Source organism: Amblyomma americanum, chromosome 9 (genome assembly GCF_052857255.1).
Source record: "Amblyomma americanum isolate KBUSLIRL-KWMA chromosome 9, ASM5285725v1, whole genome shotgun sequence".
In the NCBI taxonomy this organism is placed as follows: Eukaryota; Metazoa; Arthropoda; class Arachnida; order Ixodida; family Ixodidae; genus Amblyomma; species Amblyomma americanum.
This window is the reverse complement of record NC_135505.1, coordinates 134,521,144-134,759,957: the sequence shown is the minus strand read 5'-3', so window position 1 is coordinate 134,759,957 and position 238,814 is coordinate 134,521,144. Positions and strand designations below refer to the sequence as shown.

Genomic DNA, 238,814 nt, shown 5'->3' with positions numbered 1-238,814 from the left:
CCAAGCAGCATTCCTAAGACCACGCTGGAGCTTAGAAGTGCAAAAAATTTTCTCTTTAAATTAGCTTCAATAGATTTCAAGGCCTTTTGAAGCAATGGCTCAGCATTTTTCTCTGTATTTTTGCTGTGAGAGTCGTCGGCAGCGCTTTGGAGGCCTCGATTTGCACCCCTAATTTCAAACGCGTCCGAAACGAGAAACTTACGTACTTCTCCGCAAGAGGGCCCCAGGGTGGCGCTTTTCTTCCCTGTGCATTCATTCAAAGCCGCTAACAAACAACTGCTTTACTCCGAAAACCCACGAGCTGGGTATCGACCTGGCATGCGGATGGTCTGAAAAGAAAAAAAAAATCGTTTTTGTGTTCGGTCGCGTTCGATCATAAAGGCACCTGGAACAGCAGAAAGGACGGCACCGCCTGTACACCTTCCGCCTTTTTTTTTCTCACCCGTAAATCAATAGGAAAGGCCAGTCTGTTGCGCTCGCCTTAACAAAGAGAATAAAATAAATGCCCCAAAGCGTGCGGGCTCGCTCTTAAAGACCGCGGCCGATGGTGGAATTGTGTATTGGAAGCAGAGGCGCTATTCTCTCACATGCCTCTCTTTGCTTACTTGTAAATTGGTAGATCTATACGCGAAGCGCCCCCGTCTTGTCTAAATGGCAGTGACGTACCGTGTCATAAACCGAAAAAACTTCCAGTCATGCCTCCGATAACGCCGGACTGAACCGCTGCAGAAAATACTTTTTAATGTCCTGAAATTGCGATTGCAACTGAACCATCCCTGCTTACTGTTCTTGGCAGGAGCTCCCATTGAAACCCGGCCCTGCATTCATCGAGACCTATCTTCTGCATCGCCTGCCTTCAGCAGCTGATTATGTCTCCGAACCGAACCTGCTCATGAAACTAAGAGTGCATTCACTGTCTTTTTTATAGCCCCGACTTTACCAGGGGCGTCTTTTCTTAGTTACCGGCTATTTGTCGTCTCTTGTGGTTCTATAGTATGTGGCAATAAAAAAAGAAATAGCAGCCACCTAGGCAATGCCTTGCATGGTTTTGGCGATAGCAGAAGGGATCTTGACGGGCTCGCTAAGTACGGTCTAGCAGCACCACACATTCTTCACACATGAATCGAAAATTGATTAGCTATAAAGCTTCACGTCTCGCCGTTGAATTTGGCGCACGCCGCTAGTTCGCGGAGCGGTCCACACGGTCCTCCGAGGGCGCCACCGCGCCCGTTAAATTTAGCGGCAGAACAATGTCGCGCCTGTACATGTTGCCAGACCAGCTGCACCATCCCAAGCGTTACGGAGCACATCAACTTGGCGAGCAGACGAGTTTCCTTCACCTGCCTGCGCTTGTGCTTAGACACGAGCTTCCGTACTCAGCCGAAGTAATGTGGTGCATACGTCAGCCGACTGCGCCAGGGCCGCATTTCTCATCGTTTGGAAGGTAGTCTCGCGTTCGTCGCGACACCAGTGACTGACGGCGGCAGTTTTCATTAGCGCCGCGCAAACAATACTGTCTATAGGCAAAGCAGCGCATAGCAGAGATGGCGCTGAGGTCAATGTCGCTTCAATGTAAGCCACTCTCCACCCAGCGCCCTCTCTGTTTTTCCGGTTACCTACAGAGGTGTGTGCTTATAGGACGGTCTACAGAGTGTAGATTGTTTGCAACACGGGTGGCGAAGTCTCTCGCCAGGCGGAGGGCCTGCAGTGACGCTTTTCGAGAGGAGGAGGGTGAATTGTCGAGGCATAGTCCGTAGCGGTAGATGCGCTGAAGACAGCCTGGGACAAATGAATTCGCTGTCGTAGTGCGTTGTAACCTGAAATTCCGCCGTTTTATTCTCTGGCTGTTTACGCTGTAATCTCCGCTGTGTCACATGCGATCCAGGCTGTAAGGATACGAAATGGCTTTCCGTTTCATGCTGGCAGAAGTAACATGAATTCTTAACTGTAGCACTGCACAAAAGACATTTAATTCCCAGGATATTTGTAGAAAAAAAGGTGAAAGTGTCAGCTGGCAGAATAGCAGGTTTTCTTGGAAACATCACTTATTGCAAACGCTAACCCCTACCGACAAAATAACCTAAAACTTCAGCGGTAAAGAAGGGCAGGTAGATGATTTCTTGACACTCACAAAGTGAACAATGGAGGGGAAGGTCTCAGGGTGTTTGCCAACGTTTCGACACAAGGACTTGACTTCGTCTGGGGCAAAGCATTGTTCATTGTCGGGGTTTAAGTAGAGCCTTCACCTCAAGAGGATTATCTCTTTAGCAGTCATCAAGCCTGGTCAGGATATACTCACCCCATCCTAACATCCTCCTCACTTCACGTCCTCCTTCCTCGCACCGGGCCTTCCTCCCCGGAGTGAAGGCCCTATATAAACCCCCGCCCAAATGATGAAGGCTTTGCCCGGACGAAGACAAATCCTCTTGCCGAAACGTTGGCAAGCACCTTGAGGCTTTTTCTCAACCTTGTTCACTGTGTGAGTGCCTAAAACTTCAATGGCCATCCACAGTGCTAGCTTTTGATTGAATAATTTAGAATTTTTCTACACATTCAAGTCATTCACCTGAGTATGTAGGAGCAGTTTCAGCGCTCTTAGGCGTTCAGAGATTACCGTATAATATGCGAGTAAGGACCGCACTCGAGTATGCATGTATAAAAAATATTGTCTCCCTGAAGTCGACGCTGACAAAATCTTCCGGAGAGGACGCTTCATGTGGGGCCTGGCTTCCATACGGGGGATACGTGTCGCACGGCTATTGTCTTTAGGTGCTCGATGGAGCGTGTTATGCACGGCAATTTCAATTTGCCGCATCGAATGGGCCACGGAACCTATTTTCGCGCTTTTACAAATCGACATAGTGGCATATCGCTTGAACCGCTGCAACCACGTAACTTTCATGCGCTAGGAGTGGCTTGAGGACTCCCGTCGGATGTATATGAAAATTAAAGTCGAGAATTACCAATTCTCCATACATGGGCTTTAGCTTACTATCGCTATCCGAATAACTGCCATCCGTAAACACTGGGTCTGAACACTGGAAGCGAAGTAAAAACCAAATCGCCAGCGCACCGAGCTCGCATTTGGCCTAACCACGCAGATCGACAATTTTTTTTTGTTATTTGCACTGTGCTCTTTCAAAAGGCCTATGGTGCGTGTCTCGGTTCTGTCGTCCTGTGTGTTTCTTGAGCTACAGTCAAGTCACATGTTACCGACTTGTCCAAGTATACACACTTGTGATGCTACCTTGCAAAGTTGAGAAAATCACGTGTGTAGAAAAAAATACAAAACAGCCATCACATGCGTCACGAATGCAGTATAAATCAAGTTTTTTATAATTGTACACGAAATAAACCCAATACACCCATTAACCTGCTGAATCCCCTTATAAAAAGGTCTTTAGACAGTCTATAAACTTCTTACAGGCTCTATTGCCTTTCTATAGATAATTCTTTGTCTATTTCTAGTCTATAGACTGTCTATAGAAAAAGTCTACTACTAGTGTTTGCCCACAAAATCTGTAGATTGTCTATAGACTGTCTGTAGTATTTGTATTGCATATAGACTCTTCTCTAGGGTTTGTCTATAGAGAGTCTTTAGACTTTATAGACAGAAGTCTATGGACTGTCTAAAAAATTTTTGTGAGGGTCAAGAGTAATTTGGCCGTAAATCTATAACGTACAATGGATGTTTTGGAGGCACTAGCAAGCTGACTAACGGTGTAGCCACCTCTTGTATTCCACCGTGAATGCACTTCATGGAGCACGGGTCTGTACCATAGTAGACTTGCCATCCGTGAACAGTACGTGTGAGCAGAATACTGACTTTCACAAATGAAAAAAGTGCCTACAATGCGTGCATGATCACTGCCGTTGTATTTTAGTGTATTTATTCTGTGTGCCGTCATTGTGTAATGCCGATGACAGTATATGTGGTTGATGGCGTATAGTTTCATTTTCTCGATTCTTACGCGCATGTCATCTTTAGGGAATTTTTCCGGAAAAATGCGCACGTTAGAACCGAGTAAAAACTGTACGTGTCCGCGAGGAAAAGGGCGTGTATACCGTTTGCTCAACAGCTGGGTAGATATTTTTAAAAAATGGGACAACAAAAATAGCCTGCGTCGATGATCTGCGCATGAGCCCACTTTGTGCGCCGTCGAAAAAAAGAATTGCCGAAATGTCCTCTATCCGCACGTTGATACTTTTTTTCTCTCTGAGTAGACCCGTTCCTAGGAAGGTGTTATGCTGGTCTGATGTCGAGCTGAAACAAACGTGTTAGAAATAAGCGCTCTGTCCGAGTCACTTTTTTATTATCCAGCGAATTACCACTGCTCGTTTCAAGAAAAAAAACGATACATTGTCTGCAGCATATGCATTTCCCCCAAAACAAATCGTGTATGGTATCTGTGCCCCCGATGTGCCTATTTATGCTCCGGATATATGTCACATACATCTCAACTGCGCTTTCTGAAAAGTCCCATCAAAGTCCCGTCAAATCCACATCGCATATAAGCACAGCACTTCAGTTTTAATCCGTGCGCTCAACAGTGTGTCTGCATGCAAGACTAGACAGCACTTCACGGCGATATATATACATTAATACGGCAAAAAAGTACCAACGGCATAGTAGAAACAAAAACGAACGTCCGGCATTCATAGTTTTTCAAAGCTAATTACTGAATGGGCTGCGTGCGAGAATCCGTGTGCCTTAGACATGTGACACTTAAAGTAGGAGCCCAAAAGGCATTAACACAATCAGACAGCTTGCTTTAGGGTCCATTCCGCGCACTTCTCTTGAAGATTTACTGCGTGTGTAATAAAAAAAGGACAAATATGCTACAAAAAAAACAAATCTTAGTCGATGTCATTAACGCAGCTAGCGCGAAGAAATACTGACACGAAATGGGCTGAAGGATTTTAAGAGTGGCAACCTGCGCGCTTTTCCGACAACCCATAAATTAATTTGAGAAAATATTGCACACAATTTACAACTCACACATGCCAAAAGGCTCCTTGATTACAGCACTTAACAAAGATTCAACGAGAGACGAAAATTCTAAATTCCTGCACGAACCAAAATTGAGGTCCTCATAATAAATATTAAGTGTATTTACCAGTGGCATAAAAAAAGGTAATAGGTTGGTCGTGTATGGTATTCGTTCCCCTAGCTCGTTGTTTTTGCATTTGGACGCGAAGCCACATTACAACCTCAATTCCGCATGTACACTGAGTCTAAAAAAAAGCCCTGACTGAAATAAAATGAGGTAAAGCGCTGCTTCGAATATATAATCGTTGCCCGCAGACACGAAATGGCAGTCACGAAACAACAAGAGGTAAGTAAACGAAGATAATACCAGCGGACCATCTCCACATTTTTGCCCGATGAGCACTAGAACTCCCTTGGACGTCCCGTGGAGATCCTAAATGTCCGCGCGACGTCCACTGGATATCCATTGGACGATAAATCACAGGTCACACCCCTCGCTGTAAGTCATATTTTTGCGAGCGGCGCAGCCGAAAGCATCGGCGAACTTGGTGGAGAGCCGAAGCGGCATATTGCACCAGTCAGCTTGGCTTGGCTCTCCTTGACTCGCCGTCTCTTCCAGCCGGGCGCCGCAGCTGGCAAAGCATATGGCCAGGAAGAACAGCTGGTCTGCTGTGTACCCCTTAAAGCCGCTGCTCCAGTCAGGATAGCCGGGACTCGAGGCAAGGGCTTCATACAGGGGCTTCAGTGACGCCGCCGCGACGAACATTGCGTACAGGTACCCGCTATCAACGTCGCGCCCAGACGTGACCACCTGAGCTATCGTTACGTTGGACCGGTCCTGTACAAAAGCCTCTCTGATGCAGCGCAAGATGCCGTCCTTTTTGTCATCGCTGCTTTCTTTAGGATGTCCGCTCAAGGAAAGGTCCACGGCAGGTCCCGTTGGGTCCATCGCGGCCAGCAGCTGACGGGCAAGTAGCGACCCGACGACGCCATAGTTCACGCTCTCGTACGCGCCCGCCGGAAACACGGGGTCCAGCATGTACAGGCTGGGAAGGACGACCATTTGAGGCACTAACGACGTGTCGTGTTGCCGCCAGAGGTCTGCCCAGTGCAAGTCACCCGAGATGTGCAGTGCCCACGCTGTCTTGTCCGGTGTGGAGGCGGACGACGACGGTGGTTCCAGGAATCGAAGGACCTTGTCCCAGCTGTTGTGAGGGATTCGGCTGAGGTTGTCCAGGAATTGGCCACCGAAGTCGGGCAGGCTTTCAGCCAACCCAGAAGGTCCGTCGATTCCTCCTAGTTCCCCGGTCAGCGCTGCTTCATGCGTCATGGCCGTCTCGTTGAGCAACCTCAGCACCAAGGGGCGAGAGGAGTTGGGAATCCAAGACGCGGTCCTCAGCGACTTGCCTAAGAACTGCTTCACCGAGGTGAAGATTTCAGACACCTTCCTGATACGCTCGGCGTCAAGCAGGAGCTTAACACTTGGCGTGGTCAGGAGCCTCGGCGCCAGGCGGTTCACGAGTCGGTAGCATACGTCGGGGTGTCTCTCTGCGAGGTTGGAATGACCGCCATAGATGAGAGTGGCGAGCTTGGCACTCTCGAATCGGCCCAGGTACTGCACCACAGAAAGACCCATGAAGTCCAGCAGGTTCTTGTTCTCCACGTTAATGAGGATTCGGCCCATGGCGACCATTTGGCGCCGGTTGCGGACTTCCACTGGAATCGAGGATATGAACTTCGCTTCTGGCTCGTTTAAGTGCTTCCTAACCAACCGGGCCCACTGCTCGCCAGAAACGGACAGATTGAGATGTTTGGCGAAGCTTTTTAGGCTGTCGTAGTGCATCCAGTATTGCTGACGTACATCTGCCTTACCCCCTGCTAGTTTCTCAAGGATATCTTGCTGGAGTCGATCGAGGGCTTGACAGTGGACCATGTCAGAATTTCTGACGCCGCGGTCTGTCATGGCTTCTCGTAAGGCACAGATGTGCACCGCGTTGCTTTCACGAAGCCTGCGTTCTTCGAGAAGAGTTTCGGGGCCGAAACCAAGGGAGTTGTCGGTGAAGACCAGCCGCGAAGATGAAGAAATCGCGAATTTCTGGGGCCCTCGAGACGTCGGTTCCGGTGCAATGAAGACAAAGTAGACGTAAAAAAAGACCGGAAGGTGCCAGTTGAGGGACAGATCGAGGGCGACATCGAGGGCGTTGGCGTCGTTGTCGATCTCGGGCCAGGGAAGACGACGCTCCTTGAGGAACAGCCGGAAGTCTCCAAGCGTGTCAGGAGTCGGCTCGGTGACGCAGCTCTGGTACAGCATGGCTGCCTTTTCGTAGCCGTCTTGGTTCTTCGGCGGAGGGCTCGCATTGGCGGCGTTTCTCATGACCACCTTCCTGAAAGTCAGCATCGAGTCTTCGAGGAACGTCCGGCCTCCAGAAGCGGGGCGCCACTTGTCGCACACGTAGCGATGGAAGTCATCGCACGGGTCTCGCGAGGTGTTGATGGAAGCCTCCAGGGCCCGCACGTAGGCTCCGCACTGCTCCGCCCAGCAGGGGATGGTGTGTCGCGGAGGGCCCGCACGCGGGAACAGCACCACGGCGACCAGCAGCAGCAGAGCAACCAGGAAGCCGCACGAGCAGAGGGCACTGCTCAGGCCGCGACACCAGGCGTACTCGCTACGGAGCCTTGTCAAAGGCGTGATGGGAGGCCGCGACTGCAGGACATGAAAGTTTCAACACGCACTGATTGCTAGCATATTCAAACTCGCTTAATTCTAACTTCTGGTTTAACCAGCTGCTTACTTTGAATAAGTGGGGGTTAATTGACGAAGACAAAGAAAGAAAAAAACGACGGGCCAGTACACTTATTAGGCGGATGCCTGCTTAAAAATTACACGAACTAACCCACGCGTGAAAAAGTCTTACTCCAAATGGTACATTTGTCCAGTCACCATCAAGTCTATTACGTTAATGAAACTCAAGACAGCTGCAACAAATTTTTTTCCTATTATCCTTCATGTTTGGATTAAAGATTATGGAATGCACTTTCAGTTATTTTGGCATAGCATTCTCATCATGGCCACGATAAAATTCCGAAACTTCAAGTTTGGTGCTCTACTCTGCTGAAGAGATGACAGCAATCGTACTGTTCTTCTCAATAAAGGTAGGAAATCTCTTGAATTGCATGTAAACACAAAGACGCGCCACGGACTGCGACTCCCCTTTGCTTACAAGATAGCCTAGTGGTGAATTCGAGAGGTGGCATCCCTTCGTGGCCAAAGGAGCAACCGATGCAAAGCACAATACCAAAGAGCAGCCCACTGGAACGATGGTTGGGTAAGTTGGACGGCTGATTCCCAGGTGGCCCGGCCCGTCAAGTCTGGTTCTTTCTTTTGCAGCCACACCCTTTGAGATCATGTCATGACAATGAAGCAACGCCCACTGGTCAGAACTGAATGATGTCACGCATAATGTCATGATGATGCGCCACGTTGATTGGGTTGAAGGCTAGTCATTGATTTGTCCGGACAGAATGGCGTCATTTGTGACCATGAAGTCCTAGACTAGAGCTTACCCTCGGCACTAATGAAATCGTAGATGCATACACGCAACAGACATCCTACACCCATACAAATGAGTACTTTAATCGTCATTGTAGCAATGGTAGGCATATATATTCAATCTAAATTTTTAGTTGTGTTTTACACACTAATGGATATTACAGTACAATGGGGACCGAACGATGCGAAGGGCACAGCACACGATCACCTCTGCCACCAAGTCCTCGGCTTAAGGCTGCACAAAAGGGAGGCGCAATGAAAATCTCTTCTTAAAGCGAAAGTATCAGATGGTTCATCAACACGAAACCCCAACGTCGCCTAAAAAAAATGACGGACGATTAAGCGTAGTTAGGTCAAATGCTACTCTGGTGCAGTATAGCTCTTTAGTTTTCACACTTCGGTTTCGATTAGAGAATCGGTTTTCAAGGTCAGGCAGGCTTCGGACAAAAATTGGCAAAATCCTACTTAAGCTCCGCCTTAAGGGTATGCCACGACAGCGCGTTAACGGGCTAATGCCCCATATGTACGGAATTGGTCATTCTCTCCTTCACATTTATAGATCGCTGGGAGTCCTCATACCCCTCCTGGCACAGTGCTGCAGTGGTTAAGCGGTTAAGCGATGCGCCACTGCCCTACGTGCTCCAAATTCCTCGATTTAAGTAAATAAGTTCTTATTACCATTACTACTGTCTCAAAGCCCCACAGTAGCTTGCGAAAGAGGCCGATGCTTACAAGCGCCTGTATTTCGTTCAGTCACCTCTTCTACAGGCTCCGTCTTCGGTGAAAGCGCGGTTAGAAGGCGGTAATCTATCTATACCTCAACGTGTCACTCACGCTGGAGGAAATCTCGGCAGAGCAGCTGGGAGGCCGGTGGGACTTCCACTGCGGCGAGCCAACGAGGATCGAGCGCAGGGTGCCGCCCTGGGACTGGGACAGTGCCGGGCTGCTAGTCATGGCGGCGGCGGACCGCTCCAGTCGTCTGCCCCGCGTCGGAGCAGCTGTCCGCGTGAGTGGTGACGGCGTTAGTCCTAGCGTCTCTGCTCGATGGCTGCGTCTTCTCTGCGTGCGAATTGAGCGGACGTTCTCCAGAGGGGGCAGAGGATGAGACAGGCAGGAGCAACCAGGACGGCGGCAGTCTTTCTTCTTCCTTATCTTGTTCCCTCTCACGCAGATGGCTCGCGGCGAACCGAGGCCTCGGATGATGATGATGGTTTTTGTCAGATGATGAAAGCATTCAAATTTGTAGCGCCCACCCACGCCGCACCGCAGAGGCGCTGAGACCAGCGCGCACAATAGTAGTAGTAGTCCTCAGACGTTGCTGGCACATACCCACTGCGGGGGAGTGGCCAAGACAGAGGCGGTTAATTACTGGATACAGGAAACTTTTGGACGGAAAAGGAGTGGAAATAGTGTGTAGGCTGATAAATTGGAAGACGCAAGGACAGGGGTCCTGTTAACTTGGAGATCGAAGACGAGACAATGGCTTAATGTGCACAATAGTACACAATACCTCTAATGTTGCAATGTCGTACTGACTTAGAGCGGGAAAAAGAAATTAGAATAGGAGTCGCTGCGTTTCTTGAAGGAAATTCTACGCAGCAGAGCGCACACTCCTGTCGCTTCGTCCAAGCAAAGAAGCGCCAATGGAAAGAACAACCGCGGAAGATACAGGCAAGCCCAGTTGATGAAATGGAATTTGCAAAAGCCGCTTCCTCAAATGAGAGAAGCGGCGGCAGAACAGCAGAGAAGGACGCATCTAGGAATTCCCGTTACAAAGTTGGGACTCATTTTGTCGGTCCCTCTTCTTCGGTGCGAGCGCCAGAGGTTTCGCATATCGCATAAGGTTCGCGAATGCCTCCACAATTACAAAACAGCTACCGGCAGATTCCCTTGCTAATTGTATGCAAAATTTCCGCATTTAAAGGATCTTTTAGGAATTTTCATGTATTCAGTTCTCTGATATTCTCTCTCTTTAGTTTGTTATTTTCTTGCTTTCCCCTTCAGTTATTTTGATATATCACTCAAGGCACAACCATTAGCTTGGCACCAGTCTACCCTCTTCTTTGGCTCTCCTCACTGAATCCTGGCCAATTCCCCGTCGTGGGTATGTGCCATGTCACGAAGGCAACAACAAAGAGGGCACGTCGGTGAGCCGTTTCGGCGTTAGTTTTAAGGCTTTCCTAGTTACAGTACCATAACAGTGACCATCGAAGCTGCTGCACATAACATAATGTATCTGTTAGGCTAACGCGATCTCCGTAGCGTTACTTAGGTAAAAGCACACAAAAAATTATCTTGAACAAAGCCATATAGAAGCCTGCTTCGTTAAGCTTTTCCTCTTTACAGATCTTCCACTGGAGGGCGATTGTTATAGCAGTGCGCTTTTCAAGTATGCATTTTCACATCAGCGCCATCTAGGAAGTTTTGTGTTTCCTACATTTAGCGGTTCAAATCGGCAAATATAGGCGCTGACTCCAGCGCTTGTCGTCTTCATTCCAGTATTTTTTATTTCTTTTTCGCCTTCAGTTTTTTTTTTTTCACCTCTATTTTTGCGTTTCATCGAAAACCTCTCCATGATGTTCCAGTGTTGAACTTTTGGGGTGGTCGATCCTATCCCACTCATGGGTATGTGCCATGTTATCGAGTGCACAACAACAACAACAGCAACAACAACGACAACAACAGCCCTTTTATACTCGTGGCTACAGGCTGCTCTGCGACAGTCCCGGCGTGTTCAGTGAGCAGCAGCTAGCAGCTGTCGACGCACGTTCCGTTTGGAAGCGTGTAGAAGCCTTGTTTGCACTGGCATCCAGGCTGCCCGCAGGGGGGGCCGCACCGACTATGGCCTCCGTGATCGCACGTCTTGGGAAAACAGGTGACGCTGGAGACGTAGACCTGGTTTGGGTCCCGGCACAGCGGAGGACAGACGTCTATCGGTACGCAGGTGCCGTTGTGGGAGGATCTGCGGTACGAAGTGATTGCATTGTCCATGCTTTCGTGTGAGGTGTGTTCCTTGGGTGCAACTTCTTCACAACGGCGTAGAATTGAGTTATGTTACATTCAAAGTAGAGCTCAGATTGCCCTACTTTTGCAGCATTAGTTCTTACAAGCGGACTCGCGGTCTTCTTCCGTTTAAAATGACGTCATCGCATAGCAAGGTCACATGGCCCACTGTCATCAATTTGAATATGCTAATGTTTATATGAGCATTCGTTGTCATCATCACACTTACAAAAATTTCTTTAGGCAGTCTGTAGACTGTCCATGGACTTCCATCTATAAAGTCTATAGACTCTCTATAGAAAAACGCTAGAGAACAGTCTATAGACAATACAAATCGTATAGACAGTCTATAGACAAGCTATAGATTCATGGCCATACACATTTAGTACACTTTCGTCTATAGATATTCTATAGACTATGAATAGACAAAAAGAAATATCTATAGGAAGGCAATAGAGTCCATAAGAAATATATAGACTGTCTATAGACCATTTTTGTAAGGGCAGCTTATGTACATCCATTGCAGGACAAATTCTTCCACCACTGACCTCCAGTTAACCTTGTTTTCCTCCATCTGCGACCTGCCTACTCCCGCAAGCTTCTTAGTTCGAATTTCATTAACAGATGTTAGTGCAAACAACAACGTGCAGATCTGTGAAAAGAATAATGGGAATAATTAATTGATGGTGATGCTGATGAACAAACCTTGGGTTTTTGTGTTAATTAACGTGCATAATTTTTATTACCCTTTCGTTGTCAGTGGGTAGAGTGACCCACTAAACAACTTCCATATTGACGATGCACATGCGTGACCTTCATGACCCCTTTTACAGCGAACGCTGGGACTCGGGTCGCATTATGGAAACTCTGCTGCAAGCTCTTGCTGGTATGCAGGCAATGCGGCCTATCCGTCCCATGGATTGTAATGGCCTGACGCGAAAAGCAGCAAAAGTGGCGCCACGCTCTGCAAAAGCACAACCTACACAAATTTCATGACGAACCCTGCATCCGCTGTCCTATATAATCCTGTTCCTGCCGCAAGGCGTGCATTCGTTGCACACTTCGTTTGATATCGAAGTAGATTTTTTTCGGAGCTAGTTGGTCCACTGGCATAAGTAAAGCAGCGCGAAAGAAGGTGCCTGAAGGCGGAACGAAGACTGGACAGGAAAGAGCGTTGAACTGACAACTGATTTTTCCATCTCCTATATTTTATGTTGTAAATCAGTTTCACTCAGCGCTATTTTTTTCCCATCCAAATTTTAAAATTGTAATGAAACAGTACTCAAATAGAATCAGAATCGAAATAGAATCGCAATAAGAATGAAATCAAAATTGGAATAGAACAGTGCAGGAATACGATCAGATTTGAAATAGAATCGGAATTGAAATAGAATCATAATATTAATAGATTGTTTTTGGTTTATGATATATTAGAGCTTAACGTCTCAAAGCGACTCAGGCTATGAGAAACACCGTAGTGAAGGCCTCCGGAAATTTCGACCACCTAGGGTTCTTTAACGTGCACTGACATCGCACAGTATACACGGGCCTCTAGCATTTCGCCTCCATCGAAATTCGACCGCCGCGGCCGGGATCGAACCCGCGTCTTTCGTGCCAGCAGCCGAGCGCCGTAACCAATGAGCCACCGCGGCGGAACAATAGACTGGTGAATGAAAGACAATGAAATAAGAACTCGAATAGATTGGCAAGTGAAAGACGTGAGCTATCGCATTTCCTTTGCGTCGATCTAATTCATAGCCCCTAATTTTTTTCCCTTCCATATATACGCAACGTAGTGAATCGGATCCAAGACCGGTTAATTTTTCCTGCATTTCCCTCGTTTGTTCCTTCTCTTTTTCTTTCACTGCGCAAACTGTAACGGAGCGCCCTTGCTCACCTGACATAGCCGGGTAAGCAGAAGCAGCCCCCCACGCAGATGTCTGGGCACACTTCGGACAGCGTTCCGTTGCAGATTGGGGCGCATCGGCTGCCGCAGCTCTTGTAGTCGGCGTAAAGGTCACCCCGGCACGTCAGGCAGCTGTCGACGGGCTCGCATGCACCGAACAGGGACCGCCAGTAGCCGTCCTTGCATACGCAACCCGAGCAGGTCTCGACGGGCCTCGGCGTCTGCCGGGTCACGTTGCAGATGCACACGTTGTCCGGGTAGCGGCACGGATCTCCGGGCACTTCGTTGGCCTGGCACACTGCGGAGGAAACGGTGGCGACGAGGTTCTAGAAAAAAGCCTAAAGCCAGATACAACTCAAGAACGAAGGGGATTTTCTCCCTAAAATTACCCCCTTCGAGCCAATGGCTTCGGCCGATTCTCAGGAACAGGCTGGCGTTACAATGCAGGGATGGGACACTCCCCATTCATCAAGCACTCCCTGCAATGTCACGCTAACAGCCCTATGGGAATCGGCGGATGATGCCATTGGCTGGAAGAGAGAGAGAGAGAGAGGGGGGGCTTTAACGAGAAAAGGTGCTTCGCTCTTGAGTTGTATCCAACTATAGTCTCTTTCTCCAATTCCTCGTCCTGCATCAGTTTTCGCTGTTTCCACCGTCTGTGCATCATGAACCTGGGCATTCGGAAAGGCCTTAATTCTGTATAGTGGACGCGGGGGCTGATGATGATGATGATGTCCCTGTCCATCCTGTCAGCTAAGCGCACAACCAAGTCGAAGCTATTTCTTTTGAACTTCTGACAGGTAAAATGGTCAGTTTCGGCTGCAGTTTTCTACACGCGGCTCTGTTGGTGCTGGAAATGAATAGCCAATCTGTCCTTCACTATGGCGATCCGCGAGTGGTTCTTGTATATGCCTCCAGGCTTCTAGTATCGGACGATGAAGGCCGGCATTTGCAGAGTTCTCGGTAGTTCCCTTCCTAATTTTCACGATATTGCAGTCGGGTGAACAAACATCGCATTTTTGAGGAGAATAGAGATCTGCTTATCTTCAGCTACGTAATCTCCACTGAGGGACAAAGGGGTCCGCTGCTATCAGTAGCCAACCTGACAAGGGCAATTGACTAACCTCCCCAATCTTCCCATACATGACCCTTGCTTCGTACTCTTTTTCTTGGTTCCCACCCTGCATCTCCTGAAGACCAGAGCCTGCGTATGTGCTCTCTGTATTGAATTTCCTGGCCAAAATCATTTGCTTTCCTTGGTTTGAGTCGACTGCTTTAAATTTATAATGCTGCAGGCTGTCGCCACTTTTAGAATTACGCGCGGTCAGCGACACAGGGACATCCCACGAGATCTGTTGCGTACTCACAGAAATTAAATTATTTAGTACGGTACGGCACCTCATCTGGACGTGCCCCGGCACGGTGAGCCTCCGCGCTTCCTACTACACCTCCGCCCTCCACATTAAAATATACGAAGACTGAAGAGCCTTCAGTAGCGACGCCAAGCGGAAGCTCAGTGCCCTGCTGGACTTCATTTTGGAGTCCGACGGCCTAACCCTAACATAAACCTCCCACGTTCCTCTTAGGCCATCATTGTCAATAATATGTATGGATGAATTAATTAAATTTGTGGACAAGATTACCGCTCCTCATCCTAACACCCTTCCCACTTCACACCCTTCTCTCCTTCACTGGGCCTTCCTCTTCGGAGTGAAGGCCCTATTTAAACCCGGCCAATGATGAACGCTTTGCCCAGACAAAGACAAGTCCTCTTGTCGAACCATTGGCAAGCACCCTGAGGCTTTTCCCTTTCCTTTGTTCAATTTGTGAGTGTCCAGAAACCATCTGCCTGCCCTCTCTCTACCATGAACAAGGCTAAGTAATTTGAAAAAAGAAATTAAAAAGAACTCGTAAATTTTCTTGAAATGTGTGTCACAAAGGTGTCCCCGGAAACTCACCGCTTGCCTCTGAGAGTTGGACGACCACGGGGAGGGCAATGACGAGAATCAAAGTCGCCATCATCTTGCTCGAAAGGTGACTAAACTGAGGTCAGCGAAAAGCGACGCTACATCAAAGCCGGGTAGCAAATGCTCATGCTCGGCGGGTCCCTCCGTAAAAAAGTGTTCCTGCATCGCACGCTTCGACCGCAAAAAAAACCAAGAAAAACAAGTTGACGTTTGAAACTTTCCAAGCAGCAGGAAGACAGGTAGTGCGCGTGGCGCAGCTGCTGGTGTTTTTGCTCATTTCGCAGGAAAAAAAACGACCATAATAAAATTTTTTTCACTTTCTCGTGTCCTGGACTCGCTGCTCCTACATTTACTGCGCCAAGGACATTCGAACAAGTACGCCAAAGAGCCGTGGAAAGGCTTATTTTCCGGAGCGCTATACAGGCCTATCGTTTTTGATTCCGGGGCACAAACACTGAAATTTACTGGCTGCCGGCAGGCTTATATCCAACAGTTATAACCCAGAAAACATGCTCCTGAAACATGTTTAAATACTCCGCCACTGCTGGCTGTTCTGTAGAAGAAAAAGAGTGGCAGGATTTTAACGTAGCTAAACCGAGAAGAACGTGCGAAAGCACGTGTTTAGCCTAGTTGGCTCTTGGCTTTGCTTTGCTGTGTCGTCGGCACTCCTGGTGACGACATTAGACTAAGGTTAAGCTCTGATCGTGGTTAAGCTGATCTCATTTGTTCACGCCGCAGATGGAAGTTGATGAAGACAACGATGTGCAATGCACAGCGCCATACTGTGTTGCAGTTTAACATTAGGAGTGATCAGCTGATGAGATAGCATAGTGTCCTCGTTCAGTGGCCAGCGAAGCTGCTCTGTTTGGATATAACGGACTTTGCAACGTCGAATAAAACGAACTTCAGCGTGCTAACCCAGGATATATAACGAACTTTCGTCCGTTGACTTCGGAATATGTAACGAACTAGAATTATAACGTATTCAAACGATCCGCTGAGGATCGCCGAGGAATTTTTTTCTAACCTGAATGTTCACATACTTCTTGTTGTGACCGATCTATGCCTCCAACAAAGCTGCTGCGACAAAGGTCGCAAAGGCCGCAGTAGCAACATCTATTCGAAGGGCTGGGAACTGCGTAGGCGATGTCGACGGGGTTTTTTGCGGGCGTGGACCCTGAGCCGGCCGCAGCTGTTGATCGCCTGGCGCGCGTTAGCAACTGGAATTCTTGTTTTTTTTTTAATTCGAATTTTTCCGTGTGTGCCGCTCTCACCTATTCCATTCGTTGGTGCTTGTTTTGAACCAGGCTGCCTTACTGTCTGCGCACTGCACTATATGCTGCGTGGGCATTCACGAAGGGCACACACGTGGCAATCTCTGAAAACCGCCTATAAGGAAGAATAACGACCATCCAGCGGGTTCATATAGTCTTCGCAAGCAGGTCTCGGAGATCCAGGATGCTGACTGCGGTGCTTCTTTACATTGTCATCGCGTCTGCTTGGCGTACGTAACACGTGATTTAAGCCTACTCACAGCCTTAATTTTTAAACGAAATGCGTGCAGGCAACATTGTCATTAGCTCAAGCAGATTTCGGAATTCGCCGCAAGGTTCCCGTGGCGCTGTTCCCGCTTTGAGGTTGCAGATGGTTTATAAAATGTCCTGCATCTGAGAAGTGGCCGTGCAGTTCCTGGACACACTTAAGGGAATACCTTAAAGGTATCCTACCTCTGATCACAGCTAGCCCAAGAAGACTTCCTTAGGGGGAAGCCTTACGACTTAGCAGAAAGCCTTAAGACTTTCTTGAATGGTAAACCACATTTATGTTCTAAGTAAACTTATTGGATTGCTTCATTTCGACAGCATATGAATTGCAAGCGGTGAAATTCCGGAAGTTCTAAGAACGACGGATTCCTTAAGCCTCAGCATGTCCAGCATTCTCGGATAAAAATGTTGAAAATTGCAAAATTTTAAGATGCTGCTATGTAAATATTGAAGATAATGGTCCATTCTTCTGATATGTAGCAAAACATTTCTTTTAAACTGTTTCCATAGAGTGCATCTAACAGTTCAGACTGCCATAGAAAACCAATGGGGAATGCTTTTTACGATAGCAAAATCCTTAATAGAAAAAAAATCCACCACTGCCGTCGGCTGATCTGTGGATATATTGATTCTTATATATAGTGAAATCTCACATTGTGTGAAGAAATTGCGTTCATCAACGGTTTCTCGCTCAAAAATGCTTTTGTCCAGAATTGTTGGGCATGAGAAAGCACTTCGTACCAACCGTCGGTCACAAGCCCCAGAGGAAGTTTCTCGGACGCAAAAAGTCCGGAGCGACCCACACTGTTCCCGTCGAGGAGCCTTTCCGAATGAAGTTTATACTTCTCCTGAGAACACCGTCGTGTCTAAACCACTGCAGGAACTGCCAGTTCCTCTGCGACTACGGAGTGCGGTTTCAGCGAGGAACCTGGAGACCCGTGCGCTCGGCCGGACAGCCCGTGCTTCTGCAACGTCGACAGGAAGGACAAGGGGAGCAGGGACTCTTGTCCAGGCTGCGTATGCAAGGAAGGGTTCCGGCGGACGCCGTTCGGGGAGTGCGTCAACCAGACGCTGTGCCAGCTGTGCGACGAGGAACCGTTCGCTGGCTACAAAACGTGCGGCACTGCCTGTCCCCTTGTCTGCAACGAGACCGTAGCCCGGATGTGCGCGAGGATTTGCGTGCAAGGGTGTTTCTGCTACGACGGATACATCAGGTGAACGAGGGCCACGACGTATTTTAGTCACTGTCCACGCCGGTATTAAACCACAAGTCTGTTGGGGCGATCTGGAGTCGCATTTGCGAAGACCATTTGCGCGTGGCTATAGTTCTTGCTGGTCGATCCCTCGGCAGTGACCAATCTAAAACTTTAAGGACAACGCTTTCTTATACAACGTCAGAACAGTTTTCCAATTGCTCAGTTGAACCATAGATAACTGCATTTCATTGAGAATTTGGCTCTCGCGGTGGCCTAGTGCTCTGAGCATCTGCCTCGCATGCGGGAGGTGCGGGGTTCGATCCCCAGTGCCGCTGGGTACCCACCGGTGGTACAATGGGTACAAGCTTTCCCCTGGTCCGGTGCTCGGCTTATTTAGGGCTAAATGCTAGGAAAATGGGTCTTTGACCCCACCTTGAGTAGAAGAAAAATACCTTGTGCCATGGCGCTCTTTGGCCACAGATGTCCTTGCGCCATAAAAATCCATCATCGTCATCATCATCATCATCATCATCATCATCATCATCATCATCATCAGAATATGGCTCTCACAATGCTGCTACGAGTCTCATATAACGGTCTTCAGAGAGAATGAGCCATAAGATGCACCGCACCAATCCGACCTTCTTCATCTTAGTGCTAATATCTGATGAAGTGCTGACGGACTCCCGTGATTCGAACGTTCATTCTGGCTTCTGAGAAACTGTGCGCAGTGTTTTTCAGAAGTTTCTGCGACCCTTACGCGAGTTATAGAACAACGTGTTGTGCACGGTGAGCCTCCTGTTGTGCTTTGACATTGTGCAGGTATAGTACACTGACTGCCCTTGCTGTCTGAGTTCCCTTGATGCCCTTAAACTGCCAAACCTGAACCCTACAGGCGACTAACTATGCAGGACATGGAGATTGCTTTGTTCTCTTTAAAAAAATTTCTGGGAGATTTTTGAAAAGCTTTGCATATTCTTATTTACTTACTGCTCCCTGACACGGTGTGGGCGTAAGAAACAATAAGGGTGTGAAATGACATTATAGGCATGATTAATGGACTTCTGTATGCCAGAACAACACTGTGTGCAGTGAGGAACGTGGTAGTGAAGAGCTTTAGATTGGTTTCTGCCTTGCAAGGTTCTTTGACGTGCGCGTACACCGGTGTTTGAATGTAACCTTCGCCGCACATCAAACGGTTGAAACCGATATACACGCGTTTACTCTTTTTCGCAGTGTGGTCTACTGGCTACGCAATTAGCTAAGCGTACAAAACCTTGCTCAAACAACTGCCACTTCCAGGTCTTCCAGGACAAACGGCACCTGTGTCCTGATCAAAGACTGCCCTCCGCTCTGCCCCGATCCAAGCATGGTCTTCTCGCAAACGACGTCGTGCAACCCCCCGTCATGTGACCAGGTGTGCCCCTCTGTCTGCGGCGGGCCGAATTGCCAGTGTCCGCCGGACATGTTCTTGCAGAACGGAACCTGCGTGCAGCAGTGCGCCCAGGACTGAAGAAGGACCGAGTGCTTCGACGCCGTGCAGTGATTGTTCTTACCTCTTTTCTTATTTCTCTTATGCTCGAGGATTACAGAGCAATAATACTTGCCTCGCGCATTATTTAGGGAAAACTCTAGCGGTTTTCTTCACGTTTTCACACTCTAAATATTTTCGTAATTCACATGTCTTTGGTTGCTATGAAGACGCGCACGAATTCCAGAGGAGATCATTCTCTGCTCCTCCCGCTGGAAGCATCACACCTCACACGTAAAAGGTCAGTGCAGTAAATGTAAATGCGACAAGTTATATTATTCTTACCGTAATATATTGACCAGATCTTTCAGGAACACTATGCAGCGTCTGCGGCGTTGTCCTCATTGTAGTAACTACCCTATTGAAAAATGTGTATAGGCTTTAACGGGTCAGAAAGCAGGATTATGACACATTTTGTTCAGCTCTATAGGAGTAACATTCCAAAACCGACACAGGCCATGTAGGACGCCGTAGAGAAGGCCTTTGGGTAAGTTCGACCACCTGGGGTTCTTTTTCACCACAAACGAGCCTCAGGTTGAGGCGGGAGAATTTTTCGAAGCTGCGACCATATAGTTGCAGAGCACTGTATATGGCGTGTTTCATTGCATTTAATACATATTTGTCCTGAAGGAAACAAAAGGTAGTTTATTAAGAGCATCTGAAGCAATAAACCGGCTAATTGCTTATTATAATTATACTTTAGCAAACGTTTTTGTCGGGCTTAGACTGATTTCGTCTTGTCCATGAGCATTCTTTTATGAGTGTTTTTAGCGCATTTGGCTCGCAAACATGCTTGACATATAGTCCAAGTTTAGAAACTGGCCTTTTTGGCTATATACCACGAAATTTTATCGAAAACTCCAATCGATTAAAATGAAACGCCCTGTATACTTTTTTCATTGACCGTTCCGGCAAAAGCGCTTGAGTATCCATGTGAAACCGTTGCCCATCCCTGCTCTGGCTTAAACTCTGACCTAAACCGAGAACGTGCCTTCGAGTGCACCTCCATTTCAGCTCTCATTTTGCAGTCTTGTTTTCAAAACCACAGTAAACATAGACGGTGTCCAAAACCAGGAACAAAAGAGGAGAGGAAACAAAGCAAAACTCACCGTGACAATTTTTCAAGAAGCAAACCGTTGGCGGCGTAGCTGTGACACTTATAACCTATGCGGGTTGCGGCGCAATTTGTCTTACGACCCCTGGCGTGGTCGAAAACGCCGCAGCTGCTTCTACGACTCGGATTTCGCTATGACGTCCCCAATATTTTCTTCCGTCCTCGCTTCGTATACGTGCCGTGTTTGGCCGTGGTCCAATGCGGGTAGCAGCAGGGACTAGATCGCGCGTGGTTTCCAACAACCGGGGCCCGCGTCGGCGGAACAAGGCATTTTTTTTTTGTGCGTTCCTTTAGCTTGTGCAGAGTCCACCCGCGTGAGTTCTTTGATCTCTCTAACCATCTACGTTGTAGGCCGGCCATTTTTTTTTTATTTTCGGACGGGACTGCTAGGCCATCATTTTTTTTTCTGGCTTGCTCTCAGCAGGCCGTCACGTTTTGTGGACTGAGCACGTTGTGGTCTCCGTCAGCCTCATTGGTCTCAGTTATTCTTTACTTACGGCGGCCAGTTCGTTTGTACCGTATCATATGGAAAATCGAGCCTGCGGACCTTGACCACTTCTCTAGAGTTCGGGCTTACAACGAAGAGGTGTCAACGTCAATATTTCTTCGCCTTTGTGTTTGCATACATCACGGGAGGCCGACGTAGAAGCGGTGGACCTCAATTGGACGACGGTATCCTGGAGGTGAAATCTCAGAAGTAGGGACTGTTTGCTCCCTTAGCCGGCGCTTCGTTGGATTTTTCCTTACTTCTTTTTTCTGCGAAATAACGGACATCTTCGTCAATACCGCCGACTGGAAATCCACGATGCTGTCTGTTCTCCACATACTGCTTTGTTCAGTGCTGCTGGCAACCAGCGCTTCTCATGCCGAAGGTAAGTTTGAAGAAGGTGCATATTTGTTCAAAATCACATAAAATTGCACGTTGAATTTACAAGCATTCGGAGAAGACACGGCGCTGACGCAGAGAAAATCTGCGTTTTCAGTCTGCTTAATCTGTCCGCGTCAGCTCCACATCCTGCTCACTTGCTTCCCTTACAAACATTTCTTTAGACAGTCTACAGACTTTCCATAGTCTTCTGTCTATAATGTTTATAGACTCTCTGTAGACAAACCCTAGAGAACAGCCTATAGGCAATGCAAATCCTATAGACAGTCTATTGACAAACTATAGATTTATGGCCATACACTTTTAGTAGCCTTTCGTCTATAGACAGTCTATAGACAATGAATAGACAAAAATAAATATCTATAGGAAGGAAACAGAGACTATAAGAAGTCTATAGGCTGTCTATAGATTATTTTTGACAGGGTTGTCGCGTCTTTGTGTTGCAACAACGCTGGTTAATGACATCCTAGTCGAAATCAAGCGTTATAAATGGGCTTGAGCAGGGAATGTAATGCGAAGAAAATATAACCGCTGGTCCTTCTGGTTAACGGAGTGGATCCCAAGAGAAGGCAAGCATAGCAGGGGGCGGCAGAAGGTTAGGTGGGTGGACGAGATTAAGAAGTTTGCGGGTAATAGGGTGGGTGCAGCTGGCAAAGGACAGGGTTAATTGGAGAGACATGGGAGAGGCCTCTGCCCTGCAGTGGGTGTAGTCAGGCTGATGATGATGATGTTGATCTGAAGGCAAGCTTCCCGTTACAATGACTTTCGGATTCACTTGAGGGGTGTGTGAGTTTGTCGGCAGCATACAGCATTAAGTGTCGCTAATTCGTAAGATATCGTTTGCTCGTCTTGTATACTCATTGCTGCATAGAGCTCGGATACAAAGTTTGATGCGAACATGCTCTCCCTTTTTAGCGGTTTCCGCTCAGCGTGAAGAAAAACAAGGGGATGCAGGACTTGCAGCCAGCGTCCAACAATTCCTCGCCTCTTATTTCCTGAGAATTGCGGAAACATAGGAAAGTATTTGGTGGATCAAAAGAAAAAGAAACGATGGTCGGTTTGCGCAGTAGGCCAAATGCAAGTCAGGTGCGCTAGCAGTTCGGCTTTCCCTTCGGTTCCGATGTTCAGATCTAGTTTTTCACGGATGGCAGTTTTTTCGGACAGACAAACAGACAAGCACGCAACTGGTGAACGCGGGGAATGGCCACTATATAATTGCTAGCGCACTGAAATTGTTTTCTGCCACCGGGTGCTTCGAGGTGGTTTGAAGTCTTCCGTTTGATTTCTGCCACAGCCCGGACTAGCTGCACAAAATGGACAAAATGATAATTGTCGCTAGCTGCAACGTAACTATTTCTGAAATCTTGCTGGTACTAACAAAATTTTGGCATTGGCTTTTGAATGTGGGTGCATTAAGCAGCTTAATGTAGATGTAATGATTTTTTCTTTGATTATTTGCTAATTAGGGCACTGAACGGCTAATAACGTGTCAAGAAAAAACTAGTTGATGCAGTGTGCATGTGAACGCATACAATTTCATTTCATTGCCTAAAGGACTTGGTGAGGGTAATAACATGAGGTGTGGAAAAAAAAACATTATAACGATCAAGTGTTATTGACAGAACGATAGGTGACATAATAAATAGAAAAGTATAAGTTATAATAAGCGAATATATTTACTGATATAACAAGCACTTAATAGATGCGCATATTTTCTTTCCTTGATAACAATTAGCCAACCAACAAGGCTATTAAAGTGCGCAACAGACAAAATTATTGACGGCTGTAACACGCAGCAGTGGCTCTGGCGTTCTAACACAGCATCGTGTCTCGCGTGAAAGAGGACCGTGGTTCGAATCCCGCTGCCGCCGCAATTCTCCATCGAATAAAAAAAAATCTGAGTGTCGATGGAACCGAATAACCAGGCCTGGAGTGTTGCCTAATCGCACTGTCCCAAGCCGACAACACGCAGTCTCACCAGAACAGGATTTGGATACTCATGTGTAGTACTGGGCCACCACCACGCATATGAATACAACAATTCGATAAAGAAAGTGATAAAACCCATATCAGGAAGGCTGTCAGACAGGAAGACATGATCTCTGCAGTACCACTCACCGCACGTTTACAGGAGGCAGTGCTAAGTAACTCGGGGCGAATTGCAAAACACGATCCAGGATCTAAAGCGGTAAAGTAGATTGGTGGGACTAAAAATCAATATGAAGAAATATATTTTAATGTCCGATAGTATGGGAAAGGCATAACAGTGTACGATAGGCAAAGGGAATACCTCTACTCAGGGCAGGTGGCAGCCGCTGGTCCGCACCACGGAACTGAAATAACTAGGAAAATAAACATGCGCTGGTGCGTATATAGCGCACTTTAAGGTTATGGATACCAGTTTAACAGTATTCCTCAACAGAACAGAACAGCTGTATTTGGTACTGGATTAACTTTAAAAGAAGATGTGAAGTATCCTTTCTACACGACTGTTTTCCGCGTGGGTAGGCAATGTCCTGAAGGGAACTGTGAGGGGCTCCTGTCTTCTTGAGGGAAGCGAACAGCACATATCATTCCGCGTACACTGTACAGCACATAAGACAATGTTCTATATCACCACACACATCACATGTGGTACACAGTGGAGATGATGCCAAGCCTGTCTCATACATCCACGCAGGGGTTAGAGCAGAGCCTTTGCGAATACGATGTAGTAAAGTTCCTTGGGATCGTTGTAGTCCCTTGGTCAAACTCGGCTTGTTGGGTTTATTCTATAGGGTACTGAAATGGCTGAGCGCTGTTTCTCTGAAGAGTCTCTTGGTATCCTGTGGAACTTTTCTTGATGGATTACCTGACAGCTGTCCACCACCTTGTTGCCTACGACACCTAAATGTGAGGGCACCCATTGGGACCTTATAGAGAAGCCTCTGCTGTGAAGATTATGCACCATGCGTAGCTTAGAGCATTCCCATAGCATATGTTGCAAGTATGCTCTGTTACTGCAATGTATGCATATCCCTGTGTGAAGAGCGTGTCCGTCAATAGTGGGGTGAGGATGTGTGTTTGTCTGAAGGCGCCAACAGTCGCCGCTGTCCGACTTGTTGAGATATTTATCCTGCGAGGGGTATAGCAGTCTAGCCAATCGGAAGGCTTGCGTGGCTTCTGCATATGAAATTATTGACTCCTTGTTCTGAATCCGCGTATGCATGTCGTCTTCGTCAGCCTGGTAGGGGAGTTCGCGGGCGATGCTGTAGGCAGCAGAGTTGTCGAGGAGAGACGTACGAGTTGGGGTCCAAATTATATAGACCATATGTGTGCCGCTGGGAAGTCTGTAGAATTCGAGCAGCTCGGAAGGATATGCAGCTCGGGCGTAGTTATGATAGCCCTCTTCGAGTCCAAGATGGTCCTTTCTGTGTGTGGTAGCGACCTCTGACGTCTTCTTTGTCCCTGGCCAAAAGATAATGGAGAATTTCCAGAGTCCGACGGGTGCCCGCTAAATGAGGAACTTGGCGACCCGTGCACCAAGCCCGATCGTCCTTGCCGCGGGGAACCCGGAGAAGGTCGTCAGCTCCCTTCCGGTTTCGACGCCATCTCCGGGGAGAATCCGGGGCCCTGTTCGGGCTGCGTCTGCAAGCCTGGCTTTCGGCGCTCGGTGTTCGGGGAATGCGTGGCCGACGTCGACTGCCGCAGCTGCTGGCGGGACCCTTTCTCAGACTTCGTCAGCTGCGGCGGATGCTCTCCCGTCTGCGGGCAGCTCTACCCGGCTCCGTGCCCCAGGACCTGCTCGTCCGGTTGCTACTGCCTGGAGGGGTTCGTCAGGTGGGAGTCCTCGACGATATGCAATCTGTCGTCATTTGGCACTGGACAATGGGCACTGGATGTGCCTTAAACGTCCTTCGGACATCCTGAACGTCCGTAGGGCGTCCATGGAAGTTTTGATGTCTCTTGGGATGGGACTGCTGTTTTCGTTAGAAGCAGTGCGAATCCTAAGCCGGGCATAGCAGGGTATTCTCAAGTGGTTTGCTTCCAAGCCGTGTAGCAGGGCTCTTAAGCACATTTGACAGTCCAAAGCTTGGGAGGGTTGAGTACTTGAGTTCCTCCCGCCTTCCTCAGATTGGCGTCCCTGAGTATGCAAGAGGAGCTGCGCTTGAGGGCTCAGAAGCAGACCGCTTGGGATGTGTAGTTCTGACAAAGACTGTACCTGCCGTTAGCCGAAGACTTAAGAGTCATGTTTCCATTGTCTGATTCGGCCAACCAGCTCTGAGTACAGTGAACATTTCCGGGCCATTAGGCAGGTTTAGAGAACAACGGTGATTCATCCGATGGTTAATTATCCCACTGGCTTCAAGCACAGGTGAAAAAGGGACTTGATAAACACTCCAGCTCTTAGAAACAAGAAGGAAGATAGAAAGGGACAATTAACGCATGCGTTACTCATCTTTGTCTACGTTTCTCAGCGCTCGAGTATTCATATTGAGGCGCTTCCTATTCAAAACAGCTGCCCTTACAATCCCAATGGGCACTGGATGTCCCTTGGACGTTCTGAACCTCCGCAGGGCGTCCCTGGAAGATTTAATTTCTATTGGGATGGGACTGCTGTTTTCGTTCGAAGCAGTGCGAGTCCTAAATCGGGCATAACAGAGTATTCCATTATTGGGCCAGTCTTGAGAACACTGGAATTGCGAACAGGGCAAGGACGGGCCAGGCGCACAAAATAAAGGACAGGCGCCCTATTGTGACTGTCATCCGTCCGTGTCAGTTTTGCGCTCCAGTCAGAAACCAACTATAGCTCACGGGGCAGTCTTCACCAAGCCCACTCCACTATCGCGTGGGATAACAGAATTAATGACAAAGCTTGTAGGTTATCGTCTCATAGAGGTCACTTTGCTATCGGGCTTGATAGAATTCAATAGACACTTGAAATGTTCTCTCCTTCTCACAGAACCTATATTAATATCAAGCCTAGTGACAAAATTCATTACAAACTCAGCAGATTAGTTTCTCGCAGAACCATTTTCGTTATCGAGTCTGATTACATAATTTCCAAGCCAGTTTAGGTATTAAGTTTCACAGCACAAGTCCTTATACGTAACAACAGGTTTTCTACTTTGGCACCGAATGTGCCAGCAGAACTAATTAAACATATTCAACAGACTCTTTCACACTTGTCAACGCACTTCCGCATATCGACCACGCAGGTCATCGAAGGAGGGCGGACATTGTGTGCCCGCTACCTCATGCCCTCCTGTCTGCGTCCAGGCCAATATGGTGTTTGTGGCGCGCAAGTCCTGCTTCCCGGTGCGCTGTGGGGGCGGCGACCATGAGGAGTGTTTTCCTTATGACTGCGGACGACCAGGGTGCGAGTGCAAGCCTGGATACCACCTAATCAACTCCACGGCGTGCGTCACTGCCTGCCCGCCTTACTAGGCAGCTTCCAAAGAAACACGTTTTCAATATCTTTACAATAACGTTGCCTGCGCTTCTAATTCACAATGTATCTCGCCGATTCGCTTGCGACGCTACTATGGTACTTTGAAGCAATATTTGAGAGAGTGCAATGGGGATGTGATTACCTGAAGTCGGATACAACCAAAGAACGAACTGGCAGATACCCTTCAATGGAGGCCGTCCGACCAATCGCTTCGATAGTATCATAATTTCGCGGCTTACCGCCTTGCAGCGGTACTGGTCCCTAGCACGTACACCAATCGCAAGGCGGTTGACCATGACGTCACAAGAGTAGGTCGACGCTTCGTGTTCGGCTTGTAAGTGAGCCAGCGCAGTGTTTTTTTTTCCCAGTACCTTGAGAAGCAGTGATATTCGAAGTAAGGATTGACTATACTAAAAGTCCACCAGACGGAGACTGAAGGTACCGATAAAAACTATACGGGCTTTCTCAAATCTCCGCAGCTGAAAGAGATCTGCTGTAATTGACAATCTATCGGTGGCCAAAGAAAATGCACGTATGCATTTAATGGCTGGTGGCTACCGCGTCCCTTCGCAATGTCTGCTCTGATTCTGTTCTTTGTTCCGCGTTGGGCTGTCTTTCCTACAGCCTGTCCCTAGGTGGTGGTGGTGCTGGTGGCAAACTTTTTTTTTCTGAAATGCTTGGCACCCGCCGAACTGGGAGGGGCCTTTTGTTCAGGGTTCCTACGGCCTTAGCGGCACGTCTTTACTCCGCTGCCTCCCCACGAAAACGCGACGATGGCGTGAGTGAGTGAATCTTGGAGTCCGTGTAGGATGGCCCGTGACATAAACAGGGAATGGGAAAAGGGAAGGGAAAAGGAAGGGACAGGAAAGGCGCTTCACCTCTATATGTTGGGGTCACTAGTGGTGAACTTGCAGGTTCACAGCAGAATTCCGCAAGGAAAGTAAAGTGTTGCCCCTTGCAAAAATTTCTTTAGACATTCTATAGACTTTCCATAGACTGCTGTCTATAAAGCCTATAGACCATCTATAAAAACCGTCGAGAACAGTCTATAGGCACTACAAAGCTTATAGACAGTCTATAGACAATGTATAAATTTATGGCCATACACTTTTAGTAGACCTTTGTCTATAGACAGTCTGCAGACTATGAATAGACAAAAAGAACAGTTTATAAGAAGTCTATAGACTGTCTATAGATCATCTTTGTAAGGTACAGGCGTTGCCATCGGGGTATACGTAAACCCAGTCTTGCAGGATGTATGATTCCTTTTGCCGGTCCCTCGCGAAGACGGGGAGTCTCAAAACGAGCTTTGGAGGTCCGGGCAGCTGTCAGTGGAAGAGGCTGTTTAGTCTTCCGGTGCTGGAAACTGATGATGATGTGATTACGATGCACATTGCCAATGAATTATTTCGTAAGCGAAGACGTTGAAATTGCGCATCATGCCAGATTTCTGCACTACCGAGCTGTCGAGCGTGGTGACTAATAAGTTATAAGTCACCTGTCATTACGCTTCCCGCCAGTTTGCGAACAGCTGAGCATTCGTCAGCAACATCGGGAGGTACAGGTTTTCTTGAAAGCAGGAACACATACAAGACCGCTCACACAAACACACACACACCGTATGTTTTAATGCATAAGGAGTTTCGACAGCACAGCAGAGACAGTTTTTTTTTTCTGTTCACAAGTTTAACGAAGCGCCAGTGACGATACCATTAAGAGTACCCCAAGGGTTTATGTACACACACCACGACGCACTCATGTGCAACAGAGCAGTCTAGCTTTTTTTTCTGTGCTAAACGTCTCCAAGTTTTACAGCCATGTTCGACATTACGGTCACCACAAAAACATAGCTTATAGGTAATAACGCGCGAAACAGACAACTCTTCTGGAACGACACATCGCATAAGAGGACATCTCGCACAAAATCGGCACGCACAAGCAGGGTCAGAGATGGGTCAATGAAGTAAGTTACAAACTTTTAAGGTTTATCGCAACGTGCAAGATAACCGCTCCACTTCGCACTTGAAGTCTAACCACCCACCTCTAAATGTCTTGGGAACTTTTTGATGGCTATAGAAGAAATAAAGACAACCATGAAAGTTTCCGAGGCAAAGGTCAACATGAAAAATGCGCTTAAATACAAAGCAGCAACCCGAAATTATAACACCATAATGATAGTGGAGACGGCAGTGCACATAACTATAACAGCTCTTGCAACCGATTGACGGTGCTTTCCTGGAGTGCGTGGGCAATATTCCTCGCGGTCACTTGCGCTGCTCGGTAAAGAAGTGGACATGACGAACGGACGTTAGACTATTGGCGCCGGTACGTAGTTCTTCTGTAACCATGCTCATCTTGTCTGCGCGGTGTTCGATAGCTATCGAACTGATCTGCCCCGTGATACACATACGACAGACTCTAATCACACAGAGAACACAGACAATGGCGAACGCTTGAAGACAAATACCTGACTGTACAAAAGGTGCCACCTGGGATCAGACGGCATGCCCGTATTTGCTGTTAATACTATAAGATTACGGCACCACATCACATACAGGCGTCGACACTTCTCCAGGACGTTTCGACTGCGTGGTCAGCAATCTTCCGTCCAAAATCCGAAAGCCAAAGCGTTTGAAGTGGAGAAGAACTGATGCGCATGTGATTCGGCGGATACGGTGAGTTTAATGAGTCTGCATTGTAGTGCTTAACGGCGACGAAAAAAATCTTTCGAAGTATTTCACGTTGACTACCAATGATAGCTGCCAGTCGTAGTGTCAAGGAACTGGTGTTATTTTGATTGGGGCTTTGCGGCTGAATTCCACACACTTCCATAGCCACCCTAACTGTGAAGAAAGTGTTATAGTAATACCTACGCTGCCATTTGCAATTAAATTTATTTTTCTCTTGTTTCTGGGTTAACAACAAACACACATAGAAAAAAAGGCGACTCTTCCGTCGATCCAAGGTAGCACATCTAAGCACCGGAAGTGTTGTTGTGTACAACACGATATAGACACAAGCCACGATGACGACCTAAAGTTGCTAGTTTTCAGACACTCCCATTCAGTCATAATATATCGCCACACGAAAAAGACGGCTGAACACTCACAACGAATAAATTTTCTTACATTTTAACGCATAAGGCACAACTTAGGAGGTCGAACGGAGTCAATAGGCAACACGTCTGTTGTGGTCTATCTTTGCAGAAAGACAACACTCTCTCTGCAAAGCTTTCTGCTCACTCACAACAGCGCAAACGTGTTCTGTATGCAAATACGCACTAGGCAAAGTAAAACAAGACGCCAAGTGTATTTAATAGAGCTCAAAATACATAAATGAAAATTTTTGACCACGGAGGATCAGTTATTGGCTAGAAATATAGCGATGACAGCATGCCTTTCTATTATGAATTCTTTATTACCATCACAGTCCCTTTTCAACTATACAGCTATATGAAACTATTGCGCGCGGCATACTACAGTTCTGTTTTTGGATTCTGTGAGTGGAGCCTGCGTAAACAAGTTTCCGAGCTTTTGTGTCGCTGCACGCAAGCAACGTCTACCAGCATAAACTTTAAAGCTAGGAAACGGCAGCACTTCCGGAGATAAGTCCTATAAAGTTCGGTGCTGTGCGCGCATCAGCTAGATGCCGGTGCCAAGCCGTGAGCTGTAAGGCAAAAGGAGGCATTCCTGGCTGGGACAAAAATTTCGCCAAAAATATAGCGTGGGGCCAAGCTGCCATCTGTTGGAAGAACGAGTTTCATGAAAGACTTGTCGACGACGTTGTTGCATTCGCGGAGGCATATAGGCGATGCTCGTTGCACTGAATAAGCGTAGTGAGCTAAAAAAAAAGGGTATTAAGAGGGAAATGTGACCACCTATTGGATTCTTGGAACAAGCGCTTCCGGAGTTCAGCGTTTGTTCAATGCTTTTAGCACGGCTCATTTCGTAATGGCAGCGCTCAGCAGTATAGAGCGGCTACACAAAATCACGCTTAAATCATGGCTCACAAAAGGTGGGTACACTATAGCGATGAACTGCGTTTTCCTAGGGCTAAGTTTCTGCTGAAGACAACTGTTACCGTGTTGTCACGTGTGCATCATCTTGAGCGGTTTCTTCTTCACACTGTCGGACAAGTACCAGTGTATTGTACTAAAGTATGAAGTCATAAATGTCGCTGAAGTCTAGGGCCAGAAAGTGGTGCCAAAGCGACCCAGAATTTTGAACGACGCTTTCAAAGGCTGTCACTGTGCTAGGACCAATCCGCTCCGCCTGAATATATTTTCAGCCGTCTGCTGGATAAGCTGGAGAGGAATAGGAAGAACCTCCAGAGCACCTGAAGAAGGAACAGAGTGTCTTCCGTAATCATCTGTTTTAAAATAGAGCCGACATTCGAGAATACATAAACATTCTAAAGGAAGCGTTCAGTTCGCCTTGAACGTTATCAAATGCTGCGCGCTTGATGAAAACTTTTCTTCACTATAGGCCCCCAAAATAGTGAAAGCCTCAAAACTACCAGATGACATATAGAAAAGTAATGTAGAACTGTCGTCTGTCGTATTCTACTTTTCCTGTGTACGTCTTGTCGTTTGCGCAACGCCATCCCAAGAAAGACATACAGAAAACATGACTAAAAAGGTGGCGTGTCGCTGATCGTATGACATGAAAAAACTGAAATAAATCGGTCGCAGCGTCGTTATACGGCTACATGACATGATATTTTTTTTCTCTGTTCTGCACTAAATCTGAAAACAGAATTTCGCTCCGAACAACGTCCACGCCATCATTTGCGCAACTGTGCCAGTTCGTGCGTGTAATGTGCATATCTTTAACATGAAGCGCTCCCGTTGGCCAAATTGTGCTGTCGGCGTTTGACGCGTCTATGACAGTCCAGATTTCAAGGTATACATTTGAGCCAAGCGACTTTATGACAGTGCGATAGCAGCTATTTTCTAACCTTCACCAGGTGACCAACCTGAAACCCTGCATACCGCGTAACAGCCACAGCTCGATGCGTTCGGTTAAACAGAACGTATATGAAAGCTTGTACCAGGGTATTGTACGATAATCCAGAGCTGTTTGAGAACAAAGTAAAGAGAACAGCATTATCCGACATAAACAATAACTAATCATGTCGAGCGAACAGTGCCATCCACGACAACCGCGGTGGAGCCTGCTTTAGACATATTTCCGTTCCTTCAACAAGGCTCACACAGCTCAAACAGGCTTCGACACTTTTACTAACCATGAGCACCTGCCAGATATGCACATCAGCCAATGTCCCTCCCTGAGAACGATATGTGTACGGTAGGACAGAGCTCGGTGACCATCAACACGAAAACAATAGCAACGAAAAAAGATTCTCTTGCTCCTCAACCAAGCAAAATTTTATTACAAAAAAAGCAAATAAAAAACCAAAGCGCAACAAAAGGCTGCTCTGGCCGAAAACAAAACAGAACAAAAGGAATCGTGGTGTAAGAGGATTTATTGTAATGCCTTCTTTTATTACGAAAAACAATGGTTTCATTAATTCACATTGTTTTCAGTCTTTCCTCCCGTCACTGCAGCTTGCATCTGTAAAGTTGTAATGCACTTCACTGTTTCTCTCGCGTTGCACAGCAACAAAGGAGGCTTTCAATAACGGAAAAAAACAATAAAAAGAATATATTCACTTGATGTCCTAGATTGGTGGCCCACATTAGCCATTTGATGGCCAATAGCGTTTGTCGTTTGAATATAAGCATTTATATGTCTTGTTTTCTTTTGCGCTGGTCAAGTATGAAGCCTGTTGCGCCAACAGTATAGCTATGATTAGAGTTTTTCATGCATTCAAAGGGACACTTCGTAATACACTCTAGTGTGCCCGCCCTTGAACATACGCTAGTAACCAACTGTCCAATAGCGCCAGAAATCAACTCATCGCGCCCTCTCTTGACGAAACTTGGAACGCAGTGCGGCAAGGCGCATCCTGCATGGATAACCTTTTCATTCTACAGAGTGCGTCCACTTCTTTCACATTACTCTACATAGCTGCCAGACTCCGCCGAAATAGTTGCAGGCATTCTGTCTAAAATACAAAACAAAATGCACACCATAGACTCGACACCTGCAAGACCACCAATGCACCATCCATGACAAAAAGAATCTGCGTCCCCATTCAAAAAGTTCTTTGCAAACGTAACCCTAGTGAGGTCAATGAAGAGTCTACAGAATGTAAATGAATGCTTTTACAAACTTTTCTTTCAATATATTTGTGTGGCTGCTAAAATGCTCTTAGCAAAAGTCTAGCTGAGTCAGTGGAAAGTCTACAGAACGCGGATGAACACTTTTACAAAATTTAGTTTGCATGTACTTGTGTTACTGCTGAAACATTCGTAACAAAGGTCTTGTCAATCCAGCAGAAAGTGTATAGAATTAAGATCACCGCTTTTACAAAACTCTCTTTGGGTTTGTCTGTATTGCTGCAGAAGTGGAAAATATTCTTAGAAAAGGAAAAAAAAAGAAGAAAATCGCAGAGGCGTTTGTAACAAGAAAAATAAAATAAGAAGCAATGCATGGGGAGCTTCTAAGAAGCCTAACGCAAATAAGCCATTGCGATCATGACTTGCCTTCAAAAAATGAAAAGTACTAACGAAGCTCCTCGCAAATCAGACACAAGATCAGTACCTAGCACTATAGTCTTGAACAAAAGGATTCAGAGCAAGTGAAACTAGGTACAGTCGAATAATCGAACTTTTTCAAGTAAGATTAAAAAGAATAATGCACTTTAGCTTTGGGAACATATGTAAATATAGTAGATAATGAAAACACTTTTAAAAAGCACTCAAAAAATGAAAAATGACCGAGAAAAGTACTTCCTTGTCATAGAGAGCAAGTCCAAAAAAAGCTCTAAAAAGAATCAGTCAAAGAATCAGTCAAATGGACCAAAACTTTTCCGAAAGTGTTGACAGTGTAATGTGGGTATGCTAAAACAAAGTTCCGACTTCTTAAAGTCTGTTTCCTTTTTGTTGTTGTTGATATAAATGCAGTTACTATGCATACAGTGCCTTCCTATTTTTGGAAACAGAAGCACTTGCCTCAAGTTCTTTGATCACACCTGTTGCACTATACAGCACAAGTTAATAATGACAAACTATCCAACAAAGCGTAAACTTTGACGACGCATAATGATTGCACAATGTAAGCCAACATTGTCCACAAAAAACTCGGCACCCTATCAGAGAGGTGCGCTGAAGCTTTAATAGCCTTGGAACAGCTCAATAAAAGTTAAGGTCGTATGACAAAAAAAAAGAATACAATATATATGCTATGTGTCAGCTTAGCTGTTCCAGACAGGCACGGTCGCTACTGTCATTGCGTCATGATGTACAGCCAAGAATATAGAAGGTCGCACGCTGAGCCCTTATTTTTCTGCAGGTCCAAAAAAAAAACACTTTCTAAAGGGACGTTCTGAGGAAGGCGTAATGGTCCGCGGAGCTTTGCTAAGATCTTAATTTGACGGCACAAACCTATTTGACATCGTTGCCTACCTAGGTATTTTCGCAGCGACCCAAAACTTCTGCATGCTGTCTTTGAGGGCATTTTTGATGCCACATTCAATCACAAGTAATAATTATTTACGACTATTATTCTTAGTTCGCGCGCTTGCGAGCGTCAGCGTTAGATGTCCCGAGATAGATGCTGATGACACTGGAAGATGCGATAGCTGATAATCGAACCAAGTAGACGAGACGTTGTAATCGGGACAACATAATGAGGCTGTCGATTCTGCAAATCTGCGGACCGTTCACGCATTCCCAGAGCCGGCCATCGTATACAAAAAAAAAAAGAAATGCATTGCTACAAATAAATTACAAATTCTTCAAAAAGTAGCGTCATCGCTGCAGTACATGATGCTGGCATCATTCCTGGTACACAGTAAATGCAGTAAAGGAAAAGCAAAAATAAAAATAACCAGTTCGTCTCCACAAATGTTCGATATGTGGCAGAGCTACCTCCGACATGCTTGATGTCTATACAGCTGAAGCTCGTTATTACGAAGTTGAAGGAGCTCGGCGATTACTTCGTTATAGCCGTGGCTTCGCTATAGCCGGTGTTGACCGAGCGTCCAATGGGAATCGTCGTCATTCCTTCGTTATATGCATTATTTCGTTATAACGAGGTTAAGCTGTATACCATTCCTTCTATTTTGTTCCTACGCGAGCATTGTTGGAAGCATTGGTACTGAAAGACATTCGGAACGTCTCCGCGATACTTTTTTTTTCTTCGGCCAACTTAATGTTTTAATTATAAAAATATATACGTGCATATATGCTCACGAGCATGCCGCTTTATGTACACACATGTTTCTACCTACACACGCACACACACATATATGTATATATTTATATGGTCTACCTCGTTGTCACAGGTCACCCGTTTCGGAGTGTGGCACGGAGCTCATAGTAAAAGCAGGAATCGGAGATTTCATTTCCTTGTTTTTTTTTTTTACAAGTAAGCTAAACTGTTGGGGCCATTGAGTCGTGGCAAAATACCACTCGGTAAAATTTAATTCCGCAGGACTGAGTGCTTTTAAGGCTGACCTGCCCTGAAAGGTGTATACGGTGCAGATATAACAAATTAAATTTTAAGGAAACTTTGATATTTATGATCAACAGCATTCCTGATACACTGACCAAAGAATTGCGCAAAATTTCGCAGCCTTGTCTCTAAGAAAGACGAAAGAAACTTGGGCGATGCTTAAGCTACCCTTGAGAGTACGATGAGGTAGCATTAGAGATCCTTCCCGCTCAAGTACTCGTTCTCTTTCATAGACTCATAGATGGTGGGAGTCCTGGCGCAGTGGTTATGCGATGTGCCACCATCACCCCGCAGGTGTCTGTTCCAAACGCAGCGGCCGATGCGGATTGTGAGACCCAGGTTGCCTGTCCCGAGTTCCGGTACATTTTTTTCACAGGCTGTCTACTTCTCGACCATTGAGGTGGTGGGCAATGCCGCGGTGGGCAGGTGGTAATTTCATTGAATTTATTTGAATTAATTTCATTGCCCCCTGCCATGGTCGGCAGGTTGCGCGCGACCTTCGGGCTGCCAATGGCTTTTTTAATGCGTTCGCATCTAAAAATAAGAAGTCGATCGTTAATTTACTCAATCTGCATTTAAGTAATTCCATCGTAACACGCTTTCTTGTTAGGTCTTTATGTCGTAGGCTTGCCAAGGCCTAACACCAATCCTTCCAGACATAAATTTCTAAAAACTTGCGTGTCTGTGACCCCGACGATTTGGTGGTGCCTAAGAAGCCCACCGTCGACTATAGTTCGAAACTAGGGAGAAAAAAAAAGCAGATGCATTGTAGGTATCACTGTGATAAAGGGGATGGTGAAAATTTATGAAACAAAGCAAGGCACCTATTCAGAGAAATGTTTAGGTGATTTTACTGGCCTCCTCGTCAAAACATATGTCTGAAAACCGACAATGGCTGCCGGTACGGGAGATCGTTCCTTCCAGAAATGGTTTGTAAGATTTAAGTTTTCCGTAAACTGGGACTAATTGATGTATAATGAATATGCGGGACTATTCCTAAGATATTCTATCGGCACTAGGTTTCCACGACTAAATGGGGTGAAATCGTATGAGCTCCGTGCCACTTACGCCAAAAGCACCGAAAACTGTCGTGGTCGAAACCAGGGAACGGTAACAACGAGCCATTGCTTTTGCATTTTAAATTTTTTTGGTAAAAGCTAACAGCGTCCATAATAGTTGCTTGTTATTTTTTGCCATCCATTGTATCTTTTCGTCTACTTTCGACATGTTTGGACATTGTTTCAATTCTTTCTTTTTTTGCTTGTTTGCGATCGGGGTTGAAATAGCGTACGATGACGTCCTGCTAGCGGTTGCTCCAGTGTGATAGTGTCAACGACGATGACGTCATTCGACAGCCGCTGCCCCCGCCAGGTTGGTAGGAATGGGCGGTTGATGAAAACAAAGGGCCCGAGCTGCGCCTAGACGTCCTTCGGCTTCTCGGAGGCCACCACTACCAGCAGCTTTTGTAAAAACATGGTCGCATGGTCTGCAAAAAAAGAAAAGCAAAAAAAAACGAAGACAATCATAAGACGAGAGAGGCAATGATATCTGTTGGCTTGGCGTTTACACGTTTGAACGAGCAACTTTGTATGCTGGAATTGCATACAAATGCAATTGCATATATGCTGGAATTGCCGAAGAATTGCCTGCTTGGGCCAAGCAGTGGCCTGCAATATTCTGAAAGAAAGAACCCTCCAGAAATAGCTCTAGTTGGCTGAAGGCCTGTTACTTTTCAGACATAACTCGTAATGTAAATGCTAGCTTATAATTAGGTTACTGTTTCCAAACATACAAGCTTTGAGTGAAATAAATCTTCCTCGACTGAAACTTGCAGGTATCAAGCTTGTGTATGAAAACTTATAGACCTTCAGCGAACTGTTCGGCAAATGCAGCATCGTGTTCGAAAGCACGTTAATATGACTAGGAAAGCAGACGAGGAGACATTTCCAAATTCGTACGTTCCGTTTCCAGTAGAGTGTGTTGGAGATGCAGAAAAACAAACGACCCGGATAATTTAATAACGTTCGAGATCAGCTATTTGGAGGAAGAGGCTTAACACGTAGACTTTTTATGTGTCGGGTCTTCACTGAATGCCTTTGGCTAATTACTGTATTTGCATCAGCAAAATAGTGAAAAACAAGCACAGGTCGGTCTTATGCATTTTGTGGGTAATCAGAGAAATCACACGCAAGATGTCTTTGAACGTCCCTCCCATGAGCGGTCCATGGAAGCGCTCGGTGAAGTTAACGGATATTAGACTTTTTCCTTACCGAAAGCGCCTTGGATCCATCGTGGCTTGTTCTTCCAGTAGACGAAGACGAAGTACACAGGCGCTCCTGTGGCAATGATCAGGGCTCCGAATCCTATGGAACGGGAAGACAAGCATGACATCATAAAGACGGTTGAGAAGCACCGTCGATTTTTGAATTCGGCAGTGACTAAACATGGCGAGACCTGTCATTTCCGTCACTTCCGCTATTACATGCACGGCCGTTTGCTAAACGCACGCACAATTTGCACTCCATGAAAGATACAGTCTGCACACTGTTGTTCCGATATCACGTCGCTGGGACATTGAGGCTTTTGTATCGAAAGATGGCGCGCATATCTATTAGTTAAACGTGCTAACGGGCACTATGGGCGCGGCGTTAATCGCGAGGACCGAGTGAAAATAATACGCCTCAAAATGGCCGCACTGACCATGTCTTATCTAAATTTTCATTAAAAACGCTTACCTGCGGAATATATGCTGCTGAACATCGTTATAATGAAGTTAAAGGGCCCGGCTATTACTTGGTTATAGCCGTAACTCTGTTACAGTCCGTGTTCACCGAGTTTCAGAGGGGAATCGGCCTTATTTCGTTATATCCAATATTTCGTTATAAACCGTTTCGTTATAACGAGGTTCGACTGTATCTCTGCAGGGTGCAGAAACAGCGGGTGGAATAGGGTGGCAAGGGTTTGCAGGTAAAAATGATGGGGCAAGTTCCGAAGCTTCGTATTACCAGAGAGTTGTTACATTTTTAACCTACGCGCATAAAACCTTAACCACACACTGTCGCACAAAGTTCATCGCCGCATCGGTTAACGCCGTTATTAAGCGTTTTTCTTAAACGCGCATTGGCCAGCAGGCTGACAGAAAGAGGCGTCCGCGAATGGGCACACTCACCAGTCTGCACGGGCTCCGCAATCATGGGAACAATGGTGATGAAGACAGTGGCGATCAGGTAGATGATTGGCCAGATAAGGTTCACCTGCAAAATAGGGAAGAAAGCAAGTGGTGTAGTACTGAAGAATATTAATAATATTTAATTGGTTTTGTGGGAAAGGAAATGGCGCAGTATCTGTCTCATATATCGTCGGACACCTGAACCGCGCCGTAAGGGAAGGGTGAAGGAGGGAGTGAAAGGAGAAAGGAAGCGAGAGGTGCCGTAGTGGAGGGCTCCGGAATAATTTCGACCACCTGGGGATCTTGAACGTGCACTGACATCGCACAGCACACGGGCGCCTTAGCGTTTTTCCTCCATCGAAACGCTGCCGCCGCGGCCGGGTTGGAACCCGGGAACTCCGGATCAGTAGTCGAGCGCCCTAACCACTGAGCCACCGCGGCAGGGCGTACTGAAGAAGCATGTATACAAGCATGTATACAGTTTCTGTATGTGCCCATCTCTTAGAAACACCGTCAGAAGAGTCTCATCTCGAAGAGCATGGTACTCTGCCCGATTAGCGTCTGTCATTTATGCCTTTGCAGTTTGCATTCACGTGAAAAAGTGCCGCGACGTAATAAGCACAAAGGCAGTATTTTTTCGTTCGTGCCCATACACCTGCTGTTTCGGATCCCGTTGACACGCTGATGTCGCCTATACCGGTTTTCTAAACACGAACACACGCAAGAAAGACGCTACGCTATGCAACTTCTTAATTATTATTCGAAAAGTGTGCCACATACTGTTCGATGGGAGATGCGGCGCGTATGGACAAAGCTGCAAAGTCTCGGTTTTGTTTTCGCGAAAACAATAATGTTTTAAAGTGCTAATGGAGAAGGTAAGCCTATACACCAATTGGCCTCTGTATTGAAAACCCGATCAAGCTACGCATGGCAAGAGTGCAAGTTGTAAAGATACGACCGTGAAATCGGTTTCTGTTTCACGTTTTACCCATTTTACCTCGAGACGGCGGGAAATCATTCGGGCTGCAAACAACTGTGTGCGCGGATGTGTCGGTGTCGTCGGCGAGTTCCCTCGTGGATTACGTTGCCATCGAAATCCAACTTAATCGCCCACTTACGGTAAGTCTAGACGATTATTTTTTTATTCATTTGGCTTCCTAAACCGTTTAGAACAAAGCTGTGTGTGCAGAACAGATTATGTGCGCAGCGACAAACTTCTTATCCTCGTTTGTAAGCGGCGCTATAAGCAGCGGAAGCCATCGGGTTCTCGACTAATGCCGCTTGTGACTGTGCCGCCGTGTCTTTCCTAGCACGCGGAAAGGCAGTCGGTGCGAAACCCGTGATGATAAGGCGCTCCTCGCGAGCTGTCTACTGGCTATTTCGAGTTGTAAGGTAGATGCGTGGCGGCCAGAAATATCGCTTATCTCTTGAATGACGGCCGATATGGAACTATGCGTTAGTTAGCGCCGTGTGAGCTCGATATACTTGGCACTTCCGGAAACGCACACTCACGTCCTGAGGTGGATTACATTTACCTTTTTAATCTTTGCGTTATCGCCTGTCCGGACCATGGAATGCTGTTCATTGAGAGGTGTGCATTACTTGTTATGCGTAGACGCTCGTTCGGTGCGCGTCGTGGACAGCGACGTTTAACCATAGTTGCTTTGTAACGCTATAGACTGGAGCACGGGACGTTTGTCTCAAAGCTACAGTCAAGCGGCGCTGGAGGAAGGCTTACAGCGTCATGGTTGAATAAAAGTGCCGGCTCGAATGGCCGGCGTGTGCAAACACCGCGAAGAACCTACGAGCTGCATCCCGTCTCCCCTTTCGTTGCACACGCATGGATTCGCCCATCCCTGTTATCCGAGCCGTTGGCCGCCGCCGCTGGCCTGCGGGCACTTCGTTTTCAAAGCCAGTAAAGGTGGCCTCGACAAGAGATGGCTCACATTTCGTTCCGAGCGGCTCGTTCATGAATCCCGCTTACGCGTGCACAAACTTCTCCAGTTCCAATTGTGCGAGAGGCAGAGTATGCGTTTCTGATCTCAGACTGCTACATTACGAATACGCCAGTGCAACTGTGTAACCAGCGCAAGACAGTCTATAGAGAATGGTCATCGGAAGCTTTAGTAGACAGAGGTCTATGGGGAACTTGCGCTGAAGTTTGCGGTGCCGATTGCAGCGCCTTAACACACTGCCTAGCGAGAAGAGCAAGCAGTTCTGGGTAGTACTCTGAGTACTTTTCCGCGCCACCTTCAGGCGCTTATTGGCGTCAGCCTCTGCGCTCTGTCGAAGGCGCACGTGCCGTGCGTCAGCTATCTGGGCTACGCCGAGAGGAGCTAGGCAATGAATGCTGTCAGCCAAACGTGGCTATCTAATCACACAGAACGTGTTCTCGCGTTTGCAGCGGCCCAAGCGACTGACAAAAGCAGTTTTGAGTCACCGAATGGAACAATTGCAGTGCCACCTTGGCAGCGCAGGTTCCCCATAGACAAATGTCGGTAGCATTGCCAGACCATATACATATGGAATGTCTATAGACGGTCTGTAGACCAATGTCTACTGGACCAGTAGACTTTTATCTATGGACTGTCTATAGACAGAAATCTGCAGGAAGTGTATGGCCATAAGTCTATACATCGTCTATAGACTGTCTATAGACAAGTCTACTAAAAGCGTATGGCCATAAATGTATAGACTGTCTATAGACTAGTCTATGAAATTTCCCTATAAGAACTCTAGACTTCATAGACTAACGTGCATAGACGGTCTATGGACTGTCCAAAGAAATTTTTTAAGTCGTTCTTAAATTCTTTGCCGTTGGAAAATGCTCTTGTCCAGAATAGCTGGGCAATGGAGAGCATAAGGGACACCGACCTTGATGGGTCTCTTGAGGTTTGGCGCCTTCCAGCGGAAGTAGGGCAACGTGGCCACGGCGAGGCCGATGGCCAGCCACGTGGCGAAGCCGACGTAGGTGATCAGGGCGAAGATGTCGCTGCTGCAGAGGTACACCAACGACAGCAGGCACTGCGGAGGAATAATAGGCGTGGTTTAGAAAAGTTAACCCAGCAAACCGCGTGAATTAAGATGCCGGCTCTTCCGCATCGAGAGAAGACGACCGCAGCAGTATGAACCAGAGCAAAAATCACGAGAAAGCATCGCACGCTCTCTCTCGTGGTGACCACGCGACACAATCAACGGAAATTGTTTCGTTGATTAAATGACAGGTTTCGCTAGGAACTTCCGTCCAGTCCGAAAAAAAAATTACGCGATTGCACTGAAGTCTGATTAATAGCGGAAATGCGAAAGCTTTTCCATGTTTTCTCTCTCTCTCTCTCCACTTCTCACAATTTTTTATTTTTATTGTTTAAAATTTTGTTATATTTATCTTTATTTATTTTTCGTTTTTTTTCTTGGTTTTTATCCCATTCTTATGTTATGCAAGCCTTCTCGTTTTTCTTCGAATAAGTCACAGAAAATCTGCTTCAGACACAGCATTTATTTTCATTAATGAAATTTAATTACTGGGCTAATTGCAGTTCACCCAAACGTTTGCCATTTCAAGATCTGCTCACGCACTACCTATACCTAACGCAATCAAACTTTTTCACGTTTATCTGCACATAGCGACATAATCGTGCGGAGAAAATTTGCGGACACTTTTTGCTGACGCTACATAACCATGTAATGCTTTCGCATTAATAAAAAGTTCAGAAGACACTTAAGCTCCGCCTTAACGGTATGCCGAGCAAGTGTTAAGAGTTTAATGCCCATATATGCGGAAATAGTCATTATAGACATTAAAAGATCCCCGGGGGTCCTCGTACCACTCTTGGCGCCATGGTGCACTGCCCTGCGATGGCAGGTACTGCCATCGGTGGGGCTTTTGAGACTACAGTTGCTGTTCTCGAGTGACCTCTCGCGGTCAATCATTAATTTAACGGCCACCTGTCACGGTGGTCACTTTGCTCACAACCCGTTGGGAAGGTTGCGATGACACCACCAAGTCACGTGACCTAGGTGGCCAGCATAGGTTGCTTCTCGCTCACAAGGTTGGCGACGCCGTCTTTTGGGCAGAACGGAAGTTTTAACGTTGGCGACTTGTGAAGAATTGAGCGCGCAATGCAGGCCTGTAGTAACCTGCAGGCTTCTTCTTCGCAGTGGAGTTTCAAATGCGAAGACACAGTGTGGATTAATTTCTACCACCTTTGAGGCTCTTTCGACAAGCCCCAGAACGTCAGTGCTCGGGAATTTCGCCTATGTTGAAATGCATGCCTTCGCAAACAAATTAAACTCGCCCCATCGCGAATAGCAGCAGCATGTCGCAGCCGCTGACTGACCGCAGCGGATAACAGTGGGTTAGAACTTCGTGTGATCTTGTTCTTAAATACAGGGGCAGCTTTATGGACAAGTTTTGGAGGCGTCAGATTTGGAATTGGGAGGGACTGATTATCAGAATATATTTATTGATCCTGTTTTCGTCGAAAAAAATGGTGTCCCTCCTTCCATGAGGCTTTCCTATAGAGGGTTTCTTGTTAGCAGTAGGGAATGCTCCTCTTCCCCGCTTAAATCCGCCTTTGATTAAGTATGTGCCTACTGCACACAGTTAGCCGCTCCGAGGAAGCTCCCAACTTCGAGGAATGCTTCTTTTGCTGCGCGAAGTAAAGGCACCCGTGGAATACTGTCCAACGTCGTTACAACGAAACGGTTTATAACTAATGTATACAACCAATGAATGCGGATTTTCCTTGGAAGATCGGTCAACACGGACTATAACGAAGCTGCGGATATAACGAAGAAATCGACGGGCCCTTTCAACTTCGTTATAGCGAGGTTCAACTGTGTTTTTATAAATGTAAATATTTCCACAGCAGTGCGCCAAGACGCTGTAAACTCACCATAGCAAGGACAGCAGGAGATGGCGTCAGTCGGTTTATGGAGATCATGCACAGAAGTCGGGGCATTTGGCCCTGCTCAGCACCAGCATAGAAGAGGCTGGGAAAAAAAAAACATGGATATTTTACTCCAGTGTTGTGGTTGATTAAGGGCCAGAATCAGGCTAAAATCGCGGCCCATCAAAAAGCAATCAGCCAGGCCCCTAGCAGCACATGACATTGGCCCAATATTGGGAATATATCGGTAAGGTTTGTTCTTTACCGGACCCGTTTTGTCAATATGTTTCCAACATTGGACCAATGTCTCGTGCTGTTTGGGTGCCACCGAAGCAATGCAGAGGGCGCATTACGGAGGGATTGGTGAGCATAGAAAAACAAACAGCCCGCCGAACTTGGGCGATATGCCTGTAATAGGATGCTGAGCGCCATGAAAGATCACCGTGAAAGATATATGGATGATGTCTCTGCGATGGAGATGATAAGAAGCACAGGAATTTACACGATACGCCCGTGAACCGGCATAGAAGGAAGGAGCTCTGCTGCAACAGGCACTGTATCTTCTCGCAACGCGGGCACAAAAAGCTTCTAGTCCCTTTTTTGTACTGATTTCAGTACTTCGAAACTTCGCGCGTTACTTGCCTAAAAAGTACAATCCCGAGAAGGAACCTCATTGGCGCCACGAAAACCCGCTTCTCACTCTCTCTCACTGCATCTTTGTACGTTGCAATTGGCTTCCGCTTTTTATCGCCAGATGGCGACACCATGCAGCCCGCCGACGGCGGTGGACTAACGATGCCTCCGCCATCTGGCGACTGCCATCGAAAACTACTTTCGCGGAGGAGGCGCACAGGCGTTTTCGAGCTCGTTTTACTGCGTAAATCGTGTAGCAGCGTCATCATCGACTCGTATCGATTTGGGAGCGCCATCTCACCACCTGTCACGGTTGCGCCAGACGCGTTTGTACCGAAACACCGCTCAGGATGAGAATGCGTTGGCGGCGTACACACGGCACATCTTGCGCGCCGGCAGCGGTGCCAGGTGCGCGACGCGCAGAGCCTGGGACGGTAATCGATCAGTATTTTGAAAGCGGGGAACTGCGCATCTGCGTTGCTTTTCTTTTTATTCCTCTCTCTTTACTTCCTTCCTGCTCCCTTCACGGCGCTAGCTGGGCGAGGAATTTCTACGATGGAAGCGACTCCCCTAGCTAAGAGAAAAATTTAAAAAGTTTTGTATATTATCCCCATACATCCCTGTATACGCTGTACATGCCCCTGTTAGTTTGTTATGAGTTTGACTTAGTTTTACAGGGAGCAACACGTACAACTGGAAACAAGAACAGCACTAATTACTCTGGCGTCAGCAGTTATTGCTTCTTTTATGAACTTTACCTCACAAGGAATTCCCGCTCAATTTTACAGGTTGCAAGACAAAAGCAGTCGTTTTAATTATCAAGGTACAGTCATCAGCAAGTCACCACCAGTAGATAGATAGGGCTGCACTGTACAGAGGGGCATAGAGCAACTCCGATCTGTGACGTAAAGACCAGGTCGCTCTATTGTCTCCAGCCGGAGGTAGCAGTTGGGGAGTAGGGCACATACGAATCAGTGATAGGAATGCATGTAATATAAAAATTTCAGAGTAGTTTTCCGAGTTACACCTAGATGGGGGCACCAGGCTTGAGCGTGGACCATAGAAACTGACGTCAACAAAACTTTCCAAATTTATTTTCTCTTTTCACAGCGCACCTAGGAAGGTGGCCGTTATGTAACGGCTGGCTAATGCTTATAAGAACAAACATAAAAAGTATGGAACGTCACTTTGAAGCTGTCATCTCTTTAAAGCATCGCGCACATGTCTGTTATCATGCCGCACATACCTCCCACAACGTCAAGGTCAGTTAGCTGGTTGTTTCTCTCGGAATCGCGCAAGCTTGACGTGCAGTCCGACATGCAGCTGCATGTGCGCTACATTTGCTTGCACATTAGGTGGCCTAACTAGGCAGTCTGGACGGCGCCAGATGGGAGGCTGTTTTCGAACAGCATGACAAGTGAACCACGCACCGTAGCATATGACGGCGTGGACGATATACCCCGACGCCGGAGCCCCCCCCCCCCCCCCCTATATCAGTAAACAGGGTCCCAGTAAATGCTGCCTGTTTAAGCACTGTAAGTTTGCAGGTTTTATGCACTGTGTGTCCTTGTGATGTAACTGTGTTCCCAAAGGACATTAGTCTAAAAATAACCTAAACGGAAGTCTGTTAAGGCGCTGATCCGGCTAATCATAATTCCCAGATAAGGGAATCAACAGCCTATCAGACTTTATATTTGAAACATTTCTTGTTAAACTAATTTCCTGTTAGTTATAGACAAGCAAATAGGCTATTATTTTGACGATTAGAAATCACGTGACGGCTCGCCGTGGGCGTAATACACATTATGCAGAAAACTCCCCACGACTGCTTCAAGAACAAACAAATTGGCCAGGTTGGCCGTAATAAAGGGACACCGGGGAAAGGTTTAAGTTGATCCATATTGTTCGGTTACTGGGCTGTTCTGAGGACACTGTTGTCCCATTGGAGGGCGAATGGTTTGAGAGTTTTCTGGGGCCTGGAAAGGCAAGTGAACTATATGCATACATGGTTGACACCGCCGTCACATGCGCCTGTGAGGCGACCTCACATTTAATGAAGTAATAAGAGTTTGTATTGTACGTGGTGAGACGTGAGGGACCTAAAAATGCGTCACGCTAAGCTTATCGGTACACAGGATAAGGCAATGCAATAATATTGCATATGAAGGTTCGTTAATTCATAACTTTAATCCTGAAACATAGCTTTTCGAATATTAGCAGCCATATTTCCCTAAACTGGTCTTCAAATGAGCACCTTTCTTTGGGTACCGTCGTTTTGTGTGCTGAATAAGACCGAACTGATGATGTTCTAGGAATTATTTTCTTACAAAAGCTGGAAGATAAGGGTTTGGACTATAAAGACATTTAAATTTCTTCCGAGAATGTTCGCCGATATTAGGAGACATCAGTGATTATTGTCGACCGGAAGCTTTTCGTGTCATTTCAAGCAGTGCTCAAGTTATCCTTCCAAAGACTGAAACAGAAACGTCTCCAGACATTCTGGAAGCTCTCGGATAGGGCACTTGGAGAAGATAGGGTTTGCTTTACATAAGGAAATTTTATGTATAAGAGTGAACTTCGCATTTAGTCGAGTTTGACACCACTGTAGGGCTTTTTACTTAGTTGCATGTTAAAGTTATGTTGGAAACCTACTCCGCTGCCAGCTACTCTTCTTTTTATGCAATCAAGTCGCAGCGATGTGAAAACGTGGCACCGGAACTGCGGGAACACGACTTAGAAAACAGTACAAATCCCGCACAGGGCCCGATATGAGAAACAAGCCCCATAAAAGCTCCATAACGGAAGAAATAGGTTCAAGAATGATATGACTCACCGGGATGACGTGAAAAGGATTCCGTTGACGCCACCGAACGTGGAGAGGGCGACAAAGACGGGCACGATCCATGCCATGTATCCGTACAGCTTTTCGGCGAAGGTCTGCGAAGCAACGAAGCGAAATTGGAGTGATCGCTCGACCTCTGAAGAGATTCTTGCGAGGGTGCTCAACTTAGCTTCAACAGCAATGGTGACATTTCGACACGTTGGCACGGAATTAAAAGAAAACTCGCCAGCGATGTGACAGCACCTGAAGGCCACGTTGCAAGCTAACTTCTTAATCGTTTGTTAACCTGAGGGCGAACTACTCAAGAATGTGTTATACCGCCCTTCAACTAATCCGCTCCTCGCTGAAGATTTCATTAACTTGTACTGCGCAACTTAGCTGAGGCGACACATGCTGCATTGGGCCTTTGTGCTGCGCCTGTTTTGGTGTTGGAACGGCTACACAGGATCTTGCGCTCTATTTAAGCCACCTTTTACGAGGTGGATCAGTAGTTCGGTATTAATAGTTAGGCGAGAAGATTCTGCTGCAAAATACGTAAATACATATAAAGGATAGAATAAGAGTGAATTCTTTGGGTTCCTTTTGCGCCAGTACCTTTTTGCCACATATGCACCAGGTGCACTAAAAACAAAACTTCTTTCTATAGTTATTGCCTTTATAGTATTCCTATTTTCCTTTGCGTGTTCACTTTGCCTTCAGCCACATGAATAGACGTCAGTCCTTCTAAATGGCTTCCATGTGACGAAGCGCACTGTGCATATACCGCTTAATAACCTCTCAGTTCGAGCACAGCCACGCACTCAAAGTTGTAACAGGTCCAAGATACGGCTCGAAACCTTTCCTATTTGTTCGCAGAAGCCTATTATAAATTCAATGAGTCCATTCAGCCTTGCACAAACCGTTTGGTTCGAAGATGCTGCGGAACATTCGAGCGTGCAGCGCAACAGGGCGCGCGAAAGCTCTCACGGGGAAGGTCGGAGTAATTAGATAAGATCAATTAACGAGCGCGGGCACCCGCCGCCATTTTGGTTCGGTGACGCACACTGGCGCCATTACGAAAGGTAGAGCATTTTTCGCGGGCGAAGCTGCAGCGCAAAAAATGTTTCCAGGCATCGAATACTTCTGAGAGGAGTAAATTTACTATTTAAAGAGCTTCTGTTCGTACCTAATTACTCCATGTATAGTGAATCAAAACGAAAAGCCCTAGAAGCAAAACGGCACCTTCGGTGTGAACAATGGCGCTAGTATCGATTGGGTCCACAGGAGTGTTTTGCGGACTACAGGGATGGATAATAAGATATCATCAGAAAATCAACAGGAAATCAACAGCCGTAATCAACAGGAAATCAACAGCCGTAATCAACAGGATATCAACAAGACAACATCAGCTGAAGAAAAACAAGCTTCGGCTCTACTCATGATGTGGCTGCTGTTGATGACAATGGGATGACACTGATGATAATGACAGATAAAACAATGATGCTCCGGACATTCCCACAGAGAATGCAATCAGGGTGTGCGAGCAACACCTACCACGGCGACGGCCTCTGCGCCCAGTACCTCCTGCACGGACAGCGTGGTGTGGAAGGCGACGATGCTGAACGTGTACACCACCATGACCAGGACGCACGAGATGAAGATGGCCAGCGGGAGGTTCCTGTACAAACATGGTGTCATTGCAGATGGTGCCGTAATGTAGGCATACCAAACAAGTGTTAGTAAACGCGATAATGCATCGGGATCGATACGCCTGGAGTAGCAGTTAGTAAGATTCAGTTAGGGATTGTAAAGTAAGAGCGTGATGACTGCAGAACGATAACAAAGTTCACATTAGAGTGACTCGTTGGAGACAACAGTTCTTATCAGGGGACAGCGCTGTTCACTCGAGAGTTGTCAATATGTATTGTAAGCTCTGTAAGCACACTGAAAAATAAGACAAACGCTGAGTACTGCAGTTGACCGGTCACCACGTCGTGTGCGAAGTGCCCACACTGTCGACAACTGGGTTCATCAATAACACTTCTGTTGGGCCTAGTTGGTGCATGGTGATACAGATGAACGATGTGCGTAAACTATTCGACGAACCGCATAAACGGGAGAAATACAAGGACTGGCGCAACTGTTAGAAGGACTTATAAGGAGTTATATGGACTTGTTCAAGAGTTATAAGGATAGTAATCGGGTCTGTCGGTTCCCAAGACATCTTAACGCATAAACAAATAATAGTGATAGCGTTTAATTCATCTTTAGTCAAATGATATAATGGTACTACCTCGACGGAAAAAAATGGGAACAACCCGGCGCCAACACGCCCCGCTGTTGGAATTTATTTTCAGCGCGCTTTTACCTGGGTGGTACGAAAAATACGTTAGAGTCGTCCTAGAATGCATCATGGACGAGTCTAGGGTCTTTTTGCTATCACCGAAGCAAAAGCGTGGCGAAAAGAAATTGAAGCAGCGGAGCGTGTTGGCGCCGGGCTGTTCGCGTTTCTTTCCATCGAGGTAGTACGGTTGCTACAGTTTATTTACAGCGCAAAAGTATCATTAGTAGCTGTGTGCTAGAAGCCGTTAGTAGCTGTGTGCTTGACTTTATCAGACCATAAATCAAGCAGCAGGCTGAAGAATTCTAAAGGCACTGACTAGCTGGCGGTGAAATTGATTAGCGTATTTATATTTTTGTTTGCGCTGGTGGTGTTAATCTTTGCTCTGTTACTTCGACCCACGTTCCTGCCTTCGTCTACTACAAACTATGAAACTTAAAGCCTGTCGCATCTCTATGCACGAGTTCATAGGCCGTAAAGGAGGGTCTGCGACTCTTAGAGCATTTGGCATCATGATCGTGCTGCACATCAAAAACCAGCCTATTCGCTGCAATAAGAAAAAAGAAAGCTCGTGTTAAGACACATTGATAACAGGAAGCATAGGGCTGCGCTTGGACTTTTCCAAGCGTAGCGATCATGTGACTAATATTATGCTAAATATCGTGCGCACCTTGAGTGGATAGACAGATTTATACAGGCCATAACTGATTCGTAGTCTCTTTATTTACTGTACCCATGCTCCCAATTTGTGTAGTGTTCCCTATGTTTTGAAATTTGATGTTCTAAATTTTACTAACATGTGTTTAGTTTTTAATGTATATGTCCACTCTTGCGATAGCCCCTGTATGGTCTGCAGTATGTACAAATAAATAAAAACAAATAAATAAAATAGTGACATAGGGATGACCGCATTCATAAAATGTTTCTGAAGATTAAGAACAAGCCTGAATATTCTTTTGTTTAACAATGCACAGCGGCACGTGTATATATATATATATATATATACACGTTAAGACAGAACACGACTACGCATTCAATGAAAAGCTGCGGGGAACCAATCAGGGTGGTTATATTTTATTTTATATACCAGCAGCATCAATAAGATCAATATCTTGTGGCAGCCAATCACGAATTAACATAGAGTACGGGTGCTCTTCACATAACACAAAAGGACGGTCCTATAGCAGGCACTTGCTGTGTAAGTTCAACAAGAGAAATAGCTTTCCTGACTGCGATTGGCGAGTACACAAAAGGAGACATTTAAAATTCTATTTAAGTTGAACTTTCTATTAGCACGGGCGAAACAACAGCAAATGCGTTTATTCCTTGCCGAAGTGCTCATTCCTACCTGTGAGGATCCTTGAGCTCTTCGATGACGAAGTTCAAGTAGTTCCTGGAAGTAAATAAAAATGTAAATTATTATGTCTCCAGAGAGCTACCAAAAAAAAATAGAGGGTATATGGGACGGGGGATATAATTACTTTCAGTAGCGGTGTTGGTCATTTAAATTTGCGACCTAGCAAGGTTTTATTTTCAAAGTCAGTAAAGATAATAGGATTTCATTTTTGATAGATGAGAACTGAAAAGATGTCTATAATAGAATCACTTTAGATGTCCCGTTTCTAAATACGGGCAAAAGAAGCGAATTAAATAAGAAAATCGCAAACCAGAAGAGTGCAAAGGTACATTTCAGCGAAATGCCGAGGCAGTGACACCGGTAGCTCGAGCGCTGTGCCGACTGATTTAAAGATAGGTTCTGGAGGAACACAACATGAAAAGTTCAGTTCAGGGAAAAGGCTGCACGCGAATGTAAGAGAGCTGAAAAGAGGGAGCGGGAAAGGGCACTCACCAGCCGTTATAAGCGAATAACCCTGAGTAGAAGGACAACGCTATCTTCGTGACGTCAGTCTCGGTGTTCTCAAAGTTGAAGTGCTCGGTCTTTCCTGCGGAGTGAAAGAAAAAAAAGAAAGGAAAAGAGAAAACACACGTGAGAACCACTTTGCAAAGCCACATCGGCTGGCTGTATGCGGTGTTGACAGGGTGTTAACTGACCTCCGATAGGTTGATACACTTAGCGCCACCCCGTGGCGGCCACCGGCGTTATCTACGAGGCTAGGCGCATGCGCAACATGAGCAGGAGAAAGGTGACGAACCGTGAGCACATCTACTTCTTTTCTGCTAATAGAACGCTTTAAAGTGCAAGGATAAAAAAAATATCTTCTCGGAGTGACGTTTCATATCGGGCGTATACATATGCCTTGTGGATCTGCCGCAGGTCACAATTTGAGTTTTCTTTGAGATAAACGCCGGAAAATGCAGTTTTATTGCGTAAAACTAAAAATGTGGTATTCTTTCGTGTGTGCACACGAAAGCCTTAGAAATTAGTACACTCTGTATTGTACGTCATACGCAGGTCACACGAAGGTCGGTCGAAGGTTATGCACGACGGTACAACTATGTTACAAGCACCAGCCCTTCACGTGTAGACTTTGCCGCAAGGGGCGCAGCCGTTGTCCTTGCTACAAATGAAACTTATTGTGTGGCTTCCAGTCGTTGCACTTGCCAACGTCCTGAAGCGCCTCAAGAATGTTCGCGGAAAAGACGACAGAAAAGCAGACACGTACACAATTCTGGCTCAAATACTTAGTCCCAAAAAAATGCCGATATTTATTGCGAAACGGGATGTGAAAACGCTGGTTCGCGCATACTGTAGTGTACCTGCTGCCAGATCAGAACACTGACCCAGCATTCCACGTTTACCGAAAGCTGAGTTCCGTAAAGGTTGGTTTATATAAAGCGAAGCTATACAGTGCATCCATATGAAGCTCGAAAGAAGACCCCTATGGGAGCCAATTCGTCCTGTCACTATGCGAGTCGGAGTGCATTATAAAGACAGAAGCGAAGACAATGTAGCCACCAAAACAAATGCTACTTAACTGTGCGAAGTGCCGCGAGAACGCTATAGATGAAGAAATATATGAATAGTAGCATAAAATGGTTTAGAGGGGGGCGGGTGTACGTCAACACTGGGAATATGAATAATGTGGGGCCGGGGAAATTAGCAGCTTATGCTTCGCTTTCATTTCTGCTTTCTTTTGCAAATTTAGGCATTTCTTTATGAGTATTGCAATCCATGCAAGGTACATAAGCAGGGCGAAAATAAAAAGGTTAAAGATTGTAACAAACAGAATTAACAAAGGTACACTGCATGTAACAGCCTCAACACAAACAGCGTATACATTGCGCAAATAATCAGCTTTAAACACCATGCAAGAGTGGAATTAGCCGGGCCAGTTGGTTCATGGCGCATAAATAACAGCGCAACAGACGGGACAATGTTTTGGTGAATTCCAATCGCAGGCCTGGAGCGGTCTGCACGCTCTGTGACAGAGCGCCTGAATCCGGCGCAGAGCGCGCGACCTGAAATTGCGATTGGAGTACACTTGCTCTGGCCAGAGCATGTAGGGCGCCGCTGAAAATGAACGTCACGCAAACTTCCGGTCGGATCCGCCGATTTCGGCGGAGCAGTCCCGACTGCTCCACGGAGCAATCTCGGCTCGGCAACCGCTCCCTGTCTACGATTGGAAGACTCGACCCGTGCCTCAGATCTGCGTTTGGAATACAGTTGCTCCGAAAAGAGCAGGAAACGTTGCTCCAGAAGTGCTCCAACTCTGCGATTGGAAGTCACCATTTGTGTTTCTTCCTTATTGCCCTGTCTGTCGCTCTGTTATTTATGCGTGAATTTTAAACACGGTAAACAAGCGGACGAAAGGCTGATTTGCACATGATGAAGAGAAGTTTGAGGATAGATGCAAACTTCTTAAAACTACGGCAGCTGTTATGAACGCTGCGAAAATTATATGCAAGCCAGCGACTAACAAGAAGTAATTTAAGAAGTCTCCACCGCCACACACCTTCCTATTTTAATCTCTCGCTGTCCGATGCATTCATCCCACGAGGAAAGTGAAATCGCTGCCTACATTTCGGAGTAACCTCGGGGTACGTCTGTCTGGCAAAAGCACGTACACCTACCCACGGGCAAATTGCTCACGTGTGGGCCCTTAATTTCGCTCAGCTTCCTACATCAAAACAGAAGAAGGGGTTAAGGAAGGCAGCTACTTTCAAAACAACCTGTTCCGAGCCGAAAGGATAAAGAAGGCAAAAGACGTCGCGTCGCATGACTAGTTGTGACACGCTCCACAAGACGGCACGCGTCATCATCGGACCACGAAGACAGGCCTCTGCCAAAGCCTTTGCAAGAAGGCGTCGCGGAATGACCATGAGAGCAGAATACAGACATTTGTCTGCTAGTTCATGTGACTAGGTTAGACAGCATGGAATAATTTGTAGATTAATTAAAACAGTTGTGCGACTTTACTTGCCAACCCTTACAAAAATGGTCTATAGACAGTCTATAGACTTCATGTAGACTGTATTGCCCTCCTATAGATATTTCTTTTTGTCTACTCATAGTCTATAGACTGTCTATAGACAAAAGTCTACTAAAAGTGTATGGCTATAAATCTATAGATTGTCTATAAACTTTCTATAGAATTTGTATTGCCTATAGACTGTTCTCTAGGGTCTGTCTATAGCGAGTCTATAGACTTCATAGACAGAAATCAATAGACAGTCTACAGACTGTCTAAAGAAATTTTTATAAGGGAAATCATATGAAAAGGTTACACACCACAGTGGTGGAAACCGAGTTAATATGGCTCTCGAATCTTTAATGTATTAAGAGCCGAATAAACCGAATGTTTCAGCGAACACTTTCAAAATTTTTCAAAAGTGGGCTTTTTGGAGTAAAAATTTCGATTTTGCGGCGTAGTATTGCCAGTGTGTTGGCGACCAGAAAACCAGTGAATCGTCTTGAGTAGTGAGCTGGTTAACTAACTTTTAACAACTGACTTTTTAACTAGTAGAGCAAGATGCCTAGTTTCAATTAGAGATCTGTAGCCGGTCGTTAGTAATAGCCATATCAGGTTTTAGAATTTCGAAAACGCGATTATCTTTGGCGTTGTGGCTCGACAAAGTTTGGCTTTTTCGACTAGTTACGTGCTCTGGAGGTGTTGCTTTGGCTGCATGCTTTCGAAAGCGCATGCATTTTCGCACAATGCAACCAAACTTTGTCGAGCCACAGCGGCGGGGGTAACCGCATTTTCGAAATTCTAAACACTTATATGGCTATTACTAACGACCGGCTACAAATCTCTAATTGCAAGTATAGGCGCCTAACTCTATTAATTAAAACGTTAATTGTTAAATATTAGTTAACCATCTTACTACTTAAGACGATTCACTGATTTTCTGGTGTCCGTCAGCACTAGTAATACTATGCCGCAAAAGCCATATTTTTACCCCCAAAAGCCTATTTTTGAAAATTTTTGAAAGTGTTCGCTGAAACACTGGGTATGTCTGCACGAAACCGTTAGTGCATTTGGCCCTGCCGAGATGCGGTCGCTGCGGCCGGGAATCGAACCGCGGACCTCGTGATCAGAACCGGGGACGTCAAGGTCACTGTGCGACCATCGTGTGAGGCGATAAAGCGGCTTCTGTTCCGACTACAGCGCAGGCGACGCTGCAGACATGTCTCAGCCACAGTGTCCATCTACTCCAACGGAGAAATGTTGTTTGTCGTTAGCGGCGTATGAGCCTTTCGCTTTGAGCTATCCTGTTGCGACTTCAGCGCAGATGCCTACGACTAATAGCGTGTATGTGTGAGCAGCGCGTTGGAAATATTAACACGGAGACTGTCGCATACAACGGACGAGAAACTGACTTTACAGAGTTTATCCCCAGGTGGTCTAAATTATTCCGGAGCCCTCCACTACGGTACCTCTTTCTTCCTATCTTCTTTCACTCCCTCCTTTATCCCTTCCCTCACGGCGCGGTTCAGGTGTCCGCCGATATATGAGACAGATACTGTGCCATTTCCTTTCCCCCAAAACCAAATATTATTATTATTATTATTATTATTATTATTATTATTATTATTATTATTATTATTATTATTATTATTATCCTCAACCTTGAACAGCGCGCTCAACGAAGTGTCCACCTCCGTTGGCTACGCAAATAACCACGCCTGCAGAGTAATAATAATAATAATAATAATAATAATAATAATAATAATAATAATAATAATAATAATAATAATAATACTAATAATAATTGGTTTTTGGAAGAAAGGAAATGGCGCAGTATCTGTCTCATATATCGTTGGACACCTGAACCGCGCCGTAAGGGAAGGGTAAAGGAGGGAGTGAAAGAAGAATGGAAGAGAGAGGTGCCGTAGTGGAGGGCTCCGGAATAATTTCCACCACCTGGGGATCTTTAACGTGCACTGACATCGCACAGCACACGGGCGCCTTAGCGTTTTGCCTCCATAAAAACGCAGCCGCCGCGGTCGGGTTCGAACCCGGGAACTCCGGATCAGTAGTCGAGCGCCCTAACCACTGAGCCACCGCGGTGGGGCGCCTGCAGAGTGCAGGGAATCGATTAAAGACGACTTTACCACAGTGTAAACCAAAATAAACCCATATGGTAGTAAATGGTTAGTCCTCTAGAACAGTCCTCGTGAAAAAACTCTCCTGAAGATAGGTGTTTTCTGCGAGTTAGGCGGAGTAGTGGGTTTTCTCGCCACAGAAGCGCAGTTTCGTTAATTGGCATGCGGGAGGATCTTTTCTTCACGGCCATTTTACAACAGTACGCATGAGCCTGCGAACTCATCGGGAGCTTACACAATCGCGTGTTGCCTAATACTCAATGCGGCATTTATTCGAACGACTACTGGCTCTCAACGAGGCTGTGACTGAGCGCATTTTGTGCCGAACTGGCACAAAAGAAAATACGCACAGACACCAGGACTCATGTTTATTGCATCTCGCCTTCTTTGCTGCATATCGGACGCATCAAACAAGCGTTCAATACAAGTCCGACTCTTGAAATCGCTCCCTTGAGCTGTTACGAAGTGAAAGCAAGGGGCAGATTGTTTTATGGCGGCTGCCCTGAGCGTACATAGCTTCAGAAATCACATAAGCTAGGCAGTGAGATCAGGTAAGGCGTCTCACGAATCATTGATCCGGCTCCTTTCACAAAATAAAGTGCGCTTAGTAACAGGGCGATGCACTTCAAAATAAGGTCTTTTTTTCCCCCTGCAGCGACCAAACCAAATCTCCAAGGACGTCTTTAATGACATTTATGCCTCTCTATGGGAGCTCTGCTTTCACTAAAACGCTGCTGTAAACGCCGAGCGCTTAAATACTGCTAAGCATTGGGAGCCAATTTTTTTTCAAAGGCGTTTTAATTAATGCATACAGATATCCTATACGGCGCCATTTTTGTTGTTTTATTTGGTAGCATTACTTATAATTTCCAAATGTTCGTGTTCCTTTTATTTCGTGCCTTTGCAACGTCCATTCTTCTTATTCAATGTTTACGTGAAGTTCAACCCTGAAATGTATTTTCAGCTCGTGGGCAGTGTAAATACACAAGTGTTAAATAAGCGCTTGATGCAAACAGCGAGAGTGGATAATAATAATAATAATAATAATAATAATAATAATAATAATAATAATAATAATAATAATAATAATAATAATAATAATATCTTTATACCCATCAGTGATGGGGAGACTGCGAGTATAAGTCGCTTTAGAGTCAAGCGACTTGACTATAGAGCCCGCAGCCTCCTTTACAAGTGGAAGTGTTCCGGCATTTCGTTTCAACATGTGCGCAAATTTATGTTTGGTTATGCAAGGAATACCTTCCCTTTGAAGTATGCGTTATTCCTACCGGGCAAGCTGCAGCCCAAAACTCTATATGACAACAAGATGCTGTATCAACGAACCTCGCATGTTGAACCTCCGATAAGGCGCTGGACGCAACGCTTACGCAGGGCTCTCAATACTAATCAATTTCTCAAAGTTTAGCGATACCCTTGTGCGACATCTTGATCTTTAATAATAATTGGTTTTTTGGGGGAAAGGAAATGGCGCAGTACCTGTCTCATATATCGTTGGACACCTGAACCGCGCCGTAAGGGAAGGGATAAAGGAGGGAGTGAAAGAAGAAAGGAAGAGAGGGGTGCCGTAGTAGAGGGCTCCAGAATAATGTCGACCACCTGGGGATCTTTAACGTGCACTGACATCGCACAGCACACTGGCGCCTTAGCGTTTTTCCTCCATAAAAACGCAGCCGCCGCGGTCGGGTTCGAACCCGGGAACTCAGGATCAGTAGTCGAGCGCCCTAACCACTGAGCCACCGCGGCGGGGCATCTTGATCTTTCTAAAATTCATTTTTGTGCAGCCAACCATCACTGCCAGCCGATTAACCCTAAAGAGAACACACGACACATGACGTGTCTTCGTTAATTCACGCTGGGTTACCTGTTGATAGCGAAGAATGAACTATTACACTAGACCAAAATTTTTTATGCAACCAACATTTTTTCCTTATTATAGTTATGAACGTGGCAAAGGCCCAGCTGTTAACGGCATTGTTCCTCAACTTCTTGATTGTAACTGTTCCTTTTAAAGAGATAGCTTTAAGGAACCCGTTCTGGAGAAAATCCGACTACTTATGTGCAGTTGTGAGCGAAAAATCCGGATTGGTCGAAAAGGTGGCTACGTCACACCAAGCGGCGGATTTGAAAAGTGATCAGAACATGAGAAAACTGGTGACTAGAAGGTCGCAACATGACTCAATCGTTATTAAGACAGGTAAGTAGATAAAATAAATGGATTGCGTTGAAAAAAGTGACTGGGGTAATTTGTCGGGAATCGATCCCCTAACGCTACTCGATCGATCCCCTGATTTGCTATCTCTAGGCCACGCAGGCTTGGTTAAAGCGGGGCTTTATTGCATGTCATGTGGTTTTACACATAATGGTCGTGATTGTGAAAGAGTGTCTTTGTGTGCGTGAGCAAGGGGAACCGATTGCGATACCCATTAAAGATATCGCGTCGTGCCCTTAAATGCGGAGCTTAAGTGTATCCCAAATTTTTCTCCTTATGCGCTGTTTTGTTGGAAGCACGTGCTGTCTGAAAATGCTCCCTACATAGCATAAAATGCCAAGACTTAAAGGAACTCTAAAAATGAAGCCTTTTGTCAGAACCGCAAGTAATCAGAATATGCACCAGATTCACAATTGTTCTTTCACTCTCTCCTTTATCCCTTCCCTTACGGCGCGGTTCAGGTGTCCAACGATATATGAGAGAGATACTGCGCCATTTCCTTTCCCCCAAAGCCAACCAATCTTCACCATCACGTCTCATACGCTAACATAAGCGACACAAAAATGAAAATTAATGAAAATTGGTTTTTGAGGAAAGGAAGCGACGCAGTAACTGTCTCACATTACTCGGCGGACACCTCAACCGCGCCGTAAGGGAATATTTGAAGGAGTGAAAAAAGAATAGAAAGAGGTGCCGTAGTGGAGGGCTGCGGAATAATTTCGACCACCTGGGGAACTTTAACGTGCACTGACATCGCACATAAGCGAGACGCACTCAGCCGAATGTGCGCACAGCTCGCCTGGTGGAAGCACAGTCGAAAAAGTGCACCTTCATCGACAAGCTAGCAGCGGCACAGATCGGCGCGCAGGTGCCGAAGAAACAAAAAAAGGCCACATGTAAACAGTGAAAACTCTGCAGTCGTACACCCGGAAATGCACCCAACGCAACAAGGCTGAGGAAATTTTTCACGCTCCATAGAGAGCGCTGGCGTGCGGGCGGTGACCTTTTTTTTTTCCAGCCGACAAATGTGCCGCTTTAACGCGCGTGCATGTTTGTGCAGATGTGTATCATTAGCCGGAACAGAGATCCGCTGGCTACGCACGCATTGAAACACATGTGAAACAATGGAGCGAGCAACACGCCCACCAAAAGTTCGTTCCCGAAAGGAACGCCCTCCCCCGGCAGGGATGCAACTACAATGGGGGACAACTGCGAGTCAAACAAGAATGGGCCAGACAGAGGAGAGGGCAGTGTAGGTCCTACACGTATGACGCAAGCGAGACTTCGGAACAGCGTGTATACGCACAATCCACAAGCAGCGATGGTCTATCCCATCCATCAAGCGCTACATTATGCAAAGTGGATCACAAAAGTGGATAACGCGTCTGCGAATAAAAAAAAAGTGACAGGCATGAACCTCACGCAAGACCTTCGTGTTAGAACACCCTTCCGCAAACACGATACGCACTAACAATCCTAATGCCATGATCATCATCATAGTCAGCCCATATGCCATACAGGAGTGCCATATAGGAGTACCATATAGGAGTGCCATATAGAAGTATTCATATAGGAGTGCCATCTAGGAGTACCACATAGGAGTGCCATATATGAGTATTCATATAGTAGTGCTTCCTGTATGAATAAACCCCATCATGTATACGGCCCTTACAGAAATGGTCTATAGACAGTCTATAGACTTCTTATAGTCTATTGCCTTCCTATAGATAGTTCTTTTTGCCTATTCATAGTCTATAGAAAAAGTATACTAAAACTGTATGGCCATAAATCTATATATTGTCTATAGATTGTCTATCGGATTTGTATTGCCTATAGACTGTTCTCTAGGGTTCATATATAGAGAGTCTATAGACTTTAGAGACAGACGTCTACGGACAGTCTATAGACTGTCTAAAGAAATTTTTGTAAGGGCTAGGTCAGCTAAGCGAACGCCTCCAACAACCCGCATAATCTGCCCATCGACCCCACACAAGCGATGAATGGGTGCACGAAGTGGCCGTCTCGCAAGACTGACTGTCACTCGGTCACCCTCCGACGGTCACGAGGTACAATTGACGTGAGCCCTCCTTTCACGCCCACACAGCACCGTTGTTTCGGCTGCTGCCTCTACCGCTTGACGCCGCACTTCTTTCACCAGGAGCTGTACGCCCGGACTGCCTCCTACCGCCTTCGTTCTATCCTCTTTCGTTCTGGTCCTCATCCCCCCCCCCCCACCTCATTAACGGCAGGCAGAGTCTGGCGTCGTCACCTGTGGCGACCATCCTCTTGGCACGAACTGCCTTTCGAGCAGAGGCACCGAACGCCTGATTTACGGCCCCCTGATGGATGTTGGGAGTCCCGTGTAGTATACGGCGTGGCTTTCCCAACTGATGAGGCCCCCTGTTTCGTGACTTGGCTCGACGGCTGCGCTGTCTGCCTATCGCTTGCGCCTATAATGGACTAGCGGAGCGGCTGGTATGTGGAGCAGCTGCGTTTGCCTCGTGTAGTTAAGCCTATCGGCAAATGCTGATTGATTTACGTAGTACTCGGTACGCAGTTGCGTCGGTGTCCTTTCTGTCTCGAGTTTAGAACCTCTTTTGTATACGTTTGTTTGCACAGACGCTTAAGGCCGGAGGTTCACTCCGAATCCTCGTATACAGAGACACGCTGGTGTCAGCCTCCGAAGCAGTGGAAACGATACACTAAGTGAAAAATCAGTTCTTGTCAGTACGCTGAAAAGAGTTGGTCAAGAGAATGAATGTTGTCACTGTACACCGATAACACTGATTTCTTTGATTAGTTCATCGATTACCGATCAACGATTGATGAGAAAGACGGATGCGAGCCAGAAGAGCCGATTGCCTAGAAAAGGCGGACAAAATGGCAGACATGCTTGACAGTGTTCCCGCTACCTTCCTAACTATAGGGGGCTCACACTGTTATAGTGGTCAGTATCAGTGTATCACATACACGATCTCTAGTGCTGACGTCAACAGTTCGACCAGTATTTGCGGAATAGAAGGAATAGCAACTGAGTGAAGGAAACAAACTGAGTGATTGTTGTCTCGAGGAGCATAAGCCGACTACTTCCTTAAAATTAACAGATGGAAAAGACACGCTTCAAAGAAAAACGATGGTTAACGATATTCAGAGAAAAATAAATATGGACACAAGTTTATATGCGCCCAGTAAAAACTTTCTCGTGACGAGAAGGCTCACGTGTCCGTCCCTCAAATGCCTTTCGGGAAATAGTGTAATGGTAGTACCTTCCTGCCGAGGCATGAGCTAAGGGACCCGTGGTTACACCATTCCAGAGTGAAAATAACGATTTCTGCCGTGTTTCTTACTAATCTCTCGATACGGTAACCCAAGAACAGGTGTCGCTGCAAACACAAATCTGCATCTACGGCGAGTCACTATGACGTCATTCAAATGCTGCTTAAGCCCCGTGTGCTGCACTCTCACGTGTTGCTTTCAGATTTGTCAGAAAGGCATGAGACATATGTGTTACACATTTACAGTGTCTTTGTACACTTCAATGGCAGCGCGTGTGCTAGTGCAGCAGTATACCCTTGTGTAGATCTGTCAATGCTAATATTTTTTTATACCGAAAGTGCTTCCCAGCAAACAAGGCGCGTAAGTAGGGGTTCTTTCTCACCGTAACAGAGCTGCACGATTCCGGTGATGATGATGGTGGCCAGGGCGATCAGCTTGCCGTAGGTGAAGAAATCCTGGACACGTGTGGACCATTTGACGTCCCAGCAGTTGACGAAGGTCAGCAGAGCTGCATGGAAGATAATGAAATTGTTTTATTGATTTATTGATTGATTGATTGATGGACTGACTGATCAGTCGATAAGTGAGTGACTGGTTCATTCTAAATCCCAGAAAGTTGATGTTTCTTACCACGCTTTCGGTTCATATGGACAACATGACGCATCCCTAAACACCCCTGTCGGTATACAGTCGCTGTCAGAAACTACTCGACAGAGTTCACTTAACCAGATTAGCCAGTTGACAACGCGGCGACATCTGTTCTAACACCGAAGGCTGTGCTTTAGACCGTTCCTTCACGTTTTTTATGGCACTATACTATATTAAGAATCTTTCAGTGAACCTTTATTTTTCAGATGATACAGTTGAACCTCGTTATAACGAATTTGAAGGGGCCCGGCGATTACTTCGTTATATCCGCAGCTTCGCTATAGCCCGTATTGACCGAGCTTCCAAAGGGAATCGTCATTCCTTCGTTATATTCATTATTTCGTTAAAAACCGTTTCGTTATAACGAGGTTCGACTGTATATGCATACGTATTTGCACTGTTGTAGCATCAGAACTCGTGTCTGAGTCGTGGAGGGGTAGTATATTCATTGAAGCAAAAAAAAAACACACATCGCACAACGATATAAAACATAAGTAATCAAATCGCATTCACGGCAATAAGCCACCACATGTATTAAAGTGAATTCTTCCCCAACCTGTCCGGTTTAAATTATCTGCACTGAGTTTCAATCGAACGAAAGCTATTCGCCTGGAAGAAATTTCTCCGTCTTGAGCACGGTTGCACACCCACGTGTCTTTTCGAGTGGCCGTATAAAGAACTGACTAGCGACTTAAGAAGGGTACCCAGCAGCGATCGAACGGCCCGCAAAGAGTAAAGGCCTAAATAAAACGCTAGCAGGAAGGGAACTCCGATAGCATCGTTAAAATCGAAATAGCGAACGTACGACCAAAACAGAGGGAAAAGGTCTATAAGCAGAGCACTGACCCACGTGGGAGATGGCTGAGGGCCACGTCCGCCCCCCCCCCCCCCTCCTGCCCCCAGTTCCCGGAACGACAGAAGAGCGCAGCTGTTACATGTGGCACACACCACCGCGTCCCGTCCCATGCAGATGGGTGCGCTCCATTTTTGGCTCTCGACGAAAACTGAGAGACAAGTGCATCGCGAAGTGGAGTCTAGACAGTGGGAACAGGACATTGACAAGCCTTCTTTGGGCGAGAGACGTTGGAAAGGCTGCAGACGGCTTCTTAATTCGCGCGATGCGCGACAGGTGTCGCTCGCATCGCTTCCTCCCCCGGTGGCAGCGCCACTTCGCGGAGTTTTCCTTCACTTCGCGCTCACTGTTACGAGCATACCTGTAATGATCATTGAGAAGGGCAGACAGGCTGACGTTTCTTGACCTTTTAGTCCCGCTGGAACCGTGGTTCCTGATACCCAATAATTCTGGACAAAAGTCCGGAACCAGAAAGAACTTATGAACGCAGTTTATAATAATAATAATAATAATAATAATAATAATAATAATAATAATAATAATAATAATAATAATAATAATAATAATAATAATAATAATAATAATTGGTTCTTTTTAGGGAAAGGAAATGGCGCAGTATCTGTCTCATATATCGTTGGACACCTGAACCGCGCCGTAAGGGAAGGGATAAAGGAGGGAGTGAAAGAAGAAAGGAAGAGAGAGGTGCCGTAGTGGAGGGCTCCGGAATAATTTCGACCACCTGGGGATCTTTAACGTGCACTGACATCGCACTTTATCATATATTGCAAGATTTCACTATAACAATTAATATATCGGTAGATATCCTTTTTTGCTATTAACGTGTTTGCTATTCTCAACAGCGTTGAAAGTTGAAAATTGGTTTTTAGGAAAGGAAATGGCGCAGTAACTGTCTCACATATCTCTGTGGACACCCGAACCACGCCGTAAGGGAAGGGATGAAGGAGGGAGTGAAAGATGACAGGAAGAAGTGCCGTATGTTGGTTGGTAACAACTTTATAAGTCCTGCAGAGCTTTCGCCGACGGGGCCTTAGGTCTCCCACGTGGGGACGTCGAGGTGTTGCCTCGCCGTCGCCTCGCGGACCTGCTGGACGGCCCAGAGTTTGTCTCCGTAATAGTTTCGACCATCTGGGGATCTTTAATGTGCGCTGACATCGCACAGCACACGGGCGCCTTTTGAGTTTCTTAAAAGTTTTGTGCGCCATCCAACTGAACCAACATCCAAACAACCGCTCAAGCAAAGTAAAATAAAACAAAAAAAAAGCCGGAACGTCGCGACTACCTTCTGCTCCGGTTACCTAGCGCGCGCGTGTGCGCGCATGCAAACTCGGAAATGGAAACGCGTGTGTCAAAACACAAGACGCGGTGTCAAAATACCGCCGGCAGGTGCAAAGAAACCGAGTACGCCGTGACTGACGCCTTCCCGCGTCGATCACGCGGTGTTCCGTTTCTGAAGCTCGCCAGCAGAGCTCCCAGCGGCGGGGCCGATCAACTCGTTTTTGTTTTCGTTAACCGAAGCTATTTTCTTTGTTCTGCTTTTAACGCCGCGTCAAAGAGGCCCAGCCGTTTTCGTACCTGGGCCCCATCACCAACGTTCCATGCCTGCCCTCGGCTACTCAAATAACTTTTGGCACACATACTTCGTGGCAGACAGGCAGGCAGACCTGCTAGAAGGCGACGTCTCCTAGCAGAAGGAAGCCAACGGAGCAGACGACGGCGTCTTCCCGTTGCACGCTCTCTCGTTTCTAATCTACCGAGCTGCCTCTTTCTAATCTCGCGTGGATTCACGCCCAGGTGATCCCCTCCGCCAGCCTTTTTGTTGTTTGTTTTCCGTTAAATCGACGCCTCACGGGCCGTCAAGGAACAACGCGGTGAGGCGGTAAGGTCGACCAGGCGGCAGCGTCGTCTGCCACGGTGTCTGGCTGGCAGACGGCGGCGGGGTGAACCCCCGCAGCTTATCTACGTGTTTTATTTTCAGCTCACTCCTGGCACGAAGACAAGTCGGGCCAAGCCAAGTCAAACAGTGACCGAAGGGTTGATGCGCGGCCAGAACCGGATGCTTCAACAGAAAGGCGCTGTGCGTCTCGCCTTTTGACAACGGACCGCTCACGCATAATGGAACCAGCCGTCTGCTTTGCATTTTTACATAACGCCAGTCGTCTGCGTCGGGAAAGGCGTCTGCTTCTTTAGCTGGGCGATCGAAACGTTATACGCGGGAAGGTGCGGGCAACAAAAAATTAACTACGTTGCAGACCGTTGCTGTTGTATACTTGCTTCTCGCGTCTGTACACTGGAGGACCGGTTTAACTCGAGTCAAACCCACTTGCTCGATTCGTCGGTGCTGGGTTCTGTGTCGGCCTTTTGAATGGCGAAACTTCGTGACTAGCGCCGCTTTCAGCTGTGATTGAACAGACGGGCTTTTGGTATCGCGGATACGAACGGGCATGCATTCGGACGTTGATGTCTGTACGCAGCCAGCCCTGGCGCCGGTGCCTGCATAAACCAGTCCGAATGCAAGAAAAAAAAAGCTAAAGAGAAGCGTTGTCAGTGTTTGATGGGTCACGCCGCTCTCGGTCAATTCGTGTCTGCACGAGCAATGCGTACGTAATGGCAACGCGTTCAAGAGCACTTCCTGGTTTCGTACTTGATGGTTGTGTTTCGGTTAACGCTCTGGTCGAGGGACCTCCAACGCCTATTTGCGGAACGTGACCAGTACAGAGCGAGACTGCAGCGCCCCTAGTGGAAAGCGTTGGAACTATAAGCAGGACCACGCAATTCACAGACATGAGAAAGGATCGGCTCAAGGATGTCTGTGGCGAAAGTATATATATATATATATATATATATATATATATATATATATATATATATATATATATATATATATATATATATATATATATATATATGTGTGTGTGTGTGTGTGTGTGTGTGTGTGTGTGTGTGTGTGTGTGTGTGTGTGTGTGTGTGTGTGTGTGTGTGTGTGTGTGTGTGTGTGTGTGTGTGTGTGTGCCTGTCACTTCTTTCAAACAGGTGTTTGTGTGAGCGAAGCCTGCATGGGCACGGCGTTGTGGCTGTAGGCTATTAGTATGGCATGAAAGAAAACTTAATGATGTCATTGCTTCGGGATCACGTGATAGCTTTCTGACGATAAAAATGCGTAATTCATGAGAACCTCAATCGTAATAACGTAATCCAGACCGTGTATTTGCCAGCTTGGATTGGACTGGAACAACATTTTATTTCGTCAAGAAGAGCTCGGTGATCGGAGGACCGTGTTAGGTGGCCGTTAGTCCATGACTGTTGGCGACCTGGTTGGCCCACTCGACGGCCCGGACTTGCGTCTTCGGGTCTGAGCTGGCCAGCACAGCCTCCCACCGCTCGAGAGAAGGGATTCGTACTAGCTCCGCCGGAGGCGGTTCTTTACTTACAGTCCCATAAGATGTGGTCGTCCGTACCTCTATTTTCTCTATTAAACCTCCCCAAAGGTTTCGTACTCGGATTCCTTTTTTTTTTTGCTGTCAACAGCTCTAACATTTAAGGTGTCATGTTTTTCACAAAAAAAAATCTTGCAGTACAAGGAGTGTTACAATGTCTGCAAACTCAGAATCTGATGCAGCCTAGGAGGCGAAAATAATTTCACTCTGAGAGCTACCGGATCGAATGACTCCACTAAAGGCGGGACTGACAGACACCGATTTCCTTTATTCACTGCTAACATCAGATTTTATTTCTTTTTTTTTGAAAGCGAAATTTATTGCCCCAGGGCATCAATGATGGGTGAATGATCTAAATGAATGGAAAAGGGTTAGCTGATTTGATGAAGTCCAGTAGAGAACGATGGTATGGTCTTACAACCGCCAGTCCTCAGCTTGTGGGAGGCATGACCTCCGAGAGGGAACTTCGCTTTTCAGACGGCCCCCAGGGGGCGTCCGTGCTAGCAGGGATGACGTGTGGGATGGCAGGAGGAGGAAGGCAACAACGTCCGTGTAGGGCAGACAGCTGAGTGACAGACCTCTGAGTGGAAATCAACCTGTCTGCAAGCGGGCACCCCCGCATTGCCCTCGAAAGAGTTACATGCACTCCCAGAGCAGACACCCGAGGGCGCTGGCTGTCGGCACTCATACGGAGATGTGGCGTGTGCTCCGCCGACTCGACGGTGTCCGATTGCGCGTTCTTGGGTTGGCTGCTAAGGGAACTCAATGTCAACCGTCATTATTACGCACTGACGTCATCACGCCGCCATCATGGTGTACAAGTCGATCTCGTTTCTTTTTGCTGTGCTGGACACGGCAGACTGGGACGTTGCTTTAAATCACGTTTGACTTTTTTTTAGGAAAGGAATAATAATAATTGGTTTTTGGTGGAAAGGAAATGGCGCAGTATCTGTCTCATATATCGTTGGACACCTGAACCGCGCCGTACGGGAAGGGATAAAGGAGGGAGTGAAAGAAGAGAGGAACAAATAGGTCCGTAGTGGAGAGCTCCGGAATAATTTCGACCACCTGGGGATCTTTAACGTGCACTGACATCGCACAGCAGACGGGCGCCTTAGCGTTTTTCCTCCATAAAAACGCAGCCGCCGCGGTCGGGTTCGAACCCGGGAACTCCGGATCAGTAGTCGAGCGCCCTAACCACTGAGCCACCGCGGCGGGGCCTAGGAAAGGAATGTCGCGGAAGTTTATCGGGCTGACAACCATCGGTGGGAGTAGTGACGCAAAAGGAAATGACAACAGAAAGCTGGGACGTCGCGACGTCACGTGGTACAGCAAAGATCCCCAGTCACGCGCATGCGCCGTTATGTTACTCATTAGTGGAGTTACTCAGTCAAATCAGTTACAGGACTCCAAATTGAAATCTCGCAACGACTAACTAGTAGTATCTGGAGAAGAGTTGATGTAGGAGTCACCTATTATATGCGCAGTGCTTCCTGGAACTCATCATCACCATCACCGTAGTTACGCCCACTCTAGTACAAAGGCATTATTGCATACCTTTATCCTGATGGATGGCCGTCTATAACTCGATACGCTCTGGCAAATGTGCCCCAACTCATTCTTACTTCTCCTGGTTATTCAGTGTTATATATTCCCCTAGTTTTGCAAGTAATATTTAATGCGAAAGCATCAAACGGCTCATCGACACTCGGCGTTGCCCAAAAAGTGACGTTACAAAAATCGCGATTGGTCGAAACTCTGTGACGTCACAAAAGGCGGAAAAATACGAAATGTCAACATGTAATAGTACTAATACTTACAATTGCATCAACTACAAAAGAACAAAATAAACAGTATAAAAGAATATAAGTCAGTACTAGTACTCACAACTGCGTCAACTACAAAAGAAAATAAAATTACAATAGAATTGGAATACAATTAGAATTTAATTGGAATGCAATACCAATGGTCTCGCATTACAAGCATGAAATTTCCATAAGCACCATTGCAAATTTTGTTTACATACAGTTTTTATCATAACCATTCCCTCATCTCCCAGTTTCGCTACTTCGATTAGCACACTTGGCGAATTGAACACAGTCGAGAAACAAGCGCTTGACGTTTTCATGCTTTCATTCGCGATACCTCTACCTGGATCCTGAACGTAAATTCCTCCTCGCCCAGTCAGCGAACCACCGTACAGAGAACGAGGAGAGGGAGAGAGCGGATGTGAGGCAGATGTTGCGGAAGGGGGGGGGGGGGGGGGGTGGAGGAGAAGAGGTTAATAGTGCGGCCCACCTGCAGCTTGCCGGCTTCCACAGGGCCCGAAGCCCAGACCCTCGCCCTGTATGCCCTGATGAAACACTGCAGCTGCGCCCAACGCTTAACACACTCTTCTACTGCGGAGCGTATATCGATACACTGCTTGCGTCTATATCCTCTTCAGACCTGAGCAAAAAGTTATGCGTTAATAGAAATATATTTGATTAAAGTGATTTCTCTGTCGTCTCTGAACAAAGATTTCTTGCAGCCGTTTCTTTCATTATCACCTCTTCTTATATGCCCTGTAATCAGGGCATGTGTGCCTCGAGGAAAATGCAACAACGCCGATCGTATAACGTCCAACAGGATTTGACATTTTCAGAAGCGCTAAAACACCGAGGACGCAGAGGGAACAGACAGGGACGAGCGCTCGTCCCTGTCTGTTCCCTCTGCGTCCTCGGTGTTTTAGCGCTTCTGAAAATGTCAAATCTGCACCAACTAGCCCGATCCGCTACCCTTCTGTCCAACAGGATAAATGCATAAGAAGCAAACTACACATTTACATCAAAACCACAAATGATCTCAGAGTGAAGCGCGAGAAATTGGGAGTTATCATTCCTACGATTCCCGTCAAAAACATTTTTGAACGGGAAAGACTTCCCGTTGCACGGGAACGTTGAACGTTGAACGGGAAAGACTTGCCCGCCGCGGTGGCTCAGTGGTTAGGGCGCTCGACTACTGATCCGGAGCTCCCGGGTTCGAACCCGACCGCGGCGGCTGCGTTTTTATGGAGGAAAAACCCTAAGGCGCCCGTGTGCTGTGCGATGTCAGTGCGCGTTAAAGATCCCCAGGTGGTCTAAATTATTCCGGAGCCCTCCACTACGGCACCTATTTCTTTCTTTCTTCTTTCACTCCCTCCTTTATCCCTTCCTTTACGGCGCGGTTCAGGTGTCCAACGATGTATGAAGCAGATACTGCGCCATTTCCTTTCCCCAAAAACCAATTATTAATTATTAACGGGAAAGGCTTTACGAGCGCAGTTTTGTAATATATTGTAGATTTCACTATAACAATCAAGATATCCGCAGATCTTCCCTCAGCAGGGTTGAATTTTTGTGCTATTAACGTTTTTGCTGACGTCAAAAACGTTCCCCATTGGTTTTCTACGGCAGTCTTAACTACTCGATGCGACCGATGGAAAAACTTTAAAAAGAAAGATATTGATACGCATCGACAGAATGGTACCTTACCTTCCATATTTCAATAACATTGCCCTACAATATGCCAATAACAAATTTTTGTCCAAGAATGCTGGGCATGTGGCCGTTGGGTGGCTGGGAGATTATTCCCACAAAGCAACCAACTTGATGGGAAGCTTGGAACATCCGCACTAATGAAAATGAAAATTGGTTTTGGAGGAAAGGAAATGGCGCAGTTTCTGTCTCATATGTCGGCGGACACCTGAACCGCGCCATAAGGGAAGGGATAAAAGATGCGCAGTCCTTGAAAAGGTGACTGCGTGGAAGCCCAGTGACTGCTGCTCTACGACTTAAAATAACCCTCATTCTCAAGAAAGGAAGTACATGGGTGCAGTAGCGAAAATAAATATAAAAATAAACAGGAAAAACAATATTCCCCTCGCGTCTTTTCCCACGTGTCTTAGAGAGGATTAGGTGCTAGACAGAATCGAAGGATGCCGCATGAAAAAAAGACAAAAAATGCCGCCAAGCGACCTTCCGAAGCACTCGTAGACCTTAATCCTTCTCGACCACGTGTTACACAACGCACTCGATCGCATCGCATAACGAAACGCAGCCGTCACACAATTCCCGCCAAACCGGCACGCCGCGTGTAACACTGCCACGATGGGAAAGGGGCGGCCAGACAGGCGGCCGTGAGTCCACGTCCTATCTATGGGTTGCGCTGGCGCGCCTGTACAGCGCTTTGCGTCTACTTTTCTCTATATATTTTAGTTTTTTTTTGTTTTAAAGTGGTGGTTAGGCCTGCATGTCGCGACGTCTGGGCTTTGTGTCTGCCGCAAGCGGTGAAGGTCTGCTCGCACACGGCCCCCGACCGGGGTAGGCATGGACTCGGTATACTGTGCAGCGTTACAGAGGCTTACAACAAAGCACGCTACGAATTCCGCTCCACCGTTTGACGGAATTATGAACTCGAGTATGAAGTGATATCAATCAAGAACTCAGTTCACAGCCAACAATCAAATTAATGCTCACTTCTGGGCTTAATCTGTTCCTAACTCTCTGCATTCGTATATCATACTTTATTCCTTTTTGGCCACCGCGGTGGCTCAGTGGTCATGGCGCTCGACTGCTGTCCCGAAAGACGTGAGTTCGAATCCCCCCGCGGCGGTCACACTTCGATGGAGGCGAAATTCTAGAGGCACATTGAAGAACCCCAGGTGGTCGAAATATCCGGAGCCCTTCACTACGGCGTCCCTCATAGCCTGACTAGCTTTGGGACGTTAAACCCTCATAAACCCACAAGCCAAACCAAACCTTATTCCTTATTTTCTCACACCTATTCCAATATATTGTATTTTGGATCTTGCGATAGTCTTGTTTATGTTAATCTGGTACCCTAGGGCAACGCAGTGGATTCCAAGCCAGGGAAACGAGGCAGGCTATACGGCAGAGAATGAAGCCGGTGGATGAGATTTACAAGTTTTCGTGGATGACGTGGCTAAAGGGTTATTTAGAGTTCAATGGAAGATGCCTTGTAATATGGCAGTGGTCGTAACTGGGCTACGATTGTAAAGGGTATATTTTAGTGTGTTTTTAATCGCCCAGGATAAACTAAAGCAAAACAAATGTGTCCTTCCAGCCGACTCATAACTGAGGAGTAACCGTTGGTTGAAGCCTTGTAAAGCCTTCACGGTTTAACGTCGCGACGGCTTGTACAGCGCTCTGTGCGCTGTTTCTCAAAAAGGCCGCTCGTGAAAGCACCGATAGTGTTGCACCGAACTAAGGCCGGCGGCAGTGTACAAAGTGCTAAGATAAACTCGGTCTTGGTGCTTTGCACGTAACTGCACAGGGCTTTTTTTTTTTTTTTGCTCTCTATATCGTCTCCCGGCGTGCCAGCTTCAGTTACGTCTCCCGGCGTGCCAGCTTCAGTTACGCCCACGCCTTGGTCGAGGCCGCACATGGCTCCCGCCTCCGAACAGGAGGGCATCTCAGTTGACACCGAGACTGAGAGCATCTCGGACAGCGTGTATTCGTATAACGCCCTGAGTACGAGCCCACGACTTCGAAAGAGAAATCTATGCGCGACTCTTACACGCGGAAGCGTTTTGCTTTTTGAAGTCGAGGGTCGGTCTTTGAAGGTGGAGGGCTGTCGGAAAACATTTGCCAACTTAAACCAATCATCGCCAGCAGCAGCAATAATAATAATAATAATTGGTTTTTGGGGAAAGGAAATGGCGCAGTATCTGTCTCATATATCGTTGGACACCTGAACAGCGCCGTAAGGGAAGGGATAAAGGAGGGAGTGAAAGAAGAAAGGAAGAAAGAGGTGCCGTAGTGGAGGGCTCCGGAATAATTTCGACCACCTGGGGATCTTTAACGTGCACTGACATCGCACAGCCAGCAGCAAGGTTCTGTATTTTGCTCGCACTATAGCCGCCTATGTTCGAGATTAGCCGACTAGTCCGGACTGAAGTTCACCCGAAGTGTTGTTCTAGTACAGTGGGCTGTGATTTTTGTGCGCCTCTTCCGTCTTTTTTTTAATTTTTTGCTCATCAATGCTCTTCCGAGTCACGTCGTACATTCTACCATCCTGATTTTGTTATATTCGCGGACAACTGTCAGAAGCACTGTGTACAGTGTAGGAGTGGTCGCTGCCTCCTACGCGCTCTGTCTATCGCGGTAATCTTCAAATTTAAGAAGCCTCAGCTAGCCCGAATTTACTTTCCAATAATATTTACTGCTTCACCGCTCTCTCCCGGACTCCTTTCATTCGACTGACTTTTTTCCGTGCATAAATCTAATTTATTTTGCGCCCAGGGGCAACAAGTAATAGATTAACGAGCAACAAAAGAATTCTTTTCTCTTTCTTTCCTTCACTCTCCCTTTCTTTATTTCTTCCTTCGTTTAAATTATTTCTTCGCTCTTTCGTTCCTCCCTTCCTCTCATCTCTGCTTTCTTCTGTCCTTCCTTCCAGAAACGCAGTGGGGTGGCCCGCCTACTGAACCAGGTTCCCTGGAGGTCGACTATCCTATCGAAGCTCCACTCCCGGAAGACAGGGAGATTCGGGCATCTGTTCATCCAAGAAAAAAAACTGGCAGTGGCTTAACTTGGCTAATTTTGGAATTCAGCGAAAAGCAAGCACGCTTGCTAAGCGTCTGAGGCTCGTCCATGGCATCTCCGCTACACGCTCGCGAGAGCCGTTCTGTATATATACACAGACGACCACGTGGCTATGACGTGGTATCACGTGGTCTTACGACACCCCCATCGGATGTCATCACGTGGCTTCACATCACCCCATCGGACGTTCGTAAGGTCAACGGTCAACTCAAAGGTCACCCAATGCCAAAGGCCTAATGTCAGAGGTCTGAGATCAAAGGTCAACTAAAGGTCAGAATAGCAAGGTTCCGGGCTAGTTGGTTATGCATTTAAAAGGAAGAAGCGGCGCGATGAAATACGGACACACGAAGAAACTAAAGGTCATGGGTCAAGGTCAGGGGTCAAGGGTTAGACACCATAACTGTACCACATATGGTCGTACACGGCTAACGTGGTTGGGCTCAAGGTCGTTCAAGGCAATTCTCCGCCCTTCCCGAAGACGGCTTTACCTAGTGTATTGAAGTTTTTTCGCTTCAAAAGCGAGGCACTTGAGTAATGTCGTCCAGAGGCTATCAAACGCTCACGCGTGCACACTCCAAGGAGGGGTTGATGGCCTGTGATAGACAGTGGAGTGCCCGACTCCTGTGGAGCGCGTGCTTCCCGATCAGCCGCGCAGCCAGCTGTCTTTTAAGGGGTTCGCAGTGTGCAAGCTGCTATCGCAACCGCAGCCCACGAAGGGCACTCGACCTTGCCCGATGTTCGTCAAACGTCTTCGAGCACAGCGCATCACGGTGCATACGTCGATGGTCGAGGGAATGGGAATGTTTTGTCGAGGGTGAGGGAGGAGGGGATTGGAGGTCAATGCGGTTCGGCGGGTGTTCGACTCGGAAGGAGTCTTGAGACGGAACAAGAGGCAACAAAGTCGAGTTTTCTTGCTAGTCGGCACCTCTGTGTCGGAATAATGCTGTTGTTGGGATATTGTTGTGCTTTGGGACGAGTGTGAGACAGCTGCGCATCCTTAGGAGACTCGGTGTGCCACTGGACAATCATACCCAACAATTCTGGACAAAATCATTTTTGGACGGGAAAGAGTTTAAGAACGCAGTTTTTCCCCATATTGTAAGATTTCACTATAACGATCGAAATATCCGCAGATCTCCCATCGGCTGCAGGCTTGCATTTTTTTTTTTGCTATTAACGATTTTTCTATTACCGAAAGCGTTCCCTATTGGTTTTATATATATGGCAGTCTTAACTGCTGAATGCGAGGGATGAAAACACTATAAAAGCAAGATTTTGCTACATATGGGAAGAATGGACCATTACTTTCAATATTTATATAGCAGTACCCTACAATATTGCAATATTCAAAATTTTTCTTCAAGAATGTTGAACGTGGCCGCTCGCATTGTGTTTTGTCCCGAAGGTTCACAAAATGAGCGGGTGCATTGAAGCACTCTTGATGTCTCCAGAGGACACCGGCCTTCTGAGGCATAGGTCGAAGAAACTGCCTTTTGACGCGAGACACACGCCGAGATATATTGTCCACATATCAAACCTACCCCGCCGCAGTGGCTCAGTGGTTAGGGCGCTCGGCTACTGATCCGGAGTTCCCGGGTTCGAACCCGAACGCGGCGGCTGCGTTTTTATGGAGGCAAAACGCTAAGGCACCCCGTATGCTGTGCGATGTCAGTGCACGTTAAAGATCCCCAGGTGGTCGAAATTATTCCGGAGCCCTCCACTGCGGCACCTCTCTCTTCCTTTCTTCTTTCACTCCCCCTTTTATCCTTTCCCTTACGGCGCGGTTCAGGTGTCCAACGATATACGAGACAGATACTTCGCCATTTCCTTGCCTAAAACCAATTATTATTATTATTATTATTATTATTATTATTATTATTATTATTATTATTATTATTATTATTATTATTATTATTATTATTATATCAAACCTAAGGCTAAAGCCTCCTGAACGGCGACCGTGTCGATGTCGCTATCATTTCTTCCTCTCGGTGCAGGAACGGAAGTCCTGGGAAGTTTCTAGACTCCATATATAGGCCGCGCGTAGCTTCGTGCTGCTCATACGATCAGCAAATATTCGCACACATTGGCGCCACCTTCCGTCGAACCACTGATTTTGCTTCCCCACCAAAACCGTCTATAGAGTGAAGTACTCGTTCCTTAGACTTGATCTCTTTTAACGTAACTGCGCCACGTGTTGAACACAACCCACGAGCTATTTGCATTGGAAGCGCAACTGCCATTTAAGGATTCAAGCTGTGAGGAGTACTAGTGAAGGAGCACTGATGAGCTTGGGCGTAAATGTAAACATAGCTTACTTGTTGCCTGATCGAAATAGAAAGGTTTGGCCCGTGCGTGTTGGTAGAGATCGCTGCTATAGTCGGATACAACTCAAGAACGAAACGGCAGATGCTCCTCAAAGGAGCCCCTCAAGCCAATGGTGTCGACTGATTTGCATTGCACCATGGTTAATCCGATGAAGTCGTGGTTAATCTCATTTCATCTGCCATCCCCCGCGATGTCACCATATCAACTCAAGAACGAAACGGCAGGTGCTCCTCAAAGGAGCCCCTCAAGCCAATGGTGTCAACTGATTTTCATGACGCCATGGTTAATCCAGTTAAGATGTGGTTAATCGCATTTCATCTGCCACCCCCGCGATGTCACCATATAGTCGGATACAAGTTAAGAACGCGTGGCTTTTCCTCGTCAAAGGACCCCCTTCCAGCCAATGGCGTCGGACGACTCTTATTACCTTGCTAGTGTGACAAAGCAGGGATGAAAGGGGATAATTTCTTCCCTTTATGGTCGGGGATAGACCCCTCCCTTCATTGTGGCGCCATTCCCTGCATTGTCACGCTATAGCATGGTCATGAGAATCGGCCGACGCCATTGGCTGGAACGGTGTCCTGTGACGGGGAAAAGCCGCGGCGTTCTTGAGTTGTACCCGACTATAGCAGGTCCGCGGGCGTTAACCACGAGGTTATAAAAATCGCTCGACGCCATTGGCTGGAGGGTCTCCTTTCAGAGGCATTCGCCGCTTCATTCTTGAGTTGTCTCCGCCTACAGGAATAGCAAGGTTGAGCCCAGGCTAGAAGCCGAAGCCCATGCTCTCTTTGCTCCTTCGTACACCTGCACTCCAGAAACACGTGGAATGCGACCAAGCACGCAAGAAGACAAACTCGGAGACACGGGTCTTACCTGGAAGACAAAAACGCCGAGACCAAACTTTGCAACGCCTCGTTGGCGGCAATTAGGCTGACGTGTATAATGGATATTTGGGGGCCAAGTTTTCGAGACTGCCGGTGCTGAGTGATCACGCTCCACGGGGTGCGACGCGGCGTGAGTCCTCGTTAACGGGAGGTGCCTTGACAACGCTGGTCCTTAGTGACTTCATTCGCTGGCTTACTCCGTCCAGATTTCGGTAGCGTTTTGCTTGAGTGCCAACACCTTACCCAGCTCGGGCCGCATGCCTTGACGTTCTGTCTTGACCTGCCATCTATTGAGCCATAGACAGTCGATGTTGGAAACAAATGGAGTCTTGATTTCAACAGAAAAAGGCAGGGCCGACCAAAGGTTTGAGTCAAAAGAAGAGTCCCTTAGTCACCGTTGACTTTTTTTTCTGTTGAAATGAACTTACTACCCGACCGGAGAAGATTTCAGCAAGCCTTAGGTTTCAAAGGGAGTCTTGCATGCGTAGAAGAAGTTTGTTTGGTTTGATTTATGGAGGTTTAACGTCCCAAAGCGACTCATGCTATGAGAGGCGCCGTAGTGATGGGCTCCGGAAGTTTCGACCACCTGGGGTTCTTTAACGTGCACTGACATCGTACAGTACATGGGCCTCTAGAATTTCGCCTCCATCGGAATTCGACCGCCGCGGCCGGGATCGAACCTGCATCTTTCGGGCCAGCAGCCGAGTGCCTTAACCACTCAGCCACCGCGGCGGCCGTAGAAGAAGTAATTTTTCACAGGAAGCTAGGTCCCGTTGGTTAGTTGAAACTGCAGGATTACAGGACAATACGGTCAGAAAACGAGCACAAAGACAAAGCCAAACATAACTGTTGGCAACCAGTATAGAAAGACGGCGGCATCACTGAGACAGTTACCACAGCTGCAAGATATGATAAGCGCGTATGTGACTATCCCTACCACTCACATACACACGAACACATGCACGCTCGGAGCCTCTGTGTGGTGCTGGAGATATTGTTAATATGGCTAACTACCAAGTCCATAAAGGAAAGGGTCACTAGATCCTGTCCAGGTGGGCGTCGTCCAGTACTACACCAGAGCGGTGCACGTCTCATCATGATGAAAGAGTGCCTTTTCTGCGCCCAGCAAGTGCTTCTATTGCGGTTGCACCACGGCTAATGTAACGCCACTGGGATTGACCGAACTTTTCTGAGGTTCATGGACGTGACGTCAGGCCTGGCTTAGGGTCTGTCGACCCTCTGTGCACACGCCCTCCTCAAAGTTGCTGAGACCACTGTTACTATTAACTGCTCCAGGAATGGTGGTCAATGCGTACAGCGTGGTAAGCCGGCGGAGGTAGCTAGACAAGGTGGCGCTAAAATCCCCGGCGTAAAGACCGATTCCCTGGATAGCGCTTTGAAAGATAAAGATAAGAGTCCGTTAAGCATATCGCTTTTATGGGGAGAGCACGATAAGACCTCGGTACTGGCCTGGTTTGTACAAGCGGCATCTGTTGTCATATCTGCGTTCATGTCCACCAGCAAACCTTTTTGCATGCAGTTCATACTGTCTGCGAAGCCCTCCAAAAACACTGAGTTACCAAGATCACACCCTCCAAGTCCTCAAAGGCCCTCAAACATCGGGAGAGAGTGCCTGCGATACAGACTCCCTACTGTTCTAAACACGTACAACTCTAACAGTTTCAATTTATTTACCTGCACTCGTCGAGAATTACGTTGTATGTACAATGAATGAACTGCCAAATAATGTTAGGCATCCTTAATACAAAAAGTGTTTTGTTTTCCATACACTTTCAATTTCTTTTTCCATTGTGCTTGTTAGTTGTGCTGTTATATGATACATTAAGGGCTTGCAGATGCTTAATCCTGCTTTGATGGTCATGAAATTTGCGCTGCGTGCCCAGATCTATACAGATGAGATGTTATTTGATTCTATTATCTTGTTTTGCTTTACACTGTGCTATTTTTCTCATTAATTTTGGACGCAGAGATAGTTATTATCGCTATTATAAAGTACGGTGAGCATTCGATATCAGCTCTCTGCAATCGAGTCTTCTTGCTGTAGACAGTTCGAACTCTTAACAGCGAAAAATGTGGTGCACGAAGTGGCCACTACACCGTACAATAACTTCTGAAACACTAGCGAGACCTCAGTTAGCTTGTAATGTCATCACACCGCAGCGAAAAAAGGTATCTGAGGCCAACAACAGAAAAGAAAAATGTGGTTTTGCTACAGTGGGACATTTATGAAGTGAGGCCTCGAGAGACAACTTGCCAGTCCCAGGTTGCGCATTCAGCGGCGATAATGCTATCTCGGACATCGTGCCACAAATAGCCTATCTCTGCGGCCTCGTCTTAACATGCCCGACTCACGGATCTCCACAACAGCAGTGTTCCGTAATCTCCGGCATACAGTGCGTGCCAGCTTCGGCATGCCACGTGACTACCGTGTTCTTCACCCACGAAGACAGTTGTATGATCGAAGTGTATGAAGTTGCCGAGGACTAACAGAAAGAAAAAAAAAGGAAAGTGCGATCATGAACTCTCCCCGCCGCGGTGGCTCAGTGGTTAGGGCGCTCGACTACTGATCCAGAGTTCCCGGGTTCGAACCCAACCGCGGCGGCTGCGTTTTTATGAAGGAAAAACGCTAAGGCGCCCGTGTGCTGTGCGATGTCAGTGCACGTTAAAGATCCCCAGGTGGTCGAAATTATTCCGGAGCCCTCCACTACGGCACCTCTCTCTTCCTTCTTTCACTCCCTCCTTTATCCCTTCCCTTACGGCGCGGTTCAGGTGTCCAACGACATATGAGACAGACACTGCGCCATTTCCTTTCCCCCCAAAACCAATTATTATTATTATTATTATTATTATTATTATTATTATTATTATTATTATTATTATCATGAACTATGATGCGAGAAAGCTGCGATGGCAACTGGATGTATACCCTCGATGATTGCTTTGATGCTTTTACTTCTTTTAATGGTTTTCTCTCTAAGCCGAGGCTTCGCACGCGCAACATAATTTTTCCAGGGTGTGAAAGTGAGCGGAGGTGGGTTGAGGCTGGTGGGTGCCGGTTCTGCAGGGGGGATGTGGCGTCCTCACATGCCGAGGCTTATACACAAACGACGCCCGTATTTTCGCCCAAGTGCCACAGTTACTACTATCGCCGTAAAATGTCAAAAATTCTAAAAAAAAAGCTCAGTAAAATTTTCAAAAATTCCTCTCAGCTTCCTCAGTTCCCAAAAATCTCGTCGTTCTCCTAGAAGAGAGAACTTCAAATCGCTCAAACGCTAAAGAGCGACCCACAGGCACATTGTCGACGCCACTCATGATTTACTCTCGTAAATCCGTAGGCGCTGCCGTCATGCTAATGTGTCTTTCCGCGCGGCCTATACGGGCATCGGGTTTACAGAGGAATGTTCGCAAATCTTCGCGCTTTCCAACTGTTATCATCATCAGTGCTTTACAGCTAGATTCAGTCCACTGCAAGGCAGAAACTTCTATCTGCCGCTGATCTTCACATCTCTTGCAGTACAACTCTATAGCATGCGCGGTTCTTTCACTGGGCCCACCTTTAGAAAAATTTCTTTAGACAGTCTATAGACTGCCGATAGAGTTCTGTCTATAAAGTCTATAGAATGTCTATAGACAAGCCCTGGAGAATAGTATATAGCGAATACAAATCTAATAGATAGTCTATAGACAATATAGATTTATGGCCATACACTTTTAGCAGACTTTTGTCTATAGACAGCCTATAGAGTATGAATAGAGAAAAAGAAATATCTATATAAAGGCAATAGAGTTGATATGATGTCTGTAGACTGTTTGTAGACCATTTTTTTAAGGGCAGCCGCCCAGTTTGAATGCTATCCTGGACAAACAACAGTCTATTCCGTTTTGAAATAAGTGGATGTTGAGCAGACGAATTCAGAAAAAAAAGATAGAAACAACGGGACAGAAAGGCTGTCCTTTCCATGTGTTCGTCTATTAGGCATACACTTATTTCGAAGGTCATGAAATATCAATCCGGTGAGAAAACCTTACGTCCATTCGTCGTCTGAAGATGGAGCGCTGAGATATGCAAAACGCCCCTCCATATTCCCGCAACCTACATCGAATATTTGTTTCGCAAGGGCACGCCTTCGAACCAACGCTCGTCCTCGAGTTTGGTTATTGTTCAGCGACCCGTTTTATTGAACCCGACGTTCGAACTCGACACGATGGCGATTGCTCACTCCGACACGACCGGCACCTGTACAGCGCGCGTGCTTCAGGCAAAGAGCATACAAAGGCAGCGTCTCATTGTGCCCCAGGCCTATGCTTTCGCGCGAAGCCTCTTGTCAACAACTCGCACATCGGCTGTCACCTGAGTATAGAATACAAGCTAGCCGCAGCGAAATAATGCATTACGGCTGTGCGATAGATTGTCAGCAGCCCCACAATTATACGGCGTGTGTGTCCGCAGGCGAATGTGCACAAGAGAAAGGTTTGATCGAGAGGCCGGGAACCCAATATGTTCTCTAAGCGCGAGCATTCATTCGAGGGCATTCAAAACACCTGTCCGTCTCTGGAGGGAGGTACAGCTTTGAATCGACGTCTGCTGAACGTGCACTTAGACCTTTGAATAATAATAAAGAAACAGCGTCTGCAAGGCTTCCCCACGTCTTTTGTTGGAAAGCCTCGACGCAGTAGTGGCGTTAAAGGCGCTGGCATTGTTTAACGAGCCTCTTCGCTAACGTACCTGTTAAATGCTTAAAGACAGAACAATGATACTTGAATCCACCATTTAAGAAATTGGCAGTTACTGCACCCGGAGAGAATTTGCCTCTCCATTCCGGCTTCGTGATGCTATGAGTCATAGCTGCAGTGAAGTGAAGTTGCGGATTTCTGAAGCTTGGCTAAACTGTCATTCTCTTCCTAACGGGGATCACGGAGTAGTTTACGGTCTCGACGTGACGAATCTGCATCAAGTGGCGGGGAGAAAACACATTCTTAAATTAAATTTTCTCAGCAGTAAACTCGCCTCTTAAGCTGAACAAAGATTAACACGTGCATAATGAGCCAAACAGTGAATTTTTCTTAAAAACGATAGTTGAGACGACAACATTACCTCTTCACGTCAAAACAATCTAACAATCTATCGTCCCAATCTATCGTGAGGTGTTTCTGGTGAAATTCTTGGCACAAACTGCCTTTTGTGTTTCTGGCCCCATCGTCACACGGCAAGACATACTGTCATGTGACAAACACGGAATATATGCCACGCGTCATGCGGCAGGCGCCAAGCATCACGTGGTTCAGTGTGACGTCACGAAATCTGAACCTGTCCGTCAACTTCCGGCTGTTCGAGCTCTATGAAATGCCACTCCGAGGCCACGTGACACAGAGCGCGTCTCTCATTCGCATCACGTCTCGCCGTCTGCAAGCTTGCTCTCCAGCTTCGAGCTTTTCAAGCGCCGCGAATCGTCACGTGACATCACACGTGGCGAATGACGTAATATGGCGCGAAGATTGCCACGGCATCAGTCGCTGCACGTGCTGTCAGGCACATGATGACACATTTCGTCATAGCGTGTGTCGTCGTCGGGTCGGGCTCTGCCAGTGAAACTACACACCGCGCGTCGCCCGAATTCCACCGCCACTGTACTGAATATACGCCTATTTCCAGCCACGGACAGGGGGAGAGGAAAACGCAAAATGGACCCGACATTGGGAGAGAGAGAGAGAGAGAGAGAGAAAGAGAACTCAAGAGAACTGAAGAGAAAGAAAGAAAGAAAGAAAAAAAAGAAAGAGACCCTTCGCTTGGTTGGCAAGGAGGCTCTACCCAGAATAGAACCTGCGGGGCGTTGTTTCGAACGCGCCTTTTGGAAGGCGCACTCGCGGGTAGGGGGCACGAGTTCCCGCCGGATGTATTGTATGGCGCCGTATAGGCGGGAAAAGCAAAGGCGGCGAGCGCGCGCTCCTGTCTCCGTGTTCTTCACGTGCGCTGAGAGTCAACCGACTCCCTCGGCCTGTAGCGGGTCGTTTGCCCGCTACAACACCCCCCCTCCCCTCCTATGCCGTTCCTTTCCTCGCATGATGTTTCAACTTCATCCTGCCTTTACGCCAACGCAGTTGCGTCTTTGTCTCGGATGTCATGTGCACAACGGAAAGAAACCCTTTGTGGTATCGGAGGCTGCCGCGTACAGCCAGAGGTTCCGGTGTCAGTCAGCACCGGCAGTATCCGGCCCGGTGGTGTCGGACATTGCATCAGACACGATATATGTGCCGCCCACTTCCGGCCAGCCTGAACTGACTAAAATTCCATTCATTCATTCATTCATTCATTCATTCATTCATTCATTCAGTCAGTCAGTCAGTCAGTCAGTCAGTCAGTCAGTCAGTCAGTCAGTCAGTCAGTCAGTCAGTCAGTCAGTCAGTCAGTCAGTCAGTCAGTCAGTCAGTCTCATTGGACGCTATACGCACTGCCTCAAACACATTGTGCAGCGAAGATATAGACAAAAATTCATCACTTTAAATTCAAACTTCAATTGAATGCGTCATGTGCGACCAAGATTAGGAACGACAGTTAGTGTTATGGAATTGCTTTGGTCCTGCGTCTTGTGCGATAAGCATTTAGAAGGGCCCAAAGTGTTCTTCGAGAAATACAGCGAACATATCGTTAATTTTAACTCGTTTAATTCGAACTTCCGGCTCATTCGAACAGGCGCTTTGATCCCGTCTGCATCAAATGTATTCGAAACGGCTCCGATAATTTAAACTCCGAGTCACTGGGGCGAATATTCGGTTCCCTTCGAGTTCGAGTTGGACAGAGTCGACTCCATAATGAGCATACTTCTGCGTATGAGCTGTGAGGCGCGCCAAGTTAGAAGGCTCCATCGCGGTCGGTGAAATAACAAAAAAAGTCCCTCTTTTCAGAGTTGCCAGCAGAGGTAATTTGCACACTTTTTAACACATTTTTAACCTAGAAGCTCTTTCTTTCTGTAGGTTTTTTCCTTCCAGAATCGATGTACGGAACATATGGGTGCAAAAAAAAACGGAAGCTAGGGCACGTATTCTACGATGATTTCATAGAAGCAGACGAAAGGTCGGTAAGTGAAGGCATATCCTGCGAAAGAGAAAATCTCCAGCTTCGAGACAGGTAGCGGTAATCCACTCCGAAGTATCATTTCTTACCTTAGGCTCTGCCTTGAACTAAGTTTAGTAAAAGCAGCGTGTAGCACATAACAGTTAAAATCAGTCAGGGATGGAGTGTAGGATGAGGCTGATAGGAGAAGCCTCAGCCACACCACTTGTCTATCTCGGGTTGTTATTGGGACGCATACTAAATTTCGTGCTCTGCGTGATCATTTCGTGGTTTTCTTGTGCCACATCAACTGTTGATTATTATTCGAGTAATAACTAATACCCCTGTCACACGGGCATTTCGAGGGCCCTCGAACCGATAGTCTATCGACTCAAAGGCGATCGAGCGCTGCCACACGGGCAGTTTCAATGGCGATCGAGTCAATAGCCTATCGAGTCAACGGAGTAGCGCAGAACTCCATCGAGATTTCGAGGGCCTTCGAGCGCTGCCCAAGGTTGCTAGCGTTGCTCCGAGCGGCGCCAAGCGCACTTTCGTACACGACACATTCACGGGGAAAAAACATGAACAAACATTATTCGCATAAAATTTAATGTAAGCAGCCTGTAAAATTGTTTTAAAATTATATTAGACTGGTTTTAAGCGCATTCATTTTGCGTTGCAGTCTTTGCGTTGCTTGCGCACTTAACGTTAACAACATGGTGGCACCCTGCCCGCCCGCTTCACAGCGATAACAGCTTCGTCGCTAATCCCTCAAAGCAATATCGTGTTCTAAGCTGTTGTATTCGCCTTCGATTTGCCCATTCTTACTCTCGCATAAAGTTTCAAGAGAAAAATAGCTCTTGTTTTTCAGATATCATGGCGATTTCCCCGGTCTTAAGCCTGACGAAGCAGCGCTCCGACGCAGTTGGACTGGCTTGGTTTTGGCTCGTCTTGTATTAAAGTGGCTACAGCAGTGTATGCATATGTACGTCGCGTACGTGCAACTAAAAGGGTTTTTAACGACTTTCGCGTATGCCTGTATTTCAGCATTTAGTATACATTTATCAACTATTTTTGTTATTTTTGCAAAATCCAAAGTAGCGATTGTGGCGCCACTCATCCGTGGCGTAAGACACGAGAACCATTTCAATGACCATTGAGATTTGCCGTGTAGCAGCGGCGAGTTCGATGGCGATTGAGAATATCGAAGACCCTCGACTCGAGGGTGATTGAAACTGGCCGTGTGACAGGGGTATAACAGTTGATGTGGCACAAGCAAACTGGTGCGTTATCTCCGAGTGCCCGGAATTCGGCGCCCAACGTGGGGTGGCTTCAGCAGCATTGATGGCTTGTTAGAGGTGAAAACGAACTTCAAAAATGTCTTACACACTTCAAAGTTAAAGATACAGAAGCGCGGCCTGAATTGTTGCAATTGTTTTTTTAAAAAAAGCTGGACAAGTGCAACAGTTTCGAGAAGGATCTCTCAAGCGTGAAGACAGCTCCAAGCAGCTCCCTTTCGTTTCCGCTTGAATGCCGTCTTCTTAGAAGTCATCCACTGCCAGAAACTGCCGACGTGGGATACCGCGGTTCTGAGCACGAATGCAACAAAGGTGATCTTTTGTTCCCCTACCCGGCTTGCTCTAAGATCTCATTCTCTTAACGAACTACCCTGAGCACACCCAAAGAAAGACAGAATAAAGGAAATGAAGGAAGAAAGAAATAGAAAACCAGAAAAGAACACCCTCCAGCAAGAGTGCCTTGGCAGCTGGCAGTGCCCGCGAATTCTTGGCGTGTCTCGGTGGTCTTGGAAAACAGTTTATACTGAGTCAAAAAGGACAACGACCTCTCCACTGAAATCTACGAATGGTATAGAACGTCGCGATTCGTTAGATCTCCCTGATGACGAAATTATCTGACACGAGTCCATACCTCGAAAGTGTTCCACCTATCTCTTCACTGTTCTGTCAGTATTCTTTGCGAAGACCGCAACGAGCAGCGCGTGCCAACCTCCTCTCCCCAACTCTTATCCGCGCGGCAGCTCCTTTCATAGCGTAATCTCGGCGCCAAATCTGCGACCCCCCGCGCTTTGCTCATGATGGCAAGGGCGTTTCAAAGCGACCATGTTTCCGCCGAGCACACCGGGATCAATGACCTGGCACGAGCACGCTCCAGGCTTTTTGTTCGAGCAGCCACTGCGGGGGTAATTAAGGAGCCCCCGGGAATACACAATGCCAGGGATGGGCCTTTCATATGAACCTCACACCGTGTGCACAGATTACACACTTCGTGAATACTTTAACCTCATTGTTCACGACGAACCCTCATTGCACTGTAGGATTTTTCTAGAGAGGGATTATTCCTCATTAGCGTCAACCTTTGTTCAACCTAGAGCCTCTCTGGTTTTGAAGAAATCCGAAATTTCTCTGCCATTTAAAATTGTTTTTGGGCTGTGAATATGCGATCGAGCTCCGCGGCTTTGCTTTGTAGATACGTTTAGCTGCGCAGTAGTTTAAGGTACACTCTAAACACGAATACGACAGTATGCGAGTACAAAGAGAGTACCTATATACCCAGGCAGCACAGGCAATCTACCCAATATTGGGAACATTTCTAGAGGCCCGTGCACTGTGCGATGTCAGTGCGCGTTAAAGAACCCCAGTTGGTCGAAATTTCCGGAGCCCTTCAATGCGGCGTCTCTCATAGCCTGAGTCGCTTTGGGACGTCAAAGCCATATAAACCAAACCAAACCAATATTGGGAACATATTGGCAAATGCTGGTCATGCAAGGGGCCAGTGTAAAACCAGCCATTTCCAATATTGGGCCAATTACGTGTGACGCTCGGGATATCCTTGCCAATATTGGGCCGATTGCCTGCGCTGTTGGGAAGCCGTCCCCTTCGTGCCTCGTATAGAAACGCAGTGGGTTTCAAATGTGCATTTCGCCTTTGACATGAGCTGTTAAAGTCTTGTCAGGACTGATCTGCGCTTGCCCTGAATCGTTAACCGCAATTCTTCATCGACTATGCCCTGTCATTTGAAATAGGGCATCGGTGTCGACAATCTTGATGCAACACGAATATGTTTACACCTTCGGCCATGTTCCTTCGTAGCACCTGCGGTATAAAAAGGACTTACCACATTCGCCACTATAGTTGGGCGTATAACTGTTAGGTTACATATAACAGGACGTAAACGCCCGTAAAATGTTCATCTTTTGTTGCTTGTTTTATTTTTTCATTGTTTTTCTTTGCATCTCGAATTGCTGCGCATGCGCTGGCTTATTGCATTTTTTCACGTTGTTACAGGAGGCCATATTTGCAGTTTTGATTTTTGGGCCTCTTGCTCTATATATACCTGTAACCATTAATGCACTGCAAATACGGAATAAAAAAGAAAAAAAATCTAGCTATTGCCGTCCAACCCTATGCATCTATAGCCTTAACAAGAATAACGAATGTAGGAATTCGTTGCAGAGCTGGCGAACAAATAATTGAAGAACTGTGGCTTGCTGGACAGCCTCATTCATATATTGCAAAACGAAAAACCACCGGAAAAAATACACGTATATGGAAAGAGGAACCACACATGGATGACGTTGAAACATAACCGACGAGTTGTGCCTGTGAATTGTGTTCCAGCGTCGACCCAGTGTGGTTCCTCTCTTAGTTTGCGCGTTCTTTTCCCGTTGTTTTTTTTTCCTCTTATCATAATATTCATTCGTAGCGACGTACGTCTGCGGAAATTCGCTCATGGTTTATAAAAGTTCTGAAAATGGCCCACATGTCGACACACGTGGTGTGTTGCCACCCATCCAGCCCAGGCCCGTAGTCTCAGTCTTAAGAACTTTTATTTTTTTTTTTAACTGGCGCTTCGTTCCATTCGAGATGACGAACATGGTTCTTGAGAGAAGACAGGCGGAAAATTACATGTTCAACGCGTTTTTGGAGCAGACGCTCAGTCTCAAGCTTGCAAACCATTCTTGAAGGAACGGCCTAGACCTACCTCACCGGTGGTATTTAGTGCATTCGCTCCGTTTCGTTCCGTTTCATATCTTCTATTTGTTTTTTTTTTTGCCTCCACAGCTGTTTACTGCGCAGAGAGTAACATCTGCTGGTCATTTGCTCGCCGCCATTTTCTTCACGGAGCCAAGGGAAGCCGTTGAACCTGTTATCTTCCGAGAGGCGTCTGCAATTCTGAGGCCATTTGTTTCGTCTGCTGTTCGGGGCGTCGTCTGCTTACCGCGCCCCCTCGCGGCGTGTCGTTAACTGCGTGCGAGGTTGATGGATAGAGTGTAGAAAACAAATGCGTAACCAACAAAAAGAACGATACATTGTGCGTGTATGTCTGTGTATACACGTAGACAGAGCTTGTGTGGGTGTAACGTGAAATGAAATAGCAAAAATGAGCAAATAAGAGTTGCGTGGAGGTGGGCGGATCAGACGAGGATGTTGCAATGCGTGCGAGAGTTCGTCTGCTACGCTTAAAAAAAAATGAAAAAGAAACTGCTAGCAGACGATTGTTCCCCTCCTCAAGCTGCTCTGGAAGCGAGAGTTCAGAACCGGTTCCATTTGAAATGAAAGAAGGTGTACGCACAGCCACGCGCCTTTGTTTATCGAAAGAAAAAAATACTAAAAGTATTTTAGAATATCATTGTCAGCAGTGAGCAAAAAAACGCATTGAGCAGACGACGGCGGGAAGCCATTAGGCGCCTTGGCAAGGGTCCTGTCGGTTGTTCTATACGCTACCGTGTCATCGTTGTACTATAGGCTATACAGACCCCATGCATTCATTCTCAGAAGAAAACCTATCCTGACGGTGTTTCGAGGCCAATTTCTGAACTACTGGAGCGTAGTAGAGGACACCATTGAACCTGTTCTGGACAAACAACTGCTTGGCCTAGCCAAGGATGGGGCGGCTTTTTTTTTTGTCTGCTCTTGTGACTGCTTTTACTTCCGTAGCTCTGACCTGGCAAGGAACAATTCAGGCGGCGCAAAACCGAAAGACGCCCTCCAAGTTTGCAAAGCCGTCTTATTTCGTGGGTTTAGTGCATTTCTTAATCATCTCGGCTCGAAAAAACGATTACTCCGTAAGGTGAAGGTTGATCGGAAATTAAATGCATCATTGTATCGCGGACCAAATGCTCCACACGTGAAAGTAGAGTTATGATAGAACACGCAAAACTATTTCCTCAGCGAGAGAGATTTGCCGAACAATACTATACTGCACCAAGATTAAGGGGTAACGAGAAAAGGCGTAATCAATTCACTGGTTTAACTGCGCACGCCTGAAGGGCTTTATTGTCAAGACATTTAAACCTGTAAGTGTAACCACGCTTAAACATTCCAGCTCAAGAGGAGCTTGTCTTGAATACAAAACCGAAAATATGTCTTTCAGTAGTACTGTCTTGAGCGAAGATTCGACAGACAGACAGTGGGAGTGTTAACAGTCATAGCCTCTAAAATCGAACCGGACTAAAATGGCGGAGGAACGTTCGATTGGAATCTATTCTTTTATCTCCCGACGGTCACTGCAAAATACATGCACCCGCTTATTTTTATTCTTTTTATTTCACACAGACAGATCATTAGACAGTTCCTTGGAAGCAAGACAAAGTTCTGCGTTTTATGTATTCAAACGTGCACTCAGATATCTACTCGTAACACAAGCTTAAGTTGTGATTACTAAAACGTTTCGTCAGGCCCGCTAAGGACTGATCAGGATGATTTAATAACTCGGAACTTCAACTACATTAGCTTCTTATTAATATACATTTTAGATGGATAGTAAGGCAGCGATTTTGACTTATTCATACAGTGCTCGTCGAACTCCTGCCATGAGCAAATCGACGCCAACATGGCGAGATCGACGACCAGTCGTTCCCACTTCGTCGAGGATATGCGCCGCTTGCGGTATAGGCCTAAACCATCTCCGGGAGGTTGCTCGCGAGCTATAACTTGTCAACGCTCGAAGACAAACATGCGCAAAAGCGATCGCAGAGCAATTTCAACGACCAGCCAAGCATGAACGGAACCGTCCGCCTACGGACTTCATTGTTAGCAGCCGCACACTTCGGATCCTGTTGACCGACCGCTAATTCAAGCGCGAACGGACTGAATGCTAAACGGATCTTCAGTCGACCGTTACGGGACTGCCCTGACCTCTGCCGAGCCCTGTGGCGGCGAGTATACGGAGCGGGGGTGCGTGGGACGCCGCAATCAACTCCCCCTAAGTCTCGCGAACTCTCTCAGAGGTCGTGGGCGACCACTTGCATGATGTGCGAAACGGTACGGGTGAAAGGCTACGCATCGCAACGCTTCAAAGGCGTACTCCTTCCCTCCATGTACACAAATATAGCCTCCATGACAGCAATGGCCGCACCGAAGACTCGGCAGACGGACAGCCAAAGCGGGCATGTTCACAGGCCCAAGAATATGATTTTGAAGCGAAAGGCTTCACTACGCAAGCTAAAGCAGTCGTCGCGTAGGCCGGAATATGACCTTCAGCCCGATCACTTTAGCCGCGTATGGCCCTATGTGGTACAGTTATGGTGTCGAACCCTTGACTCCTGAGCTTGACCCAGCACCTTTAGTTTAACCTCCAACCTCTGGCCTTTGACATTGTGTGTCCTTTGGGTTGACCTTTGACCTTAAGAACATCCGGTTGGGTGATGTCAAGCCACGTGATGGAGTACGATGGGGGTGTCGTAAGATCATGTGATACCACGTCATAGCCACGTGGACAAGCCTCAGACGCTTGGCTTAGCAAGCGTGCTTGCTTTTCGCTAAATTACAGGGTTAGCCAAGTTAAGCCACTGCCAATTTTTTTAGACCATCGCGTCTCTGGTGAAGATGAACGGTGCTATCGAGAGTCGACACCACAGATCAGTTTTTTTCGTCTGCTAAGTTCCGACTACTTTTAGTCGCAGAAGATATACCCGGATGTCGAACTGGAGTTTCGTAATCGCTGCGGTTTAAGAATTGTGGTGTTCGTCACGCCGGTGTGTCAGCAGACGGTCTATAATTCGATCTTACGGACAGTTTCGCAGCCCTATAGACTTCCAAAACCTGGCACGCTCACTAGGTCCGAAAATTTGAAGATCTGCAGACTGTCGCGTCGCCTGTGGGCAGAAAAGCAAAAGTGCTCTGCGCTGCAGGAAGGATGCAGATTGCCATCGAGAGTTCAAGCCATGCATCACAGATGGCGCCCGGTTCTACTAACTCTTTGCAACTGTTGCCCGCATAACAAACTCGGACTTCAAACCGGAGTTCCGTAACCGATACGATTGAAGAACTCTGGTGTTTATAAACACACCATCGCCCGTGACAGCGCAAGCCCACTCCGGGGTGTTAGACGAGCCATTTTTCGAGCAGGCCGGCGGACCATCTATCACCAACGGCTGCAACGGTCACCGAGACGGTCACCGACGGCGGCAGCGTGTAGACGCTGCATGCAACCCGAGCTCTCTTTTAGCCGCGGTTTCTTTCTTTTCTTTTACTTTTACGTATGCCTCCCATGCATCTCGGAAAGTTCAACGACCCTCCCGAGGCACACGCCGTGCAGTAGTAAACAGTCCTTCCCGCGGTCCTTCTGGGCTTCTTCTTTATCGGGGGCTCCTGTCGGCGGGGAAGTATAGGCGGCCATGTTCTTTTTCTATCCAGGGCAGGCTTGAAATCGCCACACCATCTACTGGAATTCTTCCCTACCCCAGAAAGGCCCCCCTCGGCTCCGTGGTACGGTGGCCTCTATTCAGAACTTAATGCTCCCGCTAAGCCTTCTTTCACACTCGAAGGAAAGCCAGGAGTAGGGGTGTATTTGGAAGAAAGTCTGAACAGCCGTCTCCGGCCGTATTGTGCGGGCTATGTCGGCCACCTTCCTTTCTTCCATTTTCCCATTTTCATCCTTCTCTTCTTCTTTCTTCCGCTCTCATTCCTTCATTCATTCCTCCCTCGCTGCCCTCACTCCTTCATCCCTTCCTTTTTTCATTTCTTCTTCATTCAATCCTTCTTGCCTTTCTTCCTCCCTCAGTTACTCCTTCCCTTCATTTCCCCATAGCTTCTTTTTTGGGGGAAAAGGACAGCTTTAAAACAAAGGAACTTTTAACAATCAGTTTCCTTTTGTAACAAACATACTTAAACTGGTTTCTGGCTCTTGAGAGCCCAAGCTGCATGTGTGCCATAAAACCTAACACAGCTGCAACGTCATCATTCCTTTTTCCCTCCCTTCCTTACTTCGTTCTCTCTTTCATCAATTGATTCCTTCGTTCGCTTCCGACTCCTTTAAATTACTCATTCCTTCTCTCACTGCTCTCTTCTTTCATTCATTTCTTCCTTCCCTCTCTGTTTCGTTCGTTCATTTCATCATGGATTTTCTATTTTCACACCGGGTCAGTTCTCTACAGATCTTTTGCTTCCTCCTCCTTTCTGCAAGGCCTGCGCTGTCAAGAAGGAAACAGAACCGTGCCGAGAAACCACACAGGACACTCGGGACTAACTCCGCGAGCCACTAGCAATCCGGGATGTGGACATAGGGCGTCAAATGTTCCGCTGTGGTCACGGGGCGTTTTTGCAGCGCGAAAGGCATCTCGAAAAGGGAGACAGGTAGGGTTCATTGAAGGAAGTGAAGAGTCGCGCGTATTCAAACTGCGCAATCTTGAAGTTTCCTTCACGAGGCTTCGTTGCCGAGTGCCGCAACTAAATTTTTACCTATACAGGCCTGGTCTGGCGATCTCCCCATTGTGTCCGTATTGTGCGGAGCCGGAAACAATAGAGCACTTTCTTCTCTTTTGCCGTCGCTACTCATCGATTAGGAGGCGACTATTAGAAGTTCCAATACAGAATCTCAGTTTGCGCCTGTCTTCGGCGGTTGTTCTGTCTGTTGGCGCTTCTATGCTTGGCCATACCAATGGGAATGTTTGCTCTGCCGTTCAAAATTATCTCCTAGAATCAAAACGTCTACCTTCATGAGCTTTCGTCCTGCCCATCCCATTATCAGCTTCTGTATTTCGGTTTTTACAACCACTTATAGTAATCCCTACCCCTTCTTTGCCTAAATTTTAGTTTGTATGACCCCCCTAACCTCCAGCAACCACCTCGGCTACGAAAACTGTGCAATCCAAATTTTGGTAGGTCATCCCATGCTTGCCACATGCAACTGGTCATTTAAATAGTCACCGCCTGGTTATGGCCAATCCCCCGGGTATGTGCCATTGTGTGAGGTCAACAACAACAACAACAACAATCAAACTGCGTCGCTTCTTCCCAGCAAAGTACCCAAGCACACATGCTTGTGCGATGGGCTGTGCCGAGGACGTAAGCCATGTAAGGTCATCTAGCTTGCGCCTCGACAGAAAGCTGGCGATTACTGATAATCCCGCGCAAATTGAAACACTTCCGAAAGAGTGGCTTTGAGCTGCCATTTCTTGCCGTAGACTACGAAGCAGTTCTCGCCAAGATTAAAAAAGAAATAATATATAGCTCACTACCCGCCCAGTAAACGGTCTCGTTGGGACGTGAGCGTGGCACCGCGCCTTCGTGAAACCGGACTCACAAGAGCGATTAGCGGAGCGTAGCCAGTGCACTGATAAGGCTGATTGCAATCTTCTAAGGCATCCGTTGGGCGGCGGGTGTCACGCGGTCAGGATCGTGTGTCGCTGGCGTCTTTAATCTCAAGTTTTGGCGGCGCCTCAGTGTCGCTTGCACATTTGGTAGGGCTGTGCAGTTTGATTGATGATGTGCGCATCGTATATGCTTATACAGAATAGTGCAGTGGAAAAGAGATTCCCATCATTTTACTGTGCTCAGCGGGCATGGCGTCTAGTGGTTATGATGCTCAGTTGTGATGGAGTTCAGTGGTTATGGTCATGCTCAGTTGTGATGGAGTTCGGTGGTCATGGTCATGACCAGCGGTCATAGCGTTCAGTGGTTATGGCGATGCTCAGGGTTCATGCGTTCGGCGGTTACGGCGATGCTCAGCGGTCGTGGCGTTCAGCGGTTATGGTCATGCTCAGTGGTCATGCCGTTCAGTGCTTATGGTCTGCTCAGCGGTCATGGCGCTCAGTGGTTATGGTGGTGCTCAGTGGTCACGGCGTTCAGTGGTTATGGTGGTGCTCAGTGGTCATAGCGTTCAGCGGTTATGGTGGTGCTCAGTGGTCATGGCGTTCAGTGGTCATGGCGATGCTCATGGGTCATGGCGTTCGGCGCGTATGGTCATGCTCAGCGGTCATGGCGCTCAGTGGTTATGGTGGTGCTCAGTGGTCATGGCGTTCAGTGGTTATGGTGGTGCTCAGGGGCCATGGCGTTCAGCGGTTATGGTAGTGCTCAGTGGTCATGGCGTTCAGTGGTTGTGGTGATGCTCAGTGGTTATGGTCATGCTCAGTGGTCATGACGTTCGGCTCCTGAGCCCGGGGCGCCTGGATCGAATCCCAGTCCTGGATGCGTGTGACGGTGCCATTGGGTGGTGGTCGCCACTCCACAAATTTGTACAGCCATGCCAAAGATTTCCCAGCCACGTCCTTCATAATCCAACGCTGAATTTCTGGTAGTCCAGTATGTGAAGCTCTCGTCGCTGGATTGTCTTCACTTTATTTCATTTTATTTATGCTCGGGAGTAACTATGCCACAGAAGTCTCATGCCTTTCTTTTTAATAAACCACTACTACTAATCCTACTAAATATGCCCCCCAAACGTTACCAAACTACGAATATTTGGGTGCTGTCCCTGAAGGGTATCAGTGTCAACGAAACGCAGACTCCAATGCAATGTGAGCAGTCAGTGCATGTTACGGAACCCCAGGCGGTGAAAATTAATCCCGAACTCTCCACTATACGGCGTCCGTTTATTTGTCCCTTTTTTTCATTCTCGTCTTCATCCCTTCCCCAAAGGCGCGCGGTTGAGGTGGATTCTCAGACTTCTCAGAGTAAGAAAATTAAGCGCCTTTCCTATCCTCATAGATCAGTCTCAAAAACATTTGCAAACACTTATGCTAACGAATTACAAAGGGCGTTTGATCCCACTGAATATATATATTCATTTGAACAGATTTATTATTTAGCTAATTTGAATATGTTGGTAATTAGTTAACATTGACAAATTAGCCTCAACGAGGTACGCCCCCCTCCCCCATCCCCTTGTCAGATTAGTAACAATAAAAATGTGGTGCTGTGGAGCTGTTTAACGTAGTTATGTTAAATGATATGTATGGAATAAAATTTAACGCCCTTTATGTATGGCCTTGTAAGCCTTCGTTTCTACGCTGCACTGATTGCGTGCAAAGCTTTTGTACTTGAGTCGAAGGTGCGGTTCGGGGCTATACTGAAATAGTCTGCGTCTTTTTGTTCGGTGTCCGTCTGCATTGATCCCGTCAAGGTAAGTCAGTGTGGTCTTTCAGGCGCGCAAAGAAGTGCGGGGAACTCCGGCGTGTGTGTGGGTTGACGACGCCGTCGACATCTGCGCGTGCCGCCTAATAACCTCGGCGCCAAAGAGCGCGCGAAATTGATAATGAAGCGCCGCTTGCATGCACGCTCCGAGAAGGAGTGGGCGGGGCCTAATGAACCTGAGCTAGCTGAGTGTTTACACTGGCGCGCCGGCGCGCTGCTTTCAACAACGCCCGCCCCGCGAAAGCGAATACAGGCCGGCACGTGACGCTGCAAGAAAGAAAGAATTAAAGAGGGAAAGAAAGAGAGAGACAGAAAGAAAGAGTGGGTGAGGGGGCAGAGGGCGTCGTACGCGACGCGACCACCACCACCTCCGCGCAACAGTGCGGGTCACGTGACTGACCTTGCGAAATGTGGCCACGCCCACCGTCCGCGAAGCAGCTCCGGGAGCTTCTTTTTACTTGGACGATTTTAGAGGTCCGGTTGGGGATACGAACGATTCGCTGGCGCGCCCCGCATTTGTGATGCCATTTGTTGTGTATAACCAGACGAACTGCCCTGGAGGCGATGGTTACAACGGAGTCATTCGGCGAGTTTTCGAAAAGCGCTAATATATAAATCAATTTCAAGATGAATAAACTTTCCTTCGTGGTTTTTTTTTCGGCAATTTTTTATCCTGCGCGTGAAAAAAAAAAAAAATTGAGCGTCATTATTAAACTGAAGTTCTGTAATTTACACCCAAGGCACTGGTGTAGACAGTCCATAGAAACGAGACACTTTTTACTAAAAGCAAGGCATGCAACCTAACTCATTGGAAGCTGTCTGAGTTCAAGAGTCACGCATTTTGAAATGGCGCGAAGTCTCGGCGGTGACGGCTACACCGAAGACTTCTGGACAAAGAAAAGCATGCGACAATCTGTCATTTCGTTTTTATTGTCAAAAACAACGAGATTTTCCGTCCGCTTCCTCTCGCGATAAACGTTGACACTGTTGGCGTAGAGTGCTTGCTTATCGCTATCTTTCCACTGTTTCCTGATTAGTGCTGTTTTAATTACTGTCATTTTGAATATTACGCGACGTCGTGCCTCCTACAATCTCTGGTTGTTACTCTAGCGAAGTCATCACGGAGGCAGATATACGTACGGCGTATTCCATTAGAGAGAGAGGCTACAAAACACATTAGGATTGGCCTACGGCTCTGAAACTGCGACCGCAATTAACATAGTGATTAAGTTGTGGTTAAAGATGATTATACCGAAGAAATGCCGCGATAAATGCGGACTCCTTCGCGATTTCACGCGAGGCTCGAGGTCTTGGTCTGCACATTGCTTGAATTATTGAAAATTGCAGGATTGCCCTTAAGACATCTCCTTAATTAAGAGCGGAAATGCGAGAGCATTTCCCTTTCCTGTTTCTCCATCCCCTTTTCATTTCCCACGACCTTAATAATAATAATAATTGGTTTTTGGGGAAAGGAAATGGCGCAGTATCTGTCTCATATATCGTTGGACACCTGAACCGCGCCGTAAGGGAAGGGATAAAGGAGGGAGTGAAAGAAGAAAGGATAATAGGTTCCGTAGTGGAGGGCTCCGGAATAATTTCGACCACCTGGGGATCTTTAACGTGCACTGACATCGCACAGCACACGGGCGCCTTAGCGTTTTTCCTCCATAAAAACGCAGCCGCCGCGGTCGGGTTCGAACACGGGTACTCCGGATCAGTAGTAGAGCGCCCTAACCACCACGACCTTCACTGGACTCGAACCCACGGCTACCGTTTTGCTATCGTTATCATCATTACTATCACCATCACCGAATATCACTATTGCTATCATTTTAATCATCATCGCTGTCACAAGCTATTACTGTCGCTATCAGAATTGGCGAACGACGTCACAGGGAACCAACTTCCGGAGACATATTTTGCGGACACCTCTGGCTTCAACACAGCCATCTATTTCTTTCGCATTAATAAAACACTCTACAGATGACACCGACGCAAGCACTCGCGCCAATTCCCAGTATACAATTACAGGCGGTAAACGGTGCGGCCGTCATGGCTGGCTGCGTCTGAGCGCGAATCTTAGTCTGATCGCGCTTGTGTACAATACGATCTAGAGAGATTTACTACACATTAGGCATGACTTTCCTTGTAGCAGAGAGGAAAGTCTTCGATGTATGACGTCAGCCTCGATGTTGCTATTAACTTCTGCGGCTCTGTCAGCTGATTTGTTTGAGATGGGCTGCACCTAGCGTGCTCAGGCTTAAGCCTACTTCCGCATTTTTTCTAATCGAGGCAATATATCCAGAACGCGTTTGTTTCAGGTTACTCAGATGCTGAACGCTATAGCTCTGTAATCTAAGATGACGTATAGTGCGGGTGTTCGCGCAATCGGCAAGTGGTACAAAGCGCCGGCTGTAGCGAAGTTTAAAATGCTCGGGAAAAAACCCGATAGCTCAGCGCAAGCTCATTTATCCATGTCCCCCCTTTCCGCCGACACGCTAAGCATATCTCAAAGTGAAAGGTCTCGAAATGGGAATGGCAATTCAGTCAGTTGTTGACGCGCGAGATGCTTCGGCCTTGCCCGTATTCAGCTTTGAAATGAAAATACAAGAGAGCTTGAAATCTCTGCTGACTGCTCGTTTTTTTTTTTTGCTGTTTTAGTTACGTGCTTGAACTCGTGTAGCTCAAGACACGAAAATGCAGTCACCTTCCAAGCAATTTTTTTTTCTTTGCCCTGAGTGGCATTCACAAAACTGCAAGAACTATAACCGAAAATGCTAAGGCGTGGTCAGCCTTTGATTTTGCATACTATAACAACAGTGTGCTTTCATGCTTTATAGTGAGCAAAGTTGCTGGTCTTCTGTTGTTTGCAGTCCTGTGGAGAACGTGATGCCATTTCGTGTGATTAGCATCTCATTTCACAATCATGCAACTAAAATAAAACTTTAAAAATCATCGTCAATGATAGTTCGATTTTTCTTTTGCTATCTGTAACTTTGGTCCCTAGTTCAGCATAAGGATGAGAAATGCATATTGAGCTTGCATCAGACACATGGCAGCAGTCATGACCAGCTCTTTTTATCGCTTAAACAGGAAGTACTAGACAGCAGCATACTCAAAGCGGGCCGGGGCTTGCCGAGTGCGCTTAGGTGCAATATTTCACCAAGTTTCGTTGGACACTGGTAATACCTTCGCCTAGACCGTTCAGTGCTCTTTTTTATCTTTCACGCCACCTTCACCAAGAAGCGGCATGTTTATGTCGACTGAGAGATTCTGCAATCGGTTCTCAGGAGATGAAGTAAACGATAGCATTTCCGCGCGCGATATTTTTCAAGCACGCCGTCTGTGACCAGTTCGGCCCACAACGGTTTTAAATCCTACTCGCATGTCCCTTACTTTCAAAGAACGGCGCACTGGTTGGCTGAAAATTCGGAGGTCTACAAATTGTGGCGCCATCTCTCGACGTACTTCTACGGCTCCATTCACCACTTCCAACGCTGCAAGCTGCTATACTTGCTCAAAGAGAGTCACGGGATAGGTCTTCTTAGGAAATTGTCACATCAGAAGGCCATGTTTTGAAACGAAAAATTCACAACTTTAGCATTATTAATGAAATTTAGACCGTGATTTCACTTTTAACGACATAGTCTTATAAGCAATTCATGGCTACTCGACGTTCATGACTATCAAGAACATAAATGTGCTAGTACATGAACTCTTGTTCGGAAATGATGGTATTACTCGGCAATCAGTGCTTAAAACCCCGCTTATTAGCGTCTCTTCAAAGAGCCTACCAAAAATGTGCCCCCCGCGCTACGGTCTGCGAAAAAAAAACAATGCAAGTGCGCACCGGAAGGCTGGAACCAGACGCATAGGACGACCCATCGGAACGACGTCATTATCGGTTGCAGACGCATCCTGAATCGGCCTTAATTTGCGTCTTGGCACCCTTTAGACTCCGCGCAAACGGTAATCGAAGGTAGTTGAAATTCAGAAATAGAAAAATAAGTCCCGAAAATCGAAAGCGTCCCAATTTTACGACCGTAGTATTTTACATAATTGCGATAAGCGACGCGCGAACCATCGTGCTTGATCCCGTCTGCCTCGTTTATCTACAGCATCGTCTGCAACGAGGCACGACGGTGGCAAAGATGTCGGCCCTGGCGAATACAGACGCAACCGGTTTATATAAGCAGAGCCGCGATTTGTTATTTAGTTTCTTAGTTCGACCATTTTGCTTATCGCCCTAAACGGCCGTTGTGTAGAAGTGCGCTGACCCCGCATAGCTTTTGAAGTGTCCCATTACCGGGCAGAAAACACGGGGGCTTATCACGCATGTTATGAATAATTTATGAACCAGCCACATGCCGCGGCAACTGTTTTCGACGCCCCCCCACCCGTCCTCGTTCCTTCGGCTGTGGTCCCTCCCCATAAGCCACCCCTCTAACCCCCCCCCCCCCCCCCCCCCCCCCCCCCCCCCCCCCACTGGAAAGGCTCGAGCGCACTCGCAGACCTAAGCAAAATTTAAGCAGGGCAGGTTGAACGCCGTTTGAGAGCTGACCAAACTGAGATTGCATATGAGGGCTGAAGAGTATAAGAGGTTATAGAGGTTGGGGGGGTGGGGGGGGGGGGGGGGGTCGGAGAGGAGAGTATCTTGACAGGTGGTGAAATATGCTTGACACGCTTACGCTTATCGGATCGCTGTACTTTCCCCGCCCCTTTTCGCAGAACTGAACCGTGTTTGCGGTCGGTCGTCTAGACATGGTTCTTCTCACCTGGCGTAGTGTACGTACGTACGTACGGACGCACGTTTCCGCCAAATCCGGGCCATGCCTGCAGGAAGGAAGGCGTATGCATACGTCGTGTGTTTGTTGTGATGCGCGCGCGACGCGGTGATGTTGCTCGAGATTCGAAGAATAGGGGGCTGCGTTTCAAGTTGTAACGAGGAAAGGATACGCCACCCACGTAGTCGCTCGTGGAAATTGAAGAAAAAAATTCGGCAGAGGCACACAAGACTGTTTACCTTTGAGAATGCGAAAGCTGGTCATGGTCGCAAGATGTAGAAGTTCGGTTGCGGTTTGCGAACTTAGTTTATTTCAGGCGATGAGCCTTTTTTTTTTTCGATGTATGACACCATCCATGCACACGCGCGTATGACACCGCCCGGAAAGCCTGAACCACAATTTCTATCGAAAGTATGGGAAGGTATACAATTGAAGGTGCATATGTCGTCGGTTCGAATCCCTGTCGCAAGCTATATAGCCTCCATCTTGACTAGCAAGCGTAGGTTATATATGCAACGAGAAATCGTATGGCACAACCCGGAATTAACGCCTGTATAACAAACGGTTGCGTCACAATTTTGGTACGAATGTCACCACATGAATGGTGTCGCATTGAGGTTGGCCAGTGGCGGGTATATATAGACGAACGACATGTATATGAATGTCTGAAGTGGCGGTTCTTGGCTTGGTGTGTGCGTCATATATACGGCTGTTTGATGACGTCACTCTTTTTGCTTGCCATCGCAAGGATTTTCTGTACTATCTGCGAGTACACACACATATACCCCCCCCCCCCGCCATCTTTTCTCGTAATGATTTCGCATTAAAAAAGAAAGATGCAACAGTGGGCTTAGGTTGCATCATCCAAGACACCGCATTTTAGGACGTTGTCGTGTAACGCGACAGCTCTATATCTCTCGGTTGGAAGCGCCTGGGTTCCATTTGCGAGTAAGAAATTTGAAATACCTCACACGATCAACAAGTGACAAAACATACACGTAACATGACTACGTAACTTGTAACAAAGGGCGCAGCGGCCAAACGAGGCTTAAGCGCAACATGTATAACAGCGATAAGCTTCGGCATCCTCTACATATCCAAGTGCGCCCGGAGCCGCTGCGGATCTTAACTTCATGTTTCAGCGATGCCGTTATGGGGGGACTTACGAGAAAAAAACCTGGCCGCTTTTCTGTATATACTGTATGACTGAATGCAGTAGGAGTGATAAACCGCACAGGTGTGCGACTGAGAATGGAAACTGTACGGCGACATATGGGCATGCGAACGCAGCTGGTACGGCGCGTTCCACTCCTTACAAAAATTTCTTCAGAAAGTCTATAGACTGTCCATAAACTTCTGCCTATAAAGTCTATAGACTCCCTATAGACAAACCCTAGAGAACAGTCTATAGGCAATGCAAATCCTAGAGACAGTAAATCGACAGTCTATAGATTCATAGCCATACACTTTAAGTAGACGTCTATAGACTGAATAGACAAAAAGAGATACCTATAAGAAGGCAATAGAGTCTATAGACTGCCTATAGACGATTTTTATAAGGGACCGCCGCCTGGCTGGTCTCGACGTTCACAGGGGCAGTGAAAATCACATGGAACGCTAGCAATTCGACACTGCTGAGCCTGTTTGCAGAACGGCATGCAGCACACACCTGTGCAGTTAGGGACAGGCAGTGGAACGGTGTACAGGTTTGCGCAAAGCGACGCTATGTCGTCCCGTCGTTACGGCGAGACAACATCCTGTACGAGCTCTCGTTAATTGTTTTGAAACCAATCCGAACATCGTCTGATACCGTTGAAATTGTGCGCAGGTCATGTGTGACGTCAGTAAATTCTGCTAGCCATTACATCCAACAGGAATTCGCTTTTTCAGTCTCACAAAAGGCGCATTTTTTTTTTCAAATGACGGAAAATAAAAATCTCCTGATCTTTCCTTCATACTCCAGAAAATCTACCTAAACCTACGTTGTGACTTGCTTCAGTTTAGCTCCGTGTCGACAATAAAAGGCACATCTCCTTCGTCCTACACCTAGGCTTACATGATTCAAGCGTACGTAAAGGTCACGTGACCAAAACACGCGCGGCCAGGGACCACGAAAGGCTATAGACACCGATTACCGTGGAGACAGCCGCATGTGCGACCATCTCCATAACAAATTTGACGTCAAATCTATATTGACAGATCGATATAATAGTGGAAGATCGACTTCCTTCGGATAATAATAATAGTAGTAGTAATATTAATAATAATAATAATAATAATAATAATAATAATAATAATAATAATAATAATAATAATAATAATAATAATAATAATAATAATAATAATTGGTTTTGGGGGAAAGGAAATGGCGCAGTATCTGTCTCATATATCGTTGGACCCCTGAACCGCGCCGTAAGGGAAGGGATAAGGGAGGGAGTGAAAGAGGAAAGGAAGAGAGAGGTGCCATAGTGGAGGGCTCCGGAATAATTTCTATCACCTGGGGATCTTTAACGTGCACTGACATCGCACAGCACACGGGCGCCTTAGCGTTTTCCTTCGAAGCGCAGTAACGAAATTCGCTTCAGATATAGCGAAAAGATGCTTACAACGAAGAGATTTCAGCGACCCTTGACAACCTCGTATTAAAAAGGCTCCACCGACCACGGCACAAAAACCAGTTAACCGTCCTACCATTCATGACACTAAATGCAGCCTCGATTGCAGCTATACCTTCTCCAAAAAGTTTTCAGGCCACATCATTTTCTTTTCACGCCTACGGCACTCCTCAAGACCCAAAGGGCCTTGGTTCAATGGACGAGGGCGGCCGATAGGGCCTTAACCCAAACACCTCTCTGTAACCATTTAATGATTGATAACTGTTTTTCACCAGCATTTCTGAAGACCAATGAGACTATTTACAGACGCATAGAACTTAGATAAGCTCTTCACTAGACGTCTAAAAAGCAAAGCCATGCGGCCTGGAGAATTTTGGACGAAAGTGTGTCTTTCTGTGACGGAAAGACGCAAATGCTTGCTTAAACCAAGACACGACGCACACAAGGAGAGGTGTAACAGCTTTCTGCGTATACGCGCCATCCCCTTATCTCCCATTGTGTTCCCGAAGCTTTCATCGCCCTGTAAACAGGTCATAGCGCATCCATCAGGGAGTTTCGATCGAGTGGGAAGGAAGGAAGGAAGGAAGAAGTCTGACAAAGGCTCACGTCAGCTGCCCCTGAGGGAAAGCCCGCAGTAATGAAAGGAGACGGTGTGATTGTCACGGTAGGGAATATGGCGAGAGCGGTGGCGAACGAAATGTATAAATAAAAGAAGGGAGCCAGCATCTCTGCTTGTCCCCCCAGCTAAACACAACACCGGCGCAGGCACCGTGGGACCTTGAACGACCTTGCATGTAGTCGGGCGCCGAAGGGGGAAGAAACGAAAGAACAGAGAAGGGGAAAAAAAGATGAGAAAGGAAAAGAAAAAGGGATCCGGGTCAGACACGCCTCCTCTCCGAAACGCCAGCAGGCGTTCTCCGCCTCCTCCTCCTCCTCCTCCTCCTCTTTCACTGCGTGAATGTTCCGCGGAGTCCCGCGGATTCCGGCTCCTCGGCTCGGATCCATACTTATCCGCGAAGCACGACTCTTTCGCCGAGAAGGAAAAAAGAAAATAAATTGGAGCAGACGGGAAAGGGCTGTTTTTGTCCTCACCCCCTTTTCGGAACCCAACAACGAAAAGGAATCAAAACAAACAGGAGAGAACGAACAAGGGAGGAAAGAACTGAGCTTTCCTTCCAAACGAAGCGAGGCAGCCAGGAGACCTCCCCCAACCGAGGCCAACACTGGGGAGAGGTGAAAGAACCTCCAGAGGGTGGAGGGGACCGCCGTGACGTTGCCCAGACGTCACGCGAACGTCACATCCCGCGGAGGTGCGCCCCAGCTCCGGTAGGGGACGTCACGGCCTTCGATCGCGGGAGGGCGGTGAGGGGCCGCGCCGTCTACGTCATTCGCGCCGCCAACCGCCACAGCGGAGGGAAGTCGCAAAACGATGTGGAGCGGTCGAGTGCGCCTTCCGATGCGTAGTAGGGCCTCCGACGCATTTGGCGGGAAAATGGGTGTTTGCCGGGGGAATCCAAGCGTGGGCATTGAGCACTCGGGAGAGTGCTGTTGGCATTCGTGGTATGAGTTGTAGGCGGGGTACGGTCAACTAAGACAAAGAGTAAGGGCGTGGGCTTGATCACGAAGGTAATACACTGACTCCGCGCAGCGAAAATGGTGGCTGCGCCCCCACGCACACTTTGTCGACATTTTTGTTATGGTATAAGCCATTATGGTAACGCCTCTTGATGGCCAGCAGTTGCTCCGCGGACAGAATGCAGGTTGCACCAGCCTGGCAGCAGCAACTTTTTCGTGCAGTCTTTTCAGACCAAGTGATTCCATTTGACAACGTGATGGCCGCTATTGCCATGAAACTGAAGGTTACAGACAACATTCCCGCACCATTTTTTAAAGATCAAGGTGTTTAAGGAAGTACCAAAATAAATTTTCATCATAAATTTCAGCGCTTTCCTAAAGCAGTGAGTTTCTAATTTTGTATTTTGGTGTGCAAGCACTCTTGGCAGCTTCATGGTTGGTGGCGCCGCAGACTGCTAGCACCTCCTCTAAGCCTACTCCTCTGCTCTACACCTCCTCTACACGTTCCTGTCATCGGTTCTTGGCAGAGTACGGTCAACTGGAACAAAGTGTGCAGAGGTCCCCTTTCGTTGTTGTTTACCTCTGTTGAAGTGGCACCCGCAGTGGGGGATTAGCGCAGTTAGTGAAGTGCATCCGCCAGTGATTGTAGCGGGCCGGAGAGTTCAAAAAGCTTTCAGATCTGACTAAAAATAACATTTGGATAACAGACGTTTTCTTTTTTTTTACGCAATGTTTATTTGGAAGAACCCGTCAATATTTTTCTTCCAATTGGTTTAAGTCCATTATACCTATAGTGGCACGGACTGGGGCACTTTATTCTTTCAATTATTTTTCCTAGACCCAGCATAGCATTTCTTTGTACTCAGCTGCCTGCACTGGCAACTCCCCTTTGTGAAGATATACCTCCACCAACTCTATCCACCTCCTTGTTCGGCTTTCCACACTTTCCTCGATACAGTCTACAAATCTTAAGAATGTCAAAAGGAATTTTCGTGAAAATGTGTTGCCCCGTTGATGTAAAGTGGTAGTTCAGTTTGTTTACTACCTACATCAAGTTTTTTTTAGACGTTTGTAAGAGATTCCACGTCTTCTCAGCCTACCAGCGCAACGAATAGTCCAAAGGGAAGGAGAACGGTCCGTTATCTACGACTACATCAAGCGCGAAGCATGGAGCGAAGGGTTAGGCGCACAGTGCCATAAACTGACGTGGCGTAAGCAAGGTCGGCCCGCAGTAATCAGGACGAGTTGCATATCTCGACGCGGGCTCACTGGTCAGTGGCAGACCGATAACGAGATTTCGCAAACAGGCTGCTGTCGCCGCGACAGCCAAGTGTTGGCTTATCTGGGACCGAGACAGACTCTAGTAAGCCTGGGGTGACGGTCCGTCTTCCATACGGCTGTGCATACCCAACAATTTCTGGGCAAAAGCATTTTTGAACGGCAAAGAGTTTTATGAGCACAGTTTTTTTCGTATATTGTAATATTTCACTATAACAATCAATACATCCGCAGGTCTCCAGTCGGCAGGCTTGAATTTTTTTTTTTGCTATTCACGTTTTTGCTATCATCAAAAGCGTTCCCCATTGGTATTCTGTGGCAGTCTTGACTACTCGATGCGAGCGATATAAACACTTTAAAAGAAAGATATTGCTACATATCGGAAGAATGGACCATTACTTTCAATATATTTGTACCAGTACCTTACAGTTTTCCAATAGCCAAATTTTTTGTCCAAGAATGTTGGGCATGGTTAAAAATTCCACTATAAACTTACGCAATGATCGTAATGGGGGAGTGAAGCGAGGCAGTCTGACACGATTTCGTGGTTATCGCTGTAGTTTCGGCCCAACTGGACCAACAAACTTTTGCTGTCGGGATGGTTACTTCAGCAGCATCATCGTCATCAGGCTGACTACGCCAACTGCAGGACACTGGCCTCTCCTATGCCTCTCCAATTAACCCTGTCCTTTGCCAGTTGCGCCCTATGCCTGCAAACTTCTCAATCTCATCCGCCCACCTAACCTTCTGCCGCCCCCTGCTACGCTTGTCTTCTCTTGGAATCCACTCCGTTACCCTTAAGGACCAGCGGTTATCCTGCCTTCGCATTACATGCCCTGCCCAAGCCATTCCTGCTTATTGACTGCGACTAGGTTGTCATTAACTCGCGTTTATTCCCTCACCCACTCAGCCATCTTCCTGTCTCCTAACGTTGCAAATATCAGTTTTCTTTCCAGAGCTTGCTGCGTTGTCCTTAACTTAAGTTTGATCCTTTTCATTAGCCTCCACGTTTCTGACCCTTAGGGTAGTATCGGTGAGGTACAACTGTTATATGGTTTCGTTGGTCACTTACTCTGCAATAAGAATTACGGTTAAAAGTAGAGCTAAAGATTATATATATATATATATATATATATATATAAACGCAATAGAGTGGGCACATGGTGGAAAAAGTAAGAATCTTTATTCTAACGTTTCGACCAGGGTCCGGCCTTCGTCAGAGTATAGTAGAATATATATATATATATATATATATATATATATATATATATATATATATATATATATATATATATATATATATATATATATATATATATATATATATATAAGCAACGTTGCAAAAAGGAACGGGGCTATAGCACACTTTAATTTGATAGCTTAAGCCTAAAGCAATCACCGCGCAGGGATTCAGAGCCGCAGGGATTTGGTTTTATTTTCTTTCGCACATATCCGCTCTGCGTCGATGAAGTGCCGACCTACTGAGAGATGCATATTCTTACAGCTCAGCATTCAGCCTTCTACTTGACACGAGACAAAGTCTCCTTACGCAGCTGTAACGGATGTCCGGGCTCGTTGGTAGTCGATGATCGACGTGTTAACTGCGCAGTAAAGATGTGGGCAAAGAAATACCGGACCACAGAAGCGCTGCCACACCGTGTATAACAAAAGGAGAGAACAGTACGAACAAAATCATTCGCTTGTTGACGCCAACTAGCGACGACAACACGTGAGGCAGTGCGGCCGCACCCTGTTCCCTTGTCGGCGCAGCCCAGATGCTATAGAAGAAAAGCACGACGTCAAGGCAGCAGCTGTGCCAGGTATCGGTGTGACGTCGCGCCGCGACTTCTACGCGTCGGCAGCTGCTGGAAGAAGTCCCAACACGCCCTATATACATATGCACGCTAAACCTCCGGGGTTGTCCCGGAGTGCTTGGCTGGCTTGGCCACCGTCACGGGCGCTCTCTCAAGGAGTGAGAGGGTGTGGAAGGGAAAAGGCTAGCGGCACGAGGCGCCCTCTAGCGGTCGCCGAGATTTGTTTGTCGAGACAGTGAGGCGCCTCCTGGGCGAGCAGCTACGTCACGGTGTCACGAGGGGCTTGAGAAAGAGCGCGCGACCTGCACGGCAATCCCAACTCGCCCGGTGGAGTGGCACAGTGACAACTCTTGGGCAACAGACAGTTGAGAAGCTTACAAAATCTCGACGAATCGCGCGTCACAATTTCTGGATCTGGTTTGCTATAAAACGCAGCGCTGTTTTGCAGAAAGCGGAGTCTGCTAGGAAGACTGACCTTCAATGCCGCTGCATGCCATTAAACAGACCCCAAGTGTTTGGCAACAGGAGGACAAGTTTGCAAAGCCTTAATGTATAACAACACGTTGCAGTTTCGAAAGGACCTGTTTCCAGTTGATACGGAGCGCTTTCTAATAGAAAGGAATCGTTAAATATTAAATTTACTTTAATGAGTCGACTCTTGCCGAGTTCTTGACGATTGTTTACAATCATTAGGCTTCCTGCATTCCTCGTTCAAAAAAAAACAAACTCGAAATTCACTTCTGTAAGGCTTAAAGGTTTATTAAAATTAAATACAAATGAATTATAAGTTTCATAGAAAAGTTAGTACAGTAGGAGGTCCCAAAGTAAAACTGTCTGGGGGACCTCCCATCAGATATACTTGAATAAAGCACACAAGTTTGGCAAAGGAGCTAGAACAAAAATATAGATGAAGTTAAACTTATTAGTGTAATAGTATAAGGGGATGGAAAGTGGGAAAACGGAAGAAAGGAGATCAAGTAAACAAAAAAGGAGGTATGCAGGAATTGATGGCAGCCGAACAACGCCCCCCCCCCCCCCCCCCCTTCATTTCTCTGTGAGCCGATAAACAAGTCCCGTAGATGTTACAGTGTCGTTCTCGCAACTGCAACACTGCAACCGAACCACGGAAAAATCGTGGCGCTGTCTGCGCTAGCCTGTCGTTACTCGTTAACAGCCCCCTTTTATTACAGGCGGGGGTGGTGCCCATAACAATCAACTGTCCTGAGCTCCATCACCTCCACATCACCACAGCTCTCCTGGACCTTGAAGAGTGGGGCTACGAAGACAGAATCGGCTTTCAGTTCGATGGAGGTGCATGGATATGATTGGCCGGTGGCAGTGCGCTTATTATGATTGATAGACAGATAACGATATGAAAGAATGAATCAGTAGGTATGTGATTCCGCAGGTGTGAGAGATAGGAAGTTTCGTCCTTTAAACAGTCTAACGAGTACAAGTGCACGCAGTGGACGCGACGTCGATGAGTTAGAGACATCGTGAGCAGTGATCGCTGCGTTGTTTCATCTAGTGGCCGACTTCAATATGATTAATATGCCGTTAGCCGGGCAGCAGCAGGGAGATGTACCCTAAAAGCGACTGACCGAACGTCATCGCGTGTACTGTGCGATGTCAGTGCACGTTTTAGAACCCTAGGTGGTCGAAATTATCCGGAGCCCTCCGCTTCGGCGCCCCCATGGCCCGAGTCGCTTTGGGACGTTAAACACCCATAAAGACCAAATCAAACCTTTCATAATATCAGTACTGTAAGGTATTGTTATGGAAATATTGAAGGTAATGGTCCATTCTTCCTATGTGTAGGGAAATCTTTCTTTTAAAGCCTTTCCCTAGCTCACATTGAGCAAGACTTTCATAGCAAAGCCAATGGGGAACGTTCCTGACGACTGCAAAAACGTTAATAGAAAAAAAATTGCAAGTCATGCCGAGGGGAGATTTGCGGATATATTGACTGTTCTATTGAAATCCTACAATATATGAAAAAAAATTCCGTTCATGAACTCTTTCCCGCCGGAAAAATGTTTATGTCCAGAATTATTCGGTTGGCATCTTTTTCCTTCCCTCTCTCTGTCCGCAAGTGCCTGTTACAAGCTTAGTAACATTTCCCAAGAAAAGCGCTGGCTGTCTTAAAATCAGCCGCCGTCATATATATATACTTCCAGTGTGTCTAGGCGCGCGTATTATAGGGGTAGAGCTTGCGCAGTCTTTGTACACTCGGTTACTATCGTTCCGCGAGACATGGCTCGAGTAAATCTCGGGAGGGGGGCAGGAGGAGAGGTCCATCTAGAATTCACCGCCCCTTCACCCTCCCTCTCCCTTTCCCAGTATGATGTATATAACTACCGAGCCGCGATGTCTCGACGAACAACCCAAAGGCACAGTGAGAGGGAGAGAGAACTGGTTAGCTCCCCAATCGATGAAAGTTCGTCGGCCTGGCGAATGCGGGACCGGTACCGCCACGATGTCCACATCCGTCCCTAGATCCCCACCGCTCTTCCCTATACACCCCTCCTTATCCTCGACGGATGCACACGACGGGGAAGAAAAAGAGGGGAAGGGGAGAGACGTGCGTCTGGTCTGGAGAAGGAATCGACCACGTTCCGCTTACTCTGTAGCTTGCTCCGAGCGGGACTCCTCATTTAGGCTTACCTTCCCTTTCGTTTCCCTAATTACCCTTCTTTCCCCGGCTCTTTCCCTAGGAGACGTAAAAACTAGAGACGTGCGTTTCTATGTATACACGATCCGGGGCCCTTCTGCAGTGGTAGCTGCCTGAAACGCCTTAACTCTTCGGGATATATAGTTGTCAGTCGTCAAATTCACTGTCGTAGTATGTCGTGACCAAAAACTTGTTTTTGAGTTGTTTCTGGTTACGCCATTTATGTGCGTCTAGAGGTGGGAACGTATATCAGGGGCGGAGGCGTGCGGCAAGGCTCTTCTTCGATCCAGGAGAGGCCAGACAGATTCCCCTTTTTATGCGAAGCATAATAGGGACACTACTTAGCTCAACCATAGCCCAGCCTGGCGCGGCCGCGACCACCAAGGCTAACTCCCGCTCCTCCCGCTAGGGGCGCTGCAGCCGAGCACGTGGTCTGACGTCACGACAGCTGAGGAGAGACGGGGCTCAACTCGCGCGGTCGCCGCGCGGCCGCGACCACCAAGGCTAACTCCCGCTCCTCCCGCTAGGGGGCGATCGTCGTCGCTGCATTGTATAAAAGAGCCCCGCTCCTCACGCCGAGGCAGTCATACAGCGAGATGCCGCCTACAGACAGGGATGCTTCGCATCCTAGGCTTAACCTTAGCTAAGCCAGGCCATTTTTTCCTTACCTTACGAAACATTTCATCATCCATTCATAGTCTTACAGCTGCCCCTGCTGAAAAAACTTGTATGGTGCAATGACCTCATACAGTTTGTCATACAAATGTCATTCATTTCTGCAAAATCATACATGATCATACAGAAGTCACACTATATATCATGCAAATTATATGAGATTTGTATCATGAAGCATCTATTAGGTCATTGCATCATACAACCTTTTTTCAGCAAGCACTAGTATAAGCAGCACCCTTCTCAGATAACTAAACGCAGTTACGAGTGGTTCAGTTGAGACAAAGTTTGGCCACTGTGGGAGGGGTTAAGCCCACGAACCGAAGAGCCCGCAATTCCTCTGGGAAAGAAGAAAACGGGAAAAGGAACAAAATTAAAGAAACGGAGAGGGTTACCGGTGCTATAGAAGGCATGACGCCGACGACCATGCTGACTGCTTCATGTTTTGTGGGCACGTTGACACATTGCTAGCGAACACGCCGGACTAGGTGAAGAGAGGAATGTGTCTGCATGTTGTTCCCTTGGCCCGAGAGCGGTCACATGCACAGGCTTGGTCATTAGTCCCCAGGCCACACATGACATTGCGCTGGAGGAGAGCATACAGTTCGCATGTCTTCTCCCAGGTTATTTAATTTGCTTTTGATCCACGTAAGGCCACTTAACTACGACAGTAATGAAGCTGAAAGTATATGAGGACCTTACTCTCCATGAACTGGGTGTTTCAAGGAGGGCAAAGTGCTCCGTTGCACGACTCACTACATTGCCCGGGGACTTCTGAGCAAGACTGCACGCGCTATTACGAAACTGGGGGCAACACTGCAAGCGCATTACGCACGTCTTTCCAGGGTTTTGAAGCACCGCAGAGACCGGTTTCACAGAGCGCGAGTCGGCAAACTCCTGCATTTAGAAAAGAGCTTATCTCTTAATCTGCCCCAGGTCGCGAAGCCAGCGATCACTGCATGACCTGTAATCTGTTCTTAATTGGAGGGGTTAAGAGGAGCTTACACGCATCAAACGGCCCGATTCAAGCAACCGCGGAGATTAAGCCACACTCAAAATTTTTGTTGAATTTTGACTGAGTGTCTCTCCAAACCCAGCCTGCCATTTATGGATCTCTTCGGTACCGGCGCCATTGCGTTGTATAAACTAACGAGAAGTTTAGGTAACCGGAGAATCCACCCGCTGAGCCGAGAAATTAATTTTAAATTTTTAGCTGCTCAAGCTGAAAAAAAAACGGATACTCGAAGTTGGAAAAGGCTGAACTGTGTAGAGATGCTTCAAGACCAGCGGTTAGTCAAAGCCTAGAATTTTTTATTTGTTTGTTTGTTTGTTTTTGCAGGCCTGTCTCTGCTTGTTCGCTTGACTGGCGGGCGACGATGTAGGAGAAACCTCTGACGTAAGCATCACGTAAATCTATCCAATAGCGATTCCGTACGGGAGGCTTCCGGACATACGAAGCTTTACTCTCGCTTCGTCTCCCAGTGCCGGCTTCGAGTTTGATACACAAAAATATTTTGTTCACTTTTTGTTTTTTCTTGCTTCATTCAAATTATTTCTCCGTTTCGCGCACACAACGAAAGGGGATGTTAACCCAGAAAAATCAGAGGCCACGTTACGAGACTGCAAGCAGAAGCACAACAGGAAAAGAAAAAGAAAAGAAGATATGTGCTCGGTCCCTTACGAAAATTTCTTTAAACAGTCTATAGCATGTCCATAGACTTCTATGTATAAAGTCTGTAGACTTTCTGAAGACAAATCCCACAGAAAAGTCTGCAGGCAATATAAATCCTGCAGACAGTCTATCGACAATCTATAGATTAATGGCAATATACTTTTAGTAGAGTTTCGTCCATAGACAGTCTATAGACTATGAATAGAGAAAAACAAATGTCTACAGGAAGGCAACAGAGTCCATAAGAAGTCTATAGACTCTCTGTAGACCATTTTTATAAGGGCTGTCAGAAAGCTGCAGGCTTCCGCAGCGACCACAGTCATTTCCCAGACGACGACTTGGGCGCCATTGCAATAGCCGAGACGCGCATCTGCTCCCACGTCTCGAGGGTCCGCGAAACGACTGCATCTCCACTAAAGCGCTTGTCGGAAGCGGGGGAACTCTTCGCGAATATAGTATATCTCCTGGACAGCGTCCAAGTAGCTCCTGCTGCTATAAGGCGGTGGGCGCAACGCTTCCACTAAGCGCTCGGAGCGAGAGCCCCACAGCCAGCTGCGCTGCACCGCTCGTGTCTGGCGTGCTTGTCCCCCCTCCCGCTATGTGTCACATGCAGCCTTTGGCTTTTGCACAATAAAAGCGACGTGGAAAAAGCAGTTGCGAGATCGCGTGCGTCAAAGACCTTTCGGAGCAACTTGGCTACGCGCAAAGAGTGGGCTCGATAAAAGGTCGAGACAATGCGATGAGCCCGCCGAAGGTTCGTCGAGTGCGTTGCGCGAAGCAAGGAGTGCCTGAAAGACACAATGTTCAAAGCTCAGCGGTGTTTATCAATCCCGGAAGCGATGTTGCGTCGAAGTGAATAGGGCCTCCAATTGGGGGGGGGGGGGGGGTCAAATAGGAGTAACGTGAGAGCCCGTGCGCGTGACCTTCTGTGTAAATTTCCGGCTCTCGTGGCGAGAATTAAACGATTTTGACACCGCGTGAACGCGAAGAGTTCCAATGGAGTTTATGGAGCACGACCGGGGGTCCATTAGGGTTAAAGTGTGACGTACCCTGCAGCAAACACGGGCAAGTTTGCTAGGGGATTTTTGACTTGTTTTCCCTAGCCCTAGGTGCTAAGCGCCAAAGCAACACGCTGATCAAATTAATCCTGAGTTTTTTTTTCCTTTATTATTACCGCTTCAACAAAAAGCGACGCACCTAAGATGAGAGTAGCATGGCGAAAGCAGAGGAGTAAAAAAGGGGTAAAGGAGGTATTCAATAAGTAGCAAGGCAGCTCATGAGAGCGTTCATGGACGTCAAACAAAGCAGGTTGCTGACACGCCACCGTATGGTTGGGGTTCCCGGCCATTCGAACGATTCTGAAACCGCAACAACACTAAAGACCCTAGTAATATCAAGGACATAGTATAACACCAGAATGTACAATCGGAGGCAAACGTAACAGACCCCCCCACCCTTCAGGTTCCGAACCGTGCCACTATGCGTAGGGGCGCCACTTGACATAGCATTCCTCCCTAGCAGCACAAGTAATCGGCCCAATATTGGAGACATACTGGCAAATACTGGTCCTACGAAGGGCCAGCGTGAAACCATCTTTTTCCAATGTTGGGCCAATTACCTGTGCTGCTTGGGCCGGTGTCGAAACGGGCCCACTGCGCTGGTCTCGACACCAGAAGTATCTTGTCAGGTGGCGCCCCCACGCAGAGTGTCACGGGTCGTAACTTGGAGGTGGAGGGGTCTGTTACTTTCGCCCCCGGTGGTACAACCAGAAAGAAGGAAATATCCTTAATGGCGCAGCCGACATGACTCTCTTAGTGCTGTAATGGTGTCATCAGTTAAACTATGTAACGGCATATAGCCCCTTGATTAACGGAAGTCTAGAAGCCGAGTCGCTAATCCTAGTGTCCATACAACTCGGGTGGGTTTTCACGTATTTCCCGCCTAATGTACCTGTGCATCCGTTTAGGCCGGAGATACGTTTCTTCAGGCTCGGTACGCGCTCCATGATCGACGGAGGTTCTCCGCTAACACCTGCTCCTCAATGACACCTGTGTGGCTTGCGTGTCGAATACGCAACGGATACACCTACACGGGAAGCTGGGGGCATTCCGGAGAGCGGCGTATCGTCTCGCCTCTCTTCATCCGGCACCGGCTCTGCACAGTGTTCGTGGATCACATGGCATAGTGTTCTCCGATCACGTCCCCATACCCGTCTAGACCCGCTAAAGCATTGCATCATCCTCGCCTCGCATGACCGGCGTCACAAAGCTTCGGGAACGAGTTTTCTTTTTGAACATTTTTTCTGCCTCTCCCATATCCAGTTTCCTGTGCAACTCAAATGCTTGTCCTACACCCTACTGCGTCACCGATGCCGACCGGTGGTGGTCTCGGGTTCGAGCCCCGGACTGAGATGAATTTTTGCTTAACTGCGAAGTTTCTCAAGCTGTTTAGCTTTTATTTGCAGTCGCATAGCTGCGCTTATGCGGTGTTACCCTTACAAAATTTGTTTAGACAGTCTGTAGACTGTCCATTGACTTCTGTCTATAAAGTCTATAGACTATAGACAAAACCTCGAGAACAGACTATAGGCACTACAAATCCGATAGACAGTCTATAGACAATCTATAGATTTATGGCGATACAATTTTAGTAGACTTTTGTCTATTGACTGTCTATAGATAAAAGCCTACTAAAACCGTATTGCCATAAATCTACAGACTGTCTATACACTGTCTATAGGATTTATAAAGCCTATAGTCTGTTCTCGAGGTTTTGTCTATAGAAAGTCTATAGACCTTATAGACGGAAGTCAATAAATTGTCTATAGACTGTCTAAATAAATTGTTGTAAGACAGTCTATAGACTGTCTATGGACCATTTTTGTTAGGGTAATAATTACTAACACCCCTTCTTGACCCATTTAAAACTTAGCATCACCAAGGCGTCGTGACTTCTACCTGCAACGTCACTCTCATCTGCTGTTCTATGATCCATGTAGCTCATGAGTGAACGACTTTATAGTGCATAATCTAAAGCATAATACATCCGCTTGTCAATAAAGTAGGTTTTGAGATGTTTCAAGTTCTATAGACTTACTCAAAAATGCGGAAACACTACTCTGGTCAGCAAGAAAGCTGTTCCTTATTCTCTTTTTCCAACTTCAGTGATTTTTTGGCAGTCTTAAAGTAATGTCGGCCAAAGCCCCACAGCTGTCAAACGATGCTGTTCTTAGCTAGATTGGTGCCCGCTGACGGAGGCATTCGTTCGAACCAAAGTACAAAAGGCTGACTACGGCGCGTCGTAAAGTCGTGACGAAGGAGGCACGACTGTGCATTTCATGTTCTCCACAAGCCAAGAAGGTCAGGCCGGACGCGAACCGGCTGATAACCGATCCACCCCTGAACCCTCGGCGTCCTTGGGTGCTTTGTACAGCCCAAGCTTTATTTTTTCTTAATCATTTTTCCCGCTTGTCTACTTAGTAATGAGAACGCCGTTCCTCAAGTAGCCGCGTGCATTGAAGCAAAGACAGTGGGGTTAGCGACGCCGATCGTCAAGAGCGGGCGGGGCAATTTATCAACGAGCGAACTCTCGCCCCGCCACCCTTGGCACGGATTCAAAGAGCCATCCCCCCCCCCCCTCATTTGCATTCCGCCGGTTAATCCGTTCACGCCGAGATATCCATCGTCACGTCCCCTCCTATACCGTCAGGGCAAGGCGCGTTCTGCCTGTCTTGCTTTCGGCACTAACATCCTTCGCCTCGGAACGATGATTCACACGTTGGCGCCGATCCGGCCACTTTGTCAGGTTATAGTGCTGATTTAGAGTGACTGCCAAGGCAATCCTGACCTGCTGCGCTCTATACCAGCGTGCCTATAGAAAAGAAGATCAATGCGTTAAGTTCGCGAAAAGCAATAAGTTTTCTTTTGTGCTTCACTACCCTCTCTAAAAAAATCTCTTAAAAACCTGAGCTCACAATGCCTAATTACATTAGGTAAAAAAAAACTGTATGGGAGCCTGCTCTGCAGTCCCCCTTGTAGGCTTTCCCGCAATGCACCCTGCCGCAACAGCATCGCCTCAAGGGAGGGACGCATTCCCTGGTTAGTTACGGTAAATAACCAGGGAATGCGCCACAGAGACTGCTTGCGCGCGCGCAAGTGGGGCGTAGATTACAGCATCACGCTCTTTGGCTGGGATCGTCGGCGCGAGCGGACGTGCCGCTCGTGGCACCGCTCTTCGCCACCGGAAGTGGCTGTGAGACTTGCTCCCGTATCTCGTCCCGACCAGGCATCGGAGTATCCCTCGCCCTAGCGCGGGCGAACATTCGCTCGTAACCTCGCTGGTGAGTCGGGACGACCTCGATTCATTAGCGTGTTTTGTTGCTAGATGGCGTTACTCTTGCTGTAGCAATAAATGCCTGTTTGTGTCAGCCAGTGTGTCGTTCCTTCCTTCCCTAGCTCAGAGCAAGGCCCGCCGTGGTCGGCCTGCGCTCGGCAGCATACGCGAACACGGGGTGGGGTCCGGCGGTTTTGAACAGTGTATGCCACGATTAAGTGGGGAGTACGTGTCTATAACCCCATTTAAGACCCCACAACTGCTAGGTTTAGGAAAACGTGTTCTGGAGATTACAGTTTGTGGGAAATTAATAACTTTCGAGAAAGAGAGAAGTGGTTGTGGAAGAAAGCGGTAAACAGGGGAATTCTTCAGCTGTTCTTAGTAGGCGTAGCCCTTATTACTTTACGGTTTTCCATGCTTGCCCCCCCCCCCCCCCCTCTCATGAACTCTTCCCACTCTATACATCTACCGATCGAAGCTTCTCGTGTGACTATCATTTCCGCTAGGCAAGCCTATATTCCCTGGCCTTCGGTCGCCTGTACCTGAGCGGATACTCACTTTGTCAGGCCCAGAGGTAGCGGATAGTCGTATTTCCTTCGGTCGCCTGTACCTGAGCGGATACTCACTATGTCAGGCCCAGAGGTAGCGGATAGTCGTATTTCCTTCGGTCGCCTGTACCTGAGCGGATACTCACTATGTCAGGCCCAGAGGTAGCGGATAGTCGTATTTCCTTCGGTCGCCTGTACCTGAGCGGATACTCACTATGTCAGGCCCAGAGGTAGCGGATAGTCGTATTTCCTTCGGTCGCCTGTACCTGAGCGGATACTCGTGCACTATATCAGGTCCAGACGTAACGGATAGCCGTCCCCATTGTTCAACGCACGAGGCGTAGTCCCAACCTGGCGCAACGGGATATCATATAAAGCCCGGCCTGGAAAGATACCGCGACAGTAACGCCACCCGCGGATTTCCTTTCTCACCATTGTGTGGCCGCCATCTTGAACCGACTCCCGCGAAGACGACCCTCCTCGGCGGAAACGTGCACGTGTATATCCGCTGTTCTCCTGTGCGCTAATTCCATTCCATACTCGTTTCAGTTGCGAAATGTCCCGAAGTGGTCTTTTTTTCCTACTCTCATTAGGCGTCATTCTTTCCCGTCTGATGCAGCATTTAAGAACCACCGCATATCTCAAGCCGAATCTTTTCGTCGAGTTCCTGTAGAAAAATAATAAAGCTAAGACCCCCCCCACTTTGAGCTCGCGGTTTCAAAATGGATGGAATATATCGTTCCCTTTGAAGTTTCCGCAATTGTCTTTGTGCCGCCTACGCCTGCGGCAACACGCAGAGCCACTTATGAGCGTTCAGTGCCTTATACAATGCCCTTATTTTCGAGTGGAAAGAAGAAAAAAATAATTAAGACAGCTTTTCGCTTGCAGCCAACTTTTCGCGGCGTGTGTAGACACGGATCTGATGCAAACTACCCGTGGAGTTGCACAGCGACTTTTTTTTTTTCTGTTCACACGTGGAGACAGACACAGACAGCGGCACTGCTTTTGCGCACATTACGTAGACATAGACCGAACGAGTTTCTTTTTTTACAGTTATAGTTTCCTTTTTTTTAAAGCGTAAAAATAAATTTCAATCTCACTCGTTCATAAAATGGAGATATCTGCTTTTCAAGTAAAATGAAAATAATTATATTTCGCGCAGGATTTCTTTATTTGTCAAAAACTTTCCTTTCTCCTTTCGTATGAAACATTGCCTAACCACACATGCGATAAGGAGCTTTGGCTGCAAGTTAGAAGGCACGTTACGTAAGTTGAGGCGTCTTCCTAACTTGACATTCAGTGCGTATTCTTAAGGGTCCCGCTCGTAGAATTTTCTTATTCCGCCCTTACAAAAATGGTCTATAGACACTCTATATACTTCTTATAGACCCTGTTGCCTTCCCATAGATACTTCTTTTTCTCAATTCACAGTCTGCAGACTGTCTATAGACTGTCTATAACCAAGTCTACTAAAAGTGTATGGTGATAAATCTATTGATTGTGTATAGACTACTTACAAGATTTGTATTCCCTATAGACTGTTCTGTAGGATTTGTCTATAGAGAGTCTAGACTTTATGGGCACAAGTATATGGACAGTCTATAGACTGTCTAAAGAAATTTTTGTAAGGGCGAACTTCAAAGTTTCAATCCTACCCCCAAAAAGAGGCCACCACCTCTTCACGGATGAATAAAGGAGTTCAGCCCAGCACCCACGCAAAGCCTACGCCATTTAAAGTCTCAACCGAAGCGATAATTCTGCTGAGTCCGTGGCAAAATGCGGCGTTTCGCCACGTGTGTGACCAGCGTGGAAGCGAAGTCGAGGCAGTATCTCCCCCCCCCCCCCCCCCCTTCTCTCTGCCGTTTCTCCTTTCCGCGAAAGGAGAAGGCGGAAAGGCCTTGGCCTTCCCTCTCCCGTCTATCTCCTTCACCGGCAAGGCCGTCTCACGTCTGGAGGAGCTAGCGGCGCGCCGCTCTGCAATCGCGCAACAACCCCGTCCTTCGCAAGTCCGTTAGGCAACTCCTTTCCTCTCGCAGAGACTCTCTCCCTTTCTCTCCAGGTATTATTTCTATCCCCTCCTCCTCCTTCTTTCCGCCTCTGTCTCTCCCTCGACTTTTCGTTTTATTCGCCTTGAAAGAAACCGCTGAGGGCTGGCGAGTTCGTGGATTGGTTTACAACTTCGCGACGCTGACGAAGCGCCAGTAGGTATACCCGCGCACCTATTCTTCTTCTTTAAGCTTCTTACTTTTTATTTATTTTTGTTCCACCGTCTTTCTTACGTCTCACGACTTTGTGGAACGGTTTTACGACTTCCAGCTCTCTTCGCCTCCGAGCTGTTCTTAGCATGGCGCTTCGTTTTACATGCATGATGCGCACGCGTGGCTTCCTCCCCGATGCCGGCATAGAGTTTCGTACTACTAACTAGAGGGAAAGCTGGCGGCACTGCACCTGAACCTCCATGGGCGCGCAAAGCATCATGGGGCGATGAGCTACTTGGTGCGGGACAGTAGGTTTTTTTTCAGGAACGCAGAGTGGCTTTACAGAGATGTCCCATTCCGTATCCACGGCGGGCTCCGCGGGCAGACGACTTCGGCGTAAAGGTAGTGCGCAAAAGCCATAGTAGCGAAAACGCAACACCACATGCCGCCAATAAAAGGTTTTTGTTTTCCGAAATGCTGTGGAAAAACCTTTTAAAATCTTGAAACGACATTTTTTTCAAAAACATATTTCTGTTTAAAAATGGGCCTGTTATAAGCACGAAATATTGGATTTTGTGGTCCGCAATGTTTGGCCAATAGGAGAGCAAGCCAGCACTTATTTTGAGCTAAATTTGCATTTACAATCTTTTCTGCTCGTTTGTTGGGATTTATAGACAGAATATTGAATGATAGGACGCTTTTAATTATCGAATAATGTTTGTTCTTTCATTATTTTTTGGCCAAAACTTGTAGTTCTGCAGTCGGTAGCTCTCCGCCCCATGATGCTTAGACCGCCCATGGGGGTACAGGTGGTCTCGAGGAAGCTCCATGCAAACTCCTATAGGCGGGCCGCCAGATTTCCCTCTAGTTAATAGTAAGAAACTCTATGGATGCCGGGACTCTTGAAGGAGAAGGTGAAGTTAGAAACTCAGTACTGTCGCAAAAATCAGTAAGAGTGGGTGACAAGCTGTACATTCTTGTGAGACCCGGCGTACATTATAGTGCACATCTGTCTTGTACGTATCATCTTTTTAAAGCGCATATTTCCTCCAGCGGTTATCTTGCCTTCGCATTACACGCCCTACCCAAGCCCATTTCTTCCTCTTGATGACGGCTAGGATGTAATTAACCCGCCTTTGTTCCCTCACCCACTTTGCCCACTTCCGGTCTCTTAACGTTAGGCCTATCATTTTTCGTTCCATAGCGCGCTGTGTCGTCCTTAACTTAAGCAGAACCCTTTTTGTTAGCCCCCACGTTTCTGCCCCTTAGTTGAGTACCGGAGTGGATTCCAATAGAGGACAAGCGTTGTAGGGGGCGGCAGAAGGTTAGTTGGGCGGATGAGATTAAGTTCGCGGGGATACGGTGACCGCAGCTGGCAAAGGACAGGGTTAATTGGAGAGACATGGGAGAGGCCTTGGCCCTGCAATCGGTGTAGTCAGGCTGATGATAATAATAATAATAATTGTTTTTTTGGGGAAAGGAAATGGCGCAGTATCTGTCTCATATATCGTTGGACACCTGAACCGCGCCGTAAGGGAAGGGATAAGAGAGGGAGTGAAAGAAGAAAGGAAGAATTAGGTGCCGTAGTGGAGGGCTCCGGAATAATTTCGACCACCTGGGGATCTTTAACGTGCACTGACATCGCACAGCACACGGGCGCCTTAGCGTTTTTCCTCCATAAAAAACGCAGCCGCCGCGGTCGGGTTCAGGCTGATGATGATGATTTTCTCCAACCTAAGCGCCGTCGGAAGACTCACAGTGCACACTGTGCTCCCACATAATCTCACCTTTTAAGCAACACGGTGCAGCAAAGGGGGCGCTCTGAGCAGTTTTCCAAGGTGGTTCGTTTGTCTGGGTCAGGTTCCTGCTCTCGTGAGTCATATAAGTAACGAGTTTATCGCGCTACTAGATGGGGGTATTAGTAATTTTATTTAAAGACACGTTCAGCCGCCTATGCATTTAAGAAAATGTGCGTCACAAGAGGCTGCTTCCTGCATGTTTCTGAATGCACGGAGAATCGTAGCGCAGAGCACGGATAGCTGTCATAAAGAAAGAACTGAACCTACAACTGCCGTGTTCTCCCGGGAGCGACCAGACTTCAAAAATTATCGTTATTGACGTTGACAAAGCGGAGTAATGCTACGGCCTGACGAGAATATAGCTAAGGCAACAAAACGCAGAACACGTAGAGAAAGAACCCGCGAGCTAAAAAGCTTCGGACATTGACTGAGGATCCAAAGTGTTCCTGAAGTCATCGACTGCGAACAGAAAAAGAAGGCACGACAGAGAAAGTCGGCTTTATAGAGTAGCCGTAGAAGAAGAGTCGTAAGAATACAGGCTATTTTCTCCGGAATCCTCGGCGCAAAAGGTCCTTCTCAAATCTCCCTTTCTTTGCCTTTTTTATTCTTGCCCTGGGCCAACAGCAGCCATGCTTATTCTAGGAAATTTGCTAATCTAATCTGTTTATAGTAGTCTATCTGCAGCTGGCGCTAAAGATGGCCGCGTACACCGATTTCATCATCACCGTCGTCATCAGACCAACTATGTTTACAGCAAGGCACAGACGTTTTCCGCTAATCTCGAATCAACTCTGTGCTGTTACAGCTGTAGCCACCATATTTCTGCTAACTTCCTAATCTCCACTTGGAATCCATTCCAGCCTCCCCTCGGAATCCATTCCGGTCACCTTCTAACCTCGTTACATTCCCTGCCCATGTCCATCCCTTCTTTACGTGACCTAAGCTATCACTGATTCGCGTTGGTTGGTTGGTTTGCTACCGACTCTGCCGTTTTTCTGCCTTCTGATTTTGCTTTAGTCCGCCCTTATATATATATATATATATATATATATATATATATATATATATATATATATATATATATATATATATATATATATATATATATATATATATATATATATATATATATATGCAGACAAGGTAAAGGAAATTAGGGGCTCGTTTTGACGAACTGATGAAGGGAGCGAACAGTCACCGAAACCAAGGTGCTTAGAGGAATGTTTAATTTTGTTTTGTGTGTGTGTTGTGCTTATCAGTGGGATGATAATACTTACATTAGTCTATCGCTTAAAGAAAGTTACTTATAAAGCAGCAGAAAAAACAACCATGCCGCCGGTGGGATATATATATATATATATATATATATATATATATATATATATATATATATATATATATATATATATATATATATATATATATATATATATATATATATATATATATATATATATATATATAGCAAGCTTACAAGGCGGAGTCGCGACGTACTACCCCATCACTCAGGGAGCCAACAAGCCGGGGAAAAAAACCCCGACGGCTGTAAAAAAGGAAAAAAAAAAGCGGTACTGCAGGGGTAAACCTCGAACAGTCTGGTTTGTTCAATTTCGAGGTGCCCATATATTTTACCAGAACATTTTCACCTCCTAGAAACCGCGAAAATTCGGAACCTATAAATCTGCCCACTTCACAGGGATATATGCTCAGGGTAAAAAAAAATCAGACAGATCGTAGGTTATTGGAACGCGTGAATCTGCGCCGTCATGTCACTCGTCAGAGTACTCTGTTTTCCCAGAGCACGCCGTGGCTCCAGAAAGGACGCTCCCCTTGGATTTGCTAAACTTGACCTAACGCGCTTGAACCGGCCCGGTGCTTCGTCACTGCAGCGACTGTGGCGGTGAGGCTTTCTCAAGTCGATCCTCTCTTTTCTCCCTCTCCCTCTCTCTCTCTGCTTTCCCAATGGAGCGAGGTATGTGAGGTCGTGGCTGTAAAAAGAACTCGGCGCGTGCTGGGTGAAAGCATGCCAAGAACCTGGGGGCAAAACTCCTTCGTCGACTTTCCTATTCTCGTACCCCTCTCTCCCTCCTTCCTGCCCTGCTACCTTCTCCCCCTCACCCCTCCGCTGCTTTCCTCGTCAGATTTTATTCTCGTCCTCGCGGGCATTCGAGATTCGAGAAGAGACAGCGTCGCGTTTTCGATGGCGTCGCGGCGCGAGTTGAATATAGCAGTGGACGACTCTCGTCGATTCGTTTTTGTGTGTTTGTTTTAATTCGAACACCTGCCATGTGGATTACGTTGGGACTGGCGCTATACTAGGGGTAGTTGTGTAGGCTATTTTCAGGCAGGAACACACGCAGGCTTCTGCTGTCGTTGATTCGAACCCGCTTAATTCAAACTTCCGGTTTATACGAACTGGAAGTTTGAATTGAACGCGTTCGAATCGACGACAGGAGAAGCCTGCTTGTGTTCCTGCCTGAAAATAGCCTACAGAATCACTTCTAGTATAGCACAAGTACGGGCACCTCTTTCTTTATTTCTTTCTTCTTTCACTCCTTCCTTTATCCCTTCCCATAAGGCGCGGTTCAGGTGTCCAACGATATATGAGACAGATACTGCGCCATTTCCTTTCCCCCAAAAAACAATTATTATTATTATTATTATTATTATTATTATTATTATTATTATTATTATTATTATTATTATTATTATACGAATTGATTTCGTTTAATCTGAATTGTTCAGGGGGTCTTAATAGGGAGGTTTTCGCTTAACTCGAACTCCGCATAATTCGAAGATTTGTCCCGTCCCCTTCGAGTTCAAAGTTATAGTGTCACTGCGCCCTGAAGACCGTTCGACAGCAATGCATTAGCAAGCGCTGAATGTGAACTGTTCGAGCGCAGAATATGGGGTTCGTTACATACGCCATAATCAAAGACTCCTCCTAACCTCTGAGCTCTTCCACGAGGTTTGGTGTTCGGGTACCAGGTCCACGATGCAACTAATCTGGGTGCACCATTTAAACTTAATACAAGCAGTTAGAATAGCATAGCTACTCAGTAGTGGCGTGACCATCACGTTGCCCCACAGTTCTTCAATCTCTCCGGTTTCGGAACTGTCAAAAAACCCGGATGCAGGCCGCCCGCTGGCTTGCGGTGGTTAGAAGATATATCAAAGGTCGTAATGAGAATATAGTGTAGTTAACCATCGGTGCTATTCTGCAATCTCTCGCTCCCGAGCTTCGTCAGTTCCTGGCAGTTCTCTTGACTCCCGCAGACGGCGCGGCATTGAGTTCATTTTCATTCTTTGGACCAATCACAGCGCTGTATTTTGACTCATTGGTCTAAGTGGAGAGCTCATATACAGGTACGGCCAGCCACCTCTGGCAGCGATGCATCAGACGTACACGACTCTGCACGTTACATGAACCGACTTAATTCTCCACCAATTCATGCTCGAAAATGCGCGCCTAACACTTTTGAAACGCGCCTTATACTTTTTTCGTAGTAAAAGTAATTGGTTACTTCTGCTAACGCCTGTAACCTGTCATCTGCCGGCCATTCTTTGGGCAGACGAGCCCCTGTGCACGCCTGACGCAGACGAAAATTTGGTCAATGTAGGGAGCACGGCGGAAGCGAGATAAGACGAGACTTCCGGTTCTGACGAAAGCGGCGGCGCTCAGCGGAAGCGGAAGTGCGCGGCGAGCGCAGCTCGCGAGAAAGCGCGAGAACGAACAGACGAACAGACAGACGGAAACTTCCGCGGTTTCGAAAACGAGAAATCTCCTTCCTTTCACACTTTAAAGTGCGTCCCCGCTTTCGTTTCTTGAACTTGTTTGCTACTTCCATCGAAGACCACCTGCGAGGCGGTTTGGCTGCGCGCGTGACGCGAATGAGAATACGTGCAAGCCCAACACGCGTATGCGCAATTTTCCGCCAATCCATCACAGAACGCCAGAGGGCGCGGCACCTCGAAGAAGACCGATGATGTGACACGGAGCAGAGATCAAAGAACAACTTCCAAGGAAAGAAAGACAGAAAAAAAAGAAATAAAATGTGATGGAAAAGCAAACATCGACGCGACGTACCATCCTCCGCTTATGCGTTAAGCTCCTCTCGACTCCAGCGCGAGATCTCACGCCTTGGGGAGGCCGTATGTGTGCGCCTGGAGGCTGAAAATAAACACAACTTCGGAGGATTTACGACCTCCGCCCCGTCTTCTCGAGAAGGCAGAGAGACGACGTTGCGCGTGTCGCTTTGATCTCCAGGCTGGAGAGAAAGCTGTGATGTGGGAAGACAGATAAGCTTCGGACGGAGGTATATAAGCGAAGCTCTGCGGAGGGTCCACGGAGGATCGTGAGGTGCGCGGTGAAACGCGGGGTCCTGGAAGAGCCTGGTTCACAGGACGCGGAGGACTACGCTGAAGACGCCGGTTGTCTCATTCTTTTGCACACACACACACACACACACACACACACACACACACACACACACACACACACACACACACACACACACACACACACACACACACACACACACACACACACACACACACACACACACACACACACACATATATATATATATAGGATAGGGTTAATTGGAGAGACATGGGAGATGCCTTTGCCCTGCAGTGGGTGTAGTAAGGCTGAAGATTATATATATATATATATATATATATATATATATATATATATATATATATATATATATATATATATATATATATATATATATATATATATATATATATAGAGAGAGAGAGAGAGAGAGAGAGAGAGAGAGAGATAGGAATATCTACGCACGTAGGACAGGTAATTGACCCAATATTGGAAAATAATGGATATACACTGGCCCTTTATAAGACCAACATTTGCCTATACATTCCAAATATTGGGTCGATTACCTTTGCTGCTTGGGTAATGTGCGGTAGAGTAGAGAGGTCGGCCGGAATAATAGACTCCAGTGGGACGAATAACCATGGCTAATGATCGCATTTTAGTCTCTAATGGAGTAAGGACTACTCTTTTTACGGACCAATGGCTGTGGCAGCGCCGTTAGTCCCAACCGCCCAGAGGATTAACCCCAGTACCACATTTAGTGTCGCTGTAACGGCAGACGCAGTAAAATAAATACTACCGGCGTAGTTCAAGCACTCGATTTTGTTACTGGTCGAGCGTGTGTGCTATCACATACCTCTATAGAACCAATAATGATTGCTTCATAAAGTGGTAACATGCCTGCATCTCAGGCTGCGCCTGCTCCAAAAATGGTTTTCAGTGACAAACACATGACCAAGAACTTGGAGACTAAACAGCAGGTCTCCTGCGAGCTTGTCAGCGTGGCTGGTAGGTGCAACCTTATCGTAAACCGCTCGAGTGCTGCCGCTTGAGATTGCGGCCAAAGGCTTGACTTGCCCCCACAGGCAGGCAGATAAGGGGGGGGGGGGGGGACTCACAACCGCGCAGGTGATAAGAAATGTCTGACTAGAGGCCAACGACGGGTCTGCGAAGGATAAAGAAGCCTATGCTGTTTGGATGCAGGGATTCTCAAGCCTCGATGCTCCCTCAGTGTCAAGACGCCATGCCGCGGACTGCTGGCCGCCAAAGCAGCGCATGATATTGGCCCGATATTGGAAATGCGTGGCCTTACACTGGTCCATTATAGGGCCGGCTTTTGCCAATATATTTCTCAATCAAGAGGCTGTAACGGACCACGGCGAGGAGCGTAATGTGGAGAACAGATTATCGGTGCTCTGTTAAGGTCCTTAAATCTCATACAGCTTTAAACGTTTAGACGTGCGGCTTTTGCTCTGAGTATGACAAAAGTTCAGGCTATAAGCTATACCTTCTCGACTGCGCGGAGGCGGCTGTAGAGGTGTCATCGTTAAGCTAATTATCGTGAGCTCGTATCTCTAAGTACAAGGCTACAGCAACAGAGAACTTTCCAAGGTGCCATTTTTTTCGTTACAGGAATGATGCATCCGGCTCACTGGTAGCTGTGTTAGAAAGATTAAGCGATTCATTGGTGTTAACACTTCACTATCCTACATGCATTTTTCTCATTATTCATGTCCAACATTTTCGAACAAAAATTTTGAAAATTGAAAAAATTGTAAGATACTGTTAAGGAAATATTGATGGTAATGGTCCATTCTTCTGATATGTAGCAAAATCTTTATTTTAAAGTATTTCCACCAATGCCATCGAAGAGTAAGGACTGCCGCAGAATACCGAAGGAGAACGCTATTGGCGATATCGAAAAACGTTAATAGAACAAAAATAGTAGACTGTCGTAAGGTGATCTCCGCATATATCGATTGCCATATCGAAATCTCACATTCTATGAAAAAACTGCATTCATAAACGATTTGCCGCTCGAAAATTCTATTGTTCTTAGATCCGTTTTCCTCATTATTCCCACATTTCCCCTTTCAAGCGTCAAGGCCTCGTTTAATGAAAAGATATGATGGGCTCCTTTGTTCACCCGGCTCAAATGCGAAGGAAAAAGAAGAAGGGAAAGAGCAAAAATTTAATTAACAAAGTCTGCGAGCAGCCGGCAAGCCGCAAGTAAATAGCAGAAGACGGGTGGCTTCGGACTGAAGGTCGGTGGCGGTGGGGTTCGATTTATCGTCTGCCGGCCGCTTCGACGCCACAGTGCATGTTTGTGTGTTCGTGTGCGTTGGGTGACAGGCAGCGCGCCCCTGGTGGTGACCCGAGTAAAGTGTTTGATGAGTCTGACCTCGATGGTTTCCCGTTCGCGCCATCTATTCTGAACACGGACAGAGGGCGTCGTAGGAGGCCCTATCGCCGCCTGCGATTCTAAGAACGGTTTCTGCCTTGCAACGAAGACTTGCATCTGTATCTGGATATCGAGCTGTAGAATCCAGATGTATTTTAAGTGCCTAGTGCCGAAGATCAGCCAAGCTAAGAGCAGAAAGAACTTCCTGCGACTGTCGCCTGCAGCGCCTAACAGTTTTCGTCAAATCTGTCTAGCTTTTTCTGCTTCTATATCTGTGTTATTCATTACTGTGCATGTGACAGTTACAAGAAGACATTCACTTAACAAGCATATTTGTAGGTAAAATAAAGTATTAACTACGATATATTAATGCCAAAAAACTTCTGGCCGGAAAAACAATGCATGAACAATGAAGGAAAGTGAAATGAGTTAGAACCGTGTACGCAGAATTCAGACAGGATATGACCAAATAATTGTTAGAAATCGGCCGCAGTAAAATCTACGAAACCAGGAAAGGAACATGCAGGCGAGCGCGCATTTTAGTCCAGGAACTGAATGCAAAGGGAAAGAATAATAATAAAAAACTGTCAGTGCGCTGGAAAAGTTGGTCTCATACAATGCAAGTGCCACCTACACTGAATGACAGATTCGTGGTTCTCTGAAAAAGCGTTGTGTTTTCTTTACAGTACGTATTTCCCCATGTTTTAGTGAATCCTGCACCTAAAGTCGGCGCAGTATTGAAAGTGAATCAAGGGGAATTAAAAATTCAAACACGTACAGTCCAAAATCTTATCCAAGTCCAAATCGAAAATCCCGCCACAACATCGACGCCAGAGAGCGATGGAAATATAAATCGTCTGCGACTGAGAGCACATGGCTCGCCCTATAGTGATCGAAAGAATGGGGAAGAAAGTTATTTTGTCTTAAAATCCTGCCCAAGTAGTTCTGCATTTGTTTTTCCAACTCCTGCCTGCGACTATTATTGTGCGGTCTAGAGAGTAAATGAAAGGAAATCCCAATTAACATGCAGCAGACGACAACGGGAAGCGGTCGAAAAAAGTCGTCTGTCATGATGAGCAGACGACCCTTACTGGCGACTGAAAGAGGAAAGATAGAAAGAAAGAAGAAAAGAGAAAGGGAAAGAATGATTGGAGTTCGGAGAGGTGGGAAGGAAAATACAGCGAGAGAAATTTCAGACCCCGAGATGGAGAGTTGGGACAACTTCCGGGGATCTTATTAAACCCGTCGAAGAATGGGGACCGGGTCGGTTAAGGGGAATTGCACTGTGGTAGGAATAGAAGGAAGGAAGGAAGGACCCAACGCAAATGGGGATGCCAGCCGGTTAAATTGACCCCGTATATATAGGGCGAGGTCGAGGAGATGGAACGCGGTCCGGATTACAAGCAGTCTACGAAATAAACAGCTGAGAAATTCCCGGAGGTAATATAACGCCACGAAAGACCTGCGGTTCTTTCAGCCGAAGCAAGAATTTTTGGCTAAGAGGTGATTGAGCTTCCGTGCATTTATTTGCTGCCTTTTTTAATGAAAGTAAAGAGAAATTGTCGGTTTTACTTTTTGGTTGTTCACCTTTTTCGAAAATTTTGTTTTTCTTTTTCTCTGCGCTGGGCCAAGATGGCAATTGTGTTTTGTGCGTTCAAAAACACTGTTTAATTTCCTCAAATTAAAGTACTAACTGCCAGGGTGGGAGGCGAGGGGGGGGGGGGGGTACAGTTATGCAGCACAAAATAACCAAAACAACACAGATGCACAACGTAACGTGGTAGTAATATCAGGACAGTTTGGATAAAACTGAACAACAGGAACTCTTAAAAAACGCACTGAAAAAAAACGAAAATATAAAGTAAAGCTTTAAAAAAATTCGCCATTACAAGGCACAACAATGTACCAGTACAAGGACCTCAGTGTGTACTAAGAGTTATTACGACACATAACCGGAAAAAGAAAAGATATACGCGAGTTTTCCTTTCCTCTGGAAGCGACCACAATAAAAAAAAATGTCTATTAGTTCAGCACAAAAACCTGCATCCAGAATCAGCTTGTGCTGCCCGCCGCACCTAATGCAAGGTTCATGAAGTAGGCACACTGCACCGAACTAAAAAAAAAACGCCATAAAGCTCTTTACGTTCGTGCTATGCATTCCGAGGCACGCAGAGAATGTTATCCGACTCTCCCGGCGTAATTATCGACCCCTTCACCGTGAGAACGGTCAACGACCGTTCGCATATATATCGCTCCATCAAGTATAGGGGCTGTTCGCCCCACGACCTGCAGGCAACACTTCCCCTGCCCCACATTGCGTTATAAAGTAAACACCCTCAAGAGGTACCATGCATCGAGATCTCCCACTCAAATCACACCTACAGCCACGCGCTGGCATCAAAAATGCGGCGACCTCAACACCCTCTCGCGGGCGGTGTCCGACACCAAACACAAACGATTACTGAACGTATACAGCGGAAAAGATCGGGCACGGCAATTACGCCTTGCGTGTGTGCGGGCCACGATGGTGCAGTGTAAGTGTACGGTGCAGTGCAACTGTTCGTGTACTGCATGTTTGTGGGGTGTTCCCCATAAGTGTACTGTGCAGTGCCGGTGTTTGCACTGCGTGTTTGCAGGCAATAGGCTGGAGAGGTATTTGCCGCTGCGTTCTTGAGTCGTATCCGATTAAAGCACGAAACACTGCACGGCTCTAGCTATGCATGATAATGGGCTCTGAAGTCAAAACAACGTTTAGAGTATCGCGAATGCTGTGTTTATTATGCCCGGCATCAACTTTGGTGCGTGCTGTTCGTTTCGCACGCTCACCAAACGACAGGAAGACGGTGGTGGGGGGGGGGGGGGGGGTGCAATTAGAGTAACGACCCCTCATTTTGCTGCCCGCTTGTGACTGGGACTCGGCCCGAAGGAGCTAGGCGCGGGCGGAAATACAACGCGGGTGCAGAGAGAAAGAAAAGGTAGTTTAATGAAAGGAGAGATGGAGAGGTCGGCAGGTGGTGAGGTAAGGGGGAAAGGAAAAGTAGCTGTATAATACGGAACGAATGCCCCACTGCGGCCTGCCGTGAATTATCGCTCGAAGGCGTGAAACTCTATAGAGAAGTGGAACTGTTTCGTTGTCGTTCCGAAAGACAGAGTCTGCAGTCGTAGGATGTATACAGTGTGTCTGAGTGTGCGTTGTCAGTGGACTTCATCTGCGATACAGTACTACCTTGATCGCGACCCGAGAACATTGTGCTGCGCGGCCAGGTGCGTATCACATCCGGTGACATACCTCCGCAAAAAATAAACTTTCATCTCCGTAGTTTGGCCCACTCGCGAGGTAGAACTTATAGCGCGCGTTTCCTGTTATGTCTCGTGAAGGATTTATTATTTGTTTCTGCGAATTTTTTTAATAATTTCGCAATTATTGTTTCCTGCGGCTTCGTCGCAGGCGTGACGCTCTCACAGAACCTGGGGACGGACACGCCGTGTACCTGCCTGATCTGGAAATAAAACGAAGCAACATTTCACACTACGCACCCATCTTCCTCTGCAGCTTTTGAGGACACATTAGCAGGAAAACAATCGAAGTGAACTTTGCGCCATCTAGTGGTGTAAGTTCGGCAGGCGTTCTTGTACTTCGCAAACGGATTATAACATTAGTTAATCTGTAAACTATAATAATTATTGTATTAAAAATTGTGAACACAGCCTCTAATAATAATAGTAATTGTTTTTTGGGAAAGGAAATGGCGCAGTATCTGTCTCGCATATCTCGTTGGACACCTGAACCGCGCCGTAAGGGAAGGGATAAAGGAGGGAGTGAGAGAACAAAGGAAGAAAGAGGTGCCGTAGTGGAGGGCTCCGGAATAATTTTGACCACCTGGGGATCTTTAACGTGCACTAACATCTCGCATAGCCTTATATAATAATAATTGTTTTTTGGGGGGGAAAGGAAATAGCGCAGTATCTGTCTCATATATCGTTGGACACCTGAACCGCACCGTAAGGGAAGGGATAAAGGAGGGAGTGAAAGAAGAAAGGAATATAGAGGTGCCGTAGTGGAGGGCTCCGGAATAATTTCGACCACCTGGGGATCTTTAACGTGCACTGACATCGCACAGCACACGGGCGCCTTAGCGTTTTTCCTCCATAAAAACGCAGCCGCCGCGGTCGGGTTCGAACCCGGGAACTCCGGATCAGTAGTCGAGCGCCCTAACCACTGAGCCACCGCGGCGGGTTCACATAGCCTCTAGAAAGTGGATTTCAGAGTATGCCCACTGCAGCCTCTCCAGGCGAAATGAAAAATTAAGCGCCCATCTCCTGAGCGATGTCAGTGCACGCCAAGGAACCCCGGGTTCTAAATTCTCCATCACGGCTACTCTTTCTGTCTCTCCCTCCTTTCATCCCTCTATTCATCCTCTCCCTGAATATGGTTTAGGCACTGAGCGTAGGCCCCTACCTACTCTTCAGCGCAACCATCAACCAAGAGTTGATGTCCCTCTCGTTTTCTGATGGTCATTATTGTTATTCTCAGAGACAGTCAATTCGTTTAGCACACGACTGTGATGTCGGTGCACGTTAAAGATCCCCAGGTGGTCGAAAGTATTCCGGAGCCCTCCACTATGGCACCTCTTTCTTCCTTTCTTCTTTCACTCCCTCCTTTATCCCTTCCCTTACGGCGCGGTTCAGGTGTCCAACGATACATGAGACGGATACTGCGCCATTTCCTTTCCCCCAAAACCAATTATTATTATTATTATTATTATTATTATTATTATTATTATTATTATTATTATTATTATTATACGACTGTCCGCTTTATTGTTCATAAGGCTTCATATCTGCTCGCAAACAATAAAAAAACGCTCCCGAGAGCAATACCAAGTGGCAGCTGATTTCGGATGTTCCTGTGGTTATGATTATTTCGCTTTCTTGTTTAAAGATCCCCAGGTGGTCGAATTATTCCGGAGCCCTCCACTACCGCACCTCTTTCTTTCTTTCTGCTTTCACTCCCACCTTCCTCCCTTCCTTTACTGAGCGGTTAGCTACTTCGCCATTTCCTTTCCTCAAAAGCCAATTCTTTAAACTGCACTACAAATATTTTTCCATTATTGGCTTTTACACAGTTTACAAGGCGTGTGGCACCCATCGAGTTCGTTTCTGCCGTATTTACGGGCTCCGAAGACGCGTAAAAATTTTGAGTTAATTGCTAAGCCAATGGCAGCAACTGCAATGGTTGGCAAATGCTCGGTCCTTCGCCGGCATCCTGAAATGCCGTGACCAGTTGGGCATCCGTTCAGTACCGTCTCAAGTACGCTTTCCACGCATATCTCGCCTCGTGCGAACGCCGAAAAGAGCTTTCTGGGAACCCGTCTCGGAGGCGGTAAACAGTGGGCTTTCAGACGCTGTATGGAACGGCCCGCCCGGCTCAGGCCTACTTGGCCGCAAAGGTTAGCGTACGATAAAAGGGCAAGCTGGCGCGCGAGGCGAGAAGCACTGACTTCGGTGCCTAATTATCTCTCACCCCCCCCCCCCCCCCCCCCCAGCGGTTTTTGCCGCCAGCTCGAACAAGAAACTGGACGGCAAAGACTCGAAGGCATCGTCTCGAGAGGGAGTCACCACTTGAGGGCGCCGCGGGCAAACACTCGAGGAGGACGCCGCCCCGCGGTATGTCACGGGGATTGGTCTGGTATACTCCGGAGAACTGGTGAAACGTTCTCTATGACGATGCTCACAATTTCTGTTGCTTTCCGTATGGCTCTTACGGAAGCTTTATGGAGTCAACACGGACAGTATGTGTGCAAACCGCAATATGTAAACCCGGTAGGCCCCGCCGCGGTGGCTCAGTGGTTAGGGCGCTTGGCTACTGATCTGGAGTTCCCGGGCTCGCACCCGACCGCGGCGGCTGCGTTTTGATGGAGGCGAAACGCTAAGGCGCCCGTGTGCTGTGCGATGTCAGTGCACGTTAAAGATCCCCAAGTGGTCGAAATTATTCCGGAGCCCTCCACTACGGCACCTCTTTCTTCCTTTCTTCTTTCACTCCCTCCTTTATCCCTTCCTTTACCGTGCGGTTCAGGTGTCCGCCGATATGTGATGGCTCAGTGGTTAGGGCGCTCGACTACTGATCCGGAGTTCCCGGGTTCAAACCCGACCGCGGCGGCTGCGTTTTTATGGAGGAAAAACGCTAAGGCGCCCGTGTGCTGTGCGATGTCAGTGCACGTTAAAGATCCCCAGGTGGTCGAAATTATACCGGAGACCTCCACTACGGCACGTCTTCTTCCTTTCTTCTTTCACTCCCTCCTTTATCCCTTACCTTACGGCGCGGTTCAGGTGTCCAACGATATATGAGACAGATGCTGCGCCATTTCCTTTCCCCAAAAAACCTATTATTATTATTATTATTATTATTATTATTATTATTATTATTATTATTATTATTATTATTATCATTATTATTATTATTATTATTATTATTATTATTATAGCTTCTTTCACTCGCTAAGACTGTGGAGAGGGCCGCAAGGCAGTAGCGAGAGACGGGACAAAGGTCTTTAATCTGTTAATTAGTCCAGGACGTCGTTGACCTTTCAACGCTTGACACAAGCGACGGCATTTTTTTACCTGCGCGGCCACGTTCGCTCGTGCCCACTATCTCAAGAGAAACGCAAAGCAGCCGTATGTGAGGAGACCGCCGCCAGCAAAAACAAGGCGTATATAGCATATGATTGCCGCTATCTCGGGTCGTTTTGGCCCCCGGCGTCTGATACAACGCGCTCCCTTATGTACCTTTCTCTGCAGCTTGACAACCCTTGCTGGTCAGTCAGAGGTTAGCCACCTCAGCGGCATGCTCTCGCTGCTTCGGGTCAGCATGAAAGAGTGCACACGGACGATATATATATATATATATATATATATATATATATAATTGGTTTTTGGGGAAAGGAAATGGCGCAGTATCTGTCTCATATATCGTTGGACACCTGAACCGCGCCGTAAGGGAAGGGTAAAGGAGGGAGTGAAAGAAGAAAGGAAGAAGGAGGTGCCGTAGTGGAGGGCTCCGGAATAATTTCGACCACCTGGGGATCTTTAACGTGCACTGACATCGCACAGCACACGGGCGCCTTAGCGTTTTTCCTCCATAAAAATGCAGCCGCCGCGGTCGGGTTCGAACGCGGGAACTCCGGACCAGTAGTCGAGCGCCCTAACCACTGAGCCACCGCGGCGGGTTACACACGGACGATGCAAAAAGCGAACTGTGCGTTTAAATATACGTCTTTTTTTCGATCACAATTCCCGATTGGAATACGTTGCTTAACGAGATGGTCACTGCACTCGATTATAAGAGGCGTATATATAGGAGATACCGTTGAGTTAAATTAAATTAAATGCACTGTTTTGATGCTGACGTTCCTCTTGTACTGTGTGTTCAACGTTGCCGTCTTTGCTCCGTGCCTTCATCTTTAGGTGCGGATACTGTACACTTCCTTGTGCAAACGTTTCCCCGAAGTGCATTTCTAGCAGTTCCCTTAATCAATAAATAAAATGAAGAAATACAGGACACATTGCGAAAAATTAAGCATGTGGCAATGTGATGTATGCGTGCGAACCGGCTAGCGCAAGTCCAAATTTTTCTGCAGCATGAGTTCTGGGTGTCTAAATTTGTTTTCTGAACAAAGTGAGGAGGGTGAGGGGGGGATCGAACACTTCCGGAAACTTCGCTCTCCTGCGGTGCTTGACATACTAGGTGATATACGGTATCTTGTCCAGCCCCACCCCCCTTTTGCTATTTTGACGCACTACCCCGGATGCTGTCCCTCAGACAGCAGTCACTGCAGACTACAATTGCCAAGCCGTGAAGAGTGCAGGTCGCAGGCCCCCGTACAGATGCTAGTGCTGGGTGCATTGCTTGTTAGAGTGAATTGCGTTGCTCGTGACGTCATAGGAATCATGATGACGGACCACGCACATAGCTTCCACAGTGCGCGTCGCAACAACTTACTGCAAGCAAATTAGATAAACGGGCAGCCTTTTCGCCAGCTCCTCGCCTCACACACTGTCGCCACTATCCCATGCAGCACAGGTAACTTGGCCAATATTGGAAAATAATGTTTCACACTGGCCATATGAAGGACCAGCCTTTGCCAATATATTTCCAATATTGGGCACATTACCTGTGCTGCTTGGGATATGACGTCAGGAAGACCGGTATAAATTAGTTGCACACGGCGTCACAGGCTCCATGATGCGGCACCAATGCTCATCAGAGAAGATGGCGATAAGCGCATTGCATTAGCGCGCGGACTCTCACCGCAGTCCTGGTTCACCAACTTGGCAGTCATTGTGAAGTCAGTGCCACCGGTCATATAGGTGCCAGCATCTGACGTCACGGGCGCCAAGAAAGCGGTCCACGGATAGCTTCGACAATGCGTATCGGAGAAGATGGCGATAAGCGAACACGATAACGCGCAGACTTCGACCGTGGTCCTATAGCCTAGTTCACGAGCATGGCGGCTACGGTGACGTCAGTGCCAGGAAAACGTGAGAGCTCACCGATGCAGACGAAGGCGAGGGCCCTGACGGCCGGGTCCGGGGGGTCGCAGTCGGGGAAGATGGGTCGCAGCACGTAGAAGGAGAAGGTCAGCGCCACGATGGCCTGAGAGCAGGGCCGCACGATCAGGCACTCCACCCAGAGGCGGAGGAACGCCACGAAGGGACCGAAGGCCTCCATGATGTACGCGTAGTCGGCTCCCGTCCTGCGCAAGAGGTTGAGATTCGTTGTCGTTCGGGGCGGCACATAAGCCGAGGTGCGAGTGGCAAGCTCTTGTTCACTGTGAAGGCAAAATATCTGGGAAACGGTTGAAGATTCAGTGCTACCGCTCGAGCACCTTGAACTGAGTACTTCCCTTACAAAAATTTCTATAGACAGTCTATAGACTGCCCATAGACTTATGTCTATAAAGTCTATAGACAAACCCTAGAGAACAGTCTATAGGCAATACAAATCCTATAGACAGTCTATAAACAGTCTATAGATGTATGGCCATACACTTTTAGTAGACTTTTGTCTATATACAGTCTATAGATTATGAATAGATGTAAAGCAATATCCATAAGAAGGCAATAGAGTCTATAAGAAGTCTATGGACTTTCTATAGACCACTTTTATAAGGGTTGAACTGAGTGAAGTGAATTGAGTACCTTTCAACAGCTGGCGCTAGTTTAGTTTATGGCTTAGTCTATGGGGTTTCAACGTCCGGAAGTGACCCAGGCTATGAGGGTCGCCGTAGTGGAGGGCTTCGGAAATTTCGACCACCTGGAGTTCTCCAGCGTGCATTGAAATGAAATCGCACACAACACGGGCATCTAGCATTTCGCCTCCATCGAAATGTGACCTCGCAGACGGGATCGAACCCGCGTCTTTCGGGTCAGCAGCCGAACGCCGTAACCACTGAGCCACCGCGGCGGCCAGCTGGCACTAATGAAAAAAATAATGATACGGTGTTAACGTACTTCAGCCAAGTAGACATGCGAGATCATGTGTATAGCCTGGTTGGCTCATGGTTTTTGTTTTGTGTTTAGTTTAACATAATGCTCTCATAGCATAATGCTCTCGTACAGTGGCGATAGCATTGTGCTCCCGGCAGTGGCCAGTGAAACTGATCTGTTCGCGTCGCCGCGGTTTCGAAACCCACTGTCGCGGCATTATTTATTTCTCCAGGTTGGGCTGGCCAAGGTCACCTTCAAGGTCAAACTTCACAAAATTTTTGGTTGGAGCGGCACCTCTTTCTTCTTTCACTCCCTCCTTTATCCCTTCCTTCCCTTACGGCGCGGTTCAGGTGTCCGCCGAGATGCGAGGCAGATACTGCGCCATTTCCTTTCCCCAAAAACAAATTTCCAATTTTTTTCGTGTTAAGCAAGGTCACTCTCAAGGTCAAGCTTCACACAAGATTTTTGTTTGGAACCGCGTTAAGTAGTTCTTTCGCGCTCAAATAGTGCCACGCTCTGTACAGTGCAGCGGCCGGACGACAAGCGCTAATGTTCACACAGACTGAAGTCTCTTAACAGCTTGTTGCTGTGGTGTATGTATGTACAGTCTTTGTCGAAAGTACACAGCCCAAGGGGTCTGCCTCTGAGCCTTCCTTGTCCAGCGGCTCCTCTTTCATACTGAGGGATATTAATCTCACGAAGGCGGGATGAATTTTTAAGTTCTCAACAGTGCCTGTATAGCTTAGGCCTGTTATACCCCTGTCACACGGACACTGTAAAGGTACTTTGAACTAATGCTCCATCACTCTAAGGACGAACGCGCGCTGCCACACGGACGCGCCAAAGTACACCTAGCTCAAAGGAGCTTCGAAACAAGGCAGCTCGAGTTCGTCCTTTGAGGCTTCAAGGGAGTACTCTCTCTCCCAGCGAGTTAACAGCATAAATAAATTGAGAAAAGAAACGTTCAATTTTCATTTTGTAAATTCACTTCATAAGATTAGTGGTGTTTTAAAATATAAGATCATTTGTTTTGTGGCAGTCTCACCACGCCATACTCTCGTTCCAGATATACGAGTGAGTTGGGCTCAGTGTGGCCAGCACTGTGATGTTATGCTCTGTACTTGGAAAATCATGTCATTATTGCAGTTAAAATTGCGTTGCTTTAACATAATACGGTTATAAAACTAATTTACTAAAAAAAATGTGACATTTCTGTATTTACATGTGCAGTGAAGTTTGTAATTTTAATCACGCTTTTCGCCAATGAGGGCGCTAAAAACTTCTTGCAAAGGTCGTTCCGCGACCGTGTAGCACGGACGAACTCCCTTGAAGTAGTGCTCCTTTGGGAGCGTAAAGGAGCATTATTAGTTCAAAGTGCCTTTAGAGTGCCCGTGTGACAGGGGTATTACATTGTTTAGAAGCAAAGGCCTCGGGCTGCACTTTTTCTACAAAGACTGTACACGTCAGGCCGTGTACAGTATTTCCTGTGGCTCTACTTCGTCGCGTGAGTCGGGCCTAAATTATGAAACACGCGCAATCTGAACGCGTAAGAAAAAAACAGAGCATGAAAATGGCGCACTCATGCAAAACGAATGAAAACAATTCCCGCGGCAAAGCACCAAGTGTTTTATGGATAAGTTTCCTCTTTGCATAGCCGGCTGCGCAAATAGACGCCATGCATTAAGAGCCCGACTCGCGACACAGGAGGCCTTTCGTCACTCGACCGCGCCGAGAAAAGTAAACAAAATCCGCGAGGCCAGGCAAGCGTGTTAATGGTTGTATCACTCTTGTCCGCGCCTCCGAATCAAGGCTCGGGTCCCGGTGTGCGCGGTGTGTCGGGGGCGAGAAAAAAGAAACAAAGCTGACGATGTAATTTCGCTAAGCCCCGCACCGCTGTTGGCGACAGATAAAGGCCAAAATCCGCTCGGCAGCTCGGCTGGCCAAGCCGTTAAGCCTAACGTCAACAGCCACCGGCTCGTTTTCTGTTGGAAGGAAAACGGTCGTTTTCGAGCGCTTGTTTTCGTCACGGGTGTAACTTTTGATCCTTGGCTGCCACTTCCACAGCATTCTGGACCCGCAAGCCATGCCATGCCCCAGGTGCAAACAGGACACGTCATACACGGTGTGGTATTGTTTCGCGTTTGCCGAACAAATGAATAGGCGCAAGCCATAGGTCTAGACATGTGCGGAGACTCCCAAACAAGGGTACCAGTACCACCATCACCATCCTTAGGTAATGTGCATTGGAAGCTAAGTTGAGCCTCCTGACGTAGACCCGCGGAGCCACCCAGTTGAAAAAAAAGGAAAACGATAGAACCCTGTCTGTCAGAAATACGACAGAATGCTTTGCAGTTTTGTTGCATGGACAGATTTTCCTGCTCTGTAGTATTTTTCAGAAGTACACTACATTTCCCTGTAGTGCTTTTCTGTAGTCTGTTGTTTTTCAGTACGTTTCGGTTGACAAAATTTCATTGCCACTACAAAAATTTGTGCTGCTACTACAAGATTTTGTGCAAAAACTTCGCAGAAAATGCGTTGTGACGACATAAACTTTTCACTTGTGTTTTTCGACTCGGGAAGAGATTGAGCACAGGCCACCAATGATCCTCCTCCTCAATCCTTGACCCCTTCCCTTCGCCAGACCGGGCACGGGCCATACTCTTCACACTAGTTGAATACTTAATTAATTAATTAATGATTAATTAACATTTAGACGTTTTCATTGTGTACTAATAATTAATTAATATTACATTGGGGCGTTTTCATTATGTGCTTCCGAAGAATCGAAACTTCTCGAATAATAAAAAATTAATTTCATAAAGGCTTTCTGACGTTAACTTAATAATAATAATAATAATTGGTTTTGGGGGAAAGGAAATGGCGCAGTATCTGTCTCATATATCGTTGGACACCTGAACCGCGCCGTAAGGGAAGGGATAAGGGAGGGAGTGAAAGAAGAAAGGAAGAAGAGGTGCCGTAGTGGAGGGCTCCGGAATAATTTCGACCACCTGGGGATCTTTAACGTGCACTGACATCGCACAGCACACGGGCGCCTTAGCGTTTATCCTCCATAAAAACGCAGCCGCCGCGGTCGGGTTCGAACCAGGGAACTCCGGATCAGTAGTCGAGCGCCCTAACCACTGAGCCACCGCGGCGGGGTTGACGTTAACTTAGCATGACAGTGAATCGCCAGTGAACAACATTGCTGCGGAGAAGTTTCTGCGAAGCTTTTTAAACGACTATGTTGCTTCATCGATATTTTTTGTTCCCTTTACAGCGATACAGCTGTATCACGGAGGATTGTCCCGAGTTAACAGCAACGCTGCAGCACTTGCATGTCTCCTGTCGCTGAAGGCTCAGTGACGTCCCACTTAAAGGACGACATAGCCTCATTCTGTCCGATCAGAGAGGAACTTAGCCGTTTTCACTCCGAAGTTAATTGTTCATGTAAAGCAGAAACTTGGCTGCTGTAGTTTTTTTTTCTTGCATTCGGCTAAATTCTCTGTTTCTTCATTAAAGAGTTTCTCTCTCTCTCTCTCTCTCTTTTCTTGCTTTCCTTTATCGGTTATTTGGTTCGTGGTTAATACAACCCGCCGCCATCGTGACTCAGTGGTTAGAGCGCTTGGCTACTGAGCCGGAGGACCCGGGATCAAATTGTGTTCACTAAACGGAAAAGGTGCCCGTGTTCTGTGCGAAGTGAGCGCACGTTAAAGAAACCCAGGCGGTCTAAATTAATCCGGAACCCTCCACTACGGCATCCCTCATTACGCGTCGGGACGTTAATCCCCACAATTTTCAATTTTATTTATACTTTTTTATTTTTTTATACACATACCTCACAGGACGTCCATGACGCCCAAAATACACGAATGGGCATTGAAATCTCTAAAAGGTGCAAGTAGTTTCACTATAAAAACGAACGGCTTGTAAATACAAAAGCGAATTTTATGTATTCATTTAAAGTTGAATATGTCTGGTGGGTGTTATGGGTATTATGCATAGGCATAAAAACTATCTAGAAAGGAGGAAAAAAGAAAAAGTTCTTGAAACACTGATTGGTTGAATGCTCATACGTGTTCTATTTAATACTGCAACTTATATGTCAAAAGCCGCCGCGGTGGCTCAGTGGTTATGGCGCTCGGCTGCTGACCCAAAAGACGCGGCTTCGAGGCCCGTGTACTGTGCGATGTCAGTGCGCGTTAAATAACCCCAGGTGGTCGAAATTTCCGGAGCCCTTCACTACGGCGTCCCTCACACCATGAGTCGCTTTGTGACGTTAAATACCCATAAAACCATAAACCAAATTTCTGTGTCAGTCTGAATGCAGACGCCGCCAGTGGGCGCGCCGAGTTTTTCAGGATCAGCGCCTCTTCCCCAGCTTGCTCTGTCCATGACGTCACCATGACGTATGAACACTGCCGGCATATATACATGCTTCTTTTTTTCCTAAATGACAATGTCCTACATTAGTACCGTTGGAGTGCCGCCTTGGATTTTCCTTTTGTCGCACATGAACACCACGTTCGACGAACTTTATCCCGAATGCGTCGTGGCTGACCTCAACACTGAATGTCAGAAAGCTGTCTCCGCGTCCCAGTTTTATCCTTTTCTGTCACTTCTCTTCCATCGCTTGGTGAACATCCGAGCAGCCTCGCCTGTGACAGCAACGAAGGGATCGTAATATGTTTGCTGATAAAATTGACAAAGTGCTGTCGCCCAGACGAGGAATCCCGACGAAAGACTAGGGCCTAACACGCGAAACGGGTTTCATCAGCGAGTGTCAAAAAGAAATGGCGACAACTGCGACTATAAATTTCTCCGCCGTCTCTACAGGAACTGTCTTGTATCATCTTCTGCAAGCAAAGTATAGCGGTCGTCGCAACAAGGATATCTGACTTCAATGCAGTTTGTAATTCTTGTCGGCACATGCAAGGCAACATTCTTTGCTAGCTTGTGTGTGTGTGTGTGTGTGTGTGTGTGTGTGTGTGTGTGTGTGTGTGTGTGTGTGTGTGTGTGTGTGTGTGTGTGTGTGTGTGTGTGTGTGTGTGTGTGTGTGTGTGTGTGTGTGTGTGTGTGTGAGTGTGTGTGTGTGTGTGAGTGTGTGTGAGTGTGTGTGTGAGTGTGTGTGTGTGTGTGTGTGTGTGTGTGTGTGTGTGTGTGTGTGTGTGTGTGTGTGTGTGTGTGTGTGTGTGTGTGTGTGTGTGTGTGTGTGTGTGTGTGTGTGTGTGTGCGTGCGTGCGTGCATGCGCTTCTGATTAATCTAGTGAAAATGGTAACTTGGTTGACGTCATAAAATATTCATGTCCCGGTTAAAAGTAAAAAAAGTAAAACTACAAAGCTCACCGCTCCGCATACTTAAACTGCACATTTTTTTCTGTCCCAGCCGTGGACCGCTCTTTCTTCCATATTCTCCACTTCAGAGCAACAAGTTAAAGAATCATCACTCAGGTCGACCTCTACGCCTTTCTTTACGTGCCTCTATATTAACGCCCCAGTATAATCAACCAGTGGGTCCCGAAGACCTCGACAACTGATTTTTTTTTATTCTTAGCACCATATGAAAGCGTGGGAGAAAGCTAGCTTGCCACTTCACAGTATACCAACGAATACAATCGCAGTAAATATAAGCGTCCCTGAAAGGTTGACGCCTCTGCGGAGGGTGCACTGTGAACACGAATGCACTGTAAGGGAGTAAAAAGAGAGTAAGCTCCCCTCTAGCACACTCTCCCTTTTGATAGGGAGTGCACTAGAGTGCTTACACCCTCTTTACTCTTTTCTGTTTGGAGTGTATACTGGTTGGGTCAGCCACTGCTATCTTCGCTATCCAAGTAGCGACAGACTCTCGAAATCAGCTCGCAAACCTAACTCAACTTATAGGTCACGTGACGTCTTTGGCAGCGCGTATACAGACGGGGCGTGGTCGTCCAGCGTGGTTTAACTGCGACCGGACACATCAAATGCGAACGAGGCATATCGCTTGACGAGAAAAAAAAAACGTTAAAATAACAATAATAATAGTAATTGGTTTTGAGGGAAAGGAAATGGCGCAGTATCTGTCTCATATCTCGTTGGACACCTGAACCGCGCCGTAAGGGAAGGGATAAAGGAGGGAATTGGCTTTTTTGGGGGAAAGGAAATGGCGCAGTATCTGTCTCATATATCGTTGGACACCTGAACCGCGCCGTAAGGGAAGGGATAAAGGAGGGAGTGAAAGAAGAGAGGAACAATGAGGTCCCGTAGTGGAGGGCTCCGGAATAATTTCGACCACCTGGGGTTCTTTACGTGCACTGACATCGCACAGCACACGGGCGCCTTAGCGTTTTTATAAAGGAGGGAATGAAAGAAGAAAGAGGTGTCGTAGTGGAGGGCTCCGGAATAATTTCGACCACCCGGGGATCTTTAACGTGCACCGACATCGCACAGCACACGGGCGCCTTAGCGTTTTTCCTCCATAAAAACCGCGGCTGCTGCGTTTTTATGGAGACAAAAAAAAAGGAAGAGAAATGGGCTGTGGTCGCGCGTTGCTAGCGGTAACGACATGGTCGGCGCCGACGTCAAGGCGCGTGCAGTGACTGGCTGCGACGAGGAAAGGTCAGGCGAAAAACAAACGAACTGGAAGAAGCGAATAGAGAAATGGCAAGGCGAGTAGGAAATCGTACGAAGACTGCGTTCAGAGCTGCGCGTGTGTTTGTGCGACTCGCGGGATTATAAGTTTATAAACCGCGAGGGTTGCGTGTGTCAAAACGAAACGTCTCCTTTCTTCTTTCACTCCCTCCTTTATCCCTTCCCTTACGGCGCGGTTCGGGTGTCCAACGATATATGACACAGATACTGAGCCATTTCCTTTCCTCAAAAACCAATTATTATAACCGCGAGGGTTACGTGTGTCGAATCGAAACGTCTGGCAAATTGCTTTGCTTTTTTATTTTCGCGGGCTATACATATATTGCGATACGAGTGCGTTGCGCTGAAGTGGGCCCTTACGTAAAAGCTGTAGGCTTTCGACACACGTCTGAATCAATAAGACTCGATGTTTTATCTCTGCGTGCCAGGCCTTGGATCTTTTGTTTGCTCCGGGCCTGCTACGGGTTCATAAATGCGTGCACAGAAAGTAGTACCATACTATGTTCACAGTTTTCGTGTAGACTAATAATAATAATAATTGGTTTTTTGGGGGAAAGGAAATGGCGCAGTATCTGTCTCATATATCGTTGGACACCTGAACCGCGCCGTAAGGGAAGGGTAAAGGAGGGAGTGAAAGAAGAAAGGAAGAGAGAGGTGCCGTAGTGGTGGGCTCCGGAATAATTTCGACCACCTGGGGATCTTTAACGTGCACTGACATCGCACAGCACACGGGCGCCTTAGCGTTTTTCCTCCATAAAAACGCAGCCGCTGCGGTCGGGTTCGAACCCGGGAACTCCGGATCAGTAGTCGAGCGCCCTAACCACTGAGCCACCGCGGCGGGGTTCGTGTAGACTGCTGTCTACACGAATCAAAGAATCAACATGGACCCCTACTGAAAAATGTCTATAGATTTTGAATGGGTCTGCTAATAGGATTATGGAACATTTGGTGGGCTTTATAGGATGGACGTCCCAAAGCGGCTCAGTCTATGAGGGACGCCGTGGTGGAGGGCTCCGGACAATTTCGACCACATGGGGTTCTTAACGAGCACTAACAACGCACAGTACATGGACCTTTCACATTTTTCCTCCATCGAAGTGCTACCGTAGCGGGCGGGTTCGAACCCACGACTTGCATGCACTGTGTTATATAAGTGCACGGTAATTAACCACGGGTAATCGAAGTTATACGGAGCCCTCCACTAAGGAGTCTCAAAGGCTGAATCGCTTTGGAAGCTTCATCCTATAATGTTAAACGAAATAAGCCATAATCCTATTTGTCGACCTATTCAAACCAGTACACATTTTTCAACATGGACGGAGCTCGTTTGCTATGATAGATGTCGCGGTATACACACCTGTTAGAGAAAGCGAAAATTGGTTAGCTTAGTTAGATATGTCAGTATCCAGCAGAACAGTTCGTCCTCTTGAGTTCATCACACTGCAGTACGCAAAAAGCGTGCAGGGTGCAGTTCAACAGCACGCGCATACAAAAAAATAACGTACACGAAGCTGTTTAAATCTGGTCGTCACGCTTAATCGTAGCTTCTTTCAAACTAGCAACGATGCACGCAACACGGCACATACGTCCCTTATAAAACCGGTCTATGACTGCCCATTGACTTCTTACTGACTCTATAGCCTTCCTATAGATATTGTTTGTATATATTCACAGTCTATAGACGCCTTAAGACCCTATTGCCTTCCTATAGACATTTCTTTTTGTCTATTCATAGTCTATAGTCTTCTTATAGACTCTAGTGCCTTCCTATAGATATTTATTTTTGTCTATTCATAGACTACAGACTTCCTATAGGCTCTTTAATTTCTATAGATATTTCTTTTCGTCTATTCATAGTCAATAGTCTTCTTATACACTATTGCCTTCCTATAGATATTTCTTTTTGTCTATTCATAGTCTGTCTGTCTACAGAAAAAGGTCTACTAATCGTGTATGGCCATAAATCTATAAATTGCCTATAGAATGTATATAGGATTTGTAATGCCTATAAAATAACGTATAGGATATGTCCATAGAAAGCCTATATACTCTATAGACAGAAGTCAACGGACAGTCTGTATACAGACTGTCTTGAGAAATTCTTCTAAGGGGCAGCCGATTTCAGTAGGAGCGTCTTTTAATACTGCCGAAAAAGCTGCTCTTGCATAAGTGCGGGTCTTCTCGCGAGACGGCCGCATGTCAGTTGCTCCACACTTATTCTCTCCGCTAACGACGTCTGGAACTAAGTAGCCCACGTGCGCTGCACTTACGTAAACGGGGCCAACTGTGCGACGCGAAACTATAATTTCGCAAAGCCTATACGGTTTCAGCACACGTTATGGCGAGTGGAAGGAATTGAAGAAATGCTAGTAAAACCGTCCAGTACGGTCGTCTGCTCACTGCAAAGCCTTTGTTTGCATCATCAGCTGAAGCAGACGATGCAAAAAGAGGAGTTACGTCTGGCGAGGCCATCTTGCTTTTCCTTTGACCCAAGAGAACTCTTGGAGGAGCCGGTGCAAAAAAAAAAACAGTCGCAAAAGACAAGGGACAATAGAAGGAGTGTTCACGCCACAAAGACACGTATCCAGTCGTTGTGGCGTGAACACTGCTTCTCTTGTCCCTTGATCTTTGCGACAGTTTTTTTTTCGAGTTACAATGTCCCAACTGGCCCAAATTTCAACCCTTCTGGTGCCATAAGGATCGCGCCCCTTATGAAAATTGTCTATAGACTGTCTATAGACTTCTTATAGACTATATTGTTTTCGTGTACATATTTCCTTTTGACTATTCGTAGTCTATAGATTGTAAATAGACAAAAGTCTATTAAAAGCGCTCTATTAATGGCGCAGTATCTGTCTCACATATCGGCGGATACCTGAACCGCGCCGTACGGGAAGGGATAAAGGAGGGAGTGAAATAAGAAAGGAAGAAAGAGGTGCCGTAGTGGAGTGCTCCGGAATAATTTCGACCGCCAGGGGATCTTTAACGTGCACTGACATCGCACAGCACACGGGCGCCTTTTGCGTTTCGTCTCGAATCGAAACTCAGCCGCCGCGGTCGGGTTCGAAACCGGGAACTCCGGATCAGTAGCCGAGCGCGCTAACCACTGAGCCACCGCGGCGAGTGAGGTTGGGCGCGCTGTCTATTCAGTGTGCGGAACGCACACAGAGTTACAAGCCGTGTTAGTTGCCCGATCAACAGCAGCCAATTTGTTTTTAAGGAAAGTAATGACGCAGTAACTTCCTCTCTCTGCGTGGACGCCTGAGACGTGCTGCAGGAATGAACCAAGGGAGAAAGAAAGCGGCCGTAGTGAAGGGCTCCGGATTTTTACTTTCATCAAAAGCAATTCGTGTGTGGCTGCGGCGCAGTGGATTGAAACTGTAGTGGTGGTTACTCTGGAGAGTCGCTTCAGAGGACGCGATTGTTCAGACGAGTTCTATCATCTTTCATATCTTCCAACTGTCCTGTCTGCACGTGGCAGCGATTACTCGAGGTAGTGGACAGACCCGTCCGCTTTTTCTTTTTTTCTTTTTTTCAGTCGCAACAGCATTCGTGCAGACTGCAGTGAATTGCGAGGGTCCTTTGATAGCGATGACGGTATACCAGTGAATCGTCAGCATACAGTCCGGGGTTAGGTCCTTAATAACACGACACTGTTGAACACAGCAATGAACTAAATGCTTTTATTGTGGTCACTGTTCACGAATGTCATTCGAGTAGAAGACCGCAACTGCAACAGTAATATCTATACACCATTGTATATACGTATATCCCGTTACAATCAGCATTCATCAATTAACATTCATTAACATTCATCGTGTCTAAAACGCACGTCGTTTGAGCATGGACGCCTCAACTTCGTCCTCCGCGTTTTAGTCTTGCTGGGCAGCCTGCAAGAAATGACCGCACAAAAAAAAATCTGCAGGTCGCACCCCAGGGCTGTCCAAGGCTTCGGATCCAATGTATACGCGCTACCGCTCACGTAAACAGTCAACGAAGACCGCAACTGCAGCACGTGTCAAGCATCAACAAACTCAACATGCATATCGAGTAAACTGTGCATATCGGGAACCGTTAATACGATACCGAAAGACTGCGCGAGTCATCCGTTCAGTCACGAACCAAGGTAGCGTTCCATCGTAGTGCTTTAGTACCGTATTCCAGCGTCCATTGCCCATTTTAGTTCCACCACAGTGCACGATGCATAGTACGCGAACCACAATTGCCGTCCGAATACAGGAGTCACTTCGCACACAATCACAATAATGGGTCTAATACTGCGAAAGGCAAGGATAGCACCTCACCTTCAAATCTTGAAATTTCGCGCCCCAAGGCTGTTGACTTGGTAACGGGACATATACACCACTATACATAAACATACATGGCGTCCACGCAGGACACCGCGCAATAGAATTATAGATAATAATATCGGGTTACAATTAGCATGTACACCAGTAATATATACGTATATCGCGTTACAATTAACATTCATCACACATAATACGTAAATCGTTTAACGTACAAACGTCGCAACGCGTCACACGTACGGGCAACGAGGCGACGCGTCGCAACCGTTCAAACTCACACGCGTCTGTCCTAAAACGCACTTCGTTGGGGAATGGACGCCTCAACTTCGTCCTCCATGCCGTAGTCTTGCTGGGCAGCCTGCAAGACATGACCGCGCAAAGAAATAAATTCTGCAGGTCACGCCCCACGGCTGTCTAAGGCTCCGGGTCCGCTGAATCACGGCCACCAACCAGCACCGCTGCTCCAAGGCTCCGAAACCAGCCGGGGAGGGAGATCTCGAAGGCAAGTTGGTGGGCGTCGACGCCGGTGCTCCAAGGCTCCGAAACCAGCCGGGGAGGGAGATCTCGAAGGCAAGTTGGTGGGCGTCGAAGGCAAGTTGGTGGGCGTCGAAGGCAAGTTGGTGGGCGTCGACGCCGGGGAGCAGTCCTGCTAGGAGCTAGACCTCTCCCAGAACAGCTGCTGGCTCACAGCTGCCTTGAGGAGGCCGGTGGCGCGGGTCAACCGTCGCGCCTGGATGGTGGGGGCTCCTAGCCGTGTTGCTGCGGCCCCGCTGGAAGCGTCGATCTCAAGACGCTCCTCCAGAGGGGCCCCTGGAGGCGGCACGGAACGCAGCCAGTGCCTTATTCCGAGCCAAGGGCAAGGCGCCGCCCCCCATGACACTCGCCCGGCACTGCTCTTGAGAGAGATGCAAGCGGGAAAGCTGGATGGGGTTCGGCACAGGGCTGAGGCCAGCGTCCACGAAGCCAGGATCCGCCAGGTCCGCAGGTGTTCCTTTCGCCAGGTGCTGGTAACGGCAGGCCGGCGGCCACCTTGGCGGAGTGTGTCGCCGGAGGCCTGGCGAGCAACGGGGCTGAGGACCGAACTGGAATCCCGGTTGGGCCGCCGAGAGCCGTCGGCGCTGCCGCTCGCAGGAGTGGACGCCCAAGGGGTCGAAGAGAGCAGAGCAACCGCCGCCATCGATCATCGGGTTCTGACCGGCCCGGCGTTCCGGCGCGCCTTTTATACCCTCAGCGCCACCTCGTTCTCTTCTCGAGCTTATATGAATTTTTTTTGTTCATGCCGGACGTCCCGAATTAATTAAAAAGTGATGAATTTTACAAGAAACGTTTACTTTTACAGAAATATTGTACAGGAAAATTGCGTCCGTTTTTTCTTATGCCGAAATGTGGTCTAGGGCTGCCGCGTCTGGTTTTAGCAGACCAAATCTGGCGTCCGCAGTGCACAAATTGTTTGAATAATAACGAGGAGCAGTAGCGTCTTTATATGCAAGCACCACTATAGAGATGGCCTTGCGTACGGGGCAGTGTACAGTAGTTTGTCCACGTCATCAAGAGTGGCTCGGAAGAAGTAGTGGCAGAGGAAGAAGAAGATCACCTCAATTGAATACAGGGCTTTTAAGAACAACTATTGGGAGTATATTCCATCAACAGCTCCACCAAACGTTCTTTCTGCGTGTGTCCGTATTATTTATTTTCGTATAGACGCGCATTCTTCACCAATTATCTGATGTAATCGCCGTGCACTGCAGATAAACCCCTACGATCGAGAGAGCTGTTTTTCACTGACGTCGCACAAATGCTTGTTCACCAATTAAATTTAGTGTGCCTAAACAAGAGTATCATGGGACGTTATCGAGAAATACGAAATCAAGCTTTTAAAAACTTTTCAAAGCTTTACTGGCAGCTTTGAAAACGTCCCTACGAGGAACGCTGCCTTGTATGGCAGACATCCTCCATCGATCCTATACGCGTATGAAGGACGCCGTTCTGTGTTACGGTACCGGTGTCACATTTGATGTAGCGTAGAACGTCGTGACCAAAACGACCTGCGTTCGACTCCCGTCCGCGGGACCGATGTCCAGGTGGGCGTTGACCTTGAAAGACACATATGGAAGCCCTCGACAGTGTGCTGCCTTATCTGTAGTCATACCAAAGTAGTTCTGGATTCCTCATTACTTGAGGGCTATTCGTCTATCCATATGCTGCACATTCATAACAAGGTTGCTTTTAACGTGCGATAGCAGTACCGCCAACCTGCATCGCCATATTGCTTCCTGGATTGCTTTGTGCACCACTATACTAAGAGCTACCTGGGGCTTTACTTATTATTCGCTGAGCTGTTGCTGTGCACCGCGCGCCTGGAATGGGGAGAGCGTCAGCTGCCCAGCGAGCAATATGTGGCTGTGTTGGAAAGGCCTCGTTGGTTCTTTCTGTACAGTGGAAGCTATACGTGCGCGACCCGACGACTGTTACACATGTTGAGTTTGTCTACAACTAAAAGCGCTCATGTTGAGCACACCAGCGTTCACGCCTTTTTTTTTATCTTTCGGTGGTTAACGATTATTTAATGAGCCATGGCAACGCAGTGCAGTTCTACGGCCCGAAGGAATTCGTCTGCGGGAGTGACATTTAACTCGGATATCGGTCAATTAACGGGTATCTGAGCCCAAAAAATACTCCAGCGACAGTCGGAAACCCCTGGATGCAGCTTCCCTGAAACGAATTCCCACTAATTTCAAGTAAAATCCCCTGTATTTAATCGAGGCTACCTTCTTCTTCGTCTACTACTACTTCTTTCAAGCTTCCACGGTTAAAACGAAAAAGACAGATGTCTCGGAGCTGTGTGCACTGTATCTATACCTAGTCATGTTTAAAGTACACGCTTATAAAGGCGGGGCTGAGCTTTGTTATTGAAGCGATCTGAGCATGCGGACGCCAAAATTGGTTCACGAAGACCTGCCATGCAAACCCTAGAATCCATTCCAGCTTTAAAAAAGAAACCACTTTGGCGTGTGCCACACTTCACCAAAAGTAAACAGACTTTTGGTCGCTTCCTGCGCATCAATTTATTAATGTAAACTCGGCCAGAAGAGGGCAGTGTTTTAGCGAGAAAAGGACGAAGCAGCGCTAAGGGTATAAAAGGAGCGCAAGAACGGCTGGCAGCACAGGAGAAGAACCCAAGATGGCGACGAAAGCAGCGCTGGTGACGTGGCTTTCACGGTGCGGCCCGCGGAGCTCCGCTTGGCCGCCCTCCTGCCTTTGGCACACCTCCGAACCCGGCGGACCCAGACTTCTCGGATTCGTTCGCTGGGGTCCATCGACAGCCATTCAGCCTTCTTCAAGGTTGGCGTTCATCTCCAGTGGAGCCCTATCTTCAGTGTACTGGATGACGCCGCGGTTGTTCTACTGCTGGCCAAGATGGCGCTGGACACCTCCAGAAACACTTTTGGATCAGTCTTTCAGCGATGTCAGCACCTGGGCCTGGACCCCGGTCCTGAACAGCAGTCCTGGGCCCCACAGTCGAGGTGTGCCGACGAACCCGCGTCACTGACCACCTCCAAGGCGGTTATGGGTCAACAGCAGCCTCAAGCGAAATATGGTACGGGATCCACCTCATCCGTCCACCGAGTCCCTTCAGAGTCTTCAGCCCTGGCTCCACCGGAGGCTCCTGGAACTGCGCCACTGGTGCGCCCCAGCTAGGATCAGCGTTGCTGGTTGGCGGTGGGGTGCGACCCGCAGCGGTTCCCAGGACGCAGCACCCATGTTCCAGCGAAGTGCGTTGGAGGACAGAGACGCGGGGTTTGGGCTGTTGCGACACGTCGCGTTCCGTCACGTCTCGTTCCCAACGTGTGACGCTTAGTAGCGTTCGCATTTTACAATCGCGATATTATGTATTAATGGACGTATTTATTGGTGATATCGACTTATATAGTTAACGCTTATGCGTGGATGCCGTAATTTCGCTTTCGCGATACTTTCATGACGGGACGCGACGTAGCCATAATTTTAATGCTAGTGAGCCTTCTGCTGTGAATCAACTAATATTATAGAGTCTTAACGAACCATCTGCTCAAAGATTTATGTTCAGTTGCAACAGTGCGGTGTCCTATTCTGCTTCAGCTGATGATGCATGTGCATCGCAGACGATAGATAGAAACCGGCAGTTTGCTCACTGCGATGTCTGATGACCTATGGTCTCTTTTAACTCTATTCGCCTTGCACGGCTAGTTTAGTTTGCTGTCCCTCTTGGGAGTGGAGAAATTAATACACGACACTATGGCTGACAGTCAAGCAAAGCTTTTTTGTTGGCGTGTGAATCTCTCCGATAGGTGATAGATCCTGTAGCGTGCAGTGCATGCAGAGAACTGGATCATCATTTATTTTCCCTTAAAAGCCCCAATGGGGCATTACATAAGGGGGGGCGGGACAAATGGCAATAACGGGTCACAAAGATAAAACACAACTATAAATGGCAAGCACAAATAAACACAGTAAACGCATTGAAATTACAAAGACAATAGGTAAATGGCTGCGGATAAGACTGGAGTAAGCTGTTTGAAACTGCTGGAGAGACTTCTTTTTTGCTCTGCGGAGTTAACTTTCTACAATTCTGGATGTCTACGAAGTTTAGCTACGTTATGCTAATCTGCAAGTCGTGCAAGCAGTGTCTTAAAAATCCGAATTATGGACATACAGCATATCGAACTGCCTAGAGTGTACTAAGGTAACCTTTGTGGGTGCCGTGATTTCAGACTTTTCGGCGAATGTAAGTCTAGCGTGTGGTCCACTCCGGTCTGACCTGGTGTTTTGTACGTCGATGTTAATGATCGTGATAAGCAATAAAAATTGGAGGACGCTTAAGCTTCGCCTTTCATAGTGGAACGCGACAGTGTGATGCAGCGCTGCCAGTGAGTCCACGAATGCCATCGCCCATTCGGCGCGACGCCTTTTCCATTGGACAAATATCTCTAAAACTCTCCAAACTATATTACTCTTAAATTTTACCTTAATATTTTTATTCTCAACAATTCGGCACCTCTTGAACCCCCTTTATCATTTTTTCTTTAATTTTTCATTCAATTACAATGACCTCGTCATCGCCTACCACACCCAGTTATCTTAGTTTTTGCGCATCAAAGGCAGTAAAGCTCATGTGGAATAACGATGAAAGCACGAAGGGAATAATAATAATAATTGGTTTTGGGGAAAGGAAATGACGCAGTATGTACCTCATATATCGTTGGACACCTGAACCGCGCCGTTAGGGAAGGGATAAAGGAGGGAGTGAAAGAAGAAAGGAAGAGAGAGGTGCCGTAGTGGAGGGTACCGGAATAGTTTCGACCACTTGGGATCTTTAACGTGCACTGACATCGCACAGCACACGGGCGCCTTGGCATTTTTCCTCCATAAAAACGCAGCCGCCGCGGTCGGGCTCGAACCCGGGAACTCCGGATCAGTAGTCGAGCGCCCTAACCACTGAGCCACCACGGCGGGGCACACGAAGCGAAAGAAAACATTTTCAGCAAAGGGTGAGCCACCCAGAGGATGGTGCCTTTATTCCGAGGCCCTTTTTGCCGCAGCTATCCGGGGGTCGGGCGTCCAGCTCGCACTGGTGCGCTAGACAATACGGGCAGCACCGTGCTGCCCCAGCACGATGCTCGTCCCTGGTCCTCCTCCAGCGCCCTGGACCCTTTAGTCGCGGTGCCACCACATGTGTACTACTCGCAGGTTCCCCAGTAGATTTCACTTACTCCTGGTACATGTGCCTCTAATGGCTACAGCTTGCATTTCGAACTCTATACGCGCTTCGGTGGAAGGGGAATATCCGAGTGATTTGCGATGTCAGTGCACGTCAAGGAGCGCCAGCCGACAGAATACTCATCCGCAGACTTTCACTACGGTGTTTCTGATGGCCCTGACTACTGATCCGGAGTTCCCGGGTTCGAACCCGACCGCGGCGGCTGCGTTTTTATGGAGGAAAAACGCCAAAGCGCCCGTGTGTTGTGCGATGTCAGTGCACGTTAAAGATCACCAGGTGGTCGAAATTATTCCGGAGCCCCCCACTACGGCACCTCCTTCTTCCTTTCTTCTTTCACTCCCTCCTTTATCCCTTCCCTTACGGCGCGGTTCAGGTGTCCAACGATATATGAGACAGATACTGCGCCATTTCCTTTCCCCCCAAAACCAATTATTATTATTATTCTGATGGCCCCGTGTGGCTTTCGACAAGGCGCGTTGACCCATCTCGAGACAAGAACGCAGTGGAGTTTTGAACTATTAGTGATTTTTGAGGAAAGGAAACTGCGCAGTGACTGTTCTCACTTCTTGGTGGGCACCCCAGCCGCGTCGTAAGGGAAGGGAGGAAGTGAAAGAAGAAAAAGAGGGTGCTCTAGACAAGATCGCAGAGAATGTTCGACTTATTAGTGGTTTTTGAGGAAAGAAAACGGAGCAGTGACTGCACTCACTTCTTGGTGGACACCTCAACCACGCCGTAAGGTAAGGGAGGAAGTGAATGAAGAAAAAGAGGTGCCATAGTGGAGGGCTCTGGAAGGAGGGATTGAGAGAAGAGGTGCCGTAGTGAAGGGGAATTTTGGTTTTTTGGGGAAAGGAAATAGCGCAGTCATCATCATCATCATCAGCCTTACTACACCCACTGCAGGGCAAAGGCCTCTCCCATGTCTCTCCAATTAACCCTACCCTTGGCCAGCTGCATCCACCCTTTTCCTGCAAACTTCTTAATCTCATCCGCCCACCTAACCTGCCGCCCCCTGCTACGCTTACTTTCTCTTTGAATCCACTCCGGTACGATTAAGGACGAGCGGTTGTCTTGCCTTCGCATTACATGCCCTGCCCAAGCCCATTTCTTTCTCATATATCTTTGGGCATCTGAACCGCACCGTAAGGGAAGGGATAAAGGAGGGAGTGAAATAAAGGAAGAAATAAAGAGGTGCCGTAGTGGAGGGCTCCGGAATAACGGGAAATTGAAAACTGGTTTTGAGGAAAGGAAATGACGCAGTAACTGTCTCGTATATCTCGGTGGACTCCCGAACGCGTGTATTCGTTTGCTAGCCGCTGCAGCCAAGCCCAAGGTCGCTTCCTATTGGTGGAATATGGCTAAGCACAGTGTTGCCCACGCCAGTTCACGAAAAAAAAAAGTGGTATGCTGGCAGAGATTCGACGCTACGGTCGCCAGCCCTCGTCATCTGCGAGAATAACCTGGATAAACGAAGTGAACCTGCGCCATCGCTATCCTGTAATCACAGTTATCCCCATAGGTCTACATGACGAAAGCAACCAGTTGCCAAAACCAAGGTGCATAGGGGATTTTTTTAAAAAATATGTGGTGTTCATCAATGGGAGATCAATAGGGCAATCGGTAGAGCACGGGGCGCGAAATTCTAAGTTCGGGGGTTCAGATCCCGCCGGCGGCATGTGGTTGTTTTTCTTCTGCTTTGTGATCAATTATCCTTAATACTAATTCCCCTATTAACCTCCCATTGATGAACACCACAGATTTTTTTATAAATATATCCCCTATGCTCCTTAATTGGTTTCGGTGACTCAGCTTCCGTCATGTATGTCATAACGAGCTCCTCTGTTTCCCTTCTCGTGTCTGCTCAGTAGTTATCGTAATAGTTACTTGTGGCAAAAGGAGGCACCTTGTCTGTTTGTCTTTGTTGTCTGTGAGTACATTTATGCCCAAGCCTGCAACGAACGTTCTCTGAAACTCGAAGCTACAGCAGCAGGAGAAACAAATAAAATAAATGAAATAAAACTTACGGCGACATCTGCTCACCGTGCGCAAACACACAGGCATTTGCGACTCTCCTCTTTCCCTCGCTTCGTTCATGTTTTTTTGCCTTTTATTTTTAACCTGCACCGCAAAAGCAGCGCGTGTTATGGCGCCATGGTTGGCTGCTGCACCAACAGACCCCGCACGGGCAGCTAATTGCGGGAAAAAGAACCGGATGTGACGCACTACGTCCGCTTCCTCTTTTCGTGTAACGAACGTATTGTGAGGACCTCTGGCCAAACATGGCCAGCGCGAAAAACCGGTTCGCGAATTCTTTATTTCTCCCTCCTTTCGCCTTTATTTGCAAGCTTTATTCAGCTGTCTTTAATGATGCTACGTACCTCCGTTCCCGTCACGGCGCTTTCATTGGTTCATCTCTGCGGAACAGAAAGCAGCTCTGAACGAATAGAGAGAAGTCCGGCCGCTCTGCACGCGAGGTCATACACGTACACGTGCAGCTGAAATCAATACTAACGAAGGAAACGAGCGCCAACCAAGTTTGTGGCCGACAGCTGTAGTACGTTTTAACACGATATATAGTGTCAAGACTCCCGTTATTGCTGTTGTTGCATTAATGGCATCCCTTACAGACATTTCTTTACACAGTCTACAGACTTCCTACACTTTTGTATATGAGGTCTATAGACTTTCTATAGACACACAGTATAGTCTAGTCTATAGGCAATACGCATTCTATAGACAGACACTATAGTCTAGTCTATAGGCAATACGCATTCTATAGACAATCTATAGATTTTTGGCCATGCACTTTTAGTAGACTTTTGTCCATAGACAGTCTATAGACTATAAATAGACCAATGAGTTTTATCTAAAGGAAGGCGAGGGAGTCTACAAGAAGTCTATAGACAGTCTAGAGACCATTTTTATAAGGGATGGCATATATTCACGACGGGGGATTGGCCAGGGTTCAGTGAGGAGGGCCAAGAAAAGATGGCAAACTGGTGCTTAGCTAATGGTTGTGCTTTGGATATCATGTCAGAGATTAATTAAAAAGGGGAAAAAAGACAAGATCAGAGAATTGAATGCATGAAAATTACTGAAAGATTTTTAAATGCGGAAATTTTGGATACAATTAGCGAGGGAATCTGCCGGTAGAGGAAAATCCGGCGTCGTCGGTACGGCGTCGTTGTGAGCGAAAAATAACCGAAGAAGCAACCTTAGCGGACCGCTCAGGTCACGTGACCTTGCGGCGTCATCACAACCTGTCCAGTGAATTGTAAGAAAGCTGACCACCGTGGCAAGTGGTACTTAAATTAACGATTGGTCGCGACAGGCTGCTCGGGAAGAGCTACCTGGGTCGCACAAGCCCCACCAGGTGGCAGCACCTGCCATCGCAGGGCAGTGGTGCATCACTCAACCGCTGCACCTTTGCGCAAGGAGTGGTGTGAGGACTTCCAGGGATATCTGAATGTAAAATAGAGAATGACCGATCCGGCATATACATGGGCGTTAACCGATTGTCGCTATCACGTCATACCCTTAAGGGAGATCTTTAGTGTCCCCTGCATTTTAACGCGACAGCTAGCGTTAAGGAACTCGTGTCGCAAAAAAGCCGGTGGCGTCGGCGGCGTTGGCCGAGAGCGAAAAACGGCGCATCTCAGTGGACAGCTGAACCGCGCCGTAAGGGAAGGGATTTTCCTTCTCTTACGGCGCGGTACGGGTGTCCAGCGAAAATTGTAAGACAGGCGTCATTTCAATTTCCTTCACTGACGGTCCGGTTCGGGTGTCCTTTCTTTAAATTGTCCAACGGGGCAGGCGTCGCGCCGACTTAATTTCGGTGCAGTCAGCGCATATACATTCTATATTAGTGACAAATGTATCTTTTAAAACATTTCTCTCAGGATGGTTCATTGCCATTAGCGTCGCTTTCCTTTTGAGCGGTGGTTGAATGTATATACAGACGAGACGCACGCATTTTTTCAAGAATTATGCAGGGAAAAATTGGAAGTGCTGCATTAATCATTTGCATGACTATATGCAGAAGGGTCATACATAGGCGTCCGAAGTGTCGCATACTTTTTTTTACTTAAAGTACCCGAAAGAATATATTAATTTATATCTCTTCTGTGCTAACATGTGGCTATATTATAGTTGAACCACTGCCTGCGAGCGGAAAGATATAGTCATCTTTCGTTAACTGGAGATGGCTTAATTCGAACTTCCCGTTTATACAAACTGGTTTCGTCAACTTAAAGCTTTTTGAAATTCCTCCCTAATCGGAACTCCTCGTAATTCGAACAGATTTTCGGTTCCTTCCCGGATCGAACCCGGCCGCGGCGGCTGCGTTTCGATGAAGGCGAAATGCAAAGGCGCCCGTGTGCTGTGCGATGTCAGTGCACGTTAAAGATCCCCAGCTGGTCGAAATTACTCCGGAGCCCTCCACTACGGCACCTCTTCCTTTCTTCTTTCACTCTCTCCTTTATCCCTTCCCTTACGGCGCGGTTCATGTGTCCGCCGATATGTGAGACAGATACTGCGCCGTTTCCTTTCCCCGAAAACCAATTATAATATCCCTCCGAGTTCGTATCATTGGCAGTCGAACTGCACTGTCGTTGATTCGAACTCGCTTAATTCGAACCGCCGGTTTATTCAAACTGACGCTCCGGTCCAATCAACATCATGTCTATTAAAAATCCCCCCCCCCCCCACCCCGCTTAATAATTTCAGCACGTTTATCGGTTCCCTTTCAGTCTGAATTATCGGGAGTCGACTGCACAAAAGCACTAAAAGGTGATATGTCCCACCTAGTAGCAACGGCAGCCCGGAGTGTTTGCACAGCTAAGCGTGAGCTGCGTCGCACACAGAGGCCCGATATAGCGGTCTCAAGAAGTACTCTACACGGCAACAAAGAAGGCCGCGATGAATGACCGTTTAAGTCCATTTGACGTCCTATCCGGGCCCTGAGCGGGCATTTTCGTTTTCGAGAGCCCCCGCGATGCGTTACTGTACTTATCTGCTGCCCTTTTCGGAGCTAAGTGCTTCGTATACGCTTAGCAAAAGCCTTGCAGTATACACTCGACGTTATACAATTGGCGTCTGTATGGCATATCGTATATATCCTGTGGTAATAATTGGTTTTTTGGGGAAAGCAAATGGCGCAGTATCTGTCGCATATATCGTTGGACACCTGAACCACGCCGTAAGTGAAGGAGTAAAGGAGGGAGTAAAAGAAGAAAGGAATCAAGAGGTGCCGTAGTGGAGGGCTCCGGAATAATTTCGACCACCTGGGGATCTTTAACGTGCACTGACATCGCAGAGCACACGGGTACCTTAGCGTTTTTCCTCCATAAAAACGGAGCCGCCGCGGTCGGGTATTTTTATTTTCTACAACCGAGGAGCCCTCCACTACGGCACCTCTTCTTCCTTTCTTCTTTCACTCCCTCCTTTATCCCTTCCCTTACTGCGCGGTTCAGGTGTCCAACGATATATGAGACAGATACTGCGCCATTTCCTTTCCCCAAAAACCAATTATTAATTATTATTAGTGCATGTATGCCAGGGAGCGAGTTTAACCAAGTGCGACTATAATGGTGTCATCTCGTCGGGCTATTACGCGATAGCGCATACAGCTCGCTCGGTCGAAAGCCATCGGCGTAGTCAGCACCGCGTGTCGGAAATAATCGAGGGCTGCGTAACAAAAAAATCGTATCATGGTAATTTGTGGTTCTAGTGATTGATGATTGATTGGTGTGTGGTAGGCGATGACGAGTTAATGAAATCATTGTAATTCATTGATTAATTAATGAAATGAAAAAAATGGAAAAATGTGGGGTTCAAAGGTGTCAAAATGCTCAGAATGAAAAGCCAATGCTTGATGATGCTAAGAAAATTTTGAGTGTGTAATTGATCAATTGACTAATTGAAACAATTGAAAAAAAATTAAAAATACATTCATAGGTGTAAATCTGCTCAGAATGGAAAGCCAATGTATGCTGGTGCTCAGTATCGGTGCATCGTCGTCCTAATATGGGAATGTTGCAAAAAAAAAATGACCTAGACTATCGCGTCAACTCATCGTGCAGCTTAGGAGTCTTACAACGTTTTTAGTCAAGTTGTTCCAAGTATTCTGACTTAGAGTAGTGGGAAGCACTCGTGCTGAGTTGTTATTTGGAAGGCCAGGTAACCCTTGTAGACAGAGACTGAAGGGCGGGAAAAGCTGCAGAAGCCCTGAGGGTCCCTTCCTTCGACATTATTCAACTGATGAGCAGATAAGAGCAATAATTTTTTTTTCATTCATTCAATCTAAGAAGAAATGCCTCCTCCTCTCCTACGCCGCCGAGCTGGGCTAGTTGTAGTTTATTTGGATTAATGACCAACGTGACCATAAAATGGAACCCCCCTGCAAGAAAATAAAAATCTAACTCGAAGTCATCAAAACGCAGCCGCCGCGGTCGAGTTCCCGGGTTCGAACCCGACCGCGGCGGCTGCGTTTTTATGGAGGAAAAACGCTAAGGCACCCCGTGTGCTGTGCGATGTCAGTGCACGTTAAAGATCCCCAGGTGGTCGAAATTATTCCGGAGCCCTCCACTACGGCACCTATCTCTTCCTTTCTTCTTTCACTCCCTCCTTTATCCCTTCCCTTACAGCGCGGTTCGGGTGTCCAACGATATATGAGACAGATACTGCGCCATTTCCTTTCCCCCCAAAAAAACCAATTATGTAAGTCATCGCCTAAGTAATTGACATCCGGTCAGTACTTTGAAAGATATAACAGTGCTTTCTGTGTTCGGGTAATACTGTGCGCTATATCGTAAAGCGTTTTCGCGACAAAAACTGGAAAGTGATGTGGAAGTGTCAAGTGCATTTCTGAGCTGCAGACGAAAAGGTGAAAATACTCTGACTACACTGACATATACTTGACGCAAGCTCTCTTGAAATTGATGTCAACCATGCACGGTTTTTTAAAACGTGCAGATAATTCTTGCGTAAGCATAACTAATCAGATACTTTACTTCCTCATTTGCCCGTGCGGGGTATTTCTTGGAGTAGGATAATTTGAGTCGCCAAGCATTTGATTTCTCTAGTTGCATATGAGGGAGGGGGAGATGGAGTTTAGCACGTGACGCCATCCTCTACGGAACGCATCCTTGTGCCGTGATTCGGCCAGTCATGTCACGGGGGTAATAATGACTATGACGATAGTGCAAGACGAATTGACGGATTCCATGAGGGAAGGGCTCCACAGGATGAACTCTACTACGAAGCATTAGTTCTATTGCAGTAGTCGTAGTAGTAGTAGTAGCAGTAGTAGTAGTAGTAGTAGTAGTAGTAGTAGTAGTAGTAGTAGTAGTAGTAGTAGTAGTAGTAGTAGTATAGTAGTAGTAGTATAGTAGTAGTAGTAGTACCGATAGTACTATTAATAGTAGTAGCAGTGGTAACAGCTGTAGAAGTAGTATAGTAGTAGTAGAAGTAGTAGTAGTAGTAGTAGTAGTACCGGTAGTACTACTAATAGTAGTAGCAGTGGTAACAGCTGCAGAACTAGTATAGTAGTAGTAGTAGTAGTATTAGTATAGTAGTAGTATTAGTATAGTCGTAGTAGTAGTAGTAGTATAGTAGTACTAGTACCGGTAGTACTACTAATAGTAGTAGCAGTGGTAACAGGTGTATAAGTAGTATAGTAGTAGTAGTAGTATAGTAGTAGTAGTAGTAGTATAGTAGTAGTATAGTAGTAGTAGTGGTAATAGTAGTAGTAGTAGTAGTAGTAGTACCGGTAGTACTGCTAATAGTAGTAGCAGTGGTAACGGCTGTAGAAGTAGTATAGCAGTAGTAGTAGTAGTAGTGGTGGTGGTAACAGCTGTAGTAGTACCAATAGTAGAATTAACAGTAGTAGTAGCAATTGTACTACTATAGTATTGCAATAGTACTGTTATCTTTAGCATATTTCTTCGCAACAAACTACCCAGGGCGGTGGCTCACTGCCTAAAGCTTTTGGCCGTTGAGCCCAAGATCGCTGGAAGGAATCCCGGTTGCGGCAGCCGCATTTCGGTGAAGACGAAATGCAAAATACGCTTTTGTGTTGTCTGCTTCCAGCTCACGTTAAAGAACACCACGTGGTTGAGATTAACCAGAAACCCTACGTTACGACGTTCCTCATATAGTCCACGCGCATGAAGCTTCGGGAAGTTAAACTCGTGTACAGTATACCGTGGTTATATATAGTACCGTCTGAAACAAAAGTTGAGAAACACTGACACCAACCGATACCTTATTTTCAACCCTACCAATTTCAACCCAAAACCAGACGGAATTCCGTCGAAGATGTTCTCGTTCAAAGACTCTCTGGAATAGGGGAAAACCGCTCAGGCGTTGAACGCGAACCCGCCGCGGTGGCTCAGTGGTTAGAGTGCTCGACTACTGATCCGGAGTTCCCGGATTCGAACCCGACCGCGGCGGCTGCGTTTTTATGGAGGAAAAACGCTATGGCGCCCGTGTGCTGTGCGATGTCAGTGCACGTTAAAGATCCCCAGGTGGTCGAAATTATTCCGGAGCCCTCCACTACGGCACCTCTCTCTTCCTTTCTTCTTTCACTCCCTCCTTTATCCCTTCCCTTACGGCGCGGTTCAGGTGTCCAACGATATATGAGACAGATACTGCGCCATTTCCTTTCCCGCCCAAAAACCAATTATTATATATTGAACGCGAGCTGTGTTTTCAGACCCAAAACTCGAGCCATTCAAGAAGACTTGCCCGTCTTGTCAGCCGTTGAAACCTTCAAGAAAGAAAGAACAGTTGGAGAGCGCGCAAAAGGGGGGGGGGGGGAGCCATCGACGCAGCAACCGCGCAGCTGTTCTCTGTGACGCGGGGGGGGGGGGGGGGCATCGAAATAAAACTATAAGTATACAGTCGAGCGCGGACGCGTGTGCTCCGGGGATGACAACGTGTGCCAGACGTGTACTCTGCGACGTGGACGACAGCATATGTCGGCTTTTTTCTTTTTTTTTTGCAGGAAAATTGTCATTTCGTAATTTCGTGCACTCATCCGGATGTCATGTGACTGTGCACTACTTTTTTTTTTTGCTTATTCTACTTTTTTTGTTCGCGGTACGATCGCTCGTGATATACAAGCGCCTTTCTGCGGAAACGTTAAAGAACACATCCGGTCACCGGTTTCGCGTATACGATTCGTATGTGACGGCGTGCTGTTCCTGTACGGAATGTTCTGCGGAGGTGCGGACATGTACGATCCCTGCAGGTAGTGAGAACCGGTATTGCGTTAAATGCAAAGTAGATATCATCGAAAGAGTAGAAGCATCTCACGCGGATAGATTTGAGAGAGACGAAATTTAAAGCACGGTGATGTGTGGATGCTTACATCGGCGACAGAGAACCGTATACCCCATGAGGTCGGTCTGATTAATAATAATAATAATAATTGGTTTTTGGGGAAAGGAAATGGCGCAGTATCTGTCTCATATATCTTTGGACACCTGAACCGCGCCGTAAGGGAAGGGATAAAGGAGGGAGTGAAATAAGAAAGGAAGAATAGGTGCCGTAGTGGAGGGCTCCGGAATAATTTCGACCACCTGGGGATCTTTAACGTGCACTGACATCGCACAGCACACGGGCGCCTTAGCGTTTTTCCTCCATAAAAACGCAGCCGCCGCGGTCGGGTTCGAACGCGGGAACTCCGGATCAGTAGTCGAGCGCCCTAACCACTGAGCCACCGCGGCGGGTATGTTTTTGTTTTGTGGATAGCTTTACGACAGCGACTCCTGTGCAGACGTGGGGCACAATTAGGCAGAGATAAGCAGATGCCTTCGCCATGCCAAGGATATATAAAACAAAGTGAACAAGGGTTCAGGGCGGAGCCTCAACCCTCCACCAAACGTTTCGACGAAGAGGTTCCTCTGGTCGGAACGTTGGCTAGCTATAATCCAACACTTGTTCACTTTGTATTGTGCTGTCAAGAATACGATCGTCCTGCCCTCTCTCTGCGGCGAATGCATACAAGTTGTCTATTATCACGACGAAGACGCGTATTGTTTCAGAAATAGTTCAGTTTGCTTAAAAAGATATTCAAACTGACTTTGTATTTGTCCGCGTCTGTCGCCAACACGTTGGATAATGTAAAGATGATGTAAATGTGATGTGAATTCGGGAAGGCGTGCTGGTTTTGACAGTGCCGGCTGCAAATTTGATAAACGTACTTCTTAGAGAAAAAAAAAAATCAGGATATGTTGCTCCATCAGCCAGCATTTATTTCTATTTCTTAGACAAGTGCACCAAGCTACCGCTGCCGCTTTTCTACGAACCGCTCCTTCTTATTTTATTTCGGAAACCGGCGTGACGTCACAAACAATAGAGAACATATAGTTCAACACGCGATGCTTCGTGACGCAAGAGAGTAGGGACCTTTCGCGAGCCTTCTCCGGCATATGCGCAACGCGGTCAGCATAACAATGCTTGCTTTAGCATGCGTCTCCGTTTCTTAAAACTGCTTCCTGGCAAGCAGTGATATTACAAGACTTCGTCCTTTAGTCTGACAAGTTTACATCGGAAGTGTTTTGTAGAGCTCATGAGCCCTAATTATCTCCGGTTCGCCAGGAGAATGTCATAATGACATTTACCGTCCTCATTTGCGGCGGCAATACATATAGACCGTAAGTGATGGCAGCGCTGTTTTCTAGGACGTATTAGAAATTTTCCGTTATATTTTTCCACGCTTCGCCGCGAGGCTGATTGAAATTGTTACAGCTTACACTGGAGCACAGTGCACGCATGCACCTACGTTCATATATACAGTCGCGGTGAAAAGTCCTCAGACTGTGGGGCTATAGTTGGCTACACTGTATGGCACATGGGAGGTGAAGTTAGTGGAGCACATTAAAAAAAAAAAAAAACGTTGTGATGCTGTGGACCCCCCCCCCCCCCCCCCCATTCCTCAGCGCACTCTAAAAGAGAGCCTCGTGTACATTCATTGTGTTTCAATGAATAAATGAACGAGAGGGTGAGAAAGTGAAGTTCAGTGAGAGAAAAGGTGAGAGGTCACCGGAGGTAAGTGACCCTGGCCTGCTACCCCACACGTGGAAGGAGGAAAGGGAACGAAAACGAAAGTTCATCTGCCATTCGGATATGTGACCCGAACCGCAGTTCTCACGGGACCTCGTTCTTACACATTGTTCGCTACTCAGCAATTTCACTGTTCTTTTCAACCGCGAAAGGAATGCCGGGCTCTAATTTCAAAGCTATTCGATTCACGTTCAGATATTATTCGACCACTCGACAACCTCAAAATCGAATGCTCTGATCAGAGAATTACTCTGTCGAGTAGATTTAATTACGCGACAGAAGAATGAAATCAGTAATTTGCACTAAAAATCACGACTTAAAATAATAATTCATTTAATAAATAAGTAAAATTGCAAGTCAGTAATACACTGACTTCGATCTTTAATTGTGAAATATCTGTAACTAAGCTGCTTACGCATTAATAATAATAACTGATTTTTTGGGAAAGGGAATGGCTCAGTATCTGTCTCATATATCGTTGGACACCTGAACCGCGCCGTAAGGGAAGGGATAAAGGAGGGAGTGAAAGAAGAAAGGAAGAAGAGGTGCCGTAGTGGAGGGCTCCGGAATAATTTCGACCACCTGGGGATCTTTAACGTGCACTGACATCGCACAGCACACGGGCGCCTTAACGTTTTTCCTCCATAAAAACGCAGCCGCCGCGGTCGGGTTCGAACCCGGGAACTCCGGCTCAGTAGTCGAGCGCCCTAACCACTGAGCCACCGCGGCGGGTGCTTACGCATTTTAGTGATTACTTTTCGATACAAAACAGTTCAACTTAAACTATATTATTCTTTAAATACTCATTTAGATGCTATTCGAGCCATCCCACGAACCGTTTTAAACTGCAAAACTGCCCCCACGGTCGGACTGCCCAAGCAGTCGCCGTTCCAAACTCCCACGTTCTCCAAACCGCAACACGCCGGCGGTAGTGTGCACTGTACCGGCGGCGTGGGTGCAGCCCTAGGCCTAACGGTCTGGTGCAATCCGGAGACGGCGTTTCGAGGACCGGGAACGCTTTGAACACCCGCCGCTACCGGAACACGCGCGGCCCTCTCTCGCTCGATAGGAGAGAGGGAAGCAGACTAGGAGATAGAGGGCAAAGAACGACGCCGCTCGCTCCGTTTAGTTTTTTTCTTGCTTGTTGGTCGCCTGCTTGAGAGTTGCAGACGTACCCACATCGAACAGCGTGCGCCGGGCTTTTTTTATCTCCTTCTGCTACGTTTTCGCATCCTCTCCCGTATCTTGTGCGAGTCTTGAATGAGCAGTGAAGAAGCCGCTGTGTGTAGCAGAAGAGGAGTTGTTGTCCGTGTACGCATTCTGAGATCAACGCGATTTGACGGTGGACGTTTGCACCGAATTGGAGAAATGAAATTTTCATTGTGTGGTGGTCACTTTTTACCTAATAAAAACGACGGTGCAGTGTGGAGGAACTAAGCGCCTAGCTGAGCTCATATGTTTATTTAAGCTTTATCGCAAAAATAAACTGCGTTGGAGCACTTTAATCCGAGTCGGATAAGCCTAACGTGATCACTTTCAAATCTCGTCAGGCACTATATACTGTTACTGCTGCTGCATCCCCTCTGTTATGGTTAGCGAAGCCATTGTGTGTTCAAAAAATGTTTCAGCTGCAGCATTTAAATCAGACATCTTATCACTTTTATCGTGATCGAATCAGAATAAGACAAGACGTGTTATTTCAGGACACTGAAAGTTGTATCTTGACCAAATCAGGCTTTGAAGTGTTACTTCGGGAGTTTTATAGCCTGCATCCTGGTCGGATCGTAATCAGCCAATAAGTCTTACTTCGCGGTATTCTAATCTGTACTTTAATCAGATGAGATAAGCCTCACTGGAACTGTTCCAGTGACTACAAATCGGTGTCAACCAAAACGCCATCTACCCATAAACACTGGCTCCATTTCAGTAAAGATTTATGTAGTTTTCAAAAGATGCCGCCCATTTTGATAACTTGTAGAGGATAAAACACAGCGTCGCGTTTTTTTTAACGGCACTCAATTATCAGCAAGCATATCCGCCAATCAGTCGGGCCACTTATGTATCGATCGATCAGTCTTTTCCTTCCGAAAATGTAATGGGCTTGCTCCTTGGAGCGAGCGCAAGTTTTATCGACCCGTCCGAAACCTGAATTAGTCATTTCTCATCGTATATGCTCCTGCGCCGCAGCTTCCAAATATTCCTGGCACTTTCGCTAATCGACTCGGAAGCCAGGGTTATTTTTATATCACTTCGTTTTTCTTTGCGGCGAATTGCACATCGTCTCTCAGTATTGGCGGTTGTTTCGAGGCGATTTTTTTTTCTTCGCCTAGCCATACATGTAAACACACCTCCCAAAGCGCTTTCTTGTTTTTCGTGACTTTTTGGAGTAATTTATTGCGTGTTTCAGCTGAAGGAATTGAGTGGAATAGCATATTTCTTCATTTTATCATATCAAACTGAAGGCACACCTCTGTTCTCCCTTCGGGATATGCGCCTGTCGTCCCAATAACGGCTGGTCCAAAACGTTGTGCAGACACGTGTCCAACATTTCTGGCGAAAATTTTTTAATATTGGAATATTGTAAGACAATGTTATGGAAACATTGAAGGTAATTGTCCATTCTTCCGATGAGTAACAAAATCTTTCTTTTACAGTTTTTACATCGATTTCATCGAGCAGTTGAGACTGCCATTGACAACCAATAGGGAACGTTCTTGACGATCGCAACAACGTTAATAGCAAAAAATGCAAGTCTGCTGACGGCAGATCTGCGGGCATATTGATTGTTATAGTGAATTCTTACAATAGATAAAAAAAATTGCGCTCATAAACTCTTTCCCGTTGAAAAATGTTTTTGCCCAGAATTGCTGGGTATGAAAAGCGCAGTCCAGTGGTTGCAATCCCAGATACGCACACACCAGCACCTTGATCTCGTACACAAGTCATCTTTGAGAGATTTGACTGCATCTCCATGTGCATGGTATTTATCTGTGTATACGTGTAACTATATATGTCAGCCCCGTGTTGATCTAGCGCGCTGTATGTTTGCACATTCATCATTTTTGCGAGTGCTTTTTTTTGTGAGAAAGAAGTTTATTGGTCCCAGAATATATACAAAAAGGCCGCCGCGGTGGCTGAGTGGTTATGGCGCTCGGCTGCCGGCCCGAAAGACGCGGGTTCGATCCCAGCCGCGGCGGTCGAATTTCGACGGAGGCGAAATTCTAGAGGCCTGTGTATTGTGCTATGTCAGTGCACATTAAAGAACCCCAGGTGGTCGAAATTTCCGAAGCCCTTCACTACGGCGTCCCTCATAGTCTGAGTCGCTTTGGGACGTTAAATCCCCGTAAAGCATAAACTTATATATATACAAACGATCATAAGTGTAAAGACGATTTCCTGGTTCTTCGCTTCTTCTCGTCTCTGTTGCCCAGGTATAGACAAGGTGGTGTTTTTATACAGATTCGAATATTTATATATTCGAACCTCGCTATAACAAGAGTTTATAACGAAATAATGGATATAACGAAGGAATGACGATTCGTCTTTCAAGCTTTATGCAAGCTTTTACGTAAGTGCACTCGTATAAGCAAACCGTGTACAGTGTATATATAGCTGTGAGACTTCAGTTTCAGTGTTTTTTCTGTCTCTGGAATTGTCATATGTGTCTTCGCGGGAATTCCTGCAGTATCTTTTGTTATCGTTCGACGCCCAACTACTTACTTTTTTCGAACAGCACCTGACAATCAGCAGAGCCCAAGTGCTTGCACGCAGCTATTAATGCGCCTATCAAAACTTAGGAAAATTACGCCTTGCTGGATTCATAATAGGCTTTTGTGTATACCCGAACGCTGGCTTCAACGACGTTTCCTGGCAGCAGCGATCTTACCCCCGTTTTACACGTAACCTCATGCGGCTGGCTTTGTGTAAAAGAAACGTTACGAAACTTCGAACGCTAGGAAATGCTGCGGTCGAGTCGGTACGCAGGCGTCGGGGGCAGTCCGCCTTGAAGGCTTCCCGACTGTACGTTGTCCAGGAAAAAGAACAAAAAAAAAAGTGAGAGAGAAAAAAAATAGCCTCTGGTGACTATTATGGCTGGACGTGACTCGAATGCCGCTCCAGATAAGACGACCCTCCCCCCGACAGCGTTTGCTCAATTCCTGGACACTCGAGGTTATGGCGGCAGCTTTCGTAATGAAAGAGAATGTCGGAAGAAATTTAGATTACAGACCGAAGGCCTCTTGCGGTCTCGAAAGTGAGTTCGCCTTGGGGACTGGAATAGTGAGTGACGGTGACTGTTTTGAACCGTTTTTTTTTTCGGGATATTCTCGAGAGACAAATTATCTTCAGCGACAGGCGAAGAAAATGTTTTGACGTGGACAATTTGTCCTACTCTCCGCGCGAAAGGACATAAGATCGTGAGGCAGAAGATTGCTTTTTTTTTTTCTCTCACAGTGAAATACTGCCTGCTCTGGGGCAAAAATTGTTCAGCTCATCATCTCCCTTATTTTAAAAATGTTTTGCTGCATCATTAATTTAATTTATGAAAGAATTAAACATCTCTCACATGCGTAATTATAACCCACCCCAGAATTTGTTCTTGCGAAGCTGCCTTGCCCATGTGAAAACAAAACTTTATGCCGTCTCGTGAGCATCGATCACGAAAAAAGAAAATTTTTGGCAATACTGTGAGTTCGACTTCGTATCACAGATTTTTATAGAACGAGAAGCTCTGAACATCGCCCCCTACTTTGCGGTTATATACCTTCAGAATGCGTGATCACCTGGTGACTTCAATATATTGAAACGATAATGTTAGTCTTGCAGAGTAAAAAAAAAAAAAAATTCCACGGCGGTGGGTTTAGCGGCGCGACTGAAGAGTGATGCAGAGAAGTGCGCTTCACCGGAGCCTTTAAAGCCAGCATTGGCGAATACCGCGTGGCTACGTGACCAACAGTTACTTTATCCGGTTTTTCAGCCCACGAGCTTAACCAGAAGGGTGTGGAAGCTTAACTCGAGTTAGAGAAGGCACGAATAACTTTATACTCACTTTGTGATCATGCATCCCAGCTCGGCGTAGCAGTAAGCTCCGATCATGGAGAAGACTCCGCACGCCACCCAGACCACGAGGGAGGCTCCGACGCTGCCCGTGTTAGCCAGCACCCCTCTCGGCGACACGAAGATTCCCGATCCGATGATGCTTCCGACGATCACAGTGATCCCATTGAGGAGACTCATCTTGGGCTTCAAGCAGACGACATCGTTGTCACCGACGGCCCGGTTGTTGGCAGTCTCGGCCCCGGAGGCGGCCCTGGGCTCGGCCTGCGGCACCTCGGAGTACTGCGTTGCCTCGGCCATGTTTTTCACCAAATGGGGATTGATCCCGAAATGTCCTTTTTTCTCTGCTCTCCTGTATGTACTAGACTGCGGCTAGCGATCCGTACCAGACGTGCTTGGAGGTTTCTGTCGTCTGCGCCGGTGGACGAACACGTCGTCTGCTGCTGCTGCTGCCTTCCTCAGGCCGGCGTGTTCTCGGCCTGTATACCCCTCCGCCGCTTGGGCCCCGAGTTCCTACCCGCGCCGCGACTACGCCACGAATGCGGCGGTGCCGGCTGTGCGCGAAGCCGGCCGGCGAAGCGCGCGGCTTCCCTCCTCCTCGCCACCGGGCTTTCTATTACGCAAGAGAAAGAGAGAAAGAGGGCGGAAGGAGAGTGCGTGCTTCCCATTTTACGGACCCCTCGCTCCTCCTTTTTCCGGCCGCCATCTGCCGCACAGTGCGAGAGAGAGAAGTACCGAGGAGGACCAAAACGTATGGATAGAGCACGGCACCGGCGCCGGGCATGGCGGGAAAGCCAACCTCCTGGCGTACAAAGGCATTCAAGGCAGTTATGAGAGCAGCGCAACTCCCCACTTCAATGAGAAAAAAAAAAAAAATCTTGCCATAACTGTCAAGTTTGATTTTGTGGTGCCATCTATGTATGAAGATATGAACTGTGAAAGAATATTTAGTGCAGTCTAACAGGCAGAGTCAGAAAATTCCGGTCCGAACAAGAGCCTATCGTGAGACGATATTTTTTTTTAGAGTTCAGAGGACGGAGGCTGATGCATCGGCTGGCGATGGCATACTGCTGCTTTGTTTTGAGCCCCGTGATTACGTTTCTAGTAGTTTGTAAGGACGTTTATTTGTGTTCCACAAGGTGGCGCGACAATCAGTAAATCTCCGAGATTTGAATGAGAAGGCGCGATCGCTGCGCGCAGTTTCAGAGCTGACATGAGCAGCTTCTCTGGGTCCCGGCGCACGCCGGCCACCCAGGTAACGAGGCGGCTCATTCTTTAGCTCGAGGTTTCGTCAGCCGAGCAGAAGCCGCCGACGCCTGGGGAGACGCTCGAGATCGAATGATCGCGTATCACGAGATCACTCTACACTACCGTGAGCAACGGCTAACGTATCCCCCTCCGCACAAGTCTCTCACTAAATTGCAGCAGGTGACGTGGCGACAGCTGCAATCCCGCACCTTCCTCTCCCCTGCCCACTTAGCCCTGGTTCACCCGGGACTGTTCACGCCAGTATGCACCCTCTGCGGCGCTCCGAAAGCGGATTTTGCACACATTCTTTATTCTTGCTCTGAGCTCCTTCCACCAGCCGATTGGCAACTCACAGACCTCGAGCGATGGGAGGCTGCGGTGTCCAGTTCTGACCCGGCTGCCCAACGGCAGCTAGTGGACTGGGCTTTGGAAGTCGCTGAGAAGCATCACCTTCCGGCCACGACACGCATCCAAGAGCAATCCCATCACTAGGATGTAAAAATTAAGGCTTGCTCTACTTTATAAAGTTTTTCACCACCACCTGACATGAGCAAGGAGATTTTTTCGACTTCTAGTTAGCTTGCTTGCCAAAAAAGAGTACACTAATTAGCCGAAATTTGATTTTAAGAAGGTACGGTCACCTTTGGGACAAACCGTTCTCACACATGTAGCATTGAGGGGCTGGTTCAGTTTTCTGTCAGATGGTTTATTGATCATTGCTGAGGATTTCACGCAAATGAAAGGAGCTTGAAACGGTTATATGCGTTTGTCCGAAATGACATTTGTCGGATGCAGCCCACCCGTGTGCGGGAAAACCATAACTGCATAATTGCACCAGACCCAAAGATCCGAGTTGCCTCTTTGTTTCAAGAGTTTAAGAAACGATAGATATTGAAGAGCGCCATACGTACACGCTGGTTATGCGAGTGTAGAGGGCTCCAGAATAATTTTGCCACCTCCCCCGTATCTTCTAACGTGTTTATTAATAAGTTTTGCTCCGTGTGTTTCACCGAGCACTTTTAAATTAAAATTTCTGAAAATAGGGTGATTTAAATGAACAGCAATTTTTAATTTTTTTTAATTTAGACTAATTCGCTATAGTTAATCAGCTAAAATTTACCAATGCACTTCTGAATTAGCGCGGTATAGTGGTTATAGCAATGGTGAGTTTGTAGCCCCTAGAATGTGTTTATTCAGAAGTGAGGGGACACTTTAGCTCCGCCTTAAAGGGCCACAGAAAGGGGTGTTCGAGCTTGGCTTTAAAATGCTTGCACTATGTAGAGTACAGGCCACCGAGCGTCCATGCCGCGTACGAGACCTCAGAAGCGGGCGGGAAATTTACGATACATTAAAAAAAAAATCCCGCTTTCGCACCTCGCGGCGACGCGCAGTGCCTGGCTTTCGCAGGAAAACCTGGCAGACGACGTCACGTCTTGCAAATGACGTCAGCAGCCGGGGGTTATCATTGGTTCACAGCGCCAAACTATTTCAGACATCACGCGCTACAGCGGCCGCGGCCACTCCGCGCGCGCCGCAGCCGGCGGAGGTAGGGGAGGGGCCGAGTGAGTGGGGCCGGCGGAGGAGAGCCGCCGTTTTGGCTTGCGAGAGAGGGAAAGGCGCGAAGAAGCGGAAGTTCAAATTTTGTCTGCATATAACTCAGCTTCCACAAAACGCATTAAAATAATTCTTGCTGGGGGATAATTATGAACTGTCGTCTTTTAACATCCCAGACATGTCGCACCTTTATTGAGACACCCTTTCTGGGTCCCTTTAAGGGTACGACGCGATAATTTTAATGGGTCGCTTCAGCGACCTGGGGTCATCTTTGCGTACCACATCGCAGTCACGGACACATCATCATTAGCAGCAGCCTGACTACACCCACTGCAGGACAAAGGCTCTTCAATCCTCACATAACTTACCCTGTAGAGTACAAAGTGCTGGCATTAGTTAATAAACCTTCCGCGCAAGTATTCCATCTCTGTCGCCAAGGTTACGCGGAATTAGTCATAAATAGATTCATAATAGATTCATAAGTCGCGCAGCGTCCTCTTACCACTCCTAGCTCAGTGGTGCAGCTGTTAAATGATGCGCCACGGCCTGGCAAGTGACTGTTGAAAACGTGGCCGCTTGTGGGGCTTAGGAGACCTAGGTTACTCTTCCCGAGCAACCTCTCGCGACCAATTATTAGTTTAACTACCACCTGCCATAATGGACAGGTTGAGATGACGTCATAAGGCCACGTGACCTAGGAGGAAGGTAGGCCACCTGCTTTTTCGCTCACAACGCCACCGACGGCAACGGATTTTTGGCAGAACGGGAGCCTTAACGCTGTCGTGTTAATAAATACTACACTTTTGAACACAAATTCGCTAAATAGACTGTTGTCATGAACACCTGAGCTGCACCTGAGCCAAACAATGCACTTCTCCATGAAGTAGAGAACCCACAATCGCTCTCGAACTTTGGCGCGCTCTTTCCTGCGGCTTCTTCATACCCGCGCCCTACTTCGCGTCAACGGCGCCGCGCCGGCGCGGCAGGAAGCTCCGCCCCGGAGAACTTTCGCGCGTGCCGGGTGGGCGGGACCGGCGGACGAGCGCTGTTTCTGGGCGGGAGAAATATGACGAGAGAACGAAAGGCGCCGAGACAATGAAGTTCAAATTTTGACTAGCGATATATAACTCCGCTTCTACAAAGCGTACTTAAAAATTTCTTGATATAAGATACCCTGAAGCAATGCCCTTTCATCTCCCAGGCATACAGCAGCTTTAATGAATTGTGTTGCAAGGCCGCTTTAACAAGTATAAACCTTTGCTTTCGGGCGAGGAAGACGCCTAAAGCCTCCTCTTTCGACTGTCGCAAACCGGTTCCTTTGCCGCTTCCATCGTGCTAGCGCCGGGTGCACACGTCCAGCGAGCCAAATGGCGATGCCCAGAGGGCCCTCATTTCAAGTCAATCTTTGGTTGTCAAGCAGAAACAAAGACTGCTAAGTTGCAGATTAACCTAAATGTGAGAAGCAGCGGTCGTGTCAGACTTGCCGTGCCGAAATCTGAAGCCCTCGTCCGCTACCTTAACACATCTGCTCTCTCACATCCGTTCGCGCATTCGTTGGTAGCTAATAATAATTGTTTTTTTTTTTTGGGGGGGGGGGGAAGGAAATGCCGCACTATCTGTCTCATATATCGTTAGACACCTGAACCGCGCCGTTAGGGAAGGGATAAGGGAGGGAGTGAAAGAAGGAAGGAGGTGCCGTAGTGGAGGGCTCCGGAATAATTTCGACCACCTGGCGCTAGTCGCCTGGAGGTAGATTAATAATAAAAGCCACCTTTTCCTTACTGCACTAAGCATGACTTCGCTTTCTATCCTGCTTCCGAACGAACATCAACGCGCAGAGCGACAAGAAACCAAACAATTTAATTTTACTAAGGGCCCCACCGAAGGCACATTATACAGTCGGATACAACTCCAGCAAATGCCGTCGACCAATTTTCCGCCTCTCTCTGTGAATAATAACAATAATAATTGGTTTTTAGGGAAAGGAAATGGCGCAGTATCTGTCTCATATATCGTTGGAGACCTGAACCGCGCCGTAAGGGAAGGGACAAGGGAGGGAGTGAAAGAAGGAGGTGCCGTAGTGGAGGGCTCCGGAATAATTTCGACCACCTGTGGCCGATCACCTTGGATCCGCTATATGGTCGGATACAACTTAAAGGGCACTGAAGACAACGCTATCAATTTTTTTTGTTAGTTAAATCTGATAGTTTGGCATTTTGTGGCTTTGTTCCCGCTTGTCCGGCAAGAAAGGTGCATTCATTGCTAAGAGATTTAAATTCGAAGTTGAAAATTTTCTTCCCGCCGCTACGATTTCGCGCCGCTACGATTCAAACTCTGGGCTCTAGCTAACAGGAGAACGGTGACGTAAACGGCGGAAATGGAAACGAAGACTCCGTGATTGCTGGCGGCGAGTGCTGCGCTCCAGCCTAGCAGCAGCCGAAGCGAGAACTACTGCCGGCCGGGTGTGCCGTCTTCGCTTCGTTTACAGTTGCAATCAACGTTACAATGGATCCCGCTCCCGATTACGAAGTTCTCGCAAAGAACTGCGGCCCACATTCAGCGACCTCAACCCCACACAGCGTGCGATGCTTTTGAGGGTTGAGGCAGCGGGTCTGGCAAGGAAATCTTAGCGCCGATGAGTCGGCAGTGTCGCTGTCACCGACGAGCCACCGTTTCGAGTGATGTGTAGCGACTGGTACGTGCAGGCATATTTAAATTCTGTAATAAGAGTCCTCGTAGGGCTGGTTACGCAGCCCAGCGTCTTGGTACGTTGACGAAGCGAACACGCTGAGTGGTGAGTTTGCCAACGTGGAGGCGCGTTGAACATTGGGTATACACAGCTCTTTCTCCTTGTCCCAGCTGCGTGCCGTTAAACGAAATACGTCCAAGGAGCACTTGGAGCATCTACAGCTCCGCCCTTGTAAATCGAGGCGCATAACGAAACCATGTGGGCAAGCAGAACCCATAGCTGCGAAGCACCCCTAATCATCCCGGAACTCAGCTGGCCACCTGCTGCGCCGCAAACTGCAGGTTCTCTCCACTTCCAACATTAAAGTTTTCATTTTCCCGTCGTCTTCGCGCGATAAAAGTGCACTGGTTTCAAAACAATATATATACTTCAATATCGATCAAACACGTAACCTTCATGCACGTTTGTCAACCTCAGAGATCTGTGATCTTTTCTCCTATTTCATCACGCTTGTACTTGGAGATTGGCCTGTGGCGGCGATACCTGTATTTTAGTTCTTGCTCTTTTCTACCTTACAAGAGCTGTTTTTAGAAAGAGTTGTTTTTGTTTATCGTTCATGGGGGTTTAACGTCCTAAAGCGACCCAGGCTATGAGGGACGCCATAGTGAAGGGCTCTGGAAATTTCGACCATCTGGGCTTTTTTAACGTGCACTGACATTGCACGTGGGTATCTAGCACTTCGTATCAAAATGCGACCACTGTGGCCAGGATCGAACCTGCATCTTTCCGGTCGGCAACCCGAGCACCATAAGCACTGAGCCACCGCAGTGACTTCTGCAGCAAATGAGTCGAGAGGGCAGAAAGGGTACTGTTTGGACAAGTTGGTGTATCATGACGAAAACTAGCGCTCGATCAGACGGGTGTCCTTTTCATTTTGTGTTGTCTGATTGAGCGCTACTTTTCGTCAAGGTAGAAATAGTTCCAAAACATGGCCTTCAGAGAACCGCTAGCTTCTCAGTCGAAAGCACACAACACGAGCATCAAAACAGGAAACAGCACAATGGTACAGCTTTAGAGATCGTTCTTTATTGACAAGCAACTATGTATCAAGGCCGCTCCTTTGTACATTTTGAAAATAATTAAGGAAGGCTTATGTACATTGAGTTTTTGTCCCATGAGCTACCTTTCAACACTAGGAGCACCGTCGTTTCCTCTCTGCTAGGTTGGCTGGTGCCATCCGACTCCGTGACCACATCCATGTGGCCAAACAGTGGCCGCAACACCCTGAACCCTGACTGTACAACGCGCCACCTCCATTTTTTTTTTTTTTGGCATGAACAATGAACTGGCCTATCATTGCATAGACAGCCTCACAGACGCCTCACATATGGCTTTCAACCGGCTGCGATCCGGCCCACAAGCCGTGTCGCAGTCTCGTATCTCACTCTAGGCGCAGACGAGGGCAGCTCGAACAAACACCACCTTTGAAACATTTAAATTAAAAGACAAAAGAGGATAATAAAAATAAAGTTGTGTCAACATTACACATATACATAAGGGAAAACTCATTTCGCAACAAAGCAGCAATACACAAAGACTTCAAGGAACATGGTTTTAAAGAAAAGTACAACTGTGCAAGATGTAGTTATGTATACTTAGAGCCATCAGGCGAATCTGTGCCATTTTTAAATGTCAGTTCATTGCAAAGTAAGCAATACGAAGAAAAAGATAAAAACACCAGCAGCAGGGAATGCAGAAAACTAGAGTGCAGTCTACTAAGTACAGTCGTTGACTTTTTGATTTGTCCCACCACAAAATAAAAACTGCCACATTTTTTTTCCACCACACATTTTCTACAGAACACACTCACAGTGAGGACTGACCCTGTTTAAAAATGTGGCAGTCTTAACCCATTCAGTGCAGAAAACAAAAAAAAAGGCATCCTTACCAGTCCTTCAAAACACAGGATACTTAAGCAAAATGGAAAAAGGTGACAAGTCATAAACCAGTCGCAAGCAACTGTCCCACTTGGTCCTTGTGCAGTCACATTTGTCGCTAGTCATCGGTGTCGTGAGCAACACCCAACCACGCGCGGAAGTCGGGTGCCCCTAAAGAAAATAAAAGGGTTCACGCCTCCCCTCAAGCCTCCACAGTACGTCAGAAGCAGAGAGCACTCAATAATCTCAACCCGCCGGATTCGCAATTCCTGTGGGCGGCAGTGTTTTAGTTTTACTATTCTCCAAGAACACGGGAAAATGCGGCTCCCGTGCTATGCTATCAGGTTCCATCTGGAACATTTTCTACCTCCGTGAACTTCACTCCAGGAACCACACCAGATTGTGCCACAAACTGCAACTGCTTCCACTCCCTGGCAGTGACTGTTGTTCATAAACTTTGTGCTCAGTGCTAACAATAGCATGGCAGGATAAGATGGCTACTAGGCTGGCTCTTGGAAGCGGTGGACAATGGTGACACCAAATGAATGCTTTCCATTCCTTTCACAATGAACAGTGGTGGTGTAAAAGCAAGCCAAAGAGAGAATTTATTTACAGGAGTCAGCCTGAGCGAGTGCACTGAACACAGTGAACCCGTGTATCACCACTGTCTAAGCTGCCAACAGTTCGGAGGATCACAAATTTCAACTCCCATAGAACAGTGACAAGCAAATAATCCCGATACAATGCTTTCCAAATGTAACGAACATCATTTTACAAGCAAGATTTCGCTGGAATAACGCTGAACAGTGCAGGAATGCAATGCCTACATTATTCTTTCATTGTGTTTCAGAATGTTACAGCAAATTTCTACTTCGTCTATGGAAATGGTGCAGCTTTCAGAAAGGAACAAACTTAGTAAAGGCATTTTTCTATATATTCGAATTTATTACCACAGCTTCACCTGGGATACAAACCAGTCAAACTGCCTTGACCTGGAAAAAACAAATTAAAATTCAACAAATGCAACAGCACATTTCAAAGATGTGCCTAACTAAACATCTTTTTCTTCTCGCAACAAATCCTTTGTAACGAGTCTAATGAAAGTTAACAAGTTTAAAGTGCTTTGCAGAGTGACCGAAAAAGGTAATCCTGTGGACAAGGATATGACAAATCAGGTTACAAGCTCATTTGCGTAACCACATTATACGGGCGTACCATGCTGGTAAGGCAGTACCCTCACCATGAAGCTTTCCTGCGCTGTATAGTAGTTTAAAATGAGTGCCTCTCATACGCCTGACCCCGTTGAGCACTTGTGAGGAGGATCCCTTTCCCTTTCTGTGATCCATCGAGCTACTTCTTTTCCGTTCCACTTCCCCCTAAGCCAGTCAGCAGCGCTGCAGTGTCCTCGTGGCCGCACGGTCCGTATGGCAAGACTGATGCGAACACTCCTAGCACAGCAATCAAAGGCAGCCACATGTTCAGGAAACCTAACCACTGCCCACATGATAACAATTCTCACAGGCTCCGCACTAGCCTGCATTTGTTCGTTTTCCCAGTCTGCTCACCATCACAAGGTGGCCCATGTTTTATTCCTCTGACAACCTTGCGAGTTGCAGCTTCATTGAGGCCGACGCCACCACTAGCTTTCCGGACAGGTGGTTCACTTTGGCTTTTGCTCGAGTGGCATGGTAGAAGGAGCGCTCCAAGCTGCTGCCATGGACGTCTGGAGGTGGTGTCGTTGGCCGATCAGAGGGGTGGGTACTGCTGTGGCCTGTCTTCCAGCCGGTCGTAGTCGAGGTGGAACTCCTTGGCAACCTTTCGCCAGTTGACTGGGTCGAAGAAGAAGTACGTTCCGCGCTCGTACGTTGACGTCTTCTCCGTCGGCGAGATGCCTGCCCGCGTGATCCAAACACGCTCATCTTTGTGGAAGCGCCAGTCGCGATTGTACCTGCGACAGCACGGCAAAGGAACGTTGCTCACAGGGGCTCTCACAAGACGCCTGTCCATTACACAACTCAACACAGCATCTAAATGAGTGGCATGGTTAATCATCAGACAGCATTCAAGTATGGCCGCTATCACTGCCGCAAGACTGTGTGACTGGAGTCTTTTCTCATTTTCAACGCACACAAGGTAATAAACTGCGGTGTTCCCTAAAGACACTGTTGACCTTAAAGGCATAAAGAGGAAACTGCATCCGTTTGTCTTTCCTTCATGAAAATCTAACAACAGGCCTTTTCCTGGCTCTTCTAACATACGCTATACACCAAAACATAAAGTGGAGAAGGAGGAAACGGCGGCAGCGTGAAGAGTAGGAAAGAAGAGCACGCTGATCGTCCGATGCGAGGCTCGTCAGTTGCGGAATGCTGTACGCGCTGGCCCAGTCAAAACTCAGAGCCGCCTCCATTTGGCACACCATGTTCCGTATGCAGCTGCCTACGGTTAGAGTACCACAGCAGCTGCACTCAAAAATTACGTTACCGAGAAGCATAATCATCGGAAAATTTGAAAAAGAAGCAGCATTAATACTCAAGTACGTAATCCTTTTTCTTTTTCATGCAACGAAGAAAATCTGCACGACGCCATTTCAGGCTTAGCTCTGAAAATGGATTGTAAGCTATACAGAAGCCGACCGATTTTTCGGACTCCAATAATTTGCACTTGCATAATGTTTCGGACTTTACTAAGCAACCGACACCCAGAAGGTAAGCGTCCAAATCTGTAGACAGAGTTTAATGAGCGCTACTCACAGAGCTATGCGCAAGTAACTTCAGACGCATATGCCTGGCTGCACTGAACGACAGAAAAGACTGACAGTGGTGTTCTTCGTGGAGCCTTGTACCACTTGACACATGACTCATTTCTACGAGTGCGTTCGCGTATTAAACTACACAGCATTGCTGGTTTGGGCTGTTTCAGCTATCAGTGAGCACACGCTGTCGAATCTATCACAAGGCGCTCCACACCTGCTTGGTTTTGTGATGCTGCTCACGACTGGACATTTGAAGTCTCCAAGAACTGCTGGCGGCAGACCTTCATTTGACTGCTTGACAGGATAGTCCTGCACTAAGACAGTCCTTGGTCGTTTGCCTTCGTCTCCCCAAAACACACCTCTACGCTACGAGAAATGCCATTGGAGAAGAGCACATTTGTTTAGGACACTTCGGGTTTTCAGACACACATTGCGAAATAAACAGGTGCTTTTGCTTTTTCTCTTTATAGAAATGAGGCCCTGAATTCTGCCCGTAAAATCTCACTCATTAAAAAAGGAAAAACTGACATAGCTATGGCTTCGAGGACAATTTAATATTTAGACATCACAGGCAGTAAAAAATGATTGATTAAAAATACAGACATAATGTAAAATTTACTGAGCCTATACGGAACTCTATTCATTTGGCTCTCAGATCTTCGGGGCTACTCAGACACGATCACTGTTCAAAAAGCCAAGTGGATGAACCTGTCTTTTCTTCTCTTCTTTTTGTATTTACCAGTTTACCAGATGAATTTTTTTCGGGTGGTATTGTGATCACAGTGCCTTGGCCGGCCACTTCTGTGCTTGTGCAGCAGGAAACTACTTGCGCTCAGTGAGCAAAACCTTGAGCTGCTGTGGTATGGGTACTGAGCCCGGGCTGGGCTCAGGCTTTGAGTCTCGCACTTAGTGATCAATTTTCAACAGCCAAGTGATGGCTATGACATCATTTGTCAGTATAGATCACGTGAGCCATTAAAGGAACTGCAATATAATCGCTGCTCCTTGATTCGTTGAGACATTGGCTTCAGTGTTGTAGTGAATTAAAACAACAAAGCAGTGATTATTTTGCAGTTTTTTCATACATGGCGTCAGGTCACGAGACCTATACTAACCTTTGACGTCATGCCACAGCTCGGCTATTGAAATCGAAACCATAACAGGCAAGAGAAGAAATTCAGCTGCAAATTATTTAGCGGTCATAGGCGAATGTTGCATGGTGACACTTATATAGTATATAATGTCTAATACATCATTACAAAGAAAACATGCAACCAAAATTTGGTGCCTATGCACGATTAAGAAAACTATTCTCTGAAAAACCAGCCTGTTAGTTATTAGCAAGTGGTAATCCAGTGATCTAAGTCAACTTTAATTTTCCCTCACAAGTCCTTTTAACACCCGTGCTATGTGGATGCTGACATCAAACTGAATGTCATCCAAATCAACTGCTGGTCCTGTGCTGCCACACGAGGTTTTTCAATCACAGCAATCAGACATTCGAAATTTAAATGCCACTGAAGTGCGAATACATGTATCCTCGTCTGTAGTGTTTTTCATGTCATCATTTGGAAAACAAAATTTATGAGCAAGTAAGCACTTCAAGTGCAGTGGCCGAGTGGTATCACCAGTAGACGAGCATGAGTGCGGGCCTGGTAGAAGCAAACAGAGGCCCCATCCTTTGTCCCCAGCCAGTTCCGATAACCACCATGGCGTCCGTCACGCCGGAATCCGTAACTACAAGGCTTTGGCACTACAGAGTCATGTCACAGGCTAGTGTGGAATGCAGGGTGGAGCGCACTTCCTTTGCATTTGATCTCCACTGGCTTCAGACTGCTGGCCTTGTGATCATGCATATTTCACTTGTGCAAGTTGCCGCGATGCCATCCCATGGGAAACTACAAAACAGTGTGGCGGCAGGACAAGGGTGGGGGGTGTATATAATTGGTTTTTTGGGGGAAAGGAAATGGCGCAGTATCTGTCTCATATATGGTTAGACACCTGAACCGCGCCGTATAAGAAGGGATAAGGGAGGGAGTGAAAGAAGAAAGGAAGAAATAGGTGCCGTAGTGGAGGGCTCCGGATTAATTTCGACCACCTGGGGATCTTTAACGTGCACTGACATCGCACAGCACACGGGCGCCATAGCGTTTTTCCTCCATAAAAACGCAGCCGCCGCGGTCGGGTTCGAACCCGGGAACTCCAGCTCAGTAGTCGAGCGCCCTAACCACTGAGCCACCGCGGCGGGTGGGGGGTGTTCGTAGACTTATATTTGGAGTCAATTTTTTTTTTTTTGGCATCAAAGGCTCTGAGTTAGGGGTCAGCTTATACGTATCAATAAACAGCACTTTACTGAACAAAGCGGAATAGAAAACACGCTTCCCTGGTATCTTCTTTCCTCCAGCAATGTCACCTTTTAACACGAAAACGTTATCGAAAACAACACACGCCTGAAAACCTGTTGGTAGGAAAGACATTAGAAGTTTCTGGAGAGACAACGCAGCAGGTGCCACGAATGCTCGTATTACTATCCGTATTACTCGTATTACAAGGGGACATAGACGGGCACTCACAGTTCAGCGGCAGAGAGCAGCTGCAAGAGGTCACCCCCAAACATGTAGAAGATGAAGAAGAGCAGGTCCTCGCCATAGCGGTTCAACTTAATGCCCGCCAGCTTGTCCCGGATGCTCTGGTTGATGATGTACTCGGAGGGAACATGATAGTCTGCGTGAACAGGGGACGTTCAAGAGGTGCAACATGCTCAAGGTCCCAAGGAGATGCCATTTCTCATCGCTCTGTTTTCTCATTAACTATAGCTTTGGTCATAGAGAAAGCACCTTAGGGGGGCTTTTGTGAGTCTGCAAGATGGCGGACCAAATGTACCACAACAAAGTCGCATAAATTACTGTAAAAAAATAAGAACAAAAGAACAGCAGAAATGTGTACACAAATTTCCAGCAGAACAGAGTACAGTAAAGGCTCATTAAGTTGACCCCTGTTAATTAGGAAATTTGAATATTTCGAAATGCCAGCTCGGTCCCCGCCAACGCCCATGCAAGTCTATTGCGTCGGATGCTTGCTAATTTGGGCGCAACGGGTCTCGCACCGTTTAATTTGAATGGGCTCCCAACAGAGGCTGTGTCCAGGTATGAACGGCACTGCAAGAAAGCCCGACTCAAAACCCGAGTTGGTGCGGTACTGCTTTGAAGGTCACTTCAGTATGCAAGCAATAAAGCATTGATGAAAACATGAAAAATAGTCCCTGCCGCACTGCTCTCATCTCAATATCAGGCAACTATTGCCCAGTCTTTCACTAAATAGATTTCCTGTGACGAAAGCAATTCGTGGCAGTTACTTCGAAGTCATTCGATACTTAAAACTTTTGGATAATTCAAACACCTTTTTCCCGGTCCCCTGAAGTTCGAATCAAGACCATTTTGCTCACGACCCTGTAAATAATTCCACTAATGAGGACCCACAGGCCAGACACTGTTGGTCCCAACAAAATGTACAAACATAAATCCACATTTATTTATATCTTATTTGGTGTGCGGTCTTCTTTGGTCATCAAAAGCACTCACCGATGTCTTGTGGCCTGCAAGGCTGTTCTGCCCAGGGACCTCCAAACACAGGGTATAAATTTCTGCAGAAAAAAAAAACAACAATGTGGTCCTTAAATTGGCAATTTCATACAAGAAAGCTTCACAGAATATGAAGCTCGAGAGGCCTTACTACTGCTGTAGTATAGTTAATAAAGGAAACCTAATCGCATCTCAGACACACACCAGTTTGAAAAAAGTACATAACAGTGAATATACACTAGAAGAGCTTCATTGTTAAAAGCTCGTGTGGCACGGTTCTGTCTAGGCAAACACTGAAATAGACATAACGGTGGCATAAAATATATGACTTCTTGCAAACAAGCACCTGAGGCTTGATACAAGGATGATCGCTCTACAACCTGAGCTAGGGGTCCTCAAACTGGGTTTTGTTGAATCATTGAGTTCTTCGAGTGCGTTTGGGTTCCCTAAACACCTAAATCAATCCATGCGTGCTTCTGACTCCACCTTTCTTTTACCTAACTGATTTTGGGACTAATCTACTGTAACTGATTACAGCAGACTGTTTCGGTATACACCCAGCCACTTAATAAAAGGAGACACGAGCCTTGAAATGGTAAAAAAAAAGCAAAAATTGGTAGTTTTCAAAAATGACATTAGAGTTCAATATTAATGTGAACTACCTACAAAGCTTCAAGTTCTAATTCGACCTCCAGCGACTAAAAAAATTGACATATTTGACGCCTCGAGATGCCTAATCGACGATTTCAGAGTAACAAGCGGCATAACTTCGTGCCCAACCCATCCCACAACCATGTTCCTGTTGGTCACCATGTTGGCCTTGCTGGAAAGCTGATGCCCTTCCATACATTCTGGTATTGCCCACTATTGCGGAATCCTCTCCAAACATCCGCATTCCGCCGTTTCTCTGAGGCTTCTACCAAAGGCCTTCAAACGGCTGGCGCGCACACTTGAAATGCAATTCTCTGAACGTTGTGATTTTTGCCAACATGACTAGCTGCATGGAAGTTTTCTATATGTTTTTACGGTGGAATTTCAATTAATCTTATACCGTTGAATTCACAGAGAACTAAACTAAGAAGCTATATTATATTTTTGTGGCTCAGTCAAAAATATCAAACTTTTTGAACAATAATGTCACCTAATTATATTTCATAATTATGGTGCTTTGACATAGCTGAACACTCTTATATGATGATGTCCCTCAATAACAATATAACAATAACAATAGCATAGCTCTGCATGCCAGGTCTTTGGCTACAATTCAATCGTAATCACAAACATTGAGGAAAAATGTTTTAATGATGCATAAAAAATGACCTAATTAGGCTCCAGTTACTTGCCAGTACTATGGAAACTAACTGAGATATACTGAAACTAATTATATTTTTGAAAACAGGAGGAAGAAATACATACACCTGCCTAATTTCATTGCGCTATCGCCAATAATAAAGATTTTCTTTTTAAGACCAGCGTCACCCCCTTAATTGAATTTCGACATTTTTTTAAATTAGGGAAGTGCCTGGATATTCTTTCATGTGCGGATGTCAGGCAGGAAGCGACAGAAACCAAGACAAGCCAGGCTCCTCACCATATGACAGCCGTTGGGCTTCCTGAAGCTCAAAAGAGTGCGAATCACACTTGTACAATGTATTGTGCTTCGAGCTATCAGATCACAGCTGCTAGTTTAGGAACAGAAGTTCCCGCAAAATCAAAGGTACACGAATTTGTGCAACCAGTGCTGAAAACAGCAGAGGGCTTAGACGTACTCGGGAGAGTTGAGGTTGAGGCCCAACGTCGTAAGGTCGCTGCCTAATGCCAGAGAGACGAGGTTGGGATCCGTCTCTGCGGCACGGATGAATGTCAACAACCCCACCATGCCGTACTGGTCTGTGACCATGCCTGCTGGGATGTTTGTCACCGTTCCTGTGTCACATGCAAAGGCAGACAAAGAAAAAAATGTTAAAGAACGCTGCTCAAGAGTTTGGCATGTGCAATGGCACCATTGCATGATTCAGCCCTCAGACTAATGTCACGTTTTCATCAACAAAACATGGCCATGTAAACAAAATTGTGCCCCAACTGGTTGATTGACGGATTTCTATGTGTCAAAGCAGCATTTATTGCTATGAGGCGCCCTTCGACATTCGGTTCTGAATTTAATTTGGGTCTCTTTAGCATATGCTGACATCTCAGGTACAAGAGAGGTTTGGATCTCGTTATTAAAGTGCAGACAAAAAAACTAAGGGGCAGTAAGGTGTGCCCTGACATCCTTAATGTGCACCGACATCATACAGTACACAAGCGCCTTGCCTTCCGTCTCTAAAACGTGGCCAGGATCGAACTCGCATCCTCGGGCTCAGCAGTTGAGCACCCCAAGCACTGAGCCATCACGGTGGGGCTGCTGTGTTGTGTAGTACTCTACAGGCGACAATGCATCAACTGTCCCAACAGCAAGCTTTGATGCAGGCTATTATTGAGTTCTCCACTACCCTTTCATAAGCAATTATAAAATTCTCCAGAGTCTAGCAAATGGATTTTGACTCGAGGTACGCGAATTATTAGATTCAGGAAATTGATACTCGGCAGCGATGGAACACCATGTTGACTTTCACAAACCTGACGAAGGCAAAACAAAAATATCTGGGCAAATTAGTACTATACTAAGTTCAAAGTCCGAAGTTTCCGGATAGTACAAAGGCATCCTCTTCACTTGCTTCTCCGTTGTTTACCGCATGGATCGATCGTGGACATACGGACTCTGCTTCTAACAACAACAACGCGAAAAGTGCAGTTTTTTTTTTTGCTTGACCATTCCATAATGTTTTACACATAACTCATTCTGCCACCTTCAAAACTCTTCCAGCATGAGCATAGCCATCTCGTTTTTGGTCAACTATGATAAGCGGGAAAGCCCACTTGCAGAATTTTGCATGGGGCTCTTGAAGGGGGTCATTTAATTTTTAAAAAGCAATCTCGCCATTACAATGCCAATATGCATTACCCCCGCTTATGCCAGGCGCTGTTCTTCCAGCACGTCAAAACCAAGTGCTTATCACTTGACGTTTCACCGCTTTTCGCCTCCTCACAAATCTTCACAGCATTTTTGTCTTTCTAGGGGGTGCGGCAGGGCATTTTAAAACTCGACCTTCGGATAATTTGTGTATCTTTTCTTGTCCTTTGGAGTCTGAAACCAATGAAGTTTCGCTACCCATCACATTATTTTTAGTTGCCGGTCATGTGCCAATCATGGATTTCCTTTCGTGACTCATTTTGCATGATCAAATCACAGGTTGTATACTGTTACACTGTTCAATCAAGCAACATACATTGCATTGCACGCCATGTTTTGGAAAAAAAAATAAGGCTATCAACATTTGCCTGTTCATCTTTTCCTGAAATTTTTGTCCCATACTGAACAGATAGATATTCAATATTTGGAAGAATTTTTTCTTCATATTTGTATTTGAAGATTTTTATATTTGCATACATCTGGAGCACTCTAAAGCTGTCCAGTTTTATTGGTGCTATCCAGCTCCATTATTTATGGTCACCACAAATTTATACAAACTGATAATGAGTTAACTTAAACAGTGAAGGCTCTTCCTTTATTGCCAAGCATCTAATGAGAGTGCAAAAATAAGCTAGCACCTTCACACAGTATACTCCTCTATGACTGGATTGGCTAAAAATTTGAAAAATCTGATGAATTAAGTACGACTAAAATAGCACTCCAAAGAATGTAATTACAATATTTTTAAAAAGATAAGACACATATTAAGACTGACATTTGCTAAAGTGAAAGCCCAATTACAGATGTATGCCACACTTCATTAAATTTCGGAATAAGTAATGACTTAAATATTGATAAGACACAAAATGAAAGAATACCCACAATTCAGTACTGCTTTGCCGGGCTGAAGTACATCTGCATGTGTCAAACTGTTCAACACACTACTGCCATACTGCAACGTTCATGCTGCAACAATGCGCTAGACAAGCCAAGCAGTTTTTGTTGGGTAAGCTTTTATGTACTGTGCCTAAGGGAAACTGAACAGCTGTACCAAAGACAGTTCACCTCGTCAAAGTTTGTCCTGAAGAAGTTGAGGCAACACACCCTAAGGTTACATGAAGCTTGCTAACGGCTTTCTTATTTTTATTTTAAAGTATGCACCGTTAAGCTTGTTTGATTTTCAAGACCTATTGTGAGTGGTATTAGCTTGACACATGAAATCGCATTCAGAAACACACTTCTCTCAGGCTGCATACGTGGAATCGACACGACACATGAAACATTAGACTGCTCACAGCTTTGTACAGCACATAATGAGGCACATATGGCGTAAAGGTGCTTGGTTTTGGTTTTATGGGGGTTTAACATCCCAAAGTGGCTCAGGCTATGAGCGACGCTGTAGTGAAGGACTCCGGTAATTTCGACCACCTGGGGTTCTCTAACATGCACTTACATTGCACAGTGCACGGGCCTCTAGAATTTCGCCTCCATTGAAATTCGACTGCCGCGGCCGGGATCATTTAAGTGCATTTAAGTGCTTCCCCAGTTGTGATGTGCTAACAAGACCAAACCTGTCAGAAATCGAAACCAAAATTACTGCACCGGAGCTATGTGACATAAAACTTCCCAGGTATATTGGTGTATATACATAGCTTTTCCAGGTTTACTAGTGGAGTTCTTAAAATCTACAGTGAACAAAAAAAAAAAGGAATCTTTTAAACAGAGTCTACCACACATGAACAAAGGCAAGGGCCGCCTCACCCTTGTTTTTTCAAGCCCCGAAGTTTGAGAATACAAGGCCTACACTTCATCTAATTCAGCACTGTGAAAGGTAGAGCTCTCCCATCCAATCAGGACCGAGGAAAACAACAAATAGTCCTTCAAATAACTGAGCAATGTTGTGACTTCTTTTCAAAAAATTATTACAATAATTAGAAAGGTAGTTGAGATGGTGTTTAGAAAGTATAGAGAGTGTTTTATTCACTTGTTAAATTAGCGGTGAAACTCTGCACAAACACAGCACTGCGAAGGCTTGCTGCAAAGTGGTGCACTGCAATTAATAAACATGGCAATCGCCGAGCCAGCCTAGTCTCCTGCACACAGTAGCTGAATGCTGGTGCTCTTTCCTTCCCAAGGATGGAGCCACCAGTCGTGGTGTGAGAGGCATGGAGGAACACGTTTTGCAATGCATAGCGTTCTGATTAGCTCAGATCTTCGCAGCCTTCACAGCACTGCAAACATGTGAGATGTTTTATAATCCTCACGCAGTTGAGTTACAATAATGCCACCGCAGCAGGACATCGTGCCCTTCGTCAGCTTTCATTAGCACCAACACACTGTACTAACTGCCTCTACAACCTGTGCTAAAGCACATGTTATAGAGGCAGTGCCTGACTCCTCAACTGGTGTATTTTCTTTTTTTGGGATGCTTTTTCTTGATATTAAGGTTCACCTGCTGCGATGGCTCGGTGGCTTTGACATTCGGACTGTTGATCCCAAAGTTGAGGATCATATCCCGGCAGCAGCAGCCATATTTTTATGGCGGTGAAATACAAAAACGCCCATGTTCTGAACGACGTCAGCGCATGTTTAAGAACCTCTTCTGGTATAAATTAATCCGGAGCCCTCCACTATACTGATAAAGTTGCATAAAAAAAAAAAGAGTGCTGTGTCTTAGCACTTGACCAGTGGCCTAGAGGCCATGAAACTTGACTGTAGAGCGAGCCCGAGGAGAATGCAACAGCATGAGTTTCAACAGGAGCTTCATAATTAGACTGGGTGAAGCACAGAAGTAGATTAAGAATTCTGCAAATTGTGGGGTTTAACGTCCTTCAAGCGGCACACAGGATACGGGGGGCGCCATAGTGGAGGGTTCTTGATTAATTCGGACCACCCTGGGTTTTTGAACCTGCACTTACATCACACAGCACATGTGCACCAAAATACAGCCACTACGGTCAAGGTCAAAACCGTGTCCTTGGTTCTGTCTGTATTTCCTGATGGCACTGAGCTACCCACTGTGAAGCATTTAAGGCTTACGCCTACCCCTGGCAACAAGATTCACCAGCTATTCTTTAAATTCACTGCAATGCAAAGATGACAAAAAGAAATTAACAGGAACACCTAATTCCATTATGTGTTGGCAATGCGGTAGCGTTAGCAGTTGCCTGATCCTTTTACGGAAAGTGACACCGCTTCCGGTCAGGTGATCTCACTTCAATCCAGCCAATGGGAATGCTCACGTCTGGTGACATCACTTTGCTCTAGCCAATGGGAACACTCCTGCCTGGTGACATCACTTCCCTCCAGCCAATGGGCGAATTTTGCAACCGGAAATGCATTCTGGCCTCACGGGGCTTTTGATGCTATTTTAGCTAAAAAGGATCAGCTAAAAAAACACACCTCATTTTTCCCTAGTTCTTTGCTAAAAACTTGCACAGCAATTCATGCTTCTAATGCTATTGCATTAAAATCTGACAAAATGGTGTGCCCCCGGCAAATCACCTCCGCAGATGCATGCCGCAAACATGCCATTGAAAAAAAAAAACGGAAAAAAAAAACGTACATGTTCGGGACAAACAGACGTTATGCACTCAAGACATCACATGACACAGCGTTACTGTCCCTCTCATCTCACAACTTGCACTGCTCTTACTTTTTTCCTTGCTGGCTGGTTATGTACTCACCACTGCATAATAAGCAGCTAAACTCGCCAGTGGTGTTTGCGGTATCTAAAAGCAAGCAGAAATGAACAAGCACACACCTGTGTGATTAACTGCTTCCCCGGGCAACGATACGCACACATACACACACGTGCGCTACACAGAACTCGCGTTTGCTCACTCTGCAAAGAAAAGCAACTGCCACCAAGCGAACTGCTCGCAGATGCTGAATCATGATAGCAATGATATATTTCAGCGTTTCACAATTTCTTCATCAAATGGATGAAAGTGCACTGTGTACAGACACACGAGGACAAAGTGGGAAAAAAAAAAAACATGGAAGCGAGACATGTAACATTGTGCATTAAGTTTGTTCCTGTGCACCGGTACAAAGCGGCTTCATTTTAACAGAGTGCACAACAAACGACAGTCACTTTTGTGCCTCTACAAACGTACAAGGCTGCATGAACTGTTTTAAACATGAAATGCTTTTAGACCTCAAGGGAGAAGATGGCTCCGAATCGGAGGTGAATTGAAGCCGAACTGAAAGCAAACCGAAGGGAGAACACGAAGGTGAACCTAAACCAACTTTGGCGAACCTTTCCGTCTGGCCCCTGGTGCCTAGGTGCAGCGCTGCCACCAGAGCAGGGCATGCATCAACAAGTGTCTTCCTAGTCCCATAGTGGGTGAAGCCAGTGCGTGGCACAAAGAAGCCTACGCTCGTCCTGCATCCAGCATGCATTGCACAATCCGCACGCCCACGATCACATGTGGAGCCATGGCACTATTGTTCGGAATGGCCCAGAACCTGTTGTAAACAGTGAGGTAATTGCACTCTGCCACCCAAGCGACACTGTGGATGTCGGTTGTGTTTCGTTGAAACAAGACCTAGCATTGCAACAAGGTTCAGGCTCGAGAATATACTGTGCCGGCAGTACTGCAAAGCATTTCATGCTTACGTCTACTTTCAACCGTGAGGGAGAGCTTTTTTTTTTTTTGAAAGCCCGCTCGTTTCACACAGAGCTCCTAGAAAGAAAGAAAGGCATGCTAAGCACCACCACCACCAATCTCACAGTGCAAAAACAAAAAAGAAAGGTACAGCTGGCAGATCTTAAAAGGGCCCTAACACAAAGAAGTGCCTCCCAACCAGCCATGCAACACTGTCAAAACTAATTGCGCCTTGCATTCTTAAAGCGAAAAAAAAAAAAGCTTTCCAAATCCTGTCCCAGAGGAGATAAGCAAGAGTGACATTCTTACAGAAGCTACAACAGCGGCATCTCAGCATAGACAAGAGATGAACAACAGCGTGCGGTGGTCACAAAATCACTCTCGAGCAATGACACTGAGAGAAGACAGCCCAAACTAGCCAACTGCTTCGCACAAAATGGAAGCGGAGGGATGCTTACCGTCTTTCGACGTCTGGATGCCCCGCTTGACTGTCTGTGGTGCCACCTTGTCCCCTGAGAAGCTGCTGCTGTCTTTCGACGACTCACTACTCGCGTTGCTTGTCTGCAATGGGCACCGCACAGCCAGAGGTCACAAAAGACGGGTCTCAATGCTTTCTTCTTCGGGATTACTGTCTGGCAATTAAAAAAAATAAAAGTGCTGCTGTCTTCAACTTACCTGTTTACTTAAACTGTCCTGATTGTTTTCCTGGCCTGGAAAAGAAAAAAAAATTGCTACTGAAACAGGGCTGCCATTTAGCACCTGAAAAATTTTGCACTTGAGGGGATCCTTTCAGTGCGAACAGCAGAAACGAGGTTACACTCGAACTTCGATACAACAAAACCACAGTTTAATGAAATTCACAAACGAATTTAAAAAAAAAATTCCCAATCTCTGCCCCATTGAGAGCAGTGTATTTTTGTTTGTGATTAAACAAAGTAATTTTAGACTGCACTTTCGATTTAACAATGTATGCGCGCATCGCACACACGTACCAGGAGCTTGCATCCTTGACTAGAAGATGCAAACGAAAACTTTAGCTGAAAGAGACAGCAATTTGCATATGCCCTTTTATGCATAAATGTTGCCGACAGCCTTCGATCAGTAGAGCAGAACATACCGCTGCGCCATCTGTCATGTACACACGAAACCTGCGGCGGGCGCACTCCACCGCCAACCACTACTGTAGTGCGATGAAGCCTGCCGCCTGTTAGTGGAGATGCTTGGGGCTGGGAGTTCAATATATCCATTTTTGTTTGCTTTTTCTGGGGGACGGGGACCGTTTTTCTCTCAATATGTCACCATGTTGTCTCTTTTGAATGGCATCATCATCGCCAGGCACCCGCTGACAAGTGCCCGCTGGTTCCCATGTTCGTATCATCTGCTGCGGGTTGAGAAATTGTTCGCATCATCCCAAACCATAACGTATTGTACATAAAGCACTCTGGCTGAGACATTTTTAAACGCGTGATTGCAAAATTGTGATAAACAGTAACTGTATCAAGAGATTCTACCGTATTTAAAGGGCGCCATCTATCAGGAGTGTTCCAAGAATCTAACTTTATTCGGACTATTAAAACAAAGGAATCTCAACTTAATGAAATTCGAAATTTAACCAATGCTTTTTTGTGCAAGTATGACTTCGTTACATCGAGGTTAAGCTGCATTTCACAATTTCAAAGCCAGAGAAGATGTGAGGATGGCGTACCTATTTTCCACAGCAATGGTGGCCACATGCAGAGGAATAGCGTGGGGACATGTAAAAAGAAGACTTCGTCCCTCTGGACAGCACTGTCATCTGAACTTTTTAGAACTGCGACACCCCCGTTACGACATCAGTGAGATGGTGCGCTCAAAGAACATGCGCACCTCTCTGTCAGCGGTATTTCTTGTGCTGCCATACCCCTACACATGACTCTAACTACAAGCGATAAAAAAATAATTAACCTATTTCGTACGCCACTAATGAACACAAAAAAAAAGACCCCACCCCCTATGCTCCTTGGTCTCTGCGACTATTGGCTTCAGTCAGTTAGTGCAGAGGAGTTTACGACGCAAAATAAAGCTGCATAGAAAGCTTAAATTTCACAACGTGCGACCAGTAAATGGAAAATTTAGATTCTTCCCTCACATCGAAGCTTCGTTAAGCTTGAGATTTTTCTCCCCTTTTACAGCTTCGAGTTAACAAGCGTTTGGTACATGTGACGTGTTGCGGCCTGATGTCACAAAATTAAGAACGAGCAAGACAGCGGAGCACAGAAACTAAGGGGGCTCTGCTGCGTCGCATGCCCACCTTGAGAGCCCGGTAATGCAGGGAAGTCCTCGTTGTGGATATGGAACTCGTTGGAGTCGTTGTTGGGCTGCTTGACCATGCCAACTGCAAGCGGGATGGAAAAAAAGTTGAAGCAGGGCATTCTTGCAATGAAATACAAATTCCAGCGACAGCTCAGGGGCCATATTTGGAAATGGGATCACACATAAGAGGTTTAATGTGAACCATTAATAAATGGTCACATGAACCGCAGATAATAATTAGGTCACACAACTTAATGGGCCGTTCGGCATGCGGGCATCTACGCCAATGTGTGAACCCAGGCGTAAGTGCCACTGGCAGCTATTGCTGTAAATAAAAAAAACAAGCGACACGATTACAGCCAACAAGTTTGCACAAATGGATCAATTCCACCACGTTCGCTCTCGAATGTCACTACTTATGCGGAAGTAACGATTCGTGTGGTTCTCATCGGCTCACTGCTGTTTTCAGGCATGCCACTATACTATGACAACTGGCTTGTCTAAGCATCCTGTGCTTTGGAACAGAATGTTTTTTTTTTTTCCTGTCCGTGTTGCTCCTGGTGTACTGTCGCAAAATTTGAAAGGTCACGCTTCTAGAAATGAAGGCAATGAGCCTAAGTGAGGAAATGGAATGTCCTCGCACACAAACGGTTCAAATCAAATATCAGTTTTACTGAGGACGTCTCAACTATAACAGATTTGCAGTCATTAGCTGAAGTAATCATGGCCCTGAGATCTGCTTCCCATGATGTTTGCCATTCGGTGTCCACTAAGAACCAAGACAGCAGGTGTGCTGAAACTCATGGTGGGGTCCGTCAATCGCACTGGCTTGTTCGAGAATACATGTTCGCAATTGAGAGGTGTGTTTACTGCACGAGTGATATGATTTCATTACACTGTCTGCTCCTTTCAGAAGCAATGCAGAGGGTCTAACTTGACTACAGTGAAAGCTCGATCATTTGAACCCCGTTAAGAGAGACCATGAAATGGTACATACTGGGGTGAGGAGAAGTGCACGAGTGATCTGTATTCCATCACTTGTCACCCCATCACAGAAATTTTTAAGCTAGCTTCATCAACACCAAAGATATTGGTGATTAAAAATGATGCTCCTCCTAAGCCCCCTTAACTCGTACACGCAGATGCACCACGTTTGTGTAATCGCCGTGATCCTCCTACTCATAGAGGTAGGAGATGCACGGTGAGAAGTTGCTCTAATTGGTGACAAGCTACTGCGAGCAGCAATATTTAACGGAGTGTGGACACTTAGCTTTCTTCTTTGTAATAATGAGGTGTAAGGAATTATTATACAGTGATTGCCATGTGGTATTCTACAACTGCTAAATAATTTATATAATCGAATTTCTTTCTCGTGCTGTTTCGGTTTCACCAGCTGAACGATGACTGTGACGTCACTGTGCGCTTATAGGCCATGCAAGACGTGGAAAAAACTGATATAATTGCCGCTTCGTTGTTCTAATTCGCTACAATGCAAAAGCCAGCCTGCCTCAAGGGACAGAATGACAACGAATGTATAAGCAGCGATTACAGTTATATCGCAGGTTTTTCGTGCCTCGGTCCCGTGAAGTAAAAATCAACGGTCTTTTACTGTATTTTAGACCCGTTCCCTGGCACAACAGAGCGCATATTACCACCTCCCCCTCCCAGTTCTAGGATTTTAGGACTCACAGAGCTTGCCGTACGCTGCCCTCCCTGCCATCGGGTTGCTGTTCAGCGACTGTGCAGACCCTTCTTGAGACCCCCGGTTCGTCAAAGAGGGAAACTCTGACAGGTCCAAGGCTGCAGAGAAAAAGCGGGAGGCATTTGACTCAAATGTATCATGGCAGTCGAGAAAATGCGAATCGCGAATGAGGTGAAGCGGGCCAAATCCTTACTGCATTCTTCGGTATCCGAGAGGTCCTCTATATCAAACAGAGACAAGGCATCACTGTTACATGAGCATTTTCGCTTGTATAAATAGTTGTGAAAGGTGGCAAAACGAGGTGTACACTGACTTCATGAGATTGACTCTCTCTCTCTCTCTGTGTTTGTGTGTGTACTTTGATTCAATGCGAGTGCGTGAGGCAGACCCCAACTTAAGCTACGGCCTAGGTTTAAGCCCCCCCCAAAAAACTAGCACTTGCACCAGCTATGGCCAGCAGGTTGACAATCACTTCCAACACTAGGGTAATCAACAACTCTACGTTTCACCACTAGCTCGATGCGTTACCTTGTCCGGCATTCAACCTGTGCTCTGCTAAATTAACCGCAGGGTATTCCTTTGACCTTTGTTACCGCAAATGCTTTCCTTACTGAGTTGCGGCTTTCCTTGAAACAAATCATCGCACTGCCATGCTCTCCATGTCGGAAATACTTGCCTGGGCTGTCTAGACTGCTCTCCTGAAACAGAATGTCAACAAGATTACCAATTTAACTCAACAGCAACTGCTTAACAGTAGCGTTAAAGGCAGAGCACCCCACTTCTCATATTCCTTCAGTCACACTGTTCACAAACGCGAGTCTATAACTAGCTCAACACAAGACGTCAAATGTAACCTGCATAAAAGGGCAGCTATGTTTGGTGTCTGCTCCCTGCAGTAATACCAGGTGGCTACTCACCGTTAACAGTGCAGCTAATTGCATACAGCTGGCGGCAATGCTCCAATCACAATCACTGGCTAATGGCAGTTTAGGCAGGGGCATCGCGCTTTTGCAGCCACTGGCCATTTTTTCACCATGTTTGTGTCATCGTCATAATCCTCCCATTTATTGCAGAAAAACAAGTTTTAGCTCATTAGAAAGATAAACGCATTTATGTTTCAACGGCTTGCGTTGTTAGTAACAGTTAATTGTTAGTACGAGTGCAGTGCACAAAAAACGTAGGGCATGAAACAATGTTTGTCTGACTTGCCTGCTTGCGTCAAGTTTTTTGAAAAACTACTGCCCCAAGAGAAAGAGCTGCTTCTGCGACGTTTGAAGGAAATGTTAATCTAGGTATGTGCCGACCACTGTATGGCTCCAGTGGATAGCCATTTCGAACTGGCGCTCTAAAAGAGGACCAAATATGACACAAAACGACGCATATTAGCAGTGTAATAGCTTCCAATCTAATCGACAAAACACACGCATATTTATCACATAAGTGGCACATGCAAATTACGTTAAGTGTGCAAAATTTATTTGAGCTGCACATAGTAGTTGTTGAGTTCTTTGTTCAATGTTCACAGTAACTGCAAAGATGCTACCCACAGAGGTTTGGCGACGCAGTACGAAAAATCTTTTTCAAAAAACGATGCAAGCAGACAAGTTGGACAAAAATATTCTCTTATGCACTAAGTTTTTTGCTCACTCCACTCGTACCAACAATTATTGCCACTAACAATGCATATCACTGAAGCAAATAAGTTTGTCTTTCTAATGAGCTAAAGCTTATTTTTTCATCGCAAGCGAGAGGGCTACAGCGATCACACAAACGTGAAAAGTGGCCACTGGCCACAAAAGAATGCAAGCCCCCGCTGTAAACTTTTGGCACCAGGTATTCTGCCTACCTGCCAGCAGGTAGGGTGCAGGTTGAGGGTAGAGCTCGCAGGTGCAAAGGAAATTCATTTAAACTGCGGCTGTCATTCCACTCGGGTGTCCTGTAGCTGTGTTTTGCAACAGTTGTTCCCTGGAATGTTACTTTGAGCCGATGGTTACTGGCACTGGAAACAGAACCAGGTGTGGAAAAAAAGTTTGCGCAATGGTGCGCATTTCGTTATTTTATCCCTGGCACAGCGTGTTTCCCGCACTTTATCCCGCAATGCATGTTGTCGCCAGTGGCCACCGTTCCAGAACTCGGCCTGCACTCTGAACGGGAATTCACCCATACAGGAGTAAAAAGGGTGTGCGTTAGAGAACAGCTTACCCCCTTTATTACTACTCCTTTCTGCTAAGACTGTGACATTACCTCGTGTTGCTCGCGCTGTGGGCATTGCCCAACACTACCTCATGAGGACAGCAGAGTGCGGGGTAGACGTGCCTGGATTGGAGTTGAAGAGTTGGCTCTGGAGGCTGTTTCCCATGAGGGACTGTGAGGAGGGGAAATTTCGGGAGCTGTGAGACATTCCGAAGCTGGAGAGTCCACCCCCAGATGCGGGGACATTGTTCCTGTTTGGTGGGAAGGCGCAAACGAGAGGGAGCGGGATGACGGGGGGAGGAGGAGTAAAAAAAGAAAGAAAACACCACGTGCGCCGTCAGATGACTGCCACCTTCTCGTACATCGCTTTCAGGCGGGAAAGGAACACTGGCAACACGGTGCCGCACATCAAAAGCAAACATCCCTCAGAATTGGTGCCGCGGCAGGGGGCAATGCAAAAGCACGTTTGGAAAATTCCGAGGCGAGCACAAGTTTTACACGTAAGAGAACTTCTTGTTGGACTAGTTGGTAATTGATCATTGTACTTTTTAAGGCGCCAAACAACCCCCCCCCCCCCCCACACACACACACACGCACGCACATGCGCGAAGAGTACGGGACAGAGCACCACTCACAACTGGTTTAATTTGCAGAAACCACAAACATGCATATATATACAGTGAGCCAGCGCTTGCGCAAGCAGCATGTTCACACATCAAGTCGTACACGATAAGCATCTTTCGAAAAAACTGTTTTTCTGCCTTGTACAAAGATATTGATGTTTCGCTGATGCGGAAAAAGTTTTTTGAAAGATGCTTATCGTGTACGGCTTGATGTGAGAACATGCTCCTTGCGCAAGCGCTGGCTGACCGTATATATATGCATGTTTGTGGTTTCTGCAAAATTAAACCAGTTGTAAGTGGCGCTCTGTCCCGTATTCTTCTCTTGTGTGTGTGTGTGTGTGTGTGTGTGTGTGTGTGTGTGTGTGTGTGTGTGTGTGTGTGTGTGTGTGTGTGCGTGCGTGCGCATGCATGCGTGTGTGGTTTTGGCGCCTTAAAAAGTACAATGAAGTTTTACACTGGTTCTTTTAAATAGGCAGAAGGTTTCTGGAAGGCTCTATAAATGAAAACATTCACCACGTCTGTATGAGCGTGACAAAATATAAGTTGAGAGGGGCTTGAACCACGTTTCTGATCTGGATGAGCAGAAATGGCGGAACATGCTGTTTACATATAGCATGCGTGATGTGAACTCACAGCTGCATACCCCTTACTCAAGTAACTTATTAGCATTTCATTACTCTAAGGCATTTCAAAACTTTCCAGTCTCCTTGTTCTCAAGCGCATTTATTTCGACTCTTGAAGTATCATATCAGAAAAGTGGCGCTCAGCTCCACATCCCAACAAGAGTACATATCACAAGCATGAGTAAGTTAATTATCAGTCCCAAATGCATTACAGACTGCCAACTGGCCCCGGCAACGAGCAACGCCTCTAGTTCTCCAGGTAGCATAAAGCGTCAAAACGACACTAAATAAAGTGACAGGGGTTTTAGCGACGGCATTTGCAGATAGCGCTACATGCCAGCGGCTCCTGCACCGACACCCCTGCTAGCCACTGTCATGCTAATTGCTAAATGGTCACAGGGCCTGTGCCAGCCACCCTATGCCATAGTGTTTCCTTGTCTAATTTTTTTTTTAACCTTAAAATGCATGCAAAAACAAAAATATCAATGAAAAATGAAAGCCAATTCCTAACTTTACCATCATCTTCTGGACTTCTGGTGCCGCTGCAGCTTTATGATAGAAATGGAGAAAGAAAGAATGCTTTCAGCTCGATGCACACTAGTTCACTGCCAATCTGAGCTGCTCTAACAGAGACACTAGGAGGCGTTAGCGCATTACAGAAGCGTTAGCATCAAAGAATAACAACAGATAACAAAGGGCTGTAGCTTAGGGAACACAAGGTGCAAAAAAAACATATTTCTCTCTCAATGAAAGACCTAAGTGGCAGATTCTGTATACACGGCCGCCTTATCTTGAAACATAGGCACAGAGAGTTTCAGTAGTGTTCCTTATCGCTCCAAATGGAAGCATTTTCAGACTGAAGCATCCCAAAGGTAAAATCAGCACCAACCAGCGCTGATTATCATTAGCAGCGGCAGTAGCAACCCTGTCCTACATAAGATGCCGCTACCTTATACCGACAAACTTCCCAATTCCATCCGCCAACCTGATTCTCTGCTGCCCCCTGCTACAATTGCCTGCTCTAGGAATCCCCGCTATTACCACCGACCAACGGAGCTGAGCATTGGCTATCTTGCCTTCATATTACATGCCATACGCCACAACCGCTTATTCTTTTTGACTTCAGCTAGGGTATCACTCACTTGAGTGCATCCCCCGACTCATTCTGCTCACTTCCTGCCTCTTAACCATCTTACAGGTATGGTACGAACCCACACCTGTGTCTAGTTAACCTCCCAATCTTAGTTCTATCAGCTCTGTATGCACTTCCAGAAGAGAACGATATAAATAGATACAACTCTCGACCAAGAACCAGATGTCTCCCCTCACATCACTTGCCCTTTTTACACATGCTGAAGCTCACAAATACACAGACTTTCAAGGGTGAAGACTGATGTCAATGCAAGGCACTTGCGCACATAAACATACTAGAGCATAAACAGGGCGTGGCAGAGGTGGCACGTGCCAGGAGCCAGCAAAGGGCAACGTTCTTTTCAGTGATTTGCCCGCTGCGTCATCGTGAATGACTTACTTCCCAGCGCATGCTAAAAGCAGCGATTTCATTCGTGATCTGCCAACAGGGCAAGAGAGAAGACAAGCGATTCACAATGAGGACAAGACTGGCAAGTGGCGGGGGGACAAGAAGGTGCAAGCTCCCTTTCGGACAGCACAACGAAACAGCGAGAGTTCTGCGGCGAGCTCTCACCTCCATAACGAGCTCTGGTCCGTGTACCTGCACAGCAGCAGAGGAGAGGGAAAGATGTCAGAGGGAGAGACAGAGAGCACAGCAAAACTTTACAGAGTGATCTCTATAATGTGAACTTTCTAGAGCTCTGTAAAGGGGCGCTTCGCACTCACCCTGTGCGAGGAGGTGCTCCCAGGCCCACCAACCGGTTGATATCGGGCCCCACTTGTCTCTGGCCGGGTAGCCCTCGAGACCCGATCGTCAGCATAGTTCGACTGAAGAGGATGGGGATAATGGCACAGCCTAATTAAGTAAGGAAGGGGGTACAGAGGACCTCCCTCAACAAAGTCTCATCACTGTGGGCTTTCCAGCCAGAATGGCTTCAGGCATTTGCTACCTTAAATGAAGTTAAGCAAAGTGATTTCCTTTCCACTGTTACTTCAAACAGAAAGAAACTGCAGATGGAGGCTAAAGGTCTTGTTACAATTAATCAGAGCATGTTATACAACATTAACAGATCTAGTATTTTCCCTTTCTCATAAGAATGCAAGGTGATCAGACAGTAACGCTGGTAACCTCAAGAAATAGTGTGGTATGTGGGCTGTAACATTCATAAGCTGCACATCAGCTATGAGCAATGTTGTAGCGGAGGACTATGCATTCACTATGCACAATTGCAACTGTTTAGCAGGCATAGACATCGCAAAGCGCACAGGCATTTTTGTATTCTGTCCCCATAGAAATGCAGCCACTGTGTTCAGGATTTATTTTTAAAATATTCTCATTGCCTACCGAGTTTAACTGACTGAAATTACCTTACTAATGATGCAGTTACACATTAATCGCAAAAATTGTTTGAAGTAACTTGTGTGCACTAACCTGCCTCTGTGTCTGCTCACTGCATGTAACCCGCCCTGCCACTGTCCTGAACAGGACCCTAGCGCAGAGGTCTCAAACATGCGGTCCACTGGCTTCCAGGATTTCACCCTTTGTTCCCGGAGAATGTCACTCATTCCCACTTTATTACGCTTTTATGCTCTTCGGCATCCAGTCACCCCTGCCTTCGTCATTAGCTAGAGTAACGCGATAAATGCCCACAAATTTCGAATACAACAGAAAAAAAATATAAATGTTTAGTTCATGAGTTGCCCTCTTTGCTAGAACTTGTGACGTGTTCACTTTTCCTGCCTTATTATCCAGTCAAGCTCACTTCTTTCTTTCCAGCTACTGGTCCACAGCAGCCAAAAGTGGGACAGTGCGGCCTGAATGGCGGTACCAGTTTGAGACCCCTGCCTTAGTGTGTTTAAGTAAACAACAACAACAACAACAACAAAAGAGACAAACAAAAAGGATGATGCACACCTTTCTACCTGTCCTTGATCTCTCCAAGCTACTCCACACCTGCAAGCATAACCCAACCAGCCCAATGCAATGCCTCTTACAACACGTCTAACCAATACAACAGCTCAACACATGGCAACCAAACACAAAGACAACAAAAGAGAGAGAGAGAGAGGCGTTAGCACTCCTTGCTTTCTGTACACTTTGTCGTGCCTCCCGACTATCTTGTCAGTTAAAACAAACCAATCAGCTTAGTTTCAAGGGCACAACTAACAATCTCCTATTAATCCAAAGACAGCTCGCTAACGCAGGAAGCTGTTCGTAATAAGATGGGTAACTTTTCAGACTAGAGTCATCAGGAACTTCCGTTATCAATTACCAGCTCAGTTGCCGAAGACAGGTCAGGTATCTAAAAAAAGTAAGCTGAAATGAGCATTGGTTGGAAAGAAGTGATTTGCAAGGAACTCCACTCCCGATTTTGTTTGTACACACAACGCATTCTCGGCCTTGAGGAGATGCACTACCCTTCTTCTCAGTGTCAACCGAGGCACACTGTTCACTATTCTTCCTCTAGGAAAAAGAGTGGGCATCTGCGAAATTTTCAGAGCTACCAGATATATAACGTTTAGTAAAAATAGGCCTCTTCCCCTGAGAAAGCTTTCCCACCGACCTGTTTGGTGATGCCTGCTGAGGAGGGGGCAAGGAGGCCGGGGGGAAGCCCGACAGACTGGTCGGGGGAGGCCTGGCCACCGAAGGCGGGAACTGGGACAGGGCGCCCCCGAGAGCCCCCCGCAGGCCCAGGTCCCCGAAAGATGACGAGCTAGTCGCCTTGTCGGCACCAAACATGTCAGGGAAGGGCGCCCCCCTCGAACCCCCGCCACCCGGCAGCACCCCAGGCTGCTGTTGCTGCTGTTGGGACACCGACGGGAAGAAGGGGACTGCGCATGGGGAGAAAGGGTGGAAGGTGAGGATGAGGTCAAGGTCACAAACAAGCACGCCACTCAGGCAGAGATGGTGACAATATTTGATGTCTTACATCACACTGGCTTGGTATCTTGAGCCAAGCTGGGTGGTGAATTTAAAATAAACATTTTTTTTTACTGTAAACTGTGCTCACTCCGTAGCATTATAAACAGGTTTGATAACCCGAGCAATCTAAAAACTCAAGCACTCTGAAACTCTATGCTTCAGATGGTCGATAAAGTTACTCCAGGTGTTGACCTGTATTTGTTCTTTGCTCTAAGACGAATTTCGCTTGATCAATAACCACCATTACCTGCCTGTTCTTTTTGACAAACCCGGCTTAACACGCGGCACTTCTATCTATACATTTTCATTTTCTTCTAGGAACATTTCACTTGCTTCAATGCTGTTTTTGCTTGCTTAGTTTTCTGTCCACATGAGCAGGCTGTTATTATTTTACAATATCCCTGCGGTCACCGCAAGAAACCCTGTGCCCCTTATATTACCAAAGTGACCAGACACACAGCACCATGTGGTTAACGGACAGCCTGCCGTTTTGACTGTTGCCAGATTAACAATAAACGAGTCTCTCAAGCTGCCACCAAGAGATGAATGAGGAAGTGGTGTGCACTTACTGAGCGAGCTACCTGTAGGTTGGCCATATCCAAATGGTTGTGATGGCGACGATGTCATAATCTGTAGAAGAAAAAGAAACGAAAGAAGACTGATGACTCTGCACAGCGAGCTACAAAGAGACCAACTGTCCACAAGAGAAGCGGGAACAGTCAAATGACTACCATGAGCAAGAAATTATGAAAAAGCTGGATTTCCTCGCTGCCTCGAGAGCGCGGTCAGGTACCGAGTTGTGCATCGTGCATGCCGTGCAGGGAAGTGCAAAGCACACCCTTTCATTTCACGACGGCTTGGTTAGACGACGCAACAATTCAGCTTTCTTGCAATTTCTTGTTCCGGAATCCTCTCTGGGCACCTACCTATACATACACAGCGAAGCAGTGTAACCTTAGTTCGCGGCAACACCTCCCTAGCTGTTTAACGGAAGGTGGCACAAGTACATAAAATGACGATCCTGACTACCATGAGCGTCAAAACTTCAGATCCTCATAATTTTAAATGCCCAGCAGGAGTTATACTGTAGAGACTTTGCATTTCTGCCTAAGCTGCAGGCTTGCTTAGAAAGCCAAGAAGCAAGCTACTACTATTGAAACTGCCAAGTGTACATGTCATGAGCATTAAATGCGCATAAGTTTACCCCCCTTCCACACACACACTAACATGCGCGCACACACACGCAGCCACATCTAAGTAAAGCTCTGCTCTTTGACGTAGATCTGCATATGTTTCAGCCATTTCTTCTTTCTCGTATACACATTAAACTCTTAACAACTCCCCTAAATACCAGCAGCAAGACATCAGGATACAACTGAATGTTTACAAACTAATCTAAACTGAAGATGCTTTGTAGTCAAAAGATGGACAGTTAGTAGTGCTATATTCGACTACTCTAGCTACCTAGGACCACACTAAAACCTTTGACTAAAAGGGCAGACTGGCAAATGTAAGCTGTTCCAGCTTATCCCCAAAGCAAGTGCCACTGTTCTTGCCAAGCGCCATGCACTACTGAGGACAATACAAGGCTGAACAGATGACAACAATGTAGTTGACAAGTAAATAACAACAGAGTTCCACTTGCAAAGAAATGCTGCTGCTGCAAATAAGGAATGAAGATTTAACTGATTAAATTAAATTTACTACCAACCGTTTTTTTCATAGAATGTCCTTCAGCCCCCATTGCAATAAACATTCTGTGCTGTGACAATCGTTGAAAAGTTATTCGTTATCAATTTAACATCCCATTATGCATTCACACCATGCACAGAAACACAGTGGAACGCCTTATTGCCACACAATACAACAGAAAAATACCCCCCCCCCCCCCCCCCCCAACCCCTAAAAAAAAAAAAAATCCAACATCTCATACACTAGAACACTGTCTGGACATTGGTCAGGGTGAAAATGCCCAGAGCCTATTGGGGCCCATGTACTTCTGTTGTATTATTATAATGCGGACAATGATGGAAACAAAATCTCGAATGCCCCAACCAAACCTTTCCTTTCCTACATTCTGCGTGCAGGACACAAGTTGAAAGCAGTGGCAAAATGCAAATGCTTGCGCGATGGATTTTTTCTTGAGGTTTCAGGCTTTACAATTTCAAGGTGCCCGCGTGTGCGTCTTAGCACTCGGAGTATTGCATGAAAGTCGATAAAGAGGAAAACTCTCTCTGCCGCTTGTCTACGTTGAAAGCCACACTCAGCAGCTCTCTGCCGACTGAGTATGTATATGCACTACCAGGTCATGGGCTGTGAGCAGTCATAGTAGGAGATCATCATGTCACAACGCATCTCATAGGATACTTGGCGCTCAAAACTGCACCACATTGTTTTACAGACAATGGCAACTAGCACAACGCATTTGAAGCTCCCAAGATTTTGTCTAATTGCCAGTGCAGTGACCACCATTATGCACATATGAAGACCTCACTATTACGGACTCACTTTATGGATATACTTACACTGGAACCAAAGTGTCCATATTAACGAGGCACAATTGTATACACTTTTCCTTTTTCATTAAAGTATTTTTCTAACAGTTTTCTGTTTCTTTTGCTTTGCTACTTCAAGTTTTAGGCAGCTCTATACAAAGCACCTCTAAAGAGGCTACATAAATTCTGCACTTGAGCCATTCACCCCTCCAGGGCAGTTGAATAGTCAGGCCATTCGCTGTTATCGGCCCAAATGTTCAATGCAGAATGGTGTTTATTTCTACTGAGTGGCTTACAAATGAATGACAAATTCACATCTTCCGTCACAGCAGTAAAATTTACAATGTTACGAAGGCATGTGCCATGACAGGACCGGTCACATGTGCAGGTGCCCTAACAAATAACACTCCTTCGAGGCATAAATATCTCATTTCATCATAACTTCAGCTCTACTGTTACTCCTTAGCAAAAAACTTGACCAACAATTACACCAATTTTGTCAATTAAATGGGGCTCAACGCGATCGTCGTGTGTAAAATTTGAGTTTCACCTTTTGAGTTTCATGTCTATCGAAACACAGCTACTGAGGCAAGGATCGATCCCGGGACCTCTGGCTCTACTACTAGCTGAGTGCCCTGAGCACTGAGCCATCACAGCAGGTCCATTTTTGTTTTTAGACTAAAGCAAGACAGAAATAAGCCTGTGAGCCCTGAAAAGCATTCTGACATGTTTTCTTGGGCACTACCGAGAAGTAATACACACTGAGTGATATCGTGCAAAACACACTAAAACACTACCTTGTAACCAACTTAGCACCTTACGTGAAGTTTGGACGTCATGAGACCGGATCCCATCAGCAGCATGCTGTTTTTCTTCTGCTTTCTAATCAATTATTTTTCAGCCATAAGATCATCACACTATTAATTTCCCACTGAGTAACACCACAAATTTAAGAAAATAAGAAAGAATAAAAGATGGAAATTTAACCCTCTCCTATGCTTTCCTTGGTTTTGCTGACTGCTGGCTCCTTTCATTTGTATGTCATTACGAGCCCCTCATTTTCCTGCCTTGGTCTGCTCAATAGCTTAACGAGGGCCTCAGTTCTGGCAGTCTTGATGCCACAGGTAGCATAAGAGGGTTCTCACACAGCTTCCTCCTTCGCAGTTTAATCACATTCCATGTAACACTCGCGGTAACACAGGACGTACTATGGCCGCCGCTACGGGCGACGGTAGCGCTGGTGTACACTCTCAAGGCTAGGTTAAATGAAACATAAGTTCTCGCAAAAGCAATAGACTGAACAGCCGCCGCCATAGCTCAGTCAGTATTGCACCGTAAGCAAAGTTCAGAGGTCGTGGGCTTGGATCCCACCCGCAGCACGGTCGTTTTCTTTTTTCAGCTTTCAGCCATAAAGTGATCACATTATTGATTTTTCATTGATAAATACCACAAACTTTAAAGAAAAAAAAACAAGAAATGGAAATTTAACATTCCCATATGCTTTCCTTGGTTTCACTGACTTTTGGCTCCCTTCATTTGTATGTATTTCACATCAGTGAGATCAATTAAAATTTTTCAGCTTGCTTCCTCACACTACAGGTAAAAAAAATCAGCCATTTCACCTAAAAGAAAGCTTTTTCTACCCTCCTGGCACCTAACCAAACACTCGATTATAAACACTTAAAACATTAAGCACATTCTTATACATAGGCTAGGCTCATTGGGACATGCAATAGAATTAGGTAAACATACAATTTCCTGATAAAGTTGAATGAAAATGATATTTGCAGTAAAAACCACTTCAAATGAAGTCATGGACAGGACTGCAGGAAATTTAGGTTGAATGATCCTGACATATCAGGGGCCTTTTTGTGCGCACAATCTTCAGTAAAGGTTGCATTTATGGGCCGTTAAACAGAAGCAACTATATTAGCAAAATTTACAGCTGCTAACATAACACGCTCTATGAATTTCGTCAATGAGACCCAAGAGCATTCAGACTGTAACATGTTAAAGGGGCTGTGAAGGGGGCTCTAATAAAGTTGCAGCATGCCTGGGATATTGAAGCGCGCTGCTTCACGAATAGTGTCCAGCAAGGATTTTTAAAAATGCGCTTTGTAGAAGCTGAGTTATCCGTAGTTAAAATTAGAATTTCAGCGTCTTCGCACCTTTCCCTCTCCTCTCGTCACTTTTTGCACGCTGGAAGGTAGGCGCTCCTTTGCCGACCCCCCTCTGGGAGCGGAGCTTCCCGACCCGCCGGAGCAAGCGGCTTATTGGCCGCGGCCACGGTAGCTGCCGGACGCCTGCAAGTATCTAACCAATGGCTACCTCTCACCATGTCTACGCAGATGCGGGGGATGGAGGAGGGAGCAAACATGAAAAATTCGCCGGGAAGGGCTCGCCAACTTTGACGCGTGATTTTGGGTCATCTGCTGCGTGTAGAGGAGTATTATTTGGCTCATGGTTTTCATGGCAACGCAGTGCAGTGATTAAGCGAGTTTATGTGCTCTCCTCGGAAGGCGTTTCAGAGCACCTTTAACAGTTTCACGAAAAAGTGCATGCCTAAATGATGAAGCACAGAGGTGAGTAAGCTTGAGTGGCCAGCTGTAAACAAATCAAGGTGTTTCAGCCGGTACTGATTTTTATACACAATGCTTGCACTAAAGCAAGGCCACGCTAACATAAAAGCTCTAAAAAGCCAAGCACAGTGCCCTCAGATAGCATTTGCGCCATTATTTCACTTTTTTTGTTCCACAGTACAACACTCCAGAGCTCTAGACAAGCCTGCTCATGTCTGTGTTTCAGCAAAAAATGATGCTCAATGAACAACGGAGAGCTCACTACCTGCCGCCGTAGCTCAGTGGTTAGGGCGCTCGGCTACTGATCCGGAGTTCCTGGGCTTGAACCCGACCGCTGCGGCTGCGTTTCGATGTCAGTGCATGTTAAAGGTGGTCGAAATTATTCCCGAGCCCTCCACTACAGCAACTCTTTCTTCCTTTCTTCTTTCACTCCCTCCTTTATCCCTTCCCTTATGGCCCAGTTCAGGTGTCCACCGATACTGCCCCATTTCCTTTCCCTAAAAACCAATTTTCAATTACTCTCACCAGAGGTTGCTCTACACACTACGATGTAGCGCCATCTAAAAAGAGTCTGGTCAAGCAGGTATTTAAGGTCTTTAAATGGCTACTTTCTCTCCAACACACCTCATAATGCAAGCCAAAGTGTAACGCACATCCTGAGAAGAGTGGTAACTGGCTTGCGTGCAGGTAATTAATTACTGGTTACTGGTAGAAAAAAAGGATAGAGTGAAAAATGATTTCTAGACGAGGGTTTAAACAATGATTTGGCTCAAAAGCACCTCTGAATGCAACCGAAAATGAACGCGCCTGCAGTGATAAATGAATTTCCACGCTGTTAATGCTTCGTTAAAAGAAAAGAACCCCCTATCCTCTCTTCCTGTCCCCTCCCCTCTTTCATTTCATTTCTCCATTCTGCCTGCTATCCTCCATTTCCGCTGCCCCAGCTCAGGTGCTTCAGTATCAGTGGCAGATGCCAGGACTAGCAAAAATCTGTTCCTTCCTTTTTATTATTACTTTAATAAAAACCGCTTACTACTACTAAAAGAAAAGAAAGCGCATCAGTAAAAGGCGGAGAATCGCTAAGTGGATTTGAACCCCTGTCTTATGCATCCAAAAACAGAGCGCTAGTCTACTGCGCCACAGCAGCAACTGAAACAGGGGGTTTTAATTGTGGTCTTACCCGTTCTCCCAAATATTCTTGTGTTTTCGCACATGCACAGGAACGAAGATAGTGAGCTGGCAAATGGCACCACAAGTTGTGTCGTGCATATCACAAAATTCCGTTGCTGGCACATGTTAAGTCCACAGAGCATTACTCTTCAGCACAAGTGTAATGAATTAGCCCAGCAATACCAATTGCAGGTTTTCGCAAGTGATATCTAATTGCAGTTAAAAGTCTCAGGCTTACCACAGCTTGAAAGGCACAGGTTTTGCCAGTTCCCAAAATCAAAAGAGCATGCTTCTACTTCAAGTACTGCAAATATATGTTAAGTCGTCAGAATTTCAACTACATCCATATGTAGCCGGTCTCATTCACTGGCTGTCGGTGAATGCTCAATGAAAGGATTCAACTGTGCTCTTCAGCAGGAATCCACGAAAGCATAAAGAAACACATGTTCACAAGTGTGCATTAGATAACTATTATTTAAGTTAGGCTATATTATATAGGGTAGGTAGTAACATATGGCCGATGAGTTGCGATCAAGGGCGAACACCAGGTTGGCTTTTTCGTTACATTTGTAAAAATCATCCACAACCATTTTTCTTTCGTAACATGCGGTATGACAGCCGCAACATGCACAATAGCGGTGGTCAAATCAACGCGTTCGACTAGTCAGTTCGACAGAGGGTTTTCGTCCCAACAAAGGACTAAACAGGCACAGCGCTGCAAATCAGTAAGGACGTTGACACACTGGCGAGGTCAGGATGGCGCGTTTCAAACCTCAGAAGCGATCTCGGAAACAAGCTTTCGGGGACAGAGCTACCAGGAGGTAGATGCTGGCGTGAGATTTTTACCCGATGCAAGTGACCGTGACTCTTAACTTGTGGATCGGGGCAACGCAGCATATGTTAACCGATTCCAACGTGTTTATGAACCTGCCGCATAACAAAGCGAGGCCGCAGTACATGGCATGAAACGCGAGCTTTCACGTAAGTGACGAACACGACGCTACGTCCGTAACCAACGACGTTCGGGCAACAAACTGATATACGCGAGCTTGGGACAGGCGGGAACAATTTAAGTTTGAAAAACGCTTTCTCTTCACAGATCTCGCTGGGTGAGTTGTGCGCGTCCCGAAACGACGGCAAATCTTGATTAAGGCAAGTAATTTTTACAAGACAGCGAATACGCGGCACACCAACCTCCGTTCTCACTTCCAATGTGCTCGGCGGGAAGTACCAAGCTGCTTTTCAGGCGCTAGAGCCCGTTCATAAGAAGTTCCTGGAGGCTCGTTGTCAGTGCGCATTCTCTAACCAGCAAATGAACCACAAAACCAACTGGGGAACTCCGACATGTAGCGCATTTTTTGACAAGCTCCCCCCCCCCTACCACCACCAAGCATCTACGGGGGGTACCCCAGAATCGGGTCCCCACTTATAATCACTCGGGCGGCTCCGGACGGCTTATCGAGTGGAGAATAAAGAGACGTAATCACCTGATGAGGCAATCCGTGTTAACTCCTCCTAAATAATATTAGAAGTCCAGTCTATTTTTGTACACTTTTGGGCCAGCACGGTCACTCACACAACACCAACTCTGGTAATAAACATGGCGATTTGACGGATATCGCCCTCTTGCGGTAAACTGCTTAAACCGCACTGAGAGATGATGGTTTCGTACTGCTTTTGCAAAAGCCCTTGAGTTGTAAAATGTCGTCGTAAAAAACTTAAAATCTAAAAGTGAGCATTAAATTGTCGTGAAGACGTTAACAATATGTTTTTTTACCCAATCATTTTCATCAAATTGTCTTGAGAGAACTAAAGAAAGAATAGTTTTTGCAAACTAAACTGTTTGGTAAACAATCAAACGTTTCAGGGCTTGTTTTTATTGAGACTATAGAAAGCTTTCTTAAATTGGTACATCAAAAGTTTCTGTATATTATTTACTAGACTGTGCCTCAAAATGACGGGCTTTTACCTCATTCGCCGTCAGCCACAGTGCTGTCATCTGGCGGGTCGTGTGGGAGGCTGTGATGCGGTGTGCCAGGCGAGCCAGCGTTGGTTAGGTAGTTATGTCTTTGGAATCCCGGCCCAGCAATTCGCTTTTCAAGCGAAAAGAGCAGCTCAAACGCTGGGAGGACTCCGAGACGAACCGCGAGAGTGCCGAGCCGCCACCGGACAAGGCTTCCCGTATCAAGTTCAGCGATGGCTGCGTCTTCCTGGCCGCCTGTGCGGCGGGCGACACTGCCGAAGTCGAGCGTCTGCTCGCCGCCGGCGCCGACATCAACACGACCAACGTCGACGGGCTCACAGCACTGCACCAGGTACGACACGGCGCCGACATCCCGTCCCGACACCTCGCGCAGTGTAGAAATACGGTTTTCACCAAAAAACCCCCTCCTCCGCCCCGGTGTTCGACTTCACATACCCGCCCGGAACCTACTCTGCCAACGGGCGGAGGGGCTCCAGCGACTGGGCAAGGCAGGCCACAGCGACGTATACACCAAACACCACCTCCCCCGTCGCGGTATTTGCGCTGCGTGCCCAGTAGTTTTTTTGTGTGTGCTTGTCTGCGCGTGTGTATATGGTATCATGGCTGCTGCTCATCTCTGTATATCTTGCGAAAAAGAGGGGAAAAAGAAGTAAAAGCCAGCTCCGGGTCGGTTTGCATGGCCGCTCTAGCTAGGCCCGTTTTACGAAAAAAAAAAAAGCGAATTTCGCGAGAAGTTGACGGTGCTTTCTGATGCAGCAACGAACGTTGGTGCAAATACTAGTCGCATACTTTTTCATTTTTTCTTCTATTTTGTGTCGAAAAGTCGATATAGTGGCGGGCGGGCGACTGTCAGCCGCCGATCGCAGAATTGAACAGAACGGGAAACACTGGCAAAAAAAAAAAAGTACACCGCCGACACGCCTTTCGCCGAGCCCCGCCGTTGCCGTGTGTGCTTCCTCGCAGTTTGTTTGTCTGTGCGTGCTTGTGTGTGTGCGCGCGAGAGCGCGCCTGGCCTGGTGGTGGGTCAGGTCTGTTAAGCCTAGTCTCCAAAGGCTCGTCTGTGCTGCCCGAGTTCTATTCTTATTTTCTTTTTTCCCCTTTAGTCGACGCAACAAGCGCCGCAAGACCTCTCTAGAGTCGTTGCCGGTAGCGTAGTTTGTAGTACTACACACTACGCCGGGAAATAAAAGCAATGAAGGCTGGGAGAAGGAAAAACAACGTCGGCGCGCGAAGCCGTCAATGAAGTTGCGGAGCATTCGTTGTCGCGGGAGCGCTTCTGTGACCTCCGCCGAAAGAACGGTTTTCTTCGCTCGGTGGTGGTAGTGGGAAGAGGTGGATAGAGTGTGAAGGGTGTGGGGCAAGTTTCTATGCGTTGAGCAAGCGAGCGGAGGTAAGAGGGAGAGAGAGGTCCGGGGGCTCCGGGACCCCGGGTTGTGGTGCTGGCTCGCTGGCGGCTCGGACGAGTTGGACCTCTTTCTCCTTCCCTCGTTCTGTTTTAGTTTATATTTAGCTCCCTTAGGGGGTGGGCTGCTGGAGCGAGGGAGGTAGGGGGGGAGATCGTGGAAGTTCCTCCTACCCGAACCGCCGCAGCCCCAGCCAGCCAGGCAGGGTTGTGCCATCTCCTACAGCTCGCAAAACTTCAGCTCGCTGGCGTCGGATGGAGAAAGGGGTCCTCTTCCGACGGCCAAATTGTTGCTGGCGTCGTCTTCGGCGTAACGCGGAGGGGTTCGTTCGTCTGCTAGGGTGCACCCAATCGTCTGCTGCTCCAGCCCCTGCCGAACACTCATTTTTTGTCTGTTTGCGAAACCTTGGAGAAAACTCCCAGCTTTTCGAGCGCTTCTCGGGTCTCTATTCGTCTACTTGTATTTTGTTGTCTCGCCTATTCCCCCTTTTTGTTTCTTGTTTTTGGTTTGGAATCTCTTCACGGCTAGACGCGGTCTGGAGAACATGGTTGCAACACGCCGCGCACTTTCTTGTTCTGTTTTCGTCAGAACTCTGCCGAAATTTCGGAGTCGCCCCGGGTTTGGGAGGACTTTGGTGTTCTTTTCTGGGTCGCGTGTTTTTTTTTTTTGCTCCTTTTCTGCCACGATGACGTGCGCTCGCGTGACGTAAGACTGGGACAAGCTATGCGCTTGCGGCTTTGACAACTCTATTTAGCTGCCGCTGGTCGCGAGACACTTCTTCGGAGGTGTGCTGTAATCGCGTCAGGTGCTCCATATAGTCCCTTTTCCCCGCTCCGTTTCAGTGACGTTTTTTCGTCGTAGTTCGAGCTGACTCATTCGACGTCCGCTTATCACGCACGTGCGTTTGTTTCCCTGTAGCGTTGCCTCGCCGTTATCTTCTTTACCGCGGTCGATGTCGTGTATTGGAAGTTATCGATTCCCAATAATGTGGAGCGCGGTGAGCGGGGATCTGTTTGCTTTGCTCCTGGGTTGTTGAACGACCGTCGATAGCTGTCGGGACGGCGCGATAGGTATGCTGTGTTCAAGAGCTTCCTGACATTGATTAATACCCTCCCAGATATTGATGGCTGTCAGACAGGATTGGGAACGGCATTTGACCTGTGGCAGATATGTGGTCGTTGATTGATAGGGTGGCAAAAGGCAGTCCCCCTCGCTCGAATTTTCGTCATTCTATTGGGTGATGCTGGATCACCTTTCTGGTGATGAGGGCGGCACAAGGCAATTCCCCTGACTCCAATCTCATTTTCATTCTGATGGGCGATGCTGTATCACCTTTCTGGTGATTAGGGTGGCACAAGGAAATACCCCTTGGCTCCAATTTCATTGTCATTCTGATGTGTGATACTGGATTCCTTTTCTGGTGGTGGTGTCACATGGCAATACCCCTGACTCCAATCTCATTTTCATTCTGATGGGCAATGCTGTATCACCTTTCTGGTGATGAGGGCGGCACAGGGCAATACCCCTTGGCTCCAATCTCATTGTCATTCTGATGGGTGACACTGGATTCCCTTTCTGGTGATGGTGTCACAAGGCAATCCGATGGGCTATGCTATATCACCTTTCTGGTGATCCAGGTGGCACAAGGCAACCCCCCTCGGCTCAAATTTCATTGCCATTCTGATGGGTGGTGCTGGATCGCCTTTTTGGCAATGAGGGTGGCACAAGGCAATACCCGGGACTCCAATTTCGTTGTCATTTTGATGGGTGATGCGGGATCACCTTTCTGGTAATGAGGGTGGCACAAGGCAATTCCTCTGGCTGCATTGTCATTGTCATTTGATGGGTGATGTGGGATCACATTTCTGGTGGTGCAGGTAGCACAAGGCAATCCCTTTGGCTCCAATTTCATTGCTGTTCTGATGGCTGATGCTGGATCACCTTTCTGGTGATGAGGGTGGCACAAGGCAATTCTCCTGGCTCTAATCTTATTGTCATTCTTAGAGGTGATGCTGGATCATCTTTCAGTTGATGATGCTGATGTTTTAAGGTATACTACCATCCACAGAGGTCACTGTGATTCATTGGTGTAGTTTCTGCCTGCAGCAGCGGACCCAAGGCACACTCCTTTTCACTGCAATGCCTGGCATGTAATGTTGAGATTCAGACAGCGCCTGATATCAGTAGTTGTCAGGGTTGTCGAATCTGCATCCATACACTGTTATGCAAACTGCATCTCACTGCATATTTCTGACAGCAAAAACCGGTGTTGGCATTCAGATATGTTGAGTATATACAGTCAGATCACCCACTGGTAGAGAGCGAACCTCGCCTGCAAAACACCCTTAAAATTGCACCAGAGAGACACTGACATGTGATGGAATGATTTTAAATTTGTTGATTTGTTACGCATGCTTCAAGATGTGTGTGCAGCTCTATTGTTCTTACACATTCTCTTAATTGCCTTATCTGGTGATTTTAATTATTCAGTAATTTCAATAATTTTCCTCCTCTTACTTCTTTGTGGTCCAGAGTCAAAGTTCGGAAATTTTTTCGGCCATCCTCTGCATTACAGAGAGAATTTTGTGCACTTGAAGTGTTTCTGGGAATATAAATTTCCTGGTGCTTTTTTAATGGATGATGATAATTTGGTTCCAATGTCACTTTGTGAGCTTGGCCAAAGAAGCACCATGGCTAAGAATAGTCAGATTTCTTAGGAAATTAGTAATGTTGTAGTTTCGTTGTGATAGCACTGAGCTGTGGTACTGGTATTAAGTGTGCAGTCAAATCTATGATTGAGTAAAGCTGAGATTTGGGCGAGTTGGTAAGCATTCATGGTGGGTGAACAGTGCAACATGGGCGGGACAAAGGCAAAACAAGTGCTGATCCTTTAATGAGGACGATATTTATGATCCTTTTGCTAAAAAATTTGTTGTGGCAGAATAGCAATGATTGAGGCTAGTTGGTGTCTCATTCTGTAATGGATAGTGCTAACTGACGACACTGGGCTGGAGAAAACATGATGCATCATATCCTGCTTTTTTTTTTTGTCCCTGATTTTGCGTACTATCAAAGTTAATGTGTTAGACATTTGAGAAGTTGCTGTGGATTGTCTGTTTTGTAAGTGCATGCTCAGGTACTTTTGGATGAGTTCATGATTAGCTTGCTTATGCAAGCAGGACATCTGATGATAAAGTGCCTGTGTACTTTTTATGCATGCGTGAATGCATGTGTAGCAACACCACGGTGATTATTTTTTCACAGCTATCCGTTTTGCCTTGAATAACCAAACAAAAATTTTTGCTTACCAGTGAGATGCAGTTTGTTCCTTTTAATTCCCATTACATTTGGTGGCTTACAATTATCAGCATCTCGTTGCAAGAATTTAGCTCAATTTTAAATACAATTTACTGAAGGAGTACCTTCAACTGTAGGTTGTTACATAATGGGGAGGGAACAAGGGGGGGGGGGGGGGGGGCTACAAATTGTCCTAATATTTACAATCAATGTATGCATTTTGTGTCATGATTCCGGACGATACTGGACACAATGCTTGGTGGGCACAGTGGCGGTCTTGGTAATGGTGGCAGCAGAAAATAGTGCTGTCCAAGCTAAAAAATGTAACCTTTTGTTGAACATTGTGGTTGTAATTTTCCAAGATAGGTTTCATAACCGGTGCATTACTTGTACACTAATAAGACACATACCCGAGTGCGTTTTTATGCTTGTGCGTGTACAGATGCACTGACGTGTGCTGCCTTTTAATGAGGGCTGCCATTGATCTGTTACACTATAGCAGTGCAAGTGTTTGACATTGACTTCCCTTATATCAGAAAATGCACTGAAGAAGCAGAGGAAAAATGTTGCATTTAACAACTGGCTTATGTATATCTGTATATGTTCACGAGCATTACCAAATTTTACCCACAGAACATCACTTTGTCCAGTTTAGAGGTTTTCACTGTTGCAATATCATACCAGATTCTATCAGTATAAAGCAGGGTCTTTTTAGCTGTCATCTCCTAACACGTTTGGGTCTGTTGTTGGTCCAAAATTGGTTACTTTACCAAAACGTTATCTATATGCATTTTTCCACCCTTACATATTGTGCACATTCGTTTTGGTATGTTACTTTTTACATTTGCTGAAAACAGAATTTTTCCAGCTCTTCATCTTTAGAAGGTGGCCTGTTTTAAAACAGCATTGACTCTTTAGCATCAGTTTGCATTTTTCACGTTTCTTCCTATATATAATCTGCTCTTTGGTTGTTGTAATTAATGACAAGATATGATTGGCATGTGTCACAGGCAGTCTTTTTGTGTTCTTCTGCGTCTTGCCAAACCGCATTCGTTATCAAAGTAACTGTGTGTCCGTTGGACAGTCATTGCACTGAAGCGATGAGGTAGAAATTTTTTAACATGAGTGCTCGCTGGTTGATTTCAAGATTTCATCACTTCACAACAAGCACTGCTGGCAAATTTTCAGCTCAATTAGTTCTTGGCTGTGTGACTGCAGCAGTGGCCAAGTGGTTGAGCATCTGCCTTGCACGCGGGAGGTGCGGGATTCGATCCCTAATGCCGCCAGGTACCCACCCGTGATACAATGGGTACAAGCTTTCCCCTGGTCTGGTGCTCGGCTTATTCGGGGTGAAATGCTTGGGAAATGGGTCTTTGACCCCACCTTGAGAATTCGAAAATACCTTGTGCCATGGCACTCTTTGGCCATACTCTCGGGCCATAAAAATACATAATCGTCATCAGTTCTTGGCTGCGCCTGCAATTCGCACTTGGAGCTGCTTGTTCATTCCTGTATAGCGCGGAAGCTTCTTTTCCTTCAGAAGCTGCTCCTGCAAGCTTCTTTTTCCATTTAGCCTTTTTTCTTTTCCTAATGCGTTATTGACCTGCATTGTGTTTACCATGATTCTGCTTCATAAGTCTTGAATTGGGGAAGATTGCTGTAAAAAACTTAGGCCACATGGTGAAATAGTGCAAAAAAATAATGGAAGCATCTAGCCTTTCAAGATGGCCTATCTGTACCGCCATCTGCAGCGCAGCGTCAGGTACCGAAGCGCTCGGTGGCCGCCGGTCATGACATTGGTTGGAATGCAAGCGCGTTTTCATCCTGTCGTGTTTCCTGATGGGCTTGGGACAGCACTTGTCAGTTCTTGTTGGAAATTCAATCTGTCAGCTGAGGGTGGTATCCACAGATGTTCTTTGGACATCAGACTGTCCTGCAAAGAGATGTGGCATTGTTTGACCGTGTGTGAGGCTGTCATTATGTGCAGCTGGAAATTTTTGTTGTGTTGGCTGTCATGTTCTGTTGTGGTGGTGTTTGCTTGACTCGCGTAAAAGCCAAAATCCCGGCGGTAGTGGTCAATTTCAGCTGCACCTTGTGTTGCCTATTTCTTTTTTTAACATTGTGAAGTAGCAATGTAAAATGTTGTGTTCAAAGTGTGTGATGGCGCCAGCATGCAGTGCTCCAATGCAGCAGGGACATCGCAGGCTTTGGGAAAAAAAATTATATTATGCAGTATTTACTGGGTGTAGGTGAATTCCACAAGGTGATCCATGTTTGCTAATGTCCTCCCTAAGAAAGAACATGAAGAAACATTGCGACCAATCTTTCTCTTCATCCCTTCCCATTGGTCGTGAGTGAGTGGGTTTTGCAGCGCCTTTCCTTTACCAATGACCACTGCACATTATCACAGGTGAGATAGGGGGCGCCTGCCCTCGCAGTCCACCGATGATGTCACTGTGCCACGTGACCCGGCCAAGACCGTGGCGATACCGCCGCTGTAAAATGTGGATGGTTGTGAAAGTTGCGCGTTGTTTGTAGCATGCTAAGCTGGCGAAGCCTGCTGCTTGGCCTGCAGTTTACGATATGCACAGCGTGCCGTGCAGTCCGCCTTGAGTGATGGAAGAAAACGAGCCGTGGACGGCGCGTCTGGCGCGGCTTATTAAACCATGCGAGCGTTCGTTAACTGCAGGCGGGGGGCTTAACGGAAGCGTTGGCAGACGAAAGGGGCCATGTAGAAAGCGATGGGAGGAGGGGGGGGGGGTATATTACGTCAGGCAAGAGCCGCTAGTGCGTGCCTCGTAGTAGGGAGACGGCGTCGTTGCTGAGAAGGCGAGGCGGTGGTTCGGCGGAAACGTTTGCGTAGAGGAGGGTGGTTTGCAGGCACATTCATGAGAGAGATTCGCTGACATCGAGTTTTGGTCTATTCGTTAACGAACGAAAGGTTGCATGACCAGTGCTACTCACTGTTGCCTGTTGCACAAAATGAAAAAAATATTGGCAGTGGCTTAGCTCCGCTATGCCAGGATATATGTAGCGGGAGATATGTTTCCCTGGCTAAGCTTGTTGTTGGCACTGTATGTTTAGCAGTGAGAGACATGTCCGCTTGAAGTGTGCGGGTCGCAGATGCACTTTCGGAAACTCGAATGGTGTGATCAGTCACACGACGGGCCTTCGCATCCTCTTCTGTTGGTTCTTGTTGACTGACTCCTTCCATAGTATCTATCTCGGCGGCTATGCGCAGTCCATTACGCTCGGCAGTCTGGCACCTCCGTTTGGCAAGCCGTTCCTCTCTCTGTTCGGGCGTCTCCGCTGCTCTCTTCGCCTTCTGACGCTCATTCTCTGTTGAGTAGCCAACTGCCAGGCGACAACCTCAGGATCGGGAGAGTTAATGTTCTCTTGTCTATACCGCTGTTTAGCAGCAGCTGGACTCTCCTTCTGTGCATCCATCAAGCATTGCGATACCACCGCCGATTACATCTCCGCCTTTTATACGCGATGCTGCGCATGCCAGGACGCGCTGTTCGGGGGATGAACGTGGTGTGACGTTATGCCAGTTGGCACCGCGAGCGCGCAAATCACAGTAACCAAATCACAGTAATCGTCTCACATATCTCGGTGGACACCCGAACAGCGCTGTAAAGGAAAGAATAAAGGAGGGAGGGAAACAATGAAGTGCGCAAACGCACCCACTCCTCCTCCCCGGTTACCATGGTAACGGCGCATGGGCACAACTGGTCTCCGGCATGTACCATGGTAGCGCATACACACAACTGGTGTCTCGCCTGTACCCCGAAATGCTTGACTAGTAGCCTAGTGTAGCTCCCGCTTCAAAATATTAATAATAAAAATAATAATTGGTTTTTGGGGAAAGGAAATGGTGCAGTATCTGTCTCATATATCGGTGGACACCTGAACTTCACCATAAGGGAAGGGATAAAGGAGGGAATGAAAGGAAGAAAGAGGTGCCGTAGTGGAGGGCAGGGCTCCTCCGCTCTGAAATAATTTTGACCACCTGGGGATCTTTAACATCTCACAGCACACGGGCCCCCGGGGCGCCTTAGCGTTTTGCCTGCATAAAAATGCAGCCGCTGGGGTCCGGTTGGAACCCAGGAACTCCGGATGGAAAAAAAAAATTGAAAATTGGTTTTTGGAGAAAGGAAATGGTGCAGTATGGACACCTGAACAGCGCTGTAAGGGAAGGGATTAAGGAGGGACTGAGAGAAGGACAGGAAGAAAGAGGTATGGTAGTGGAGGGCTCGGGAGTAATTTCGACCACCTGGGGATCTTTAACGTGCACTGACATAGCACAGCACACGGAAACGTGGCCGCTGGGGTCGGGTTCGAAACCGGGTACTCCGGATGAGTAGCCCTAACCCCTGAGACACTGCTGACATCCAGTTTTGGTCTATTCGTTAACGTACGGAAGGTTACGCGACCACCTGACTCACTGTTGCCTGTTGCGCGAAATGTTTGCTGATCGCGAAATCTGGTAGCGGTGGCGAACCTTGGCTTGCTCCAGGAATGTGCGCGCTACTTTTCTTGGCTCTCTCACTCTCTCGACAGTTCCTTCCGTTGCTTCATTTTGCTCTCGTTTCTTTTTTTTTTTTTTGCTGTGCAGTTTGGTTCTCCCGAAGCCATCGTTATCGCACGCCCGGAAAGGAAAAAAAAGAAACAAACGCGGCACTCCGGTGCGATAAGGTGCGTGCGTGGAAGCGGGAAATTGTCGCTCGGTGTGCTCAGCCGTGACTCACGAGCACAGGAGATCGCGCATATGTGTTCATGTGCGTTCTGGTACAAGCGTGCGTTTGATAGGTGTCAGATATATCCCCGTGAGGTCCTCGTGTGGGCCATTGGTACCCTGACTGCCATTATCAGCTCAACTTGGTCCACTGCAGGACAGCAGCTTCTTCCATTGACCTCCAGTTAGGCCTGACTTGTGACAACTGCGGCCACCATGTACCCAAGAACTGCCTAATATGATCCGTCCACTCTGCTATGCCTGCCTTCACTTGGAATTCATTCAGTTACCCTGAGGGACCATCAATTATCTTCTCTTCCCATTATGTGACCTGCCCATGTACATTTCCGCCTCATTTCATTTAGAATATGGTTCACAGGCATTTGTACGCCCATTTTGCATATCTTCCTTTCACTTAATATGACCACTATCTCGTACCTCTCCGTTGCCTGCCCAACTATGGGTTGACGTAATGTCGGCCTGAATTGCTCGTGCTTTGGGACATTTGCTGTGTCAGGCTTCAAATTTTCCTTTATCTATGAATTGTGTCGTAACAGGGAAAGGGACAGTTTGCTTGTGGTGTTGAAAGTTGAGGCAGCCGATGCTAATTTATTTGTCTTGGGTGCGGCATATTGATTAATAATATGCTGATGGATGCTCAGATGAGGCAGTAAGCATTTGCTTTGTCTCCGCTGTCATTTTATCCCAGCTATGAATCTTTTGAGTGCAAAACATTGCTTTGCTTCAGTGACTTAGAGTATTTTGTAATGAATTTCAAGGTAATGGTTGCTAGTTTTGTGTGCTTACAAAGTCTCTGAACCCAGAGGTAACATGGGTGCTCTACATTGTCTACAGCCTGCATTGTCATGCAAGCTAAACAGCTCCTTATGGTCGTTTGCACCAGACATCTGCATTACGAACCTTGCGGAGTATTATGGTGGTGTGCTGTTAATTAGAGGCACTGAGGTCAAATTGGACAATTGAGGACAATTGGTGGAAGAAACGCGGGTTAATGGCATCTTAGTCTAAATCAAGAGGAAGAAATAAGCTTGGGCAGGGCATTTAATGCAAAGTCAAGGTAAGCAATGGCCGTTATGGGCAACGGACTGGATTCCAAGAGAAGGCAATTGCGTACTGGGGGGGAAGAAATTCAATTGGCCGGATGAGGTTAGGAAGTTTGCGGGGATGGTGTGGCTGCGGCTGGAACAGGACAGGGTTAATTGGAGGGATACGGGAGAGGCCTTTGTCCTGTGATGGGCGTAGTCATGCTGATGATGATGACCAATTGAAGTTGGCCGTAATTGATAGGTCACCACGTTCTAATGACGGAAGAGACCACTTTTTTGAAAACAAAGCTTTTTCTAGCCAGAAGGGGCCAAAAATAAAATAATTTTTTCATAAGCGAACTGCGACGACAGCGAAGTTATTTGCCTCGATCCTAAACTGGGATCACGAGGTCCTCATCACTCATGGTGTTACAAGTTTAAATCGAATGGCAGGGAAAAAAATGTTCCATGTTGAACTCCAAATTTTCTCAACGACATATTCATCCTTTTACTGCCGACCAAGGATCTGCAGAGCCAGAAAAAACCATGGAATCAATTTTTACAAATAAAAAAAATTGGACAGAGTTGTGCTGTTCGTCTTTTTAAAGTAGAGATTCTGGGTTTTTGCTTATATGTTTTCTTTCATGCAATGCGTTTGACATTGGTATACATGAAGCACCCTGTGGTATTCGCCTGCGATGACCGCTAAATAATATATAGTTGAATTTCTTCTTGGCACTATATATGTTTCGGTTTCATCAATCGAAAGATGGCAGAGACGGGTAGTAGGACTCCAGGTCGCGTGAGGCACAAAGAAAGCTACAATATAACTAATGATACATCGTTTGTTATAATTCCAGCTCTGGAAGCAGGCTGGTTTAAGTTCTGTAGTTGATTAAAGCCTTGCATAAACGTTTATATTTCATTTTTTCTTGTCTCACGTGACCTAAAGTTCAACTACACGTCATAGCCATCGTTCGGTTAATGAAACCAAAACAGAGAGAAGAAATTCAATTATAAATTTAGCAATCTCAGGGGAATGCTGCGTGGGGATCCATGCATTCAAATGTCATGCGCATCATTTGAAAGAAGAAAACGCCCTTTATAAAATAAAGGGGAAGGGATGCAGCTTTCAGCAAAGATTTTTCTATTTCTTGATGTATATGCGCGAAATTTTTCGCACATATTAGAAATATGTTTATGGCTACTCTCACAATATTTCACTGCTAGCTCTCCAGGAAATTGTTTTCGAATATGTATTTCTCTTCGGACATGGCTGATCCTTAGAATTGATTTTGCAAACTGGACTCTGTTCATGATGGTTTGGTTTATGGTTTATGGAGGTTTAACGTCCCAAAGCGACTCAGGCTATGAGAGACGCCGTAGTGAAGGGCTCCGAAAATTTGGACAACCTGGGGTTCTTTAACGCGCACTGACATCGCACAGTACACGGGCCTATAGAATTTCGCCTCCATCGAAATTCGACCTCCATGGCCGGGATCGAACCCGCGGCTTTCGGGCCAGCAGCCGAGCGCCGTACCCAGTCAGCCACCGCGGCAGCTAGGACTGTGTTCATGAACTGCGCCAATCGTGGACCACGTAGCAGGTGCCCGTCATGGAACACAAGTTGCGCACCCTGCACTTCCACCTTGATGCTCGACTGCGTCTCTTCTCCCCTTCCCCAGTCTCTCTCTCCTGCCCCTGCAGCCATCGCAGCTTTGATATTGCGCCCTTGGTGACTTCTAAATTTGACGGGGGGGGGGGGGGGGGGGGTGATTCACGGTGCTTGACAGCTGCCATCCTCTTGCAGGGCTCGGAGACAAATTAATTTCTGTTGCCCGCCACGCAGGGCCTCTGCCAGCCCTCGGGGGGGGGGGGGGGAACCGAATGGGTCTAGAAACCTGTGCCCTTGCCTCCGTGGCCTCCCGTGGTATTTTCTTTTTCCATTTTTTTTTAATGTTTCCTGCCAGCAATGTAGTTTTTAGTTCTCCAGCTTTCTGCTATTTCTTCTTACTTCTCATTTTTAGCAGTCCTGCAACTTTGGTTTTTTTTTTTTTTTCAAATTCAAGCTGCGAGCATTGCTGTACGTTTAGCCCGATTTTTTTTTTTAAAGATTGGGGCAGTTACAGGAACAAGCACGCGAATGAGATAATGTTTGGCAGTTGTGTCAAAAAGAGCATGCACAGGACGCCTTGATTATGAATGTTCTCTTGTTTGGCATAATTTTGTGTAACACAGACTGGTTCTCGGCAGTTACACTGAGGGATGCAATAAGTATAAAAGTTTGAAAAAAATGCGTCTTGGCTTTGTTTCAAGTTTAGGCTGTCTCGCTGTTATTTAGAGTGGTGAGGGATCGGATCGGGAGGTCTTTCTTGCTCATAGAGAAAGGAAAGGAGTTGAGTATTGGAATACGTTGAGTGGGAAAGTGCAGTCTGATTTTTTTTTTTTTGCACAAATTTGATGAGAAGCTAAGGAAACACAAAACCTCTAGTTCTTGAATTTTGCAAAATGCTTTGGGCTTCTCATATTGCTGCAACTGGGGCAAAACGATTTTTGTGCCTTTTACTTCGTTTTTTTTGGTGTCCATTTGTGTTGCTTTCGTGCTTTCATAAGAAAAGCATAGCTGAGTTCTGTGCGTTGGGCTTTTCTGGCCATTGTGCATTATTGTGACGCTCTCTGTGCTTATTAACGATAATTGCATATTCATGTTGCCTGCCAAGCCCCGCTAGTGGAGCTGGTAGTAGTAAACACCTGAATTTACCTACTTGGCCGCATATTTTTGCCATTAAAACGAGTACTTGTAATTTTAATACATTCTGGCATTGCAACTATTCCGTGGCTTACAAAGTAGAGAATTTGCTTCAGATTGTCGCAAGTAACAGAGACAGCAAGAGGTAATGGGGAAAAAAAGGGATTACCGGCACATCAAACGTAAGGAAGTTTGGTTTCAGAGAGTTCTTTCACACCTGACACGGGGTCGCACGCAGTAATTGCTGCAGATTTGCCTGCCTACCTGTGCTGGCTTTGTCACGTAGGTGACCACCCGTATGACGAAGGAAGTGGGCGGCATGCGAGCCTGTTGTGAAAAACTACCCTTTCAGCTTTGCCTCGCCGCGCGTGCCAGCGACGAATGTGCCCAGCAGTGCTCTCTCCCCACCTCTTCCTTTCTCGTCTCGCCATAGGGGGAGGGGGAAAACACGTGTCGACCCGAGTGCTGGCAGTGGCTTAATTGTTGCACTGTTGCCAAAACACTGGCCTGAGTCACCCTCAGGCACACTTATGCGTAGGTTCTCACTGTGGTGCATGTGTGTTTGTTTACTTCATTTTTTTGTGGAGCAAAGAGCTATTAATGATCCGGTTGTGGAGCTTGGGTCCTATTTTATTAGTAACAGTAGTTTGCTGAATTTGCTAAAGGAATGAGACTGCCATCACAGCTCCAAAACAGGCTGTGCTCAGGCAGTCGTTTCGAAAGTGTTCTACCCGAAGAGGTCATCACTAACTTGTGCGGAAAGGGCTAGTGTGCCTGGGCTTGCAGAGGCAGTCCGGTTGAGCAGATTTGTTGGATACCACCTGCGGATAGAGCATTGCAGAGGAGCCCGCAAGACACCTGCTGCAACCTCATTTGCCTGGGCATTATGCTGCAAAAGCCTTTTCAGAAGGCTTTCTAATTGTGCCTTTTCATACCACACCTGACCTGGGCCCGAAAGGGGTGCCCAGTATACAAAAGGTGCAATAAAGAATGCCTTTGTGCGCAGGTCTACGACAAAGGCCCGTGCGCTGACAACACTTGCTCGCTGCGCCAAGCGCGTAGTTTCCAAAAGTAGCAAGAGGGCGAGAGGGTGAGGGCTCGAGGGGGGTTCAGACTCTGAGCTGAAGCCCAAAGAGGCGTCGTCGTCTGCGTCTGATAAGCCACTGACAACATGGGCGTTGTTTCCGTCGTCTGCCGTGCACGTCCTGTATCGTCGCCATCTGCTGCTTACCTCTCCTCACCCTCGTTCGTTCCCCTTTCACCCCATCTGGCACCCGCGTGACGGCTGACAGATCATTGTTCACCTGGCGGTCGTGGTCTTGGCTGGTGCCACCCCCCTCTTTTGTCGGCAGCCCGTGTGGTGCCGCACCTTCCTCCTGTCACGTTCCCCTCGATTAATGGCGGAAGCGAGCGTCGTGCCTGCGTTATACTAGGAAGGAAACCAAAGTGTTGAGGGGCACGGGAGTGCAAGTGCTGTTCACGTCTTGCTGTGTCAGTTTTGTTGCTGTGTGCTTTGTTACAAACAGCAACAAAGTTGGGTTTTTTTGCCGTCTGCACTTACCATCCGCTCGGCATCCGCATTCAGGAAGCGTTCGCATGCCATCCACACTTGGAAAGTGTCTGGAGGCCATCCGCACGTTGAAATAGAACAGGGTTCATTGAAGAACCTCATTGTGAAAATTCTTTGCATCAGTTTAACCTTTCTTTCTTGCATCTTTCTGGTGTGTTTGTAGTGTTTTGCAGAGTGTTACCAATTTTAGGGTGAGCATAGTTTATTTTATTGATTAGCTTGTGCTGCTCCGCATGTCTAGATTTATCGGGTGGCAGGATGGTAGAGACCATTTGTTGACATTTCACTGTGAAAGAAGGTAGTCATCGTTATACCTAGTTACATCACTTTTTATATTCAGCCATGAAACAGAAAAAGTCGCATGTGATTGGAAACTGAACATAGCCATTCAGACTGACGTCTTAAGGTCGCTTTAAATGTGAATTGACGTGGCCTCCTTCTGAAAAGAATGACACGAATGCAGTTTATTTCGATGCCCTCCTCCCCTTCCCCCCTTCCTTCTTTTTCTTTCTCAAGAAGAAGGCCGCCTGAATTTTAAAAAAATAATTTCGACTCCTTTTCATGGGAGTCGTGACATTGGGGGGCAAGGAGGCAGCGAGGGAAGGCAACCTTCCATGAAGATCACGGCACCGCAGCCATCGCCGCCGCCACCGCTGGCAACAGCAATGGTGGCATCGGTATCCCGACCCAGCAGCGGCCAAACGAACAACGTCGCCGTGCTTCTGCCGGCGCTGCTGCCGCTGCTTCTTTTGCCTGCGCGCGCCCCCCACTCTGTCCCAACGTTCGCCTGCTCCCCCACCACCCACCTCGAAGAAGTCTGATCGGCTAAATTTAGAACCCTTCCCCTCCCTTCCTTCTTCCTGCCGGCCTCTGTTCCCTCTGCTGTGTATCGCCTTCGCCCCCTCCCTCCACTCTCTCTCTCCCCCTCTCATGCAAACATGGAGGCCGCCACCTTCTCGCGTTGCCTGGCGGACTTGCTATTCCGAGGATGATGAAATACTGCCGACCCTCTATCTGCACTGCTTTACTTGCGGTAGGCCCTGAAAGAAGAGGAGGCGGGTTGGATGATGGGGTTATAGGAAGGGGTTGCGTTGTTCTTTTTGTAGCGGCCGTGAGCTTGGTGCCGTGTCCTTTTGAGTTTTCTCATTTGTTTCTTCACCCCAGCTCATTTCTTGCTTTCACGGTTTGGTGCTCGCCCCGGCCAGTGGCAGAGAAGAGGAAGAGGAAGGAAGTTGTCATGCTCACGGGCGGGCGGCGATTGTTTGTTTAAGCGGATGCGCGTTCTTGAAGGGTCGATGAAGTCGAGTCGATTCGGGGCGAAGGGGAAGTTGTTCTTGGTGCGCGTTGGTCTTGTGGGGGCGGGAAAGGGGCTGCCGGGTCCCTGCTCTGTTTATTTACGATACCCTCAGGGTATGAGAAATGCATCGCCGGGAGAAAGGGCGAGCAGTAATCATCGGGAAAAGAGGATGGAAATTTTAAAGGTGCAAAATAGTGATGTAAGAAATGCAACGTAGTAAGTGTGTTGAAAATATTAAAAAAATACAATAAATATTGCAACACCGCTGCCTCTTTTGTCATGGTGCAGGTTCGGTGTTACATTACAATTTTCTTTTTCCTACTGTGGTTTCTGTTGAGAACAGCTGATTCTGAGTATTTTTTTTTCTTTGCTTCTGCAGGTACTTGTGTAAAGTACAGTGTACAGGTTTATTGAAGGAAGCAGACACAAATCCTTAATGGGCAGAATATTAAAAGAAATAAATGCTAAATGGTCCGGAATTACGGCTACGTACAGCAGTTAAAAAACTTAATGAATGGCCTAAATTGTTTGGGAACCCTGTGTAGTGCTTGGTCTCAGCTGGCTTGTCTTAGCTATTGTAATGCAGGGATCTACTTGTGGCAGCATTTTTGGCCCCTGTTGATGAATTGCTGAAAATTTTGCTGATCTTGTGAAGTGACTATTTGCACAGCTTCAGAGCTAATGTGCAATAGTGGGTCTGATTCTGGCTTGCAGAAACCAGCAGAAAAAAATTTATCCCCGTGTTATTTTTTGGTGCATTGTTTTTCATAGGGTGGCTGGCCATTGATAAAGCTGATTGTACTCAAATACATGCACTTGTGCTTGCATTTTTTTTTCTGGAATTCAACAGTGGCCAAGATTTGATAGAAGCAACATTTTTCTCTTTTGTAATGAAAGGTCTGTTTTTTTAAATTTATGGGCCAGTTTCTAGCGTTAGATGTAGAAGTCGTTTTTTTTTTCTTCCTTTTATGAGGGCTTCCCTTATTCGCAGAGATTAGCTTGAATATAGTTGTTTCCCGCTCTGCATCGAGGAAACTGCAAATCCGTGATCGCAGGCCTCTACGTGGAGAATATAACTGCTACTCGCATGTAGACATCCCAGCTGATAAACACCAACACCAAACACAAGGCATTGTCAGCAGCTCTGCTCAGTCTTGTCACATCATCAATGGTTCGACGAAAGTTCGCCTGGTCAGGCATTGTGTTAAAGAAAAAGGAATGCGGTCACTGACCATGTCATGAAATTCAAAGACGTTTCGGAACCTCGTACGGGTTCGATCAGGAACCCGTACGAGGTTCCGAAACGTCTTTGAATTTCATGACATGGTCAGTGACCGCATTTCTTTTTCTTGTCACATCAGTGCACTTTACACGTCTTCCATGATATGGAACCCACTAAGGGGGTAGAATTGCTAGTCTTGTGCCTGTAGTGCAAAACTTGTACCTTGGGCTTCAATTCTCAAAAAGAAGATTTGAAAGGATAAGCGCTTTTATTTCTGCTTTTTTGCTGCTTTCATTTCATATTGTTTAATTTATTAGTACCCTCAAGGCCAAGCAAAATTTTGCATTGGGAAAAGCAGTACTACTTATATTTCCTGATCATACAATGTTGTCTGATCAATTTTGATAACGGGTTCCATTTATATTTAGGTAAATATAGCAGTAGAGTAATAAAGTCGCTGTGGCATGTGTCAGTCATTTGGTGGAGAGGAGTTTAGAACCAGCCGTTGTGTTCTTGTTAGTGCTGACATTGCTGTTATATGGTCAGCACTCCGAATTGGTGCCCATAGTTTGTCTGTGCCTGTGCATGGCACATAAGATTTGTAAGCCCATGATGCTAGGCTTTGCAGGAGCTGTGTCCTCTATAAAAAAAATAAACGCGCAGTGCAGCAGTCTTCGGTTTCACTCCAAATTTGTATGCACTGTCGTAGAAATCGCTGCATGCGCTTTGACGCTAACATGCACGTGCGCACACATAATATATAAAAAGCCTTTAAAATGTGTAAATAAAACAAAACATTTTTACTTAGCCATCATAAACAACCTGCGAATATTCCTTATGTAGCCATATGCATATCTTATATTTGCCTTGTGGCATATTCTAACGGCGATGCAGGCCACGTTTTCTTACTGTTGAATTGAATAGCATCCCTCAGTGGGTGATTTGGATTCAAATCCTGAGTTTTTATCAACTGAGACAGGTTTCGTGCTTCTTTATAGACTTAGGGCTCTGGATTGCCAATTGGAATACGCCGTTAATCATACTTGTTTCTGGCTGCAGTCAGATTGGTTGCTTTATGCAACTGCTGTAGACATGTGATTTAACAGAGTATACTGTGCGGCCAGTTGGTCAGACATAATATAAACAAAAATGTACCATATGGACGGGATGAAGAAAGGCGAAGACAGGACGGTTGCTACACTTACAACTGAATTGAATGAAATGAGACGGTAAACCGCATCTCACCCCAGAGCAACAACACGCATGCGCATGACATAAAACAAGGTAAAAACAAACTGATAATCTTAAAACGTGTGGAAAAAGAGCAAAAAAAAAGAGAAAGAGCGATAGATAATAAAAGGTGCTAAGAAAACTCAAGTGCGTTTTAAAAACTTTCAATTTCTTCTCCATCAGATACACAGAGGGGGTACTAATGCACGTGCCTTCACTGCATATCGAAATTTCCTGGGCTTCCAAGATTTCCCTAGCCAATTGGTTTTTACCACGCCCTACAATTTTAGTATGATTAAGCAGGGGAAAACAACCATTGCACTTCTTGCAATGCACTGGTGCATGTTCCCCAGTTTGTTGGCAAAGTGAAGAGGCATGTTCACCCAGCCTAACGTTTATACACCTGCCCGCCTGCCCAATGTACACAGACCCACAATGGAGAGGGAACTGATAAACAATATCTGTTGCGCATGAGGCGTACGGTTTTCTATGTTTTGTGCCACAACCTGGTTCTCTTTCCCTCTCGATCTGCTAAAGCACATAGCATTGCCAGCTTGAGGGGCGTAGAAAACACGTCAACCCCAAATTTCGCTGCCACTCTCTTCAAGTTGTGGGAGAGCCTGTGTACGTATGGCATAACCTCAAACTTCCTTTTCTTTTGGTCACCTGGTGTGATATGTCGTAGCAGGAGCTCTTGTTTTTCTTTTAGCAGTTTCTTTCTGAGAGCCTCTGCAACTGCCACAAGAACATCGGCAGGGAAGCCTGCTTCCTTAAGTCTCTCGACCTGAACGTCAAAACTTTTTCCCACTCTGTGAGGGCATGACTTTAGAAGTGCTGACCTAAAACATGTAGCTGCTATGCCTCGCTTTATGAGCTTCGAATGGGAAGAGTCTGAAGGCAGAAGCGCTTTTTTGGATAGAGGCTCGTAAGCCCAGCAAATTTGCCCACCAGTCTTAAAATACAGGTGAATATCTAAAAACTGAATGGAATCATGAGCCGGTAGTTCAATGGAGAAGTTCAATGAATTCATTATTCCTTTGAAACGAGTTATGATCGAGTCTGCTACTAAAACCAAGCCATCTCTAGGAGAAAGTTTGAGGACAACAAGAAAATCATCGACATATCTAAAAATATGCATAACGTGCTCGTCACTCAACTGATACTGAAGCAATCGTCCAAACTTAGCCAGAAAAATTTCGCAAAGCACAGGGGCGACACTTGACCCCATACAAATGCCACGTTTCTGAATGTAGAAATGCTGTCTGTGGTTAACAATCGTGGAATTTAGGTTCATAGACAGGAGTTCCAAAAAAGAATCAATACTGACACCACAAGAATTCTGAAAGGACACCGGTCCCGCCTCTTCAATGCACTCCCTCACCGCAATAAACTGTTCCTCGTGTGGCACCGAGTAAAAAAGTTCCTCAATGTCCATAGAAAAAGCCGAATTAGCACCACACAAATCACCCCGCAGATGTCAGTTAACACACAGCCGAGCTGGCGACTTTGAAAGCGTCCACAGTAACAAGCCTGCTCAAGTGACCCTGGAGGAAGCTGGCTAGTCGAGCTTGCCAGCTGTGTCTCTCTGTGATGGCTCTGAAGGGACAGTCCCGGCTTGTTCGTTTTTGCGTTGAAAAAAACCTTCAAAACATTGCCATTGCAGTTGCTTACACTATTGCAGCAACTGCCGCGACAGAAGGAGATATTCATGGTCCACTGCTTCAGACAGCAGCGATGAAGACTCCAATCGGCGATCCGGAGCAAGTCATCTTGCGGGTCCAGTAGGGTTTTATGCAGAAAAATTCGCACTTGTCCCCTCTTGCTGCACTGCTTCCTTGACAACGCCCTGGTCCTAGCCTTAGCCGGCTTAAGAAGCGAGCGCCTGAAGTTCTTCTCAATAGTGTTGGCCGCCTTTGCTTCATACATCTCACGAGGAAGAACGACAAAGCCTCCATCCTTATCTGCCAGCATCAAAGCCAACTTTGAATCACGAGAGAGGCCAACAACACTCTTCACCTTTGTGAGGCTTTTTCCCAGCTTGTACGCCTTGTCAACTGTGTCAACACCCTCCGAAATGCAATGTGCTCTCTCCTCACGGCTCTCCTTGTCGGCAATTCTGTGAACTGAAGCATGAATTTCATGCTTGGGAACAGTTATCTCAAGGCCAGACTTGGGCCTTTTTCTGGAACCCGCTGAACTTCGCTTGGTACAGAAGTATCTCCCAAGAAAGTAACTGGAACCTTGCCTACCTGCTTCTTGGACATCTTTGGAAGGTATTGAAGTTGCTTCTGCCACAACCACTCCGCCACTATGGTTGCATTGCCTTGAAAGTCTCGCAGCAACTTGAAGCCTGACGAACCACCTCCTCGCGAGTTCAGGCACAGCAACCGGAGCCAGTCCTGAACAAGACCAACTTGTCTCCAACACTCTGCTTTTACGATTTTTGCGATCCGCTTCCAGTGGTCTGTGGAAGGACCAACCACACCGAACATGCCGGCGACATCAGGAGGACACCAGTGTTTCCGTAGGCAGTAATTGAAGAGTTGAGCTCGGCACGCCGTGGTTGCAATAAGGGTTGCACATAGGGGTTGCAATAAGGGTTGCACATTGCTCATTGATGGGACGAGAACAAATAAAATCTAGGGAAATAAAGGAAAATAAATCTAGGGAAATAAAGCTAGGGAAATCTTGGAAGCCCAGGAAATTTCGATATGCAGTGAAGGCACGTGCATTAGTAGCCCATCTGTGTATCCGATGGAGAAGGAATTGAAGTTTTTAAAACGCACTTTAGTTTTCTTAGCACCTTTTATTATCTATCGCTCTTTCTCTTTTCTTTTTTTTTTGCTCTTTTTCCACACGTTGTAAGATTATCAGTTTGTTTGTACCTTGTTTTGTGTCATGCGCATGCGTGTTGTTGCTCTGGGATGGGATGCGATTTACCGTCTCATTTCATTCTATTCAGTTGTAAGTGTAGCAACCGTCCTGTCTTCGCCCTTCTTACGTTTCATTTATATGCTACGTTTTTGTTTATAATATGACATGTGACTGCCTGTAATATGTTGACATATCTCAGGAACGTGCTTTTGTCTGTGGAGTTGTAGTGCTCCAAAGCATTGGCGCGCTTCTTTTAACGTTTGCGTGATTGTTCGGCATGAACTGAAGTGCGAGCGCTCAAGTGCTAGCGCCTGCATATGGGTTTGCTCGATTTTATAGCGGAAGGTTAAAGATAGCCTTTTATATCCTTATTAAGTTATTGTGGTAACCTGTTGCCCCAGCTGTCAGTTATAGTATAATGTGGCACTTTTTGCTTGCTATCACACTTTTTAATGTTGGTGGGCTACTTAGCTTTTTGATCAGATAGCAGTCATAGTCCGTAGTCATGTGCCCCCAGTCATCTCTTAGCCATATCCTGTTGCAGCTGCGTGATCTTCAACATGAGGCTTAGTCTTAATTTTCGTTGCGGGCTTGTTGAAGGTACGCATGCTTGGGATTGCAGTGTGTTCACTGTTGTCACTGCCGTCCTTGCAGGCATGCATCGACGACAACATCGCGATGGTGGAGTTCCTCGTTGAGCGCGGCTGCGACCTCAACCTCGGTGACAACGAGGGCTGGACGCCGCTCCACGCTACGGCTTCCTGCGGCTTTGTCAGTGTGGCCAGGTGAGAATGTGCGGGCTTGGCTTGCCGTGCACTATTGAGCAGAAGGGATGTTTAAATGCCGAGAACTGATGCTGCAAGGTGGCCTCAAAGAAACCGTCTTACCTAGTTTGTGCATTCACTGTCACTTTCTCTTTTCTGTCCTTTCATCTCTGCTTTCCTTTTGTGCATTTATTATTTCTTTATCACTATAAGTTCTCTTGAACAAGCCCTGATATTGAATGAATAGCAAAATACATTTCTCTATAATGGCTGTGTTGGGCTTCAGCAGAGTACTGCTTACTCCTCCCATCTTAAGTCATTTGTTTGAGCCGTTTTCATACTTAGGTGCTGTGGACATGTAGAACATGGATATTTTTATTTATAATTATCATTCATTATTTATTGTACAGTGCTTGCTTTGCATTCAAGCAGCATTCCGTGTAGAAATAAAGGCTATTAAAAGCCTTGTTACAAGGGGCTTCAATGAGTGAAAATCTCAACCCGGTGAATTTTGTTGCTACACTGCCAAAGTCACTTTTCAGCTTCTGAACAGTGGTTGGATGCATAGTTATTAGCCGTATGTGTTGTTTATGCTTGAGGAAGAAAGTTACTGTATATTGCTGGGCATAAGTCAACATTTTTTTTTTCTAGCAATGATCATCTGGAATTGGGGTGTCAACCTATATGCAGAGTCGACCTATCTGCAGGGTCTACGGTAGTTTTGTCCAAGCCGCACGTAGTACACGTCTTGTGACTGTGCCCATTCTCAGCAGGGTGCATGGTGCTTCCTGCTTCAAAAAAGAAGAAAAAGAAGAAATCATTAACTACTGTGCAAACTGACTCCGCTATGAAACATTCAGGGGGGGGGGGGGGGGGGGGGGGGGGCACTTTGCTGACCTAAAGTTTGGCGAGGCGGAAAGCCTTTAGTGCAGTGTTGCTGTTTGTGTCGCTGATGTGTGGTGAAGATGTTGATTAAAGGCTGCATAATTCTTCGCTTCACGGCACTTGCGCTGACGTTCATTAGCGTGAGCATGCTTGGTTGCTGGATACATAGGAGAGTGTTCAGGCGGCATCTTTCCAGATCGGCGTTCAGGAGGCATCTGGCAAGATTGCCTGGGGAGTGCTCCCCTCGATCGATGGTGGCGCCACTCAGTGACGTCACACGCATACTGAGTTCCCAGTTACGACATACTACACCAACCACCAGTTTTACTAGTTAACTAATTAACCAATTTACTAATTACAATTTAACTGTGAGGATGCTTGTCGGCTTACGTGGAGGCATTGTGTTTTGAGGAAAGGACACAGTAGCTCTCAGTTCTAGAAATCTTGGGGGACTCTTCAACCATGTTTGATTGACAGCTGTAGTATGACACTTTTCTGCGAACATCCTTGCTGTGGAGTCATGAGCGTATAAAAGCTTTCGCCTTAAAATTTGAATTCCGTGCCATTTGCCCATCTAGCTGGCGCTGACTTTCCCTAACGAGCAGTAGACAGTGGAAGAGCAAACTTCCAGTAACCTCTGAGCCATGCGTTGTGCCGAGGTTCGAAACTACAGAGCTACAGGACCATTGCCAGTTCGGTTTGCTGCCAGTTAGGCGGCCGCAGGCAAGTACGGAAGACAGGATGGGATGCCATTCCATCGGCTTTGGCCTTCATTTGCCTCTGACTACAGGCCTTGCAACTGCATCGTTAAGCACTTTTTGCCTTCTGCAGCAGGCAGTTGGAGTCCAATTTTTTTTTGGTCAGCAAGGGCCATAGGTTGGAGGGTCGACCTTCATTCAGAGTAGACATATATGTTGTAATGTACGGTACGCACTGCTGTCAAGCCAGGCTTTATACAGACTCTGGGGTTGTTCAGAGAGATGAGCAACAGATGCGGGTGTTGTGCTGAGGTTTCGCAACAGGGTGGCATTGACGAAAACTCGTCTGGTTGGGTAGAAGATTCATGCATAAAGAAAGGAAAGCCTACCAAAGGCTGTTGTTAATACGGCAGTGGCATTGACCAAGCATCACCAACTCGCCCAACTCACTGATGTAGTGGTATTTGGGACAGTGCTTTCACTTGTACTCTCGTTGACAATACCGATCTTGGCCACGACGACTTGAAAGTACGCAGATTTTGTTATGCTACTAGTAGTAGCTGCGGTGCCACCTATCACTGTGGGGATGAAACTTTTCTACCACACTTATGCCCACCAGCGTGATGGGAGCTGTGCACTCGCATCAATAGGTGGTTGCACTTCTCCGGCCAGTATAAAGAATATACTTTTTCTTTAATTGGTGTAGTGCTTTCCATGCGTACTTCTGGAAGAGACGAGCTGTGCACCCAAAAGCAGTAATAAGCATAGCTTGTCGCCAAGTGCCACATCTATGTACTATGCAAGCATGAAGCATCCTGTGGTTTAGCAAAGAAAAGTGTTTATGCTTGTTTTTTTAAGTGGCACAGGAGTCTGTGTAATGAGAACTTGGATTGAGGAGACAAACTTCTCTCTCGCTGCTTTAAAGAGCCACTGGCCTTCCTTTGTCGACTTTCGTTGGGGAAGTTTTTCTGAAAATCTCAGGTGTTATACTTTTTAGAAGTGTGTGCTTTGTAACTCATTGTGGAGCCACTTCTAGGTTTTGCCTGAAAAAAGTGTGGAGTGCTAGGAGTCTTTATTTTCTCTTGTAATGGACCTTGCACATACATTGGTTCCTGCAGGTACCTGATCGAGCACGGGGCCGATGTATCGCGGGTGAACAACGATGGCGACCTTCCCATCGACATTGCTGAGTCGGAGGAGATGGAAGAGCTGCTGCAGGCCGAAGTGGATCGGCTCAGTGAGTGGCTGCGGCTTTGGCTAGTGCGTTGCCGGATTCTCACAATATGCTCCCCTGCTGACCAAGAGCCTCATCAACAGCTGTCTCGGTGGACAGATTGAGGACTGAGGGGTAACGAGACCCCCTTTTTTCCTAGCTTTTGAACACGTAGTATTGAAAGCCAGAGTGCTTGGCGCAGTAATCAATGGTTCGACGACAATTCGTCTGGTCAGGGTTTCCAGGTGGTTGTGAAAGGTTTGATCGAAACCACATTAAAACATTTGGATGGTAGGCTCTAAAGGCTGTATGAGGTGAACTATTCAAGTTTGTAACCGCCTGGAAAAATTGAAAGAGCGAAAAAAATTTGGACTTCAGCCCAGGAAAACACTCTGTACTAAACAGGAGATAACAATCGAAGTACTGAATTAAAAGTAGTACTGGGACCGCCTGCCAAGGACCTGGCATTGTTTAGCCTGTGCTCGTGAGATAACTGATGTAATGATGGTTATCTCCTCGCAAGCTGCACCAGGGAAGTTTGTGAGGAGCGAGGCTGGAAACGGACGGGGCGGAGAGTTTGCAGTGGCATTTGTTTTGATGGGACGTGACGAATGGTCGTTCCCACGCCTTCAGAGATCACACCGTCCCAGAAATAGCAAATTCAGGATTTGAGTTTGTATGGGGTGCGTCGTTTGTCCCTGCCTTATACCTCGTGCACCCTCCCCCCTCTTCAACCCGGGAAGTTCCTGGGTCTTCTGGCAACTTTCCTCGGTCTTCCCCTCGCCTACCTGACGCCTACATGTGCTCCCCCACCCACCGCCATTTCGCCGAGAATAACCCGCCGCAACTAGTTCACGACCGAAGCCTCTGGTTAGCGCCTTCTGGCCTTCTCGCGCGTGTTCTGGTGGCGGCTTGTTTCAATTCTTCCCTTTCCTCGTGCTTCTGTCTCCCGGTGCGTTCTCAGTGTCACAGCTTGTCAGAGCAGTGAGGAACGAGAGGGTAGACAGCGAGGGTAGGGACGAAGGGCATGGAAATCACACTGCCACCTTCCCCTTGTTTATTGTGCTGGCAGCAGGCGGCAGGAGGCTGCATTGTTGCCGCGGTTGCGTGCCTAGTGGCACGCGCCGGCGCCTTTATGCCGGGCCGGCGCCGGGCTTGCACTGGGCGCCCGCCTTGTTTTGGTGCTTGCGGTGTGGCCAAGGACAGGGCTGGTGGCCTCTTGGTATTCGTTTCTGACAGCGGGGCATGCCGCCGGGAAGGGTTCGGATTTAGACAAGCTCGAGGAAGGCAGCCTGCAGTGGGCGGAGCGACGAAAAATGGGTCGGAGCGAAGGTTGTGGCTGACATATGCCGGCTTTTCTTTCTTTCACCCTCCCTTTCTTTCTTCCTTTTCTTTGTTATTTTCAGTTTTCTTTGCAGTTTCCCTTTTTTCTTCCCTCTTCACTTTCATCTTTTGTTATCGTTCTTTCTTTTCTTCTTTTCTACTTCGTTGTATTTTCTCTTATCTGCAAAGGTAATATGGTATAGATCAGAAGACCTTTTAGGAGCTCCATTTCTGCTGCACCCTTTCATTCTTTTCTAGTAGATGCGATTGTTTTGAAATGTGAGGGCGTCAGGGGGGGGTGGGTGGTATTGTCAGTTGTCTTTCAGTTGTGTAGCCGGAGCAATCGTTTAGCTATGCGTGAAGTGTGTGAAGAGTGAAAAAAGTACTTTGCCGTACAGCTACTACCCTGTCATGATCAGGAAAACAGGATCGAGCTGGAAATAATGCCGCGAGAAAACATTTGTCTAAGGAGTATTGCCTGTTGTACGAAAATGCGCCTAAATGCTCCGAGCCAAGCAAGAGGAGCCTGGTGTTGCTGTTGTGAAGGGAAAGGCCAGTAGCCCTGTTTTTGTTTGGAGTCGAACACAGAGAGCGCTGAATGGTTGGCTTGTGTGTGGATGTAAAAAATTGGCAGTTTTGTGGAAAACTAGTTCCTAATGACATGCAAGCAGTGAAATGTCAACCCTGGCAGGTTGCCCAAGAGATAGCAGTAAGCACAACAGGGAAGAGAGGTAATAAATTGGTGAATGGCTCTGGCTAGCTTTTGGGGGTTTCAGGACGCGGTGACATCAGCAGGTCCCTCTAAATGATGTTTATTTCTTGTCGTTGAATGCAGCAAGCAGGTGGCATGGGCATTTGGGACACGACTTAAAGAATGCCGCATTGTTGTTGTTGCAGAGAGGCTGCATTGACAGGGATTGACGTTAAAATAGCTTTTGATTACATTACTGGGGCCATCTATTGCTACGGTTAAAAATTATCAGTAGACATGCTTGACCATATATGTACACAGGATTGTGTGTGTATATTGTGAACTCGCAGCTTTTTTTCTGTGGTGTGCCATGCCTAACTGGGATTTCTTCGTTTCAAACAATTCACTGCTATTCAAGTTGAAGCTTGGTTGCTGTTTATGTTAGCTATGTTATGTTGTGTTATTCTGTGTTATGTTATGTTGTATGTTATGTTGTCTTATGTTATGCTGGCTATGTTATGTTGTGTTATGCATTAGCTAGCAAATGCACTGGGTAATGCAGTTGATCCCAGATATAACAAACTTGAAGGGGGTTGCAAAATAGTTCGATTTGTCAGTAATTCGTTCTATAAAAAAAAACGTAACAGATAAGGCTATTCGTAACGTAGAAGCAAGAATACACTGCAACCGTGCTAGTGACGTGCTTGCAGTCATGGGCCACCCACCGGCGTGTTGCCAGCGCACACTGCTAGCTTTGCGCAGTCTCAGTTGTTCCTTGCAGCACTAGCAAAGCTGCGATGAGGGCAGAGGCAATGTTCAGATGCTGCAAAATGTAGTGCCAGCTTAAAGGGGGCAAATGGTCATATGGTATTGCATAGCAAAATACGCATGTGCCAAACTCTATTTCAAACCAAACCATAATGTATGCTCGCGTTAGATGCTCTATTTCCCGAGTTT

At 46.8% G+C, this 238,814-nt stretch overlaps 6 protein-coding genes and 1 pseudogene across 18 annotated transcripts in view; 3 read left to right on the top strand and 4 right to left on the bottom strand.

Annotated features, from left to right (window-relative positions):
- Positions 1 to 3,869: 3,869 nt before the first annotated feature.
- LOC144104459 (neprilysin-1-like) lies at positions 3,870 to 10,026 on the bottom strand. The gene is made up of 2 exons (XM_077637476.1): positions 9,375 to 10,026; positions 3,870 to 7,694 (listed from the first exon to the last, which is right to left on the bottom strand). The coding sequence occupies exons 1-2, from the start codon at positions 9,492 to 9,494 to the stop codon at positions 5,469 to 5,471; spliced, it is 2,346 nt and encodes a 781-aa protein (XP_077493602.1). The 5' UTR covers positions 9,495 to 10,026; the 3' UTR covers positions 3,870 to 5,468.
- Positions 10,027 to 11,136: 1,110 nt separating this feature from the next.
- LOC144105563 (inducible metalloproteinase inhibitor protein-like) lies at positions 11,137 to 15,598 on the bottom strand. The gene is made up of 3 exons (XM_077638684.1): positions 15,408 to 15,598; positions 13,441 to 13,747; positions 11,137 to 11,502 (listed from the first exon to the last, which is right to left on the bottom strand). The coding sequence occupies exons 1-3, from the start codon at positions 15,469 to 15,471 to the stop codon at positions 11,289 to 11,291; spliced, it is 585 nt and encodes a 194-aa protein (XP_077494810.1). The 5' UTR covers positions 15,472 to 15,598; the 3' UTR covers positions 11,137 to 11,288.
- Positions 15,599 to 16,749: 1,151 nt separating this feature from the next.
- LOC144104458 (uncharacterized) lies at positions 16,750 to 21,929 on the top strand. The gene is made up of 3 exons (XM_077637475.1): positions 16,750 to 16,920; positions 17,841 to 18,174; positions 19,459 to 21,929. The coding sequence occupies exons 1-3, from the start codon at positions 16,875 to 16,877 to the stop codon at positions 19,667 to 19,669; spliced, it is 591 nt and encodes a 196-aa protein (XP_077493601.1). The 5' UTR covers positions 16,750 to 16,874; the 3' UTR covers positions 19,670 to 21,929.
- A 3,200-nt stretch (positions 21,930 to 25,129) lies between these two features.
- On the top strand, positions 25,130 to 27,170 carry LOC144103698 (uncharacterized; the record flags this gene model as incomplete). Its single annotated transcript, XM_077636354.1, has 2 exons — positions 25,130 to 25,506; positions 26,886 to 27,170. Coding segments are annotated over 2 exons (606 nt in total), but the record flags the coding sequence as incomplete, so codon positions are not given.
- A 5,735-nt stretch (positions 27,171 to 32,905) lies between these two features.
- Positions 32,906 to 170,301, bottom strand: LOC144104457 (large neutral amino acids transporter small subunit 2). The gene is made up of 12 exons (XM_077637474.1): positions 169,751 to 170,301; positions 136,015 to 136,217; positions 61,947 to 62,072; positions 51,400 to 51,493; positions 50,899 to 50,943; positions 48,764 to 48,887; positions 47,222 to 47,325; positions 43,762 to 43,858; positions 41,741 to 41,890; positions 38,867 to 38,951; positions 37,968 to 38,060; positions 32,906 to 37,183 (listed from the first exon to the last, which is right to left on the bottom strand). The coding sequence occupies exons 1-12, from the start codon at positions 170,056 to 170,058 to the stop codon at positions 37,116 to 37,118; spliced, it is 1,497 nt and encodes a 498-aa protein (XP_077493600.1). The 5' UTR covers positions 170,059 to 170,301; the 3' UTR covers positions 32,906 to 37,115.
- A 6,012-nt stretch (positions 170,302 to 176,313) lies between these two features.
- On the bottom strand, positions 176,314 to 210,501 carry LOC144104456 (CCR4-NOT transcription complex subunit 2-like). Of its 12 annotated transcripts, XM_077637462.1 has the most exons (18): positions 210,361 to 210,486; positions 207,969 to 208,043; positions 203,199 to 203,259; positions 202,271 to 202,538; positions 201,622 to 201,660; positions 200,433 to 200,534; positions 200,281 to 200,307; positions 197,453 to 197,580; positions 195,330 to 195,356; positions 195,124 to 195,234; positions 193,433 to 193,516; positions 191,818 to 191,852; positions 191,601 to 191,703; positions 190,219 to 190,263; positions 185,289 to 185,445; positions 183,520 to 183,581; positions 182,512 to 182,662; positions 176,314 to 179,134 (listed from the first exon to the last, which is right to left on the bottom strand). In XM_077637462.1, exons 3-18 carry the CDS (start codon positions 203,254 to 203,256, stop codon positions 178,933 to 178,935), a joined length of 1,599 nt encoding a protein of 532 aa, XP_077493588.1. In that variant the 5' UTR covers positions 203,257 to 203,259; positions 207,969 to 208,043; positions 210,361 to 210,486; the 3' UTR covers positions 176,314 to 178,932. The 12 variants fall into 12 exon arrangements, with proteins under 12 accessions (XP_077493588.1, XP_077493587.1, XP_077493589.1 ...); XM_077637461.1 differs by lacking the exon at positions 207,969 to 208,043 and having other exon boundaries at positions 210,361 to 210,490; XM_077637463.1 differs by lacking the exons at positions 207,969 to 208,043; positions 210,361 to 210,486 and adding an exon at positions 210,068 to 210,088.
- A 354-nt stretch (positions 210,502 to 210,855) lies between these two features.
- LOC144104455 (protein phosphatase 1 regulatory subunit 12B-like) overlaps positions 210,856 to 238,814 on the top strand; it is a 92,547-nt pseudogene continuing 64,588 nt past the window's right edge. Inside the window, exons 1-3 of the transcript XR_013308542.1 lie at positions 210,856 to 211,188; positions 232,938 to 233,068; positions 235,749 to 235,867. The product of XR_013308542.1 is annotated as a protein phosphatase 1 regulatory subunit 12B-like (transcript). The remainder of the gene's footprint in view (positions 211,189 to 232,937; positions 233,069 to 235,748; positions 235,868 to 238,814) is intronic.

Coding starts and splice junctions, on each gene's coding strand:
- LOC144104459 (XM_077637476.1), bottom strand. CDS start 9,494: ATGACTAGCAGCCCGGCACTGTCCCAGTCCCAGGGCGGCACCCTGCGC. Junction 7,695..9,374: donor CTGCCGAGATTTCCTCCAGC/GTGAGTGACACG, acceptor CATGTCCTGCAG/TCGCGGCCTCCCATCACGCC.
- LOC144104456 (XM_077637461.1), bottom strand. CDS start 203,256: ATGACATCGTCGCCATCACAACCATTTGGATATGGCCAACCTACAGGT. Junction 191,853..193,432: donor TGCATTACCGGGCTCTCAAG/GTGGGCATGCGA, acceptor TTTCTTTTCCAG/GCCAGGAAAACAATCAGGAC. Junction 179,135..182,511: donor CTGCTCTCTGCCGCTGAACT/GTGAGTGCCCGT, acceptor GTGCTGTCGCAG/GTACAATCGCGACTGGCGCT.
- LOC144104458 (XM_077637475.1), top strand. CDS start 16,875: ATGCTGACTGCGGTGCTTCTTTACATTGTCATCGCGTCTGCTTGGC. Junction 16,921..17,840: donor TGTCATCGCGTCTGCTTGGC/GTACGTAACACG, acceptor AAACCACTGCAG/GAACTGCCAGTTCCTCTGCG. Junction 18,175..19,458: donor TGCTACGACGGATACATCAG/GTGAACGAGGGC, acceptor TGCCACTTCCAG/GTCTTCCAGGACAAACGGCA.
- LOC144105563 (XM_077638684.1), bottom strand. CDS start 15,471: ATGATGGCGACTTTGATTCTCGTCATTGCCCTCCCCGTGGTCGTCCAA. Junction 13,748..15,407: donor CCAACTCTCAGAGGCAAGCG/GTGAGTTTCCGG, acceptor TTTCCTCCGCAG/TGTGCCAGGCCAACGAAGTG. Junction 11,503..13,440: donor TGCTTACCCGGCTATGTCAG/GTGAGCAAGGGC, acceptor TTCGTACCGCAG/ATCCTCCCACAACGGCACCT.
- LOC144104457 (XM_077637474.1), bottom strand. CDS start 170,058: ATGGCCGAGGCAACGCAGTACTCCGAGGTGCCGCAGGCCGAGCCCAGG. Junction 50,944..51,399: donor TTATTCGCTTATAACGGCTG/GTGAGTGCCCTT, acceptor ATTTACTTCCAG/GAACTACTTGAACTTCGTCA. Junction 37,184..37,967: donor ATGGATCCAAGGCGCTTTCG/GTAAGGAAAAAG, acceptor CTTTTTTTGCAG/ACCATGCGACCATGTTTTTA.